The following is a 254355-nucleotide window of genomic DNA, read 5'->3' as shown; positions in this document are numbered from 1 at the left end:
AACTTGGGCCCACAAAAGTCTTAAAATCGCCCTGCTAGAAAAGAGATTTAAACAGATCGCGGCCCCATGTATTTGCTAGTGTACCAGACAATTGAAAGACCTCTGGCTCCCAGTCCCTTCTCATCGTTTGGGAGAGGATTACTACCTTCGGAATTTGGGTTTCACCCTGCCAAAAAGCTTGGCAAGTATGCACCGGTGAGCGAGAAAAATGGCTCCAAGCTCTATCCTGGGTCCACCTCTGTGAGAGGGTCTCAGGCAAGTCTCACCCAGGGCTAGGCTTTAGTTTCTTCAAAGGTCAACTAATACTGGTACTAGCTCTTAGTTAAAGGATTTCCAACTTGGAATTCGCTTGCTCCTCTGTATTCCTCTATTCCTCTTTTCCTTTCTTTTTTTTTTTTTTTTTTTTTTCACCAGGGATTGAACCCAAGGGCACTTAACCACTGGGCCCACATCCCCAGCCCTTTTATTTTTGGAGACAGGGTCTCACTAGGTTGCTTACAGACTCATTATGTTGCTGAGGCTGGGTATGAACCTGCAATCCTCCTGCCTCAGCCTCCCTAGCTGCTGGGATTACAGGCATGTACCATCACGCCCAGCTGTGTTCCTAATTTCTGAACTTCCCTCCTCAGGGTTGATAATTCTGACCAATGCTTCTGAGATCTCTGACCATTTTGGTATATTACTGTCTGGTGACAAGTCTGTCTCACAACACAGGGAGCCCCCACGAGAGGAGAGACCAAGATTCTCAGTCATCACTGTGTACTCAGCACTGCCCCTGCAAGTCCTGCAGGGATTGGACTCTTAAGGAATATTTAAGAATTAGCTCTGGGGCTGGGGTTGTGGCTCAGCGATAGAGCGTTTGCCTAGCACATGCAGGGCCCTAGGTTCAATCCTCAGCACCACATAAAAATGAATAAATAAAGGTATTGTGTCCAACTACAACTAAAATAAATAAATAAATACGAATTAGCCTACTCTAGACCAGTTACTGTGGCCTACCCTCTTCATTCTCATCAGTGCCAAATAACTCACAGCCCACCGTTTCCCTACCTCTGAGTCTCCCTGGGCTAACCCTTTTAGGGCACCTGGTGAATTACAACACACTAAGACCTCATTGAAACCTTCCATGTGCTTATGTATAAACTCTTTGGGGAAACCTGTCATCAAGGACAATGGCTTTCAAACTATTTATTTGAAGACCTATTACACCCATGTGTAGATTTTCAGAATAATGAAACTAGAATATCACCAAATGTATTTACCCTCATGTACGGTACACTCTAATATTTAATATTCTTTTTATTTTTTCAATATTGAGACCTTGCTGAACTTATTTTATGAGCCACTAATGGGTTTGAACCTTTCTATTTGAAGATGGGCAGGTTCTAGTCACATCTTTCCTGTGTTCTTGTCAAAATAACTTTCCTTTTCTGGACTTTGCCTTTCCTTATTGGAAAATAGTATTAATGGCATTTATTTAGCATTTGTTATGGCCAGGTTCTGTGTCTAATACACTCCTACTGATGCTACCCTGTTGCTATCTACACAGTAATCTTGAGGATGAAGTGCAGTGGTTAAAGGGTTAGCTCAAGTTCCCAGGACAATTTAGGGATAGAGATAGAGACTCAGACTGTCAGATACCAGAGCCTGACATCATGCTGGAAAACAGAAAGTACAGGCCCTACTTCTTGGGCCCACAAAAGTCTTACTACTTCTGGGCCCTGTTCTGCTTCAGAAACCACCTAATTATGTTTGAGGGCCTCAGTCTTTCAATTTCAACATCAAGGGTGATGGAAGAGAAAATTCCCTAAAACCCAAATTTGTTCTTTTCCCTCTAATCTAGCCTATGAACTCCTGCCCATAACTATAAACATGGGTTGCACATACATTTTTTGGAGGGGTGAGGAGATTTCAGATGAAATCTTGATTAACAACAAAAAAGATTAAGGATCCTTCCCTGAGGGATAAGGAGGGTATTTTCTCAAAGCCTCCTACTGTCCCAGGAGAGAAGAGATCAGGCCCCAGAGCCTGTTTCAATCCTTGCCACAGAAAACAGTTTCCCAATGGTGACTGGACAAGCTGCATGGATCAGCCACAAAGAACCTCTTAGCCCCAATCAGAAAGACTCGCACTCCATCCCTGTGAGGTCTAGGGGTCAAAGCCTGGCAATGGTGGAGGATGCTATTAGGAGAGAACCTTCCCTTCCCTTCTACGTGGGCAATCAAGAGAGACAACTAGGAGGAATGAGAATCCCCCCTTTCTCACCCTAGTAAAGCGTTTGGGGGTTGCGGGGAGCAAGTCCACAGCGTTGATCAGATTCTTGAGTCTGGAACTTTTCATTTTAATTTAAAATATTTTAAAGAGGTTCCCATGTTATAAAGAATCATTGAAACAATATCTTCAAATCCCCAGCCAGAAGTCACTAAGGTCCCCCAGATGCTACTGTATTGGGAAGATCTTTTTAGAGTAATGTTATGTGTTTGGCAGAAGTACAGATAAGCCTCAGGGATTATGTTGGTTCCAATTTCCTCGTTTATAAAATGTTTCAAACTCTTTCAAAATTGTTAACAGAAGACACCATGCACATTGCTTCTTTTCTTTTTTCTTTCTTTGTATGGGGTATTTAACCCAGGAGGATTTTACCACTGTGCTCCATCCCCCAGCCCTTTTTGAGACAGGATCTCACTAAGTTGTTTAGGGCCTCACTTAGTTGCTGAAGCTGTCATTGAACTTGTGATCCTCTGTCTTAGCCTCCCAAGTCACTGAGATACAGGCATGCATATAATGCCTGGTTTTACACACTCCATCTTGTCATACATCAGAGATTCCCAGTTTAAGCAGCTGTGCTAGGTTGATGCACTTTAGTGCAGACTTTTGGGAGGAAGTTTTCTCAACTATCAGTAAGACTGAACACCTTACCAATGTGCTTCAGAGACACAGATGGCTTCCCATCCATGTGGAATAAGAATCAAAGATTTTACCCTGGCCTCAGGGCCCTATGCAGGCTGCCCCTGCATGTTTTTTAACATCACCTCAAACTACTCTTGCCTGGACCCATGTTGCAGACACACTCACCTCCCCTGGTTCCTGCAGAAAGACAAGCTTGAGCACGGACTGGTCCCTCTGCCTGAACTCTTCATTGTCCCCAGCCCCATCCTGATCCTTACATGATTGGCTCCTTACCTTTCATAACTCAGTCCAAATTTCACCTCTTAACTTTAGCTTGGTACCCCAGATCTGAAACAGCCTTGCTGTTACTATCTTGTTAGCATATTTGAATCCCCTGTACAGATGTAACCCTAAAAGATACTTTGTTCATTTGTAGCTGTCTTTTCACAAACCACTATACAAATATGCCTGTAAGGGTGAAGGCCTTGTCTTGAGCATCACTATCTTCCCAGCCCACAGTGCAATGCCTGGCACAGAGTCAGGACACAGGGATCAAAATATAGTTTTTGACTGAATATGGTTTTAATAAGGTTAAAGCTCTGTAATGGTCTAATTTTTATTATACATCTGAACTGGTAAACTCCTGAAGAATTGAAATGAACAGTAAAGTATCTTCCCAGCCTTTATTGAAGAATTTCCATGTATCAGGCACAGTATTAGGAACTATATCCACATTTTTACTTTTTTCTTTCTTTTTATTTATTTATTTATGTTTGGTATTGGGGATTGAACCCAGAGGTGCTTAACCACTAAGCCACTTCCCCAGCCCTTTTTAATATTTTATTTAGAGACAGGGTCTCCCTGAGTTGCTTAGGGTCTTCCTAAATTGCTAAGGCTGGCCTCAAACTTGAGATCCTCCTGCTTCAGCCTCCCAAGTCACTGGGTTTATAGGCATGCACCACCACATCCAGCTCCACAACATCTTTACATGTTCCTTAGGCAGAAGTCTCTAAGGCTGATTTTGCAGAAATAAACACAGACCCAGAGAGGGGCAATCCCCTGCTAAAGATCACACAGCCAGAATGTTGTGGCTCCCAGATTATCTTCAAAGATATCTCAGATAAAGCCCAACCTTCTACCTGCAGCATCAGACTTCTTTATGTGGGTCCAGATTTGAGATACAGCAAAGTCTCCTTTGTGTTAAGCTAAAGTAGGTAATTTTAAAACAGTGAAACACCTAAAAGTCTACCCTATTATGAAAAATTAAAATATCAACCACTTTTTTTTTAATAATGTCATCAAGAAGGGAAGCCGGATGCTGTGGCACTTGCCTCTAATCCTAGGTTCTTGGGAAACTGAGGCAGGAAAATCTTGAGTTCAAGGCCAGCCTGGATAACTTTGCAAGAGCCTGCTTTATAATGAAATAAACAGGGCTGGGATATAGTTCAATGTACAACACCCCAGGGTTCAATCCCCAGTACTTCAAAAACAAAGAAAATAATTTCTCAGATACTGGAATGATTTATTAACTCTATTCACACTACTGCCACAAGATGGCACCACACAAGCTGGCCATCCCTGCTTGAACCTACTGACTAGGTATCAAGACTGATTTTTAAAAATATATGTATTTATTTTTTTGGTTGTAGTTGGACACATTATCTTTATTTATTTTATGTGGTGCTGAGGATTGAACCGAGGTCCTTGCACATACTCAGCGTGCACTCTACCACTGAGCCACATTCCCAGCCCCTAGGTGTCAAGACTTTCTAGAGCAATTGTGGGGACCCTGGTCCCCTCTCTGTTACTTCAACATTCACTGTACAAAAGGAAGTTCTTATATGACACCTAAATGCAACATCTGATTCTAAACTGTATTCTAAGTTGGAGGGGGGATAACAATAAGGAACACTCTTCAGATGGATGATGAAATTGGAACAATAATTATGAATTTGAGTACCGTTTCTATGTTAAATTTATTTTTTCTTTTTGTTCTGTTTTGTTTGTGATGTTAGGGATGGAGCCCAGAGCCTCTACCATGCTAGCTAGGTGAGTGCTCTACCATCGAGCTACCTCCGCAGCCCAATTTCTTGATTTTGATAGCTGTGCTGTGCTTATGAAAGAGAATGTACTTGGACTGGGGGTGCTCAGTGGTAGAGCACTTGCCTAGAATGTGCATAAGCTCTGGGTTTTTTCCCCTAAACGCCCCCCAAAAGAGAGAATGTCCAAGGTAAAGGGAGCATGATGTTCTCTGACTTAACTCTCAAATCAGGACTTGCATACATATGTAATTGTTTCCTTATGCAGGGGAGAATTGCCAACAGTTAAGACAAGCAGCACAAATTGTAAACAACTAACCAATCAGGGTATAGATTTGCTACTTTTCTTTTTTTCTCTTTATTGGTACTCCAGATTTAACCCAAGGGCTCTTAGCCACTGAGCCATATCCCCAGCCCTTTTTGGTTTTCATTTAGAGACCAGGACTCACTAAGTTGCTTAGGGCCTTGCTACGTTGCTGAGGCTGGCCTTAGACTTGCCCTCCTTCTATCTTGACCTCTTGAGTCCCTGAGATCACAGGTGGGCACCACCACGCCTGGCTTGTTCCTGCCTCTTTTCTAAACATTTACAATTATATTAAAATTAAAAAGCTCTTTTTTTTTTAACAGCCTATAAGAATGTCATTAAAGGGTTCTTTCGATGGTGGTGCCAATGCCAGTGCCGAAAACCATCAATTTCAGAGATAAAGCTAGATAGCTCTGTGTGCCTGGCTCAGCTTTAAGCCCTTCACACTAATGGATTCATTCAATTCTCATAACCTTTCCATGGGGGAGGTGCTATTATTAATCCTCCCATTTTAGTGCAGAAGAAATTGAAACAGAGAGGTTGAATTATTTGTTCAAGATTACACAGTTGTAGAGCTTAGGTTCTTAATAATAATACACTGTCCAGAAGGCCAATCAAGCCAGATGTAGGCTTCAGAAGGCTGAGGCAGGAGGATCACAAGTTCTAGGCTGTGGCAAGATCCTATCTCAGGGAAGGGGGGGGGAAGCTAAGAAAGCTGGGGATGTAGTTCAGTAGTAGGGTGCCCCTGGGTTCAATCCCCAGTAGCCCCCCTGCAAAAAAAAAAAAGCCAAACAAGGGGCTCAGTGGTATGTGGGCTTAGCACATGTGGGCCCTAGGTTCAATCCGCAGCACTAAAAAATAAAAATTAAAAGGTAAAAAAGACCAAATAGTTGCCAGAATATGTGATACTGGGGCTATTGCTAACCACAGTACAAAATATAAAGGGGTAGAGAAGGCAGCTGAGGGGAAAACTTTGCTAAAAAAAATGTAGGTTGATGTGTTCTGAATCTCCTGCCTCAAATGCACATTTTTTTTTTATATTTATTTTTTAGTTCTCAGCAGACACAACATCTTTGTTGGTATGTGGTGCTGAGGATCGAACCCGGACCGCACGCATGCCAGGCGAGCGTGCTACCGCTTGAGCCACATCCCCAGCCCTCAAATGCACATTTAATCCATATCATTTAACCAAAATAAAACAGCAGGAAAAATAAAATAGGGAGATAAGGTGGCTGCTGAGTATGATGTGACTGAGCCCACTAACCATTATTACGGAGGAAAAATCAGAATGTTCCTCAAACAAATCTGGTTATTATCAATGTCCACTTTTAAATACACAAATGGCATAAATTCAAACTTATTTTTAATAAGTACTTTTTAGTTGTAGTTGGATACAATGCCTTTATTTTATTTATTTATTTTTATATGGTGCTGAGGATCGAACCCAGGGCCTCTCACGTGCTAGGCCACCACTGTTGAGCCACAACCCCAGCCCCATAAATTCAAACTTATAAAGCATAGGTACACTTCCCTTTGACCTTTACAATTTTACCCCTGGGCATTTACCCTATGGGTATGTTCACACATGAACAAAATATAGCGTGCATAAGAGGCACTGTCTCTAATAGCAAAGCATCAGGAAACCAACCATCTAAGTGTCCACAGTACAATGACAGTTAAACACACCATAGTGCGTCTACTTGAGGGAATACTATGCAGTTATTTTAAAAGGAAGTTTTTTTTCCCAATAAGCATACTAAAAGGCATTTAATAACATTTAACATTATTAGCCATCAGGGAAATAAATGCATATCAAAACCACAATAATAAGCTACCACTTTGTACCAGGATAACTATAATAAAAAATTCATCCGGTCACAGTGGCACACGTCTGTAATCCCAGCATCTTGGGATGCTGAAACAGGAAGAGCGGAAGTTCAAGGCCAGCCTCAGCAATTTAGTGAGGCCCTTAGCAACTTATTGAGAACCTGTCTCCAAATAAAAAGTGCTGGAGATGTGGCTGAATGGTTAAGCACTCCTGGGTTCAATCCCTGGGAAGGAAGGAAGGAAGAAAGAAAAGGAAGGGAAGGGAGAGGAAGGAAGGAGGGAGGGAGGAAGAGAGGGAGGAAGGAAGGAGCTCACTGGTAAAGCACCTCTGTATTAGATCTCCAGTATCCCCCAAAAAAGTTCACTAGGGATAGAACTTAGCATGTTAGCATGTGCTTAACATGCCTGAGACCTGGGTTGGATCCCCAGCACCACAAAAACAAAACAAAAAAAACTTAAGTAATAATAAATATTGGCAAGAATGTAGAGAAATTGGAACCCTCATATACTCCTGGTAGAAAGGTTAAAATGGTCTAGATTCCCTCAAATGGTTAAAAACAGAATTACCAATGAGCCAACAATTCCAATCCTGGTATCTGGCCAAAAGAATTAAAATAGGAGCTGGGGGGGCTGGGGATGTGGCTCAAGCGGTAGCGTGCTTGCCTGGTATGCGTGCGGCCCGGGTTCGATCCTCAGCACCACATACCAACAAAGATGTTGTGTCCGCCGAGAACTAAAAAATAAATATTAAAAATTTTCTCTCTCTCCTCTCTCACTCTCTCTTTAAAAAAAAAAATAGGAGCTGGGGATGTAATTCAGTGGTAGAGTATTTACCTATCATGAGCAAAACTCTGGGTTCCATCCCCAGAAACCACCCCCCCAACACACACACACTCAAACTGAAAACACATCCAAGATAGAGCTGGGCACAGGGGCACACTGTAATCCCAAAGTTTAGGAAGCCAAAGCAGGAGGATCGCAAGTTCAAAGCCAGCTTTAGCAATTTAGTGAAGCCCTAAGCAACTCAGTCAGACCCTGTCTCTAAATAAAATATAAAAAAAAGGTCTGAGGATGTGGCTCAGTGGCTAAGCACCCTGGGTTCAATCCCTGGTACCAAAACAAAACAAAACAAAACAAAACAAAAAGTCCAAGATAGGATGGATGGCACATGCCTAGAATCCAGGAACTTGGGAGTCTGAAACAGGAGATCACAAGTTCAAAGCCAGCCTTAGCAACTTAGGGAGACCCTGTCTCACAGTAAAAACTAAAAAAGGCTGAGGGTATATCTTAGTGGTAAAGCACCCCTGGAGTAAATCACCAGTACCACAAGAAAAGAAATAAGTACAACTCACACATGAATACTTATAGTAGGGGCATTGTTCATAATACCCCAAAGTGTAACAACCCAAATCAGATAGATGTCCATCAACTGATGAATGGGTAAAAAAATTGTGATATACATTCCATAAAATGGAATATTATTCAGCCATATAAAGGAATACATGCTAAAATTTGAATGAACATTGGAAACATGCTACATGAAAAAAAAACATGCACAAAAGGCCATATATGGTACAATTCATTTATATATGTCTAGAATAGGCAACGCTATAGAGATGAAAAACAGATTAATGATTGCTGTGGGGTGGGGGAGGGGCAAAGATGGAAAACTTGGGGAACGGTTTTAGGGGGTGTAGGATTTTTTGGGGAAGGATAATGAAATGTCCTAAAATTGGTGGTGGCTCCCCAGCTCTAAATAACTAAAAGCCAGTGAATTGTGCACTTTAAATAGGTGAATTGTCTGGCTTGAAGATTATATGTCAATATAGTGTTTAAAGGGAAGCTCTTTACATACTGTTATGATCTCCAAAATATATCGAGAAAAAAAAGTAAAACACAATTATTTATGCAGCTGTGTAGGAAAATACAGCTGTTTGTATAGGTACAGGATATTTCTGGAACACACAGAAAGCTCCAGTAATAGAAATTGCTTCTAGAGAGGGAAACTGGAGAAATGAGGGACCCAGAGTAAGAGAGGGAATTGCTAGTTTTTAATTAAGAGAGATTTAGAAAAGCATAAAGAATAACACAATGTATACCCACATGCCCTCCACCTGCCTGTATTTTTTTATTGTACTGGGTGTGAACCGAGGAGTGCTTTACCACTGAGCCAAATCCTTAGAGCTTTTTTTTTTAAGTTATTTCTTTTTCTTTTTTAATTTATTTTTTAGATCATAAGTTTAAGATCAGGCTCAGCAACTTAGCAAACTCTTGTCTCAAAATAAAAAATAAATAAAATATCTTTATTTTATTTTATTTTTTTATGTGGTGCTGAGGATTGAACCCAGGGCCTTGCACTTGCTAGGTGAGCGCTCTGCTGCTGAGCCACAACCCCAGTCCCTAGACCTTTTTGATTTCTTTAATTTTGAGACAGGGTATCGCTAAATTCTGAGGGTCTCACTAAATTGCTGGTCTCAAACTTGCAATCCTCCTGACTCAATCTCCCAAGTCTCTGGGATTACATGTGTGTGCCACCAGGCCCAGCCCTCACCACCTGCCTTTAAAGGTCATTACTAGTTGGGCGCTGGAGGTAATACTTGTATCCCAGCTATTCAGGAGCCTGAATCAAAGGATCATAAGTTTAAGATCAGGTTCAGCAACTTAGCAAACTCTTGTCTCAAAATAAAAATAAAAAGGGCTGTGGATGTAGCTTGACAGTAGAACACTTAACCCAGCACGAGTGAAGCCCAGTTCAATATCCAGCAACACAGACACACACACAATGTATACTGTGTTGAATCTCCATGTGTCCCTCTCCAATGACATCCCAGCTACCCCTGGAGGGAACTACTGTCCTACATTTGGGGTTTATCTTTCCCATGCATTTTATACATTTACTATACTTTAAGTATCCCTAATCAATACTGCATGTTAAACTATACATATTCTTTTACAATTGTTTTTTTCAAGTAATATTTCGACTCATTCATATTGATATGTGCAATGTTAGTTTGTTTTCTTTGCTGTATAATATTCTATTCAGTATATAATATATCCAACATTGATGCCTAATTTTCCAAGATGGCCATAATGCAATTTCTCATCCCACATGCTCTTATTACTGATGCTCCTCTCACTGAGTGGTAAAGTCTATGATCCCTCCTGTGAATTTGAGTGGGCCAGTCACTGTGGCAAAAGTAGAGCAATGCAACTTTCAACGCCACATTAGAAGAGACAATAGTTTCCTCTGGTTCTTGAGAAGCTCCCTCTTGGAACCTAGCTGCCATGTTGTAAGGAAGCCCAGGCCACATGGAGAAGCCATGCATAGGCATTCTGGTCAATGGCACACACTGAGGTCCCAGCTTAGTAGTAGCACTGGTTATCACCAATCTTTAAGAATCTTTAAGAGGACACCAGCCCCAGCTAACATCTTTCTGCAAACACTTGAGAGACAATAAGTGACAACAGCCTAATTGAACCCAGTAAACTCCCCCACCATAAAAAAATTTTTTAAAAAATGATTGTTGATTTAGGCAACTAAGATTTGAGGTGATTCGTTAGGCACTGGACAACTGGACTCTGTCACAGTCTGTCCTTTCTCCGGTTGATGGATATTTAGGTTGTTTGAAAGTTTATGCTACTACAAATAGTACTTCTATAAATACTTTTATACATGTCTTTGTGTGTATGTAGAAGTTTTTCCAGGGTACATTCCTAAGAGGAAAATTGCTGGGTTGGAGAAGAAAGTATGTCAACCTCAACTTTACCATAGCCCATCAAATTATTTCCAAAGTGGTTGGCACAAAGTTATGTCCAGTCAACAGTGTATATACTCTCGTTATTCCAAATCTTCCCTGACACTTGAGACTTAGATTTTTGCCAGTCTACTGAGCACAGGATGGACTTATTGTGTATCTTTTTTTTTCCCCCCTCAGTACTGGGGATTGAACCCAAGGATGTTCAACCATTGAGTTACATTCCCAGCTTTTTTTTTTTTTTTTAAACAGGGTCTCATTAGGGGGCTGGAGATGTGGCTCAAGCGCGCTCGCCTGGCATGAGTGCGGCCCGGGTTCAATCCTCAGCACCACATACAAAACAAAGATGTGTCCACCGAAAACTAAAAAATAAATATTAAAAAAAATTCTCTCTCTCTCTCTCTCAAAAACAAAACAAAACAAAACAAAACAAAAAAAAACAGGGTCTCATTAAGTTGCTGAGACTGGCCTTGAACTTGCAATCCCCCTGCTCAGACTCCTAAGTTGCTGGGATTACAGGTGTGCACCACGATATCTAGCACTGTATATCCTTTTGAACCTTTCAATTTTGTACTGTTTGCATGAATTAATTCAAGATAAGTACTTCAATGTATGTGAATACATGCTTTTCTGTTTTAAACATGTGGTACATATTTGGGTTCCATATTAAGATTTCATTTTTTAAAAAAAGAAGATATGCTAGTAGCAAAAACTATATTTCACAACTAGACATTGGTGTCTCTCTCTATCTCTCTGGTGCTGGGGACAAAACCCAGGGCCTCATGCATGCTAACCATGTACTTTACTATGGAGCAACACCCCCAGCCCAAATATCTTAGTTTCTAATACTGTTCAGCAATAAAAGCAATTGGGCTCCTTGAAGACACGGCCAACTTTAGGACTAGGGCAGGAAACATACAAGATGAACTGGAGCACCATGCAGTGCCAGAAAGTAAGGATGTGCTGGAAAAACAAAAGCCAAGCATGGTGGCCCACATCTGTAATCCCAGAGGCTCAGGAAGTTGAGGCAGGAGGATTGGAGTTCAGGGACAGATTCAGAAACTTAGGGAGGCCCTGTCTCAAAATAAAAAATAAAGCAGGTAGAAGTAAGTCAAGTCAAAGAGACACAATAGCCAACTGAAAGAGCTCCAATGGCCAAACCCAGAATAATGAAAGAAGAAAAAAAGAGTCATATAGGTTTATAACTTAAAATAAATATCCATGAGTCTGGATAAATAAATATATCCAGGCATGGTGGCATAGGCCCATAATCCCAGAGACTTGGGATGCCAGGGAGGAGGATAACAAGTTGAGGCCAGCCTTGACAATTGGGCGAGACCTTACCTCAAAATCAAACAAAACAGACGCTGGGAATGTAGTTCAGTGGTACAGTGTCCCCACTTAATTTAATTAATTAACAATGCTTGGTTGATTTTTTTGGGGGGGTGGTATTGGGGATTTACCACTGAGTTACATCTCCAGCCCTTTAATTTTTATTTTGAGGTGGGATCTCTTTACGTTGCTAAGGCTGGCCTCAAGCTTACCATCCTCCTGCCTCAGCCTCCAGAGTCACCAGGATTATGGGTATGCACCACCAGCCCAGTTTAAAAATAATTCATTAAAATTTAAATTAAAATAAATTACTGGCTGGGTACAGTGGTGCATACCTGTAATCCCAGCAGCTCCAGAGGCTGAGGCAGAAGGATTACAAACTCAAAACCAGCCTCAGCAAAAGCCAGGTGCTAAGCAACTCAGTGAGCTTCTGTCTCTAAATAAAATACAAAATAGAGCTGAGGATGTGGCTGAGTGGTCAAGTGTCCCAGTACCAAATAATAATAATAAAATAAAATAAATTATTGAATAAGTTAATAAATCAGAAGCGACGGATCATGTAGAATTCCAGATAATTTACGTAGGTACTTTGCCCTCAAAAAGGACAGCGCAGGGCTGGAGTTGTGCCTCAGAGGTAGAGTGCTTGCCTGGCATATGTGAGGCACTGCGTTCAATCCTCAGCACCACATAAAAATAAATAAATAAAATAAGGTATTTTTAGAAAAAAAAGGAGAGTGCAACACCTCCCCCAGCTCCTTAAATGTGGACTGCACTGAGTGATTTCCTTGAAAAAAAGCATAAGATGTAAATGGAAAAAGAAAAGTAACTTTACAAAGTGAGGAACTTGACAAATATAATCACAACTTACATAAACAATGCAAACTTGTGTTGGAGTGTGAAGGCTTGATATGATAATGAAGTGGCACTAGATGGTTAAGGTCTTCTGAAAAGTTCCTGACCTCAGTCTGATCTTGAAAACACATCAGATAAGTTCCAATCAAGGGGCATCCTATAATAAACCTGACCAGCACTTTTCAAAACTATCAAGGTCATCACCCAAACCAAATAAAATCTGACAAACTGCCACTGCTAAGAGAAGCCTAAGGAGACATACAACTCCTTATTTGATGACAATGTCACATTTGACAACATAAATGTAATATGGTATCCTGAATGGGATTCTGGAACATCATCTACTGTCATGTATAACTAATTAGAATATATAAAAGAAAACTAAGGCCATCAGAATAAACTTTGGATTTTAGTTAATACTAATGCATCTATATGGGTACATTAATTATAACAAATATACCATTTCAAGGTACTATGTTAATAACTGGGAAAATTGGGGAGGGGGAATATGGCAACTCTCTGTACTACCATTTCAATTCTTTTAGAACTCTAAAACTATTTTTAAAAAACCCACTAATATCTATTACTAAAAAAAAAAAATGAAAGAAGGGAGGAAAGAAGGGATGAGGAAAAAGATGAAAAAAAAAAAAACGTTTTGCTATCTCAAGTCTGTGAAGCTCTAGTTTGGAGTTCATAAAGCAAGTGAAGTTCAAGGTAGGGAAATACATCCTCTCCAGGACTCTCAGACCTTCCAAGGCAGATCAGTCTGTAGGAGCAGTATTTACCAAACTAAGTCAGCTCAGGATCCCAAAGCAAGGGACAAGGTCACTGCAGCTCAACTTCTGGCTCATCTCAGGCACTGGAGGAAGGGATAGGGAGTGGCCTGTGCCCTGGCTGCCTGCCACAGGTTCTGCAAGTTCCTGTTTTCCTTTAGTATCCACTGATGTGAGCCACCAAAGGAGATGACAGGTCCAGAGGCGACCAAGACCACTGTCCAAACAGAATCATTCTGCTGGGCTGTCTCAGATCTGACCCTGGCCCTGGGCTCACTGCACTTGTCTCCTCACCTGCTCACCTGATGAGAACGGAAAGGCCCTGCATGGTGCTGCCCTTGGGATTCAACAAGTCCACCAACTTAACCAAATGCTTATTTAGTACTTCCTAGTGCAGAGGTGGTGATCAGTGTTGGCTCTTGGCATCCCTTGACCCAATTTCTCAAGCAAGTCTCCAATTAGAAGAGTCCAACTTCTATTCATTTCCTTTTATCTTGATTTTTTTTTTTTTTTTTTTTTTTGCAGTACTAGGGATTGAACCCAGGGGTGCTCTACCACTGAGCTCCATCCCCAGCCCTTTTGATTTTGTATTTTGAGACAGGGTCCCACTAAGTTGCCAGGCTGGCCTTGAACTTGTGATCTTCCTGCCTCAGGCTCCCAAGTAGCTGGGTTATAGGTGTGCACCACTATGACCTGCTTTTCCATTCCTCCTCCTCCTCCTCCTTTTTTTTTTTTTTTTTTTGTAGTTGTGGATAGACAGAATACCTTTGTTTATTTTTTTAATATGGTGCTAAGGCTTGAACCCAGTGCTTCACACATGCTAGGCAAGCACTCTGCAGTTGAGCTACAGTCCCACCTCCCTTTCATTCCTTTTTGAAATGGGGTGGTCATTATAAAAATATGCCAGCTGAAGAATACCAATAATCTTGGGGGAAAGCCTGGGTCAAATTTGCTATTGACCCATATCAGTATTTGCACTTTAAAGATATCGCTGGAGCAGGGCACAGAGGTGCGGGCTTGTAATCCCAGCTACTCCAGAGGCTAAGGTAGAAGGATTGTAAACTCAAGGTCATCCAGGGCAATTTAACATGACCCGATCCAGTCTCAGGTAAATTGGGTTGGCCTTGTAGTTCAGGGATAAAGCACTTTCCTGGCACACACAAGTCCTTTGGTTCAATCCTCTGAATCTTAAAAAAAAAAAAAAAAAAAAAAAAGCCAGACTTGGTGGTGCACATCTATAATCCCAGCAGTTTAAGAGGCTATGGCAGGAAGATTACAAGTTCAAGGCCAGCCTGGGCAACCTAGCAAGACCCTGTCTCAAAGTGAAAAATAAAAAGGTTTGGGGATGGAGCTCAGTGGTACAGTGCCTCTGGGTATAAGCACCAGTACCACAAAAAAAAAAAAAAAGAAAAAGAAAAAAGATATCATTGAAGATCTTCAAATTCCCCTGAGAATTGATCCTACATGTGCTTCATTCATCATAGCACTACTAATGATAGCAAAAAATCGGACAATATGGATTTCCTCCTAAAAGGAACCAATTAAACAAATGAGACTGTCAGTATGTATGTGTGTTTGCTTGTGTGTACGTCTTTTCCTCTGGTTTATGTATGTATCGTATATGTAAATTTGTGTACGTGTGTGTCACATCACTCTGTAATGTTCACACAAAAAAAATTAGTAACCTTGGTGGCCTCTGGGGAAGGGATAGGGTGCTAGGAGACATGGGCAGACTCTTCATTCTTGTTCCTTTTCCATCTTGAACCATGTGAGTATATTATTTATGTTCAAAAATGCTTAATAGAATCAAGAAAAGAATAATCCAGCCCTGTGGGGCACAGCTGTTTGGGTTGATTTGGGGGAATCTCTGAGTCAAGTGAATGGGACATTGTAAGTCTGGAGAGGTTGAGAGGTAGACAAGGCATCAGTTCTGGTCATTCTGAGGACAGTGGCAGGACAGGGCAGGACTCCCAAGCCCTGTGGCGTCTTAGAGCTACAAATGCTTCCTAGGACAAGTTGATGTGGTGTTGAGGACATGTTCACATAGATAACTTTAGTCTAAAACCACTGTCGGAGGACTGGGGTTATGGCTTAGTGGTAGAGCGCTTGCCTTGCATGTGTGAGGCGCTGGATTCAATCCTCAGCATCACATAAAAATAAATAAATAAAATAAACGTATCATGTCCACCCTCAACTAAAAAAAGTATAAATAAATAAATGGAATCACTGTCCTAGGACCCTGCCCCCATCCCCAAAGGGTCATGTTTCAAATACAGAATGGAGGCAAAACAGGGTCAAGGTAAGGATCCTGGAGTCAGCTCCCTGAGGTCAACCCATCCAGGCACATGCCAGCTGGCTGAGGCCTTCAACAATATACTCCCCTCTGTGAGCCTCTATGAAAAGCAACAATGACAGAACTTACCTGTGGTGCAGGTAAGCCTTCTGTGGTAAGTGAGCTAGGTGTGTTTTTCTATCATTGTAGTTCCTATTACACATCAAGAAATGACAAGGACCAGGGGTGTAGCTCAGTGGTAAAGTGCTTGTCTTGCATGTTTGAGTCCACAGGTTCAATCCCCAATACCACAGAAGAAAACAAATTAAGTAAAATAAAGATATGAGGTCTAGTCTGATTATCACTGGCTCTCTTAGATATCCTCCAAACCCCTGCCCCCTCCTGGGTGACTCCTTTACCAGATCCTGTCCTCTCAATAGGAAAAGGTCCACCAATTCTCCTCCAGGGACCTCCCAATCTCTCTGCTCTTACCAGCTGGTATCACCGGGCCTTCGGCTTTGGCTCCAGCCTGCAACCTACCCATTGGGAACCCTAGCAGTGCCTCACTCTTAGCATGGTCAGAACAAAGCTCCCTGATCCCCAGCCTGCTCTCTCTCCTGCCTCCCTGTCTCTGCCAATGGCTATTCCCCAGCAGCTCAGGGGTAAAGTCTGGGTGGGACGATGATTCCCTTCTTCCAATCAGCGTCTGCTGCTGTACTTCCAAAGTACACCCTATGTCCACTGTTTTCTCTGCTCCCCCACTGCCATGGTATCAGGCAGGTCACCTTCATTCCCTGCCTGGAAACCTCAGTGGTCTCCACCTCTGCCCTCCCAACAACGCACTCTCCTCACAGCAGCCAGTGCCACCGACTGTCATACACGGCAACTCAGTTCATCACTCCCCTGCTTCAAACCCTCCAAAACTCAGAGCCCTCAGCCCCATATCCACATTCCTCGCCCTGCGTCCCAAAGCCCCAGAGCATCTGCTTCCTGTCTACCAGCCCCCATCTCATGGTAGACAGCTGCCCCTCACTGGCAGCCCCGTGGTCTTCTTCATGTTCCTTGACCCACCTCAAGGCCTTTGCCCCTGCTTGTCCCTGTGCTAGAATGTTCCTACTGAACTTCACAAAGCCACTTCTTGTATCCCAGTTCAGTCAACATGTCACCTCCTCTGAAAGGCTTTCTCATCCCATATACCTACAGTGGCCCTGGTCTCTTTCTCTTATCCCTCCAATTTTTTGGACAGCACCATCCTGTAGCCACCTTCTCCCTCATTACAGAGGCTGACCATGCAACCAGGACCCTGGCCAGCCCTGCCCACCTGCTAGAACAGGCGGGGGCTGCGCAGAGTGAGGGGGTGAACAACTGAATCAACAAGAACTAATTTCCTCACAAATGGAGCCCACAGTTTGAAGAGCCACCAACAGGCACAGTGGCAGAAACAGGTGGAATTGTGGAGGAAGGGCAGAGTGGCAGAATAGTGGCAGCATGTTGGGGGAGGAATGAATGGTGACTGTGACCATTACTCCCTCTACTCGAGGCCCACACGTGTGCAGGAGCTTGACCTTCAGTGACGGAGCCCAACCCTTGGCCAGTGCCCCTACCCCACACTAGGCTTGCAGTGAACACCCTTAGCTCACCCTGAAGGAGGGGAGAGAAACGGTTTGGAAGTCACAAAAATATATTAAATCAGCTGTTGTCTTCTCTCTCCAAACTGGCCTCCCTTCCCAATGCCCACCACCCACCACAGACTTTTAGAGAAAAAGATGCCCAGGGCAGGAAAATGGAGGTGCCCCAGCAGTAGCCCAGGGCCTGGGAAGTCCCTCCAGCCTGGGCGTGGAGGGCAGCTAACAGTCTCTACAGGCTCGACGCCACCGTCGACGAGGGGGCCGCTGGGAGGCCGGAGGTGCAGGAGGGTCAGGCAGGATGCAGCGGACAGTCGGGCCTTGCCACAGGGACAGAAAACAGAAGAGAAATGAACAGAGTGAAGAGGAAAAAAGAGAGGAGTTACAGCAATGGGGAGGGGCAGAGGAGGGAGAAAGGCTGGGTGCCAGGAGAAGGGAGACCCCCGGGGGACACCCACTTTGAGCGTGGGCAGGGGAACAGGGAGCTAAGGAGCTGGAGTTTGAGGCAGCAAGTGCTGCTAAGAGGGAGGAAGGGGTCACAGGAAAGATGATGGCACTTGGCACTTGGAAGAGGTAGAAAAGTGGATTCTGCCAAGGCCATGGCCAGAGAGCAGAGAACAGAGGGCAGGAGAGAAGGGAAGTCCCATAGCAGGCAAAGCCAGGCCAGTGACCAGCCAGACCAGGAACTATGGGCGATTCCCCAGAGTGCTCAGGCCCAGTGTGAGTGCCTGAGGGAGACAAGCAGTGTCACCAGGAGCTGGCAGGTGGGCGGACAGGCCCTCGAGGAAGGCTCTGAAGGGACCAGGAGCCTGAAGAGGGGCCGGACACAGGCCGGCAATTCTGCCATCTGCACCCCGCCCCGCTCATGGGCTAGAAGGTCCTGCGGCCCAGTCTTTTGAACACGCTCACAGTGCCTGCATGGTCCATCTGGGCACCAAGGCCCTCAGTGGAGCTGCTCCCCCGGGGCCCCACCAGAGTCCTCTTAATGGTGACCTTGACCTCAGCCGAGGACTTACTCTTGGTGCTTGTGACCTGGCTGTCCTGGGCCTCAGGCACAAGGGTAGCCTTGCCCAGTCTCTGGATGATGCTGACTTTGGACAGAGACTCCGGCTTCCTCTCCAGCCCAGGGCGTGAGGAAAGCGTCAGGCGCCGTAGTGTTGGGGCAGCCGTCGTAGTCATTGAGCTTGTGGCCTTGGCTTTGACAGTCAGTGCTGGCTGGGGACTGGCCTTGGCTGGGCCCCGTCCTAGCTTCTTCAGGACCCCAGCATACTGCAGGACAGAGCTGCTGCTGTCGTTGTCGCTGTCCCATGCCAAATCCTCATCCATCTCTGGAGTGGCCCCGAGGCGACTGAAAACTCCCGTGGGCTGTGGACATCAGAGATAGGACAGTGAATCATGTAGTCACTCAACACACTGCCTTCCTGGAACTCAATGCTGGAAGAAACACCCATCAGTCAGATGGTGGTGACAGCATGGGGTGGAGATGACAGGGAGTAGGAAGCCCAGAGAAAGCACCAGACCTTGCCTGGAAGTTCAGGAAGGCTCCCTGGACAAGGACGTAGCTGGGCTGAGATCTGAATAGTAAAAGAAAGGGTCCAATAAGCAGGGAAGGAACAGGGTGTGCCGCATAGAGGGACGACATGGGCGGGGTCTACAGATGAGCATGGGGAAAAGTCACTTGGTCATTTATTCAGCAAATATATCTTGAGCCCCAACTCTGGGGCCTGGCCCTAGACCAAGCAATGCTGGGGATACAGAGCAGTTCCAGACCTGCTCTCAAGGGGCTCACAGTCCAAAGTATGACAGCAATAACTGCAAGTATAGGGCTGGGATTGTGGCTCAGCAGTAGATTGCTAGCCTAGCACGGGTGGGACCCGGGTTTGATCCTCAGCACCACATAAAAATAAAGGCATTGTGTTGTGTCCACCTACACCTAAAAAAATAAATATTAAAAATAAATAAATAAATAACTGCAAGTATGACAGTGAGGTGTTCTCTGAGGAAGAGTATGCCAGGGTTATAAGCACCTCAGTAGAGCAGATTCCCACTCGGAGGTGTGAGCCACCTGGGAAAATAAAAGTCTAAAATAATCAGTAAGAAATAAAGACAGGGGCTGGGATTGTGCTCTCCTAGCCAGTGTGAGGCACTGGGTTCCATCCTCAGCACCACATAAAAATAAATAAAATAAAGATATTGTGTTCAACTACAATTAAAAAAGAAGAAGAAGAAAAAGAAAAAGAAAGAAAGACAAAGCCAGTCAGAAATCAGATTTAAAAGGGAGTGCCTGATGGGTCTTCCAGCCCAGCTAGGAACTGGAACTGAACAACTGAAAAAGGCCCCAATCCTTTATTTAAGGGGAAGGATTCAAAGGCAGGGATCTTGAGGTAAACAGGTTATTGGGTGCTCGGCATGTTATGCCCATCTCCCCACCTCTGGGTGGCTGTGTTTGATCCTGAGGCTTTCTCAAACTGGGAAATTTCACCCAGGAGTTCCCAGAAAAGCAGCTTCCCTGCCTTACTGGCTCAAATAAACCCATAATTTATACAACAGAAGAATGCGGGAGGGGAGGAGCTAGGGGCAGCTCAACCCTGCTTAGAGTTCAGAGGGACTCTAAACTCCATCTCCACAGACAGGCACCCTGCAGGATGGATGAGCACAGCAATGCCTCCACCTGGCTGGACCCCTCAGCCACATGACCCTAAGAGTGATTATCATCCCAGTGGTAAGAGGAGGTGAGAAACAGCCAGAGCAGTGGCACCTGGTGAGCAAGGGAGTGAGGAAGGAGAAAGAGCCATGGACCCACAGTTCAGCAAAGGTGACATCGGCTCATCACACACCCATGCCCTTGCACCATGCAGGGATTATCTGACTCATGCCTCATGACCACCCTTTGAGCTGGTACTGTATAGATGAGAACCTGAGGCTTAAGTGAATGGCCAAGGTGACATGGCCAGCCACAGCGCGATCCAGGGTATGCTCCAAACCATACTCCATGCCTGGGACCCAGGGAATTGCAGCCCACTACAAGACAGTGGGCTTCGTCACAGGGACAGGGAAAAGCCTCAGAGGGGTTTCCAGCAGAGGAGGAAGCCAGCCCATCCTGCGGGCAGCACACCCTGCTGTTGGGGAGACAGGGACTGGAGGGGGTTAACGGCAGCTGTGTGAGACCAGTAAGGAGGCTGTCACCCCATCCAGGCAGGAAGAAGTGGCAGCAGAGGTAGAGAAAGACAGTGACCCAATTCAAGGACTAATTGGAATGGAGGAGGGGGACATCCATAAGAAGGGGTCCTAGAAGAGGAATGACTTTGGGGGAAGATGCTGAGGACAGTATGGGTTGGTGGGAACAGAAAACGACCGGCAGAAATCAGGACACATTAGGACTGGACTGGAGAGAGAGAGAGAGAGAGAGAGAGAGAGAGAGAGAGAGAGAGAGAGAGACAGGTAGACAGACTACAGACAGACACGGGGGCAGAAGACAAAGGGGAAAGCCACCCGAGCAAAGAAGGGAGCAGCCTGGGAAGGTGGGGAGCCCGTGCTGGGGCCCATAAGGGGCGAGATGCAGGAGCATCAGGAACAACATCCAGGAAGACAAGAGCTTTCAAGCCCCATGAGGCTCCACCTTTGCCAACTCACTTTATTCCCCGTCGTCGTATCTGCCTTGGTCTCAGCACCAAGGCGGTCAAACACGGATGTTCTGTGGACACCTGTGAGGGAAGAGAGGCCATGAGACAGCACCTGCCCAGCAGCCCTGCAGGCCTAGGGCCAGGCTGAGCAATGTAGACCCTGAGGCAGGAACGACAAGGCCAGCAGACTCTAGTCAGCTCCACTACAGCCGAGTCAGCTGTACACCCGCACTACTGGCTACTGTTGACCCTCACACCGGCTAGAGTCAGTGTGGGAAAGATCATCGCAAACTGACACCCTGACACCCCAGACTCCTTACTCCTTAGTACAAATTCATGAAATGTGTGTAAGGAAAGAGTCCTTAACTCCTATTTGTTCCTTTCTCTTTGGGGATCATGGGTCCTAGGAGACTCTGATGAATGGTAATGAGTTCTCTCAGCAAATAATAACCTAAATCTCCACCAACGGAATGTTTACCAAATCATGTTCACAAATACTATGGAAATAAATGGCCATTAAAACCGAATGAAGAGTATAACTAATTAGAACAAATTTTAAAAAAACAATAATGATGAGGAACCAGGCACAGTGTACACACCTGTAATCCCAGAGACTCAGGAAGCTGAGACAGGAGAATCACAGGTTCAAGACCAGTCTTGACATCTTAGTGACACCATCTCAACATAAATTTATTTTTAAACACATTTTTAGTTGTAGATGGACAGAAAACCTTTATTTTTATTCATTTTATTTTTATGTGGTGCTGAGGATTAAACCCAGTGCCTCATACGTGCTAGGCAAGTGCTCTACCACTAAGCTAAAACCCCAGCCCCCAACATAAAATTTCTAAAAGGGCTGGAGATGTGGCTCAGTAGTAGAGCACTTAGCAAGCATGCTTGAGGCTCTGGGTTCAATCCCCAGTACCAAAAATAAACAAATAAATAAAAAAGTAAGATGATACTATTTGTGTTTAAAAAGAAAAAAATGTCCATATGTAGCAGATACACACAAGTTCACAGATGTTACCCTAAACAGGTTAACAGCAACCATGGGATACAGAAATGATGGGAAAGTCTTTTTACTGTATGATTCTGCCCCATCTGAAAGTTTTTCTATAAGAACAAACGTAACATTCTTCTATTCTTTTGGTACTGGGAACTGAACCCAAGGGCACTTAACCACTGAGCCACACAGCCACATCCCCAGTCCTTTTTGTAAATTTTGAGACAGGGTCTTGCTAGGTTTCTTAGGGCCTTACTATATTACTAAGATGGCTTTGAACTTGTGATCTTCCTGCCTCACCCTCCCAAGTCACTGGGATCACAGGAGTGTGCCATTGTACCTGGCCTCAAACACAACATCCTAAAACAATGCTACCATAACAAAGTACATCTCCATGCTACCAGCCCCCACTTGCACTGACTCTCAGTCTAACTTCCCTGGCTCACAATGACAATGCTCACTTTGGGGCACCTGCCCTCACTCAGGCAGGGTCATTCACTTCACAGGCAGCCATCACTGACTCCTTGCCCCTGCCCCTCAGGTGCCTGGCTACACTAACTGCAGGACGACAGGACACAGATGATGTGTTCCCCTCCTCTATGGCCACTGTTGCATCTCCTTGGCCCAAGGTCCCCTAAGTTCATTAGTCTACTTCTCAGCCCCCACCTGCAGGCCATGATGGGTGTTGTGCGACGTAGCCAGGAGACCCACAGTCTCCAGGACACATAGGCCAGTACCTTTTGCCGCCTGCTGCTGCTCCAGGATCTTGCGGGTCCGGGGGGTGGTACCCTTGGGCATGTTGATGATGTATTTCCCCTCCATCTCAGCAGTGACGCGGCGACGCTTGGTGGGAACAACCAGGCTTTCCTCCTCCCTGCGGGCCAGAGCTGCTAGGGGAGGGTTAGGGTTAGACTTTAGGCAAAGGGGACATATGTTCTTTATTTCCATATTTGCATGACTGGACCCCTTATTGGCCCCATCACCACCAACTGAGCCCTGAAGAACTCAAAGGTCTGGGTGTCACAAGGTCACAGAAGCCACTCGGGATCTCCAGACATCGGAGGCACCCAGGCTCTCTGTGATTCACCCAAATCCAGCCCAAAAGCCCTCAGATGGGGATCCTTCTGGGTGAAGGGAAGGGTCTACACTTTCACAACTGTGCTCCCCCCCCCTTTTTAATGCTCACTTTATGACAACTAATAAAGCTGTATATGTATCACTTAGGCATTGTGTATAACTAAATTACACTTCAATTAAAAAAAAAAAAGAATTCCTCAATGTGTCAAGAGGTGAAAGAGCCAGTCACCATTATTTCAACACCTTATAAACTAATGGTAGCCTTCTTATTTGTGGCACACATATCAAGGCCCAAAGAGGGCAAGGCTTCCAAAAAAAACCAGGCAAAGGGGAGCCCATGTGGGAAGAGTACGATGGAACTGGCCTGGGAAACACACAGTCCCCCCTGGGCCTCAGCTTCCAAGTGCCTATGACACCACACTGTGGGGCCAGGGCCAACCAAGGCACAGGAGTAGGGCAGATCTTGGTGTCCAAAGGTTCGAGTCCCACTCTCAGCTCTCAAGGTGAGACTGGGAAGAGGAACACAGGGCAATTGTGGAGAAGCCTGAGGAGGCTGCCCATGGAACATGAGGGGCAGAGGTCCACTGTTAGAAGGAGGCCGGAGAGGCATTGAGCCAGAGCATGCAGAGGAGATGCAAGAGATGAGTCCAACCCACGCAGGGCTCTAGGAGACCATGGGACAAGGGTGGGCTTCATTATCAGAAATGGGAAGTCCAGAGGGTTACAGACACAGGGTTACAGGCTCAGACTGACAGCTGGAAGGAGGCAGTAGGTTCTTTACCTTTGACGAAGGCACTAAGTATAGGGTACAGCACTAGTGGGGCTCAGTGAATGGCTGCTAAAAAAGACTGAGCCACTGAGTGACAAGAGCAATGCACCTGCGCCAACATGCCATTGAGCACTTCCCACCATCCTCCCAGTTGGAGATGTGAAGTGAGCCCTACAGAGGTGTGGTGACTTGACCAAGTTCACAGAGGTGATTTAAGTTCAAAGGTTTTGTAGCCCCTGTAGCCTTCAAAGAACCTTGCAATATTTTTTTTAAAGAGAGAGTGAGAGAGGGGAGGGAGAGAGAGAGAGAGAGAGAGAGAGAGAGAGAGAGAGAATTTTTAATATTTATTTTTTAGTTCTCGGCGGACACAACATCTTTGTTGGTATGTGGTGCTGAGGATCGAACCCGGGCCGCACGCATGCCAGTCGAGCGCGCTACCGCTTGAGCCACATCCCCAGCCCAGAACCTTGCAATATTGGGGATATGACCCCCCCCAATACCTCTGTCAACACATATTCACCTCCAGCTCTTCCCACCACCTGCCCAAGTCCCTCACCAGCAGCCTTGGCACTTTTTGCTGCCATCTTGTTGGACACAGTGACAGAGATCTTGGAAGTGCTGGTGTCTGACCGTCTGGCGGGAGTGCTGGGTGGGGAGTCTCGGTTCAAGCTGTTGGCGATCATTCGGGAGGCAGCTGAGGGGAGAAAAGAGGGGGGTCCAGTCAGGTGGGGCCCTGGGAGGAAGGCCTGAATCCAGCAGCCTCAGAGCCAGAGTGGAGAAGGCTGGCACTGGACAGCACAAGGAAGGGGCAGCCCGTGTCACCCTGTGGCCGCACTCTCCTCATAATAGGGATGCTTGGAGGAGGGCTTCACTTTCCCTGTGAAGTTCACCCCTCCCAGGGCCCTGGACCTGACTCGTTTCCACCACACCTTGCCCATCAGGTGTCCAGCCCTGGGCTGAGCTCACTCCTCCCCTCCCCACGCTCCTCAGCTGTGCCAGTCTCCAGGATCTTCCTCACCTGGCAAGCGGGAGCCTCCTGGGCACTCTCTGTTCCTTCTGGCTAGAATGCTGCTCCCCAAGTACTGATAGGCTGGCTTTCTCTTCACTCAGAACTCCTCTCAGGTGGCAACTCTTGGTCAGCACCCATCACCTCTATCACCCTGACCCACACTATGCTTTCTTGTTCTTGTAGCCCTCAACTCTGCTTGACAGTCAGTTATATCTGTTTACTGGTGGACTCCCCCACAAAACCAGGAGTCTGTGAGGAGACATGGTCTGCTAACTGCAGGGTCCCCAGTACCTAAAGTGGTTTCTACCCTTCATACGTCCACAGTGAAGTCTACTGAAGAGATGAACCCATTGCTGAAAACACCAACATGCCCAGAAAGGAACCTCTGTGAACCAATTCTACAGATGAAGGATCGGGACTCAGGGAGCGGAGTAACTCAGCCAGGCTCCTGAGCAATGTGGGTCTGGCTCTAGTTGTGCTGGGGCAAGAAAGAGGTGGCCTCCCTCTGGTGATGGGTGGGCAGTCTCTGGTAGTCTGTCGCCTGTGAAGCAGGAGCGGGGATGCCTGGGGTGCGAGGGTGGGAGCTGCAGCATGCCAACAGGAGGGCCGGCCCCAGAATGAAGAAGGTGGTCTTGCCTAGGGTTTGTTGCTGCTAGCTCTAGGGCATGGGTTTCAAGAGCTCTTGGGGAGCCGCTGCAGGGGAGGGAAGGGAGAAAGTCTTCATGCTGCCATTACTTTCTGATTAGTCCCAGAAGCCTCATCTCAACCCCTACTTTCTGCCAACTGGCTTTCAGATTGTGTGTTGATGTTTTCCAGGTGCTAGGGATGGAACCCAGGGCCTTGTGCTTGCTAGGCAAGCACTTTACCCCGAGCTACATCCCCATTCCCAGACTTCAGTATTTTGTCTCACTACCCTCCCAAAGTCATCTTCTTTTCCTGTAGGGACTTTCTCTCCCATAATGACCCTCAATGAACTGCTATAATTACCTATTGCTTTTTTTTTTTAAATAATAACTATAACATATAGAAAACTAAATTAAACCTACCCAGACCATTTAACAAAAGATGATCCTCACATACCCAGCACCCAAGTCTGGAGGCAGAGCAATATTAGTTCCTCAAAGTCCTAGGACTAGAGCTGGGCATGGTGGTGCACACCTATAATCCCAGCAACTAAGAGGACGAGGCCGGAGAATTGCAAGCTTGAGGTCAGCCTGGGCAACTTAGTGAGACCCTGTCTTAAAATAAAAAAGTAAAAAGGGCTGGGAATGTAGCTCAGTGGTAGAGAAACCCTGGGTTCAATCCCTAGTACCACACATGCACACACAAATGTCCTGGTCCTATCAGACTGCCTCCCTCTCTGGAAAGAAATGCCTGGTTCCAGCCCTGGTCTCTTCTCTGCTAAGGCTCTGGTATATATCCAGGGTCAATTTCCCAGAGACATCTCTCCAGCTCTTCCTTCAGCTGGATGGGGTGGCGTTATGACCAGCAGCTACAAACTCTTGGGCTGTGTAGAATCTGCCCCAGGAGAGCCTCCACTCACAGCATTGTACCTGGCCAGGTGCACCATGATCACCATGATCACCATGACCTTTTATTCTACAATAAAAGGAAAGCAGCTGAGACGGCCATACTTTTTGTATTGACACAGAGGGAAGTATATTGCCGACAGAGGCCAGGGACCTGCTGCTTTATCATCATGACAGCTAAGCACTGTTTGGGTCTTGGCTCCACTGAATTTTTGCTTTATTTTCGTTTTGAGACCGTCTCTCATTATGTTTCCCAGACTGGCCTTGAACTGCTGGGCTACAGCAATCTTCCTGCTGCAGCCTCCCAAGTTGTTGGACTACAGGCATGCTCCAGTCTGCCTGGTTTTCCATTGAAATTGAGTTGAGTCAGGATGTCAGAGAACAATGAACTGTCCTCCCTCCTGCATCAGAGAGACACACGTGACGGATACTAGGAAGTGCATACAAGTGATCTTAGTGGGAATGCTGTTTGGAGAGCTCTTCCACACCCTTTTCTTTCTTTCTTTGCCTGTTACCCCTTCTCTTCTTAATTGCCCACTTTCTTCACTAGTTCTTAAGTATATGCGTTCTCATTTTTTAAACTTTGTTTTGGTAGTACTAGGGACTTGAACCTAGGGCCTTGCACTTGCCAGGCAAGTACTCTGCCACTGAGCTCCACCATCAGCCCTTTTTATTTTTTGTTTTATTTTATTTTATTTTTTAAATATTTTTTTAGTTGTCAATGGACTTTATTTATTTATATGTGGTGCTGAGATTCGAATCCAGTGCCTCACACGTGCTAGGCAAGCGCTCTACCACTGAGCCATAACCCCAGCCCCACTTTTTATTTTTGAGACACAGTCTCACTAGGTTGCCCAGGCAGGCTTTGAACTTAGCATCCTACTGCCTCAACTTTCCAAGTAGCTGGGATTACAGGTGATGCACCACCACACCTGGCTAAACTTAAACTATTAACAATATTCAGAAAGGTATAAAAATATCCTCATTAAAGATTTGAAAGACTGGGCTGGGGATGTGGCTCAAGCGGTAGCGCGCTCGCCTGGCATGCGTGCGGCCCGGGTTTGATCCTCAGCACCACATACAAACAAAGACGTTGTGTCCGCCGAGAACTAAGAAATAAATATTAAAAATTCTCTCTCACTCTCTCTCCTCTCTCACTCTCTCTTTAAAAAAAAAAAAAAACCTAATATAATTTAAAAAAAAAAAGATTTAAAAGACTGGCAAAACTACTCTATGCTATTAGAAATCAAGGCAGTAATGCCCCAGAGAGGGGAAGTGACAGAGAGGACTTCAAGGGGGATTCTAGGAGGCTGGTCATGTTTGTGTTTCTGCATTTGTATGCTGGCAACACGGGTGTCCTACACATAAGTCATTCAGCTGTACCATTATGATCAAACCTTTTTCTGCATATATGTTGTGGGACTATTGTAAAAATAATCACCGATTTGTTCAGCTTCCCTGAATTCATGCCTTTGAGTTGGCGCTGCCTACAGTGATTCTGGCCTTAGCACAAAGTGCTTATGCTGGCCAGTTGGGAAGAGCAAATATTATGCAAGCAGAGACTAAAGATGTGCTTTACACATATCTGGGGTCTGACCCTGCCTCAAAACAATAAAAAGGGCTGGAGGTGTAGCTCAATGGCAGAGGGCACCCTGGACTAGATCCCCAGTCCTGCAAAAAAGAAAAGAGGGCCTGAGATGGCTTTGCTTCTACCTCTTAGATTGCTTTTGGGCACCCTGGAACATGTCCACAGTGAATAAGAACACACTGTAAGAACAGCCACTCACTTCCCAGTTTATTTCTCTCCCTTAAAGAGGGCTGCAGATGGCTGGGCACTGTGGCCCATGCCTATAATCCCAGCAACTTGGGAAGCTGAGGGAGGAGGCCAGTCTGGGCAATTTGGCAAGATCCTGTCTCAAAATAATAAAAAGGGCTGCAGGTGTAGCTCAATGGCAGAGGGCCCCTGGACTAGATCCCCAGTCATGCAAAAAAGAAAAGAGGGTTTGAGATGGCTTTGCTTCCACCTCTGCAAAATTCAAAAGTGATGCGATGGATAACCAGGTGTATCCTCTTTGCTGACAGAGTGTGAAGAGGAAAAGAGGCCTGAATAAATGAGACTCACCACTAGAGGCACCACGGCGAAGTTCTCCTGGGAGCGGGCTGGGGCTGCAGGGCACTGACTCAGTGGCAGCTTTACACATGTTCTGTAAAAAAACAGGCACCTGGGTTAACACAACAGAACCAGGGACAGAGATCCGAGCAACATGGAGAAGGATCAGAACCTGACTGCCAGAGAAGGGATGTTCAAACATTTCATTCGTGACCAGGAAAATGCACCATGCGCACCCAAACTGAGGGACATCCCACAAAGTATCTAACCAGTACTCTTTAAAACATCCAGAAGAGGGCTGAGGATGCAGCTCAGTGGCAGAGTGCTTGCCTTGCACAAGACCCTGTGTTCAATACCCCCCCCCAAAAAAAAAAGTGTCAGGGTTGGGATTCGGGTGTAGCTCAGTGGTCCAGCACTTGCCTGGTATGCACAAGGCCTTTGGTTCCACCCCAGCACTGCAAAATCAAAGCAAAACAAAACAAAACCCTGCTGTCCTGGGGACAGATAAAGTTCTAGAAATAAATGATGATTATGGGGAACGTACGAATTCACAATAATGATAAAAGTTAGAACCTTTACTGAGGCTCTACTTCAGGCAGAGTACACTGTGCTAGCCTAACACAGCCACACTTCAGGATAGGTTTACCTCTCTGCTCTTTATAGGCAGAGAACATAAGACACAGAGAGGTTAGGCCATAAGTTAATGTCACAGAGCAAATGGCTGAATCAGCTTCAGAACCCAAGTCCCCCTGCTGTGCTGCCAGGTCTCCTGCTAGATCTGCAACTGCCCTCCATGCAGAGCACCCACCTGGCGGTGTACCACCTTGGCATGCTTTAGGATGGCAATGATGTCACCCACCACAGTCACGCCCAGCTCATTCATGATTTCCTTGTTGAGATCTAACAGCATGCTCTTTTGGATCCTGCAGGGGAGGGTCAGCAGTGAGGCCCAAAGTGGGCCAGCCGGCTCCCTGCCTCCCCCCACCCAAGATCAGCCCTGTCCCCTCAAGTCACCTCACCTATTATCCACAAACATCACAGCATAATTAACAGCAGGTCCTGGAGGAATGCCAGCTTCCTTAAAGAACTGGATCCACTCAGAGGTGGCTGGGGAGTTGAACAGAGCTTGTTATTCTCGTGATTCTCTTGAGGGAAGAACAGCAGCAGAACCCCAACGGCAATGGCTCCCTGAGATTCAGAGCGCATCACCTGCCAGGCCACCCGCTGAGTGCACACACCAAGGAAGGAAGCTGTCCCCTCACCACCTGACTTAAACACTATTGAGATTCCCCCTCCTTTGATTCCAGGGAGGAATCAAAACCTAGGCTGGAGAGGTTGGGCAACCCACCCCAGGGCACAAAGCTAACCAGGAACAGAGCTCCCAAGCTCTCCACCTTCTCCTCACAGCTCTGCCCTGCCCTCAAGCTGCCACAGCATTGCAGGCACTTGGTCAATGACTAATTTGCAAGACCTGGGATGAGGGGTTCTCTTCCCTTCCCCTCCCCAGGCCCACAAGTTTCAGCAAGATCCTACCCGCCACAGAAGCAGCCCTGCCTCAGAAAGAGGCATGAAAAGAACCAGCATAAGCTTTGGCTTCTGGGTTCAAGTCTCAACTCTGCCATTTCCTGCTTGACTAAGGGACTCTGGGCAAGTCAACAATGCTCAGTGCCTTGTTTTCTTCATCTATTAATTTGGGAAAATACTGTTTACTTGGGACAGTTCAGGTTTTGTTCCAAGCACTGGGAGTACCACAGGGGACAAATTGAAGTCTCTGCTCTTGTGGAACTGACATTTTATTGGTGGCATCACCAACATCCTTGGATCACTGTGCAAACTCAATGAGAAAAATCAGATAAAGGCCTTCAACTGGTGGTTGGCCAAAGGATCTCCTCAACCCATGTCATCTTTTATATTTATTATTTATTTATTATTACCATTACTACTGGTCCTCCTCTCTCCTCTCACCACCACTAAACATGAAGCCGGGCTGGGGGTGTAACTCAGCAGCAGAGAGCACTTAGTATGCTCCGGGCCTGAGTTCTATCACCAGAGCCAAAACAAAACAAAAACACATGGAGCCACTGGCAGACTGCGCCATGAAGCATTGTTATACCTAAACTTCTTTTTCTGATCCTGACTTGTCAGGCCAGGTGGAAGATAAGATCAATGATCCCAAGGGCTGGGGGTGTGGGTCAGTGGTAAGGCAATTAAAGCTCTGGGTTCATTCCCAGCACTGCAAAAACAAAAACACACAACAAGACCAATGGTTCCTTGCAGGGCGGGCTTAGTGGCTATAATCCCAGCAGCTCAGAGAACTGAAGCAGGAGGATCACAAGACCAGATTCTGCAGTCTAGGGAGGCCCTAAACAACTTAGGAAATTCCTGTCTCAATATATAAGGGCTGGGGATGTAGGTTAAACACCCCTGGGTTCAATCCTCTGGTACAAAAAAAAAAAAAAGTGGGGGGGTCCAAGTAGACATTTTCTTTTTCACATTTTAATACCTCTAAAATAAAGATCTACCTCATAATTGATGGTGTGCCAGTTTCACCAGCAACTTCTTTCTCGTGGTGATAATAGTACACCTAACAATCCATGCTATTTTGAATTAGAAAAGATTTGGGCCAAGTACGGCAGGGCACGCCTGTAATCCCAGCAGTTCAGGAGGCTGAGGCAGAAGGACTGCATTTGAGGCCAGCATCAGCAACTCAGTGAGGCCCTAAGCAACCTAGCAAGACCCTGTCACAAAACAAAACATAAAAAGTGCGGGGGATATGACTCAGTAGTTACCCAGTACCCAAACAAAAAAGATCTAGTATAATTTCACTCATTTTCCTTTTAAAACAACTGAAGCTTAGAGTGGAGAAAAAGACACAATTAGGATTAGGTGTTTTATGGGTGGCATGCAGGACTCAGGCACAGACCCCTAGGTCACATCTTGCCAAGGAGGACCCTGCGCAGCCAGTGTCTTTCAGTGGCCTGAGCCCTGTGGGGCTAGAGAGCAGACAAGGCTTCCTGACCTTAAGGCTCCCTCCACCAGCCCACAGGAAAAGGGAGCTGTTTCACTCTTTTGAACAGGCACTACCCACTGGCCAAGACTCAGGGCTCTGGGTGCCATTAGCCCACAGTAGGCAATGTGTCTATGTAGCAAAAAGTACCACATAATGATTCCATTTCTACAAATGTCTAGAGCAGGCAAATTCAGAGACAGAAAGTAGATTAGTGGTTGCCAGGAGCTGGGAGAAAAGAAGTGGTGACTGCTGATGGGCATGAGGTTTCCTTGGAGAGTGATAAAAAGGCTTTGAAATTGACTGTGGCGATGGCTGTACAGCCCTGTGAATAGAGAATGTAAAAACCATTAAATTTGTATACTTTAAATAGGTAAAATGTCTCATTCATGAATTGTATCTTAATTAATCTATTCTTCAGCAGCGAAAAAGCATCACATAGGTTGGAAATAACTCTCTGCCTGAGGAAAATCCTGAAATTTTAACCATAAGATTATTGAAAACCAGTGTCCAAGGAACTGCAAATGTCCCCACCCAGCACACATCATCATCTCACATATTACTAAAAAGGAAAACAAGCAGCCAATTAAACTGTCAAAAGCCGCTGGTTGTTAAGTTGTAGCCCCACTTCAGAAATGTTAACTGAGCAACAATGTATCTAGGAATGGGTGAGCGGGTGTTTGCTATACACACCAGGAGGAGACAGATACAAGAATATACATGGCAGGGCTGGAGTGTACTTCAGTGGTAGAGTGCTCGCCTATATGTGTGTCGCTGGGCTTGATTCTCAGCACCGAAAATAAATAAATAATAAATAAAAGGTCCATCAACAACTAAAAAAAAAGTTAAAAAAAAAAAAAAAGAAAGAAAGAGCTTCAACCCTTGATGGTGGCATTATGAACATACTGTGTCACTTAGTGAAGTACTACACAGCAGCGAAAAAGAAAGGACAACAGCTATGTTTGGCCACAGAGATGACCCTCAAACAAGGAAGTCAGACACCAAAGAACACAGAACGGAAGACTTCATTGCGTAATTTCAAAATCCAAGACTGGGGCTGGGGGTGCAGCTCAGTCAGTGGTAGAGTGCTTGCTAGCATGCACTAGGTTCAATCCCCAGCACTGAAAAAAAAAAATCTGTAGAATAGGAGAGTGATAAAAAGTCTGTAGAATAGGGGAGTGATAAAAAGTCTGTAGAATAGGAGAGTGATAAAAAGTCTGTAGAATAGGAGAGTGATAAAAAGGTTTCTACTGGTGAAACAACTACACAGAGATAGAAAGATAAGGAAATATGTCCAGAAAAGATCAGAGAGTGGTTTACTCCACCTGGAGGAGTGGGTAGGACCAAGGCAGGACCCCGAGGCATCTGAAAATATTTCACTTCTTGACAAGGATGGTTAGAGGGAGTTTGGTTTTTCAATCATTCTATTGCACTATGTGTAAGCCAAAAGGTACACAAGTCAATAGATTTTCTTAAACCAAACACTCCATGTAACCAGCACTCTGACCAAGAAAGAAAATATGCCCAACATCCCAGATCCCCCTACTGCCACTATTACCCCTTCCCAAGGGCAATAACTACCTTCTAAAATCATGGATTGGTTGTGTCAGCTTCTATGCTGTATTTAAATGGGATTATAATTATTTCAGATATTTGCTTTTTAATTGTTTTAAAACCATGGGAGGGCTAGGGTTGTGGCTCAATGGTGGAGTGCTCACCTAGCATGCATGAGGCACTAGGCTCCATCCTCAGCACCACATAAAAATAAAATATTGTGTCCACCCAAAACTAACAATATTAAAAAAAAAAAAAAAACATGGGAGCCAGGTGTGGTGACACATCCCTGTGATCCCAGTGACTCAGGAGTCTGAGAGGAGAATCTCATGTCTAAGGCCAGCCTCAGCAATTTAGAGAGACCCTCAGCAACTTAGCAAGACTCTCTCAAAATTAAAAATTAAAAAAAGACCAGGGAGGGCTGGGGATATAGCTCAGTTGGTAGAGTACTTACCTTGCATGCACAAGGCCCTGGGTTCAATCCCCAGCACAAAAAAAATTAAAAAAAAAATAAAATAAAATAAAATATAAAATAAAGGACCAGAGAAGTACTCCTGGGTTTAATTCCCAGTACCAAAACAAATATCATGTTAATGGGTTTCCTGTACTTCACTATACGTATAGTAAATCTCAAGATTCTCCAAAGCTACCAAGTAATTTCTGTGTCTGGGCAATCCTGAAATCAGAGTGTAAAGAAAATCAGGTGATACAGCTCATGAAAATAACAAGAGTTAACATTTGTTGAGATCATATGACCAAGAAATGACCTGCGGTAATCTCCAGAATGCCAGGATGCAAGGAGTATTATGATCTCCATTTCACAGTTAGAAAACCAAGGCTCTGAGAAGCCCTGTAGGAGATCTGAAAGACATCATACTGCAAGTTCTTTATGGCTAAACTACGCAGTCAGTAGATCCAGATACACAGAAGGGGCAGGCAGCCTTGAACTGGCCCCAGCCCTGCCCCCCACCTTCGTCAGAGTACAGCTGTTCCTGCCAGTTTCCTTCCCTCCCTCCCCCTCCCAGCCATACCTCAGAAAGGGCAGTGAGGAGAGGGGGCCATCCAGAGAAGGACAGACTCACCCATAGTCACTGAGACCATCGTCTCGCTGGGCCAGACACTGCTCCCTGGAGCCTGGAACAGAGAATAAAAGAAGGCCCATGAATCGCCACCCTGTGAGCACAAGTCCCTCTCCCAGTGCCGGCCGGCCTGCCTGCCTGCCTGCCTGCCTGCCAGAGGAGCATTCCTGGGCTAGGGGCTCACAGTCCAGGAATAGCCTAGAGCAACTGGCAGAACGTCAGCTCAGACAGAGCTGCCACCACAACTATCACTTGTGCCTGGGACAAGTCACAGGGACAACAAATGTCCACAGCTCCGATCCCACACACCTCAAAGGTCTGATTAGAACAGGGACAGAAAAAGACACTTCCTGCCCCCAAATCTTCTTCATAAATGCGGTTCACTCACCCATTTACACATTGTTTACTGAGAACGTACTCCGTGTGAAGCACTTAGAATACTGAGATGAACAAAATATGGACCCTAGCATGTGCAGAGACAGGGGAGTGAGACGAGAGTCAACAAGCAAAACAGCTCACAGTGCAGAGTGTTGGAAGCTACCAGTGTTATGGAGAAAACATGTAGGGCCTGGGAGGGGACGGTCGCAATCTTCAATTGGATGATCAAAGAAGACTAAAGTGACACAGAGACCTGAAGGAGGGGAGGGAGGAAGCTGTGTTTTTTGTTTTTGTTGTTGTTGTTGTTTTTCATATTTATTTTTTAGTTATAGATGGATACAATTTCTTTATTTATTTTTATGTGGTGCTGAGGATCGAACCCAGTGCCTCATGCATGCTAGGCGAGCGCCCTACCTCTGAGCCACAACCCCAGCCCAAGCTGTGTAGTTTTACAGAGAAGGTCCAGTGAGTTCAGTGCCCTAAGACAGGGGCTCTGCTGGCAGGTCTGAAGGATGAGGAGCCAGTGTGGCTGCAGTGGAGCGAGCCAGGACAGCAGGAGCCTGGTCAGAGAGGTGGGGGGCCAGAGAGGAAATGGAAAGCCAATTTTCACTTGGATAAGACCAGCAGATGCTGAAAGGTGTTATAGACACATCAGCACCAATGGAAACTTTCCAGGCATGAATGGCAGTGTTGAAAGATAACTAAAGGAAATGACTTTCTCATGTGCTACCTGCCTCCGGGACCACCTGGCCACACTGTCTTGGGCCAAACTTACTTCCTCTCTTCCATCTCCTCTGCCCTCTCAATTGACTCTGCCCTCTTCAACCAGGCCCAGTTCCAACACTGATGCTTCTCCCTCATCTCTCCATTCTGAGGGTAAAACAGAGTGGTCAAGAATAAGGACTCTGGAGCCAGGTATGGTGGCGCGCACACCCGCAACCTCAGCAACTTGGGAAGGGAGGCAGAAGGATCACAAGCCTCAGCAACTTATGGAGACCCTCAAAATAAAAAATAAAAACGGCTGGGGAAGAAGAAGAAGAAAAGGGGGAAAAAAAAGAGTAAAGACTTGAACTAGACTGCAGGGGGTTCAAATCCAGCTGTACCACTTACTAGCTGTGTGGCCTTGACAAGTTACTTCTGCAGTCCAGTCTCAGGATCCCCATCTGTGCACTGGTGTGGCTGGATGTTACTTACTCTAGAGGACTGCTGTGAGGGCAAAGTGGGCTATGTACCAAGGCCTGGGAGGGGGCTGAGACTAGGCTTGGTGTATACTAAGTGGACTGGGAAGGGCTCCTCCTGGCCTCATCCCCTGGTCTCACAGTCAGCCTTCCTCTCCATCAGGTGCTTTACCTGTGTCTCAGTTTTGTTTAATTTTGAGTTGGGGGTCTCACTATGTTGCCCAGGCTGGTCTTGAACACCTGGGCTCAAGTGATCCTCCTGCCTTACCCTCCCTGAGTAGCTGGGACTACAGGCATGTGCCTCTGAACCCAGCTTGCCTCCTAGTTTCTACACAGGATGTCACATGAGCCTGTAATACCTATCTCCCATCATCCTCCTGGCAAGTTCTTCTTCCCTCTGTTGGCTGTCCCCTACTTTGTGATGCTTTCCCTCAGTTCCCACATGTCAGACTCTCTCCTCTTCCCTGGCCTTTTCTGACTTCTGCTGATTCCATGATTGACGAACATGACCAGACATCATTTTGCCCTGCACCTGACACTCATATTCACTTTCCCTTCTAGATTTTACCATGGGACAAAGATAATACAATATGCATCCCTCAAAGAGCAGGGCATGGGGCTGAGGTTGTGGCTCAGTGGTAGAGCATTTGCCTAGCATGTTTGAGGCACTGGGTTTGATTCTCAACACCACATACAAATAAATAAAAAATAAATAAAAATCCACTGACAACTAAAAAATAAAAATAAATTAAAAAAAAAAAAAAGAGCAGGGCATGGAAAGATGTCAGCAACTCACAAACCAGCACTAACAGCATCAGGACCAAAGTTAAGCATCATACTGATTGCCTCGCAATAGCCTCATGAGCAAAGACCATTATTAGCTCTATTTTAATCAATCAAAAAACTGACTCATAAGGAGCAGTCATTTGTCAAATGTCACATCTAGCAACTGACCTTACTGAGATTCAAAAACAAGTTCTCCTTGATTCCGATGCCCATGGAGTAAGTCCTTGTGAGTGCTTCCTACATGCCAGGAATTGAGTATGTAGTCAGTGACTTCTCACAGCCAGCCTAGGAAAAAAGTAAAAATGAGCTAAAAAGTAAAAAAAATTTAACATGAAAGAGGTAGGTTTAAGGTTCACACAACAACACACAGCAGGGCCAGGAACTGAATTCAAACTGTGGTTAATGCCAAACAAGGTATTACTAGCCAAACAAGGTATTACTATGAGTCTGTCCTTGCAAGATCTTAGCTAATGCTTATCTGAATCCTTTAAGTATTGGTATTCTTCCCCATTGCTGTGGAATTCCCTCTTGGACCCAATTACCTTTCTCTACCACCTTAAAAGCCACTTCCAGTGCATTCTTCAGAGTTGAAATTTAACAAAATAGAAATTTTTTACATGGCAGTTCCCAAAACTCAATTAAATAAAAAACCAGATTTCATGTGCTAAGCTCTTAGATTTAGATACATATCCCAATTTTACCTCTTCCCAATCCTGGGCAAGTGGCTAAATCTTTCTGGAACTCATTTTTCTCAACTGTACAATAAGAAAGAGTATCTATTGCTAAAGGTGTTAGAGGGGTTAAATGAGCCAATAAACTCAAAGCTCTTGGAACAATACTCAGCAAGTGGTAAGTGTGCCTTAAATAAAATAAATCTTCAGTAAGCTAGGTTCAGGGTGGGACACATCAGCTGCATGCCAAGACTTTTGACCAGAGGCTGAGGCAGAAGAATTGCAAGTTCAAGGACAGCCTGGGCAACTTTGCGAGACCCTGTCTCAACATAAAAAATTGTAAAAGAGCTGGCACATAGCTCAGTGGTAGAACATTTGCCTACCATGGGGTCCAATCCCTATTACTACCAAAAAACAAAAACAAAAACAATTTGATGGAGTCGATGGGATTTGAAAACATGGACTCATAGAACATAAATTATCCTCTTTTCAATTATATTCCATTCACTGTCTACAATTTAATGGGCTGTTTTGTTTCCATTGTATTTCAGATTTTTTTTCCCTTTCTCGTGGCAAGCAAGTTAGGTTTCCATTAGAACAGAAATGTGAATTCCTTCTCAAATGAATGACAAAGGAACACGCAACAATCATTTTCAAGAAAAATAAAAATCTATACTACAAGACTGGACAAAATTGGCCAAATAATAAGTGGCAGAATGTCGATTTTCCCAGATGCGGTTCTGTTTTTCCTACTGCTGTCTCTGAGATTCCTTCCTCCTTTTTATTGGAATTCCCAGCTACACCAATGACTCCCTGAATCATTATCATTATAGTCCCAATCTACTGAGCTCTTGCTATGCTAAATGCTTAACATACACGTCTCATCACAATCTGCAAAATGACCATATGATATTGAGACTGTCAGCGCAGGAAACTGCGCTTCAGGGAGGTGAAGGCACGGGCCCACTGCCACACAGTGGATCTGGGACTGGAATCCAAGTCAGTAGGATTCCAAGTCCAACAATCTCTTACGCCCAACGCAAACATCACCAATGCTAACAGTGGTATAGAAAGGCAGGGAGCACTAGGTACAAGCTCTGAGCTAGCGGCTGTGGCCTGCAAGAGCTCACTTTGCTCACCTCTGAAGCGGGTGCTACAGTTCTATTCGGACCCCCATTCTACAGAGAAGGAAACCGAGGTAAAGAGAAAGAAATCACTCGGGGTCTCCCAGTGGAGCCCGGTACTCCCTCCTATCCCACCGCATCCGGCCCAGGTCCACCCCCCCAACCCCGCCCTCGCCTCACCTGGCCCACCGGCCCTGCGCCCATTCGAGCAGCCGGCCCACCCTCCCGGCGGCGCCAACTGTCAGACACTCCTCCTTGGTCCCGGATCCCCGCCCCGGAAGCCCGCCCTCAACACCGGAAGCCTGACTGACCGCTCGCGACCGCTCTAGCCCGCCGGGCCGCTACCATCGAGAGTGCGGCGGGTGGTCACGTGAACGTGCCCAGGCTCCCAGGCGCTTTCCTTCACCCGACGCTAGGTAGGAGCTCAGCCAATGAGAAGGGCGCAGGCCTGGCCCCCGCCTGCCCGCCGTCCAGCCGGAGCGAGCCTGCGCTCAGGTGGGGCAGGAAGGCGGGGCTCCAGTCTAGAAGGTGCGTGTGGGGTCCCGAAGTGGAAGGCAAGGAGTGCAGGTACTGTGCGATCCGGGGCACGGCGCCCCGCTGCCTTCCTTGTTATCCTCTTGTCTATAATGCATCCCTCCTCTTATGCCATCCATGTTCACGTCACCCATTTCCTCTCATGCTGTATCCCACTTAAGTCGTCACCACTCCCCTTGTGTTGCCATCACCCTCTTTCTGCAACCACCAATCCCTTTAATTCTCTTTCCTTTCCCTTAAGTCCTCATTGCCCCCTGTAAGTCGTCATTGCCTTACGTGGACTGCATCCCTCTTTTTTGCCGTTTCACCTTCATGAAATCCTCACTTCGAAATCGTCATCAAACCCCACCTTCGCACCCCCCCCCCGTCACTATGTCGACTTTTACCACGCTTTCCTTACGACGTTACCACCCCTTATGTCTTCCTTTCTCCCCTGCCACCACTGCTCCTCTGACAGTCGCCATCTGTGCCTCATGCTCCTAGTTTTCTCCATAAAGAGCCAACCGGCCGTACAGTTGATTCTCTTCCCTCATTTTCTCCACCCTTTCCAGAGGTCGGGTTTCATATTCCCACCATATGGGGTAGGAGAGTCCATCATTTGGGATGTGTCAGTGTCCCCGCTCCACCTCTAAACGCCCAGGTACCGTGGACCAGCTTAATGCTCCTCTCCAATCCCCTTTTCCTCATCTGTAAAATACCCACAGGGACATGCGTGTCAAGGATGAGCGTCAAGAATCTGCAAATCCATTTTTATGGCATGGTCAACCTGACACGGCCTTTGGGATCATATTGTTATTAACCATGTCATCCTCATCCTTCTCATGATGCACCCCTCCCCCTTCCCAGCTGCACTCATTCCTGTGGTGACCTCCCTCATTGCTGTGACAGACCATGCCATGGCAGCCACTCCACCCCACGATCTTCATATTGCCTTCACCTCCACCACGATTACCACATATGAACCTTGCTTCTGTAAATTCTTAATCCCTATCTCTTTATCCTGTTTTATGGAGTGACCCCACCCCAAAAATGACAGCATTCAGCTAGAACTGTGGGAGTAAGTAGGGTTCCGCAAGGGAAACTACAGTTATTTTAGACCCAGGTCTCCTGGGTCTTAGTCCCAGATTCAGCAGTCCCGAGTCCTATTCATTCAGCCCATCTTGGGCAGTGTAGTACAGTGGTTAGTGCTGTGAGCCTTGGGGGCTAGAACACCCTAGTTTGACTAAGCACTTAGTACTTAAAGAGCTGCATGACCTTGGGCATGTGGCATGTGCAATATAGGAATGAAAACACAAGTTAGTCATTCAACACATATTTCTTAAGCATGTGTGTTCAACACAGTGCTGGGCATTGGGAACAAGTCAGTGAACAAAGCAGAAAAGTCCCTAGTCTTAATGGGGTTTGCATTCTAGTATGGGTAAGAGACAAGAAGTGAACACTGTAAGTAGGTAAATAGATTATTTGATGTGTTAGAAGAGGGGTGCAGAATACACGGTCAAGGTTGTAGTATGTATGTATGTGTTTATTTTGTAATGCTGAGGATGGAGCCCAGGGCCTTGCACATACTAGGCAAGTGCTCTACCACTGAGCTATACACCTTGCCTGTGATGTTTGTTTTTGGTGAGTGTGTGTATGTGTTTGGTTTTTTGTTTGTTCGTTGGATTCTTTGTTTTGATAGTACTAGGGATCACACCCAGGGGGCACTCTAGCACTGAACTACATCCCAACCCCTTTATTTATTTAATTAAAACAGGGTCTTACTTAGTTGCTGAGGTTGGCCTCCAATTTGCAGTCCTCCTGCCTCAGCCTCCTGAGTGGCTGGAATTACAGGCATGTACCACCTTGCCTGGCTAACCTGTGGTTTTAAATAGGATGGTCTTATAGCTGGGGGCTGTGATGCATGTCTATAATCCTAGCAGCTCCGGAGGCTGTGGCAGGAGGATTGCAAGTTCAAAGCCAACCTCAGCAACTTTACAAGACCCTAAGCAACTTAACAAGATCCAGTCTCTAAATAAACTATTAAAAGGGCTGGGGATGTAGCTCAGTGTTAAGAGCCCCTGAGTTCAATCCCCAGGACCAAAATAAATAAGTCAGTCTGTGAAGGTTTTCTGAGAAAGTGACATTTTAACAAAAACTTTCAGGAAAGGAAAGAGTGGCATGGCTATCTGGGAGAAGGGCATTCTGCAGAGAGAACAGAAAATGCAAAGGCCCTGAGGTAGGAAAGTACTTAGAGTATTTAAGGAATAGCAGAAGCCCAGTGAGGGGAAGAGGTGTAGGAGATGCAGGAAGATTGTTTGAGGCCTCATTAGTGACAAAGAAGACTGACTTTTATTCTGAGTGAGGGGGGAGCCACAGGAGGATTTGGAGCAGAGGAAGGACACAATCCAAAGTGACATGAAGCTATCACCCTGAGCACCAGCAGCTCCAGAACTTCTACTCAGGATGGATTGGCAAGAAACAGCCTTGTTGGAAAGAGAGTCCTCTCCACTCTGTACTCAGATATCCTTTATATTTGGACAAAGCTTCTGATACCCCCTTCAGATTTTTGGAGAGGGATGGGGTACTGGTGGGGTTTTGAGAGGCAAAAAACACCACTATAGTATTCAGCTGGTATTGGGGAGGGTAGATGGGTGGGCAGCAGGAATTTACAGATTATAAACAAAAGGAAAGGGGGTTGTCACGGGGCTGCTGTCCCTGGATCCCTGAGACAGCCTGTGTTCAAATCCTGGCTCCCCATTTCCTGGCTGTGCCAACCATGGGACACGTCAGCCTTTAGTTCCCTTGTCTGTTAAATGGGATTTTAAAAAGGACTGTCATGAAAATTAAGTATAGAAAGTTCTCTGAGCAGAGCGGGTCCTAACATGGGAGCCTACCCTCTCCCCCACACCCTGCACCTCCACAGGCTCACACCTCCCTCGGGGTACCTGGGTCCCTTGCAGGAGGCCATGACAGGAGATCTGCTGTATTTTATTTGCTCATGAATTGGTTCAACAGTGTATGATTCTGAAACGGAACTGAGTTCTGGATTCAAAATCCCCGCTGAGCAACCCATACTGTGCCACCCGAGCAGGTGGCTTCCCTGAACCCTGACACCCATCTGAAAAACAGGGATGGTGATAACATTCCTCGCCCCAGACTTGGCCTGAGTTATTTTTTGAACTAGAACATTACCCATTTCCAATTGTGATGCCACTGTCCCCTGCTTTATTTTTCTCCAAGGCATGTACCGGATGTTACTCATTTATTTTTACTCGCCCAGGAGAATTTCATTATTAGAAGGATCCCGCCCCTCCCCTTCCTTCCCCTGCCCTCTCCTTTTCTTTCCCCAGTACTAGGGATTGGACCCAGGGGTGCTACATCCCCAGCACTTTTATTTTGAGACAGAGTCTCATTAACTTGCCGTATTCAGCCTCAAATTTATAATCCTCCTGCTTCCTCCCCTTGAGTTGCTGGGATTACAGGTGGACATAGGCCTACCATGCCTGGTTAGAAGGATTTTTTTTTCCTGTTTTGCACTGTATCCCCCACCCACCCCCTTTATTTGGGGGGGGTGCTGGGGATTGAACCCAGGGGCATGCAACCACTGAGCTACATCCCCAGCCCTTTTTATATTTTATTTAGAGACAGGGTCTTGCTAAATTGCTGAAGCTGGCTTTAAACTTACACTCCTCCTGCCTCAGCCTCCCAAGCTGCTGAGATTACAGGCGTACACCACCGTGCCCAGCTTATATGGCTTGTATCCCCACTTTTTAGAGCAGGGCTTGGCCAAATAGGTGAATGAGCTGGTCTCTGAGTATGGTATGTGTTGTTCCTGTGCTCACTGGTGCTGGGGACACAGTGGTCATGGAGAAGGCCTGGCCCTGCCTCTTAGGACTCATTAGCCCAGTGGAATAGACAGACATGTCACCAGGGAGTGACAGCCCAGAGAGGTCAGGGTCAGGATAAAGGAGAGACTGGCAGAGTGTCAGGGATGGGATGGGGAGGGACTGGGGACTGGGGGACCCAGAGGGGAGACCTAATTCAGCCATGGGGGATAAGGAGAGCTTCGTGGAGGAGGCGGTTTGTGGGTGGAGAGGGATGCGCAGCATGGAAAGGAGGAAAAGGTGTGCTCAGCAGGAGAAGCAGCGTTGCAGGATCAGTGATGCACATGTGGTTTTGGTTCCAGGAACTGAAAGATATTCAGCCTGACTGTGGTGAAAAAATGAACCAGAGAATAGCCGGGGAAAGATCATCCCAGGCCCTGGGAGCACAATGAGGAGCCGGGACTTTGTTCCGAGACACTGGGGAGCCACAGAGAGTGTTTGAACTGGGATGGACAAGTCAAATTCAGATGATGGGGCTGGGGTTGTGGCTCAGTGGTAGAGCGCTTGCCTAGCCTGTGTGAGGCACTGGGTTCGATTCGTAGCACTGCACATAAATAAACAAAATAAAGTCCATTGACAACTAAAAAAATATTTTAAAAAATTCAGATGGAGGCAGGATTGGAAGGTCTAGTAAAAGCTGGGAGCAGAGGGAGATGACTGAAATGAGGACCCAGGTGGCAGAGGCCAGATTGGAGCTGGGAGACATCATCAGGAGGCCAAATGGGGTCCTAAACAAGGTCCAGGACTGAAAGAGTCAGGGAGGGCTTCCTGGAAGAAGTGGCACCCAGGCTGAGACCTGAAGAATGAGTGGGATAACTCTTCTTAAAATGAGCACCTGGCCGGGGCTGGGGCTGGGGCTCAGTTGCAGAGCACTTGCCTCACACGTGCAAGGCACTAGGTTTGATCCTCAGCACCACATAAAAATAAATAAATATGTTAAAAAAAAAAAAACAAATGAGGGGTTGGGATTGTGGCTCAGCAGTAGAACACTTGCTTAGCTCTGGCGGGACCTGGGTTCGATCCTCAGCACCACATAAAAAAAAAAAGATGAGTATCTGGGCGGGGCGCAATGGTGCATGCTTATAATCCCAGCAGTCTGAGGCAGGAGGATCTCGAGGGTGGACAGCAAGGATCTACAGATTATAAATATAAATAAACAAAATAAAGCTAGCCTCAGCAACAGCGAGGCGCTAACCAACCCAAGGGAGACCCTGTCTCTAAATAAAACACAAAATAGGGCCAAGGATATGGCTCCGTGGTTGAGTGCCCCTGAGTTCCTTCCCTGGTTCCCACCCCCCACCCCAAATGAGTACCTGGAGAAGGACCCAGTTTAGGAGAGATGGTGAGGTCAGCTGGGGATGTGGTGGGTGTGAGGGGCCCAGGGATACTCAGGACAAGTGTCTAGGAGGCCACGGAGCCTCCAGAGCTGAAGTTTAGGCAAGAGGAGGAACCAAGAAAGGGGCTTAGGATTCACAAAGGGGACCTGGGGCTGTAGTGGAGAGCGAGGTCCACAGGCCCTGCATGATATGGTAGAAAGTTTGCACTTTGGCTCCGAGGGTGACAGAAAGGTTCTGAGCAGGAATAGGAGCAAAAAGGTTTTGAGTGGGAACTCAGATTTTTAGATTTAGTAATATTTAACATTCAGGATGGGTTTTTGGACTTATTTGTTTTTCAGACCAAGCATCTTCTCTCCCTACAGGGGTATTTATCTTAAGGGGTTCTTTGAAATAAAACTTCTACTGTTAAAAAAAAATGGGGGCTGGGGCTCAGCGGTAGCACACTTGCCTGGCACGTGTGAGGCACTGGGTTCAATTCTCAGCACCACATATAAATAAATAAAATAAAGGTCTATCAACAGCTAAAAAAATTTTTTTAATTGTTTGCAAAATTAGTGTACTATTTTCTGTAGAGTTGGCCACAAACTCTTGATTGTTCAGTCCAAAAGGGCCTGCCCCATCAAGTGAAAATACATGCCTTCAAACTTGAGGGCATTTTTTTTTTTGGAAGACCTGTCGATTTCTAGATGATTCGTATATGCCTCAGCAGTCTCCTGCTCATTTTTTTTTTAATTTGGTTTTTCTTAGTTATACTTTTTTTTTTAAAGAGAGAGGAGAGAGAGAGAGAGAGAATTTTAATATTTATTTTTTAGTTCTCGGCGGACATGACATCTTTGTTTTTTGCATTTGGTGCTGAGGATCGAACCCGGTCCGCACGCATGCTAGGCAAGCGTGCTACCGCTTGAGCCACATCCCCAGCCCCTCTTAGTTATACTTGACAGTAGAATCCACTTGATAAAAATCATACAAGCATGGAATATATCTTATTCTAATTAGGACCCCATTCTTCTGTGTGGACACGGTGGTGGGATCCACTTAGGTATTTTTGTATGTCCCCTATTCTTTATTCTCTGCTGGCTTGAATCCACCTTGAATTTCCCCCACTGTCAGCTGACATCCCATTATCTGTACCCACCCAGTCTGCTCTGGGCTTAGAACACAAGCTGGTTATCATTGTGAATAAAACAAATATCATATGGTCTAGAAAAACATCTAGAAAAGTCTTCCCTCAAAGTTTTCCATTCTTCTGTATTTCTTCTACTTTCAACAAATATTTATGGAGAGAGTCCAGTGTACAAGACCCTGGGAAAGAGGAATAAATCAGATACAGACTACAGCTCTTTGAGGGACATATGAGTCTATTAGTGGTGATAACAGTATGTACAAGGTACTAGGGGCCACAAACCTCACCAACCAGCATCTAGCAGGGGATGGACTTGGTGTCTGCTGTTCATGATCTCCTTGACTTTTTTTTTTTTTTAATATTTACTCTTTAGGTGTAGATGGACACAACAAAATGCCTTTATTTTTATGTGGTGCTGAGAATCGAACCTGGGTCCCGCCCGTGCTAGGCCGGCGTTCTACTGCTGAGCCACAATCCCAGCCCCATCCTTGACTTTTTTTTTTTTTTTTTTTACTGGGGACTGAACCCAGGGGCACTTTGAGCCACATCACCAGCCCTTAGTATTCTGAGACAGGGTCTCACCAAATTGCCCAGGCTGCCCTCAAACTTCTGTTCCTCCTGCCTCAGCCTCCTGAGTCGCCGGGATTACAGGCGTGCGCCACCACACCCAGCTTGACCTCATTGATTCTTCCCAACAAATGTGATGTTGGTATTATTTATCTCCCAGTTGATCAGAGAATGAAAGAGGCTCAGTGAAGGGAGCCTCTTCCCCAGAAAAAAACCCTGAGCCAGCAGGGCTGTGGACTGGCCCAGGTAACCATTTGGAGATTCCTGTTTAATAGATGAGACCAGTGCTGGGGCTACAGCTCAGTGGAAGAGTACCTGCCTCACAGGCACAGGCTCTGGGTTCAATCCCCAGCACCACACACACACACACACACACACACACAAATACCTGAGGCCAGCAGAGATCAAAGAAGTAAAATCCATGGCCAAGGTCACTTGGCAAGAAAATGGTAAAGGCTTTGAACCAGGGCTGCTGGTGAAGAAGAGATCAAAACTGCCACTGTCACTCTCACTAGGAGGTGGGATGCTCAGGAAGCACAGGTCTTAAAAGCCCAGAGGGTTCTGCTTCCTCATTTTCTGTGGGTTGCGGTATCACACCCCAAAGCAGGCATGGCCACAAGCCAAGGGGCCTGGGGGAATATTCTGTGAGTTAGAAGGGAACGCGCTTCCTGGCCGTGGTGTGCTCCACATCATCAAGAAAGAAGAGTATAAGGATTTGCCTGGGTTGGTTGCACTGAGGCCCTGTGGGGATTCTGGGGTCCTGGGAACACAGGCACCAAGGTGGGCCAAGCAGACATGCCAGCACCCACTACAGGGTCTAATTCAGTTTTATTGCTCAACCCCATCTTGTTGGGGGGGGGGAGGCAGATTACTTCTCCAGCTGAAGCCACAGCCCTCTGCAGGCTGGGGTACCCCAGCTAGGTGCCTGAGCCTCATTATGACTTAATTTCTGTAGAAATTATGCACATTCCAGCCAGGCATGGTGGCACACACTCCTTTTGGCTGCACTGGGGATTGGGCCTAGGGGTGCTCTACCACTGAGCCCATAAGTTCCCATCCCTTTTTATTTTGACACAGGGCTTCCCTAAGTTGCCTGGGCTGGCCTTGAATTTGCAGTCCTCCTGCCTCAGCCTCCTGAATTGCTGGTGTTACAAGCGTGTGCCACCACACCTGGCTTCAGTGGCTCTTCTTACACTTGCCTTTTGTGTGTGTGTGGCATAGGGGGAGGAACACAAGGCCCACATGCTAGTCAAGCTACACCCGGCAAACCATACTGCTGACTCTATATTTTTTGTGTTAATTGCTTTCTTTTAGTCATCTTAAATTTTATATGTTCAAAACCAAACCCCTGATCCTTTTCCCGAACTTACTCCTCCCTCGGTCTTCCCTGACCATTCTTCCCTGGGGACAGGCCAAAACCCTTGGAGTCATCTTGGGTCCAGAAACCTCATCCACTCCATGTTCAGAAGGTTTCCAGAGTCCACCCGTCCTTCTCCCCTGGCTGTCCCATGCTCCTGTCCACCCTCATCTCCTGCCTGTGCGCTCCCAGCAGCCTCCCTGGACCCCACACAACCAGAGGGAGCCATGAACATCTGTGCTAGTGTCCTAGGCGCTGCTGTAGCCACAGCTTGGCAGCTTGAAACAAAAGAAATGTGTTCTCTCCCAGTTTGGGAGGCCAGAAATCTAAAATCTCAAAGTGCTGGTGGCATGGCCACACTCCTACCAGCAGCTTTAGAGGAGATTCTGTCCCCAGCATTATACTGAGCATCTGATAGCTCCCCATATCCCTGGGCTGTGGCCACCTCATCCCCATTTCAGCCTCCCTGGTCATGTGGCCTTCTGGGTATCTTCTGTTTCATAAGGATATTTGTCACTGTGTTTAGGGCCTACCCAAATAATCCAGGATGATCTCATCTCAAGATCCTAAATGTAATAACACCTGCTTTTTCCAAATAAGGTCACACAAGTTCCAGAGGTAATGCCACTGGACATATCTTTCTTCTTTTCTCTCCTTTTTTTATTGTTTTGGTCCTGGGAGTAGAATCCAGGGGTCCTCACTACTGAGCTACATCCCCAGCCCCTTTTATTTATTTTGAGTCAGGGTCTCACAGAGTTGCTCAGGCTGGCTTCAAACTTGGGATCCTCCTGCCTCAGCCTCTCAGTTGCTGAGATTACAGGTTTGTGCCAGTGTGCCCTGCTCAGACATATCTTTTCTGAAGCCACCATTCAATGTACCACTACACCCAACATCAACCTAATTTGGCTGGGAACTCACTTGTGACCCTGTCCTACTCACCACCGTCCACGTAGCCCTACAGGATGTGGCTCCATCAGATCCCTGACTCATCTCCCTCTCTCCCCAGCCTACTCCACCCCAGCGCACTGTCCTCCTCCCGCCTCCCCTCACGCCTGGCCAACTCCTGCCTCAGCCTTTGTACCCTTTCTCCCCCTGAAGTCCAGGTTGTACTCTCCCTCCTTCCTTGAAGTTTTCCTCTGGTAGCTCCAACTCAGTGAGGACTTCCCTGACCTCCTTGTTAAAACTGCACACCATTCCACCCCCATCCCTCCTCCCCAAATCTCCACAGCAGGTGTTACCTTCCAGCATATTCCATTCATCTTCAGTATCTAGGGGTCAGGTGTTAGCTCCACAAACCCTACCCTCAGGGATACCAAAATTTTCAGATGCTCAAATCCCTTATATAAAATAAAGTACACCAGGGGCTGGGATTGTGGCTCAGCAGTACAGCGCTTGCCTAGCACGGGCGGGACCCGGGTTCGATTCTCAGCACCACATAAAAATAATGGCATTGTGTTGTGTCCATCTACACCTTAAAAAATAATAAAGTTGGGCTGGGGATGTGGCTCAAGCGGTAGCGCACTTGCCTGGCATGTGCGAGGCGCTGGGTTCGATCCTCAACACCACATACAAATAAAATAAAGATGTTGTGTCCACCAAAAACTAAAAAATAAATATTAAAAAATTAAAAAAATAATAATAATAATAAAGTATGCCAGGCATGGTGGTGCATGCCTATAATCCCAGTGCTGAGGCAGGAGAATCAAGAGTTCAAAACCAGTCTTAGCAACTTAGTGAGGCCCTAAGCAACTCAGTGAGACCCTGTCTCTAAATATAATGCAAAAAAGGGGCTGGGGTTTTGGCTCAGCGATAGAACGCTCTCCAGGCACTGAGTCCGATCCTGAGCATCATAAATAAATAAATAAATGTATTGTGTCCAACTACAACTAAAAAATATTGAAAAAAAGTTATTAAAAATAAAATGCAAAAAGGGCTGGGGATGTGACTCAGTGGTTGAGTACCCTTGAGTCCAATTCCTGGTACCAAAAAAAAAAAAGTACTATTTGCATATAACATACCCACATCCTCCTGTGTATTTCAGATCTTCTCTAGACATAGTGTCTAATACAATGTAAATGCGATGTAAGTGATGGTTATAATGTATTGTTAGGGGAATAAAGGCAAGGAAAAAGTCTATACATGATCAGTACAAACATAATTTTTTGTAATATTTCCAGTCCACAGTTGGGTGAATCAGCAGATGCAGAACCCGTGAGTATGGAGGGCTAATTTGCAATCTTACTGGTTATGTCTTCCCTCCTGTCAGTTTTATTCACAGCTGTATCCCCAGGGCCTAAAACAATACTTGGTGCACAGCAGATACTTAATAAATGAGTGAAACTAATGAACTTTATGAAAAAGATGCTGTTGTCACCATGCCCCTTTTGCAGAAAGGGAGACCGAGGCATGGAGGTATTAGCAGTTCTCTGAAGTCAAGAGTCACACAGAGGTACTGAAGCTCAGGCTCAGTTGGGTATCTGGCTCCAGCACCCACCGTTTTAACTGCCTTGCAATCTAATCAGATCTAAACTGCCACTCAGTGGTTGCTAGAAAGATCTTTGGTATATTGCTTTGGTTAAAAATAAAAAGAACTAAAATTAGATACCCATCCTTACAGACCTGTAACCTTTGTACAACTTGAAAGCCAGAGGCCCCTGACAGTGTGAATGGTGTCTGTTCTCTTCCAGTCTTGGGTCTAGCCTGGCCATTCCAGTTCTCCATGCCCCTCTTTTGTATTTTTATTCATCTTGACTATCCTAAGTTCACTTCACCTGCTGTTTCAACCCCACATTCTTAAATAAAACATTTCTCACCAATGCCTTCAAAAATTAAAGTCTGACATTTCCTGCCTCTCCCCCACCTCCCCACAACACTCTGGCCCACTCCTTAAGACTGCTCTGATAACCTCCTGGGTTTCAGATCACCTTGAGCTATTGCCCTTTTTTTCCTGCAGAATCCTTTTTAACCCATCCCTCTCTGGGAGAGAAAGAGATCTGGAATTCTCTTGCCTTCCACTATTGGGATCAGATGCTAATGAGGTGTTCTCCAGATATTCCTTCAGATCTGGGCTGAATCTTGGAGTGACAGGGAGAACCTTTTGAGATTTTCTTCTAGAAGAAAGAAAAAAAGCAATGCATTCCCTTAATTTGGGGGAGGGGGGAGGCACCAGGGATTGAACTCAGGGACACTCAACCACTGAACCACATCCCCAACCCTACTTTGTATTTTATTTAAAGACAGGGTCTCACCGAGTTGCTTAGCACCTCGCTGTTGTTGAGGTTGGCTTTGAACCCGCCATCCTCCTGCCTCAGCCTCTCATGTTGCTGGGATTACTGGCTTGCGCCACCACGCCCAGGTCCCTTAATTTTTTTTTCATGTCTTTTTACATGTATACTTTGTTTTTTTTAAATTTTTTTATTATTAGTTGTTCAAAACATTACAAAGCTCTTGACATATCACATTTGATTCACGCGGATTATGAACTCCCATTTTTACCCCATATACAAATTGCAGATTCACATCGGTTACACATCCATTCCTTAATTTTTTAAGTACTAAAACAAGCAATAGCTGTGTTCACTTTATACTTTCTTTTTGGTAGCAGGAATTGAATCCAGGGGTGCTTAATTATTGAACCACTCCCCAGCCCTTTTATGTGTGTGTGTGTTATGTGTATATATACATATATATATATATATATATATATATATATATACATACATACATACATATACACAAATTTGGGTGAGTATCAGGGATTCAACTGAGGGGCACTTGACCACTGAGCCACATCCCCAGCCCTTTTTCGTATTTTATTTAGAGACAGAGTCTCACTGGGTTGCTTAGTGCCTCGCTATTGCTGAGGCTTGTGATCCTCCTGCCTCAGCCTCCCTAGTTGCTTGGATTATGGGTCTGTGCCTGCACACCTAGCTATACTTATTTCTTAACCTGTTCTGAGATGTTTTCTATACTTCTCTGTAAGTAGCTTACATTTCACAGTTTTCAAAACTAAAACGGACCTAGTGCTCTGGCATAGGCCTGTAATCCCGCTACCCTGAAAGTTGAAGCAGAAGGATGGCAAGTTCTCAAAATTTTCTAAAATCTCAGCAGTAGAACGCTTGCCTACCATGCATGAAACCCTTGGTCCAATGGGCAACACTGCCAAAATCAAAATAAAGTAAATCAAAAGGAGAAAAAAATAGGTTTATATAAAAAGAAGAAGCAATCCAAACCCTCCCAAAATTCCACTTCCTTTCAGGCAACCACTTCTGACACTTGCTTCTCTCAAGAGTTTTCCTTTTCTGCAGGTATCTGTTGCCTTCCTATGTGTTTGGGGGACACGGGTTCAGAGGCGAGAGAAGGGAAAGGAGCAGGAGCAGGGGTCTCCAGTTTATTTCTAGAGGTGTGGCTTTAAATCCTACTTGGGAGATATGGGATTGGATCCAGAAGCCTGGACCTCAAAAATATTTTTGTCTTAATCCCTATAAAAATATCAGTTGGTTTAAACAAAGAAAAATCAAATACCGTAATCCACACAGACTCCGACAGAAAGTCCGCCACCACCTTCCCCTATCTCTCTCTTCCCATCCGTAGCGTGGGCTGAGTCTTCTGCTGGTTTTGTCGCTTCATCTCCAAATCATGCCATTCAACCTTGATTTTCCCCATTTTATTTTATAAGCGTTTTAATTATTAATTTTTATGTATTTATTTTTTGACTAGGTAATGCATGCCCACGGTACAAAAACTCACAAGGTTTGTAGACCAGAAAAGATGCGGGTTCCCATTTCTCTGTGGTCTTCCCGCCCCTCCCGGGGGCTCGGGGTGGAGTGTGGCGAAGCCCATCCCCCAGCCACACACTCCCCCACTCGGGCCAGGTTGGCGGACCGCATCTGGGGGGCGAGCCCCCCTTGTCGCTGCGGTGAGCTGGGGCTGTCCGCTCGCACTGCGCAGACTCCCCGCTGCAGTGGGTGGGGCCGACGGGAGCCCCGCCCCTCCACTCCTTACCTCCCGCCCCTGCTCAGCCTGTTGGGGCAGAAGCTGGGGCCCCGCGGAGGTAGCTGCAGTCGCCTGCCGAGTAAGGCCGAGGTCCTTCGAGGCATGGGTGGTGGGGGGGATGGGCTAGGGGTGGCGGGGAGGTCCCGGTGGTCCTGGGCTGCGAGCCTGAGCTGTCTTGTGTAGTGGGTACCTGAGGGCCAGGGCAGAGGAACCACCTGGAAAATGCCCTGAGTATCCCAGTGCTAATAAAAAAACAGGCATAAAGACTCGGGGCCTCCGCAGACCCCATCCAGGGCTGTCTGTGGGAGACTGTCTAGATTAGAGCTCCGAGGAAGGATAAAGGAGGGTGCTGGTGGGGAGCAGCGTGGTGACAAATGGGGAGAGGGGGCAGGGTGGACGCCAAAGGCCGGCAGGGTAAGTCTGAGTGATGTAAAGAAAGCAGAGGCGTTGGATGTTAAAAGAATTTCGAAATCCCTGCTGACCAGCGACCAGTTTCCTCTTTTTGGGGTGGCAGGCACAGTGCCAAGGGCCCCCGTGATCATGGGCAGAGGGATTCAGTGAATCCCACAAGCCCAAGACTAATCTGCCTTCTCTGATGTCCCTCAAAAGCCCAGAACACCTCACACAGTGCCTGCTTTTGTTCCCCCAGTTCGGAGACCCTGACACACCCACCTTTCCGCCTGGGCTCAGCATATCCCCCAGCTGCAAAGCAAGATGAAGCCTAAATTGATGTACCAGGAGGTAGGTGGATGGGGACTAGTGGGGATGGGCTTGGTGCAATGGAAGGTTGGAGACCGGGGGAGCCACGCTGTCGCCCCCCTCCCATCCCCATCCCCATCTCCCAGCTGAAGGTGCCTGTTGAGGAGCCAGCCAACGAGCTGCCCATGAATGAGATTGAGGCATGGAAGGCTGCTGAGAAGGTAGGAGCCCCCTCCGATACCCTCCATCCGTCTCAGGGATGTGTTGAGCTGCCCGCCATGGGTCGCCTGACTGCCTCCTTTTCCCCACAGAAAGCCCGCTGGGTCCTGCTAGTCCTCATCCTGGCGGTGGTGGGCTTCGGTGCCCTGATGACTCAGCTGTTTCTATGGGAATACGGGGACTTGCATCTCTTTGGACCCAACCAGCGCCCAGCCCCCTGCTATGACCCCTGCGAGTAAGTGGGAGAGGGAAGATGGGTGGAGGGGAAGAACCCTGTTAGGCCAGGGGACCCTTAAACACACACTGAGCAGGGGCTGCACCCGGCCTCACCCGGTGCAGTGAGAGAGTGAAGAGATTGCAGGCACCCAAGTGCATGCCCACCCCCCTTTCCCCCACATGCAGTGCAGTTTCCATGGCAGCCACAGCGTCATCGTCTCTGCAGGTCTGTGAACAAATAGACAAGCACACCATTCCATCCACATCTGTGAATGAAGACATGCACACACGCAGTCTCCCCACCACACCTCTGGACGGATAAATGCACACACACAAATATACATAGCCTCCCATCCACGTCCCTGGGCAGACAGGCACTCATCCCAGCCAGTCCTCTCCAGCCTCATGGCTGATACTGTCCCCATCACCCCCAGAGCAGTGCTGGTGGAGAGCATTCCTGAGGGCCTGGACTTCCCCAATGCCACCATGAGCAACCCCTCCACTAGCCAGGCCTGGCTGGGCCTGCTCGCCGGTGCTCACAGCAGCCTGGACATCGCGTCCTTCTACTGGACCCTCACCAACAATGATACCCACACGCAGGAGCCCTCTGCCCAGCAGGTACCTGGCAGCCTGGGCCCTGGCTGGGAATGGAGGGGGGTGACAATGGGGAGAGTGAATGGGTTTCCCCTGATGCCCTAGGAACAGATGGGCACGTCTCATGTGGCAGATTGGACACAGGTGTTTGGAAGCAGCTGTCTGCACATGGCCCTCTGCACTGAGGGTGTTTGCCACGATCATCTGGAGACCTCTGAATGTCAGGGTGCAGGTTTGGTTACAAGGGATTAGCCTGGCAGATGTCACTTGCCCATAAGCTGTCCTGACCCCCTCACACAAAGAAATAGAAGAGAGAAGTAACAATCTATCCTTGAGCCAGACTGCTGCCTCCTTGCTATGTGACCTTGGATGGGTCACCTCTCCTCTCAGGCTTTAGATTCCTTACTTGTAAAATGAAGCCAACAGCTGGGTGTGCCTGTCATCCCAGCTGCTCTGGAGACTGAGGCAGGAAGATCTTGAGTTCAAAGCCAGCCTCAGCAACTTAATGAGGCCCTAAGCAACTCAGCAAGACTCTGTCTCTAAATAAAATATTTAAAAAGGGCTGGGGATGTGGCTCAGTGGTAAAGCTCCCCTGGGTTCAATTCCTGGTGCCGAAAGAAAGAAAGAAATAATAAAATAAAGTGGGGCCAAAAATATAACACCTATTCTTGCAAATTTTAACACAGTGCCTTGCACAGAATCTGCCCTTGATAAGCATTTGCCAATAAGGCACCCTTGTTACAAGCCAGGAATGATGACACACACCTGGAATTCCAGTGATTTGGCGGCTGAGGCAGGAGAATCATAAGTTTGAGGCCAGCCTGGGTTATTTAGTGAAACCCTGTCTCCAAATAAAAAAATAAAAAGGGCTGGGGTTGTAGCTCAGTGGTAGAGCACCCCTGGATTCAATAGTCAGTAGAACAAAAAACAGAAATTCTTGTTATGATTTGCTGAAAACTTTAAAAATCAAAAAACCTTCATCACTTGAAACAACATAGGTTAACCCCTACTGTTGAAAAACATGAGTACCTGATCCTTCTGTTTTTTTCTCCCTGCTGCCTCTGTTTGTGAGAAGTAGACTCAAAATCTACTAAAATCTCAGGGCTCCTTAAATACCACCTTAAAAAATAAAGTTAAAAGCCATAAGAGTTCCAAGTGTGGTGACACACGCCTGTACTCCCTGGCACTGGGGAGGCTGAGGCAAGAGGATCACACGTTTGAGGCCAGTCTCAGCAACTTAGCAAGATTTGTCTCAAAAAAATAGAAACAGCTGAGGGTGAAGTGGATCAGAGCTTCAACCTGGTGGCAGTGTTCGGGTTCAATCCCCTTCCACCACTCAGTTCTCCCAACTCTCAGTTTCCTCATTTGTACCTGGAGAATTGTAAACAACTCTGCTTCATAGGATTTTGAGAATTCAGTGAGTTCAGGCGTCAAGGGGCCTAGAATCAGAGCTGGTGTACAGAAGGTACCAGAGAATCACCGGTTCTCACTATCACTGGGGTCAGTGTGCCTTAGCCCATATTTTCCTGGACCCTCAGCCCAAGCCTCACCTCAAAGCCTGTGATATGCCTGGAGGCTCCTGCACTGACATTTCCAATGTTCTGGATCTTGGGAAGGTCCCTGGAGGGGCAGAAGGGACAGAGAGGCCTGGGGGCATAAGTCTCAGAGCAGCCAGTGACTCAAAGAGGTCAAAGTTTAACACAGATAAAGAAGTGTTCTAATATTTTAACTTTAAGCCTTTTAGATTTATATTTAAATTATTATTAATCATATCTCAAAGCCAGATCTCAAAACGGTGCCTTTTGAGGTGCCTTGTGGGTTTGACATCCTGGTTGGCCTAGCTTCTCCAAAACTGTCCCCTCCCCACAGGGTGAGGAGGTCCTCCGGCAACTACAGACCCTGGCACCTCGAGGGGTGAAGGTTCGCATCGCCGTGAGCAAGCCCAATGGGCCCCAGCCACAGGCGGACCTGCAAACCCTGCTGCAGAGCGGTGAGCGGGGGACGGCAGGGGTGGCAGGCCTGGAGCTACCCACCTTGGCCCCTAACCACTGCCCTCATCGGTCACAGGTGCCCAGGTCCGCATGGTGGACATGCAGAAGCTGACCCACGGCGTCCTGCACACCAAGTTCTGGGTCGTGGATCAGACCCACTTCTACCTGGGCAGTGCCAACATGGACTGGCGCTCACTGACCCAGGTCCGCCTGCATCCTGCCTACCTTCCCCCCTGGCTCCTCCCCCTCTACAGAATAGCCAGCCTCTAGCTGGACCCCTCCACAACCCAGCATCCTCTCTGCCCGTTCTCTGCGGTGGTTCCTTCCTGCTTCATACCAGGGATCCCTAAATATTCCCCATGCCAAGGGTTGCCCTCCCCCGCTCACGGGTGCCTGGGGTTCCCTCTGATCCTTGATGGCAGCTGCCAAATGTGCACAGAGCATTCAAGGCCCTGTCTACCCATCTGGCCTTCATTACACATTCCCTGTACGCCCGTTCTAAACCCAGCTCCATCCTGGGTGGTGCTGGGAGCATGATGGTGACAGGTGGACTTGACTGGAACTCCCAGTTCCATGTGGAGCCTAACCAACCACCAGGCAGTGAGCCCCAAGGACTCAGGGATGGAATGGGGGAAGCAGTGAGCTGTGGAAGCCCAAAGGAGACATCTGACCAAACCTGGGATGTGAGGAAAGTTTTCCCAAAGGAGGTGATAACTAATCTGATATTTGAAGGATCAACAGGAATTGGCACAAGATAGGGATGAGGAAAACAGCTTATGCAGTGGCATGAGGGTAAGAGAAGACAGGACATTAATTCATTTCAAAGGATAGTTCTCCAAATCCCTAGTCTCACCAATTATGCAGGGAGATGCTGAAGATACTCAGACATCTCTGTTCCTGTCCTCCTGCCTGATGGGGAGACGGGTTTGTCACCAGAAAGAATGATGAAGGAAGCCCAAGAGTGCTAGGAGAGCCCAGGGGAATGCCTGGGCAGCCCAGGGAGGCTTCCTGGAAGAGGAAGCACATCAGTCTAGACTAGACCTAAGAAAGAAGGAGCTGGCTCTGTGCAGGGTAGAAGTTGCAGCCTATGAGAAAGTTCAGGAAACCTAGAACTCTGGAATAACTGAATGATTTGCTCCAAAACTTAAGTTTATGCCTATGAATTTAAGTGGGATGGGATGGGGGAACAGTGGGCAGAGCTCAGCTATTCAGCATAGGGGTGGGAGAAAGACTGAGGGACAGAGGGGAGTAGACCAAGAAGCAGACTGGATGGAGGTGTCCCTGTCTGCTGTGGGCACCTGGCTGCTGTCCCTGGACTCAGCACTGCCCTCCCGCAGGTCAAGGAGCTGGGCATAGTGATGTACAACTGCAGCTGCCTGGCTCGAGACTTGACCAAGATCTTCGAGGCCTACTGGTTCCTGGGCCAGGCGGGCAGCTCCATCCCATCCACCTGGCCCAGACCCTATGATACCCGCTACAATCAAGAGACACCAATGGAGATCTGCCTCAATGGAACCCCTGCTCTGGCCTACCTGGCGGTGAGTCTGGGAAGAGTGGGACCTGTCACATCCTGGTGTGTGTCACCCAGAGTCTCCAGCTAGCACTGCCCGGTGATTTTCAGGGAGGGGTGTCCTGATACTGGCCCTCACCCCTGCTCGCTCTGCTTCCCCAGGGTCCTGGGTCTGTCTCAACTTCCTTGAACCTTGGTTTCATTAAGAAAATGGGTCTCCTAGTATTTCCAACCTCTGGGTGGGGGATATTTGCTGGATTCATGCACACCAAGCCCTCCGTGTTGTTCAGCACAGCCACAGAACTTCTTTCCATTTAAATTAAAAGTAGAGCCAGGTATGGTGTTGCACACCTGTAATCTCAGTGGCTCAGGAGGCTGAGGCAGGAGGATCGCAAGCTCAAAGCCAGCTATAAAATAAAGGAGGGCTGGGGTTGTGGTTCAGTGGTAAAGCACATGCATGAAGCACTGGGTTCGATCCTCAGTACCACATAAAAATAAAATAAAGAGGGCTGGGGTTGTGGCTGAATGGTAGAGCACTCGCCTAGCCTGCATGAGACACTGGGTTCATCCTCAGTACCACATAACAAAAAATAAAATGAAGATATTGTGTCCACCTAAAACTAAAAAAAAAAAAATAAATAAATAATAAAAGAAAGGTCTGGAGATACAGCTCAGTGATTAAGTGTCTCTGGGTTCGATTCCCAGTACCTAAATAAATAGATAAATAAATTTAAATTAAACATAGCGGACAACTCAGATCCTCAGTCACATGAGTCACATTTCAAGTGCTCAGTTGCCACATGTGGTAAGTGGACGACGTAGATGCAGAACATTTCCATCACCTTAGAGGTTCTGCCAGACAGTACTCACTTTTCCTGTAGCGGATACTGAGCACTTTAGATAAGGCGCTGCTGTTTTTAACTGCTGATGTTGCCTCTAGTTGTTGGGGGACCACCTGGATCCCCCTCAGTGCCCCTGAGCGTGTCACCTGGCCAAGCCCTGAGTCACTGTGGAGAGCATGGTTCACGGGGTCCTCTGCTACAGTGGTCTCCGCTGAGTTGAGGTCTCCACCTTGACCACTCCCCTTCCAAAGCTTCACTTTCCTCTTCTGTCCTGAGGATTAAAGGAGCTAGCCAAAGGGTCTAGGGTGACACTGGACATCGAGTTGCCCAGTCAGAGCCAGCTATGAGGCAGGGCAGAGAGTGAAATAGAGCAGAGGTCCTCAAACCATGTGCCCCACAATCACCTGGAGGGCTTGTTAAAACCCAGACTCCTGGGCCCCATGGCAGCACTCTGGTCCAGCATACTGTGTGCAGAGAGGCACAAGAATTTGCATTTTGAACAAGTTTCCAAGGATGCTACTGCTGCTGGATCAGAAAAGCATAATTTCTGGAACCAAGCAGCCTGGGCTGCATGTATCAGCTATGTGACCTTAAGGAAATTGCTTACCCTCTCTGGTCCTGATTCTTCACCCTCGAAACACAGTGAGCATCTCTCCTTCATGGAGGCTTAGAATTCCATGAGATCTACAAGACCAGGCTCATGGTGAGCTGTCCCTATACAGGATCTACTGTGACCATACCCCTGGCAGGAAAATTGTCTTGACTCTCACCTCACCCCCAGAGCGCACCCCCACCCCTGTGTCCAAGTGGCCGCACCCCAGACCTGAAGGCCCTGCTCAACGTGGTGGACAATGCCCGGAGTTTCATCTACATCGCGGTCATGAACTACCTGCCCACCATGGAGTTCTCCCACCCGCGCAGGTAACACTGGACACAGAGACAGGGCTCGGGGCAGGGAGCCCCTGCAAGTGGAGAGGGGTGATGGGACTCCAAGAGCAGGCCAGGAACCTGAGGCAAGAGGACAGACGGGGGAAGTCACAGGGAGACAGAGAGAGGGCTGAGGTGCTTGAGGCAGGAGAAAGGGGTTCCCAGGAGAGGAGGATGGCGGGCGATGGAGAAAAGCATAAGAATATTGGGACTGGGGCAGGGCCTGGCTGGAGGCCTGAGGTAGGAGTGCAGCGGGAGGGGCCAGGGAGGCAGGGGACACAACTCGACTTGGGATGAGGGACCTGGGGGAAGAGGCCAGGGGTCCTGGGGTTGGGGCACAGGGCTGGCTTGTGATCTGGGATGCGGGGGATGACTGGGCTGGAGGAAGGTAATGTGGAGCCAGTAGATAAGATGAAAGGACTGGGGTTGGGGGCGCAGGAACAATGGCCAGGAGCAGGAGATGAGGGATAGATGGAGGAAGGAGCAGGGACCTGAAGTCCACAGTGGGGTTCTCTTGAGATTTGGGGAATCTCAAGCTAATGCAGGGCCCAGGCTTGGTTCCCCAAAGCTGAGGGTGAAGCTGTGGATAAAGCTGCTCTCCTGCACCCCGTCTCTGCCTTGCCCCCAGGTTCTGGCCTGCCATCGACGATGGGCTGCGCCGGGCTGCCTATGAGCGGGGCGTCAAAGTGCGCCTGCTCATCAGCTGCTGGGGACACTCTGAGCCATCCATGCGGTCCTTCCTGCTCTCCCTGGCTGCCCTGCGTGACAACCTTACCCACTCCGACATCCAGGTGGTAAGCACCCACCCACCGCCCCCTCGGCCTGTGTGCAGGGCAATGCTAGGGACGCAGGCCTCGTGGAACTTATGTGACATCTGACAAGCAAGACCCAGAGTGAACCAGGCTGTGAGGGAGAAAGCATGGGTCGTGGCTGGGAGAGGGAAACACAGAGGAAGTCCCTGCCTCCGGCTGAGGGGTCAAGGATTGACCCCTCAAAGATTGTTTGAAAAAGTAGACATCAAGCTAGGTTTGGTGCCACAGGCCTGTGATCCCAGCTACCTGGGAGGCTGAGGCAGGATGATCCCAGTTTAAGGCCAACCTGGGCAATTTAGAAGCGATCCTGTCTCAAAAAAATAAAAAGGATTAGGGATGGAGCTCAGTGGTAGAGCACCTCTGGGTTCAATCCCCAGGACCGAAAAAAAAAAAAAAAAAGAAAGTAAGGGAGGGAAAAGAAGAGAGATCCTCAGGGATGTGATTTCAGGGATGAACAGGAGTCACTCCTGGGGGAATGGGGTTGCAGTTGATAAGAGGTCCTCCCTTCAGCTGGCATTTACTGGGAACCCACTACATGGGGCCCTGCTCTGGCCCCAGGGATCTCCGAGGCCTTAAGACCTGGTTGCACACACCCCTGTCTGATCCCAGGGCTTCTCTGGCTCCTGACCTGCACCTCGGGCTCCATGCCACCCTCTTACCCCTGCCCCATTCTCCACAGAAACTCTTTGTGGTCCCTGCGGATGAAGCCCAGGCTCGAATCCCTTACGCCCGTGTCAACCACAACAAGTACATGGTGACTGAACGTGCCACCTACATTGGTGAGTGTCCCTAGCACCTCCACAGTTACTGAGGAAGGGACTGTCCGGGCACCAGGGCCTGGCCACCACGGGGCCCTTACTCTGCGCCCCACCCTCCCTAGGAACCTCCAACTGGTCTGGCAGCTACTTCACGGAGACAGCGGGCACCTCGCTGCTGGTGACACAGAATGGGCGCGGTGGCCTGCGCAGCCAGCTGGAGGCTGTTTTCCTGAGGGACTGGGACTCCCCTTATAGCCACGACCTGGACACCACAGCGGACAGTGTGGGCAGTGCCTGTCGCCTGCTGTGAGGCCTGATCCAGTGGACAGGCCGCGGCCTGCGAGGCCCCCATGGCCCCAGACGCTCTGGGTCCTGGTCCCTGTTCCCGTGTCCCCGCTTCTGTCTGCCCCATCGTGGCTCCACAGGCTCTGTCCTGCGCTCCCGCCTCTACCTCCACCCCCAGTGGCCTGATACTACGGCCCCGGGACCTAGCAGAGCTGGGGGAGGGATCAGCCCCCAAAGAAGTGGGGGTGCATGCTGGGCCTGGACCCCTGGCCCACCCCCCTTTCCAGGACAAAGAGGGCCCAAGATTATAATAACAAGTAAATAATGGTCTGTATAGCCTGCGCCTGACTGAGTGCTGAACGATGGAGTATAGGGCAGGGGACAGCTGGCATGGGCCTCTGCCGGGCACATCTTATGTGCTGAGCCCTTGGTTTACCACGTGTGTGGGCTGGTATGTGCTAAGCCCTCAGCGTGTGACCAGTGTGGCCTGGCGTGTGCCGAGCCCTTGGCATGTATCACACATAGGCTGGCGTGTGCTGAGCATGCGGTGTGACCATGTGGGCTGGCACGGACCGAGCACCTGGGTAGCCAGCATGGGGAAGCATGTGCTACACACTGAGCATGCTCCCAGGTGATCAGCCTGGTCTGAACCATCCCCTATCCCAAGGGGGACCAGCATGCTGGATGCTGGAGCGTGGGCCAAACCTGAACCTTCGCCTGCCAGGTAAATTCACACCTAGCATGTGCCAAGCACAGGTGAGTGCATGCCCGGCCCAGAGCATAAGGAGGGGCGAGGAACCCCGGGGCCTCTGCGTTTGGTAAGCTCAGACGAGTTGTGCTAAACACAGGGTGTTCTGGGGGGAGGTTCCACGGTGCCCGGTGCTCAGCATATTTAGGGAATGGGTTAGTGTCCAAGCCTCCTCCTCCCAGCATCATAGCCTGCTGTATGAGCCACCTGGGCAGAGCATCGCAGAGCCAGGTCCCGGGTGCCTGCTGAGGACCCCACCCTGGACCGGAGAGGCCTCAGGCAGTGAGGACAGGGGAGGCAGCACTGATGAACGTTTCTTTATTGAACTACATGGAGGCAGCGGGGCCAAGGGCGAGCTCAGGGCCAGTGGGGTGCAACCCTCTTCCTGCCGTCCCTGGCCAAGGGAACCATGAGCCAGACCCTGAGGGCCACCTATGGGTGGTGGTGCAGGCATGCGCTGTGGGAGGGGGTATGGGGAATTTCTGGATAATTATCTTTTCTGTAAGAATAATTTGTGGATTCAGGGGTGGCACTGTGGAGCAGTTCAGGTCAGAGGGATGCCAGCCCAGCCAGTGCAGCCCCCAGCAGCAGGCAGGGGGGGCCTTGCCATCAGTGGTGCCCGCCAACGTGCTGCAGAAAGCTGGTGGCCCGGGGTGGACCATGTGGGTGGAGGTGGCGGGGTGGGAGCCCCTGAGCCCGTGGCCCCCTGACTCCCTCCAGGGTCCAGTCGGGCTCACTCAGCCACTCTCCAGAACAGCTGCTGGGGTCGAAGAGCTCAGGGCCTGACCTCTGTGGGGACAAGAGAAGGGCATCAGCAAGAAGTGTTGGTGTCTGCTGGGCCTCAGTCCCACCTTCCTGAGAGGGACAAGACGCACTAAGGGCCTGTCCAGTCTGGGTCGTGGGTTTTCATAGGAGGTTACTGGGTCGCAGCATGAAGGTGGGACAGTATGGTGGAGCCTTGTCCTGTCCTGAGGGAATTTGTGTGTGCTGAGCCTCACGAGTAAGGGTGGCCTCACGTTGGCTGGTCCTTGTGTCCTGAACATGGGTTAGTGTGTGCCCGGTTGCCCCACATCCTGAGCGTGGGTCAGTGGGTGTCTGCACCAGCGAGAGGTGTGTGGAAGGCCAGGCCCGGTGATCTGCGCCCCTACCCTGGAGCCAGCTCTGGGGAGGCCCTGGCCAGAGCCACTGCCCACTGCCCACCGTTGGCTTACCTCAGCGTCCATGGTCATGTCCTTGATGTTGGGTCCATCTCCCTCCCGCTGTGGGATGGCAGGCAGCTCCTCGGAGGCCCCTTGGCACTCGCCTTCCTCCCAGCCACTCCCCCGGCAGGGCCCATCGTCTTCGGGCGAGGCCTGGCTCAGCCGGATGAGGTTGCTGAAGTTGGAGTCGGACTTGGAGCCCGCGGGCGGCTTGCGGGCCTTGTGGCGTCCTGCTAGGCGGCTGCCATAGAAGGCCAGGATGGGCTCTGGGCCAGAGTCGGGGACCCGGCGGCCCGTGGTGGCCGCCTTGAGTGGGGCCAGCATGTCGGAGACCACATCAGCCCGGGTCTCCCCCCAGAGCCCACAGCTGGCCTCCTGCAGGCTCAGGTCGTCCAGCTGGTCGATGGCTCTCTGCACGGCCGGAGCCTTCTCCTCCCGGAAGAAGGGCCCACTGCCCGCCACGCTGCCCATGCCCACGGCCTCCTCCTCCTCGGCCAGCTGGTAGTAAGGGGGCCCATCTTCTGTGGTGGCCATGACAGGCGGGGGTGGCTTGCCCTCCACCTGCAGTGAGAGGCGGTAGCCGCGCAGGGACAGCTGGTAGTACCGCGTGGTCTCGTGTGCGCTGCGCAGCTGCTGCATGGACACGAAGGGGTGGCGCAGGGCCGCGCTGGGGCTGATGCGCTCGTGGGACTCCCACGTCAGCATGCGCTTGATCAGCTCCACCATGCTCTTGAGGTCCGCGTGCTCGGCCAGTGCCTCCCGGTCCGGGAAGGTCAGCCGGCTGGCAGCCCCGCCACCATTCACCGTCTCAATCTGGTCCAAGGACTTGAGCATGTACTTGCGACGCTCCAGGGGACGCACCTGGTGGAGCATGGGGGACGTGGGGTTGACCTGCATCAGGCCTGGAGCCCCAGACATGCTCCTGCCCTATGTTTGACCCCAGACTCCCAGTTCTGCCCATGATCTGATTTAGGGCTCTCGGGCTGCCAAGTCGGACACACCTGATCCATCCCACCAGATGCCTTCCTGTCTAATCCAGACCTCTCCTGTTGCTGCCGGAAGGACACCTGACGATGTGCTCTTTGGTCCTGCTGAGACCTACCCAGAGCGCTCCATGACCCAAGCTCCAAACCTCACCCCAGACCTCCAGCCCTCTCCAGAGCCATGGGTTCAGCCCCTGCCAGCAGTTGCCCTAAACCTCTAGTCCTCTCTGGAATCAAATGCAGATCCTCTTGCTGCTGCAGCCTCCACACCTGATCCCAACCCTCCAGACCTCTCAGGGGTCAAATCCAGACCCTTCGTACACACTAGTTTGACAACCCCTAGAACCACCTTTGATCTCACCCAGATCCTTCTGGCTATAATAGCTCCCAAGCTGGCCTCAAACTTCTGGTCCCCTCTGCCATCTAACCCAGATTCTCTTGCTACGCAGGTATGATGACGACACCATAGAGATAGCAAATGAACTGCCCACCTGGGGTCTCTCTCACATGCCTCTTTCTGTTGGAACTCTCTCACCAAACCCCACATCTGGGGTTTAACCCAAATCCCTCATGCTACACAAGTTGCTGAGCCCAGAGCCATATTTCCAGTCCCACCTTTGGTCTCACCCAGATCTTTCTTGCCATGACAAGCCCCACAGCTGATGCCCCAATCTTCTAGTCCTCCCTGAGGTCTAACCAAGATTGTTCTCGATATAGCAGTCCCCCTCCACTGATTGCCCTCACCCCATCTCCCCCCCTACCTTGGTCTCAGCCAGGTAGTCAGCTGAGGACTTGAGCTGCCAGGGATTGGTGGCATCAGGGTGGGGGTTACGCTTGAAGAAGTGGTGGGCCTTGCGGGAGGCGTGCAGCAGGTGTGGCTTGGGCAGGCCCTGGGTCTCACAGATGTAGCGCACCTGGTCATACTCGTTGTTGCCGGGGTAGAGGGGCCAGCCCAGGTGCAGTTCAGCCATGACACAGCCCAGCGACCACACATCCACCTTCTCACAGAAGGGCAGCCCCAGCAGAATCTCAGGGGCCCGGTAGAAGCGAGACTGGATGTAGGGCTCTTTCACATAGCGCACCTCACTGAAAATACTGGCTGAGCCAAAGTCAATCACCTGTTGAGAGGAGGAGCAGGTGGCAGGGGAGTGGCAGACAGCCCTCCACGCCTCCCCTGCTGTCTCTCACCTGGAGTCCATTTGCACCCAGCTCTGGACTCTGTCTCAGTGAGACTTCCTTCCCTATGGATGTTCCTGTCTTCCAGCCCTTCTGTCGGGTGCGTGTCTGGCTCTGTGTCTGACTCTCTGCACTAGAACTTGTGCCCAGGGCTAGGGATGTAGCTCGGTGGTGGAGCACCTGCCTAACACATGCAAGGCCCTGGGTTCCATCTCCAGCACCAAGAGGAAAACAGACTTCATGACTGAGGGTTAGGATGCTCCTCTTCCCCTTACCCACACCTTGTTTGGCTCCACTTCTAAACGAACCCAGAATCTGCTTACTCTGCCTTCCATCTGCAGTCCCCACCCTGGTCCCCTCCCGGCCTCCTCCCTGGTCTCCCTGCACCACCTGTCCACCCTCCATCTGCCCACTTGAGTCCGATCTCCTGCCTACACCCACGTCCCTTGATAAAAGCCGAAATCCTCCCCTGACTCCACCAAGCTCCAACATTTGCCCCTGCCACTCCGTGCCCTCACCTGCACCCCACTCGCCCTCCTCCAGCCACATGGGCCTCCTCACTGTTCCTTAAGCCAGAAACGTCTCCTGCTCAGAGCCTTTGAACCACTTCCCATTGCCTGGATGCTCTGCGCCACATGTCCACAAGGCTCCCTCACCTCCTTTAGGTCTTTCCTCAATGTCAATTTCTCCGTGAGGCCTCCTGCCACTCTCTCCCCCTCCTAGCTCTCCGCTTTTTGCTCTTACTGTTAACACCATCTCACGTTATTTTACTCTTTCATCAAGTTCATTGTGTTTTTCTCCCCAACTAAAGAGGCCAGGCCCACGAGGTCAAGGATTTTGTCTGTTTTGTTCTGTGCAGCATCTGCAGAGGCCGAGAACAGTGCCTGGTACTCACTCAGTAGGGGCCCGGCAGAGGGAGTGAATGAACATGGGGCTTTACCTCCCTGCCATTCTTCAATCCTCCCTCTCTCTCTTCCCCCACGGTGCTGGGAAAGGAACCCGAGTGAGTCTATGCCTGCCAGGCCGCTGCTCCACATTAGCCACACCCCTTGGCAATTGCTTCTTGCAAGGTTTGTCTCTTGTCTCTGTGTCCCTCTCTATCTTTGTCTCTATGTCACCCAACAGAAGGACACCACCACCCTGAAGGCCGGGTCTTCTTCTGTCTTCACCGCCAGGCACTGCTGACCCCCCCACACGGGCCCTGGGTACATGACAGGTGCTTGGGGGTCACCCTGGACAGCTGCTCTCTCTGTCTCTGTTGAGGCCCTGACTTCCCTCTGAGGTTCTTTTCATTGAGCTATTCCTGACGGTCCATCCCCAGATGGCAGCGTCATGAAGTGGTTACTAATCTGAATTCAGAGCCCTGACCACTGGGACCTGGTTCCCGGAGAGGATGGTGACTATGTCTACCACGAGAATGGCATCCCCACAAGGACAGGACAGGACCAGAGGGTCTGAGGTTGGAACAGGATGGGGAGACGTCAGGGCCTGGAGGAGGCACAGGGGAAGCCTCAGGTCTGGGATGGAGAGATGGAGGGATGTGGGGCCAGCAGGGAGGGAGACAGCATGAAGAGGGTCAGGAGACCTTGAGTCCAGGAGCTGAGATGAGAAAGACCTCCATGTCACAAGGGTGCCCCCCCCAGCAGCTGCACTCACCTTGACCCTGAAGGGGCAGCGGGTCTGATCCACCAGCATGATGTTCTCGGGTTTGAGGTCAGCGTGGATGATGGCCAGCTCCTTGAGCCGGGCCAGGGCTCTGAGCACCTGCAGGGTGACCGTCCGGATGTGACGGGCCGGGAGGGGTGCGAAGTTGTTCTCCTTCTGGAACTCAAAGAGGTTTTGCTCCAGCAGCTCGAAGACCAGGTAGAACTTGAGGGCATCGTGGAAGAACTCGAGGAAGCGGATGATGTGGGCCTCATCGGGGTCCAGGCCCCGCATGCAGCGGAGCAGCTTCAGCTCGTTCTTGATGATGCGGCTGCGGTAGGCGTCGTTCTTGAGGATCTTGATGGCCACCATCTCACCCGTGCTTCGCCGCCATCCCTTGGCCACTTCCCCAAAGGTGCCCTTGCCCAGCACCTCAATGATGTCGTAACAGTCGGTCTCCGACTGGATGGTGGCCATGGTGCCCCTGCTGACACACGCTGTCCTGCCCCGACCCCGGTACCAAAGGCTCTGCCTCCGAGGTCTCCCACCCCTCCGACGGCCCCGTGGCCCCCCCAGTGGGGGAAAGAGAACCGCACTCGTGCCTTCCCCTACAAGGTTGGTCCCCACCTCCCTGGCACCCCTCGGCCCCTTTGGCCACACGACGAGTCTACCAGGGGCTGCACCCCTCCCCCAAAGCCCTCCCGGCTTGGGATGAGGGGCCCCAGGCCCCCAAAATGGGTTCCAGTGTTGCTGAGTGTCTCTGGTTCTGTTGTTGGAGACCTGAGCCCTCGGCTGGAGTGGGGGTGGGGTGCCAGGCTGGGCCCCCTCCCCCACCCGGTGGCGGAACCCTAGAGAGGCTGGCTGAGGAAGGGTTGACCGAGAAGGACTCGGATCATGGACCTGGAGTCTGCAGGAATCGGGGTGTACCTACAGACAAGGGAGAGAGGCAGACTTTTCCAGTTAAGGGGATGTGTGTATGCGTGTGTGCGCGCGCGCGTGTGTGTATGTGCGTGTGTGTGTGTGTGTGCACGAGTGTTCGTGGCCAGAAAACACATGTGGTTGGGAGCTGTGGCTGGGGCAGAGCCAGGTTGTAGAAGGTCCTGGATACAGACTACAGAGTTTGGATTTTATTCCGAGGGTACTGGGGAGCCACAGAAGGGCTTTGAGCAAGGAAGGGTAGGGTCCGATCTGAGTGTCCAGAACAAAGTGGAGAGGCAAGAGTGGAGGACCCAAACCCAGGAAGGAGTCCAGGGCAGGGCCCGGGGGGAAAGGTTGGGGAAGGATACAGAAGGACGGGCCGTGTGACAGACAGGTTGGGGGGAAAGGATGAATCTGTGCAGGACAAGGCCCAGGGAAGTATCTGAGAAAGGAACATGGAGAAGGAGCAGTTTGGGGGAGAAGATGCTGGGGCCAGATTACAGAGTAAACATTAAGATGTTTAAACCCATAATAGAGTAGGAATTGCAGGGAAGAGAGAATCAAGGCACAAAGACGTGGAGTTTTTTGTTTGTTTTTTGGTACCAGGGATTGAACCCAAGGATGCTTAACCACTGAACCACATCCCCAGCCCTTTTAGTTTTTGTTTGGGGACAGGGTCTAAGTTGCAGAGGCTGGCCTCAAACTTGTGACTCTTCTGCCTCAGCTTCCTGAGTCACTGGGATTACAGGTGTGCACCACTGTGCCTGGTCCAAAGAAGTTTTAAAAATACCTAAAAAGTCCCTTAACTGGGTGCCGGAGACAGGCATTGATTGACCCTGCGGTCAGCCAAGCTCTGAACTACCACCCTCACAGTCTCTGAGTGTCCAAGGAGAGGCTGCAGAGGCCACCGGCTCCCCCAGGTGGATGCAGGAGAGAGTCTGGGAGTTGCTTGCACATAAATAAATAGAAACCACAGGGGAAGGGGACGAAGCCCAGAGAGGGAGTGGGGGGTGGACCAGGACCTTGTAGGAGCCCTGATGGCCCAGGGGCAGGAGGAGAAAGAGGAGTTGAGAAGACAGATAAGAGCCAGGGCCAGAAGATAGAAGTTTCCCTGGGAAGTTGGAAAAAACTGCAGGTGAAGCCACAGAGAAGCCCCTGTGTGTGCTGGGGGGCAGATAAAGTGGGAGGCAAACCCAGCACGTGGGGGGGGGGGGGCTGCAGAGGCGTGCGCCTAAGTGGAGACGGCTCCTGTGGTGTGTGCTGGGGACACAGGAAGTGCAGGGCAGCCGGCCCATGGGAGAAGGTGCTTCAGTGCATGGAGTCTGCATCCCTCATCCTGAGACAAGGAGGAGGAGGTGTGAAGAGAGCAGAAGGACTGAAGTGGCACTTGGTCCTGGCAGGGTAGTGTCCTTTTATATCACAGCAGAAACATGAGGTAGTATGGAGGCCCTAGGGGGGCTTAGATCCTGAGTGGGGATTGGGCAGGGAGATGGGCGGCCCACGATCCCAAGGCTCAGCCCTGAGAGGTGCTGAGGATCCCAGGATCCAGTCCTAAGAGGCAGCCAGGTGTCTGGTGTGGAGGTTCTGAACCCATAGTTCTGGAGACCAGGACAGGCCTTCCTGGGTGGGGCCAGGTGGGTGGGGCAGTCGAACCAGCCTGACGGGAAAGAAGGCAGGGTGTACAGAGGTGTGCAGTGAGCAGGGGGCAGCAGCCGTCCTGTAGGAGTGGGTCCCCCCGGACGACAGATTCCCTGGCAGAGAGGTTGATCCACTGCTGTGCCCTGCTAGGGAGCTCCCCAGTGCCCTCCTCAAAGGCCTCTGGGAATTCTGAAGGGTGAGAGCAGGCGCCCTCCACCAGGGCTACCTGCCTCTTCTAAGACCAGAGGTGGCCTGTTTCTCTCTCATGCCAGAGGATCCCCTCAGGTTGGGGAGGACCCCACCAGGACCTCCTTTCTCTTCCCCTTCCCACCACCCCCACTCCTACCATACACACACACAGGAAACAGGACACATGGCTACCTCTGGATTATTTTATTCACATGGCTTGGAATGATACAGGCACTCCTGCTGATGAGAGGACAGGCCTCCACCCTGCCCTGGTCAGTCGCCCACCTCCTGGCCCTCTGAGGGTTAGTGCTAGTTAACTCACACACAAAACGAGGGGAGGGGATGTCTCCGTCTGCCCAGGGCTTCAGACAGCAGCCGCCTGGGCCCCCTCCATCCTGGTGGGGCCTGGAGCCCCTGTCTCAGAAAACCCCACACTGGGCAGCCGGACCCTGAAGCCACCCTCTTCCTGGTCCCCACTTCCACTCTGGGCCTTAGGGCTTAGAGACACCCTGGGGAAGCGGAACTTGGGTGACTTCTCCCCCACAGGGGACTTGGAGGCTGCATCACCCTCCTGTCCCTTAGAGGCCTTAGAAGGGGCTGCTAGGCCCACACGGGGCAAGCGGACCCTGACCCGGCCCCGGCGACCGGAGGCCCCTTCCCCGCTGCCCTCTTCCTCCTCCTCCTCAGGGCTGGGGGAACCTTCTCCAGGGGCAGACTCGTTTGGGCTGAAGCCCACCCGGGGTAGCCTGAGCTTCGGGCTCTTGACCTTCTCACCCTCCTCGACCCCCTCCTTGGCCCGCACCAGGCCAAATCGGGGCAGCCGCACCTTGAGTTTCTGTGCGGCTTCTCCTTCACCCCCTGCCACCTGGTACTCGGCGTGGCTGCCCACAGAGGGTGGCGAGAGCTCCACGTCTGGCAGCAAGAGGCGGAAGGTGTGCTCGGCCCCTGGAGGCTGGCCCTCAGTCCCCTCTCCCCTGGCTCCTGCCCCCAGCGTGGGCAGCTTCAGCCTCAGCCCCTCCTCGCTTGTGGCCACCTCATCCACCTGGGCCTCCCGGCTCAGCCCCACGTCCAGCTCCAGCTGGGGCACGGTCACGGTGGGCATCTTGAAGATGCCTTCACCCACCAACAGCTCACCACCTGCCACTTGGCTTCCAGGCAGGGACAGGCTCACCTGAGGCACCTGGACTTTGTAGCCTGCTGTGCCCTCTGCTGGAGGGGACATGCTTTTGGCCTGCTGCCCTGGGGTGCCCGCCTCCCCAAAGCCAGTTAGTTCTACCTGGGGCAGTGTGATGCCCAGTGGGGGCATCCTCAGCACCCCCTCATGGCCCTCAGTGGCCACCTGCCCAGTCGTGGACACATGCAGGCCTGATGGCCTCACTCCACTAACGGCCACTGCTCCCTCTGCCCCTGCTTCCTCCTGAGTCCCCAGGGTGACCAACTCCACCTCAGGGATCCTAAGCTGCCCAGCTATGGACTCTGGCTTTTCCCCAGGGCTGATGCGTCCACCCTGGACTTCCACTTCCTTCTCTCTGACCAGCCCAAAAGAGGGCATCTTCAGCTTGGGCATTTTGACCTTCCCATCCCAGCCCCAGCCCTTGCCCTCCAACTCAGCTGTCCCTGGCACTAGTTCTCCTGGCTCAGCGTCCCGGCCTTTGACCCCAAACTTGGGCAGAGCAAACCTGGGCCCCTTGAACTTGACATCGGCCCCTGCCACCTCCACCTTGCCCGAGGGCAGGTGGGCATCCAGGCTGAGCTGTGGAATAGACAGATCAAGGGCAGGCAACAGGCCTCCATCTCCTGCCTCTTTGGCCTCAGCTTCAGTCCCCATCCGAGCCTTGGGGAGTGAGATAGCAAACTTGGACACCTTCAGCTTGGTGGCTCGTCCAGCCCCCTCAGCCTCTGCCTTGGCTACCTTTGGTCCTGAGAGTCCAAACTTGGGCAGGGAGAACTTGGAGGAGGGCTTGGCCTTCATCTCCGTCATCTCCAGCCGCCCTTCCTCAACCTCCACTGTGGGCAGCTGAGGAGTGACAATCTCAACAGAGGGCACTCGGAAGCCCACTTCCCCAACACCAACTGCCACCTGGGGACCCTCTGGCTGCTCCACCTTGCCCACTTTGGCCTCCTGAACCTGTCCCTCCAGGCCGAGGGCCCCCGGTAGGTCTAGTTCCACAGAGGGCAGAGTGAGAGAGGGGACACCCACACGAGCCTCACCACCCACCTCCGGCTGCAGACAGGGAAGTGTCACTAGCTTTCCTGAGACCTCCGCACCTGCCTCACCAGGTTTGCCTTGGGACGGAGGCCCCACCCTCCCCAACTTGGGCATGGTCATCTTGGGCATCTTGAAGCCAAACTCCATCCCCTCTGCCTGCTCCGCCCCAGCAGCTTTTAGCTTCACCTCCGGTGCCTTGGGAGCTGCCAGCTGCACATCTGGTGCCGCTGGCACCTGCATTTCTGGCAGCCGAATCTCTGACACTTTGGGCAGCTGCACCTCTGGGAGCTGCACTTCGGGCACAGCCATCTCGGGGACCTTGGGGAGTTTCACCTCCGACACTTTGGGCAGCTGCACCTCGGGAAGCCGAACCTCGGGCACGGCCATCTCGGGGATCTTGGGGAGCTTCATCTCTGATACTTTGGGCAGCTGCACCTCAGGTAGCCGAACCTCGGACACGGCCATCTCGGGGACCTTGGGGAGTTTCATCTCTGGAACCTTCGGGAGCTGCACTTCTGGGAGGTGCACATCGGGCACGGCCATCTCGGGTATCTTCGGGAGCTTTATCTCTGACACTTTGGGCAGCTGCAGCTCCGGAAGTCGAACCTCGGGCACAGCCATCTCGGGCACCTTCGGGAGTTTTATCTCAGGGAGCTTCATCTCAGGCACCTTCGGGAGTTTCATCTCTGGAACCTTCGGGAGCTGCACTTCTGGCAGGTGCACATCGGGCACAGCCATCTCGGGCACCTTCGGGAGCTTCATCTCAGGGAGTTTCATCTCTGGAACCTTCGGGAGTTGCACTTCTGGGAGGTGCACATCGGGCACAGCCATCTCGGGTACCTTCGGGAGCTTCATCTCAGGGACTTTCATCTCTGGGACTTTGGGCAACTGCACCTCTGGGAGTCGAACCTCGGGCACAGCCATCTCAGGCACTTTTGGAAGCTTCATCTCTGACACTTTGAGGAGCTGAACCTCTGGGAGTCGCACATCTGGGAGGACTGCCTCAGGCACTTTGGGGAGCTTGATCTCAGGGGCCTTAGGGAGCTTCACTTCAGGCCCTTTGGGCACCTTGACCTCAGGCCCCGCGACTCCAATACCAAAGGAGGGCATTTTGATGGTGGGCAGCTTCAACTTGCTCTCAGCAACAGCCTCAGGGGCTGAAGGCCGGGGCTCCAGGAGAGAAAGGCCAAAGGTGGGCATTCGAAGTCTAGGACCCTTCACCCTGGCCTCTGGACTGACCTTGGTTACCTTGGCCTCAGTGACTTCTTTCCCTCGGGTCCCAAAGCGGGGGAAACTGAGGCGGGGCATCTTCAAGGCCACCTCAGGCACCTCTCCCCGGGCCTCTGCCTCTTTGCCTGGCAAGGCCAGGTCCACCTCCACAGTAGGTGCTGCTACTTCCAGGGTGGGCACTGTCACCGCCACAGCCCCTTCCTGGGTCTCCAGGCAAGGAAGTGTGGGGAGAGTGGGTAGTGAGGGCAAGGTGGGCAGCTCCACTTGGGGGACCTGGATCCCTACAGCTGGAGGCTCCACAGCAGGTGCAGCAGGGGCTCCCAGCCCAAGGGTTGGCAGGTGGAGGCCCAAGTCACTGGGAGCCTCTGCTGAGGGGGCCACCTTGGGAGCTGAGACCTGAGGGACACCCTCAGCACCTGGCAGCCAGGGCCCAACCAGCTCCACCTGAGGGGCTGGGAAACGGGCTCCTGCTGCCACCTCTGCCTCTGCCTTGGCCTTCCTGGAGGGAGGAGCAGCAGCAGCCAGCCGGGCTACCTGGGCCTCTTCGGCCACTTCTCTTACACGCAGCCGAGGCAGCTGGAGGCGCCGGCGGGCAGGGGCAGCTGGGACAGGACCTTTGACAGCCTCAGCTTTGAGGCCCCGACGCAGACGGGAGAACTTGGGAAAGGAGAACTCGACGTCAACGGGGGCCAGGTCTGCAGGGGCCCCCAGGGCCCCGGGCACCACCAACATCTTCTTCTTCTTCACAGGGGACAGACTCTGGATGTTCTGGGGAGAGAGGAGAGAGGCAGGAGGCGGTGGGACAGTGGGAGGCCGGAGCAGACAGGAAGAGCCCCACTGGTATTGTATATCAGGATGGAGATATTCTGGGTAGAGTATCTTGTCCCCCAAAACCATCCCCACTTCCTGCCTTTCCCCCAGAAAGCAAAGACATTCATGTAGAATCAATAGGAGTGTGGGAACTGGACCCCAAGATGTCTAAGTCCTCATCCAGGAATTTCCCCAGCACCCTTATGGTGCAGATGGGGATTGAGCCGTGCTCAGACTGGAACCTGGCCTTCCTGGTTCCAAATCCTCCCTAGCTGGCCTGGATCCGAAGATGGGAATGCCTCTTCAAGACGGTTGAGGGCCAAGGTCTGGGGTAGAAGGACTCCCTCCCGGGGGGGAGGAGTTTAGGGACAAAGAACGAGGGTGGGATTAGCATTAGGTTAGTGACAAGACAGAGGGCAAGGATGGCCCACGTTGGCGGGGAGTGGGGCTCACGGCGCAGAGACAGGATCGCTGGGGCTGTCCAGGACCGGGGCCGGGCTAAGCACGCGTACCAGCTTGGCCACCTTGGCCCGCGGCCCCTTGATCTCGTAGCCAGCCACGGTCCCGGGCCGCAGCGCCAGGTCTCCGGTGGGCACAGTGCGCTTCAGGCAGAAGGAGACCTTGTAAGGTTCGGCGCATTGCAGCAGGCGTAGTGCGTCCTCGTACTTGAAGTTCTCAAAGAACACGCGGGCACTCAGGAGCTGGTCCCCTGCAGGCGAGGTGGAGGTGGGCAGGGCATGGGCATCTGCCAGCTCCGCCCAGGTCTGGTTCCGCCCACTTCCTGGGAGCTAGCGCAATGAAGCCCCGCCCCCGGGTTTAGCCCGCCTATCCCGAGCGCAGGCTTGAGAGGCGTTCCAACTCGACTAGAGCCAAGACCCTAGTAACGAAGCCCCGCCCATGGCTTTAGCTCCGCCTCTCCCACTGGGCGCCGAACAAATCCACAACGCTCTGGTCTCGCGGGTCGCCTTTCCACTTCTCTACCCCAAACTCACACCTCAAAAGATGACTTTGTTTTCTTTATGGAGAGAACAAAATCAGAAGGTAACTTCCGCAAGTTCCCACACCATCTATTTACCTCCCTGCTCTGCTGGATCTTTACTCCTGTTCAAGGGACGAACTGTTCTCACTCCCGGCTCGGGTCAGTTCCCCCGCTGTTTGCCCAGCGATTCTCCCCTTTTCCCACATCACCATGTGCCCTTTTTTCTACATTATCCTATCAGCATAACAATATACCATTTCTCCCATAAGAATGAATGTCTGGACCTCACAGTCTGGAGCTCCTGACCCATAGATCTGTTTACCTTGATGACAAAAAATGCGTCGGCATTATTTACAATTCTCCAGTCACAGTTTCCATCCGCTTACTAGCGCCCCGCTTCACCCCACATACATGAACTGCACCTTTCAAGGTCTCAGGCAGTGACCCCTGTGTAGTTCAATGGTCAAATCCCAAACTTCATCTGCTTGGACCAGTTTATTTGACCCAACTTTACTCTTTTTCTCATCTACTTGTTTCAGTTGGTTTGGGGGGTGTCACACCTTCTGGAACCCCTCTGGAGGTTGCTGAGGCTACCCTCGAACTTGCATCGACATTGGGATCATCCTGCCTTATCCTCTCAGGTTGCTGGGATTATGGGCATGCACCGTCTTGCTCAGCAAGTTTCTGAACTCTTAAAGACACTGTTTGAGGTGCTCAGGCCTTGGGCCTCTTCTCTTCTCCATAAACACGCTAAACTCGGCTTTGGGGAATTCTTGGGAAGCTCATCCAGATTTAGGAGTTTAAGGATCATACATCTCCTGATAACTCCCCAGTGTATCTCTCCAGCCAGCACTCCCTCCTTCATTCTGGACTCATAAGGCCTCTCTGTATCTGTAGGGGTTGTTTTCAGGTCCTCCCCTCCTAGACATCAAAAATCTGCAGATGCTCAAGTCTCTTATATAAACAGCATAGTATTTTCATGTAAGCTACATACCTCTTCACACATATATAAAATGAGATCTAGATTACTTATTTATTTTTTGGTAAGGAGGAATGAACCCAGGGATGCTTAACCACTGAGCCACATCCCCAGCCCTATTTTGTATTTTATTTAGAGACAGGGTCTCTCTGAGTTGCTTAAGGCCTTGCTAAGTTACTGAATCAGGCTTTGAACTCACAATCCTCCTGCCTCAGCTTCCCTAGCCACTGGGATTACAGGCATGTAACACTACACTCTGGCTAGATTACTTATAATACCTAACGCAGTGTAAATAGTTGTTACACTGTGTTGTTTAGGGAATAGTGACAAGAAAATGTGTCTAGATGTGTTCAGATACAATTACAGATGCAATTTTTTAAAAAAATATTTTCAATCTTTGGTTAAATCCTCAGATGCAGAACCCGAAAATATGGAGGGTGGACTGTATATCCAACTGCCACTCCACATCACCTGGGTGTCCAACAAACACCTCGCATCTAAGAGGTCCAAAATACACACCTGGTCTTTTCCAAACAAGCACCAGCCCCATTGTTCCCCGTTTGTTAGAATAACAGCTTCATCCTCAGGTCGAAAATTCCTGGAGGCTTCCTGACCCATCTCTGTCCATGATATCCCACATTCAGTCCTGAAGGTTTCTCCTTCAAGGTATATCCAGAGTCCTTCTCTTCACCTCCAACAACACTGTTTTAGTCCTGAGCATCACCATCTCTTACGTGGATAATCCAAGTAACCACCTTGTTCTCCCTGCTCCCAACCCTGCCCCCTACAGTCTACTGTTATTGTAGTCATTCAACATGATCCATTCCTGTTTCTCTTCTGCTCACAACACTCACAGAATACAATTCAAAGTCTCCCCTGCTGCTGGGAAGGCGAGGCAGGAGGATTCAAAGGATTCAAAGTCGGCCTCAGCAACTTAGTGAGGCCCTAAGCAACTCAGTGAGATCCTGTCTCTAAATAAACTTTTAAAAGGGTTGGGGATGTGGCTCAGTGGTTAAATACCCCTGGGTTCAATCCCTGGTACAAAAAAAAAAAAAAAAAAAAAAGACAAAGTCTCTGAGTAAATAGTCAAAGTCTCGCCATGGCTTATTAAAGCCTTCCAAAAACTGCTCCCCCTTGCCTCTCTGACATGGGTCTTACCCTTCACTTACTGCATACACTGTCTTCCATATTCTTCCTCCAACAAACCAGCCATGCTCCCACCTTGGGATGTTTGCATTGGCTGCTCCCTCTGCCTGGAATGCTTTTTCCAGATGGCCACGTAGCTTGTTTCCTTACTTCCTTGCAGATTTCCCACCCTTCCTAGACCACCTTGTGTAAAAATGCAGTTTTCTTCCAGGCATCTATAGCACATACTCCCTTCTAATTTACCAGAGATTTTACTTATTTTAACTCCTTCTCCACTGGATTGTAACTTATAAGTGCAGGGACTGTTGTCTGTTTGTTCACTGCGATAGCCCAAGCACCTAAGTAATGGCTGAAATAGAAGGCCCTTAATAAATAGATGCTGTATGAATAAATGTGAGCTTCACTCACATTTCCTAAAACACGCCTCGCTTACTGAACCCCTCTCCAACCTCTCCAGGTTATTAACTCCTCCCCTTTTCTTCTGCCCCAACAACACAAACATTAACTAGCAATTACATAGTGCTTCCCACGTGCTACTTAGCTGTGTGCTGTTTTCAAATACTGACTTATTTAATCTACATAATAAACCCATGAGCTCAATACTAGTTGTTCCCATTTTAAAGATGAGAAAACGGTGGCACAGAAAGATCACAAGCTAGTAAACGGGGCCTTAGGGATTCAAATCAGACAAGGAGCCCCCAGAGTCAGCTCCGAACAATCACAGTGCCAAAAAAAAGCCCCGCCTTTTAGAGACCACGCCCACAACCTTGAAGTCAGTTTCAGCCCTTGGGCCCAGGACAGATTCCTAACTCCACCCCCGCAGGTCGGCCCCGCCCACGCCCCGGCCCCGCCCACCTTCCTGTAGGCTGAGGCTCCTGGCGGCAGGTGAGTCCTCGCGCAGCTCGCGGACGAAGATTCCTTCTTTACCGCCGCCGGCTACGTTGATGCCGCTGACCCCGGTCTGCGCCTCCGTCTCCACTATAATCTCCACCAACTCCGCTCGCCTCAGCTCCTGCAGACGGCGGCGAGGGGTCGCCATGGGACGCCAGGGCTACACCTCGCCCGGAAGTCGCCATCGCGCTTAAAAGCGGCTCTTAGGCGGGTTCCCCGGGCACCTGCCCCTCGGCACGGCCCAGGCTGGACGTCCGGGCCACTCATCCGGCACCTCTTTTAGCACGCGCGCGGGCGGCTAGCTCTCTGCACTACGGTTAAACAGCTCCGCGGGCGTGAGCGCCACTGCGAGCCCCCACGGCTGCGGTCTTGAGGGGCGGGGCTGGAAGAGGCGGGACTCGGCGGAGGCTGCTAGAGGGGGCGGAGCCAGGTAATAGGACGGATCCGTTCGGGGAACCGGGATCAGAGAGCACCTGGCGAGGTTGGGAGCAAAAGGAGTGTGGAAGAGTACCGGGGATGAGGAGTCTGTTGGCTGCAGTTTATGAGGGGTTTCTTTGGAGCTGGAGCAGTGACCCATATTCTAAGTGTGGGATTGAGCCACGAGGAAGGGCTTTAATAGCAGCAGCAGAAGGGGCGAGGGTGAGGATAGGATTCCTAGGAAAGGGTTGGACCCCTAAGCCAGGCAAGATGAGGCAATGGGGAATGGGACTTGCCCTTGGCCCTGCAGGCTTGAACGTGTGTGACTGTGCTCTTCTGTAGACTCTATAACCTCAAGACCTGCATAACGCCCACCCAGGAGGGAATCTAGCAAAGTGTGGGGTGGGGGTCGGTGCGTGGGTAAATGAATGGTGGACCAACAGTGGTGGCATTCCTGGTATTTACTGTAAATGGTGCACACTGGCTGTGGCCCAGCGGCATGCTGTGTGATTGACGTCGTTCCCAGAAGAGGAAGTGAGAGGCCTGAGTTCTGTCTAGGAATCCAATCTGCCGTGTCTCTCTGGGGGAGCACCTTGCCCTCCCTGAACCCGTTTCTCTGCTGTAAAGTTGGATAACAGAGGTGTACTGGAAGGAGTCTGTGATTATGAGCTGTGAACTAAACCAACAGGGATCAGAGGGGACAGGGCAGGGCATTGAGACCAGCAAGGACTGGAATTGAACTTAGGGCTTGAAGAGGGGAAAGCAGTTCTGAGCCTAATGCCCCACTGTGGTGGCTCCCAGAGGGGAGAGGACTGGGCAGGGCAATGTGAGAAGGAAAAGCCGTGGCAGCGGCTGGAAGATTATGACCATCCCTACCACCCTTTGGCTGTGCAGGCCCTGGTCTAAGCATTCTCTGTTCAGCCTCTCATTTCATTCTCCCTTCAGCCTTGGGAAGTCAACAGAGGAGGACCCTGAGGCCCAGAAAGGTAGAATGTCTTGCCTAATGTCACACAGCAAGTTAAGCCACTGGGCCTTGACCTTGGGTCTGTGGTCCCAGAACCCACAGGCCATCCTGAAGGCAGTGACCCCCTTGCCTGCCATTCCCAGCCTCAGCTTGGCTCCTGTAAAGCACACCTGCCCTGTGCCTGGCACACAGTGGGGCACATTAAGTGCCACCGCCGTCCCCATCTCCATAATAGCCAGGGTAGCTACCTTTAGAGGAGTCTTCCTCAGTGCCAGACTCTGCAGATGGCCCCAGGGTGAGTCCTCAAACCCCACAGATATGGGAACCATTATCTCATTTCACCAATGGGGAATTTGAGGCTCAAAGGGATGAGGTCACCTGCTCAGGGCTGCACAGCTGACATAGTGGGGAGTGGGATTTGATAATTCCAAATTCTTGTCTTTAAACCACTGTACCACACTGCCTCTTCTGATGAAGACTTTCTGCTGGGTTTCCTTAGCTTATTATCAACTCCTTTATGATCCAGTGAATTAGCTGCTTTGCATCGATTTGAGCCAGGCACTACACTGAGCCCTTCCCATCATTATTATTTCCCCCTCAATTATATTTCCATTTCACAGATGGGGAGACTGAGGCCCAGAGAAGCCAGGAAGTGTCTCCTTGATGTCCTAGTCTGTGCTCCCTACACATTCCCTGTAACCCCCCTTGCAGGGCCTGTTGCACTTACCTCGGCACTCCGGCTCCTGGCCTCCATGGCACTGCTGGGAGACACGTGAGCCCTGGGCTCCTGCTTCCTTTCCCCCTTCCGCTGCAGAACCAACTTCAGTTCTGCATGAAGCAGCTGCCTCTGAGCCTGGGGGACAGGGATGGAGGGTTGAGGCCAGGAGGGGATGAGGGATGGAAGCCCAGCTTCCAGGGGAAGGGCAGGGTGGGCATCAGAAGGAGAGAAAAGCCCCGCACCCCAGCTGTCCCCTCACCGCTGCCTGGGCGCAGGTATTCCCTCCTAACAGGAGCCCGGCCCCAGATGCCACACAGCTATCTGTGGGGCTCCCGGCCTTCCGCTGGGGTCTTGCTGCCTGCCAGGGAAAGATCAGGGAATGAGGGTCCAGGTAGGCAGGAAAGGGCAAGGAGGGGCATGTGGCGCCAGCCAGTGCTCACCTGAGGGTCACCTTCAGCTCCTTGGGCCTCCTGGGTCCGGGGCTCTGAGAAGAATAATGGGAGCAGTATTATCAGCTAACACGCACTGTTGCTTCCGGGTGGATGACCCTCCCCACTCTATCAATGTCCTGTCCCAATAATGGAGGTGGGGACAATGAGGTTCAGAAGACCCACACACACACACCCCATGACAACTGGAAAACAAGAGGCAAAGCCCAAGCTGACTCCTGGGCCTGTCCAGCTGCAGAGCCCCAGGGCCAACCACCTGGACCAAACATACAATATAGTGACATCCACTCCCATGTGCTCCCCGAGGTCACAGCCCCTCGCCTTCCTGTGCTTTTTTAAAAAGTGAGGGAAAGCATGCCCGCCTTGCAGGGCTGTTCCATGGATCAATGACTTAGAAGGTATAAAGTGGCCCACACGAGGGAGGAGCTTGTAAGTGTTTGCTGTTATTACCAAGAATGTCCTGGGGTCCTGACCTTGTGTCCTGTCCCCATAGGTATCATTGCACATGGACCCCAGAACAGCTTTGTGAGGTCAGGATTGTATTGAGCCCATTACAGAGGAGATAACGGAGGCTGGGGGCAGGGGAGTCACTTGCCTGGTGGTATATGTGGCCAAGCTGGGACTTGAACTTGTCTGACACCTCCAGCCCCTTATATGGCAATAATAATAACTAATGGTTATGGAGTGGTTATTATTGGCCAGTCCTTGGACTGAGACCGTCACCTTCTCCCTCACCTCTGAAAACCCTGTCCCCTCAGAGAGGCCAAGAGAAGTCACATAACAAAGGAGGAAGCAGCTGGAGGTCACATGCCATCTTCTGCCATGCTCTCCCGGGGGGAATGGTCATAGAGATTGTGTCCCCAACCCCCAACCCAGGTCACACAGCAAAGGAGGAAGCAGAGCTGGGGGTCACATGCAGTCTTCTGCCAGGCTCTCCTGGAGGAACGGCCATAGAGATTGTGTCCCCAACCCCCAACTCCCGGCTTGTCCTCACAGCCCCCACCTGGCATGCCAACCCGCCAACCCCTGCTGTAGAGGGAAAGGTCAGACCTCACGCGGCACATTCCCTCACACAATGGCCCATCTGCTGGGCCAGCCACATTCCACCCCGCCCACCCACCCGCAGCTGCACAATGGCCCTTCATAGCCCACCACCAGCCAGGACAGAAGACATGGGGACCCCCTCAACATACTGAGCAACTATTCCACTAGCAGGTCCCCCACAGTGTTGGAGGGCCCCTCTCTGGATTTCCTAGGGGTCCTGGTCTATGTGTTCATCCCAGCCTCCTCTCTCAGCCCCCACCCCTGGGAGCAGGGACAATCTCTCCCAGGCTGGCTCCCATGTCTGGGGTGTTCCTCTGAGTTGGGCCCTGTGTCAGCACCCAGAGGCCTCAACGTCACCCTGTATAGGGTGGCTGTTACAAGGGTGGAAACCCAGGCTCAGAGGGGGAAAGTGTCCAGAGTTAGACAACCAGGAAGAGGCAGAGCTAGGGCCTGTGCCCTCGACCCTTACTGGGTACCGAAACTTGCACTGGTAGTTCTGAGACCTGGGCCACAAAACAGCTGGGCAGGAACTAGGTGGAGCAAGAGAGGTAGAGGGGACTGTGAATGCCACTTCAAAGTGAACTTGTTGGAGCCAGACCTGGCTAACTTGATCCCAGGGGGCCCCCATTTTGCCCATGAGTAAGAGAGTTAAGAGGCAGGACATCACGACTGAACCCAGGTATGAGAGCTATCCAGGACCAACACAGTATTCTAAACTGGGGAGTGGGGGTGAGTCGGGCCCTTTGCAGGCAGCGGCAGATGGCGGGGACAGTCTCCTGGCCCAGGAGCTCCCTGCTCCAGGCCCTGGCAGTAAGAGTCACACCCAGAACCTGACATAGGAAGCCCAAGCAGGGCAGGAACAAGAGAGTACCCTCCTTCCTCATCCCTACCTGGACAGCTGCCCAGCCCAAGTTATATTTAGCTCAGAAGTGCCCTTCCTGAGGAACGTACCCAGCTCCTGGGGTGGGGGTGGCAGCTTCGGAAGGAAACCCACTCCACCCCAAGCACTCTGTGTTCCCAGTGATGCCCATCCTAGTAGGCAGGGGTAGGAGGTGGGGGAGACTCTCTGGGAGTCCCTGAGTTGTGTCAGAGGCGGATCTGATGGGGTCTCCTGGTGAATCAAGACTGGAGCAGTGACTGAGACCCTGTCCTGGTTCATGCCTGAGTTCCCAGAATTTTCAGCGTTCCTGTTTCTTGAGCACTTACTTTGCGCTTTGGCTCATTCAACCCCCCCAACACCTCCATGAGGCAGGTACATCTAAGATATCCATTTAGACGCTTGGGCCCTTCAGAGTGGCTGGGAATTAGGGGTTGTACCCTAGGCCCCGCCCTTCAGCTGAGCTAGGTCCACTGAGGAATCTATTGAAGGCTTTTGCCCTTCTAGCACTTTCTTCAGTAGCTGCCACCAACCTCACTTGGGAATTCTGCCTGCCTAAGAGTCTCAGCTTTCCCAGCCACGGTGACCTGGTGTCCTCAGCAGTGGGAGCTGGGGGTGACCCGACTCATTCAGGCACCTGGATATTATCTGAGGACACACAGTGGAGCCAAGGGGAAGTGTAAGGCAGTGGCCTCTGGCTGCCTTGGTGAGTCCCAGCTCCAGCACTTGCCAGGTATGAAAACAGGGTCAAGGTCCTTCTCATCTGAGACCTCAGTTTCTTATCTGTAAAATGGAGCCAGTAAAAATGGCTTTGAAGATTTGTGAGACAAGAGCAAGTCCTCAGAACATCCCAATATAAAGTGCTCAATTAACAGAAACATCTCTGATAGCAGAGTGTATGCAGGAGGGCTCCACCTCTCCCAGGGTCTCATACCCAGCCTTTGCTCCCCCAAAACCAAAGGGGAACTTCGAGTGAGAGATAAAATCCAGCCATCTTGGGCACCATCCTCCCACCAATAAGATCACCACCACCATGCCGGGCATGGTGGTGCATGCCTGTAATCCCAGTGGCTTGGGAGGATGAGACAGGAGGATTGCAAGTTCAAAGCCAGCCTCAGCAACTTAGCGAGGCCCCAAGCAACTCTGTGAGACTGTCTCTAAAGTACAAAAAGGGGTTGGGGATGTGGCTCAGTGGTTAAGCACCCGTGGGTTCAATCCCTGGTACAAAAAAAAAAAAAATCACCACAGTCCCCTGGCATCCTCTTCCAAAAACCAGAAAGCCTGCCCTAGCTCTTCACAGGCAGTAACTCATGAACTCTCTGTGAGTTGGCCTCTGTCAGCCCATTTTAGAGACGAGCAAGTAGAGGCACAAAGGCTGCACAGCCAGAAAAAGGATGCAGCTGGGATTCAGGACTGGCTCAAAGTCCTCCTTCCTGGGCCCCGGGCACCCTCCCAGACCTCCCAGGACCCTGGGTCTCATTCTCAGCCTGGTCCCGGGAGGCGACTGGCTGGCTGATCTCTTACCTCTGGGCCTCCAGACACAATCGAGAGCTCCCCAGTCCGTCTGTTCGGTCCCAGCCCTAGGCTGGAGGGGAAAAGGAATCGGGAGGGGTAGGAGGGAAAGACCCCAGCCATTGGCTGCTGAGATATGATGTCACCAGAGGGTGGGCAGTGGGGAAACAAACATCCCCTTCTCCCAGCTACATCCATGTGCCAGGGGGTGGGGACCAGGAGGCACCGCCTGTCCCTTGGCTGAGCCCAGACCTCCACCGGGAGCCCCACTTCTGAGACCTGCGCGTGGCCACCCCAACTTAGAGACTCAGTACCCCACCCCCACTGTTTCCTGGCCCCTGGACCCACCCATGGCCCTGATGTTTCCTGGGGTCCCCGAGACAAACTCCTTCCTGCCCTCTCCCCTCACAATTTTGGTTTCAATCCCAGTTCAGCCGCTCCTGCCTGGCTGTGTGACCTTCCTTAGTGAGCCTTCAGTAAGTCACAGCTCATCTCTGGCCTCAGTCTCTCCATATCTAAGATGGAGCTCGTAACACAGTGAGTGCTACCTATACACATTTTGTTATTTATGGTTACACAAATTAGAGGGCCGGTGGTCTTCTCGGGGGACTTGAGAACCCTTTCCAGTGAGACTGGGCATGGCAGAACCCTACTGCTCCGTATCATGAAGTTGCTATTTGGGGCTTCTCCTAGGTGCTCAATACTGTTTGGGGCGCCCACAGTTCTGCTTCCAAAGCAAGGAGGGTTCATGGGGCCCAATATATAGCTACAGGAGGTTGTGGGGCTGGGTTCGCACCCCCACTCTGCTGGACCCCCAAAGACCCTGCTACACTCTCCTATCCCTCCTTTTCACAGATAAGGAGACAGAGGAGGTCAGTGACTCACCCAAGGTAGCACAGCAGGTAATTGGCAGTGGCCCAGCTTTTAATCCAGACCTGCCCAACTCCCAAACCAAGGCCACCAGGCCTCACCCCAGTTCTCTGGCCCCTGGCCCGGCCCCCAGCCTGCCCTGACTCACCAGACCCCGGGGGGCGGCACAGGGAGCACAGGTACCCCCACATGCCCCTCGCACCCACTGGCCGCTGCCCTGGATGCTCGTGGCTCTTTGAGCCTGGGCCTGGGGCTGGGGCTGGGATGAGGCTGGGGGATTACCCCCAAAGCCCGAGTCAGCAGCTTCTGCCCCATTGTCCTGCCAGGCGCCAGCACCAGGCCCCCAGTCACACCCCAGGCCCTCATGCCAGCATGGGTGGCCCCTCTGTGGACCTGTCCCCCACCCCACACATAGGAGTTGGGGACTGCTCTTGAGGATATGGGGAACAGGAACAGGGTGGCTAGAGCCCAGAATACTGGGGGCCTCCCCTTTCTCTCTGAAATGCCCCCTGCCCACTCTTAGCCACCAGGGGAGGCAGGAATGTGCTGAGCTCTGGGAAATGCCTTCCTGGCCTGGCAGCCACCAAGGGTAGGGGGTGTGGCCGGAACCCGGCCAGCACCCTCCTCCTGAGCTGGGCGGGGTGGAAGGGACCTGTGGTCAGGGCTGCCATTGGGCCTGTGACCCTTATTTTACTGCAGTCTCTTCCTCTCTTTCATTGACCTCCTCAAAGATTCATTTGTTCATTTCCTCATTCAACAAACATTCGCAAGCCCTTGACCAGTGGCAGGTCCTTTGGGGCCACCAACAGACCCACACCTACCCTGGGAGGCCAGACTCAGGAAAGGATTCCTGTAGGACATGATGTTGAAAGTCAAACTGGAGGTTGAGGCTGAGGGAGAGGGCAGAGGAGAGGGTTCCAGGCAGGGGGACCCACAGGTAACAAACCCAGAATGGCCATGATGGGAAGTCCCAGGCGGAGTGGTCAGGGAGGGCTTCCTGGAGGAAGTAGCCTTTGGGCTGAACCCGTAGGATACATAGGAGTTAATGCAGAGCAATGGGTGGTGTGCGAATGAGAGGTAGAGGGAGTGACCTGTGCATTGGCCCTTTGAGAACATGGTTAATTGAGAGTGGGGGGAGGCTGAGTAGAGGTCTCAGGCTCAGCCAGGCAATGAGGAAAGACTGAGACTTTGTACTGAGGGCCCTGGGCAACTATGGAAGGGACAATGTACAACCGAGTTTGTTGTTGTTTTGCAGTATGGGGATTGAACTACCAGGGGCATTTGGGCATGGTGGTGCACGCTTGTACTCCCAGTGGCTCCAGAGGCTGAGGCAGAAGGATCATAAGTTTGAGGCCAGCCTCAGCAACTTAGTGAGGTCCTAGGCAACTCAGCAAGATCCTGTCTCAAAATAAAAAATAAAATGGGCTGTGGCTGTGGCTGTGGCTCTATGGTTAAGTGCCCCTGGGTTTAATCTCTGGTACAAAAAAACAAAAACCAAAGTCTTTAACCTCCAGGGACACTTTACCACGGAACTATATCCCCAGCCCTGTTTTTTATTTTGAAACAAGATCTTGCTAAGTTGCTTCAAACTTGTAATCCTCCTGCTTCAGACTCCCAAATTGCTGAGGTTACAGGCCTGTGCTACCAATGTCTGGCTCAAAGGTGATCTTTTAAGTGCTTGATGGTGGATATAGTCTGAGCTACAGGTCGGGTTAGAAGGAGGTTGAAAATCTGCCTCTCTCCACTCGTGGTCAAACAGAACATAGAGTTTGGGACACACTGTCCTCTGTCTCTCCCAGCAGAGAACCTTGCCGTTCCCAATCTTAGGGAAAGAGCTTCCGTCTTTAGCCATTAAATATGAAGCTGAAGGGCTGGGGTGCAGCTGAGTGACTGAGCACTTGACCACCATATGCAAGGCCCTCGCTTCCATCCCAGGACAGAAAAGAGTAGGAGAAACCCCAGCAGCAGCAGCAGCAGCAGCAGCAGCAGGGCGACCCACGGATATGTCCCAGCACTCAGGAGGTTGAGGCAAGAGGATTACTGGGTCCCAGGAGATTGAGACCAGCCCAGGCCACATGGTGAGACCACATCTTAAAAATAAATAAAATAAAAATTTATGCTAGTTGTATTTTTTTTTTTGTAAATGTCCTTACTCAGATTAAGGAAACCCCCTTTCCTGGTTTGCTGTGGGTTTTTATCATGAACGATGTGGTGTGTCTCTGTCCAGGTCTTGGTTCCTCTCTTTCTCTCTATCCTTATTCTTTGTCTCATACTGTGTCTGTTTCTCTCTCTCTCTCCCTCTCTCCCCCTCTCCCTCTCCCTCTCCCTCTCTCCCTTCCTCCTGCTTTCCCTCACCCAAGAGGGTGTGGCCATGGGAAGTTTGAGTTTAGGGGGTGGCACCAATGTCCTGGTTCCGGTCAAGGCCACCTCAGTAAACACAGGACATCCTGTGGGGCCAGGGAAGGAGGTAGAAGCTCCTCATGGATCACCCTCTCAGAGCCAGCCTGAGCAGAGGAGAGCTGCTGCCCTGCCCCGACACATTGCTGGGCCCCACCCGGTCCAGCTGGGGGGCACTGATGTCTCCCTTGCCCCCACCCCCTGCCCACTTCTGCTCCCCGGCCCTCTCCACTAAGCTTCAGTCCCAGGAGCCCAGCAGCTTCCACGCCTTCGCCTAGGATCCCCCCAAGCCTACTGCATCCACCATGGCCCTTCCTGACCTCTAGCATCAACCCCAGACCCTGGTCAGAGTCCCAGCGGACTATGTCCTGGCCCTCTGGCTAAAGCTCTGAGCCTCTTCCTAGACCCCTCTTCCAGCCAAACCCAGAAACTTAGAGAATCCTGAAAATGTTGTAGGGCCCCTTACCCGTTAGCCCTTGCATATGCTGTTAACCTTTTCCCAAGAACAGCCTCCCTTTAGGGTGGACACTATTATTGTCGCAGTTTACAGATGAGGACTTGGAGGCCCAGAGAAGTTAAGAGGCAGATTGGCAAAGCTGGGTTAAACCCAGGAGGTCTGGCTTTCAAGCACAGCCTCTTCTCTTTCTCTCATTGATTCAATAGCATCTGTGAGCATCATTTCTGTAGCATGTTTTCCGCTGTGCCAGTTTAGCCAGCGACGCGCCCTTTCTCCAGTGCCTCTGGGTAAAGTTGCACAGGTTGTGCACTGCACATTGGTTCCATATTTAAGAGGTGTGTTTCAGGTGCTATGGGTTTACATACTTACTATGACAATTTTCTGGCAGGTGGAGGCCAAGTGCCTTGAGGAAGGGGTGTGTCTTTTGCACAAAAGCACCTCATGGGCCAGATCAGCCCTGATTCCATCCCTTTGGCATCTTGGGTTTATGATGGGCCTGTGCTTGAGGACCTGCTTCTCCTTCCCCAAGTCTGACCCCCTGGATGGCTGCATAGACTCTGGTGTGCCACGCCACCCTCAAGCTCGACCCTAGGAGGCCACACCATTCTGAACTGACTGGCGCTGCCACTGCTTTTCACAGGGCCTTTGTGTATTCTGGCCATGACACCCCCCAGGCCAGCTCCCTTCTGCAAACAATTCCTTGACACCTAGGAGAGTGCGGTCCACTGTCCTTGGCCACCTTTTCCTCACTCCTTCCCTCCTTTTTTACCTTCCCTTATTCAGTAAAGATTTCTGAGTACCTACTCTGTGCCTGGACCATGCCTCTTTCATAGATGGGCTGGCTAGCGGCATCTGTGGGTTTGACAGACTACCCCCAGTTTGGCCCCCAGAGGTTTCAAGAAACAAGCCCCAGCATTCTGTAAACAGAGGGCATGGGGTTGGCTGACACCCCCCATTCCGTACAGGACACAGAACTCCACGCTGGACACCAGGGGGCGCTGCTGAGCCCAGCCTAGGCCCCCAAGATTTCCATCTGGGACAAAAGCCGGAGTCCAGTTGCCCAGGCCTTGGGGTCATCAGGGATTGGAGTCAGGACCCTGAAACACGCTCCATCTAGGCACCAGCTCCCTACGGTCATCTCCACCCGCCGGCCCAGCCCGCCTCCTCCACTTCCAGAAATGGGCACCGCTTCCTCTGCTCCTCCAGGAAGTCGCGCTCTGCCCGCCCCTTCCCGGCCCCGGGGCCGCCGCAGCTCGCCGCCTCCCCCGGCTCATCCCGCCGCCGCTCCCCGAAGCTTCCGGCCCGAGGGGAGGCACCAGGGTCGGCCCACGTTTTGCTGTCCCCGGCTGGCGTTTCGGCGACCCAGCCCAGCGGGGGCTCCCGGGTCGCAGTCCAGCCCTCGGCTCCTCCCTGTCCCCCGCCCGCCGCGTCCACGGCGACACTCCCCCCCCCCCCCCGCAGTGCCCGGCACCCGGAGCGCTGCCCTGCCCCCACGGCCGCCAGGAAGGACGCGGCCCGGGTCCCGTGCCAGGCCTGTGAGTGTGCGGCCCCTCCCAGCAGGGCCAGGAATGCGGCTGGACCGCGGGGGCGGCCGCAGACACCCGGCGCGCTCCGGCCAGCCTATCACACGGGCAGTCAGGCAGGTGGCCCCGGCTTGCCTGGGCCTGGGTTTCTTCTACAAGGAAAGCCAACTAACTGCCTGCCCCTGAGGGCCCTCCCTTTGGTCCAGCCACCAAACTTGGGGACTTTATTTTGGAGGCCTCTAAAGTGCCCTGTCCTTTCCCCAAAGAGAGACGTGGAGTGGATTTTATTTTGAAAAACTGGCGGGCACCTCCCCCTCTTTCACCAGGTTCCTGGAGAACTGTCATTGCTCTCAGAAGCAGCTCTGTCCAGCCTCCAGCTTTGTGTTGTTTTCAATTCTGGGCCACTCTGGGGACCTCCTCCCCCTCTCCCCTCAAGGTACACAAGGAAGGACTAGGTTCATTTTTTAAAAGTGGCCTGGGGCTTCGGTGCACACAGGCAAAATGCAAACCAAGTTGAGTATGTTCTGGGGAGTTTGGCCAGTTGCCAAACTAGTTAGCCTGCTTTTGGGCTCAGTTCAGCAGTAAAGTTCATGATGTGAAACCCACCTCCCCCATGATGACCTCCCAGAGCCTCGGTTTTCTCACCTATAGAATGGGGATCATAATAAGAATCCCCATCTTGTGGGGTTGCTATAGGATTAAGTTAACATGTCAAGTGCTTAGAAGAGACAAAGAAACACACAGACTGGAGACTTCCTAGGGCCTGGTTTTAATTTGAAAAAATGAGTTGCTATCTCCTCCCATATTAGGGAAGGAATAGCCCAGGCTGTGACCCCACAGGATTCAGTCCAGCATGGGGCCTGACCCAATCACACTCCAGCCACCAGGCCCCGTCATTCCATCACTAGGGGTCAGTCCTCTTCCACCAGCCTCAACAAAATTAGACACATGTAATGTGCCCAGGACTGGATTCATTCTCTCCAAAGAGGCCCAAGCCCCCCCTGCCTGTGCTAGGGAGCCAGCTATGTCTTTCCAAGGGGGGTTGGTCCAGCCATCAGGCTCGATTCAGGTGCCAGACAACCATCCCAGTCATGGGGGTCAACGCCCTGGCCCCGGCGGCCGCTCCAATGCCTGTGTGCCCACCAGCACGTCCATGAGGTAGTCCAGCTCAGCCTCATCCAACTCTGGAGCCTCCTCTTTGCCTGGCTCATCCTCAGGGCCAGGTTTGAAACCCTCAGAGGCTGGTGCCCAAAGTTCACTGTCATACATGGAGGTGTCAATGTCCTCAAATAGGCCTTCAAGCCCATCGTCCAACAGACAGCCAGTGGCTGGGCCTAGCAGGTCCAAGGCACCCAAACTGGGTGGGGCTCCTCCAATGGGGCGGCCTGGAGGCCCCTCATCTGCTGGTGGTTGTGGAGCCTGGTTAAGGTCCTCAATGTGGCTGAGGTCCTCCAGGAGGCTGGCCACAGAGGCCGAGAGGGCGGCATCAGAGCTGGCCAGCAGGTTATCATCCATGCTGGGGGCCGGGGGTGGGTTGGGCACAGATGGCAGGGCAACTGTGGGTGCCATGGATGCTTGGATACGCCGCAGGGTGTTCACCACCAGCACCAGGTGCCGTAGGTCTGGTTCACTCTGTCGCAGGCTGTGGTGAAGTTTGATCACAGAGAGGTCAAAGAGGGAGCTGGAGGCCACAGCTGGGGGTGCCTGTGCCACTGCTGGGTGGCCAGGATCGAGCCACCAGGCATCAACTGCCAGGGTTTCCTTTTCCTTCTCCTTCTCCTCCTTCTTCTCTTCCTCCTCCTCCTCCTCCTCCTCCCGCTTGCGCTTCAGACCCTTGCTCAGCATTGTCTGCAGGGAGGGAGAAGCCCTTCAGTTATGGCAAGCAGATATAGAATTTACACCCTGCCCGTGTGATCTTGGGCAAATTATTTAACCTGAGTCTAGACTTTCTAAAAGAACTTTTAAGTTATGGTTAATAATGATGTCTATAAGTTTTAAGGATTAAATGAGATAAACCAAAAGCACTTACAACATTGTCTGATACTGGTAATTACTCACTGATACTCAATAATATTATTTTGTTTGCTTCTTCAGTGGACCATGTGGAATGATCAATATTCAACCTTTTAAGATAATTTTAAAAAGCAGATTTTGACATTTTTTTTTCCTTTTGTGGTGCTGGGGATTAAACCCAGGTCCTTGTGCATATCAACTGAGCTATATCCCTAGCCCCAAAAGCGGGTTTTGTATAGCATATTTACTGAGTGTCTACTGTGTGTCAAATAATACACAAATACAGGAAATGCACAGATAGGGATGGGAAGATACTTAAAAGGTCCTGGAGATGATCAGTATAGGCACCTGTAAGGAGCTGACACAATGAAGGAAAATATTCCAGAGAGAGGGAACAAAAGTAAAGATATACCCACAGGCTGGATAAGCCTGAACTGAAAAAAGACCAGTGTGATTGGTGTCCAGAGTGTGACAAGTAGGAGTCCAAGTGGGGGTGGGGAGCAGGCAGAAGAGGAGTGTGGATTTTGAGTGTGGCAGGGAGTCATTGAGGGGGTTCGAGCAGGGAGGGGAGTGGTGCTGTGAGCTGATTAGGTTTCCAGAAGATGCCCTTTGGGGCTGGGGGACTGTGGGGTGGGCCTGAGACCCATTCAGTGGCTGCTGCACTAGTAGGGACCTGTGATGCTGATGGCTTAAGAAAGTTGATCGATTCGATTCAGGGCTTATTCGGGCTTGCCGCGAAATCCTGCTGGACACCATGGGTCTGTCACTGAGAGACGGTTGAGGACTAACACTCTTCCCGGAGTGGGGGGCGGCTGGAGTTTTAGACCCCTGGCCCAACCTACTATGGGAGCCACGAAGACTACGGGGTCCAGTCCCCGGTACGTTGACTAGCAAGATCCTAAGGGTGAACCACCGCACTACTCAAAACTGGATCTTTGCCGCCTTTCCCCAAGACCTGCAGTCCGGAACCACAGGAATTCAGCCCCCACCCCGACTCCGCCCCCGACTCTCGGCGCCCCCTAGCGGCGCCCAGGCCGGCTTTCCCCCGGGGATCCCGGTCCCTCTGACCCTGACTCTTTACACGGCCCCGAGTCCTGCCTACGGTTTCTGCCTGCCACTCGGGGCCGTGCAGGCCGAGACCCCGGCCGGCGCTTCTTCGATTCTGGCCTCCCCTCGTTTCCGGAAGGCAGTGGAGGCGGCTCCTCCTGAAGCGGCGGCGGCGGGGGCGGGTGAGTCACGCAGCCGGAGCCAGGGAGCCGGCGCCTCCGCCCCCTTCTCGGGCTGCGGCGTGATTCACCCAGCCCGGCTGGGGCAGGCGGCACGTATAAGCCGAGAGTCTCGATCCCGGGCATCTCGATCCGGGCAGCCCCGGTACTCATCTGTCTGACCCGGGAATCGAACACACCAAAAGACCGGTCACCGGTACCCCTTCTTTCCCCAGGCCCCTTCATTTACATACCCAGCTCACTCGCTGCCAATCAGAACAAAGAGGTAGCCACCCGCAGCCAATCAGAAAGCCGCGGCAGCAGCATCGCTCGCTCGCTCTTCTTCAGCAACCGGCGCCTGGGTCGGGAGACGCAGCTCTGACTCTGGAGCACGACTCGGGACTCCTGACTACCCTTAGCTACCGCCCACTCGCGTGGCGGCCCCGCCCTTCACCCCAGGGATAGGCCCTGGACGGTGATGGGCGGAGCCGGCATGGGGCAGATTCAAAAGGAGGGGAGGTTGCCTTCAAGGCGCATGCCCGGGCAGCTGCTTCAGGGAAGCTGGTAAATACCGGTGGCTATTTGCCCTGTGGGACGGTGGCGCATAGGGGCTTTTCGGCCTTTGAAAGTGCAGATTCTTCACATCTATTCATGCACCTGTCAAGCCGAGCAATTGAGGTTCTTAGGTACACAGCCTCAATAGAGGTCTACACTCTAGGCTAGAGTCGCCTAGTTTCACTATTCGCTCCGTGTGTGACCTTGGAAAAATACTTGACCTCTCTGAGCCATACACAGTCTGTTAAAATGGGGATTCTCTTGCCTAACTTTTAAGCATTAGCAAAGTTAGGTGGGCGAGGTGGAGCATGGCTGTAATCCCAGCGACTCTGGAAGCTGAGGCCAGAGTGTCACACATTCAAGGCCAGCCTCAGCAACTTGGTGAGGTCCTAGGTAATTTAATGAGACCTTGTCTCAAAAATAAGAAATAAAAAGGGCTGGGGGTGTAGCGGTAAAGTGCCTCTGGTTCAATCCCTAGGACCTAACAAACAACCCCCCCCCAAAAAAAAAAAAAAAAAGAAAAAGAAAAAGAATTGGAAAAGTTCAAATAAAATTGTATCTGTGAAGAGCACTATACCAGACTCAGCAAAGGCTGGACAATTGAATTCAGCTGTGGTTAAAGAGTACAAAGGTTAAGTGGGAATGGAATATCCCTTGTCACATCTTGGTCTCTGTTCCCTAAGTAGCTATGTGATCTTGGGCAAGTGTTTTAATCGCTTAGAGTCTCAGGGTTTCCTCTTTAGAATAAGGGTAACAAACAACATCTGGGTGTTTTGTTTATTTGTTTGTTTTTGTTTTTTGGTACTGGGGGGTTGAACCCAGGGGTGCTTTATGACTGAGCTACATCCCTAACCCTTTTTATTTTGATACACAGAATCTCTCAGTTGCTGAGGCTGGCCTCCAACTTGGAATTATCTCAGCCTCCCAAGTTGCTGGAATTACAGATGTGTGCCTCTTCACCATCTCATGTTCTCTTGTGATACTGGTAATGAAACCGAGGGCTTCACATATGCTAGGCAAACGCTCTACCACTGAGCTATATCCCCAGCCCCCATTTCTTATTATTTATTTATTTATGTACCAGGGATTGAATCCTGGGGTGCTTAACCACTGATACACATCCCCAGCCCGCTTATATTTTGTTTTGTTTTTAAATTTTTATTTACTTATGGTCTAGGGTGGGGGGTTCCAGGGATTTAACTCGGGGGCCCTTGGCCACTGAGGTACATCCTCAGCCCTATTTTGTATTTTATTTAGAGACAGGGTCTCACTGAGTTGCTTAGCACCTTGCTTTTTGCTAAGTCTAGCTTTGAACTTGTGATCCTCCTGCCTCAGCCTCCCAAATTGCTAGGATTACAGGCTTTCACCACTGCACCTGGCTCCATGTTCTTATTCTTAAGAGATGCCTGGTGCAGTTCAGTGGTAGGGCATTTGCCTTGCATGAGCAAGGCCCTAGGTTCAATTCCCAAAAGGGGGAGGGGAGATAGAATTTCAAGATGTCTGCAATTTATTCTTTATTGTTTTAGCAAAAACAATAACAATCTCCCCAATAAAAACCGAACACACACGTGCGTGTATAGATAAAGGCAATTTAGCAAAATGTTAACAACTATTAATCCAGTTGGGAGTCTATTTGTGTGCTCAGAATATTTTTTCCCTTATCTTTTCTATGTGTTTGAATTTCATAATAAAAACAGAGTAAAGATGCTAATTTGAACCAGGCTCCTGCTAGGCAAATCCCATATTTCTACCCACAATCCATTTTTATGACCTGGCAAAAATGAGTCTCAGAGTCTCCAAGTGGCTTCTTTCAGGCTGTACACTGAAGAAGAGCTTACAGAAAACATTTGATTAACATGTACTTTTTGAGCACCTATTATGGATGGACACTGTTGATGACAGGGGTACAGCACTGGATCAGGGGAAGGGATGTAGAGAGGAAAGAAATAGGAAAGCAAATGTATTCACTGATCACAAACTTTTCTGCATTGAGCCTCTTCTGTGGACCAAACACTGAAGATATGCTAGTGAAATTGTAGATCAAAATTCCTGGTGGGAGGAGATGGACCATAAACTTAAATTACATAGTACTTTAGGAGCTGATAAGTGCTAGGGAAACCCATAGCACGGGGGAGGTGGTAATGAAAGGGAGTGCAACTTTGCGGAGGGGAAAGGGGTTCTCTGAAGGGGCGACATTTGAGCAGAGTCCCGAGGAAATGAGAGAGGTAGCCAAACTCCTGGAGAAGGAAAGAGCCCATGCAAAAGCCCTGAGGTGCTGTTGGCAGCGAGGCCAGGGTAACCGGACTGGGAGATGCCGAGGAGGAGAGCACAATCTAGGGACCTCACTCCCAGTGGGATTCCAAGACCCTGGAAGATGAATGAATGAGAGAAATAATTTCTGACTCCGAAGAAAACAAAATAGGACGGAATGACAGAGGGGCCTGTGGCCAGGGTGGTCCCCGAGGGAGCCTCCCCGAGGAGGTGACACTGGAGATGGAACCAGAATGTAGAGAAGGAGCCAGGGATTCAAAGGCTGTGGGGAGGGAGGAAGAGCGGACCGGGGCCTTGGGAAAGGAAACCAGAAGCGAAGCCACCAGGCCCGGCTGGCCGGCCGGGGAGAAGCCACCGCCAGCTGGGGAGGGAGGAAGGGAGGGAGAAGGGTGGTCAGGGGAGCGTCCCGCCCCCAGCCGGCCGCCCCACCCGGCCTCTGGGGAGGGAGGAGGCGCCAGGCCGGCTCCGGGCCGCGGCCACCTCCCGGGTCCGGGGCGAGCTGGCCAGCCCGGGCGGAGGGGGCAGGTGGGAGGGACCGAGCTCTGTGCCACGCCCCGGGGGCGAGCGACCCAGCCCATCCCCCGGCGCAGGACCGTGCAGGAGGCAGGTTGGGGAACGTGGACTCTGCCCCCAGGGTTCCCTCGGCAGGGCCAGCCTTTCCACTTCTGTGGCCAGTTCCTTGACAGGTGCGACATTAGGGCAGGAGTTGGGCTTCAGTTTGTTCACCTGGAAAGTGGGGGTGCTCCTGGTCCTGGCTTCTGGCTTCGCCCGGGGTACTAAGAACCTCCCGGATTCCCCTTTCTCTGGGTTCTCTTTAGGGAAGTCAAAAAGAGAGTTCTAAGAAAAAGGTGAGTCAGGTTTCATCCCTCCTCTGCTGAACATCCTCCCTTGGCTTCCTTGTCACTCAGGGTGAAGCTGAAACTCCCACCAGACCCTTCCTGATTTGCCCCCTCACCTCCTGCACCTCTTCTGGTATTCTGGCCCCTGGGTCACTCTGCTCCGGCCCCCTGACCCTGCACACTGACCCTCAGACCTCCTACTCATGCTCTGACCTCAGGGCCTTTTGCACTGGCTATTTCCTCTACCTGAGCTGTAATCACCTGGCTCACCCCTTACCTCCTCAGGTCTTTACCTAAATGTCACCTTTTCTGGCCATCTCATCTAAATAGCAACACCCGGTCACTTCCCCATCTTCTTCCACAATATTTATCATCACCTGACAGTCTACATTTTAACTTTTTTTTTTTTTTTTTTTGGTACTGGGGATAAAACCTAGGGCTGCTCAACTCTAAGCCACATCCATGGCTCTTTTTATTTATTTTTTTATTTTGAGACAGGGTCTTACTAAGTTGCTTAGGTCCTTGCTGAGTTGCTGAGGCTGGCTTTGAACTTGGGATCCTCCTGTCTCAGCCTCCCGAGCCCCTGGAATTCCAGTCCTGAGCCACCACGCCCAGCTTTTAGCTTCTTTTTAATGTTTATTTCACTTTCCTGCCATGATCATTCCTGCCAATGGGACTTGTCCATTTTATTCATGTGCCTCCTAGAAGAGTGCCCGGCCCACAGCAGACATGCAACAAATATGAGCCATTATTGAGTCTCTGGGATGCACACCTTGCTTTGTAAAGCAGGTATTACTGTAGGATGGCGTTTGAGGACTAGCAGGGACTAGTGTGGCTAAAGCACAGGAGTAATGTGTGTGAAAGATGAGTTAAGAGAGGTGGGAGGAGGGGTGGCTATTCAAGGCTTGGAGGGGTTTTTTCCCCAATGTCAACAAATAATTTTTGGTTACCCACCTGTGCCTGCTATAGTTCTAGGCCCTGGGTAGTCGGGGAAGATACAGCTGGGCAAAGCCCAGCACCGTCTCTCCTCTCGGTTTCCAATAGAGAGGTGGAGGCTAGAGAGGCTATCATAAATGGGTAATAAATAACTTGGGATTGGGTAGGTAGGTGCTACTGAGAACAGGAGGGCGAGGTGACACACGCCTGTAGTCCCAGCAACTCAGGAGGCTGAGGTGGGAGGATGGCAAGTTTGAGGTTAGCCTCAGCAATTTAGCCAGACCCTGCCTCAAAATAAAAAGGGGCTGGGGACAGGATTCAGTGGAAGAGTACCCCTGGGCTCAAGCCCCAGTACTGAAAAAGGAAAAGAAAAGAAAAAAAGCAAAAGAAAGTCAAACAGGATGTGTGATAGTGTGGTGGTACCCCTGGACATGTCACGCTAGGAAGGATAAGTGACAGTGATATTTGGGTTGGTGAAGCTGTAAGGAAGTGTCCTCTGGGTAGATTACTAGTAAGTGCAAAAGGCCCTGGGGTGGAAAATAAGTTTGGGATCTAAAGAGACCAGCATGATAGAGTTGAGTGGAGAGTGAAAGATGAAAGGGGGAAATTGTCAGGAGAGAGTTAACACAGGCTTTGGTGGAGTTGGGGTTTTATTCTGAGTAGGACAAGAGACAACTGGAGGTTTCAGGAACAGGAAGACATGATTCAATTGGTATCCATCTTGGAATGCAGGCCTTGTGTGCTTTCTTGAGATCCCCCTAATCACTTCCTCCCTCTCTAGATTGACATCTACCTCAGGTAACCTGTCTAATTTTTAACTTAAATACAATGCCCCTCTCAGAGTGAGATATTTGGATGAACCAGAAACCACAGGCAAAATCCTCATCCTTTCTCTGCCCACCAATGATATACTCAGGTATGGTTCCTCCTTGCAACTCTAGAAAAGTCACTTTATTCTTTTTTTTTTGTTTGTTTAGGGGGGGGTTCCTGAGGATTGAACACAAGGGTACTCTACTACTGAGTTACACCCCTAGCCCCCTCCCCCGCTTTTTTTTTTGAGACACGGTCTTCTACATTGCCTTGGCTAGCCTTGAATTTGAAATCCTCCTCCCTCAGCTTCCTGAGTACCTAGGATTATGGGTGTGCACCACAGTGCCTGGGTCAGAAAAGTCCCTAATGCTGAATAAACTCACCTGGGAATGGTCATGTGGGAGTGTAAGACATTGCCTTCCCTCTGGCCTCCCTTCTTTCCACCCCTACTCTGTCCAGGCCGGGTTTGTGTCTCCCAAACAAAGTATCTGTTCCTTAACTCAAGCAGGGCTCTGCTTCCTGGCAGTCTCCTAAAAAGATCTGCTTTCAGCCAGGCTTGGTGGCACACGCCTGTAATCCCAGCAGTTGGGGAGTCCGAGGCAGGAGGATTGCAAGTTCCAAGCCAGCCTCAGCAATGGTGAGGTGCCAAGTAACTCGGTGAGACCCTGTCTCTAAATAAAAAATACAGAGTGGGGCTGGGGATGTGTCTCAGTGGTTGAGTGCCCCTGAATTCAATCCCCAGTACCAAAAAATAAAGCTCTGCTTTCAGGACTGGGAGGGTGTGGATGTCTGTGGGCATGATCTTTCCCTTCTGGGCCTCAACAGCATAGTTCATAACAATGAAAAGTTTGATTTTTTTTTCTTTTTTTTGTAGTTGTAGATGGATAGCATGCTTTTATTTCTATGTGGTGCTGAGGATCGAACCCAGTGCTTCACATGTGCTGGGCAAGCACTCTGTCACTGAGCTATAGCCCCAGTCGGTTCCACAGGGAAGTTTAAATCTATCAAGAAGCATCATAGGGCTGGGGATGTGGCTCAAGCGGTAGCGCGCTCGCCTGGCATGCATGCGGCCCAGGTTTGATCCTCAGCACCACATACAAAGATGTTGTGTCCGCCGAGAACTAAAAAATGTTAAAAAATTCTCTCTCTCTCACTCTTTCTTAAAAAAAAAAAGAAGAAGAAGCATCATAAACACAATGGCTAAGGGCAAAGCTCTTGCTGGGGATGTAACTCAACCCAGGGCCCTTCAGGCACTTCACCTGGCATGCCAGAGGCCCTGGGTTCCATCCCCAGTGTGGCAAAACCATCACCAAACAAGAAAGCTCTAGAGGCCAACTCACTTTAAACCCTGTCTCCTTAGTCCTTGGTCTTCCTCAACTGTGACCTTGAACAACAAGTGACTTAGCCTTTGAACTTCACATTTGTTTTTTTTGTAGTGCCCAGGGCGTCGCCCATGTTAGGCAAGCACTCTACTGCTGAGCCACTCCCTCAGCCCCTGAATCTGTTTTCTAAGGAAAATGTGATAACAGTACTTACTGCTATATGAGGATGTAGGATTAAAGGACTTAGTGGTTAAAACAGTACCCTCAACAAGCACTCAGTAACTGTTAGGTACAAGGATACTCCTGCCTTACCTTTAGCAGGGAAACGTGCAGGTGCCCGGGGAACTTCCCAGGTCCCTCCCATCAGCACCCATTGAAGTTTAGAAACTTAAGGCAACACCACTCCTCTCAAAATACTTTTATTTAAAATAAAAAAAATTACAAACAATAAAAAAAAAAGCCACCACAAACCCTGCCTTTCTTTTTAAATAATGCGGCATGGAGCAGTTTGGTTTCCACCCTATTGCACGTGGTCCGGCCTGGTTCTGAATCAGGAAGCTGCTGGGGCTGGGGTCCTGCCAAGGAAGTGGGGTTCAGCCTGGGGGAAGGAGACCAGCCCCTCCCACTCCCTCAAGAGGCAGAGCCTGGGTTTCTAGAGCAACCTGGCAGCACACCCCTGCCACTGTTGACAGGCCCCACTTTATCTTCCCTGAGGACCCAGTGGTCACAAGGGGAGTGGGAACTGGAGGAAAGGCAGAAGAAATGTGAGAAGTCAGACTCCCAGAAACAGAGTCTCATTAAGGCATTTGGAACAGATAAATTAATTCAGGAAGACCCACCTTCACAGAAGGCGGGGGTAACCAGACACACACACATGCAAGTACGTTTGTGGAACCCTGAAATGGGAGGAAAGGAGACCATAGTCACTATCTGGAGCCCCCATCAAAACACACGAGTTGCATCCAGGGATCCAGCCCACTGAGGCCGCCGTGAAGAAGGGTTCTGTCCCCTTGGTAGTTTTTAGGATCCTAGAATGATTTCCATGATGTGATCTAGTTCATTCCACTCCCAGGACCCTGGGGCACAGAAGAGGTTGTGAGGAGGTTCTGGGGGGGCCAGTGCAGGCTCCTTTTCCACTGCAGATGTGTCAATGTCCAGAAAGAAGTCATCCAGGCCAGAGTCCCCCAGGTACCGGGAGCTCAGAGCTTCTAAGAAGACTGGGTCAGGTTGGGGTAGCACTTCATTCTGGAGGCCTGGGGGAGCCACTGGATTCTGAGGTGCTTCTGTCTCATCCATGGATGTCTCCAACTCCCTGAGGATAGAGCCGATGGTGGTGGACAGGGAGAAATCTTCTTCGCCCAGGAAGAGGGGCTCGGGGGGCAAGGCAGGTGCTGGAGCCAAGTGAATGGCAGCCTGGAGTTGCTGTAGGGTGTTGTGGATGAGGACATGCCTGCGGAGGCTGGGTGCTCGGGGGCCCAGGCTGCGCTGGACTTTGTCTAGGGAGATGCGTAGCAGAGCTTGTTGGCAGCTCCGAAGGCTTGCTGGACTCCAGTCCCACTTTTCATCCTCCTCCTCCCCTTCCAAATCTGAGTGTTTCCTCTTCAGGCCTCCCACCATGATGCTCTATAAAGAAACAAAGGGTAAGTACAGATACATGGTCATTCGGATCCCACTTTTCCAGGTAGGACTGTGGAATTGGGAGTGACTTTTTTATTTTTTTAAATATTTATGTATTTTTTAATGTGATGCTAGGGATTGAACCCAGTGCCTCACATATGCGAGGCAAGTGCTCAACCACTGAGCTACAACCCTAGCCCCTTGGGAGTGACTTTTAAAATGCACATAGCCAGAATCCTACAAATTTAAGAAGGTGATAAATGCATGTGATTAAGAACACAAGATGGGAGCTGAGCGCAGGCAGGAGTCCAAGTTTCAAGCCAATCTGTGCAACTTAGTGAGACCCTGTCTAAAAAAGTAGAAATAGTTTGGAACTTAGGTCAGTGGTAGAGCACCCCTGGGTTCAACCTCAGTACCAAAAAAAAAAAAAAAAAAAAAAAAGAAATAAAACAAGACGTGGACTTTTAAACATAGCTGGGTTTGAATACCCCTTATTTGCTTGTTGTGTGCTGTAACAATGAATTTACATCCATAAGAATCAATCTCTTTGGGGCTGGGGTTGTAGCTCAGTGGTAAAGTACTTGCCTAGCATGTGTGAAGCACTAGGTTTGGTCCTCAGCACCACATAAAATTAAAATAAAGGTATTCTGTTCATCTACAACTAAAAATATATTTAAAAAAAATCAATCTCTTCATCTGCAGAGTAACTCAAGTAACTCAAGATCCCAGCTCAAGTTCTTCAGAATTTTTTTTTTTATTTAACCTTTATTTTATTTGTTTTTATGCAGTGCTGAGGATCGAACCCAGTGCCTCACCTGAGTCAGGCAAGCACTCTACCACTGAGTTACAACCCCAGCCCAGTCCTTCAGAGTTTTAAAACTATTCTCCATAATACTAATTTCTTCAGACACCTCACCCACCCCATAGGTGTGGAGTACAGAGACCTGGATCAGAAGTAGAGAATTCCAGGTCTGAACTCTGCCTTGGACACTGCTCAGTTGTGTGATCTTGGGAAATGATGTGAGGTCACTTCTGTGGGACTTATTTGTAAAACGGAGATTGTGAAAATACTTTCCACCACATAGTCAAGGAGACACCTAATGTGTAATATGTACAAGGCACAACACACAGCAGAAAATACTTAATGAACAAGAATTAATTTATTCGTTCGAATGAATTCATTTGTTCAATAGTCTCCCTCCCTTCATCCACCCTATCCTCACTCCCTGCATCGTACAGGGGATGAACCCAAGGCCCGGTGCACACTAAGCAAAGGCTTTATCACTGATTCCCCAACACCAGCTCAATAGTTGTTTTCTTTGTATTGGGCACCAAACCCAGGAGCACTCTACCACTGAGCCACATCCCCTGTCCTTTTTTCCACTTTGAGACAGGGTCTCTCCGAGTTGCCCAGCTGGCCTCGAAATTGCCTTCCTCCTGCTTCAGCCTTCAAGTCGCTGGGATTACAGGCTTGGTCCATCGCGCCCAGCTCAGTAATTTTATTCGTGCTACCTGGAGAATGTTAGTGCACCTATTTGTCGGTTCTTTTTCTTACAGGGAGGATAGTCTGTCCCTTTTCTCTTCCCTAACTGCCTGGGAGCACTCCAAAAAGCAGGGAAAGGACCTTCCTCATTCCTTACATCGGCGCCTTCAGCTTCCCCCAAAGCGCACCCCACAGGAAAACTTGCTAGAACTCAAGTAACGCCAAGACCCGCCCCTTAGCGATCCACCCAATGAAACTTTGGTGTACCACAGGCTGCGCCCCTCCTTAGGTCTATATTCAGCACCCAGGAACGCCCCAATTGGACCCAGGTGCTTCTGGGAAATGTGGACCAATAGCCGCCACGCACAAACAGATCAAGAATTCGCACTACAATCCCCAGAGGGCCCCGCTCGCCAACGGGACAAAACCACGCCCCTACCGCCCTTAGGGCATGCGCACAGGGGTCCCGGTTGTTGGGGGAAGGGAACCCGGACGTCCAGCTGCCGGGCGCCAGGCGAGCCCCGCCCTCTCTTGCCTCCGGGGCGGCGAGTCTGAGCTCCACGCCCGGAACACCCCTCCCCCACCCAGCTCAACTCTAAAAGTGCTTTTCCCCGGTCCCTAAAACCCCAAAAGGTAAGGGATTCTTCTCCAGACTTCTCTCCGGTCCAGAGACCCAGGCGTTCAAAGACGACAGATGCTCTTATATCCACCTCGTTGAGGAGACTGGGATATCAACTTTGAGACCTCCCTAACCTCTCCTAATTTTCCCCTTTGAAAGGGCCCTAGATCTCAGCTCAAACTCTCCGTCCGTCTTCAAGACCCGAACATTGAACTCTCTCCGTGAGCACTTCTTCTCCGCCACAGCGTCTTGGACTCTTTAAGATCCCTTGACTCTAGTTCTCTGGTTTCACCAAATGTTCATGATACCAGCCTTCAATTTCTCACACCTTAACCAGAATACTACGGAGCCCCGAACTCAGCCCACCGGGGAAATATAAACTGTCTTCGAATCTTTAAGACACCCTGCCCCAAAAGTTCCTTCCCCGGGTTCTCTGGCTTCTCCAATTACTCCATGTCGCAGCTTCAAATTTCCTCCATTTGAAAATCCTGCCTCACCTCCCGCCCTGGATCGCGAACTCAAGTCTCTGGTCCTCAAACTCTTCACACCTTATCAGTCATCTTTAATCTGCACCCTCCACTCCCGCCCAGACCCCACCTCCACTAATCTCTGGAGCACGCCTCTACATCCCCCAACCCAAGGTAAATCCCAAATCAAGTGGCCACTCCTCACCTCGGATGCCAGGTTCGCAATGACAACCTCCTGGAAAGCCTACCGCGTACCGACCCACCAGTGCCGAGTAGAGACCTAGCTCACCTCCCGGGGGCCTCTCCTCCTGGCCTCAAACTACCCAGCTCCGCCCCGGAGCCTAGCCGCGAGCCAAGATTGGCTGGAATCCTGCCCACCGCGGGGCTCCGATTGGCTGGGCGGAGCCACCGTCGGACGCCCGGAGACCCGACCCGCCCAACCCGCCCTACTGCCCTCTCCTCCCAACCCGCCCTACTCCCCTCTCCTCCCCTCTCTCGCGCCGGCGACCACTTAAAGGATTCCGAGCGGTCAGGGGCAGAACTACATCGCTAGGGTCCAGGACGGAGGGTGGTGGAGAGCAGTCAAAGCCGCTCCCTTCAATTTAGCTACGGTCTTTGCACCAAGATCGTCAGTATTGCTGTCTACGGTCCCTTTATACCAGGCCGGGACCCCATTGCCGAGTTAGACCGGTAGGCACCCGCCCCCCTCCCTGCTTTTCAGGCGGGCGGGGCTGAGCAACTGGCAGAGGCCCCGCCCTGGGTGTTCCTAAGGCTGGCACTGTAGCGAAGGTGGGGGGGGGGCGGATGATGTAGCTAAACGCTAGCCAATAGTTCTGCGCGGCCTGTGTTGCCTGGGCGACCACGGCCCCGCCCCTTCGCTGCCTGGGTCCTCCCTCCCTGCCTGACACTGTAAGAAGTTGCAGCCCTTTTTTAATCCCGCACACTTCTCAGCACGGCCTCTGGTGGTCTCCCGTGGAATCCCTCGGGCACAACATTCTTCGTCTCAGGATAGCCCCTCTGCTGCTGGAAGCTTTTCATGGCTTCCCACAGCCTTGAAAATTCCAGATTCCTTAAGCTTTTGCCTCAAAGCCCTTCACGATCTGGCCTGTGATCCTCTCCCCCACGCTAGAGACATCATTTTCAGTTTTTCTAAAACTTTCACTTTCAGTTTTTCTGAAATGGCTCCAGTCTTCCCTCAGCACGAATTAAGGGATTTTGTCCGCTTTCTTCGCTGCTTTATCTTCAGTACCTGCAACATGACAGTTCCATAGCACGCACTCAAAAGTGAGAATGGGGGACTGGGGTTGTGGCTTAGTGGTAGAGTGCTTGCCGCGCATGCGTGAGGCGCTGGGTTCCATCCCCGGCACCACATAAAAATAAAAACAAGTTAAATAAAGGCATTGTATCCACCTACAACTTAAAATTAAAAAAGAGAAAGAGAGGGCTGGGGTTGTGGCTCAGCGGTAGAGCTCTCACCTAGCATGCGTGAGGCCCTGGGTTTGATCCTCAGCGCCACATAAAAATAAATAAATAAAATAAAGGTACTGTGTCCAACTACAACTAAAAATTTTTTTAAAAAATTTAAAAAAAAAGAGAGAGAAAGAGGGCTCTTTAAATTTGTTTCCTCGTCCTGAAGTAGACTACCTCTCTAAGAATCCATCTCCAAGTCAGGCGGTGGTTTATGCCTGTAATCTCAGCAACTTATCAGCAACTCGCAGCCATCTTGGTAATTTAGTGAGACCCTGTCTGAAAGTAAAAAATAATCGGGGCTGGGAATGTAGCACGGTGGTGGAGCACCCCGGGGGGTTCTATCCCCAGTACTGCAAAACACAAAAAAATTCCAAGGTTTCCTCCTCCCAGAAGTCCTCATCCATAGGCTCGATCCGGCCAATTTTGGGTGCCCATGGTTTCCTGTGACACCCCCCACCACCACCTTTTTGCCATCCCAGTCCTGGGCCATCACTGTTTGAGCTGTGGGTTATTTCTGTCACCCACTGTTTGTTCTGTCACAGCAGCCCCCCCTGGAAAGTGAGGCCTGGTGTGTGTGTGGGGGAGGGGCGTGCCAGACTGTCTTGATCCACATTGGGTCCAGGCCTGGTATGCTGGTATCAAGGCAGCAAAGAGCAGCGGTGATGATCTTGTTGGGAGGCCACAGAGCTCATACACAGTGAAAGTTCATTAAATGCTTGGGCAATGTGACAGAGAAATGGGAGGGCAGAAATGGAATCCTGCTGGCTTCCTGAGGTCTGCACCAGCAACCCCCCAGCCCCTCCAGAAGTGTTCACTAAGGGGAAGGGGAGGTGTTTTCTTTAGCCATCCATAGAAGGGAGGAGGTTTCAGACTCCTCAGGTCAGTTCTCCAGCGTTGGAATTTGTCAATCAAGTCATCCTGGTGCTTGTAGTGCAGACCTGGAAGGGATTTCTAGGGCTACAGAGGTGGGGAAATAGGTAGTGAGCGGGGTGGACTAATCCCTGTGGATTAGTCTTCCCTCCCTTCCCCCACAGACTGTCCATCCAGGCTCCTGAGAGGTCCTCCCACCTTCTCTGTCCTCCCCAAGGCCCCTGCTTTGGTTCAGCTCTCCCAGCCTCCAAGGCTGTCCCCCTCCTACAGATCCACCTCCAAACAGTAGCCAAAGAAAGCCTTAAAAAACACACACCTCACTGTCCCCACCCCTTTCCAGCATGAAACCTCAGAATAAAGCTCAAACTTTTTACAATGACTTTGCACAGTTTAGCCCCCATGATCCAGCTTCTTGTATCTGACCTTTTCACCTCAGAGCAGCAGTATCATTAACTGTCGGGGACAAATTTTAACTCTTCAAAGAAGCTATGTGCCTTCTGGCCTCCTGGCCTTTGCTCCTATTATTTCTTCTGCCCTAGAATCTTCTCTTGGATTAGTCTTATCAAACCAGGTCTCAGGTTGAACGTATATCCCTTTTCCACAAAACCTTTCTTGCTCTATAAGCTGGGTCAGGTACCCCCTTAGGGATGCCACTGTTCCATGTACTTTATGCATCAGAGCTCTGACCATTCTGGGTTGTCACTGCCAGTGGCAGGGCTGTCTTTCTCACTGCACTATGAGATACATGGCAGTAGAGAGAGCAGGGGTCCTAGCTACCTCCTCTGTGCACAGGGGCTGGGCACAGAGAAGGGACTTGATCAACTCTTACTGAACAAATGAATGAATGAGTACCTAGAACATTGTACACAGAGACACTGAAATTCTCACAGGCAGAGAGAGTCCCATTGTCAGGTTGTCTGAATAATTTCAAGCTCTTGGCTCAAATTTTATTGTTCCTTTCTTTGTGTCTCATATCCCAGAATGCCGTCCTCCTGGATGGGGACAGGGTCCTACTCGTACTGGTGGGAGGGATAGGTGCTGTGCCCATCATACTCATCAGTAGTGAGGCAGCGCAGCATGAAGTGGCCCAGGTCATGTTTGGAGATGACCCTTGAGGGTCCTCGTCCATCCAGAGTCACTGTGTAGGCCCCAGTTATCGGCTGGTCCCCTGTGAGGTAAAGACAGAAAGGATGGCTGAAGCCAATGTCCTTTCCCACCCCCAGCGCATGATGACTACAAAAGCTTTGCCAGTGCCACCTGTGCCCTGCCCAGGTAGCACAACAGCCCAGAGGGACTTCCCATGTGCAGGCGCTTATCTGTACCGTTTGCTTCATCTGTTCAACAACTCCTTGTTTCTTTCCTATTATGCACCAGTGCAGTGTACCCAGTAGGGGACAAAACTGATGAGAATCTCTGTCCCCAGCAGACAGACATGCATTAGAAAAAGGCAACTAAAGCAAACAACTAAAGAGACAATGTTAGGAGGAAAGAGAAAAATCAGAGGTCAGGCTAGGATCTAGGGTTACAAATGGGCCAGCTGAGCCTTAGAGGAAGTCACCTCTCAGGCGTGCAAAGTGTCACTCTCCAGTGGTAAAGGCTGGATTTGCTATGGATCCCCCCAATTCTGGGTGCTTTCCTATCTCTGGACCTCACTGGGAGGACTGAGTGTCAGGTCTCAAGTATGATTCTGTGTTTTCCAGGCCCTGGAAGAAGAGACACATTCTGTGACAATGAATCGGTATGTTCCATGCTAGAGGTACAACTAGGTCTTTTTTCTTTACGGTGCTGGGGATAGAATCCAGGACCTTGTGCATACCAGGAAACACTCTACCAGGCCCAACTAGATCTTCCTTAGTAGGGACAGTGGACAGGCATAACCTGACTCTGGAGAAGGCATCTAGTGGCTGCACTATGATAATTAAAAATTGTATCTGACAGCAACCACCTAAATGTAGGGATCATATGTGATATCACCTGTGCAGGAGCAGCCTGAGATCATGTGCAATAAGGAACACATACTCACCCATGTGGCATTCCTGCCAAAAATGTCTAATTTGTATCAAAGAAAAATATAGAATATGGGACATTTAAAAAGAGCCAGGTGTGATGATGCATGCCTGTGGTGCCAGCTAGTCAGGAGGGCAAGAGGGGAGGATCTCTTGAGCCCAGGAATTGGAGACCAACATAGTGAGATCCCACCTCAAAAAAAAAAAAATATAGAGAGAGAGAGCTGGGCTCGGTGGCATACAGCAGTAATCCCAGCTACACGGGAGGCTGAGGCAGAAGGATTGCAAGTCTGAGGCCTGAAGTCAGCAATTTAGCAAGATTCTGTCTCAAAAAATAAAAAGGACTGGAAATGTACCTCATTGTTGACCTAGGTACCACAACAAACAAATAAATGTTTAAAAATAAAAATAAAAATAATACTTGGCTTGATTAATATTATGGAAAATGTTGTTGTTGTTGTTGTTTTTAAAGGGCAGGGGATATTGTTTCAGATTAAAGGGGAAATGCAACTGAATCTTGATTTGGGGTAGAAGAGGTAGGTTGAAAAGATATTTTCTGACAACTGGAGAAATTTGAGAATGGGGTGGATAATGAATGATGTAAGAGTTAATGTGTGTGTGGGGGGCTGGGGTTGTGGCTCAGCACACCTAAGGTACTGAGTTCTATTCTCAGCACCACATAAAAATACATAAATAAAATAAAGGCATTGTGTTCATCTAAAACTAAAAATATTTTTAAAAAAGAGTTAATGTCCATTTCCTTAGGTGTGATAACAGTTCTTATACAAATATCCTTCTTCTTGGGAGATGCCTGTTGAGGTATTAGGAGTGAAGTATGACATGGCTGAAAACTTCTCTCAAATAGTTCAGAAATGTACACACACATGCATACACACACACACATACCACACACACACATATTAAGGGGAAAATATTTATGGAGAGAGAGGTTCAGGACATGGCAATATATTAACTAATAAACCTAGACGAAGGGATCTCTAATGCCTTCAACATTTCTAGAGGTTCAAAAGTTTTCACATACACCAGAAAAACAAAATCTACAAACACACATGAAAAACATCCTAAAATATACTACTCTGGGTCAACTACTTTTCAGGCATGATCTCTGAGTAGTCACTTCAAGCAAGGTTAAGAAGTAGAATAATAGAGGCTGGGGTTGTGGCTCAGTGGTAAAGCACTTGTCTGGCAGGTATGAGGCACTTGGTTTTGATCCTCGGCACCGCATAAAAACAAATAAATAAAATAAAGGTATTGTGTCCATCTACAACTAAAAATATTAAATTTTTTAAAAAGTAGAATAATAGAGCCGGGAATTGACAAATGCATCTGTCTCTCTCTCCATTATTTATCTATCCCCGATAGAAATGTATGTTCCCTCATGAGAACAGGGACCACATCACCAGCACTTATCTGCCACCTGGCACACATTCACAAGTGAGAGGCATTTGTTGAATGAATGAGCCTCTCCCTAGGCCTGACTCTGCTGCTCTCAGAATGGGTTCCAGACCTGAGAAGGGAAAAAGAGGTGCAGTTGTGTTTTACCTTTTCCTTCTCATTATGATTTGGGCCTGGAATGTTCCCCAAAGTCTCATATGTTGAAGGCTTGGTCCCTAGAGCAGCAGTGTGCTGAGGTGGGGCCTTCGAGAAGGTGACTGGATCTTGAGGGCTCTAACCCCATCAGGAGGTTAATCCATTGTTAGATTCATAATTTGATGTCATTACTGAGAGATGGTAGAAATTTTGGGAGGGGTCTACTTGGAGGAAGGATGTCACTAGGACAAGATCTGGAGGGGTCTAGTTTATTTCTTTTTCTTTCTTTCTTTCTTTCTTTTTTTTTTTTTTTTTTAGCTCCTAGGGATTAAACCCAGGAGCTGACCTACCTTTCCCACCCCTTTAATTTTTATTTTGAGAAAGGGTCTCACTAAGTTGCTGAGTCTGTACTTGAACTTGTGAACCTCCTGTGTTAGCCTCCAGAGTAGTTAAGCTTACAGGTATGTGCCACCATCCTGGATGGAAGGATATATTTGTATTTGTCCCCAGTCCCATTCTCTCTCTCTCTCTCTCTCTCTCTCTCTCTTTCTCTGTGTGTGTGTGTGTGTGCGCGCGCTTTCTGGCTGTCATGAGTTGAGCAGCTTTCCTCTGCCATCTTTACAGGCATATAAATAAAGGATTCAGCGGACCATGCACTGAAATCTCTGAAACCCTCAGCCAAAATAGACCTTTCCTTCTTTCAATTGCTTTTCTCAGGTATTTGGTCACAGTGATGAAAAGTTGACCAACATGCTCTATAACATGACCACAAGTGTGTTTCCCCACATTAATTCATCTGACAACTACTAAGCACCTACAACATGCCAGGCTTTATATTAGGCATTAGGAACACAGCTGTGATCCAAACAAGATAAAACCCCTACTTTGGGTGGGGGGTGTAGTCAGTGGTAGAGACCTGACCCAACAGGTGCAAGGCCCTGGGTTCCATCCCAGTACCACAAACAAAAACCCCTCTGCTGTCAAAAGCTGACATTCCAGTGAGGGAGACACATACTCAATAAGATAAAGAAAGCATATATCTTCTATGTGTGGTAAGTTTAAGTCCCATCTCCTTGATTTAGGTCAGCCCTCATAACTTGTGTGTCACCCACCCTCTGGCCCTGGGTGCTGCGGATTGAACCTAGGGTCTTGGGCATGCTGAGCAAGTGCAATAACTTGCTTCTAATCAACAACATGCATTGGAAGTAGCACTAAAGGGGCTTTTGATACCAGGCCATAAAGATGATATAGCTTCCATAAGGCCCCGCCAGAGACTCTCACCTTGGGGACCCAGCTACCATGGTGTGAGGAAGCCCTGGCCACATGGGGAGGCCACCTGAAGATATCCAGCTGATGTCTGCATCAACCAGCAGACATATCTATGAGGAAGCCTTCCACTTGACACTAAGCCCAGCCACCATATGACCACAGCACTACTTGAGACTCCCAAGAAAGAGCCACCCATTGAGCCTAGTTACCTCCCAGTACTGGGTTACAGTCACCATAAACAATAGTAGTGGTTTCACATTTCTACATTCAGATGTCTTGTTAAGCAGAGATAACAGCATGTCAGGAGATTAAGAATGGAGATTAAGTAAAGCAGGGAAGACAGGGAAGGGTAGGAAGCATGTTTGCCTTTTTTGTTGTTGTTGTTTTTTGGAGGGGCACCTGGATATGAAATGGAATTTCTCTTTCTTCTTCCTTTTTTTTTTTTTTTTTTTTTTGGCACCGGGGATTGAACCCAGGGTTCTGGGACTGAACTCAAGGGCATTCAACCACTGAATCATATCCCTAGCTTTTTTTTTTTTTTTTTTGTATTTTATTTAGAGACAGAGTCTCACTGAGTTGCTTAGGGCCTTGCTAAATTACTGAGGCTGGCTTTGAACTTGAGATCCTCCTGCCTCAGCCTCCCAAGTCACTGGGATACAGACATGAGCCACCAGACCCAGCTGAACTGGGAATTTCATGATGTGCAATTGCCAAGGAAAGCCTTGTAGATCTCTCCAGAGGGCAGATGGGAACAAGCTGGCAGTGACAGGGCTGCTGGGTCCCAGCTCCACTCACCTATGTGTGGTGGCATCACGGCCACGTATTTCAGGCCTGATTCCTGCAGCACTTTGTGCATCCGGATGTGGTCATCAGTCACGTCCTGCAGTCGTGGGGGCACCTTGGCTGGGTCCCATAGCAGGAAGGCTGATGGGGAGACACAGGGCAGGGTCAGCCTGTGATGTTTTGACTTGGGGCCAGGACAAAATGCTACAGTGGCTCACTGCAGCCTTACAGTGAGTTGCAAAGGTGAGATCTCTTCAGCCACCTCTCTCAAACCCTACCTACGAGCAGACTGCGGATCACAGTGATTCTAAATCTGACCTCTCCCCACCCCTCCTGGTCCTATCCACTGTGACCTCCCGTTCTTCTCTGGTCTCCTTGTCCCTGACTCCCATCCCTCCCAGCCAAGGGAGCCTATGAACGAACACCTGAGTCAGGTCCTGTCCGTGGATCTCACTCAGGGTGAGAGCCAAGTCCTCAACAGGTTCAGCCCAGAGTCCCCAGCTGATCTGGCCCCATCGACTCCCTGACATCACCGCCCAGCATTTCCCTTCCAGTTGGCCTGTGCCAGCCACGCTCCACCCGGCAGCCTTTGCGACGGCTGGTCCCTCTGCCCCAGTGCGATTCCCTCTCCCTGCTTTTCCTTGCACACTTTGGTTAAAGGTTGACTCTCAGAGCAACTTTCCCTGACCAGCCTATTTAAAATTGCAATCCCGCCCTACCGACCACCCCCTTTACTCTGCCGGTTCTTTTCCCCCTGGTGTCCTTCCCAGCTTTCACACCAAAGTCACCCTTGGGCCTAATATACTACCTCCCTCCCTCCCTTGAAAGCTAGTTCCACAGACAGGGACTTTGGCATGTTCACTGTCCCATTCCCAGCCCTTAGAAGGGCTGGAACCCTGTAGGTGCTCAGTACATATTTGAAGGCATTCCATAGCCTAGCCGAGGCTCACATTTATAAAATGCTAACCAAGTCCCAACCCTGCTAAATGCTTGTTTGTTGCTTTGTCCTGGGGATTAAATCCAGGGCCACTCAACCACGGACCCACATCCTCAGGCCCTTTTTATATTTTATTTAGAGACAGGGTCTTACTAAGTTGCTATGGCTGGCTTTGAACTCATGATCCTCCTGCCTCAGTGCCTCAGCCTCCCGAGCTGATGGGATTACAGGTGTAAGCCACCCCCAAGCTAAATGCTTTAGGAGCAGTTTGGTAAGATGATTAAGAGCTCGGTTCGGTCTGAGTTGAAGTTCTCGGTCTCCCGCTGGCCAGCTGCCTATTTCTTCATGTGTAAACTGGGGTGATAGAAGATTGAGTTGGGGCTGGGGACGCTGCTCAGTAGCAGGGCAGGTGCTTAGCATGCACAAAGCCCTGGGTTCCATTCCAAGGACCAAAGAGAAAAAGTGTTGGAGTTAATGCAAATGGTTATGATGAGGTCTGGCACAGAGCAAAACTCAGTCACTGGTCGCTGTGATTGTCCCATTGGTTCATGGACAGCATGAGTCCCTCTTTACAGATGAGGAAACCAAGTCCCAAGGCCACACACACATAAGGGCCTCCCTCTTCATTCAGCATTGAGAACAGCCTCTCCCAAGGAGCAATCACAAGTCCAGTCTTTTACCCTGGGTTTCTTTCTAATCCTCTCAGAAACCTCCTTAGAAAACAACTCTCCCCAAACTGTGATGGATTAACTCCAGCTCCTAAGAGGACAAGGGTCTTTCTAATCATGAAACTTGAACCTGGAGGGAATATTTGACTCTAAGATTTAGGGACTAGAAGAGGCCTAGAGTTGATTTACTTGGCTGTGACAACAGCATTGTGTTCTAGAAGACAAAGTCCCTTTCTTAGGAGTTGCTGAAGGGCTTCCTGGTCATGTAACTCCACACCAAATAGTTTGGGAAAAGAAAAACAAAAATACTTGTGTACATTTATTTGTACACAGATAAGCCAATTATGATAAATTTTAACAATTTTCTTGGCAGTACTAGGGATTGAACCCAGGGCCTCACACATGCTAGGCAAGCATTCTACCATGGAGCCACATCCCTAACCCTTATAACATTTTCTTTTGAGATACGATCTTGCTAAGTTGTCCAGGCTAGCCTTGGGACTTTTGATCTTCCTGCTTCAGCCTCCCAAGTTGCTGGGATTGCAGGTGTGCACTACTGTGCCTGGCAATATCAGCAATTTTTGAATCGACGTGGCAGCAATATAAGTATTCATTCTATTATTTTGTGGTTTTTTTTTTGTTTGAATTTTTTTATATGCCAGGCATGATGGTAATCATGATGGAATCAATAATTCCAGCTACTCAGTAGGTTGAGGTAGGAATATTGCAAGTTTGAGGCCAGCTTGTGCAATTTGGTGAGATCCTGCCTTAAAGTAAAATAAAATAAAGGGCGGAGGATATAGCTCAGTAGAGACTTTGACTAGCATGTGAGAAGCCCTGGGCTTAATCCCCAGTACCAAAAATAGAAATTTATAATAATAATAAATATGGAAGATAGATGTGGTGGCATGGGCTTGTAGTACCAGCTATTTGGGAGGCTGAGGCTGGAAGGTCACTTGAGCCCAGGAGTTCGAGACTGGTCTGGGCAACATCATGTGACCTCATCTCAAGTTGCCTGTGCATGTGGGCACGGGGACACACAAACACAAAGAAAAGGGGGAGGGGGAGAGAGAGAGAGAGAGAGAGAGAGAGAGAAATCAAGAGCAAACCATTATAAAATTACAGGTCTGGGATTATTTCTCCATTTCAAAGCTTGAAGGAAAAAAAGCCATAAATGATTTTGCCTCCTGCCCTCCCGCTGGGCATGGCTGCCAGGGCTTTGGGCTTGCTGCCCCTGCTGCCTGGAGAACCATTACCCCCACCACACAGCCTGCCCTTGTGCCACGTCCTTTCCCAGGAGGCCATCTGTGGGACGAAACACAGGTGAGGGGGGTGGACTGTGGAGACAGGAGCCAAGTGCCTCTCCCTGCTCTGCCAGCCACAGATGTGTGAACTTAGGTGATCCAGCCGGATGGCCTTCCTGTGCCTTGGCTCCTGAGCTATGCCAGGGAGATGATAATAACAATAGCTGGCATCTCCTAAGCACCTACTATGTGCCACTTTGTGTATAAGCACCCAAAGGGGTTTTGCAAAGATTAAGTGGCTTTATCTCTTAAGCATCTAGCATCCAGTAAGTGCTCAATAAATACTGCTAGCATTCATTGCTCTTTTTTTTTTTTTTTTTTTTTTGCGCTGGAGATTGAACCCAGGGTGCTTTAGCATGGAGCTACATCCCCAGCCCTTTGTATTGTTTTGTATTTTGAGACAGGGTCTCCCTAAGTTGCTGAGGCTGGCCTTGTACTTGTGATTCTCTTCCTGTCTCAGCATTAATTGTTCTTGTTATGCACCCTGTAACCTTTTTTTATTACTCAGGACAACTATTATTGTTGTTGTTGTTATTATTATTATTACTATTTTGTGGTGTTGGGGACAGAACCCAGGCTCTACGCATGCTAGGCAAGGACTCAGCCAAATCCCCAACCCCTTAGGACAACTATTCGTTTAAGGTCCATCCCTCCATAACTGGGAGTCCAGGGGCAGAGAGCTGGTGTGCAGCCATCCTCTGCCATTCTGCAAGGCTCCCCCCGACCTTTCCTGGGCCATCTCCCTGGGCTCCCATAGTTCCCTCAGGCTTCTCTTGGTCTGGCCCTGACCCTATGCCTGTTCCTTCTCCCTCCCGCCCTGTTCCTCTGGGATGTCAGTGTGACCATGACAGTTTACCACTTCTCTCCCATCTGGACTGCAACGTCCAGGACTGTGTGGGTCACCACTGTGTCCACAGCATCACTCAGCAAGGTCAAGGCAAAGGCATGGCAACTTAGAAGAGCTTCAATGTCACCTTTCAGAGGGCCGGTCCAGTCCCCGCCCTCTAGTTCAGCCCCCCCTCCGTGACCCCACCACCCACCCGAGGTGCAGGCCACGACCTTGTCCACTCCATGAGCCTTCATGGCCGCCACAATGTTCCGGGCGCCCTCGGACATCACTGTAGTGGGACCTTAGAGGGGACAGAGAGTGGCTGTCACTGGTGGGCGGCGGCGGCGGTGGTGGCAGAGGTGGCAGGGGTGGGGCTGGGGGCGGGAGTGGTGCCGGGGGTCGAGGTACAGGAAGGGGCCGTGGACAGAGGGGGGGCTCAGTACTGAGATCAGTGCCGGTGCCCAGCAGCACGATGACAGCATCCTGCCCGGCTACGGTCTTGTCCACGTCAGCTGCCTGACGAACGTCACCAACTATCACATGGTTTGGCTGGGGCCCCTCCGATGGCAGTCTGGAGGTGTCCCGAACCAGCACAGTCACCTCATAACCTGTGGGCAAAGGGAGCAGAGAGGCAGGTCAGTGGGCTTGTGGGCTGGCACTCGAGCTCCATGCGCTGGGCCCTGGAGGGTGCCATGAGCCCCCAAGTTCATCCCCCAGGTGCCCTGTTCTGGGGCAGTGATCTTCAAACATTTTTGCTGGTTCATCCACAGTTGATGTCCAGCTAGTTGTGGGCGATGCCTTCATGCCCACATACAAACAGTCTTCACCAGAGGCTCCCCGAACCCCACACCCGCTACCCTCCAGCACAGAAGGGGCTGATGTCTGGCAGGGCACTGCTCTATGCTGCCCCCAAAGTGACCAGTGTTGAGACTGGACCCAGACCCTGGCCTCACTTGTGGAGGCCCAGCCTTCCTTTAGTGCTCATTGATGTACATGTCTGAAGACACGAACGGTGTAAACATACTTTTTACACAACCAGACATATGAAAAATTGTGCTCTATGTGTGTAATGTGATCTGTAATGCATTCTGTCATATATAACACATTAGAATTAAACAAAGAATTCAAATCAGTACTGTACGTGATCAAAACAAGACATTCTACAGGACTGTAATTGATCTTATCATTTGGAAAAAATTCCAAACATTATCAAATCCTATTTTAAGGGTCGTAATAAACATATTATTGATCAATGTAAAAAAAAAATTTGAATATCACCTTAGTATGTCCCCTCCCAAAAGAATTTTGGCTAACTCTGTCTCCCTAGACCCCAACACACACACACACACACACACACACACACACACACACACTTTTTAAAGTTCATAATTAACATATTTCTTCCTTTGTTTTAAATAGTGGCAAAGGAACTTAATGTTTGGGTGTATTGTTATGGTTATATTTTAAAAATAAAATGATTAGTCATGATCTCTAAACGTTTGTGACCTCTCCAGTTCATGTTGAAGGTAAGGTTTTGGGGAGGCAATTGGGTTTAGATGAGGCCAGGAGGGCAGGGTCCCCACAATGGGCTTACTGTTCTTTTTTTTTTTTTTTTTTCCTTTGGTACTAGGAATTGAACCCAGTGGCACTTAACCACTGAGCCACACCCCCATCCCTTTTTCATATTTTATTTTGCAACAGAGTCTTGCTAAGTTGCTGAGGCTGGCTTTGAACTCAAAATCCTCTGCCTAGAGAGCCACTGGGATTGTCATGATTGCTCTTGTAAAAGGATAGATTCATAATTTGATGGCATTATTGGGAGGTGGTAGAAACTGGGGGAGATGGGACCTAGCTGAAGGGAGTGGGTCTTGGGGCACACCCTTCAGGACTAGATCTTGTCCCAGGCCCCTTCCTTTGGATTAGACAATTGTTTCTTCTTCTTTTTAATATTTTATTTTTTTTAGTTGTAGTTGGACACAATACCTTTATTTTTTAAATTTTATGTTTATGTGGTGCCGAGGATCGAACCCAGGGCCCCACTCATTCTAGGCGAGTGCTCTTCTGCTGAGCCCCAGCCCCAGCCCCTAGACAATTGTTCCTTTTTTCCCTCCCTCCTTCCTTCCCTCCCCTTCTCTCTTCTCTCTTTGAGACAAGGTCTTACTAAGCTGTCCATGCTAGCTCCAAACTCCTGGGTTCAAGCGATCCACCAGCCCCAGTCTCTTGAGTAGCTGGGATTACAAGCACACACCACCACACCAAAAACACAACCAACAAATGCAAAACCAGATAAACTGCAAATTATCAAAATTAAAACCTTTTATCCCTCAAAAGAAACCATCAAGGGCTGGGACTGGGGCTCAGCTGTAGCGCACTTGCCTGGCATGTGTGAGGCACTGGGTTCGATTCTCAGCACCACATATAAATAAATAAAATAAAGATCTATCAACAAACAAGAAAAAAAATTTTATAAGTAAGAAAGTAAAAATACAACCTACAGAACGGGAGAAAAATTTTGTAAGCCTATCTGATAAGGGACTTGCATTTATATAAAAGGACTTTTATAACACAATGTTAAACATAAATGACCCAACTAAAAATATACACAACATCCTTTGAATAAGATGCCCAAATGGCCAACAAGCCCATGAAAATAGGTTCAATCCCATTAGCCATCATGGAATGCAAATAATCAGAGCCACAATGAGATATCACTTCACAGCACTCGCATGGCGAGAATATAGAGATAAACGCCCACGATCCTGCGAGGAAATGAACCTCAAGCGCTGCCGATGGCCACACAGAAGGGTGCAGCTGCTTTGGCAATCTGCCTGGCAGGTCTCCAAAAGATAAAACCCAGCGGTACCATATGACCCAGAATTCTCAGATGTATGCCCAGGAGTCACGAAAACATGCTTTTCACACAAAAACTTGCACATGTATGTTTATAGTAGCATTATTCCTAACATCTATCAACTGCTTAATGGATGAATGCAGTATCACTGGGCAACATAAATGAATGATATGCTTCAACATAGATGCACCTGGAGAAAAAAAATTTTTTTTTTTTCCCAAGTGAGAGAAGACAGTCACAAAGAACCAACATCATGGGGCTGGGGTCATGGCTCAGTGGTAGAGTTCTTGCCTAGCATGCGTGAGGCACTGGGTTCGATTCTCAGCACTGCATATAAATAAATGAATAAAATAAAGGTTCATCAATATCCAAAATAAAACATTAAAAAAAGAACCAATATTATATGATTACATTAATATTAAATGTCTAGAACAGCAAATTCATAAAAACAGAAGCAGGGAAGTGGTTCCCTAGGGCTGGGAGAAGGATTGGGCTGGAAAATAGGGTTTATTTTGGGGATGACAAAAATGTTCTTTTTTTTTTTTTTTTGGTACTGGGGATTGTAGTAGAGGCTGGGGTTATGACTCACTGGGTTCAAGCCTCAGCACCACATAAAAATAAATAAATAAAAGTTTGTGTACATCTATAGCTAAAAAAATTTTTTAAAAATATATTTTTAGTACTACATGGACATAATAACTTTATTTTCTTTTATTTACTTATTTTTATGTGGTGCTGAGTATGGAACCCAGTGCCTCACATGTGCTAGGCAAGCACTCTGCCACTGAGTCACAATCCCTGTCCCTTTTTATTTTTTATTTTGAGACAGGGTCTTGCTAAGTTGCTTAGGGCCTTGTTAAGTTACTGAGGCTGGCTTTGAAATTTCGATCCTCCTGCCTGAGCCTCCTGAGACACTGGGATTATAGGAGTGCACCATCGTGCCCAGTGTCAAAATGTTCTAAACTGATTATGAGAATACTTGCGCAACTCTGAATATGCTGAGAACCACGGAATGGTATATTTTAAAGGGGTGGATTATATAGTGTGTGAATTATAGCTCTATAGTGCTGTTAAACATATAAAAGTGCCGGGTGCAGTGGCACACGCCTGTAATCCCAACCATTTGGGAGGCTGAGGCAGGAGGATCACAAATTCAAAGCCAGCCTACAATTTAGCAAGGCCTTAAACAACTTTGTGAGGGCTGGGGATACAGCTCAGTTGGTAGAGTGCTTGCCTCACATCTCACATGCACAAGGCCCTGGGTTCAATCCCCAGCACCACCCAAAAAAAAAAAAAAAAAAAAAAAAAAATGCTTAGTAAGATCCTGTCTCAAAACAAAAATAAAGGCTGGGAATGCAGCTCAGTGGTTAAGCACCCCTGGGTTCAATCTCTGGTACCTCAAAACTAAAACAAACAAAAAAATCTACAAAAGCAAAACCAAGACAAAATTAACCAAAAGTTTAGCACAGAACACTGAAATAAGCATCATCTGATTGTTTGCTGTCATGCCTTTTGATCATCCCACAGTTTTACCCCTTGGCCTGGACCAGCCCTGAGTCTTGTTCCTGGCCCTTTCCGGGGTCTTCTTCAGGCTCCTGGGCCCTGGCCTGCTCCCCCCAACCATATTCCACATGGCAGTCACAACTTTCCAGCCATCTCCAAGAGCCTCTGCTCAGGGGCCTCCCACAACCCGACCTGAAGCCCACAACAGAGACTTGTGATGGCCTCAGGGCTCTCAGGATCCGACCTTTCCTCCTCTCCAGGGAACCACTGCATTTCTTTCAGTTCCTCAAACACAACCTGCTGCTCCCCCACCCCCACCCCACCTCCTGGTTTTGCACACATCATCCCTCTGCTGGGACACCCTTCACCCCCTTTCCCCAGGTGCCCCAGCCACTTGTGCTTCCTCTGTCATGGCTCCCCCTCTGCTGACCTGCCGTAAACCAAGGGCCCTGTGAGTCCACTGCCACCGCCCTGACCTTTTACAAACAGGAAAACTCAGGCTTTATCATCTCAGGGACCCAGGTTCAAACTCTGGCCCTACCGCTTTCTGGCTGAGGAACCTGCAGCCCCTTCCTCCATCAGACCCCAACTTCTTGGTCTCTGAAATGAGAGCACCCCACCCAGCAAACCCGTCCTCCATGACCCCCTTTTCACAAAGGAATGACACACAGGAGAGCAGCAGGGGTTTGCCGGGAGCCAATGTGGGCATTGCCTAATTACCACACAAAATAAGGAAATATAGAAACCTTGTAATGTTGCCAAAAGCTCTGAAGCCAATCCAACAACAAGGATATGGTTTTGAGAAGAAAAAAGACGGTTTATGGCTTTGCCAGCAAAGGAGAAACAGAGGGGACTCCTGTCCCAAAGGTTGTGATTCCGCCCATCAGCAGGAACAGGTTTTTTTTTGTTTTTTTTAAAGAGGTAATTCAGAGAAAATGAGATTAGAGAGGAAAGAGATCAGGGAAAAGAAGATCAGGGAGGAGAAGATCAGAGAGAAAAAAGCTGAGGAAAAAAAAAAAGTAAGTTTCAAAGCCATAAGGGATATAGTCAAAGTATCAAGTGAACCCCCGTTACAGTAAGTTGTGCGTATATCTTTTTATTTTTTAAAGTACTTATTGATGGGCACTCTACCACTAAGATAACACCACTATCCCCTTTTTATTTTGAGACAGGGTCTTGCTAAGTTACAGACTCTGGCCTTAAACTTTCGATCCTCCTGCCTCAGCCTCCTGGGTTGCTAGGATTACAGGCACATGTCACCATTGCAGATGGGCGTATCTCTTTTATATTTATATTTTTATTTTTTTTATATTGGGGATTGAACTTAAGGGTGTTCTGAGCCACATCCCCAGCTCTTCTTACTTTTTATTTTGAGACAGGGTTTGACAGGGTCTCACTGAATTATGTAGGGCCTGTCTGAGTTGCAAAGTCTGGCCTTGAACTTGTGATAACTTGTGATCCTCTTGCCTCAGCCTCCCCAGTCACTGGGATTACAGGTATGTACCAACATTCCCAGCTGCACAGATCTTTTTGAGAAACATGTTGTTATAGTCTGAATGTTTGTGTTTTCCTCCAAAATGCACCTGATCACCAAGGTGATGATATTAGAAGGGGGCCTTGGGAGGTTGGTTATGCTCTCATGAATTAGAATCATGCCCATATCAGAGACCTCAGAGAGCTAGCAAGCCCCTTGCACCATGCGAAGACTCAGCTATCAGACGGCTGGCCCTTATCAGGCACCAGCAGGGCCTTGATATTGAATTTCCAGCCTCCAGAACTGTGCAAAATGTACTTCTGTTGTTTATGATCACATAGTTAAGGTATTTGTTAGAGAAACCCAAACAGACCCAGACACGTCCTCCCAATCGCGAGAACTTTGAACACAGGCACAGCATAAGGGTCACTGTGGGTTTTGACATTATTAGTGATGAGTGGCAATACTCATAAAGATCCCCTAAAATGCCAAGGGCTGTGCTACATTCCTTCTATGAATAAATAGATAAATGGGGTATTTAAAAAAAAAAGAATTTTAAGTCCCCAGCACCATACAATTTTTAAAAACTTAATAACTTAATTCACACATATCTTTTCATTCTGTGGTACTGGGGATTGAACCCAGGAGTGCTCTATCACTAAGTCACAACCCAGTGTTTAATTTTATTTTGAGACAGAATCTCACTACAGAATCTCAAAACATGACTTGTGATCCTCCTGTCTCAGCCTCATAACTCACATTTAAATTTAAAGGGCCAGATGTGGCCAGTAGCTACCATATCAAATAGAATGGATTCACACATTTTACCCTTTATAAAGAACAAGACCCAGGCTTGGTGGCACATGCCTGTAATCCCAGCAGCTTGGGAGGCTGAGGCAGGAAGATGGTGAGTTCAAAGCCAGCCTCAGCAACTCAGTGAGGCCCTAAGCAACTCAGTGAGACCCTTTCTCCAAATAAATACAAAATGAGGCTGGAGATGTGATTGAGTGGTGGAGTGTCCCTGAGTTCAATCCTCAGGTACCCCCCACTCTCCACCAAAAACCCAAGAGTGTTCATTAGTTATTTCCAAGCCTTTAAAATATATATATAGAAATCCATTCCCTTATTTACATTTTTCTGTTAATTTTATTTTGAAATAAATGACCTATAAAGAAGTTTCAAGACCCAGATTTCTCATTTTGCTTTTGCCTTATCACTCTCTCTTTAAACATAACATGCATAATTATATACATTTGCATGTACATATATTTATACATGTATATAGACATACATATTTTCCCCCTGATTATGAGAATAAATTCCAGAGGTCAAGCCCCTTTAAAGCTTTTTGATCTCAATCTTTAGTATAAAATGGATTTCACTGCCTAACCCAGTGCACACATATATAATTAAAACAAAACTTTCACAAAGCTAACAATATGTGATACATTTTGATACTGTTGGAACTTAATATATTTCAAAACCTATATGACCTACAGTTTGACAAGCATCAGATTACAATTCTACAAAGTAGCTATTATCATGCCTATTCTGAGGATGGGAAACTGAAACACCATTTTTTAGGTAACTGGGCCAAGGCCACACAGCTAGTAGGTAGATAAGGTAAAATTTTATACATAAGCAAGTCTGACCCAGAGCCTAAAGAATTCAGAGCTAGGCTATAACGGAAACTGAATCAGCCAAAGGATATTTATTGATCACCAACTGCTCAATGGCTACTGTTCAAAGCACTTCCCATATTGTATCTACTTTAATCATTGTAAGTGACCCAAGGCAAGTACAACTAATTTCATCCCCACTTTATAGATATCTAGGCACACAGTTAATCTAGTCACACAGTTCTAGATGACAAAGCATACGGTCACACAGGTGTTTAGTGTCAGAGTTGGCCTCCTGAAAGTAGGCAGGCTGACACTAGTTTGTGCTTGTCAGGAATCTTGACCTTGCTTGAATTACACTGAAAATAAAATCTCAATTCAATTTTAGGTCAGGGTCGCCCCTAGACTCCAACTCTCATTCCCCTAGGTGCACTTCCAGTCGTGACCAGCAGGGTGGGCAAGCGGGCCCTAGTGGTATTGGGGATTAAAGGTGAAGGAAACATGGAAATCCAGATATTCGGGATGACTCAGCACTTCTCAACTTCTCCCTCTTCCTTCCCCAGCCTACCCTAGAAATGCTGATCAGCAAATGGGTTTTCACTGGTCTCCCTTCCCACAAGTCAAGATCCTCACAAGGTGGTGTTGGGGGAGGGGGTGGAGGGGGAAGCCTGCCTAATGAGGAACTGTTTCAGAAAAGTCCCAAAGGAGGGCTGGGCTGGGATTCTGGTGGCCTCCACCCTTTTGGGTCGTGCAGATAGTCAATATCTTCAGAGTTACCAATGTTTGCAGGGGTGGGGCTCTATATCTTGAAGTCCCAGGCCCAGCCGGAAGAGGGTAAACTCTGGACTGGAGAGGCAGAAGACGCGAGGATCCTGCACCCTCTTCTGGAGCAACTCTGAACTTTCAGCCTTTGGTGACTTACCTAGGACTAGTGCTCACAAGTCCTGACTCACTCATGTCTCTGTGACCTCTTCCTGTTAGGTGCTCACAGCAACCTGCCTCCTAAACTTTCCTATTTCCAGCTCTGGTGTCCAAGCCAAAGCCCATGGACATTTTTGGTGCTTACGCCTATGAACTGGGTTCAAATCCCAGCACTGCCACTCACCGGCTGTGGTATTGGGGCAGAATTTCTGGGCCTCAGTTTTCTCATCTGTCAAGGGAGGCAGGGAATACTAGTTCCCCCTCCAAAATGAGGGCTGCCTGGATTTAACTCATGTAGCGAGAAGGCACGGCTAGGCAGCAAGCCTTTGCTAACTCAGTAAACCCTCTCTGGGTGTGCTAATGACAATCACAACCACAACCACAATCACATTTCATAAGAGCTCTGGATTTACTGTCACTGGAGTCCCCTAGGCTCCCATAGCCCATTTCTATGCCTTGGACTCACATAAAACTGAATATCACAGTTTCACCCATTTCTGCCCCGGCACCCCCAAACTTGTTTCGCTCCCTGAAGCTTCACACACTTGGTTGGGACACTGATGACCCCAACCAGCCTGTGCCCGGCTCCAGCCCCACGATGTCTCTTCCTAGTGCTCTCCGGGTGTACCCTGTGACTCCCCCTCCCGCCCCGGCTCATGCCTGCTTGCACCGCCTGCGCCATGGTGGTGAGCCCGGTCCTGCCAGTGGCGCCGAAGATCGCGATCTTCTTGACAGCCATGCTTCGGGGGTCCTGGATGTGCAAGGCCTGAGACTCTGGACGCGCGGGAACCCTATGACTGCTGGGCGGCACTTTCCGCCCTTCCCAGTCGGAGGGACGGGGCGGGGCCAGCTCGGAGGGGCCCGCCTCTGTCCCCCGCACCCGGCTCGAGTCAATTGGGTGGGCGGGTGGAAGCAACAGACCACGCCTTCCGCTGGGAGGAAAGCTAGTCAACTTGCAGTTTTTTTTTTTTTTTTTTTTTTACTGCCTAGCACCACCCTCTCAGACCGCCCTTTATACTTGGAGGAACGCCGCCCGCTTGGAGGGGAGCAAGTGGGCGGGGTCAGGAGAGGGGGCCGCTCGGCGCCCCGCCTCCGCGCTCAAGCCGCCGGGGGGCAGGGGCGGAGCGATGAGCCACGCCCACCAGGCTTTCCTGGCTCACGCCCGTTCTCCCAGGACTCGCCTGCAGTGGTGGTACTTGCACTACTGCTCAGGGTCTCCTACAACAAACAAAGGGAGAAGTGAGGGAGGACACTGTGGGTGTGTGAGTGTGACACTGGGTAATGAGTGCCTATGCACCCGCGTGACCTTAAGTAACCACAAGGGAGAGCATGATTGTGGATGACAGCTTGTGTCATTCTTGTGTTACAATGTGACTGTGAATCCACGTGTGGTCAACATTGATGCTCCCTGTAATCTGTGGTGACACTGTGGATGACAGTGTGTCAGCCTGTGTGATATGGTGTGAGATTTGTGTAAGTTATAATAGAGTGTGAGAATATTAGATTGTGACGGTGTGTGACATCACATGTGTCAAGTAAGGGTGTGTGTCTTACCATTTGAGTACATGGCTGTGGGTGTTACTGTTGCTGGGATGCTATTCGTGACTTGTAACTGTGTGATGTGAGTGTGTAGCAGTGCAGAATGTGTCACCCCATGGGTCTGAATGGTGTGACAAGTTTGCGTGTGTAAAATTGCACCACACTGTGTGATTGTGAAGCCGTGCACAACGTGTGAGTATATAACAATTTGTGATCCCCTGGGGAAGGTGCGACCGTGTGTGACATGCATGGTTGTGTGTACCACCACATTGGTGGTGGTGGAATCGTGCATGTGTGTCATAGTGTGCAACGCTGTGTGTGACTTCGTGTGACAGTTGGAAGGTTTGACCCTGTGTGACTCCATCTGAGGGAGTGACACTGTGTGTGGATGTGGAGAGTGTGTTTGTGACGTTGCAAGTGACCCCGTGTGTGTGGCAGTGTGGGAGTGTGGACTGTATGTGACGCTACCTCTGCCTCTCTGAGTGCAGCGGTGTATAAACGCGAGGCCCGGCGTGTGCCAGTGAGGGGACCCGTGCGGCAGGCGGCCGGGGCGCCGGGGCCCGCGGCGGGAGGGGGTCCCGGGGGCGCGCGGAGCTCGGCGGCGGCGCGAGCGGGGGGAGGCGCGGCGGCGGCGGCGCATGCGGATCTGGCGGAGCGGCCGGCCGGCGGGGCAGAGCAGAGCCGGGCCGGGCCGGGCCGCGGACGCCCATAGGGAAGGCTGTCGGGTGCAGCGAGCAGCGGGGACAGCAGCACCGGCGGCCGCGGGCTCAGGTGAGCGGCTTTGGGGCCCACGGCCCCTCCCCCAGAACCTCCTCACCTGCCTGAGCATCCTCCCCCGCGCCCTGGGCACGGCCTGAGCTCCCGGGGTCTCCCTTGATGGGTGCAGGCAGGAGATCCAAGGCGGAACGAGTCCCTAATCCCCAGCCTAGCCCAGCCTCCGCGCCATGCGTGGGTCTTCCCTGGGGCCTGGTCCTTCCCAGGCCCCCCTCCTCGGGCACGGTGACAGGACCGCGGCGACAGAGAGGCGCGGAAGGGTTAAAGCATCGGATCCCACCCGAAGCCCTGCGCCGGGCCAGCCTTTGCTGAGGCCGGCAGGACAGCCCTTCCCACCTCCCCCTTCTCCTTCTCTCCTTTCTCCATTCAACCACCACGTCAAGGCCAGAGCTGCTCTCCCGGCCTGACCGAAAGCTCACCTAGTGCCAAGTGCCTGCCCATCCCCAAGTACCACTGAGGAAACAGTTGTGACCACCGTTCAACACGGAAGGAAACTGAGGCACAGAGAGGCTAGGTTAAAGTACAGCGAGAATAAAGCAGGATTGAACCTATTTCTGTCCGACTCCAGAACAGGCACTTGGACTTGCTAAAATGTGATCAGACACTGGAGAGAAATAATGGGCTGGGGGTAGGCCATTTTTCTAGTATGTGTGGGGCCCTGGGTTCCATTCCCAGCATCACAGGAAGGGAAAGGAACAGCAAGAAACATGTATTGAGGGTTTGCTGTGTACCAGGTACCATGTTCCCTCTATCATTAACTCATCTTCAAACACTCCTAGGATTTTCACGGATTAACAAACTGAAGTCCAGAGAGGGGAAGTGACTTGGCCAAGGTCACACAGGTGGTGGGTAGCCATGTGCCCCACTTACAGCTTTCCATGGAAGAAGAGAAGAATAACAATGGATTTTGGTGTGCCCACCAAAAGGGATTATCTCTACCACACTGACCACAACCCAGGCCGTGGCTGCCTTCCTGAGATGTAGTGGGTTAGAAGACCAGCACAGAGACACACTCTTGTCATTCCAGCAACTCAGAAATCTGGGGCAGGAGGATTGCTAGTTTGAGACAGTCTGGGCCACTTGTCAAGACTTTGCCTCAAGTTTTTAAAAAGGGCTGGAAATGTAGCCCCGTGGTAAAACACCCCTGGATTCAATCCCCAGTACTGAAACAAACCAAACCCAAACCCAACCAGACCTAGGGGTTAGCAACTGTCCAGGTCTTTTGAGAAGGGTGCCATTGGTCTAATCCCCTCCTTTTTTAGTCTTAGAACCAGGTCAGAGGTCCAGGAGGGTAGAGATGTACCTGATATCACCCACCTCTTTAGATTTCATATTTTCAACCTGGCATGTTTTAAAGCACAACTCTCAATTCAGATAATATGTCAGTGGGCTATGGCCACAATAATGTTGCTTAACAAATCAGCACCGATCTCAGCATCTTAAAGCACAGGCTGAGTTCAGTGGCTACCCAGCTGAGCAGTTCTGCTAGACTCTCTGCTGGTGCACCTTCATGTTGAGGTCGCAGTAGGGGGCTGCTGTAGCTGATCTTGGCTGGCATGTCTGTGGTCTTAGACTTGGTCTAGCCTAAACGTGTCTTTCCATGGTCAAACAGAAGCAGAAGCATATAAGATATCTTGAGTGAGGCTCAGAACTTCCACACATACCAGCACTTCCACCCAATTCTGTTGGCCAAAGCAAGTCACATGGTCAATCCCAGAGTCAAGGGGTGGAGTATGCCCCCAAAACACACATACCTTTTCTGCCTTAACCAAGGACACTGAAAGGTTAAATAGCAAAGGGCGTGGCTTCAAGGGTGAAGAAGTAGGGCTACTAATACAAGCATTCTATCACAGTGCCTATGTTTGAAAACTAGTTACTTACTAGCTGTGTTACTTGGGCAAACAAATTAATCCCTTTGTACATCAGTTTCCTTTTCTGCAAAATGGGCCTAGTAAAACTGCTCACTTGTGAAAATTACATAAAAGAATGCATATAAAGTACCGAGCACAAGGCAAATGCCCAATAAATGTTCATTATAGTTCTTGTTACTGCATTATAGAATTCTATTACTAACGATGTTATTGTTCTAATAATAATACCAGTGACAATTGCTGAGCCTCTACCCTGTGCCAGGCATTAAGTCATCAAGTACTTTATTACAGTCCTGTAAGTGGTCGGGGTAAACATTATCATCATCCACTTGCAAGACAGAGAAACTGAGGGTGAGAGAGGACCTAGGACACATAGCTAGTCACTGTTAGAAGGGAATCCTCTGAATAAAGGCACAAGATGGCTTGTGCCTTTAATCCCTGTGACTTGAGAGGCTGAGGAAGGAGGATGGCAAGTTTGAGGCCAGTCTCAGCAACTTATAGAGAGCCTGTCTCAAAAAAATAAAAAGGGCTAAGGATGTAGTTCAGTGGTAAAGTGCTCCTGGGTTCAGTAACCAGTAACATGCAAAAAAAAAAAAAAAGTGGGCTTCTGAGCTCGGGCCTGTTTCCAGTCCTAACCTGCCTCTCCCCATCCCCAGGCCTCATCTTCCCCAATGGCGCAGGTTCCGGGGGAGGTGGACAACATGGAGGGCCTGCCCGCCCCCAACAACAACAACCTTGCAGCTCGCTGGGAGAGTCCAGACCGGGGCTGGGAGCGGGAACCTCCAGCTGCTTCCACGGCAGCTGCTTCTCTCTTTGAGTGCTCACGGATCAAGGCCTTGGCAGGTACCTGGGGACTAGGGAGAGCTGGGTGGGCCAAGGGGAGTGGAAGCGGGAGGGGGCTGCTGGGTGGCATCTGTGCATAGTGGTGCCTGAGGGCCTTGATGGCTAGGAGAGTGGAAAGGAGTCGTACTTAGCGCCTGCATCTCCAGGCCAGTTGTGGCCAAGGGAACCTTCCACAGTGCAGGCAGCGTTCTGTGTCTGTGGTATCCAATAGAGAAACCACTAGCACATATGGCTTGAGCGCTTGAAATGTGGTCAGTGCCACTTGGGGGACTGTTTTGCATTTTATTTAGTTTTAATTAATTTAGATTTAAATAGCCACTTGTGGCTCATGGCTTCTGCGTGTGGCAGCACAGCCTTAGAACTTTTGAAATGTACAATCCCAGACACATGAGACTTTGAAAGCAATGTCTTGGGATCTCCAAATGCAGAACCGTTGGGATTTTAAGACGTTGAAATGTCACACTTAGGGATTCTTCAGAGTTGAGACCTTTAGAGATGGAGACCCTTGTCGCAGATTTTAGACATTGTAATCATTGGCCACTAGGATCTTAGCTAGGATCTTAGAGCCTTAGAAACTTAAACTCTAGCAGGCACAGTGGTGAGCACCTATAATTCCAGTGACTCAGGAGGCTGAGGCAGGAGGATTACAAGTTTGAGGCCAGTCTCAGTAACTTAGTGGAGACTCTAGGTCTCAAAATAAAAATAAAAGGGCTGGGGTTGTAGCTCAGTGACAAAACTACATTTTCTTGTCATTATAGTTTTTAGACTATATTGTCTAGGGAATAGTGACAAGAAAAGAGGTCTTGTACATGGATTTATTAATGGAATTTTCAAAGTTTTTTTTAAAGAGAGAGTGAGAGAGGGGAGAGAGAGAGAGAGAGAGAATTTTTAATATTTATTTTTTAGTTCTCGGCGGACACAACATCTTTGTTGGTATGTGGTGCTGAGGATCGAACCCGGGCCGCACGCATGCCAGGCGAGCGCGCTACCGCTTGAGCCACATCCCCAGCCCTCAAAGGTTTTGAGTAAAGTCCTCTAGGAAAGTTGGTGACATACATGAGTCAGTGGACTGGGGGCTCTGGTCAACTGGGCCCTGGTCACCAGCTCCAGCCATGAGAAAATATGGATCCAAAGTTATTAATTCTGATATTGATCCAAAATTTCCCAATTAAAAAAATTGTGTGCCACAAATTATGAACCAGATTCAACCCATGGATCGCCAGCATTTTCTGACCTGGAAACCTAGACTGACATAAACATATAGTCATGGAAACTTAGAATTATACTTTTGGACACTTAGAAGTCTAAAAACGTAGGAAAACATCAACTTAGAATTCTAGAATGTATTGTTCTGTGCCTGGTCCATGCTGGGCAGTAGCAGGGACATGGTGGTCATTCAGCCAGCCTTGGTCCTTCCCTTACAGGGTCCTCAGTCCAGTGGGGACTGACTCAGATCCAGCCAATAATTTCCAGGAGTCAGGATCAGGATGGAGGAGGCACAGGCAGAGGGCTATGAAGGGGAGACCCAGGGAAGACAGGAACCAAGAGGAGGTACCTGAAAATCAGCCTAAAAAATCAAGGCAGGCTTCCTGGAGGAGGAGATGCCTAAGGGATGAATAGGGTGAATTCTGGAGTAGAAGAATGTTCTAGGTAGAAGGAACAGCCTCTACAGCAGCTGGGAGGGGGGTGAGAGAGGTGGAATAAACACAGGGAGCGGGCAGTGGGAGCCAGACCTTAAGGGCCTCATGGGCACTGGGGAGCCATGGAGAGATTTTAAGTGGAGGGGGATGGAGTAAGATAAGAACTGAGCATTCTTCACATCTTAGACCCATGCATGCTTCAGAGAGCATCTAACCTCAGGAAATGTGGGGATCCCTCTTTAAGGAAAAAAAATTTTTTTCCCTTGCCCACTTAAATGATTGTAGTACAGTTTTCTTAAGTACTCTGCTGGACTCTCCTGTGCCTGAGTTTTCATATCCTTCTGCAACGAAACCGTCTGGCATGGCCCTCCTCAATCTGCATGAAGCCCCTTCTTGCTGGAACCACTTTGCTGCTCAATGCAAGCAGGCCATGGGCCACTGCTTGTGTTTCTGTCCTTTCTTTCTTTTCACACTGGGGGTGGAGCCCGGGGGTGGAGCCCAGGGCCTAGCCTGTCAAGCAAATGCCCTACCACTGAGCCACACCCCCAGCCCAACTGCATTTCTTTTGCATCTGTTTGCCCACTTCTCTCAGGGGTTTTGTCTATTCAGACTGAGGCAGGACCTGTGGAAGGAGTCCTCCACCACGTTATCTTACATGAAGATGTTTGAAAATAGTATTAGGACCTCAGGTTCAGAGAGTTTCATTCCTAAAGCCACGATTTGTGACTGTCGGTCATCATTGGTCTGTGTGAGGCCCCTCTCCTCTTTATTTATTCTTTTTTAATCTTATGTCTCATCCTGATTCCTTCCCCCCCACACACAGGCAACCATTTGAATAGTTTTAATGTGAATTCTTTCCTTTGCATGTGGATGATTTTGCAAAATGTGTCTTGATAATTAATGTACATGTGTGTATAGGTATTATTTTTGGTACTGAGGATTAAACTCAGGGGCACTTACCCACTGAGCCACATCCCCAGACCTTTTTTGAAATTTTTTTTAATATTTATTTTTTAGTTGTGGTTGGACACAATACCTTTATTTTATTTATTTATTTTTTTATGTGGTGCTGAGGATCGAACCCAGGGCCTCACACGTGCTAGTTGAGCACTCCACCGCTGAGTCACATCCCCAGCCCGGCTTTGTTTGTATTTTTAGAGACAGGGTCTCACTGAGTTGCTTAGGGCGTCCTTTGGTTTCTAAGGCTGGCTTTGAACTCATGATCCTCCTGCCTCAGCCTCCCGAGTTGCTGGGATTACAGGTGTGCACCACTGTGCCTGGTATGTGTGGGTGTGTATAGTTAATTTTTAAAATTATAATAATATAGTGCATACACACAGAATGGCAGAAAAAGTTCAGATTAAGAGTGCTCACTATTTCCACAAATGAGCACTTGCTTTTTAACCAGCATTTTTATTATGTTACTCAGTTTTCTTTCACTGTAACAAAATGCCAGAGATAATCAACTTATCATGAGAAAATATTTATTTTGGATCATGGTTTTAAAGATTTCAGTCCACGGTCCATTGGCCCTGTTACTTCTGTGCCTCCGCTGGGGAGGAAGCACGTCATGGTAAGGAGCCTATTGTGAAGCAAAGAAAGAGGAAGGGGTTAGGGTCCCAATATCCCCTTCAGGAGCAGGACCCAGGGACCAACAGATCTTCCACTAGGCTCCACCTCTCAAAGGTCCCACCACCTTCCAACAGGGCCATGATCTGGGGCCAGTCCTTTACCACATGGGCCTTTGGGAGACCCTTACTCCAACCACAGCACATGTCAAGAATCAGAATATGGCTGGACGCAAGGGAGCACCCCTGTAATCCCAGCAACTTGGGGGGCAGAGGCAGGAGCATTGCAAGTTCAAGGCCAACCTCAGTAACTTAGTGAGACCCTGTCTCAAGATAAAAAAATGAAAAGGGACTGGGGATGTAGTTCAATGGCAAAGTACTCCTGGGTTTAATCACCAATATCAAAATGATGATGATAATCATATTATTAATAATGCTACCACTAACAGTAATAAAGAAATAAAATAAAAATATAAAAAGAACTATGACAGGGCTGGGGATGTGGCTCAAGTGGTAGCGCGCTCGCCTGGCATGCGTGCGGCCCGGGTTCGATCCTCAGCACCACATACAAACAAAGATGTTGTGTCCGCCAATAACTAATAAATAAATAAATATTAAAAAAATATTAAAAAAAAAAAAAGAACTATGACAGTCCCTGGGAAGTTCCATGGGACTACCTTCCTATTAATACAACCCAAGTGTAAACACTCTTGTAACTTTTAACAGCACGGGCTTGTTTTGCTAGTGTTCAAACTTGACATAAGTGAAAACATACATTGGGCACGCTTCAGTATCTCACTTCATTTACTCAACATTATGCTTGAGAGATTCATTCATATCTTCTATAAGCTGTTCCTTTTTCTTGCTGTATGGTTTTCACAGTGTGGATTTACCTGTTGATGTTCCCTTGAGTTGCTTCTAGTTTGAGGTTGCAGTGAAGGCTTTTAGTGGGCAAAAGCTCTCATTTCTGGTGACTACCACCCGGAAGTGAAACTGTTGGGTCATAGAGTAAGTATATATCTAACTTTAGTAGAAACTGATGGTTTATATCATTTTATATTCCCACCAGCACTGTTCGAGAGATTCACTTGCTGTACATCCAACCCCTGGTAGAGCCAGTCTTTTTGATTTTAGGTATCTGGGCCGATGTGCATTCTGTGTGGTTTTCTTTCTTTCTTTGGTATCAGGGATTGAATGCAGGGTTGCTTAACCACTGAGCCACATCCTCAGCCCTGTTATATATTGTATTAGAGGCAGGATCTTGTGGAGTTGCTTAAGGCCTCACTAAGACACTGAGGCTGCGTTTGAGCTTGTGATCCTTCTGCCTCAGCCTCCCGATGGGCTGGGATCACAGGTGTGCCCCACCGCGCCTGGCTTCTATTATAATATTCTTTGCACTTTCCTGATGACTAATACCAACTCATGAGGTGGAGCATATTTGCAGAAGTTTACTGGCCATTCTGATATCCTCCTGTGAGGGGCCCTTTCTCGTCTTTCACCCTTTGCCTTATTAAATTATCTTTTCCTTGTGGTTTTGCAAGGGTATATATATATATATATATATATATATATATATATATATATATAGTGAATATTTTTCTTCCACTTGGTGGCTTATCTTTCACTCTCTTAATGGGACCTTTTGATGAGCAAAATGTCTTGATTTTAATGTAGTTTAATAATTATTTTTACTTATTTATTTATTTAGGGTACCAGGGACTGAACTCAGGGGCACTCACTCACTGAGCCACATCCCCAGCCCATTTTGTATACATATATTTTTAATTTAGAGACAGGGTCTCACTGAGTTGCTTAGTGCCTTGCTTTTGTTGAGGCTGGCTTTAAATTTGCAATCTTCTTGCCTCAGCCTCCCAAGCCACTGGGATTATAGGTGAGCGCCACCACACCCAGCTCAGTTTGGTAATTATTAAACAATTATTTTAGGTTGGGTTTGTAGTTCAATGGTAAAGCCCTTGTCTAGCATGCATAAGGCTCTGGGTTCAGTCCCCAGCACTGCAAAAATAAATAAATAAATAAATAATTAAATAATTAAAATTAAAATTAAAAAAATGAACAAACAAACAAACAAACAAACAAACAAAAAACAGGAAAGAAAGAAATCTTTGCCTAACCCCAGGTCATGGAGAGATATCCTACCATGTTTTTTTTCCTAAAAGTTTTACTGTATTCCTTTTACATTTAGATTACAAGCTGAATGTTTATTATTATGTACATTGTGGGTCCACGTTCATTTTTCTCCCATGTGGAGTTGTCTCAGCTCCATTTATTGAAGGCTGTGCTTTCTCTACTAAATTTGATGTCACTTTGCCATGAATTTGGGGACAGTATATCTATAGGGTTTGTGAATGTAAGTATTGGTAACTGATGCAAATTTTCGCATGCTCTAGATTGTATTCTTTTTGTTATTTTCTCATTCAGCACTGAGCCCTAGGGCTCATCCAATGTGGAGATCCATGAGTAGATCTAATCTGCTGCTTCTAGACACTGCATGAGGCCTGCTTAGTCCATTTTCTGTTGCTATAAGAGGATACCTTAGATTGAGTATTTTATAAAGAATAGATGGTTCTGGAGGCTGGGAAGTTCAAATGGATGCTCAGTGGATGCCTGAAATCTCCCGTAGTACCAAACCATGTATATGTTAAGTTTTTTCCTATATATGAAATGACAAAGTTTAATATGTAAATTAGGCACAGTAACAGATTACCAATAAATGCTAATAGATAGAACAATTATAACAATATGCTATAATGAAAGTAATCTAAAACATGAATTATCTATTTCTGGAATGCTAATTTAATATTTTCAGCTCACTGTTGACCAGGGGTAATTAAAACTGAAGAAAGTGAAATTCTGAATAAATAGGGACTACTGTATACTTAGAATTCCTGGGTCATATGTAACTCTATGTTTAACTTTTTATTTTTATTTTAAAGAAACATTTTAAAAATATTTTTTTAGTTGTAGATGGACACAATACCTTTCTTTTATTTGTTTATTTTTTATGTGGTGCCTGGGATCGAACCCAGTGTCTCACACATGCTAGGCAAGTGCTCTACCACTGAGCCACAACCCCGGCCCCTATGTCTAGCTTTTTAAAGGAACCACCAAACTATTTTTCTAACTCATGGTTCCATTTTATATTCTCATGAGCAATGTACAAGTGTTCCAACCCCATGTCTTTGCTTATGATTATTATCCCCCCTTTTTATTATGACCATCCTAGTGGGTATGAAGTGGTATTTCTTTATATATATATATATAAATTTAATACTTTTTTAATTGTTGACAGACCTATATAGTGTTTATTTTTTTGTGCTGTTGAGACTCAAACCCAGTGCCTCACAGATGCTGGGCAAGTGCACTTCCACTGAGCCCCAGCCCCAGTCCTTATTATGGTTTTGATTTGGCATTTTCCTAAGGGCTAATGATCCCAAGCATATTTTCATGTTCTTATTGGTCATTTGTATATCTTCTTTGTATAAATGTCTATTCAAATCTTTGTCCTTTTTTTTTTTTTCTTTTTGGTACTGAGGATGGAACTCATAGGCACTTAACCACTGAGCCACATCCCAAGCTCTTTTTTTATATTTTATTAAGAAACAGGGTCTCATTGAGTTGCTGAGGCTGGCTTTGAACTCCTAATCCTTCTCCTGCCTCAGCCTCCTGAGCCCCTGGGATTATAGGCGTGCACCATCCGCCTGCCTCTTTTGTCCATTTTTAAATTGAGTTTTTAAAAATCATCTGTACTATCTTTGAAACACCCTATGAACCTGTAGTTATTTCATAATTAAGTTCTTTTCTTAAAGGCCAGGAATGATGACACACACCTGTAATCCCAGCAGCTCGGGAAGCTGAGGGAAGAGGATCACCAGGTCAAGGCCAGCCTCAGCAATTTAGCAAGGCCCTAAACAACTTAGCAAGACCATTTCTCAAAATAAAAAATAAAAAAAGGGCTGGGGCTGGAGGCTGGGATTGTGGCTCAGTGGTAGAGCGTTTGCCTAGAATGTATGAGGCACTGGGTTAGATTCTCAGCATTGCAGATAAATAAATAAAATAAAGATCCATTGACAAATAAAAAAATTATTTTTAGAAAAGATCTGGGGATGTGGGCTAGTGGTAGATTGACTCCAGATTCAACCTCTGGTACCAAAAAAAGAGTTAAAAAGGGCCGGGGTTGTGGCTCAGTGGTAGAGCGCTCACCTAGCACATGTGAGGCGCTGGGTTCGATCCTCAGCACCACATAAAAATGAAATAAAGATATTGTGAAAAAAAAAAGAGTTAAAAAATTGTTGCCTGGCCTTTCTTTCTTCCCTGACTCCTATTAGCTGAAGCACCAAGATCCTCAGAGCACAGGATGGAAGGAACATGGAATGCACGTTGACATCCTTGCTAGTCTCCCTGACAGCTGGGCTGCTCATTTTAGAACTATTCAGAATGAGGGAATAAGCTCATATCTCTTTTATATGACTGTATTGCTAGGCCTATTTGTTATAGCGGCTTAGCATATACAGTTATAGGTAAAATTTCATTACCAAACAATAGTTATAGTTTTTAGTATAAAACTATAATAAAACTAGTTTTTATTAGTACAGAAATAAAGATGTCTACTTTTTTCAATCATTTGAAATCTCTCAATAATTACCTTTTTATAGATGCATTTTGTTATACCCTTGAGTATTGCATTTTACACTAACAGTAGAAAATATACATTGACTGATCTGTTTTTTTTTTCCCTTGGGGGTTACGAGGAATTGAACTCAGGGGCACTCAACCACTGAGCTACATCCCCAGCCCAATTTTTGTATATTATTAGATACAGAGTCTAACTGAGATGCTTAGCGCCTCCCCATTGCTGAGCCTGGCTTTGAACTTACGATCCTCCTGTCTCAGCCTCCCGAGCTGCTGAGATTACAGGCATATGCCACTGCGCCTGGCTGTTTTTTTTTTTTCTTAAAAACAACAACAACAACAACAACAACAAAAACAAAACAAAACAAAAAAACATCAAGTTGTATTGGCTGGGGCTATAGCTCAGTAGCAGAGTGCTTGCCTAGCATGTGTGAGTCACGGGGTTTGATCCTCAGCACCACACAAAAATAAACAAATAAAGGCATTCTGTCCAGGGGCTGGGGATGTGGCTCAAGTGGTAGCGCGCTTGCCTGACATGCGTGCGGCCCGGGTTCGATCCTCAGCACCACATACAAACAGAGATGTTGTGTCTGCCGAAAACTAAAAAATAAATGTTAAAATTCTCTCTCTCTCTCTCTCTCTTTAAAAAAAATTTAAAAAAGGCATTCTGTCCATCTACAACTACAAAAATAAAAAAATAAAAAAACATCAAATTGTGTACTTTATTTTCATATGGTGCTGAGAATTGAACCCAGTGCATCACACGTGCCAGTCAAGCACTCTACCACTCAGCCACAACCTAAGACCTGTTTTTTTTTTTTTTTTTTGACAGAAAAGATATTAAGTTAGGGGCTGGGATTGTGGCTCAGCAATAGAGCGCTAACCTAGCACAGGCGGGACCCAGGTTCGATCCCCAGCACCACATAAAAATAAAGGCATTGTGTTGTGTCCATCTACTCCTAAAAATAAATATTAAAAAAAAGACATTAAGTTAGGTATTTGTAATTTTACTTTCTAATAGCCAATGCTAATGCCAAATCACAGATTCTGGCTAATAGTAAAGCCAAAGTGGAGCCATCTCCAGAGTGGAACCAGAATGAGAACGAATAGATGCAGGTTTGCATCTGCTGGTGGCCAGCTATGTCAACTCAAGGTCATCACCCCTCTCTGGGCCTCTGTCTCCACATTTGTTAAAAGAGGGGTTTAGGCAAGATCTAAATTTCTTCAGTGGGTCCTGGATCCCTACGTGCTTGGGATCTAGGCCTGAGGGGGACAGATCCATGACAGCATTTTTGCTATGCAATTTGATTTCACTCCTGCCCAAAGAAAGTCCCTAGAGACCTACCATGGGCCACCTGGATGACAACTTCATCGAGGACAGTGCTGTGAGGTTCTGTTTTTTGTGATCACAATCTCCTTAGTGTGAAGCAGGGGTCAGGAGAGGAGATGCCCATGAGGCCAGACAGGCCACGTTCATGAGAGAACGAAGGGTCTCCCCAAGGGGGCGGTGGCCTCAGCTCCAGGAAGGCAGCCTCGTTTGGCTATTAGTGGCCGTATCATGGGAAGAGGCCAAAAATCTGGATTGTTTGAAAAGACAAAATCTATCTTTAAATGTTGGCAACTGATCTACATTTTTATACAACACAGTGGAGGAGGGCAAACAAATACGTCTCCGAGGGCCATTCTGACCTAAGAGGACACTGAATGTGTACTGTGTTGATGTGTCAGGCCACCATGGGGGGGTGTCTTTGTCCCTCAGGTACCGCCACCCGCTCTGTGCACCTGCGGTAGGCCCAGGTAGGCTGCCCTGCTGTGAACGGGCTCCCCTCTGCTCAGAGACCCTCAGTCTTCCAGTTGGGTTTGTCCAGCAGGACACTGGGGGGGAGATAGGAGTCAAGGGATTTATTACTCCCTGCTCTCTCCCTGCCTGACCAACTTCTGCCACTGCCTGGTTCCTCTCCCTCCATCCCAAGCTCCTACCAAGATGGCTGCCTCCCTCCCCTCTTCTCAGCCTCCCCCCTGCCCCAGTCCCTGGGGGGGAGTCTCTCTGGCCCTAGTGGGTTCCCTCAGCCCTGCCCACCCCTCTGTAAATAGTCCCTTCATTAAACTCTCCTCAATTCCACCGCTTTGAGGGAAGCCATTTGCTTCCTGCCAGAACTCTAAATGACACAGTTACCTTTGGGTTGTCAAGACTCCAGGACAAATGACAACTGTCCTACTTTCGCCCTTGCACTCATATTGAGTGATTTTTGCCATTTACTTACTCTTCTCTATCGTGATGATCAGCCATCACAAGGAAAATAGATTTCCTTAGAATAAAGCTTTATTTATATATTTATTAAATTTATTCATTTATTTAATAGTTTGAGACTTGTACAAAGCAAAGGAATGATTATTCTTTCATTCATTGCTGGCTAAGGGGGAAAAGAAAGAGACTTACATGTGAAGTCATATGTTTGGCCATTGGTCTGGAGAAAGACTGAAAATGAAGACACCAAATAGGGTACCTCTGTGGGGTTGTCGTAGTCTTCATATCTGCCGGGGAGAAGAGCCTGGCACAGCTACTCCAAACGCTACCTGACGCCCCTAGGTCGAATGAAATTAGAGCATCTCCCCATTAGCCAGCAATCTGGCCACTTGTGTACACATTTCCAAAGGCTTTTTTTTTTTCCTTCTTTTTTCAAAAGGAGCCATGTGAGCATGTTGAGTGAGGGTGATCTGTTGCTGGGAGGAGGTTCAAGGTCCAGGGCAGCCTGGTTGTCCATCCCTGGGACTGGATCAAAGGTTGTGTACACACCAAGGTCCCCGCTATGGTCTGAACATAGCTGATCCTCTCTGAGACTCATGTTGGGACCTGGTCCTCCATGCAGCAGTGTAGAGAGGTAGCAGGGCGTTGACGAGGTGATGCGGTCCTTAAGAGAGATGATTGCCTTGCAGGGTGCATCGGCGCAAGACTGTAATCCCAGCAACTTGGGAGCCTGATACTGAGCATCTCAAAATGTAGCCCTTGTGGATAAAGAGGCACTAATGTATACCTGAGATAATTAAAAACTTATTTTCACCCCCAAATTTGTACCCAAATGTTCATGACAGTATTATTCATAATAGCTAAAAAATGGAAGTAACCTAAATGGCTATTATCGGCTGAATGGATAAAATGTAGATTATCCATACCATGGAATATTATTTGGCCTTGAGAATGAATATAATACTGATCCCAGATACAATATAGATGACCCTTTAAAACACTATGCTAAGCAAAAGAAGCTAGACACATGAAAAGGCCATATAATATATGATTTATTTATTTTTTTATAAGTTTCTTTTTTAGTTTTAGGTGGACACAATATCTTTATTTTATTTCTGTGTGATGCTGAGGGTTGAACCCAGTGCCTCATGCAGGCTAGGTGAGCAGTCTACCACCGAGCCACAATCCCACCCCAATATACAACTTAATTTATAGGAAATTTCCAGAAGAGGCAAATCCATAGGGCAGAAAGTAGATTAGTGGTTGCCAGGGACCAGGGGAAGGAAAGGGGGAGTGAGTGCAAATAAGTCTGGGGTTTCTTTTTAGGGTAATGAAAACGTTCTGATGTTAGTATTGATGGTCACATCACTCTGTGAATATACTAACGACTACTGACGTTACATGTTAAAAGGGAAAATTTTGTAGTATGTGAATTATAGCTCATAGTAAAGGTGTCATTAAAAAAAAAAAAAAAAGCCGAGCATGGTGGACCTAGCCTGTAATCCTAGCAACTCGGGATGCTGATATGGGGATTGCAAGTTCAAGGCCAGCCTTAGCAGTTTAGTGAGGCCCTAAGCAACTTAGCACAACTCTATCTCAAAATCCCTGATACTACTACTACTAATAATAATTTTTTAAAAGATAGTAAGAAGCTGGGCGCATGCCTATAATCCCAGTGGCTTGGGAGGCTGAGGCAGGAGGATCCGGAGTTCAAAGCCAGTCTCATCAATTTAGTGAGGCCCCCTACACAACTCAGAGAGGCTCTGTCTCTGGGGATGGGGCTCAGTGGTTAAGTGTCCCTGGGTTTAATCCCCAGTACAAAAAAAGAAAAAAAGCAAGAAAGATCCTGAGCAATTTCCTTATAAGCAAGTGAGGGAGAAGCTGCACATCCTTCCACTCCCCTTGCTTTGCCCAGGGGTGGCAGGATTTGTAGTCAGCTCTCCCATGACTGTTGCTGAATGATGTAGGAACCATTCCTGTCCTCAGGAGCAGCTTGGTCTAGCTTGTTCCTTCTTAGGCTTCACTTTCCCCCACCTGTCCATTCTGTCCTACTTTTAGTTTCTAATCAATCATCCAAGGTGCCCCCCCTCTCCTCCCATTCCCCTGCTTCTGCCCTGGTCCAGTCTCATCTCTGTCTCCTGGGCCCTTCCCAATCTTCTCCCTGGGTTTCTGGCCGCCCTTCTTCCCCTCTCTGCTCTACTCCCCACGCAGCCACCTGAAACACACCTCTCATCCTTGCCTTCTGTTTTCATTGCTGTGACCAAAAGATGTGACCAGAGGAGGGAACCCAGAGGAGGGAAAGTTTATTTGGGGCTCAAGGTTTCAGAGGTCTCAGCCCATAGAAGGCCACCCCATAGCTCTGGGCCTGAGGAGGGGCAGAACATGGCAGGGGAAGGGCAGGGAGGAGGCAAACAGTCGGAACATGGCCATCAGGAAGTAGGGAGGGCTAGCGCTGCTCACCAGGGTGAAATATAAACCCTAGAGGCGGCCCCAGTGACCTACTTCCCCCAGCCACACCCTGTGGGCCCACAGTCCAGCCGCTATAATCCATAGCAGTGGATTAACTCGCTGATCAGGTGAAGGCTCTCACGGCCCAGTCACTTCAGCTCTGAATTTCTTGTATGGGCTCACACATGAGCTTTTGGGGGACACTCCATTTTGGGAGACAACACCCTCCCCTTCCTTAACCTACACAGTTCTGCAGCTTTCACTGATGTGTTTTTCTGAACAGGAGTAGAAAGGCTACTCAAATATTGAATGAACCAACGAATGACTAGGACCACCTATGGTGGCAAAACAGGTGCAAATGGCAACTCATGAAAACTTTGAAGGACAGGGACCTTCTTGCTACGTGGGCAGCCCAGGGTAGGGGAAGGCGTCCTAGGCTGGAGGAGCTGCCTGTGCCCCTGGGCCTGGACTGGGGTTGGCCAGTGGTGGAGGTGGGAGACGGGGAAGGGAAGCTGTGGCCCCTGGGGAGCGGGGTTCATCAAGGCCTGTTCTCCAGACGAGCGGGAGGCCGTGCAGAAGAAAACCTTCACCAAGTGGGTGAACTCGCACCTCGCCCGCGTGGGCTGCCACATCGGGGACCTCTATGCGGACCTCCGGGATGGCTTTGTGCTGACTCGGCTCCTGGAAGTGCTGTCGGGGGAGCAGCTGGTGAGGCCCTGAAGGGCTGGGGAAGGGGGATGGGTCTGGGGTCTCACCGTGGGGCTTGGACATCGCTGGATTCTAAGGGGCTCGGCCTAGGGCCTGGAAGAACGCGGTGGAAGGGCACTGTGGGTGAGAGCTGCCTTGATTCCGATGGGAGGGGCTGTGGCGCAGGGGTGGAGCTTGGAATGGAGGAGCCTGGGATCCCATCGGACTAGCAGGCAGTGGTTCTGCAGAGGAACCCAATCGCCAGGAGTGGGGCCATGCTGGGGCTCCATCCAAGGGAGAAGGCTAGTGACGAAGGAGGAGATTTATTAGAAGGCACCGCCAGGGTTATTAGATTGCAAGGGGCAGGGCCATCAGGGCACAACTCAGTTGTGAATGTCAGTGGATGAGGGCGCAGCGATCTTAAGCTGGAGGCAGGGTTCGATGGCAGGGTGAGGCCTAGCCCTGGGAGTCTGGGGGTGCAGACCGCATTGCATGGGTTTGGCTTGTTGTATGGGCTGGAGTTGAGTTTCTGGGATTGGATGGGGCTCCATCTCAAAAGGTGGAGTTCTGATGGGGTTGAGATTCACTGAAGAACTAGGGCCCGGAGCTTGCAGTGTCAAGGATTATAGCTGCAGAGCAGCACGCGTCTTTGGTAGGAACGAGGGGAAGAGTCCTGGACTGAGTCGGAGCTGGGTTGGAATGGACGTAGCTCTAGACAGGGGCCTGAAAGGGAGGCAATAAAGGATGTGGTCACGGGATTACTGGAAACTCTTGTGAACTGGTGCAGCCATCCAGTGGAAGGGGCGGGGCTTCATGACGAGGGGTGTGGTTATCAGGTTGGAGGTGAGAGTTAGGGGAAGAGATGAGGTCAGGCACGAAAGGATGCGACCCTTGAAGGGCTCTGGCTATGAGAAGAAATAGAAAGATTGGGGCCTGGATCTTAGAGAAGATGAAAGGGCGTGGCCTGGTCTTGAGCCCCGGGGGCGTGGCTATGTGAGAGGCGGGGCGAGGGTGCGTGGCCCTGGGCCAGGCCCACATTGCCCAACGCCCTGCTGCTCCAGCCGAGGCCCACACGGGGCCGCATGCGGATCCACTCGCTGGAGAACGTGGACAAGGCTCTGCAGTTCCTCAAGGAGCAGCGTGTGCACCTGGAAAACGTGGGCTCTCATGACATCGTGGACGGGAATCACCGACTCACGCTGGGGTTGGTCTGGACCATCATCCTGCGCTTCCAGGTGATCCCCCAGTAACCCCTGCCCAGTCTGCCCCTCCCCCAGGGCTTAGGAGCGCATCCCCCACCCCTTTACCCAATCCTCCCAAAGCATTTCTAATATGTTCCAGGAGGTAGGGATGAAAATAATGAAAAAAATGTCATTACCACCCCTTCAATGTGATCATCATTTCTGTATTGTTCATTCTAGGGACCGTGCTAAGCACTTGACATTTAATTCACACAGCAACCCATAAATTAGGTCCTATTTATTATTCCATTTTACCAATGAGATAACCTATAGGTGAAGTCATATACTCAAAGTCACACGTATTGTGTGGGATTGGAGTCATAGTTCAGAGCCGCACAGTCTTTTGATGTTGTTGTTGCTGTAGATGGACAGAATACCTTTATTTTATTTATTTTTATGTGGTACTAAGGATCGAACCCAGTGCCTCACACGTGCTAGACCCAGATCCACACAATCTTGCTTCAGTTCAGAAAGAAAAAGACAAATTTTTCACTTTTATGGAGCTTACATTGTAATAAGGGGGACATATGATAAATACATAAATAGACAAGACATGCGTAGGAAAAGATAACTCTAGGCAGAGGAGAAATATTTTTTGGGGGGAGTACTGGGGATTGAACTCAGGGGCCCTGGACAACGGAGCCACATCTGCAGTCCTATATTTCGTATTTTACTTAGAGATGGGGTCTTGCTAGGTTGCTTAGTGCTTCACCATTGTTGAGACTGGCTCTGAACCCTGTATCTTCCTGCCTTAGCCTCCCAAGCCGCTGGGATTACAAGCCTGCACCACTGCACCCAGCTGGCAGAGGAGAATTTCAAAAAGCTTTGCAGAAAAGAATAAATTACTACAAATCAGTAACAGAAATATACATATAAAATATCAGGTTGGTGTTGCGATTTTAGACATGGTAGTCAGAAAAGTGCTGGCTGAGAAGCTGATGCTGAATGACAGAAGAGGAAGGGAAAGACAGGCGCAGTGGCGCACGACGGTGCTTCCAGCAACTCAGGAGGCTGAGGCAGGAGGATGGAGAGATTGAGGGCAACTTCAGCAATTTAGACCCTGTCTCAAAATTAAAAAGTAAAAAAGGGCTGGGGAGAAAGTTCAATGGTCAAGTGCCCCTGGGTTCAGTCTCCAGTTCCAGAAAAAAGAAAGCAAGAAAAACAAAACAGGAAACCATGAAGGGAGAAGGCATTCTGGGCAGGGGGCGAAACAGATGCGAAGGCTCTGAGGAGGGAACCGCTTGGCATGTTGGAAGTACCAAAGGAAGAGCAGCGTGGCTAGGGAGGAGAGGCAAGGGGGAGGCAGGGAGGAAACGTGGTCAAGGGGGGGTGATTTGTGGTAGTGATTTGGGTTTTAGTCGTTTGGAGACAGGGAGCCATTGGAGAGTTTTATCAAGGGGAAATGCGTAATCCGATTTAGAAACATCCCCCTGGGTTGGAGGTGGTCATCCAAGTTGGTGGCCAAGAGCCCAGAGAAGAGACTAGATCTAGACCAGGGTGGGGTATAGGGAAGTAAAGGGGGGCAGGAGGGGAGGACACTTGGAAGATGGAGTGGAGAGGCCATAGGGAAGGGAAGGGGAGAGGTGTCCAGGACCCCATGGCCTGCTAGATGCTCTGGCCTGGGGACCAGGGAATGGTAAGGCTGCACTGGGACAGGACAGGAAGGAGGAGCAGGTTTGGGGAAGATACCAAGGCCCGTCTGGGACACGGTAGTTGTGGATCTCAGAATTCCCGGGGGGGGGGGGGGGAGGGATTCCATCGGGCAGTGGTATCCTGGGATGGAACTCAGAGGACAGGCAGGGGCTGGAGGTGGGTATGGATGTCCGTGCAGAATGGGGGAAATGAGACTGGGGGCAGGTCACAGCTGGTGGCTACAGCCCTGCAGCAGGTCTGGAATCCAGGCATCTTGAATCCCACCTGAGGCTCTAGAACCTGCTCTAGATTCTCTGCCACTAGTGCTTTACCCAACAGCGGCGGAGTGGGATGCCGCAGCAAATAGAATAGATAAACGTGGCCTCTGACTGTCCCTGAGCTTTCACCTGACCTCAGTGGGAGGTGGTAAACCTCCTGAGTAAATGAAATGCGGGGGGGGGGGTGGAGGTAACTGAGCCGGCAAGGAAGATGCAGGATCTGGATGTGTGTTGAGATTTAAAACTAAGTGGCCAGCAAAGGCCTCCGTGAGCCGGTGATATTTTAGTAAAGACCTGAGGGGGAGCTGGGCACGGGGGGTGCAAGCTTGGGAGGCTGAGGGAGGAGGATCCCAAGTTCAACGGCAGCCTCAGCAACTCAGTGAGACCCTATCTCTGAATAAAATATGAAAAAGGGTTGGGGATGAGGCTCATTGGTTAAGTGCCCCTGGGTACAATCCCCAGTACCAAAGATTGGGGGTGGGGGTAGGGGAAGACTTGAGGGAGAGGAAGAGCCAGGTGTGAAGCCTATAATCCCAGTCACTCAGGAAAGCTGAGACAAAAGGATTGGTAGTTCAAGGGCAGCTTGGGAAACTTGGTGAAACTCTATATCAAAATAAAATAAAAGAGTGGGGATGTAGCTCGGTGGTAGAGTTCTTGCCTACCATGTGCAAGGTCTTGAGGTCAAATCCCAGCACTGAAAAACCAACAACAAAAAAACAAAACAAAACAAAACAAAAAACCCTTAAGAACTAATAAATAAATAAATATTTAAAAAAAAATAAAAAAATAAAAAAAAACCCTTAAAGTACAAACAAAAGACCTGAGATGGACGTGGGGACACACACCTGTAATTCCAGATGCTTAGGAGGCTGAGGCAGGAGGATCAAGAGTTCAAAGCCAGCCTCAGCCACTTAGCCAGGCTGTAAGCAACCTAGGGAGATCCTGTCTAAAAATAAAAAAATAGGGGCTGGGGCTGGGGTTGTGGCTCAGGGGTAGAGCACTCACCTAGCACAGGTGAGGCCCTGGGTTTCATCCTCAGCACAACATATAAATTAATAAATAAAATAAAGGTATAGTGTCCAACTACAACTAAAAAAAAAATATTTAAAAAAATAAAAAGTGCTGTGGATGTGGCTCCGTGGATAAGCACCCCTGGTGCCTCAAACAAACCAAAAAACCTGAAGGAGGAGTGAGCCGTGCAGGGATTTGTGGATTTTGGGGGAAAGGATGTTCCAGGCAGAGGGAGGAGCAGTGTGCAGACACCGAGGTTGGAGACCTGGTGAGCTGGCGAGGAGGCCAGTGGGCTGTGGGGTGGAGGGACTGTGGAGGACGGGCCCCAGCCCGAGCAGGGAGAGGTCAGGAGGGCCTTCCCTTTCCCCTGAGTGGAAGGTGCTTTGTGGAAGGCTTTGAGGGGAGAAACTGTGGCCCAGGGCCAGGGAGATTAGGATGAAGGCCACCACACTAGCTCAGGTGGGACAGAGTGGCAGCTTGGATCAGGACAGTGGCCCGGATACTCAGTTCGGAAGCTTCCCTGGATATGGAGACCTGAGCCCCCGCCCCCAGTTGTGTCTCTCCTGGCTCACTCCAGAGCTCACACTCCTGAACCCCCACCTCGTCCCCGCCCCCCTTGTCACCTGCCACTCTCCCTGATAGCAACATGGCCGGGGATCAGGCGGTCTCCAGCCCTGCAGGCCCTAGGAGCCATTTCTTTGTGTCCTTCCAGATTCAGGTCATCAAAATTGAGACCGAGGACAACAGAGAGACGCGCTCGGCCAAGGACGCTCTGCTCCTGTGGTGCCAGATGAAGACGGCTGGGTGAGCCCCTCCTCAGGGTCAGGCGGGCCTCTGGGGTTCCTTTCAGACAAGAGCTTGAGGTGGAAGCGATGACCTGAGTGTCAAAACTGACAATGAAACTGGTGAACTGGTAGAAAAGCCTGACCGCTTCTCTGAGCTGGTCAAACAGCCGAAGGTCAGGTTCAAGTGTGGAACTCCCAGGCTCCTTAGAGAGCCGTGCAGGAAACTGGGGGGCTGAGGGCTGGGGACAGGCCCAGGGGTAAAGCGCTTGTCCGGCCTGCATGAGGCCCTGGGTTCAAATCCACAAGCACGCGCGCGCACACACACACACACACACACACATTTACACACCCACAAGTGGGGGGGCTGTCCCTGACCTCTGCCTTCTCTCTCTTTCCCCTTCTCATCCGGCCCCTCTGGAGATTTCACGGTCACCTGCATAGCGCCCCTGCCCTGTGTGCAAGCCCTGGCCACCAGACCCCTGAAAACAGCCACCCCTCCATCTGGGAGGGCACTGCCAGGCTCATGCAGCCTGGGCAGCCATGTTCAGGGTCCTGGGAGATGGTGGGGATGGGCACAGGCTCTAGTGGGCATGTTCCCTTAGGTCCCGGCCTTCTGTCCTACCGGATGGACAGTGGCCTGAAACTCAGGTGCCTTCTGGAGAGGAAGGCCGCCAGGCAGGGTGGGTGGAGCTGCGCTTTGTTCGGCTGTCATCCCATCCCTCTATGATGCCCTTTGTTCCCCCACGAGTCCCCCCTTTGCTCCCTGTTCCCCCTGTTCCCCCCACCCCCCTCTCCCCCTCCCTCCCTCTCTCCCTCTTCCCTCTCCCCCTCCCTCCCTTCTCTCCCTCTTCCCTCTCTCCTTACCTCCCTTTGCCTCCTTTTCTCTGCCCTCCTATCTGCTCCTCTTCCCATCCATCTCGCCTGTCCTTCCTGTCTGTCTGTGTGTCCATCCATCCGTCTTTCCACATCCTCGCTCCCTCTCTCCTGGCTCTTTCCCTCTCTGCCAGTTACCCCGAGGTAAACATCCAGAATTTCACCACCAGCTGGCGGGACGGCTTGGCCTTCAATGCCCTCATTCATCGGCACAGGTACCAGCTGGCCTGGGGCAGAACGGCCCCGCCCTGCACCCTACCCCGTGTCCCCACAACTGCTGTGCACAACTGCACACACAGAGGGCTCATTCCTCCACCTCTCGACATGCATACACACTTACTTCCTTTTATGTACGTGTCTTTCACATTTTCACACAGGTATACACACACACACACACACACACACACACACACACACTCCTGCTAGGCCACATACCCTATCAACATGTGTGCTGTTGCACAGAATGTGCACACAAATGTAGTTGCTGAAGCACACACACAAGCAGCCAGAACCTACTGCTTAGATGTCCCATAGTGGGGAGCTCATGATGTTGTGGTCTGTCCATTCTGGTGTTTATGCAGTGCCTTCCCCATCAGAAAGTCCCTCCTCAAGTGGTACATATACACAATGGAACATTACTCAGCCATAAAAAAAAGAATGAAGTTATGGCATTTGCCAGTAAATGGATGGAACTGGGAAATATCATGTTATGTGAAATAAGCCAATCCCCCAAAACCAAAGGCCAAATGTTTTCTCTGTTATGTGGATGCTAACACACAATAAGGGTGGTGTGGTAAGGAAGAATAGAGGTACTTTGGATTAGCAAAGGAGAATGAAGGGAAGGGAGGGGGATGGGATAGGAAACATAGTAGAATGGATTGGCTGTTACTCTCCTGTGTGCATATATGATTCCACGACCAATGTAACTCTCCATTATGTCAAATACATTCTACTGCCAGTATCACTAATAAGGACAAATATAAAATATTTAAAAAATGAAGCTCCTCCTCGAGGGGAGTGCCAGATCCCCCTTCCTGGTTCTTGCACACTCACATATTCATACCTCAGGGCTCGGCCCAAACTGACTGAGGGTCAGGCACCCAAAAAATTACCCCATGTCACGATCATCTCCATGACAGATTGGGGAAACTGAGGCCATAGGCTGGGAGGAGCTTGCTCGTGTGTAGCAGAAGCCAGTGCTCACCTTCTCCTGCTGGGACCACATGTTCCCTCAAACCCTCGTCTCTCACGTGGACACATACTCATCTGCATGGGGAGGCCCTCACTGCCCCCAAGGAAACTCACAAGCTGTGACCTGGGTCATGCTAACAACATTTACCCAGCGCTGTCTGTATACCAGGCATTGTTCTAGTGCTCTTCACCAAGTCATTGAGCAGTTAAAGACCCTACAAGGTCTTTGCTCTTATTATTATCATTGGGGGGTAGGTACTGGGGATTGAACTCAGGGGCACTCAGCCACTGAGCTACCTCCCAGCTCTGTTTTGTATTTTATTTAAAGACAGGGTCTCACTGAGTTGCTTAGTGCCTCACTATTGCTGAGACTGGTTTTGAACTCATGATCCTCCTGCCTCAGCCTCCCAGTCGATGGGATTACAGGCAAGTGCCACCACACCTGGTTGGCCTCTGCTATTATTATTCATATTTTGCAAATGAGAAAACCAAGACACAGGGAAATGAGGCACATGCCCAGGTGACAGTGAAGATGTGACCAAACTGGGGCTCAAATACCAACAGGCTGGCTCCAGACCTCACCCTTGTAATCACCACACAATAGTGTATATTAACATATGTAGGTAGGCGTGTGTTCGGCACATGTACATGGCCATCACGTGACCCACTCAGGGCTGAAGGCATTTGCATTGTTGGGTAGTTTCACGCACAGGCAGGTGCCATGTGGGCTCAGTCCATTCCAAGAGCACAAGGGCTGACCCACCACACACCTGTGCACATAGGCCAGCTCACTCATGTCCAGTGACGAATGCAAACACACACACACACACACACACACACAGGAAGTGCTGCACAGTTCTGTCCCAGCACGCACAGCTTTGCCCTTTGCTGGTGTCCCCACTCCCACCCCTCACCCACGGTGGATCAGATGAGGATACTCTTCACTTGCTTGCCCACTGGCCCTGGAGGCCCCCTGCTGCCTGCCCGCTCTGTGTCCCTGCCCAGGCCTGACCTTGTGGACTTCGGCAAACTCACCAAATCCAACGCCAACTACAACCTGCAGAGAGCCTTCCGCACAGCTGAGCAGCACCTGGGGCTGGCGCGTCTGCTGGACCCCGAAGGTGAGTCCTGCATGACCCCAGCCCAGGCTGCTGCTTTGGAGGACGCCCAACTCCATGGCTACCCTCATCCCAAGTCCTAAGGCCATTCCAAATCCACCGCCTTCCCCAAGCCTTCCCCTTCCTCACCTCCAGCCTCTCCCCCTTCTCATACCCACACCTCTCCCTCTCTCTGTCCTCAACCCCAGCCCCATCCCATCCCATCCCAACTAACTCCTCTTCTCCCCATCACCAGTTTTCTACCCAACCTCATCCTCAACCATCTCCCCCAGACCCGACCCCCCTTTTTCCCCATCCCAGTTCCAAACCCAACACCATCTCTGATCCAACCCAAGCCTCCGACCCCATTGTCAAAATTGTCCCCATCCTCCAGCACATCTTCAAATTCCAACTCCATTCCTACTCCCCTATCCAGTGCCTATCTAGTCTGATCCACAGCTCGACTTCTTCCCCAATCTCCGTCTCTTCTCATCCCTTCCCTGACTTCAGCCTCACTCCGAATCTGTGGTCACTCCCAACACCAACCCTGGCTCCGAGGTAATGGCCGCACCCTTTTTCTGAGCATCGACTGTGTGCCGAGCACAGGCTGGGGATGTTATCAGAACTGTTCCCTTTCGTCCTCTTGCTGCCTGGCTCGGAGAATTGAACACAGAGAGAAGTCAAGTCACTTTCCCTACGTCACATTGAGAAGTAGTGATCAGGGCTTGATGACCCCAGAATGCACGGTCTCAGTGGGTCCTCTACCCTGCCTCTGAGAGCTGCACTCTGTGCTCAGAGCCTGGCACATTGGGCAGATACAAACACCGAGCAACAGAGATCCCAAGGTCACACACCTAGAAAAAGTCATTATCATGCCCCCCCGCCCCCCTAGATGTGAACATGGAGGCTCCCGATGAGAAGTCTATCATCACCTATGTGGTCTCTTTCTACCACTACTTCTCCAAGATGAAGGCCCTGGCTGTGGAGGGGAAGCGGATTGGGAAGGTATGAGAAGTCAAGGGGTGGGGTAGGTGGGACCCCCAGCTGGGGGAACATGTGGGATGAGGCTGACGGAGACTCCTTTGCCGGGTCAGGTTCTGGACCAGGTGCTGGAGGTGGGGAAGATCATAGAGCGCTATGAGGAGCTGGCGGCTGAGCTGCTGGCTTGGATCCACCGCACCGTGGGCCTCATCAGCAACCAGAAGTTTGCCAACTCGCTGAGTGGGGTGCAGCAGCAGCTGCAGGCTTTCACGGCCTATTGCACCCTGGAGAAACCCGTCAAGTGAGACCCAGCACAGAATGGGGGTGGCGGCTAGAAGGCTCAGGACAAGGCCACTGAGCTCATGCCCCTTCAGGTTTCAGGAAAAGGGGAACTTGGAGGTACTGCTCTTCAGCATCCAGAGCAAACTGCGTGCCTGCAACCGTTGCCTTTTTGTGCCTCGGGAGGGCTGTGGCATCTGGGATATCGACAAGGTGAGGTTGTGGATGTAGGAGAGAATCAAGATTGCTTTGTATAGTTGTATATGTTGTGCACTACTCAAGGGAGGCATAACATTGTAGATAATATGGATGGTCTATTATTCTGACAATTTTCCATGAGGAAGCAACATATTTTTCATAAAGTTGCCATAGATATACTTGAATGGTCTCAGTCAGAGAAGGAGGCCCATTAAACTGGGGGGAGTTGTTGAAATATGACTGCCTGCCTCCTCTTGTCTCCTCTAGGCATGGGGCCAACTGGAGAAGGCAGAGCATGAGCGGGAGGCTGCCCTACGGGCTGAGCTGATCCGGCAGGAAAAGCTGGAACTCCTGGCTCAGAGGTTCGACCACAAGGTGGCCATGAGGGAGAGCTGGCTGAATGAGAACCAGCGCCTGGTCTCTCAGGTACAGGTATAGGGCTTGGCTCCGGGGGAAAGGGAGGGAGGATGGGCTGATGTCTCTGTGACTAGAAAGGGAGACTTGATCTCCTAAGCAACAGGGAAGGGCTGGTTCAGTCTCTTAGGTGACAAATGAGGGCAGGCAGGGAATCCTGAGTGAATGATGGGTAAAGGGAGGGAATCTGATCTCCAAGATAACAGGAGAGTGAGGCTGGTCTCCAGGGTAACTAGAGGGGGCAGAATTTATCTCTTTGGAAATAGGGGAAGTGTTTAACTCAGCTCAGAAGTGAGAAGGGAGGTTGTATCTGTTGCCCAGGGTAACTAAGGAGGGTAGAACTGGTTTCCTAAGTAACAGAATAGCGTAGACCTGGTCCCCAGTCTCCAGAACAATGGAAACATGGGGTCTGTTTCCTGGGTAACAAGTTGGGGTTAGAAATGTAACAGGGAAGGGTGGGATGGGTCTCCGGGGCAAATGGAAAGGTAGGCTGGTGTCTAGAGTAAGAGGGGAGGATAGGACTGATCTCCAAGGTAGAAGGGGAAGTGGCACTGAGTTTGGGGGTAACTGGAGAGGGTTTGGCTGTTTCTCTGGGTGACAGAGAAAGGTGGGACTGGTCTCCAGGGTAACTGGGAAAGGTTGGCTGGTCTCTAGGGTAATGAGGCAGGCAGACCTGGTCCCTCTAGAGCAATGAAGGGGAGAGGTTCCAGGGTCTCTCAGGGTCAAGGTAACAGGTGGCCTGCTGAGGCAGCACAGGTGAGAGTCTGGCCTACACTGCCCCAGGACAACTTTGGGTATGAGTTGCCAGCAGTGGAGGCAGCCATGAAGAAGCACGAAGCGATTGAGGCGGACATTGCAGCCTACGAGGAGCGGGTGCAGGGTGTGGCAGAACTGGCCCAGGCGTTGGCAGCTGAAGGCTACTATGATGCCCGGCGGGTGGCAGCCCAGCGTGACAGCGTCCTGCGTCAGTGGGCCCTGCTGACTGGGCTGGTAGGTGCCCGGCGGACCCGACTGGAGCAGAACCTGGCCCTGCAGAAGGTCTTCCAGGAGATGGTCTACATGGTGGACTGGATGGAGGAGATGCAGGTGAGAGTGAGGGCCGGGCATGGGGATGGGTGCCAGGAGCACAGGAGGGGTGTAGACCCTGAAAGGATTGGCAGAGAGGTCGAGATGGAGGGGGAGAGGGAAAGCCAGGAAAGGAAGAAGAGAGAAGAGATACAGAAATGGAGAAATCCAGGAATGGGGACAGATTAATCCAAAGGGAAATAGTGACCGTTTGGGAGACAGAAAAAGAGGGAAGCAGAGAGAGATAAAGACGAAATGACAAAGATAAAGACACGGGAGTGGAGACGGAGTGGGAGACCGAGCAGAGAGAGACGGAGAGACGGAGAGAGGAAGGCAGAGACAGGACACTGGGACAGAGATGGAGCCCAGAAATGTGGAGATGAAATGAAATGAAATGAAAGCTTTGAGAAAGAGAGTGAGGCAGACAGGGGACAGCAGCCACAGGGAGCACGAGACAGAGATCAGAGTTCCAGACAGCGGGTCAGGCAGCAGAGGGCTGGCGGTGGTGCGGGGACAGGGCCATTCAGAAGTGTGTGTGTGACACTGCCCTCACTTGCAGGCTCAGCTGCTGTCCCGGGAGTGTGGGCAGCACCTGGTGGAGGCGGACGACCTGTTGCAGAAGCACGGCCTGCTGGAGGGGGACATCGCTGCCCAGAGCGAGAGGGTGGAGGCTCTCAATGCTGCAGCCCTGCGTTTCTCCCAGCTGCAGGGTGAGTCTGGGGATGGGGACGGGATGGAGACTCACAGGATGGTGCGAACAGAGGCAGTGATGACTTCTGAAAGGCGGAAACAAGGAGTGAGTGAGCATCTGAATGGAGGTGAGGGCCACACACCATTAGGAAAATCTAGCAAAAGGTCCAAGGAAAGCTTTGGCCCACTGAATTCTATCCCCATTGCTCAGCCAGTCATCATGGTATCAGTCCCCTCAAAGACTTGGCCTGAGAAAGAAGATGCAGGGTATGGATGCTGATGGGCAAAACCAGGACTGGCTCTAGAAGGTTCCCAGTTGGGTCTTTGCATCGACCACGGGGAACCCTGGGACATCTCATTAAGAGAGTGCTACAGGGGCTTGTTGGTAGGCTCTGGGCTTGGGTTAGGTGACTTGAAGGTGACTCAATGCAGTGTGTTTTGCTGTGAACTGGAAGCTGTCAGGACATGGGGGAATCAAGTGGTCCAGATCTTAATCATTTTGTCTGAAACGTGGGAGGAACAGAAGGAGAGTGCACCTGATTGGCGGTTGTTATTCGCCTCAGTGGGGCAAAGGAGATACGTGGTCACTTTTGTGGTTTGCTCTGACTTGGGTTTTGTCTGTGGCCAGGTATGACTGTGGCGTGGGCTTGATTTTGTCCCAATCCCTGCCATCACAGATGGCCTTATCTGATGGTGATCTACGGAGATTCCTGGTACTCATTAGCGGCTGTGGGGGCTGAGGGTTTCTAACCCATCTGGGGCCATGTCACATCCTAAGAACAAACGTTGAGGTTTCCTTCCAAGCCCAGGAGAGGATCTCCCCATTTTGGCTTAGCCCCCACTCACCTGCATCACACCCACAGGGGAGGCTATTGTGACCTTCTTTGTCTGAAGGATGTTTGTCCCAGGAGGCTCCTTCTGACATTCTCCTTTTGGAATTTCAAGTAGCATTGAGAAGGCAGCAGGGTGGAGCACGTGCTGTCCCCGTGCCTGGAGGCAGCCCTGCCTGATTTGTGGTCCAGAGTGTGATCTCTGATTGGCCACTTGTTACCTGGTCATCAGCAAGCTGTTTCTCTTCCTTGAGCCTCAGTTTCCCTTTCTATAAAATGGAATCAGCGAGGATACTGGTCTCTTAGGACGGCTGTGAGGATCAAGTGACTGCGTATCAGAGTAAGGGCTGGATACATGGAAGGGATGTTGCTTTAACTGTTGTTCAGTCAGATGCCGTGACATTTGCAAACATCAGTGAATGTCCATAACTACAGAAATGCTGCATTCCATCTAGGGCACTGTCTCCCACACTGTTTTGACTCTGTAATGCACCTCCCTTATTATCCAGAGTTCACACATGTGCGCATGTGCTTGTGTGCACACAGATGCACACACTGATACAAAAGTTTTATAAAACAATACAGAACTAGCTGAGCATGGTGGCACACACCTGTAATCCCAGCAATTCAGAGACAGAGGCAGAAGGATCACAAATTCAAAGCCAGTCTCAACAACTTAGAGAGACTCTGTCTCAAAATTCAAAAAAATAAAATAAAGAGGATGTAGCTCGGTGATAAAGTACTCCTGGGTTCAATCCCCAGTGCCAATAATATTAATAATAATTATCATTTTTATTATTCAACACTTCTACTTACCTTATGTGTTGAATCCTGATTTTGTTTATTTGTTCTATTCTAATCCACTAAAGAAAGGTTGGTTATGACTCATTATATAAACTTCAGAGTTGTCTAGTTACAAACCAGAGATCCAAGAGGAAGAATTTTTTTCTGAAATATTCCAGAAAAAAAGGAAAGTTGAGGTCATCACTGGGGTTAGTAGATAAGGCAACAGAGACTTAGAGAGAGAACCCAGAAACATGGCTTAAGAGCAAGAAAGTTTCCTTTGGCCCAGCTCCGATGGAAACACAATTTACTCTCTAATATAAAAATCTGAGATGCTCAGAATCCACCCATCATTCAGCCATATGTCACCCTTTGACTAGGCTGCAACTGGGCTCCAACCTGTGATGGACAGTGGTGGGAATGACCCAAGAAAGCTCCCAATCAGTGGGAGGGACCAAGTAGTCAGGCTGGGATGGGGGGAGCAGAGAAGACTGAAGGTTCAGAGGACGTGCTTGCGCCAACCGTGGGGTTTCAAGAAAGTCACCTGAAGGAGGGGAGGCGTGACATGGTCATTGAGGAAATCACGCCAAGGGCAGGTTAGGTAGCCCCCACCGCACCACCTTCCCTTAGGCTGGTGCTCAACTTGGAACCCTCCCCTTCTCCTGGCCCAGGCTACCAACCCTGCGACCCGCAGGTCATCTGCAACCGCGTGAACCACGTGCACGGCTGTCTGGCGGAGCTGCAGGAGCAGGCGTCGCGGCGTCGCGCGGAGCTGGAGGCCTCGCGGAGCCTGTGGGCGCTGCTGCAGGAGCTGGAGGAGGCAGAGAGCTGGGCCCGGGACAAGGAGCGCCTCCTGGAGGCCGCGGGCGGCGGCGGCGGCGGGGCAGGCGCGGCGGGTGGTGCGCACGACCTGTCCAGCACCGCGCGCCTTCTGGCGCAGCACAAGATCTTGCAGGGCGAGCTAGGCGGGCGGCGGGCGCTGCTGCAGCAGGCCCTGCGGCGTGGCGAGGAGCTGGCTGCGGCCGGCGGCTCCGTGGGCCCGGGCGCAGAGACCGTGCAGCTGGCGGGTCTGGCGGAGCGCGCGGCGAGCGCACGGCGCCGCTGGCAGCGGCTGGAGGAGGCGGCGGCGCGGCGCGAGAGGCGGCTGCAGGAGGCGCGGGCCCTGCATCAGTTTGGCGCCGATCTTGACGCACTGCTGGACTGGCTCCGCGACGCTTACCGCCTGGCAGCCGCCGGCGACTTTGGTCACGACGAAGCGTCCAGTCGCCGCCTGGCACGCCAGCACCGCGCTCTCACCGGGGAGGTGGAGGCGCATCGCGGGCCGGTGGGCGGCCTGCGGCGCCAGCTGGCGACACTGGGGGGCGCCAGCGGGGCCGGACCTCTGGTGGTGGCACTACAAGTGCGTGTGGTAGAGGCCGAGCAGTTGTTCGCCGAGGTGACCGAGGTGGCCGCACTGCGGCGCCAGTGGCTGCGGGACGCGCTCGCCGTGTACCGAATGTTCGGGGAGGTGCACGCGTGTGAGCTGTGGATCGGTGAGAAGGAGCAGTGGTTACTCGCCATGCGTGTGCCCGACTCGCTGGACGACGTGGAGGTGGTACAGCACCGGTGAGCACGCGCTTGTGACACTTCCGGGTTCCTGTCCCCGATGGGACCTCCCTGGGGTCCACAGTGAACACATTCTCTCAGGTGGAACCAGAGGTTCCAACCTCAGCTTCACCCTTAACCAGCCTTTTGACAGTTCTGCAACTCACCCAACCTCTCTGAGCCTGTTCGTCCATTTGTAAAATGGTGTTGAGGATAGTCCTATGTCACAGGCTCATGATGAACAGGAAGCACATACACACCTATGAAACACTTAGCCAGTGCCTGGGGGGCAGGGAACACCCACCCACAGCATTTGCTATTGTTACTATGAGGTTATATTCACCTGGCATGAAATTACCCACCTGAAGTCCTCCAGAGACACCCCACCTCAGCCTGCCCCTGGGACTCCCTTTGTCACTGCACAAATGCCATCTCTAGCTAATCAAATAGCTCCAACCTCTGTCACTTTTGCTTCTCTCACTTGCTTTACACTTCATCACAGCGGCGCCCGCCCGTCCCCCCCCCCCACATGTCACACTCTGATTTGTGCTGGCTGACTTAGTCACCAGCATTAAATTCATGGGTGAACGAGGCCTGTTCTCCCTCTGTCTCTCTCAGCCTCCTGTCCATCCTTCCACCCATGCATTCAGCAGGGGTGGACTGAGTGCCTGCTCCCGCCAGGTCTTGTGCTGGGCGTTGCTGGGAACACGGGCTGCCCCTTGCCCATACTGCATCCACAGCCGCCCAGCTGTTTTGAACATGTACGGTTTAAAAAGATCTCCCAAGCTGCCATGGGGAGGGGGTGTAGAGGGGGTGAAAGGAGTGTCTGGGAACCCAGAGAAACAACTGGGTTGGGGACTCAGATGGTAGGGACAGGCCTTGGCCACAGCAGGAGGCCAAGAGGACAAGCCATGGGCTGACAGGCTAGATTATTGTCCAAAACAAAGCCCAGGGGTCAGATCTGGGAGATAGTGGAACTGTTCCCTAGCTCAAGATTGTGGGGAGATGTTGTCACAGGTTGAGTCACAGTGGGTATGAGAGCCCCAGGGAGGTTTTTAAGGTTGGAGACAAGTTCACAAGGAAGGAGGTTGAGGCTGAGGGTGAGCTGTGGAGGTCATGGATTCAGGGGCTTGGGTAGAGACTGGGGAAGGGTGGAATGGCACCAGGAGGTGTAAGGGAAAGCCTGGGGACCCAGTACAGAGTGCTGAGGAATCTAATATTTAAGCAGCCTGTAGAAAAGGAGAAGCCAGCAAGGGAGTCTGAGAGGAGAGGCTGGAGAGCTAGGAGCACAACCAGGAGAAGGCAGTTTTGCACAAGCCAAGAGGTGGGCAGGTCCTCAGGGGCCAGGCCTCTGAGCACCTCCATCTTCCATCTGCAGATTCGAGAGCCTGGACCAGGAGATGAACAGTCTGATGGGCCGTGTCCTGGATGTGAACCACACGGTCCAGGAGCTAGTGGAAGGGGGTCACCCCAGCTCAGATGAGGTGCGCTCCTGCCAGGACCACCTCAACAGCAGGTAGGTGGGGCTGGGACTGGAAGTCCTTCCTGGTATCTCCTATCAGTCACTCAATCATAGAAATCAAAGATGTGTTATTTCAAACACCGGAGATGTTAATGGCTACCTGATAAATCAGCAAAATCTTGACCAAAAAAAAAGCAACACCCAATGCTAATGATGATGTGGTGAAATGAAGATATAATGCATTTCAGTTGACTGCTAACTGAGTTGTTCAGAAAGGATTTATTGCATATCCACTATTCACCAGGAGTTTTCCCAGGCACGTTAGATAAACTTGTTTTATCTCCCAGTATCCCAATTTCCATAGTAAGGCTTCAGAATTTAGAACTCTTTAAGAGTAGTAATGAGGTAATCATTTCTCCGGAAACACAACCGGCAATCCTCTCGGTGTGAATGTGGTTCATAGATGGAGACACAGATCTGAAGAGGGGAAATCAGCCCGGCATGGGGGTGCATGCCTGTGGTCCCAGCTCCTGGGGAAGCTGAGGCAAGAGGACAGCTTCATCCCAGAGGTTCTAGGCCCCTGAACAACAGAGTAAGATGCAGTCTCAAAACAAAGAAGAGGGAGAAGAAAATAAACCCAAAGAAGTGAAATCCTCACCAAAGACTACCAATCAATAAGTAGGAGTCAAACCCAATTCTGCTGAATCCAGAGCTGGGGTTCTTTATCACATGTATTCAGTCTTCCTAGAAACCCTATGGGATAGAAATTAGCCTGTGTAAATATGGCTCAGAGAGATGAAGATACTGGCCCAAGGTCATACAGCAAGTTAGGGCATGAAAGCTGAATTTGAAGTTGAATATGTTTGACTCCAGAGACTGCTTCCCCCCACCCCTGGTGCTGAGAATGGAACCCAAGGCCTTCCACATGCTAGGCAAGTGCTCTACCACTGAGGTAGGCCCCCGTCCCCCAAAGACTGCTCTTAACTGTTGCCTTGTATGATCCCAATATCAAGAAATTTAAAAACCTCTGTAGCTTTGACAGTCCCACAGCATCACGACCTAAAAAGACAACAGCAATACTAAACCACAGGTTTAATGAGATCTATATGCCAAGTGCTAGCCATATGCTCTCATTGAACATGAAATGAAGAGGACATTATTGTCTCCGTTTTTCAGATGAGAAAACTGAGGATCAGCGAGGGAAATTATTTACCCAAGGTCATGTGGCAAATCTGGCCAGAACAGAACTTGAACTCAAGTCCCTCTGATTGAGAGTCCTAATCTCTGCTCTTTTAATGTGACCATTCTAGAGAAGACAGACAGTTAAATAAACTAATTGAGGGTCCTGCTAAGTGACTGGTCTTGGCCTCCAACTTCCCATCCTCCTGCCTCAGCCTCCTGAGTAGTTGGGATTGCAGGCATACACCACCCTACCCAGCTAAAATACACAATACATAAATTTACTTGTGGTTTTCTGGTACTGGGAATGGAACCAGGGCCTGGGGCTTGCTAGGCAAGTGTTCTATTACTTTTCGCTTTAAATTATTTTGTATTTCTTTTTTTTTTAAGAGAGAGGGAGGGAGAGAGAGAGAATTTTAATATTTATTTTTAGTTATCGGCGGACACAACATCTTTGTTGGTATGTGGTGCTGAGGATCGAACCCGGGCTGCACGCATGCCAAGCGAGCGCGCTACCGCTTGAGCCACACCCCCAGCCCCAAATTATTTTGTATTTCACAAAAATATAGTGAAAAGAGTGGCACTGTTTTGTGCTTTTGCAAATCTCTTTAATGTCTGGCTTGAGAGAAAGAAGATCGGCTCTCAGGGCTGCTTCTGCATTCATCCTCTGACATGCGGCCTCTGGAAGACCGCACCAGAACACGGGGAGAAAAGAGAGTGAAGCGCCCTTAGCGTGGTGGTATAATTGTGGTGTAAGTGGAGACCCACCGTAGGACCCCTCTCGCATTACCCATTAAGAACAGCTGCTCTAAGCACATGTGCAGGGTGGGGTTCCATTTTACACTGGCAGAAACTGGGGCTCAGTGTGATGAAGCGACTTTCCAAGGTCGCACAATGGCTGGCCGGCCAGGAACTGGATTCCACCGAGGGTGGCTGGGTCCTCTGCGTCCAAGAGGAGTCCCTACCCTCCTCAAGTCGTCCTCTCTCCCCTGGGCAGGTGGAACCGCATCGTGGAGCTGGTGGAACAGCGCAAAGAGGAGATGAGCGCGGTACTGCTGGTGGAGAACCACGTGCTGGAGGTAGCCGAGGTGCGCGCCCAGGTGCGCGAGAAGCGGCGAGCCGTGGAGAGCGCACCCCGCGCTGGCGGCGCCCTGCAGTGGCGCCTCAGCGGCCTTGAGGCTGCTTTGCAAGCGCTCGAGCCGCGCCAGGCGGCCCTTCTGGAGGAGGCAGCCCTGCTGGCCGCGCGCTTCCCCGCACAGGCGACGCGGCTTCACCAGGGCGCGGAGGAGCTGGGAGCCGAGTGGGGCGCGCTGGCCAGCTCAGCTCAGGCCTGCGGCGAGGCGGTGGCGGCGGCCGGACGTTTACAGCGTTTCCTGCACGACCTGGACGCTTTCCTGGATTGGCTCGTGCGCGCCCAGGAGGCGGCGGGCGGCGGGGAGGGCCCCCTGCCCAGCAGCCTGGAAGAGGCGGACGCGCTGTTGGCGCGCCACGCGGCGCTCAAGGAGGAAGTGGACCAGCGCGAGGAGGACTATGCGCGCATTGTGGCAGCCAGCGAAGCGCTGCTGGCGGCAGACGGCGCCGAGCTCGGCCCAGGCCTGGCGCTCGACGAATGGCTGCCACACCTCGAACTTGGCTGGCACAAACTGCTCGGCTTGTGGGAGGCGCGCAGGGAGGCGCTGGTCCAGGCGCACGTCTACCAGCTCTTCCTGCGCGACCTACGCCAAGCGCTCGCTGTGCTGCGCAACCAGGTGCCCGCTGGCGGTGCTTCGGGTGGGGACCCAAGGCCTCGGGAGATTGTGGGGGCAGGAAATGCTTGGGAGGTGTGATTGCGGGGACCACTGGCCTCAAGGCTTATTCGAGATGGGTGGGAGTTGAGTGGAGCCATTTATCCGAAAGACTAGATTTTGGATCAACCAGTGTGAGTACGTGCGGCAAGTTAACAGAATTTGAGGTTCATGTTGAGTGGGCTGGCTTGGGGCTTATAGGAGGTGAGTTTGTGGGCGATTCCAAATGAGTAGTGCATTGGGGTATTTATTGGCATGGCTCCCTAGATTTGTGGATTATTTGGAAGGAAATAAGAGTATGAGGTTGGTAGATAATGGTTAAATAGGGTTCAAAAATGACCTGGGGTTGATACAAAGGACTTAAATTGTGGAGGTAGGTAGGAAGCTAAGAGGTTAGGAGAGTCAGTAACAGATTGTGGATTATATGGTTATGGGTGCCCAAGTTAGCAAGTTGTCCTCATTATTGGGAATGACAATGGTGGGTTCTCTGGAGAGAGTGACTAGCTTAAGGAACTAAGTGTTGTGGTTATCTGGGGACAGCTGTTCCAGTTTGGGGATCATTCTGGGAGGGGAAACCAGAATAATTCCCAAGCTAGATTGAGGATTTGGGCAATAGAACACCCAATTTTCAGATTGTCCAAAAGGAGATACCCCAATGTTTAGGGGTGATCTTTGGTGTTGGTTATCTTGGCAATGCTGACCCACGCAAGGGGGAGTATGATGAAGGTATTATGAAGGTAGCAGGGGGAATGCTAGACATCACTTGAATGGTGAGGTTATTAAATATGAAGCCCTTTCAGATTCACTCATCAGTCAGAGAACTAACCCCAGAGAGGGGAAGGATTTCCTTGAGGTCACACAGCTCAAAGATTCCCTGATGAACTGGGGATGTGGCTCAGTGATAAGATGCTTGCTAGCAAGCACAAGGCCCTGGGTTCCACCTTGAGCACCACCAAAAACAAACACACACACATAAGTCTCCCAAGTGTCCCCTCTGTGCCAGGCACGATCTTTGCACTGGACACAACTCAGGAAACAAATCATGGGGGGCTGGGGAGATAGCTCAGTTGGTAGAGTGCTTGCCTCACATGCACAAGGCTCTGGGTTCAATCCCCAGTACTACCAAAAATTTTAAAAAGAAGGAAACAAATCACAAAATCCCACCCTCATAGGGCTGACATTCAAGTGTGTGTGTGTGTGTGTGTGTGTGTGGACAGTAAGCAAGCAACGCCTACACATTACATGAGGTGAGAAATAAAGCAGGGTAAAGGAGCCCAGTGGGGTGTTGACAGTTTGGGCCGGGTGATGAGAGACCTGAAGAAAGGAAAGGAGGGACAGACGACCAGACAGAGGGACCAGCGTGAGCAAAGGCCCTGAGGTGGACCATGCCGGGCACGTTCCATACCAGCGCGGGGAAGGAGCAGAGTGGCGAGCCAGGCTGGCAGCCTCTCCGGTTCTGGAATGGAGGGGGCTGACTTGCGTACCCCTCCGCCTTCCCAGGAGGTGGCGCTGTCTGGTGTGGAGCTCCCGGGCACCGTGGAGTCGGTGGAGGAGGCGATAAAAAGGCACCGGGATTTTCTCACCACGATGGAGCTGAACCAGCAGAAGATGCAGGTGGCCGTGCAGGCGGCTGAGGGCCTGCTGAGGCAGGGCAACGCCTATGGGGAGCAGGCCCAGGAGGCTGTGGCCCGGCTGCTGGAGAAGTAGGTCCCCCAGGGGCATGGAAGGTGGGGTCTTGGCACCGGGGAGGGGTGAGGCAGACCAGGATCTATCTGCCTCCTTTCCATTACAGTTTTCTGCTTCTCTGCCCTTCTCTTATTTCTATTTAATTCCATATTGTCTTAGATTTCATTGAAGTGGTTGTTTTGTAACAAGGTAACAGGAAGTGGTAAACCGGAAAGATAGAGGATATACAATGCCAAGTTTCTCTCCAAAACTTGAAATCCCGACTTGAGGTTAAAATGTGAACTCATTAGCTGGGCACCAGGATGCATGCCTGTAATCCCAGCAACTTCACAAGTTTGAGGCCAGCGTCAGCAATTTAGGGAGACTCTGTCTCAAAATAAAACAGGGCTGGAGATGATGCTTAATGTAGAGCACCCCTGAATTCAACCCCAGTACTTCCTCCCTTGGAACCCCTTGACTCTCCAGATCCCATAACTAGAGACCACCTTAGTGTGTGTTCCCGCTTTCCAGATGGTAATTGGATGGTGATGTCCCTTGCCATGCTGGTTGTCAAATATTTTGACTGTGCTCCTGCCTTGGCCCCAGGCGCTCAGTTCTCTAGGAAGCACCCAGAGTGTTTCCATGTGTCTCTTTCACACTTCTCTTGCACCTAATTCTCTGCTTCTGTCACCACTGCCCTTTCTGTCCTTTCACTAATCAAGCAAATTCATTTATTGAGCATCTACTGTTCCCAGATGCTATTCTGGGCCTGAACACACAGTACCACTGCTTCTCCCAAATCCCTGCCCTCCCACAGAGAGCTTCCTAGCATCTCCTTCAGGCCCAGCTCTTTCTCTCTTGTCACTATCAATTTTCCTTGCCCCCCTGGTGGCCCCAGATTTGTCTTCTCTGTGGCGTGATCCAGGCTGTAAGAGGGCCCAGTGCCCCTCCTTCAGTCTTCCTGTCTTCTGATGGCAAAGGAACCTTATCGCTTCACTCCACCACTCATGGACCTGAGACCTGAGCCCTTCTCTGATTTAGGCATTCTTCCCCCCAAATGCCTCTGAGAGGCGTCTAAAGGGGTCTAAAGCTGGAGGTATCTAAGGGACACTGTTATGGGGATCCTGGTTATGGGGTTTCAAACGTGTCCTCTAGGTTCCTCTTTCCAGCCCCAGATCCTTCCTTCCTTTGAGCCACATTGCTTGGGCACCTGCGTATGCCAGGCTCTGCAGAATGAGCAGGAGGGGCCCAGGGGACTGTCAGTCCCTGACTGCTCATTCATTCCTTTTCAGTCATTCATTAATTGCTCCTTCCACCTTTCTGCTTATTCACTTAATCTTCAGTCAGTTAAATGCACTGAGCCCAGCCCTGTGTGGGGCAGCACTGGGCACACAACCCTTGAGATTCAGGGTGAGTCACTGTCTCTTGCACCTCGGCTCTCTGGGGACCTGGCCCAGCCAGTGTGTGAAGTCTCTTTCTTAGCTACAGATTCTGCCCATGAGGTTCAGAGGGGAAGTAGCTTACAGTCAGGATGTGGCCTAGCCACTGTCGCTGTCTCAGCATCATGGAGAGGAGGATTTTCTTTCCCTCATCTCTAGGACTGCTGTGTGACAGTCTGCAGGTGGAGCCCTGGAGGATTGACTGCAGATCAATTTCAGAGGCATTTCCTATTTCCTGGCTCCTGAGCCGAGCCAGGGCAGGAGGCGGTGCTCTCTCAGTCCCTTCCTGCTACTTCTTCCCGTCTGCCTCTGGCTCTCTAGAAGTGTCTCCCACACACCGTCTCTTTGCCCTGTCTGTTTATTTCTGTGTCTGTTTCCTCCCGCTCCATTTCCATTTCCTTTCATTTGCATATCTGTCTTTTCTTCTGCTGCTGCTTTTAGATATTGTATTTTTTTCTTCTCTCCTTCTCTCTGCCTCTGGGTCTCTCCTGCCTGCCTGCCTTCCAGCATCCATTCATTCAACAAAGATACATTGAGCACCTACTATGCGTCAGGCCCTTTTCTAGGCATGGGACATTCAGTGGTGAACAAAACAGACAAAAATCCCTGCCCTCAGGAAGGTGACACCCTACTGCGGGAGAAGGACCAAATACAAAGGGACATCTACAGTGTGTTAGATAGTGTCAGTGTGCCAAGGAGAAAACCAAAGAAAGAAAACCAGAAAGTGGCAGGGAGTAGTCAGGAGGGATCTCCTGAAGAAAGTGGCATTCGATTAGACATTGGGGAAAGGCCATTCCAGGCAGAGACAGCTTGTGCCAGGCCCTGATCTGGGAGCAGCTTGTTAAAGAGGAGGAGGCCACTAGAGTCATGGCAGAGTGGGTGGGTGGGGGGAGAGTGGGAGGAGTGGGCAGGGTGTGTGTGTGTGTGTGTGTGTGTGTGTACCCATGTGTAAGGCCTGCAGGGCCCAGATGGGCTGGGAGGGAGACCTGGGAAGGACTGTCTCATTCCTTTGCTCCCTCTGCCTCTCTTCTCTTTCCCTGGGGGAGACAGAAGGCAACCGGACAGGCAAGCACCCAAGCTGATGGGGGATGACCTTGTACCCTCAGGCCTTTTGGGGCATTTGACCTTGCACTTCAGCAAGAGGCCAGGCTTCCAGAAGCAGGGGTGCTGGGCCCACATCCAGTCTGGCCAGTTCACTTAAGTCAGGGACCTCCCTGTGAGGATGTTACCCCAGCTTCCCTCTTTCCTCTCTGGTGCCCACCAGGTCTGTCTGTCTGTCTAACAGGCTGTATCTTTTCCTGGTGGCGTCTTGCCACATCTCTACCTGTCCCTCTCTGAGTTCTCCTGCCCTGACTCCCTCTGGCCCTCTGCCTCCTTCTCTTTTTCATTGTCTAAAACTCTATTTCTCTGTCTCTGGCACCCCCTCCTCCAATTCTTTTATTGTCCTTCCCCATTCTCTCATTCTCTGGCTCTTTCTCTTTGTCCATGTCTCTCTGGGTCTTTGTCAATGATTCCCTCCTGAGGTCTCTGTTTATTTTTTGTCTTTGGTCCTGTGTCTATGAGTATGTCTATTTATCTCTCACACTAGGTCTTTGTTTCTTTACATATGTCTGTCTCTCTCTCTGGCATCTTACATCCTTAGTGTGTGTGTGTGTGTGTGTGTGTGTGTGTGTGTGTGTGTGTATGTGTGTGTGGTGTGTTGGAAATAGAACCCAGGGTCCTTGTGCTAGGCAAGCACTCTTCCTCAGTCCCTGTCTCTGAGTATCTCTTGCTCTGTCTCAAGACCTGTTATCCCTGGGCCTCTGTCTATCTATCAGTCTATCTCTGTCTCTATCACTTTCTCTGCAGACATCCATCTCTTTCTCTCTCCCTCTCTTTCATCTCTCTCTGGTCCTGTCCCTGGCTCTATCCCACTAATGTTTCTTTGCCTTTTCCCACGTTCCCACCTTGGTCTCTTCTTTCCCTCTCTGCCATGCCCCTACCCAACCTGCTGCCCTTGTGGTCCCGCTGCCAGTGCCTCCCTCTACCTGGGCCTCTCCCCAGCCCTTCTCTCCCCATCCCCAGGAGCCAAGAAAACCAGCTACAGGCTCAGCAGTGGATGCAGAAGCTCCATGACCAGCTTGGGCTGCAGCACTTCCTCCGAGACTGCCACGAGGTAGGACCTCTAGCTGTGCTGGGGACAGTGATGCCCCCTTTCAAAGGGAGAGAAGTGCTTCCAGGGAGAGATGGGGGGCGGGGACGCCCCGTCTAAGTGGGTCGCAGTGCGATGTTCATTCTCTGCCGCCAGGAGGCGCGCGGAGCTGGGGCGCAATGCGCATGCTCCACAGATCCCAGCCCGCCTACGCGGGCTCTGGGGTGGAGAAAGGGAGGGGCCCCAGGCGCCCCTGGCAACGGCGCGCGTCCGCGACAACGGGTCCCGCGGGGACGAGCGCTGATCTCACTTTTCTCTCCAGAGATCTGTGAGAAGTGCTCTGCTCCAGGAGAGGGGCAGAGTGAGGTGAGAGTAGGGGTTGGAGCCTCTGGAGTTCGGGAGTGGACCAGCTGCCAAAGCACTTCTGTGATAGATGGTCCTGAACAATGCCTTAGCCCCTTTAAAGGTCTCCAGGAATCAAGCTCTTTCTCCTTAGGGATGATCTACACACACACACACACACACACACACACACACACACACACGGATGGGCCCAAATCAGAGATGGTCCAAACTCCCTTTCCCAGTGGAGACTGTTCAGGAGCCTCGCTGCTTTCCCCTCCTTCCCATAGACACCGTTCAGGACTCCAGCCACATCAGATGGCCCACTAACCATTTTCTTAACTCCACAAAAAGAGGTGGGCCTGCCCCCCAATTCCTCTATCTATGGGACCCAGGATCATCTCCTCCCCATGATGACCCAGGAGCCAAGTTTCCTCCAACCAAAGATGGTTCAGGAACCAGATCCCTGCCCTCTTCCCACCCCCAACTAAAGACGGTTTGACCCTCTCCATGTTGAACCCCCCCATGGAAGATTATTCTCCCCAGAAATGAAAGAGACTAGTGCCTCCACGCCCCTCCCCCATAGCCGAGGGAGGCCAGGATTGAAGCCCTTAGAGCGGAGTCCAGGAATCCATGTTCCCTCTCCTTCCCACTGGAGACTGCTCTGAAGTATCATAAGAGATGTTCCAGGTCGCCCTCCCATTCCCTACCCCCATATGGTGGCCAGAAACCTGAGCCTCATCCCATTAGAGATGGTTCGGGAGGCCCTTCCAGCTGCTATTCAGAGTCCCCACCCTCACAAGGCTGAGATAGTCCGGGACTCGAGCCCCCCTCCCGCCATTAGTCCAGGAGGCCCCCCTCGCCATGAGATTATTCTGGACCATGGAGCAATGATCTGAGATGGTGCAGAAGTCCCCCCAACCCGAATTTCGGAGAGGGTGATGATTCCTCCTCCACCCCCAACCCGGGCCTCGCAAAGAGGCGGGCAAGGAGGCAGGCAGGGGGCGCGCGCGGGCGGGCGCGCTGCCGCGGCGCGGGGGCGAAGGAGGGGGCGCGCGTCCGCCGGAGGCTCAGCTGTCGCCGCCGCCGCCGCCGCAGCCGCCGCCGCCGCCGTCGCAGTGGAGGGGCGAGTGCTCGCCCGCCCGCCGCAGGGACGCCCCGCCAACGCCTCCGCAGCTTCAGGTCTCGGGGGCGCGAGGGCAGGGGGCTGGAGCGCGCCCCCGCCGAGATGGGCGAGGGAGGGGGGCTCAGGGCGCGTGCCCGCCCGCCGGGGCCGCGGGAGGGAGGGGCGGGGGCGGCGCGGGGGCGGGCCAGGCCGGCGCCGGGACCCCCGCCCTGGGGGAGGGGCAAGGACGCCGGGAGCTGTCCGCGGTGCTGGTGCTGGTGCTGGCAGGACTGAGGGGCCGGACCCCAGGGGAGGGAAAAGGAACAGGGGGGACTTCCAAGGCTACTCCCAGGGTAGTCTGGATTTGCCCTGGGGATCGAGGGGGTTTCAGAGTCTGTAGGGTGCACTTCTTCGAGTAATGAGAGGGGCCTGGTATTTGCCCTGGAGTTGGGGGATTCTCTGTCTTTGGGGACTTGCATTCCTGGTTCCGTCGGGGTTTGTCAGCCTGGGATGTTGGGGGCTAGTCACTTTTGCGGAGCTCTTCTTTGGGCTATGAAAGTCTTGGATTTGCTCCAGGTCTGAGGGGCTCTGATTTGGAGGGCTTTTCCTTGGTTGTTGGGGAATCAGACTTTGCCTTTGGTGATGAGAGGGGGCAATTGCTTTGGGGGGATTTACCTTGAGGACGGGGTACTAGCTCCCTTAGCGGCTTTGCCGTCACTGTGGGCTGTGGTTGCCAATGGACTTTTCCTTGCCTGTTGGGAACCTGTGAATTGAGTTCGGGAATTCAGCATTTAATTTGGAGTATGTGTGTGGTGTGTGTGTGTGTGTGTGTGTGTGTGTGTTTTATATGAGTGTGAAGCTGTCCCGGACCCCTGGGGGAGCCCTGTGCCCAGGATATGAGGTGGGGTTTGGACCGCTTGGGGTTTGTCCTTGGCTATGACTGCATTTGCCTCCCTAGACTGCTGAGCTGGAGTCTGTTGTTTTTTTTTTTTTTTTTCCAAGAGGGAGGAGGAGTATCTTGTGACTGGAGGGGGGAGGAGAAGAGGGAGGAGCCAACTGCCCCAGGTACCAGGTTTGGTCATGAGTGGGGAGGTTCTAGCTTGGGGAACAAGTTTTTCCTTGATAGGAAGGAGGTTCAGAAAGCAGCACTGTGATTGGTCTTGTAGGCAGTGACAGGAACCACTCTCAGTGCTTGCATTTTGGATGATGGGTTTTGTTGGTGGACAGGAGGACTAGAACTAGCTCTAGGTTTGGGTTGGTTGTCTTAGGAGGTTTGATTTGATCCATACTGGGGAGTCCAGGACTATATTTTGGGGTAGACAGGTTCAGGGATCTGGAAGGCATCCTTGTCACTCACATTTGGGGAACTGGCTTAGGTTAGAAGCATGAACTGGTCATGGTTTGAGGAACTGTAGCCTTAAAATCCCAGGGCTAGATTTGGAGTGCCCTGTACACTCATTATGGGTACTGGATCTTAATTTTAGGAGATGATCCCACTCCAGCTTGGAAGGCTGGTTTCTTAGGGATCTAGGTTTGGCAATAGTTGGGAGGTTGTTCTGGGAGTTGATCTAGCCATCATGGAGGGCAGAGGCTGGATTCTTCAGTGGGAACTTCAACGGATACTCTCAGAAAGGGGTTGAGGATCTTGAATTGGTTCTCATTAGGGGTGGCTAAGACTGAGTTGAAGGGTCTAATGTTACTCTGGGTGGGGCTGGGGCTGAATGGGAAGTTAGCTAAACTAGGACTGGAGAACTTACCTTGGGGATTGATGTCCCTCCAGTGATAGGAGGCTGACTGACTCAGGAGTCCTACCTGGGGGCTGGCAGGGTAGAGGAATGCTTCCCCCAGAACAGGAGAGCCACAGGGTTTTGTGTTTGGGGGCCTCCCCTTCATCTTACTCCCAAGAAGAGCTTAAGTCCCCCCCCCCCCCGCAACATAAAGGCTCACTTGCCAAGGTTTTTCTACTTCTTCCTCCTCCCCCCACTCCCTACCCCTAGCACCCCAGGACCTGGACATGGGACTTCCTGAAGGGGAGGGGGGACTGGGCCCCGGTGGCAGGGAGGGGGACCAGCTTAGCCCTCCTACCCCCCTGCCTAGCTGGATGGCTGGATCCATGAGAAGATGCTGATGGCGCGAGATGGTTCTCGAGAAGATGGCCACAAGCTGCACAAGCGATGGCTCCGGCACCAGGCATTCATGGCCGAGCTGGCTCAGAATAAGGAGTGGCTGGAGAAGATCGAGAGGGTGAGGAGGCAAGGGGCTTCTCTGTCCACATGCTGGAGGCCTCCAGGGAGCTCATGAATCACTTCCTACATTCTCTACTGCTGTCCTTCTGGCCTCAGTACCCCTGAACTGGTTCAAGCCCGCCTCCTGTCTGCTGCTAGCTTTTTGACTTGAAGTGATTCATGTAACCTCTTCAAGCCTCAGTTTGCCTATCTATAAAATGGCCAGATCTCTTCTAAATGGTGCTTATAGCATCCTTTTTGTTAACTCTTTTACCCATTCTCATGACCTCCTCCACCAGACTTCCTTCCACACCACTTGGGGTATCTAAGATAGAAGGTTGAAGCATGCCTGGGAAGTGAGCTTTGAGTTCTGTATCCACGCTTCTGTCCCTAACTCCCTGCCTCCCTCTCTCTCCCCATTATCTCCCTGTATCCCCTTACCCCACTCCGCATTTTCCTGTCCCTCCCCATCACCTGCCCTTTTCTCCTCACCTTCTGCTGTCTGCTTACCTGGGGCAGGAGGGCCAGCAACTGATGCAGGAGAAGCCGGAGTTGGCGGCCTCCGTGCGGAAGAAGCTGGGTGAGATCCGGCAGTGCTGGGCAGAGCTGGAGAGTACCACCCAGGCCAAGGCCCGGCAGCTCTTCGAAGCCAGCAAGGCCGACCAGCTGGTGCAGAGCTTCGCGGAGCTGGACAAGAAGCTCCTTCACATGGAAAGCCAGCTCCAAGATGTGGACCCCGGTGGGGACCTGGCTACGGTCAACAGCCAGCTCAAGAAATTGCAGGTATGGACAGGCTGCCCAGCTGGGGGCTCCATGCACCACTGTGGGGTAGGCAAAGGTCAAACCCTGCCTGAGAGACTTCAAACTGAGGGGATTGAATGCAGGAGTCTATTTCAAATGTGTGGACGGGGCTGGAAGAGCAGAAAGGGAGTACGGAGGTGATCCAGCTAATAGGAACTGTGGGAAGCATCCACTCCCCACCTGGGCCTGGGGCACAAGGGAAAGAGGGGCCATTGAGAGCCAAGAAGCAGTGGGAGAATAACCAGCCCAATGAAGGTGTCTCAGGATCCTGGCCCTATTTCAAGAGTGGAGAAACAAAGGTCCAGAGGTGGGGGAGTGGCTTTGCCCAGGGTCATGTAACATAGTCAAGAGCTTCCTCACTTGTCAGCCTATGGGCTGAGTCCCCACTGACCCCTCCCAGCAATCCTAGGAGACTGATACTATTATTAGCCCTATTTTACCAATGGGGAAACAGGCACAGAAGGTGAAATGTTTGGCCCCATGACAGTCACAGCTTGGTAGCTGGTCGATGCCCAGGGCACAATGGTCTGATGTGGAATATGGCTTGAAGTGTGAATATAGGTGTTGCTTCTCCCTCCCGAAGTGTGCTGGCTCCTGTCTTTATATGCCAGGAGCAATGCCTGACTGTGGCCAAGGAGAGACCGAGGACCTGAGAGGGGGCTGTCCTTGTCTAGGGTAGTAGTGGCAGAGCGCTGATTCCAATCCTGGTCTCTCAGTTCTTTGCTGTACCTTCTGGATGTGCCTCTGCACTGTTCAGCTAGAAGCACTTGGCATAGAGTATACCCAAAGAAGAGAAAAGAAAAAAACCTCAAGTGTGTGCTCATAATCCCAGTGACTTGGGAGTCTGAGGCAGGAGGATCACAAGTTTGAGGCCAGCCTGGGCAATTTCACAAAATCTTATCTCAAAATAAAAAAGTAGAAGGGCTGAATTCGCTCAGTGGTGGAATGCCACTGGGCTTAATCTCCCTCCCATAAAAAAGAAAAAAAGAACACAAATAGACTGATAATAAAAGCAGAAGTCACTGATTAGTATTTATTTATTCATTTATGCATCAAATATTTATTAGGCACCCACTGGTGTTGGAATACAGCAGGAGATAAATTGGATGAAAGGTCACTGACTTCACAGGGCTCGTGTCCTGGTGAGGAAGACGGGCAAAGAAGCACAGAGAAAAACAGACCTCAATGTGGTGGCCCTTGAGGTCAGGACTTGATACACTGAGGCTCTCACATCTTTATCTCCTCCTTTAGACACTTAAGAGTTAGCAGATCTTCAAAGAGCCCTTGTGTGTGTGGATTAGCCCTACTGATATTTACCAGGTGAAGAGTGAAAACAGAAATGTTCCAATTATTGATTCACTTTAAGCAATTTAAAATCCATCACATTAACCCCAATGGCCCTCTTTCATAGACGAGAACTTTATTTTCCAAAAATAAAAAAAAAAAATAGTGAGAAGATTGGCATTTCTATGTTGGCAACTCGCAAGTCCGGAATAGAAGAGCCAGCCTCTCCCACCCGCTCCAAGGCCCAGTCCATTTATACTGCCTGGGTCCTCTGGTCTCTGAGAAACTCCACTGTATCCTCGTGAGAGAATGAGAACGCTACAATCCAGTGACACTTTTTCAGTTATCCTCAGGTACCCTTGAGAAAGCCACAGCACAGAAAGGATCCATGACTAGCCCAAGGTCACACAGCTACCAAGTGACCGTTCAATACCATGCTTAGTTCCCGTTCATGTTCTCCCCTGATACTCCCAGACCACAGTGCGAAACTGTAGTGACCCTCTTACTGGTCTCAGAAATCAATCATACGGAGGTGCAGACTCCACTGGCTGGATAGGCAGCGGACACACAGGGGTAACTCAGACACAAGTCTGCTCTGAGGGAATGTTCTAGAATGTTGGCAGAGGTGAGAGTGGCCAGTGGCCTAGGTGGTCAGACAGGAGCATGCAACCAGAAAAAGCTGTCAAAGGCCACAGGACAAGAGCCTGCACGGAGGAGGCAGACAGACTGGGTTTCCAGTCCCAGCTCCGGCATGTGCTCTCTCCTTCCCTGAGCCTCATCTGCCACCTTAAGATGGACTGTATCACTGGCACGGTGGCGTACGCCGTAATCCCAGCAGCTCAGGAGGCTGAAGCAGGAGGATCACGAGTTCAAAGCCAGCCTCAGCAAAATCCAGGTGCTTAGCAACTCAGTGAGACCCTGTCTCTAAATAAAATACAAAAAAGTTCAGTGGTTGAGTGTCCCCTAGTTCAATCCCTGGTCCCAAAAAAGGACTATACCTCTGTGAGGCTCCCCGGGTCAGATGACATCGTGCACAGAAAGGACACAGTACAGAGCCAAGGTGCAAGAGGGGTGGGGAGCCACAGGCAGAGCAGCCAGGAGCCTTGACCTCCCCGTGAGAAGGAAGGGAAGGACTAGGAAGAAGACAGCCACCAAGACAGAAGCTGGGACCCTTAGTCAGGCAGAGCAGCCAGCCCATGATGCCACTTCAGGGAAAAGCCGGGAAATAATATCTCACTTGACTCTCCTCTTTCTTTCCTATCTCTTGCTGCACTCTCCTGAGTTTCATCTTTTTTTTTTTTTTTTTTTGCTACCTGGGATTGAAATCAGGGCATTTAACCACTGAGCCACATCCCCAGCCCTTTCTTTTTGTGTTTTATTTAGAGACAGGGTCTTTCTGAGTTGCTTAGCACCTTGCTTTTGCTGAGGCTGGCTTTGAACTTGAGATCCTCCTGCCTCAGCCTTCCGAGCCTCTGGGATTACAGGTGTGCGCCACCACGCCCGGTTGAAAATTCTTAGTGCTATTTGAACGAGGGATCCTGCATTTACAGTTTGCACTGGACCCTGCAACTGCTGTAGCCAATCTGGAGTCCAACCTACCTGGAGGCCAGAGCCAGGAGCCAGTCCATGCCTTGCAAATAGTGGAATTGTCTCTTCCCCTCCCCCTACCCCAGGGCAGAGAGCAATGTGGAAAGCTAGACTGCAGGTCAAAATGGGCAAAGAAAGACATCTGACAACCATTATCTCTAGGGTTATTGCTTATTTTACCACGATCACTAATTCTCCTCCAGCAGCATATGATAGTGGCTGCAGGCACAGATTCAGGACCCAGGCAGGCCTGTGTTTGACTGGGCTCCAACCCTGTCAGTGTGATGCTGAGCAAGTGACTGCCTCTCTCTCTGAGCCTCAGGCCCTTCCTCTGATTAGTGACAAGGACCCCAGTGCTAACCCACCCTTTGACACTAGAACTGTGGTGGACGGTACCACATCACAGTCAAGGGCATAAATGCTGTCCTGAGGTCAAGCCCTGACTGTGGGACTCACCAACTGCGTGGCCTGGAGACATTACTTATCTTTGTGCCTCAGTTTCTCCTTCAATCAAATGGATACACTCATAAAGGTCATGACCTCCTATGTACCTTGCGAAGATGAAAATGCAGAATATAGAGTTTCAGAATTGCAGCCCCAGCGAGTCTAACTGAGATTCAGTGTGTGCAGAGGTCTTTGAGGTTAATTGCCTTCACCCTGAGGGTATGACATTACCATACGGTATCCAGAAGTTACTCCAGTTCCTCATCTCCCCACCTTTGCTTTGGTTCTATTTATGTGATTCTTGGTTACTGTGTTTGTGCCCAGATCCCAAGTAGGGCATTACCCCTTCTCCACGTCCACGTCCTCTGCCAACTGAGGCTCTCCCCCGCCCCCATTGTGCAGGCGCTCTGGATTCCTCCATCCTGGCCAAGCTTGGTATCATCAGACTTTTTAGATTCTTCTGGGTGTGAGGGTGGGCAGTGACGATTCACTGTGGTCTGTGCATCTGTGTATTTTTCAGGCCTGGTGATCTTGGGCGTCCTTGTCCCTCTTTTTGGCCACTTAGATTTTAGGAAGGGGATTTAAGGTCTCTGGTTTCAGCCAGAGTGTACTCTGGGGGTGGGAGCATGAGTCCCAACCAAACCCAGCACCCCATGAGATGGGGTTCTCCTTGTCCAAACAAGATGGGACAAAGGACTGACTGACAGCAGTCACAGCCATGGGGGCCGGAGGCAGTTCCAGTACAGGACTCCGGGGCTTTTTGCCCAGCAGAGGGAGCCCAAGGCAGAGAGTGACCCAGTGGGCCACTGGCCCCAGATGGAGCCCAGCTGGGCTTTGGGAGCTGCACTGGGGAAGGGAGGGGCCTCCTAAAGCCCTGCTGTCCCCTGGGGCCTTCCTGCAGGCCCAGGCACTGGGTGTTTGCAGGAGGGAGGGTCTTGGCCGTCCAGCTTGGCCTGTGTCCCAGCTCCCCACTCAGTCTGTCCTTCTGCCTCCATCTCAGTGTCTCTTCCTTCCATTCTGCTTTCTCAGGCTCTTCTGTCTCATTTCATTTGAATTCTCTGTATCCACCTCCCTTGATCCTCTTTTATTCTTTTTGGGCTCCCCCCTGTCCCCTCAGCCACTGCAGCAGGGACCCTACCTTCCAGGTCCAGGCCATGTGACCCAGAGTCCTCTCTCAGGGGCCCCTGCCCAACTGTCCTTTACTGGTTGCGAGACCAGATGGTGGAGCCCCAAGTCCTGCTTCCCAGCCCTCAGGGGCCGGCCACCTGGTCTGGCTCAGCCAAAGACTTCTGCTTGGAGGGCTGGGGGCCGGTCTCCTGCCATCTGAGGGGCACCAGCAGGAAAATTCACTGGAGGTTCTGAGGCTGCTGGGCGGAGTCTCTGGAGACCCCTGGCCACGCCCACCTCCACCCTACCTAAGGCTCTTTCTCTGGCCAAGGAAACCCCCTCTGCCCCTTTTCCTTCTCTGTTCCACTTTCTATGTCCAGCTCAGTGTCTTGGGGCAAGAGTCCACTTCCCAAGCTCTGTGATCCAGGGCTTGAACCTTCATTCCCCTACTGTGTGATCCAGGGCACTGACCACACTTCTATGAGCCACACTGCCCAGTTATAGAGAAGCTTGGGTTTTGTGATCTGACGGTCCTTTTGACTCTGGTAGTTTCTACTCTGGGCCAGCCGCTCTCTGAGCCTCAGTTTCTTCAAGTGGAAACTGGGAAGGCAGCAAGATGGGCCCAAGTAGGAATAAGGTTGACCTGGGGGTCAGGGCTTGCTATGTCCTACCTAAGGTGTCCCTCCCACCTGAGGCTGTCCATTTTGAACACCTATTTAATGTGTGTCTTTTTTTTTTCAAACATGGGGAAAAAATTCAGAAGCACAATGGTCATTAAAAATACACAGAAATGATCAGCTTCCTTTGCCACTAAGGATAATGCAAATTAAAATAATTGTAAGCAAGAATCTCATCTTTCAGATTCTGTTGTGTTTTGAAAACTTTGATGTCTTTTCAAAAAATGAATACGAAGTATATATACCATATAACCAAAAAGTGCAAGTTTTAAAGCTCACAATTCAATGGTCTGTGGTAGATTCACAAAGTTGTGCGACCCTCGCCACTAGCAATTCCAGAACATTTCATCATCCCCCAAAGAAACCCATATCCATTAGCAATCACTGCCCATCTTCCTCCCTCCCAATATCATTTGTATCTATATGGATTTGCCCATTCTAGACATTTCACATAAATGGAACCAAACAATATATGATCCTTCATGTCTGACTTCTTTCACTTTACAAAATGTTTTCAAGGGTCATCCATGTTGTAGGATGAATCACTAATTCCTGGTTCCTCTGATTTTATTTCTTATTTTTACTGTTTTTTGTGGTGCCTTCTCTCAGTGTTGTGGTGAGAAGCTCAAATAGAAGGATATTACATAAAAAGTAAGACATCTTCCATATGCAGTTCTACTCCTCAGGGGTTTATTGGCTTTTAAAACTTTCTTCTCTGTCCTTCTAGAAATATTCCATGCACGTGCGTGTACACGTACACACACACACACACACACACACACACACACACACGGTGTGTATCCCATACTAGAACTTGCCTTTCTTTTTTTTAATATTTTGTTTATTTAGTTGGACCCAATCAATATCTTTATTTTATTTTTATGTGGTGCTGAGAATCAAACCCAGGGCCTCGCCTGTGCTAGGCAAGCGCTCTGCCTCTGAGTTACAACCCCAGCCCAAACTTGCCATTCTTACTTCACAAAATATCCTGGACATCCTTTCTTGTTCCAGATTTTATCTTCTTAAAATTTTTATTGGTGCTTAATAATTATACTGAATAGTGGGTTTCATTGTGGCCTATGTACATAACATAATGTAGTCAATTTAATTCCCTGGACCCTGTTCTTTTAAACTGTTGCATAATATTCCACAGGGTGGTTTGACAATCTCCTCTCCTCTCTCCTTCCTCCCTCCCCTCCCCTTTTCTCCCCTCCCCTCCTTTCTCTTCTCCTCCCTTCTCCTTTCCTCCTCTTCTTCCTCTCTCTCCCTCTCCGGCTCCCTCTCTCTCATGTGTGATGCTGGGGATGGAACCCAGGGCCTCACACATGCTAGGCAAGTGCTGTACCTCCATCCTGACAGTCTGTCTAACCAGCTTTCTGTTCAGAGACCTTTGGGCTGTTCCAACCTTCTGCAGCAAGCATTCCTGTCCATACATATTTGATCCCATGTGCAAGTAAGTGTTTCTGTATAAAATGATCCTTAAAGTACAATCTCTAGACCAAAAGGATATGCATTTTATTTTTTTGATCAATATTGCCAAATATTCTCCTGAAAAGACAGTGGCCACACCTGTTGGTTGAGAGCTGTCTTCTCCCCACATGTTCACCATCATTAGATCTCTGCCAATTTGAGAGGTGGGATCCTGGCTTGTGATTTTTTTTTTGAATTTTTAAATATGTCTTAATTAGTTATATATGACATTAGGATGCACTTATGCACTTTGATATATCATGCATAGATGGGGTATAATTTCTCATTTTTCTGATTGTACGTGTTGTAGAATCACATCAATCATACAGTCATATATGTACATAAGGAAATAATGTCTCTTTCTTTCTACTATCCTTCCTATCCCCACATCCCCACCCCTCCCTTCCCCTCCCTTCACTCCCATCTACCTAATCTAAGGTAACTCTATTCTTCCCAACACCCCCCGCCTTTATTGTGAATTAGCATCCACCTATCAGAGAAAGCATTTGGCCTTTGGTTTTGGGGGATTGGCTTATTTTGCTTAACATGATGTTCCCCAGCTCCACCCATTTACCGGCAAATGCCATAATTTCATTCTTCTTTAACGCTGAGTAATATTCTATTGAATATATATGCCACATTTTCTTTATCCCTTCATCTATTGAAGGACACCTAGGTTGGTTCTGTAGTTTAGCTATTGTTATTATTTTTATTAGCATTTTCCTTAATAGTGGAGGTTGAGTGTCTTTTTGTGTATTTAGTGACCATTGTATTATGAATCTTATGTTTGCAGGAAAAAAAGGATACACATTGAATCGGTGTTCAAAATATGTAGCATTAAAAGAAATGTAGCATCTTTTGCAGAAGTAGAAAAGTATCAGTCCCTGGAATTAGCCCATCTCAAGTCAGGAGGCCACTTACTGGAGGGTTTTCTTCTAATGAAAAATTGGAGCTTATAACCATGGAATCTCAGACCATATTTAAGTTTCCTGAGTTCTAATACATTGTACTGTTTCTGTTCATCACTATGATGATTTTTAGGAAGAATAATCCTTTGTGAAGGAGATCCTAAGATGACTGTTCCTTTTCTCACTTCTGCATCTTGTAATTGCACCTTTTAAATTTCCATCTTGTGTGGTTTTGATGTGTTCTAAAGTCTGATTTTTTTTAACCCATTTTTATTTCCTTATGAATTGTGAACTCTATCAGCTGGGACTCTCGGGTGGATTGATCATTTAAATTATATCCTCAGGAATCTCTTCACTTCTGAGCCCCACTTTTGTGTGTTGGGCTCATTCTCTCTCAGGGGGTCCCTAGTACCCCAGGTCTCCATCCTCTCAGCCTAGGAACCCCACGGGAGGAAAGTGGGCCTCGGCTGTAATGTACAATTTTCCCAGCAGAAGTGGGAAGACTTTCCATTGCCTCTTCTGAGGTCACATGCCCAGCTACGTCAGTCTGATGGCCAGAGTGATTCCATGTTCTCATTGGCCGGGCCTGAGTCACATGACTGTCCTTGGACCACAGAGTTCCCTCAGCCCCTAGGGAAGCTGGTAGAGTTTTCTTTGGCCCTGTTTAGGTATTCCTGCCCCAATCCTGGGGGGCCAGGGGGAGTTCATTGTTCCGACTGGCCTCACTTGGGCCACAGTGGGACTCCAGATTCTGATGGCTCCTCAGGACCCGAGAGTAGGATCCCAGGCGCGGGGAAGGAGGGACTTCATGTTGGACAAGCAAAGCCAACAGCCGTACACTACAGAACCTTGGAGTAAAAGTCCTGCCTTGCTTCTTGAGTTTTGGTTTACAGTCATTTCTTGTAATCTGTTACCACTTAATTTTATTATTATTTTGTTTTCTTCTCTAGACTTCATCTGTTTAGAATCACATAATATGTAAATATATTCTTTTTGGCAAAATGTCTTACTAACTTAGAAGTCTTCAGTAAAATACAAAAAAATTAAAAGCTCATGAATAGTTAGATGCAGCGGCACGCCTCAGTAACCCCAGCAACTCAGGAGGCTAATATTCACCTCCAAATCCCATACTCCAAAAGGAACCCTAGTTATTATTTTGTGTACATCTTCCTACATCTATGTATTTACAAATGTGCCTGTGTTTTATTTATTTTAATGTTTAATTTGAATTTTTTTTGAGAATTTCAATATTTATTTTTTAGTTTTTTCGGTGGACACAACATCTTTGTTGGTATGTGGTGCTGAGGATCAAACCCCGGCCGCACGCATGCCAGGCGAGCGCACTACCACTTGAGCCACATCCCCAGCCCTAATTTGAATTTTTTAATAAATAAATTTTCATGCTTCAGACATCAAAAACTGTACAAAAAAAATCCTACATGAATTTTTTTTCTATCCCCGTTATCTTTCACTAGGTTCTTATGCCCCCACGATAGGTACCATCTGTTATTAATTCCTTGTTTACTCCAGGGAATTTTTATGCATGCGCAATTCACTACAAATTTATATTATATGGAGGATCTAAATTGTTCTTTCCTCTTCACAGTAACTCTTCTTATTTATTCCTTACTCATGAAGATTTGTTTAACCATTTAACTCTTCTTTTTTTAATATTTGTTTTTAGTTGTAGACAGACACAATACCTTTATTTTACTTATTTTTTTAATGTGGTACTGAGGTTGGAACCTAGTGCCTCCCACATGCTAGGGGAGTGCTCTACTCCTGAGCCACAGACCCCAGCTTTAACCATTTCACTCTTGATGGGCATTGAGGTTGTTTCCAGTTTTTTCCCCTATTATAAATTTCACGATAGTGAAATCCTTGGACACACATCTTTGTGCATATGTGCCAGTGTTTCTTTAGATAGATTCATAGAAGTGGAAGTGCAAGTGTTGGTCAGTTGTATGCATATATTACATTTTGATAGGACCTGCCAAACTGTCTTCCAAAAAAGCTCTGCCAATTTATACTACCACCCACAGTGGCAGAGCATGCTCTTCTCCCTGCATCTTTGCCGACACTAGATATTATCTGTTTTTTACAGTTTTGCCAGTCTGATGAGTACAAGAGGATATCTTGTTTTAATTTTATTTTTCCTGATGACTGTAGAGACTGGGCATCTTTTCACATGTGTGTTCCCTGTTTGCATCTGATGCTTATTTTTTTAAACATTTAAAAAAATTTTAGTTGTAGATGGACATACATTTATTTTACATATTGATTTTTATGTGGTGCTGAGGATCGAATCCAGTGTCTTCTGTGTGCTAGGCAAGTGCTCTACCACTGAGCCACAACCCCAGCCCTGGTGCCTATTTCTCTTTTGTCCCATCTTTTTTTCTTTGCTGATGTCCCACTTTGAATAAATCATAATAGAGGCCTATTGTGTGCCAGGCACTGTTCTGGGCACTCAGGAATGCAGCAGTGAATGTGACACAACCCCTGTCTTCAGGGAGGTCACATTCTAGAAGCAGGAGAGCATTAAAAACTCATGAGTAGCTAGATACAGCAACCCACCTCAGTAATCCCAGCAACTCAGGAGGCTAAGGCAAGAGGATTACAAATTTGAGGCCAGCCTCAGCAACTTTGTGGGACCCTTAGCAACTTAGTGAGACCCTATCTCAAAATAAAAAAGGGCTGGGGTGTAGCTCAATAGTAAAGTGCTCCTGAGTTAAATCCCCACTCATGTGAATAATAATAATAATAATAATAATAATGCACATGAGTAAAGACAGTCATTGAATGGTGGTGGTAAATATGGAGGCGGAGGAAGCAGAATACAGGGAAATTATCTGATTAAAGAAATCAGTTCCTTGTTCTAATTCCTATCAAATATTTTTTTCAGGTTGTAATTTGCCTTCTAACTTACGTCTATGAAAATTTTGTTGGTTTTTATGTGGTCAGATTTATAACTCTTTCCCTTTATGGGTTTAAGCTTGGAAAAGTTTTCTCCATCCCAAGATTATCAATGCAACTTGCCTGGGTTTTCTTGTGGATTTACTTATTCCATTTATGTCTTTAATCCATCTGGGATTGTTTTCAGTATAAAGAGCAAGGAAGGGATCCAGCTAAATTGGTTAGCCAGTTGGCCTATGACCGTTCGTTAAACAGCCCATCTTTTCCTTGGGGATTTGTAATGGCATCTATAAACTATGTTAATTCTCCTATGTATTTAGGACTGCTTTTGCACTTTTGGTCTATCCCTATGGCACATCGACCATCCAAACCACTCTAGCTTTGTATTTATTTTTTATGTCTGGCAAGATTAGCTCTTGGACAAATTACCTAACTTCCCTGGGCCTGTTTCCTCTTCTGTAAAACGGGGGCACTATCAACCTTAAAGGGTTGTTCTGGCAATTAATGAATGAATGGACCATGTCAGTCCCGGGGTCAGGTAAGCCTTTTTGAGAAGGTAATATTTGAGCTGAAATCTGACTGACCAGGAGGAGTGTGTCTGGCAGAGGGAGTAGATAAGGCCGAGCCCTGGGGCAGGAGGTAGTTTAGGGGGTGGCAGGATCCCCTCCCCACCCGCCCCGGGATGGTGGCGCTTCTGCAGGGGACTGAGTGGAACGGTGGGTGGAGACGAGTGGTTTGGCCGTCATCATCAAAGTACTGGAGAGCCACAGGAGGATCCGGAGGGAAGGTGGACCCCGCTGACCCTGCCCCTGTTCCCGCAGTCGATGGAATCACAGGTGGAGGAGTGGTACCGCGAGGTAGGAGAGTTGCAGGCGCAGACAGCGGCGCTTCCTTTGGAGCCGGCGAGCAAGGAGCTGGTGGGCGAGCGGCAGAACGCGGTGGGCGAGCGGCTGGTGCGCCTGCTGGAGCCGTTGCAGGAGCGCCGCCGCTTGTTGTTGGCCTCCAAGGAGCTGCATCAGGTGGCTCACGACCTAGACGACGAGCTGGTGAGGCTGGGCGCCAGGACCCCGGCGGGAATCAGGGGCGGAGTTTCGAGAATGGTGTGGGACGGAACCGGGACCAGCGGGGGCTGGGTGTGGGGGACGGGGGCGGGTCTGAGAGTGGAGGGCACCGACAGACTCAGTCATTCATTCACTTGGTCATTTACTCTTTCATATTCATGCTCACTTTCAACCACTCATTGAATCATTCATGAAGTCACTCATTTATATACTCACCAGTTGATTATTTCTTCCTCCACTATTTACTTATTACTCATTATTCGCTCATTTTCTCGTATCTATTCATTTCCTCATTCAATCATTCCCTGATGGCTTGTTCATTCATTCACTTTGATTAATTTGTTACTGACTTATCAGTTTGGGCCCAGCCTGTGGACCTGGGGTCCACAGGTAACCAGCGCAGACCCTGCAGCTGGCCATAGAAAGTTCAGAATCCAAAGGGGAAAACAGACTTGTCCCAGACAGTGACAACCCAGGGTGGTTAGGACCATGATAGTGAGTGTAAGGAGCAGTAGAAGCCCAAGAAGGTAATTGACCAAAGTTCTAAGTCAGGGAGAGCTTCCTGGAGGAGGGGATGTCTGAGCTGAGACCTGAAGGAAGAGCACAAGTGAGAAGAAATGGGAAGGGAATTCCAGGAAGCAAGACCTGCATGCGCAAGAGCCAGCGGCAAGCAGGAGGCTGCCCAAGTGCAGAAAGCAAGACAAAGCATATCACTAGAGGAGGTGTCTGAGCTTTTAGGCAAGGAAGGCCACCAGATGCCATGCAGAGGGCTTGAGTGTTAGTGGGACACAGCAGTCTTTGGGTGCATCTTCCCCTTGACTTACTCCTTGTGTCCTCTCCAGGCATGGGTTCAGGAGCGGCTGCCACTGGCCATGCAGACAGAACGAGGCAGTGGTTTACAGGCTGTCCAGCAGCACATCAAAAAGAACCAGGTGAGCTGAGTCAGGTGAGGGAGTAAGTTAGGACACAGTTGGATATCAGAAAACAACTCAAGGTGGCTAAAAACCCCTGAAAGAATTTATTAGCTCTTGTAATTGAAAAGACTGTGGACAGCAGGTCCAGATACATCCAGGTGCCTCGTGTGTGTGTGTGTGTGTGTGTGTGTGTGTGTGTGTGTGTGTGAGAGAGAGAGAGAGAGAGAGAGAGAGTGTGTGTCTCTCTCTCTCTTTTCCCTCCATATTAACTTTGTTCTCAGACCAACTTTTCCTCTCTTTATCTGGTGATGAAAGGCCTCCCGCAGGTTCAGATTACATCCCAGCAGAAAAACCAAAGAGAATCTCTTCCTCTCAAAAATTTCCATTAGTCCCAGGGATAACTCTTATTGGCTCAACTTGGGTCATGTGACACCCCCCTGCCCCCAGCTATTCATGATGGGATTTGGTTGGTTCCTTAGTCTAGCTAGGGCTGAGGGCCTGGAACCTGCTGGTGGAATGAGCCTCAATTAAATTACCTGGCCTGAGAAGGAGACAAGGGGGTTCCCCAAAGGAAAAGGAAGGTCTTATGACTAGAAGTAAGGGGAATGGCTTTGGAGCAAGGAAAAAATCCAACAAACAAAACCTCAAAATACCCATAGGGGAGGTTGTGGCTCAGCAGCACAGTGCTCACCTGGCAGGAGTGAGGCACTGGGTTCGATCCTCAGCACCCCATAAAAATAAAATAAAGGTAATGTGTCCATCTGCAACTAAAAAAATTTTTAAATGTCCTTAGGGGCAAAAGATATAGATAATCAGAGAGCGGGTACTGACCCCTAAGTTGAGCAAATTGGGGGAAGGAGCATTTGAGCCCCCCAAATCTCTGGATATTGTTCACCTCTTGTGACCTCATTTCTATATCCAAATAACAGAACAGTTGGTCTAGAAAAGAGGTTCTCAAACTCTGTAGCAGAGGACTAAAGCCCAAAGTAAGGCAAATAATAGTAATAATATTTGATGAAAGACATTTAATATGTAGCTAAGTACTGCCCACTGGGAATGGTGGCAGGGGATATGTGGATTACTTAATTCCCTCAACAACCCTATGAGACAGGTATTGTCATTTTATTTCCCCCATGTTACCCATAAATAAGTTGGTAGAATTCAACACCGAAGGATATCGGGGAGGTGGGGCCACAAACTCTTTTGAGAAGTTCATGATCATGAGATTGTGTTGCATTAAATGAAGTTCTTTCAGAGATTGGAGTCTTTCTTAGACTTTACTTTTTTATCTTAATGAAAATACCGCACGCCTTTGACAGTGTTGGGAACAAACAGAACTGCATGGTCCTTGTCACAGTTGAGGAAACCCAATCAAGAGCACTTAATGTTTAAAATGGGGGGTGGGCTGGGCTGGGCTGTGTGTGCAACGAGAGTGCTGGATCTATAGGGGCTGCCGAAGGAATCATCGAAGCTCACATTGATTGAGCCACACATGCAGGATCGACAGATATGGACGCCCAACTACTTATAAATTATACTTCAGCCTGGTTTGCAAGCCTCTGTTTCAACCTTTGGATGCTGTCTTGTATCACTAAATTTATTGGTTGAGGGAGCAGTCTGGAGCCAGCCTTCTGTGTTCAAATCCTGGCAGCCTTAACTAGCTACTCATTCTTGGGATCCTAGCGTCTCTCGTTGCTTGCTTTCCCACCCACGACATGGGGGTATGAGTTAGCGAGTAACGGCGAAACGCTGATGTTGTAACTGGCCTGTGTATCTATCTGGTAAGCGATCGGAATATTTGCTAATTGTTCCGCGGGCCCGTGCTGGTCACTGAGGTAGGTGATCATGGCCTTGAGGAATCTCTGAATACTGGTCTCCACTCGGACCTTCCAATCCCAGGGCCTGCGGCGGGAGATCCAGGCGCATGGGCCGCGCCTGGAGGAGGTGTTGGAGCGCGCGGGCGCGCTGGCCTCGCTGCGCAGCCCAGAGGCGGAGGCCGTGCGCCGTGGCCTGGAGCAACTGCAGAGCGCCTGGGCAGGACTGCGCGAGGCGGCTGAGCGGAGGCAGCAGGTGCTGGACGCCGCCTTCCAGGTGGAACAGTACTACTTCGACGTGGCCGAGGTGGAGGCATGGCTGGGCGAGCAGGAGCTGCTCATGATGAGTGAGGACAAGGGCAAGGTGCGCCCAGGCTGGGGGTGCTGGGGGCCTGGGGGCGCAGGAGCCGGGGGCCGGCCTCTGCCGCCTCATCGCGGGCGCCGTGTGCCCCCAGGATGAACAGAGCACCCTGCAGCTGCTCAAGAAGCACCTGCAGCTGGAGCAGGGCGTGGAGAACTACGAAGAGAGCATCGCGCAGCTGTCGCGCCAATGCCGGGCGCTGCTGGAGATGGGGCACCCGGACAGGTGGGCGGGCGGGGGCGGGGCCAGTTGGGGACGGGGCCAGTTTGTAGGGAATGGTCCAGCAGGTTCATGATCCGAAGGTTAGCTCTTGGCAGGGCCAGAACTGGACATTGGGGCTGGAGCCCTCGGATCTTGGCCACTGGGAGGGACCGGAATAAAGAGGCACTGCACAGGCACGGTTTAGAGGGCGGGGCCGGTAGCCTTGGGATTTGAGTGCTGTAATGGGCCTTATTGGGTGTAAAGGGGGAGGCGACTGAGAGAAGTCATAGCCCGGGAAGGCGAAGGTCTTCTTTCTACCCAGTGTCTGGGCAGTGTTTGGGAGGACAGAAAAGCCTGGAACGCTGAGATTGGACATGGGGATGGGACCTGAGACCTCCTGATATGGCTAGTGTCACCTCACCAAGCCTCTGAAAATCTTTTTCTAAGGGTGGGATCTAAGAGGGGCGCTGAGCAGGAGCCCTGTTCCAGTGAATCCCGAGATTAGGACTGGAGGTGGGTGGGTTGGCTGGCCACCCAGATCACTGGATGAGAGAGACAAGGGATCAAAGATAAGAAACTGGGCAAAACAACAACAACAAAAGGGACAAAAGCAGTAAAAGAAATTAGACAGTTCCGGGGGAGTGGAGGCAGAACTTTCTCTGGTGCTGAGATCCAAGTCCAGAGCTAATGAATCTGAGATTTGGCAGAAAACAGCTCTGCTGGAGGGAAGCTGAGAGGAAATACCTTGGGAGGGGGAGATGAGGAGGTCACAGCACTGCCCCAGAAGCCTCAGGAGGCTCCCCCTGCCCCTTCCCCTCCTTCATTAGCGAGCAGATCAGCCGGCGGCAGTCTCAGGTGGACCGCCTGTACGTGGCGCTCAAGGAGCTTGGGGAGGAACGAAGGGTGGGCCTCGAGCAGCAGTACTGGCTGTACCAGCTCAGTCGCCAGGTGGATGAGCTAGAGCACTGGATTGCTGAAAAGGAGGTGGTGGCTGGTTCACCAGAGCTGGGCCAGGACTTCGAGCATGTCTCGGTAAGCATTATTAGGAAAAACAGTGGCCACTGGGTATGCTCCTAATATTCTCTGGACCTCAGTTTCCCCATCTGTAGCATGGGCATAATAATAGCACTTACCTCATGGCTCCACTGTGAGACAAATGAATTAATATGACGTAAAGTACTTAGAACCCTGCACAGCATAGTCAGGGTCTTGCACAGGATTAGTTATTAATACTGTACCATCATTACTATTTTATTATTGTCATTTCTATTATTGCTACAGAGTGTTGGATATTATTTTTTATTATAATGACATTTATTTTTGTAATGACTCATGCCCCTCACATGATAGCAAGTTGGAGGGGACGGGTACATGCAGCACCTTTGCCCACTTGCTGTGTTTCCCCCCTCCATATATCCTGGTGGCAGGTGCTGCAGGAGAAATTCTCAGAGTTCGCCAGTGAGACGGGCACGGCAGGACGTGAGCGGCTGGCAGCTGTGAACCAGATGGTGGATGAGCTGATCGAGTGTGGCCATACGGCAGCAGCCACCATGGCTGAGTGGAAGGATGGGCTGAACGAGGCCTGGGCCGAGCTGCTGGAGCTCATGGGTACTCGGGCCCAGCTGCTGGCCGCCTCTCGGGAGCTGCATAAGTTCTTCAGTGATGCCCGAGAGCTTCAAGGACAAATTGAGGAAAAGCGGAGGCGACTGCCTCGCCTTACTGCCCCACCTGAGCCAAGACCCAGTGCCAGCTCCATGCAAAGGACCTTGCGAGCCTTTGAGCATGATCTGCAGCTCCTCGTGTCCCAGGTGGGGCGATGGTGGCCATTGGGCAAGGTGGGAGGCATGTGGGCAGCCGCGCAGACAAAAGTCAGGCTGTGGAGGAGATCAAAACAAGGCAGTGGGACTAATAGAAAGTAGACCTCAGAATAGGAAGAAATTGGACTGATTGTATGGTGCATGGAAATGGGGTAGTGACAGAAAAAAATGAGGTAGTAGGGCTGGTGGAAAAGATATGATGTTTCCATATATAGTTGGGCAATGGTTCCAAGTGAATGGTAAGATCCCAGTATGGTAAATTTAGATGGAGGATTAAAGCATAATTTTGAGAGGTTTAAGAGAAATTTGGCTGTGGGCAGATAGAAATTAGACAGCAGGTCTCTGCTAAAAATATTTTTTTCTGAAATTATTTTGATATGGAAGAGCTGAATGGAAAAGGCAACAGAGCTAATAGAAATTAGGCGGAGGGTCTGACAGGAATTGGGAGGTGGACCTAAGAAATTGGGTGGAAATGTAGTTGTGGGCCTAATAGAACTCAGGCAGCAGGACTGAAGGCAACTGGTTTGAAGGCCTAAAAGGAGATAGAAATTGGACAATTGTTTTTACAAATCATATAGATGACTGTTAGACATAGGACTCAGAGAGAGAGCAATTAAGTGATGGTTCTGTTAGAAATGGGGGTGGAGTGGGTAAGCAGGACACAGTGGCACACGCCTGTAATCCCAGCTACTGGGAGACAGAGGCAGAAGCATCACAAGTTTGAAGCCAACCTGTGCAACTTACGGAGATCTTGTCTCAAAATAAAAAATGAAAAGGGTTGGGGATATAGCTTAGTGGTAGAGCACTGCTTGGCATGAGGAAGACCCTGGATTTCATCCCCAGCACTGCTGAGGAAGGAAAGAGAGGGAGAGAGAACAGGAGACTGTAAATTGAATAGTGTTTCTAAAGGAATTGGTCTACTCGTCGGCAGTGGGTATGAATGAATAGAATGCAGGTTGGGAAACATACCCAGTGGACATCAGGGCGGCAAGGGGTTTCCTGGGAGAAATCAGATTGCTCTGAAACAAGAGAGAGGTGGGCCTGCCTGAAAAAATAGGTGGGAGACCAAAAGAAATCAGGCAGTGGTAGATTTAAAAGAAGTCAAAACCCAGAAGAAGAATCAGGAAGCAGACATGAGTAGTTGGTAGTGAGTGTACAGGAAGTCAGAGAGCAGCGGCCAGAGGATCAGGCAGCAGGTAGGAGGGAAGCCGGGTCCTGGGATCTCAGAGCGCAGCAGGCTCCGCACTCAGCCTGCAAAGGGGGAAGGAGAGGGTGGAGCCTAGGTCGCTCGCGAGAAGGGGAGGGCGGGGCCTGGGCGGGGCCGAGGGCTGCCGCCAGACGTGGCTCACCCTTCAGGTACGGCAGCTGCAGGAGGGCGCTGCCCAGCTGCGGACCGTGTACGCGGGCGAGCACGCCGAGGCCATCGCCAGCCGCGAGCAAGAGGTGCTGCAGGGCTGGAAAGAACTGCTGGCAGCCTGCGAGGACGCCCGCCTGCATGTCAGCTCCACGGCCGACGCCCTGCGCTTCCACAGCCAGGCCCGCGACCTGCTCTCCTGGATGGACGGCATCGCGGGCCAGATCGGGGCAGCTGACAAGCCCAGGTGCCCCTCATCCCACCTCGGGCTTCCTACGTGCCATTGGCAGCCTCTCTCAGCTGTCCCCCGCCCACCAACAATCCCCTACCCATAGGAAACCACAACAGCCAGTATCTGCATGGCACCCCATATGCCTGTCACTGTTCTAGAAACTTCACGTGCATTTGGACCCCTTTGGGGACTGGCATTGGGGTCTCAGAGCATGGGGCAGCCTCCCGCTCTCTGTCCTTCCCAGGTGCCTAAGACTGCCCTCCATCTCCGGGTGTTACAGTATGGGATGGGCTGGGCCAGGTTGGGTGCAGGGTAGGTGTGGTCTCTGTCAGGGTGGAGGAACACTGTGACAATTCCCATATCTTGGGGTTAACCTAGTAGGCACTGATTTACTGCTCACATAGTGGCACTATGTCAGTGTCCAACAGAAGCCAAACCTGTCCCACCGTGATTGGGAACCAGGATCCTGCCATTTGGCCCTGGGGGTCATTTTCTCAACCCTCTCAAAGGGAAAAAGACAGCAGGAGGGTCTCACATGCTGCTGGTAAGTTAGCCAGTTTATCTCCCAGGGAGGCTGAAGGCGGAGACCAGCAGTGTGCCCAAGAAGAAAAGGACCTGGAGAGGGTGACATGTGGTATTGTTTCTGTGCTGGTAGGCCTTGAGCCTTCATCCATTTACTTAGTGAATATTTATTAGGTGCTGGAGATGGAACCCAGGGCCTCTCCAATGCTAAGCACATGCTCTACCACTGAGCTGTTCCTCTCCAGCCCCTAGCAAATATTAACTGAATACTTGTTGTGGGCCATGTAGTGGACAAGGTCAAGCCCTTGCCCTCCAAGGGCGGAGAGAGGCAACAAATTGGTAAACAAGCAAGTCCCTAATATCATTTCAGAGAGTGAGAAGTGCCACCAGGAAGCATAAAGCAAGGTAAGGGAACCAGGTGACACTGGCAAGATCTCCCTGAGGATAGGATGTTTGAGTGGAGGGAGACTTGACTGAAGTGCTAGGTGAGTCAGGTTAGATTTGGGGGAGAAGGAGACTTCCAAAGACTCTAAGGTGGACCAAGCATGTCTGAGCAGGAGCCAGAGTCTCACGGTGGCTGCAGGGAAGGAAAGGGGGAGGAGTGAGGAGTGGCAGGAAGTGAGGCCAGAGGGCCAGTAGGGCCCTGGAGACCAGGAAAAGCTTTGCCTTTTCCCTGATTGAGTTGGCAGCCATTGGGAGAGTTCAGAGCAGGGAGGAAGGTGAAAAGTACATCAGTGGGGAATAGACTGGAAAAGCAAAGGGAGGAAAAGGTAGACCAGCCTGGCTGGTCCAGGCGAGAGCCATTGGTGGCTTGAGCCAGAGTGGTGTTTATGTCAAGATGAAGAAGAAATCTCGATTTTCAGACTTAAAATGTCTTCATGATGAGAAAATTTAAGTATCCAATATACAGAAGTAGATATAACAACATAGTGAAGCTGCATGGGTATTGAGAACATGTGACTTGAATAATCAACATCCTACCAGTCTCATTTCAGCTACTCTCCCTCCATTTATGCTGTGTTGTTTCAAAACAAATCTCAGGCTTTGTATCATTTCACAGCATATATTTTAAAATTATAAGTGTCTAGTCTTCACTGATGGTCAGGGGGGAGAGAAAAGGAAATGACTAGTCATGGATGAATGATAGATGAATCTACTGAAATGGAGAGGAGAGAGCACATCTGTGGGATGGACAGAATCAGAAAGGTCACTTGACATGTTAAAATTAAAATTCATTACAATGTGGGGCCTTCAGAAATAAGTTTGCACACATTATTATAAAACTATAATTGCTAACTGGTGGAACCTTCAGAAATTTAGAATTTGTGTTGGACATTGGATAGTTTATAATGGTCCTGTCCAATAGTTATATATTTCAAGCCACAAATGTGAGCCACATATATAATTTAAAATTTTCTTGTAACCACATTAACAAAGTAAAAGGAAGCAAATTAAAATGAATTTTAGCAATACTTTTCTTTTTTTGTACCGGGTATTGAACCCTGAGGTGCTTTTACTATTGAGCCACATCCCTAGCCCTTTTTGAGACAGGGTCTTGCTAAATTGCTTTAGTGCCTCCTGGAGTTGCTGAGCCTGACCTTGACCCTGACCTCCTGTCTCAGCCTCCTGAGTCTCTGGGATTACAGGTGCGCACCACCCTGCTGGGCAACAATACTTTTTTTTTTTTTTTGCGCAGTATTGAGGACTGAATTCAGAGTGCTCTACCACTGAACTACATCCCCCGCCCTTTCTATTTTTTTGTTTTGAGACAGGATCTCACTAAATTGCTGGGACTGGCCTCAAACTTGGAGTCCTCCTGCCTCAGCCTCCTGAGTCACTGGGATTATAGACATATGCCACTGTGCCTAGGCAGCTATACATATTGGTTGACCCTATGTGCTCAAGATAGTCAATATCAACATTAATTAATGTTAATTAGACTGGCAGTGGTGGTATGGGCATGAAGTCCCAGGTACTCAGGAGGCTGAAATTGGAGGACAGCTTGGACCCAGGAGTTGGAGACCAGCCTGGACAACATAGCAAGACCCCATCTCAAAAACAAAACAAAATATTAAGATATTTTGTATTCATTTTTACACTAAGTCCTCAAAATCTGGTGTGCACTTTACGTTTCAACACATCAATTCAGAACTACCACATTTCAAGTGGCAACGCGTGTCTAGTGTTTAACACACTGGACAGCACAGAGTTGTAGGGTTAGAATCATCAGCTGGTGGAAATTTCACAAGCATAGCTCTAGCAAGTTAGAAAAATTGGACTTTGAAATCCTAGAAGGTTAGAATCACAAGTATGAAACTTTGACACCTTGGAAAATTGGAATCATTGATTTAGTGAAGACCACTGGACCCTCAGAACTTGGCCATAGAAGGTAGGTATCCTGAGATGCCATGAAGCATCAGCCTCAAGGGAACTGATGGGAACTGCATATATGGGTTGGGCTGAGGGTGACTTCTAGTGGCTCAAATCCCTGTCACTGCCCACTGCAGGGATGTGTCATCGGTGGAGGTGCTCATGAACTACCACCAGGGCCTGAAGACTGAGCTGGAGGCACGGGTGCCTGAGCTGACTGCCTGCCAGGAGCTGGGGCGCTCCCTTCTGCTCAACAAGAGTGCCATGGCTGATGAGGTAGGGAGGGGCACCTGGGGTCCTCTTCTGCCCCCCAGGTTCCTTGAGGTGGAAGCCACCCCTGACACCCCTTCCCACCCACCCACCACACCCAGATCCAGGCACAGCTGGACAAACTGGGAACCAGGAAGGAGGAGGTGTCAGACAAATGGGACCGCCATTGGGAGTGGCTGCAGCAGAGTGAGTGGGGATCCAGACACATGTGGCTCAAGGACACAAAGACATGCTCCAGCATGTTAAGGCCCAGAGGATGACATGACCACATTTTGCACACCACCCAAGAAGCGAACATAAAGGCCTGGGAGGGTGGATGACGGGGTGCCACTGAATCCTTCATGGCGGACTCCTAGGGGAGAAACTGGGACCTTCAAAATAACCCCAGCCCCTGTCACTCCTGCAGAGCCCAGAGTGGTCAGGACTGGGATGGGGAACCTGCAGGGTGTGGTGGGCCAGGGAGGACAATTGCTGCCCCAAAAATGGTCCCTGTGTGCTCCCAGTGCCCTTACCCTGCGTGTCTGCCCCTAGTGCTGGAAGTACATCAGTTTGCCCAGGAGGCAGTGGTGGCTGATGCCTGGCTGACAGCCCAGGAGCCACTCCTGCAGAGCCGGGAGCTGGGCAGCAGCGTGGATGAGGTAGAGCAGCTTATCCGGAGACACGAGGCCTTCCGCAAGGCAGCTGCAGCCTGGGAAGAGAGGTTCAGCTCTCTGCGACGCCTGACCACGGTGAGCACCCAGATCCTGCCCTCCTGCCCCACACCCATCCTGCACGAGAGAGACACACCTGGACTTGGTGCCTAGTCCCTTGTTGAATGAGGGCTAAGAGATCTATACTGTGCTCCCAGTGGGGCTGGGGGACAGACCTGACACTAGACAATGACAGTACAGAGGGTCAGGGATGTGATGCAGAAGTACAGGCAGAGGGCTAAGGGCTAGAATGGGGGAGGCATAGGGCACCATGGGAGCCTAGAAATGTTTGCCCTGGCCTGGGAGAGTCCCATCTGAGACTTAACACAGTTAAGAAATGCAGAGTGCTATGACATATGACTGTAATCTCAGTGATTCTGGAGGCTGAGGTAGGAGGATCAGAAGTTCAAGGCCAGCCTCCACAACTTAGTAAGACCCTGTTTCAAAATTAAACACAATAAGCAGGGCAAGGTGGTGCATGCCTATAATCCCAGGGGCTCAGGAGGCTGAGATTAGGAGGATCCCGAGTTCAAAGGCAGCCTCAGCAAAAGCCAGGGCCTAAGCAACTCAGTGAGACCCTGTCTCTAAATAAAATACAAAATAGGGCTGGGGATATGGCTCAGTGGTTGAGTGCCCCCGAGTTCAATCCCGGGTACCCAATAATAATAATATTATTAAGCCTGGATATGTAGCTCAGTAGTAGAGCATCCTGAGTTCAATTCCCAGGACATGGGTGGCAAGAGATGAGGCAAAGAGACCATTGTAATAAAAAGTTTTGAGTTCCTGGGTGGGAAACATTAAAGAAGGAAGAAGTTTAGAAAAGCACCCAGAGAAAACGTTGATTTAGCTGATTCCTACAAGAGCAAGAGGTGTTTGCAGGAAGAACGGGATCAAGCTCCTGGCAGAAAGTGGGGCAGGGCGTTGGGCATCTTGTTTCTTCAAGGAACTAATAGGTTTAGAGGTGAAGCAGAAAACCCAGAGTGCCTGTCAGACCACTCACTCTCCGCACCTTCCCGCCCCATCCTGTCCCTGGTCCTTCTGTCCCCAGATTGAGAAAATCAAGGCGGAACAAAGCAAGCAACCACCCACTCCCCTGCTGGGGCGCAAGTTCTTTGGGGACCCCACGGAACTGGCGGCCAAGGCGGCACCTCTACTGCGGCCAGGAGGCTATGAAAGGGGCTTGGAGCCCTTGGCCCGCCGGGCCTCGGACACGCTGTCAGCTGAGGTGCGGACCCGGGTGGGGTACGTGCGCCAGGAGCTCAAGCCCGAGCGCCTCCAGCCACGCATTGACCGGCTGCCGGAGGTCCCCGGGAGGGTAGAGCCTGCGGCCCCTCCGGCCGCACTGGAGAACATTGCAGCGGAGACTCCCGGGACCCCTGCGGCTGCGGAGCAGGTCCGGCCCAGACCGGAGCGCCAGGAGTCAGCGGATCGCACGGAGGAGCTGCCCCGGAGGCGGCGGCCGGAGCGCCAAGAATCGGCTGACCAACCCGAGGAGTCTGCGCGGAGGAGGAGACCAGAACGACAGGAATCCACGGAGCATGAGGTGGCACATAGCCTTACACTGGGCCGCTATGAGCAGATGGAGAGGCGGCGCGAGCGGCGCGAGCGGCGGTTGGAGCGGCAGGAGTCCAGCGAACAGGAGACGCCCATAAGAGGAGAGCTGGCCAAAGGGTGAGGCCCCTTATATCCGGGGAGCGAGGGAAGGGGATTAGCAAGAGCACCAACAGCCGCGAAGGCCCAATGGCGAGGCTTCTGGGTCCAGACCTTCTTGGTATCCACTTTGCAGAGGTGTAAATTGAGGCTGAAAGAGGGTAGCAGATATGCCCATTGTTCCACAGGGAAGCTCTTCCTGCAGAATGAAAAGACAGTGTGCCTTCCTCCAGGGGCAGTTTTTCAGCCACTGGGTCCTGCATCAAATCCCCTGGGTGTCCCCTGGCCTGAATTCTGTCCTCTGCACTGATTATGTTTCTCCACTGGGTGGAACCATCACTGCCTTAATTGGAGAGAAGACCCTTTATTACAACTCTCTCAACAGCATTATGAATTGGGGGATATTGTCATTGCCATTAAATGGATAGGACAACTGAGACACAAAGAGGGCCAGTCATTCAACTTGTATAAATCAGGGCTGGAGCCCAGGTCTTTCAGATTCCAATGTTAACAAGACTATAGTATGCAGATTAGTCCAACCTGCTATGTCCCCAGAGGACAGGAAACAATGACTTCTTTACCCTTTAAAAAATGCCTGTTTCATGAACATTTGCAGGTGTCTGGGTGGCATGTGCTGGGGATAACAGTGACCAAACTAGCCCCAGTCCTACCTTCATGACACTCAGTCTAGTGGGAGAAACAGACTTGTTACCAGACAGTGATGACCCAGAATGGGGATGGGGGAAAGTCCAGAAGACTTGGTAATTCAGGAGGCAGATGCAGAAATGTGACTGTGTTCAAAAGCTTGAAGGAACTAGTTTGCTTTTATGCTGCTTAAAACTCAAAAAGTGGGGGGAGTTCAGTTTTCCATTCAGCAGCAGTGCTTGGGACACTCATGGGGTATAAGGTGCACATCTGCAGGGGACAGCTGAGAAGTGAACAAGGTCTTGGCATTTCAGGATAAGGCATGAAGCCTCCTCTGTACAGCCAAGAAGGTCCCTGGGAGAAGGCATCTGAGTTCCACTGGGTCTTTCTGTCCCCTCCTCCCCCAGGAAGGCCACCCTGGCTGACATTGTGGAGCAGCTGCAGGAGAAAGAGGCGGGCCCAGGGCTCCCTGTTGGGGTGGTAAGTTGAACCAGAGGATGGGTGGGGGTATGAGGACCCCCTCTCAGAGCAGGAGTCAGGTTCTCAGAAGTAACCAATGCCTCGCCCTGAGCCCATCCTCCTACCTGGACCCTGCAGAGTCAGCATGGACTCTCAGGACCCCCAGAAATCCTGCCAATTCTGAAAATTTCTCCCTTAAAAAATGGGACCACGGATCCAAGAAACCCTTCCATTCCCCCGCCCCTCCACACATACATAAATAGGGTCTAGTTCCCCGCCCAGCGGGGTCCCAATTTTCATCATAGATGGCCACAGACACACCGAAGGCCCAGATTTCTCCCCACAGGAATTCCTTGCATCCCAACCTCTTAGATGTAGCGTCTTCCTCCCACGAGAGGAAGTCCAAACCGATACCAAGACCCGTTGGGCCTCCAGCCCAGAAGTCCTCCCATACTCGCCTCCAAGACAGATGACCCTGCAGACGGATGGGACCCCAGACCCACGGGTTCCCCCAGACAGAAGCCCCTCCCCATGGACAGAACCCCTCTTCCCCCTCCCTTCACACAGCCTTCGCTGCCTCAGCCTCGCGAGCTTCCCCCTGGCCGCCTGCCCAACGGGCTTGAGCCGCCCGAGCGGACACCTCGGCCGGATCGGCCGCGGGCGCGGGACCGGCCCAAGCCGCGACGGCGGCCGCGGCCAAGAGAGGGTGGTGAGGGCGGGGGAAGCCGGCGCTCGCGCTCCGCTCCGGCCCAGGGCGGCTCCGCCCCCGCGCCTCCGCCACCGCCCACTCACACAGTGCAGCACGAGGGCTTCCTGCTGCGCAAGCGCGAGCTCGACGCTAACCGCAAGTCGTCCAACCGGTGAGCGCGTGGGCGGGGCTTTGGAAAATGGTGGTGGGGGCCATGTGCAGAGTGTCCAATGAGTGAATAGTCGGGCCAGGGAAGGGGCGGGATCAGCTTCAGAACCTCCCACCGGGGGGGGTTAGGTTGGAGCCCAAGGGAGGGCGGGGCTCAACCTCCAGGATTCCAACTTGTGTAAGTGAGGGGCACGGTGTAGGATTAAGGCGTCTTCGGGCTGAGTAGAGGAGCTTAAACGGAAGAGGGACGGTAATATGAAAGCGAACAAATTGGGACCCAACTCTTATAGCGACCAACCCAGGAGCTGAGTACAGCTGAGAAGTAAGCTGGAGTGAGTAATCAAGTGCCAATGTTGTGTGAAATTGAGCCTCAAAATCTCATCCACCCAGAGTGAGATGGTTTTAAGTGGGGAAGGTGTGTCTGAGAAGGGGCGGTGCCGAACTCTTGGCTGAGTGGAGTGTGTTGGGGTAATCTGAAATAGGTTTCCAAATGAGGGCTTAACAGTTTGTGTGTGTGTGTGTGTGTGTGTGTGTGTGTTTACTCTTGGATTCCAGTTTCTGGTTGTCCAACACATTTTTGGCCAACTGGAGGTAGACTCTGGGGACAGGTGGAGCCAGACAGGATAGGACTGGCCAGTGAGTGGAGTGAGGCTTAGACCCAAGACAAGAAGTGGGCAGAACCGGTTCAGACTGTGCTGATGGGGTCTGGAGGGAGTCATTCTTCCTTGTCCCTAGGCCAAAGTGGGAATAATCAGGGGCATCTGGTATATTTTGCTCTAAGATAAATTTCTCCTGGATTGGGGCTTTGGCTAGATAGGGAGCAGGAATTCCTCATTCCAAACAGTAAACCAATAGATTTTCCTTGAAGGAACTCCGTAGGGGTGGAGGAATGGGGTGGGGGTTTGTGTGGGATGAGTGGAACAAAAGCTACATAGGAGATAAGTCTTGCCTTTAGGAAATTCAGTATGGAGAGGAAAAGGAAGAGCAAGCCCAACAGTGGCCAGCCTGGGTGAAGGCTTGGTTCTGGGAATTTTAGATGAACCTCTTAGATCAGGCTTAGATCAGGGACAGCCTTGTGGCCTCATTGGCTAAGGCAAAGGCCCAGAGGTTGGAAGTCTCAGCATATTTAGGCAATGAATATGTTAATGAAGAGTACTGGCTCAGAGTGCTCCAGCTCTGCTTTGAGCCCTGTATTGTTACCCTAGGTCGTGGGTGAGCCTGTACTGCGTCCTCAGCAAGGGGGAGCTGGGCTTCTACAAGGACTCCAAAGGCCCAGCATCAGGGGGAACACATGGTGGGGAGCCACTGCTCAGCCTGCACAAGGCCACCAGCGAGGTGGCTAGTGACTACAAGAAAAAGAAGCATGTCTTCAAGCTCCAGTGAGTCCCTCAGTGGGCAGGAGGGAAGGATTCCAGGCCCAACTTCCCCTCCCAGCAGGACCCTGGCTCCCTTGGAGCACATTTGCGTTGGGGGCTGGGGCTTGGCCTCTTGGGATCTCCTCAAGTCCTATGTTCTCTCCTGTAGGACCCAGGATGGCAGTGAATTTTTGCTCCAGGCTAAAGATGAGGTGAGATCTGGTCCTTTCAACCCCATATGTGACCTCAAAATGACATAACTGCCTGGCTGGCTTCTGGCCCAGAGTAATGGGCTGTAGAAGGGAAGCACACCAACAAAAATTCTCAGGGATATAATGGGAAAGCCCACGGGCAGTGAGAGCACAGAGGGGAGGTTCCTAAGCCAGGAGTAGTGAAGAGGAGTTCAAGGAGGCCCTGATGGCGAAGTCCAAGGTTAACAGCTGGAGGACAGAATTCAAGGAGTGAGGTAAATGGTACCAGAAAGGATCCCAGGAACTGAATCTCCCAGCCTGTTATGAGCCACTTGGAAGAGGTTGAATTTTTGTTATAAGGGCACTGGGGAGCCATGGCAGAGTTTTGAGCCAAGGAAGGTTGAAGTGATGGGTAATAAAGATCCTTTTAATTACCATGTTCAGGGTAGATTGAAGGGGGTAACAGTAGGATTGGGGAGCCTGTCCAGCAGCTGGGCAGGACCCAAGAAAGCACAGAATTGGAACATGTAGGCCTGTGGGGAAAGGAGGGAAGAGGTAGGGGAGATGAGAACAAAAATGGACATTGGAACTGGGCTAAGGAGTGAGGTCAGGGGATCAGGCATGGAGGTGGTTTCAGGAAATGTTGAGAATAATAAATAACACTTCTTATCTCAATTAGTCCTTATAGGAAGCTTTGAAGTAGGCCTTATCCTCTGCCTACCTCCTTTTACTTATCTGTAAAATGGAGATAAAAATAGTTTCTTATCATAGGGTTTCTGTGAGAAATGAGTTGATACATGTAGAGCACTTAGCACATTGCTTGGTAAGTGTCTGTGCTCTGTGTTTGGACAATGTACTTATCCCGGGTTTTGTTGTTTACCTTTGTAGGGGAGTTACATATTGCAAAAGTTTGAGTGAATGAATCCACATAAGTGCTGAGACAGAGCCTGGCACATGCTATTTAACTATTTGCATCCTTATTATTACCCCAATTTAATAGAGAAAGGAACTGAAGTTCAGAGAAGGCAGTCTGATTCAAGATTGATCTACTACTCTATTTTCTCTCTTCCAAATATGGACTCTGTGCCCTATTTTCTTCCTTCAGGAGGAGATGAACGGTTGGCTAGAGGCTGTGGCTGCCTCAGTGACAGAACACGCAGAGATTGCACGCTGGGGCCAGACACTACCCACAACGTCCTCCACAGACGAGGGCAACCCCAAGCGCGAGGGAGGGGAGCGCAGAGCCAGCGGGCGCCGGAAGTGAATCTCCTACCCCCAGGACCTGACAAGTCTCCCCGCCCCTCCTCTCTGCACTGTGGGCACAAAGACACAAGACACTTTCTCTTCCGCAAGGGCAGGGCCAGGGTCCCTAGTTCCAGCACTGCGGACACGCCACGATGGGCCCTGGAAAGGAGGGGATTTCTCCTGCACCCCAAAATGTGGTGGGGGGATTGCTACCCCTATAGCCATATCTCGGCCCCTTCCCGCTCAACATCCCTACCCCAGGTGCTGGGGCTCCATTATTTTTATGCAATAACTGAGCTTGGTGGGGGCGGATAGGGGGCCAGTTGAGCCAAACCCCCTGCCCCTATCTGCAGATCCTGCCCCAAGAAGCTGGGGTGGTGGGGGCGATAATTCCTGGCCTCCTCTCCGCCCTAAGGATGGGCACGGGGGCGCTGGTGAGGTCCCCTGGACCATCCAGGGTGCTAGGGGGTGGGGAGGGGACAGTCCCTCCCTGCCTTTACCTCACTTCCAATGCTGCCTTGATCTCTGTCTGGGAGGGGGGAGTGAAGGGCCCTAGCCCCTCACTCTGTCGCCTCAGAGCCATGCGGTTAATTCTTTAGTTTATTTTTGCAAAACGTCGACCTCCCCCTCCCCCCGCCCCGCATCCGCGAAGGCTTTTAACGGGAGGGGCGTCAAAGCTCAAAATTGTCTTCCTCTCTCCTCCCCCCTCCACTGTAAATGACACTTCACGAGGGGAGGGGTGAGGGGAAGCCCTCCCCCCCCCCGCATGCTTCTGGCTGGAGCACCTCCCTGGGACTTGGGGGAACTGGGTTGTGGGCAGCCCCCCATGGCCGCCTGGAGAAGCCGCTGGGGCCCGGGGGTGTGGGACGGTGTGGCGGGCGCACACTGTATGTACCTATAATAAACCCTTTGGCTTTGACGGTCTATGCTGGTTTGTTTGCATTTCTTGGGCTGCCCCCGTGAGGATGGAAGGATGGGCAGGTGGCAGGGTTGGGGGTGGGATTCAGAGAACATCAAGATGTACCCTGTGGTATGGGTTAATTTTGGATTCTAAACATATGCACATGGACAAGTCACCTAGTACCATACCTAAAATGGGCCGAAGAAGTAACAACTTCCCCGAAGGAACTGCCCTGCCCGCCCTGTCAAAGGCCAGGAAAGGCCGGCTCCTTTAAGGAGGCGAAGAACTTAACTGCGATGAGCAAGCTCTTTGTCCAATCGCCGGTGTCTCGGGGAGTCTCCGGTCCAATGAAGACACGGTGAGGGCGGGGTTTAGGTACACACACGGAAGTGGGCGCAGGCCTTCTGGCTCGCCGGGGGCCATGGCTGCGGTGGCTACTGCCGCCGAGGGGGTCCCGGCTCGCGGGCCTCCTGGGGAAGTGATTCATCTGAATGTGGGAGGCAAGAGGTGAGTGTGGGAAACTCCTTTAGGCCTCACCCTTGGCAGCTGGGAGCGTGGTGGGAGTACCCGCCTCTTCTGGGGGGAATCCCTGGCCATCAAGAGTTGCTCCGCCCTCTGCTGGAGGCGAGGAGCCTGGAAAAACACCTGGGAGACGGGAGGACCAACTGGATTTGGCGCGAGTCCGCACGGTTCCTCGCTCCCTCACCATCGTCATGTCTTGCGTCCACTTACCTTACCCGCTTAGATTCAGTACCTCTCGCCAGACTCTCACCTGGATCCCAGACTCCTTCTTCTCCAGGTGAACGGGAGAGCGAGTTTGGGGCAGGTTGGAAGGGGAAGTTGTGGAGAGCCCTAATTGCCACCGCTCAATCACCTCCCCTCCCGGGCCCCTGACACCTGCTTTGTTTCCCCTTCCCGTAGTCTTCTGAGCGGGCGCATCTCAACTCTGAAAGATGAGACCGGAGCGGTGAGTAGGGCAAGAGCTGAAATGGGGTGGCCTACTGGAGGAGGAACAGGACCCCCACTCAGTTTTGCTCTTTGCCTTGTCCATCCTTTGTCCCCCTTTCCCACAGATCTTCATCGACAGGGACCCCACCGTCTTTGCCCCAATCCTCAACTTTCTGCGCACCAAAGAGCTGGATCCCAGGTCGGTGTGAATAACAGGGAGTTCCCTGTTATTCATGAAATTTGTCTAGGCCTCCTATGAAGTCTTTTCTCTCTTTCAGAATGTTCACTTAAGCTCCATTCTATTAGAATGGAGTCTTGATCAGGTTTAAATTGCTTTTTATTTAGCATTCCCCCCAACACACCCACACATTTTCACCACCCATATCTTTGCTCCTTAGAATCTTGATCCTGTCAAAATTAGCTACCCTTCATCATTCTCTATACAATTTCTGAAAACTTCCTCTTAAAAATTCTCAGCCCTGCTGGGCTGGTGCACACCAGCACACCTGTAATCCCAGTGGCCAGAGAGGCTGAGGCAGGAGGATCACAAGTTCAAAGCCAGCCTCAGCCACTTAGCAAGGGGCTAAGCAATGAGCCCCCATCTCTAAATAAAATACAAAATAGGGATGGGGATGTGACTCAATGGTCAAGTGCCCATGGTACCAAAAAAAAAAAAAAAAAAAAAAAAGAAAGAAAGAAAAAGAAAAAAGAAAAGAGAAAAAAAAATCCAGGCACAGTGGTGCCTGCCTGTAATCTCAGCAGCTGGGGACCCTGAGGCAGGAGCATCAAAATTACAAAACCAGGTTCATAAACTTAGCGAGACCCTGTCTCAAAATAAAAAATAAAAAGGGATGGGGATGTGGCTTAGTGGTTAAGTGCTCCTGAGTTCAATTATCGGTATTAAAGACAAAACAAACAAACAAAATAAAAAATTCTGCCCATTCCCATGCCCCAGACCCTGATCTTTAGTCAATTCTACTACTCAGGGGTGTCCACGGTTCCAGCCTGCTCCATGAAGCCCAGTTCTATGGACTCACTCCACTGGGTAAGTGGGGACCCCCAGTTAGCATCCTCATTGTATGGAAAACCAGCCTTTACTGAAGCTTCCTAAATTCTCCCTGCCCTTGATACTCTCTCCTGCAAGAGGGTTGGATTAGATCTGAGAGCATTAGATTTATCCCTGGCTCTGAGAGGAGTGTTCTGCAGAGAAGGAGGTAAAGAGGGGTCAAAGGGGTCTGCCTTCATACCCCACAAGTCCCAGCTTTGAGTTCTTCCATTGCAGTTCGTCGTCTGCAGCTGAGGGAGGAGTTGGATCGATCTTCTTGTGGAAATGTTCTCTTCAATGGTTATCTGCCTCCTCCAGGTGTGCACTCCCAATGGATGGAGGGAAGAGGGGGTGGCCTAAAGACTACATTTCCCACAAGTCTAGCCCTTGGGTACTGTTCTGTGATCTTTAGACATGATGGGAGTTGTTATTTCTGTATCAGATGCTTGGGCTGATTCTTGGAAAGGAAATAGGAAACAGCAATTTCCTTAAGACAATGGGCCAGTTAGTTATCCTAAACTCCGAAACCTGTGTTAGAGCCTGATGGGTTTTGTAGTCCAGGCTTGAGTTCCTTGTGGGAAACTTTGAAAGAACTAGGGTCTTTGGCATAGAGTGGAGAGCAACATTAAAGGGGCCACTAGAATTTCCAGGAGACCTAAATCAGCCAGTCTACCTGTTGTGAAAATTGTGCTCAGAGGTTGTTGGGAACTTTAATCTACTAGGCTTTGCTGGCAGATTGGCAGAAGGAATAGAGTGGGGAAATTTAAATATATGTGTTTTATTTTCCTGTCCTTAGTCAATATCTACTACTTTCATGAAATTTGCTGAATGTAAGATTTATACTATTATTTTCCTTGGTTTGTCTTCATTTTCAAAAATATCATTTTAAACAGAAGCTTTATAGCACTACTTTTATACCATCAATAACAAGGCAGACAGGAAAATAAAACCCAAACATAGCAGCATCATTAGATTTCGGGTAGATGCTGGTGCCTGCCACAGGTGCAGCTTTCTGTTTATTAGGAGGAAGATTAGCAAATATTGAAGAGGTGTTAGTATCACAACAGCACTAAACTGAGCTTGCTCTGTGATGGACTCAAGGACACTGAAAAATAAGTAACCCACTGTGAGGCTCAGTGGCATTGAATGGCTTGTCCCAGCACCAGGATACTGTGCTCCATATGTAGGGAAACCTGTATGTGTGAGAGTTCAAGTGCTTGTAGCCTGAAAGCCATGATTTCAATTACTGTCTCTCTGCCACTTACCCCCACTCTAGTGTTCCCAGTGAAACGGAGAAACAGGCACAGCCTGGTGGGGCCCCAGCAGTTAGGGGGACGCCCGGCCCCTGTTCGACGGAGCAACACGATGCCCCCCAACCTGGGCAATGCAGGGCTGCTGGGTCGGATGCTGGAGGAGAAAGCCCCTCCCTCCCCCTCTGGTGAGTTTCTATCTTCTGGGAGCTCAGGAAAGCTGGTAGGCTCCAGGGAGGCCCTGTGACCTGCTCTGATCCTTCTCTTTCCCCCCAAGGGCAACCAGAAGAGCCGGGGATGGTGCGCCTCGTGTGTGGACACCACAGCTGGATTGCGGTGGCCTATACCCAGTTCCTTGTCTGCTATAGGTGCTGGGAGGAGGGGGTGGCCAGGAGGCTCTGAGCACTGTGGATGGACAATCAGGGCTGGCGGTGAGGATCAATGACATCCTTCCAATCCTACAGGCTGAAGGAAGCATCTGGCTGGCAGCTGGTGTTTTCCAGCCCCCGCCTGGACTGGCCCATCGAACGCCTGGCACTCACAGCCCGTGTGCCTGGTGGGGCTTTGGGTGAACATGACAAGATGGTGGCCGCAGCCACTGGCAGTGAGATCCTGCTGTGGGCTCTGCAGGCAGAAGGTGGTGGCTCTGAGATAGGTATGACCCCAGACCTTTTCTAGAACCCCCTGCCCTGTGGAATTCGGTGGCCTGTGACAAATTCTCCAACCCATAAGAATGCTCTGTTTGATATGTTTGCTCCATTGAGTAACCTAACCCTTCAGCATTCCATGTCCTCTTGAAATTCCTTGGCCTATTCAGAAAATCCACCACTTTTAATTCTCTTCTCCATTAGAGCCTCTGCCCTGTTAGATCTCTTTGCTGTGTTGGAATGCTGCATGACACTAGACTCTCCTGTTTGAGCCTGTTTGAGTCTGTGTTGCCGAGAACCTCTGACTTTTTAGACCAGTCTTTCCCGCTGAAACAATCCTCATAAGAATCCCCTGTCACCACTAGAGGTTTTTGCTTTGTTGGAAATCTCAGTATTTTAGAAGTCCACACCTCCCTGGAGTCCCACATCCATCACAAATCCCCTGTGACTCCTGCTGGAATCTCCTACCCTGTGAGGATTCCGTGGCCCAGTGGAATTTTCTGGCACCTTGTGTTCCTGCTGCCATTCTCCTCCCCGCTGAAGTCCTCCTTTCCCCCCACAGGGGTCTTCCACTTGGGGGTGCCTGTGGAGGCCTTGTTCTTCGTGGGGAACCAGCTCATTGCCACAAGCCACACAGGGCGCATCGGGGTGTGGAATGCTGTCACCAAGCACTGGCAGGTTAGAGTTCTGACCAGTCCCCTTCCCAAGTGTCCAGACTCTATTGACTCAGGGTGTGGTTCTTTTCTGCCCCACTGTCCCTGGAGAGAGGCAGAAAACCCAGTGGTGGGCCAGAGCCTGCATGTGTCTGGTAAAGGCCTGTGGAGCATCAAGGAGGGGAGACAGAGCTCACATGAAGGCTGGATGGTTTTGGAAAGGAGAGGGGGCGCTGGATGGGGAAGCAGGTGCTGGGAGGTGATGTAGGAGGCAGGAACCCAGAGAGAGAGACATGAGAACATCTGTCACTCTGCAGTCACCCCAGGCCATGTCCAAAATGTTTTAAAACAAAAAAATCTGCAGCCAGGCATGGTGGCACATGCCTGTGATCCTGGTGGCTGGGGAGGCTGAGGCAGGAGGATCCCAAGTTCAAAGCCAACCTCAGCAACTTAGCGAGACCCTGCCTCTAAATAAAATACGAAAAAGGGCTGGGGATGTAGCTCAGTGGTTAAGTGCCCCTGGGTTCAATCCCCACTACTAAAAAAACAAAACAACAACAACAACAACAAAAAACACCCCCCCCCAAAAAAAACAACAAACCTGCAGTATTTTTTTTTTTTTTTTTTTTTTTTTTTTTTGTCCTACAAAACTGAGTGCTTGGGAGGCAGAGGAGACCGAGAAACAAATAGAAACAGAAAGTCAGAAAGCAGGCACAGAGGAAAGCCAGGACTAAATGACTGAGGGGACAGGGGACATAGAGACACAGGGGGGATGGATTATAATCAGGAATAGAGAGTAGAAGAGAGGCCAGGAGACACTCAGGGACAGAGGCATGAAAGGGAGTCACAGGAAGAGCCAGAGGAAGGTGGGCAGAGAGAGGCTGGGAGAAGTGGGCCGTGGGGCCCGGGTAGGTTCTGGGGAGGAGGGAGGGCCGGCCCAGCCCTGCATCCCTGTGCTGCCTGGCCCCAGGTTCAGGAGGTGCAGCCCATCACGAGCTACGATGCAGCCGGCTCCTTCCTCCTCCTGGGATGCAGCAACGGCTCCATCTACTACGTGGGTGAGCAGAGGCAGCCCTGGATGTGGGAGGGCAGGGCCAGACCAGGCACCCACAAACAAACCCACCCTCCGCCCATTCCAGATGTGCAGAAGTTCCCCCTGCGCATGAAGGACAATGACCTCCTTGTCAGCGAGCTCTACCGGGACCCTGCAGAGGATGGGGTCACTGCCCTCAGTGTCTACCTCACGCCCAAAACCAGTAAGCTCTGACCAGCTTCCACCCTGCCATTTCCAGCCAGGCCCAGCCTGCAGCTCTCTCCCAGCTTGTGTGATATGTCATGGGATTTATCAGAAGGAGGGACAGATTTGGTTCTCATTTAGTCATTCAACAAACATTTCCTATAAGCACTATTCCAGGTGCTGAACCGGCCTGCCTCTCTGCCAGAAGCACAGTAGACCACTGGCCATTCATCTTTGTATTTCTTTTCCATCTCTGATCAGGGCATGTTGTGCATGTTCATAAAACCAAGAGGATGCATGTTTTATAGTGGACAAATCCAAGTTTTTATTTAGGACAGTTTTTTTTTTTTTTTGGAACCCAGGGCACTTAACCACTGAGCTACATCCCCAGCCCCCCAGCCCCTTTTTTGTACTATTTATTTATTTATTTTTGAGTACCAGTGATTGAACTCAGGGGCACTCAACCCTTGAGCCCCATACACAGCCCTATCTTGTATGTGAATTTTATTTAGAGTCAGTGTCTTGCTGAGTTGCTCAGGGACTCACTGAGTTGCTGAGGCTGACTTTGAACTCTCGATCCTCCTGCCTCAGCCTCCCGAGCTGCTGGGATTACAGGTGTGCGCCACCATGCCTGGCTTGTTTTGTTTTCTTGATGTTAAATGTAGAAAAAAGGTAGACTTTAGTTTTCAGACAATTTGCATACCACAAAATTCACCTTTTTTTTTGTTTTCGGCAGAGCTAGAGATCAAACCCAGGGATTTGCTAGGCAAGCACTCTACTGAGTTACACCCCCAGCCAAATTCACCATTTTGAAGTGCACAATTCAGTGTGTTTTAGTATATTTAGAAAGTTGTGTGACCATCACCACCATCCGATTCCAGAACTCACCAGTCCTCCCTCCTTATAGCCCTGGACACCACTTATCTACTCTCTGTTCCTATGGATTTGCTCATTCTGGACATTCCATGTAAATGGCACAAATCCTGCAGTACGTGACCTTCTGTATCTGGCATTTCTCACTTAGCATAATGGTTATTTTTTAATGGTTTGTGCTTTCTGATCTTCACCTACCCCAGGTTGCAAATTGAAATTTGCATCTTGGGTAAAAAGGGTCTCACTTAGTTGCCTAGGCTGGCCTTGAACTTGCAATCTTCCTGGCTCAGCCTCCGTCGTAGCTGGGATTACAGGTGTGGGCAACCCCGGCCTGGCCTGCCCAAGGTTTGATGCCTATCTAGGTTACTGTGTGTAACACTAATCCACGGCCAGTGGGTATAAAATGAATGTGAAATATGGAAACCACGTTCCTTAACTTGGTTCATTAAGTTTCTGAGGCTCTCAAAATGGAAAGTCGGCTGCAGCTGGAGTCCTCAGACTCACTGGGCCACATTCTCGTGACTGTCTGTCTGTCTGTTCTGCCCCTTTCTCCGATGCCATCTCTGTTTTTCTGTCTCCATCTCTGTAACCCTCCATGTGATTCCTTCTGAGTCCCCACGCCTCTCTTTCCCCACCTCTCTTCCCTCTTCTACGGGCTCCGTCTCTGTCCCTGGGTCTCTGCTCTGTGCCTTTGGCTCCTGGTGCCTCCGTCGCCCACACCAGCTCACCACTTCGCCCTCTCCTTTCTGGCTTTGGCTCTGTTCTGTGCCGTGTCTTTCTCTCTGCCCTGGTTTCTGTCTCTCCATGACATGGGGCCTCTCTTTGTCCTTGGCTCCTCACCAGGTGACAGTGGAAACTGGATTGAGATCGCCTATGGCACTAGCTCAGGGGGAGTACGGGTCATCGTGCAGCACCCTGAGACGGTGGGTTCAGGGCCCCAGCTCTTCCAGACCTTCACTGTGCACCGCAGCCCCGTCACCAAAATCATGCTGTCAGAGAAGCACCTCATCTCAGGTGGGTCTCCCCGCAGGTGACCTGCGACAGCTCAGGTGGGAATATGAAGCCGGGAAGCTAAGGATTTCCGTGGGAGGGGGATGCTGTGCAGGGGAGAACCCACCTGGGAGGGTGATTGCAGAAGTGATAGAAGACTGTTAAGGAACCGGCCTGAGAGGGAGTGAATTTGTAGAAGGTGAGGAAAGAACTCATCAGTTGAATAAGCATTTATTAAGTACCTACTGTGTGCCAGGCATAGGGGATACAGTGACGAACAAGACAGACCAAGTCTCTGCCCTTGGGAAGTTAACATTGCAGTGGGGATGGACAGGAGATAAATAAGTAAACATGTAGCTGGGTTTAGCTCATTGTTGGAGTTTTTGCCTGGCATGCCTAAGGCCCTGGGTTCTATCCCCAACACTGCTAAATAAGGAAAGAAAACCAGGCATGGTGGCTCAGCTACTCCAGGGGCCTGAGGCAAGACAATCTCAAACTCAAGGCCAGCCTGGGCAAAGTAGTAAGACCCTATCTCAAAAAAAGAAACAAAACTAAATAGTAACAAATAGGCACTGGGTGATGAAAAGGGCCATGAATAAAAATGAGGTGGTAGCCAGGTGCAGGGGCACACACCTGTAATCCGGCTACTGGGGAGCCTGGGGCAGGAGGATCACAAGTTTGAGGCCATCCTAGACAACTTAGCAAAACTCTCTCTCAAAATAAAAAGGGCTGGGGATGTTGCTCAGTGGTGGAGTGCGCCTGGGTTCATTCCCCAGTGTCACCAAAAAGCAAGGTAAAGTGGTATGTGGCTATAAAATGTCAACCTAAATAAAACAGAGTCTTCAAAGAATAATGAGAGGAATAGCAGAGCATTGCAATGGGAACGCGCGGCCTACTGAACTCTGGGCACATTCCAAGAGGTGCAGCAAAGGGGCCCCGGCTCCTCCACCATACTGGGGATTGAACCCAGGGTGCCCGACCATTGACTATATTTCCAACCTTACTAAGTTGCTGAGGCTGGCCTTGAACATGTGATCCTCCTGCCTCGCCTCCGGAGTTCCTGGGATTGGCAGAGTCTTTGTGATGGTTACTGTCAGGCAGTCGGCCATAGGAGCCCTTCCTTCACGGCCTCCCAGCTTTATTTACTCTTGTGTTCGAGTCGACCCAGGGACTCCGTTTTCACTCTGATAACTTCCACATTTCCTTCACAAGAGCACAGGGGTTGTGGAGAGGGATGGGTCAGGCAGGGCCTGTCTGAGGAAGAAGGACCTTTGAGCAAACTTGAAGGGATGAGCAGTGCAAAGCAGCAGGGACAAGCATTCCAGGCAGAGGGAACAGGCATTGCAAAGACTGAGGTGGGAGGATGTTTGATGTGTCTGAGGAGGAGCAGGGAGCCCCTGGGCCTGCGGTGGGGTAAGCAACAAGGGAAATGCGAGATGAGGGCAGAGAGGTGACAGACAGCAGCCAGGCGGGGGGACGGGGAACCCCTGAGCAGAGGAGGGAGGTGGCTGACTTAGGTGTTCCCAGGCTGTTTCTGACTGCATGTGGGAGAAGACTGTGGGGACAGAATTGGAACAGGGAGCCCAGGGAGGGGGCTGCTGTGATGGTCCAGCAGGAGATGAGACAGACAGGACCAGGGTGAAGGCTGTGGACAGGGTGACTAACATGAGATTAGGCTCTGGAACCATTTTTGAGAAAGAGCCAGCAGCATTTTTGGCCATTTGGAATTCTGGGGAGAGAAAATTCTCTGGAAGGGAAGAATGAGGAGAGGGCTGGATCCTGGCAACTCTGCAGGGCTCATCATTCAGGAAGGCTGGGCAGGGTTGACACCACAGCCAGGCCTGACCTTCCATGACCGCTCTCTGCAGTCTGTGCCGACAACAATCACGTGCGGACATGGTCTGTGACGCGATTCCGAGGCATGATCTCCACCCAGCCCGGCTCCACCCCACTTGCATCCTTCAAGATCCTGGCGCTAGAGTCAGCCGATGGGCACGGTGGCTGCAGTGCTGGCAACGACATCGGTGCCTACTGACCCCTGGCCCCCTCCCCACTAATGTGCTGGACCCAGTGGGCTCCCACTGACCCACTTACCTGACCCACCAGCTGACCTGGTCAACCTCCACTCCATTGATAGCTGACCCCTGTTGACCTCTACTGAGTTGCACCTGACCCCTCTGGACCTTCGTTGACTCCTAAATGATACCCGTTTACCTCTGTCATCCCCATTGATTCTCATTGCCAGCCACCTGGCCCAGGACCCCTCGTGGACCTAAACTCTACTGACCATTCGACCTACCCCCCCCCACCAGACCCTGGCCAACCCAGGAGCCTGAGGGTGGGGCCAGGTCTGGGAGGGTGTTCCACAGCGGGAAGGGGCATGAGCCTTAGGGTCTGGAGGCCCAGGGGGCCCTGGCCAGCCCTGCCCCTGCTTCTGCCTGTCCAGGCCCCTACGGTGAGCGGGACGACCAGCAGGTGTTCATCCAGAAGGTGGTGCCCAACGCCAGCCAGCTCTTTGTGCGTCTTTCATCCACTGGACAGCGGTGAGACTGGTCCGCCAAATGGGGAGGTGGTCAGTGGGGAGGACAAGGTGCAGCTGGGTCTTGGAGGCCAGAAAGTGGTCCTAGCCAAGGGACATGGAAGGAGTGAAGGCTGGCAGGGCGAACGGCCCAGTGGACTTGGCGACTGGAGGGATGAAAGGCGCGAAAGGCCTGGGGGAGGCGAAGCTGGAGGACTCTCAGGCCAGTGCAAGGGTGGGACGGGGCGGGCAGAGTCATGGCTGGACGGGGCCCAGGAAGCTGTAGGAGCCCAGAGCTCTGCTCACTCCGGCCTGGAGGGTGGCTTGAAGAGAGGACTCTGAGCAGGAGAGAGGAAAGAAGGGCAGGAGAGAGTGTGCCCGGTGAGGAAGCAGGAGGGCAAGGTCTGAGAAGACCCAGAGGCCAAAGGCCAGGTGCCTGAGGAGGGGTGGGTGGCAGGAGAGGGCAGTTCTTGTCAGTCATGTGGAAGAGCCGTGGCGTCCTCCGGGTGTAGGAGCGTCCCAGGGACCTGAGGGCCAGCAGGAGTCACCTCAGAGGCCAAGACCCAGGTGCCTGGTGCAAGAGGGAGGAGGCAGGTGTGGAGAGATGCCAGGTGGCAGCGGGTAGCAGGTGGGGGAGGTCTCTAGATGAGGCTTGAAGAGGGGAACAGGGACAGGCAGCAGATCTGGGGAGACTCTGAGGCGCAGTGGGCATCATGGTGAGTGGACGGGGCCGGGGTGTCCAAGAGGCCACTGGTGCTCAAGGAAAACATGGATTGGCAGCCACAAGGATTAGGGGTGGTGATTGGAGGGGCAGGAACTGAAGCTATGTGGTGAGGCACCCGGGAAAGGGATGCGGGGACAAGGGACCCAGCTGGGTTCTGACTGTGCAGGGTGACCACTCGCCCCCTTACACCCCTTAGCGTGTGCTCGGTGCGCTCAGTGGACGGCTCACCTACCACCGCCTTCACCGTGCTGGAGTGTGAGGGCTCCCGGCGGCTGGGCTCCCGGCCCCGGCGATACCTGCTCACTGGCCAAGCCAACGGCAGCCTGGCCATGTGGGATCTGACCACCGCCATGGACGGCCTTGGCCAGGCCCCTGGTACTCGCCACCCTACCCCAAACCCAGCTAGCCCTCACCCACCCAGGCCGTCTAGAACCTTCCTGGGCATGCTCCCTGCCCACGCCCTTGCCTTCTGGCCCCCTGCCTTCTCCTTTGACCCCTTTTCCCACCCGCCAACCCCTCCATGCCCTTCCCTCAGCTGCTGACCCTGCCCCTCAGTCTCTGTGCCCTCCCACCTGTCCAGCCCTGGTGCTCGCAGTGTGGCCCTGCCCCTTGCCCCCCAGGCCCTGTCTCCCCCTGAACCCTGCGTCCTTGCCCCTCAGCAGGTGGCCTGACAGAGGAAGAGCTGATGGGTCAGCTGGAGCAGTGCGAGCTGGCCCCCCTGGCTTCCTCTCGTGGCTCTCTGCCCAGCGCCTCGCCCCGAGCCTCCCTCACCAGGTAGCTGCAGTGAGGGAGGGGACAGTGGGGAGGCCTGGGGGGCCACTGCCAGGTGCCGGCCCTCACTCTCCCACCCCTCAGTCTACACTCAGCCTCCAGCAACACCTCCCTGTCTGGCCGCCGTGGGAGCCCAAGCCCCCCGCAGGCAGAGGTGCGGCGCCGTGGGGGCAGCTTTGTGGAACGCTGCCAGGAACTCGTGCGGAGTGCACCAGAGCCCCGCCGGCCACCAACACCAGCCCCTCGGCCCTCCACGGGGCTTGGGCCTCCCCTCACGCCTCCAAAGAAGAATCTCAATGAAACTTCCTTTTGAACACAACTGCCATGGTGCCTTTGGATACCCTGGCCCCAGGGAACTCAGGTGCCTCCTCCTGGCTTTCTGTTGGAGCCCTGGGTTCAGGGCCAGGTCCTCCTCAGAGTGGTCACTGTTACTAGGTCCCAATCTTCCCCCCTTTTCTGGAAGCCAAAGCTGTCCTTTCCAATAAAGTCCTCATTGCCAAATCCTTGTTTGCATTCTTAGTGGGTTTTGGGATCCCCAGGAACAGGATGAAAGAGGGGGAGCCCTGATCAGTTTCCTGAGTGTAAACAGAACAATCTGCCTCTCCCGTTTTAAGCAAAAAAGGGAATGTATTGACTTAAGTATTGGCTTCAGGCATGGCTGGATCCAGGGATTCAGAATGTCTTTCTGTCTCTTGCCTTTACTTTCCTCTGGGATGCATCATCTTCAGTCAGGTCCTCTGTCTCTCTCTGGGGCAAGATGATTCCATGAAGCTCCTTGGCATTTCTCTCTCTCTCTCTCTCTCTCTCTCTCATGAATCAGAATCACAGGATAGATTCTTACTGGTTGAATTGAATCAGATAAGTATTCCCAAGTCAATCACCCTGGCCAGTGTGAGGAAGGGCTTCTGTTGTCCCAGCTTGGGTCACGAACCCTCATGAGCTAGGAGGTGAGATCAGCCCCATGTAAGCAGAGTAGAAAAGCAGTTCCTGAAAAGAGAATTAGGGCAATGTTACTTCAGAAAAGGAAGGATGGCTAAAGGCAGTCAGAAACACTGATGGCAGCTGTCATTGCTGTGTCCTTAACATTTGTACCCCAGATCTCGACACTCCAAACATCTTGTCCAACATCCCTGGATGCCCAGTCCCTTTCCTGTGTGGGAGACAGTTTCAGCTCAACCTAGCCTGATGTTTTGAATTTTCCCTCCAGAATCTTGCCTGTTCCTCTGGTCACATCCAAAGGGAGGTTTTCTGCATCTTAAAGAGGAGAGAAAGTGGGCCAGACTAGGAGCAAGGAATTTTAGAATATGCTAATCCAGAATTTCTGGAATATTAGGGTTTCTGAAACATACTGGAGAGAGGTCTAGAATGCTAGGGAATCTAGAACCTAGGGTTATCCTGGAGTGCTAGTGGATTAGCAATATTAGGGTTCTCGACTGCATATCAGGGAATCTAGACTGGTGATGCTTCTGACAAAAAGACCTGGAAGAAAATCAGTGATTCTAGAATAGGAAAGTATCAAGAAATGCCTGTGACTCTCCACTAGTAGAAATATTTCGCTTGGATTCTAGCATGCTATGAATCTAGCATGCTATGAATTATTATAGGATACAGAAAAAAGTCTGAATTAATAGGGCATCTTGAGAATGGGAGAGGCTGTGGACAGTTAAGCCTTCCACAGCATTAGAGGGTTTGTTTGCATTCCAGGAAATCTCTATGGCATGAGTTTCTAGATTGTCAGAAAATTTAGAACACAAAGGGAGACCTAAAAGGTGAGTGATTCTAAAACCTGAGTGTTCCAGAATGCCTATGCATCTCAAGGTCAACTTTGTTTTTTTTTTTTTTTCCATGGGCCAGGATATTCAAAACACTGGGAGATGTTTGAATGTTAGGAATTTCTTGAGTGTGTGTGTGTGGGGGGGCTTAGAATATCAGGGAATATCAAATGATGTTTGCAGATCTAGAATATTGAGGTCATTTTTCCCATGCCAGGGAACTCTTGTATTTCTGGAATGCTCATGATTCTAGAAGTAATAGAGCTATGGAGTGTGGTCAAATATAGAACACTGAAGAGTTTTTTGGCTTTTTTAAAATCTAATATTAGGGATAAAACAGTGTGTGGATAGGAAGAAGCTTCTGGAATGCCAGGGATGTTGAACTTTGAGGACTTCTAAAGGGTTGAGATCAGATCAGGATCCAGGGACAATAAAGACACAAACCCAGGAGCTAGTGAGTGATTGGGAAACGGGGACTCCAAATTCTGGGGGGAAGGGAAGCTGATTCCATCCCCGGAAGTTGCAGTGGTGAGCCAGAGGCTGTTGCCTAGCAACGAGCATTGAAGATGCCCTGGATCCCAGGCAGAAGGGAGAAATTTCAGCAGCGCCCCCAGCAAATGCTCCAGCCACAGGGTAGGAGGTGGGGAGGGAGGAAAAGGTGAGGGATACTATGTCCCTCAGGGCCACGTGAGCAGGGATCTTGAGGCCAAACAAAGGCAGGGGAGACGGAGCACAGTCAGTGGGCAGAGCGGAGCACTCCATCATCGCACTGGGTCAGTCCACGAATGACCGTGAGTGAGGCTTGACTGCCACCCTTACTGCTCTAGGGGGCTGTGTCTCTGGACGGTGGGTGGGCCCAGATTTCAAGGTGTCAGTGTGGGATGGAGGCATGGATTGCTGTAGGTGGCAGTGACAGGTCTAAGTGTGGTTATGTGAGTCATGTGTGTGCTGCTTCACAGGGGAGGGGGTGGCAAAGGGATCTCCTGTCCGCGTTGGTCCTGCACACCTTCCATTGGAAGCAGCAGAGTAGCGGGTGGGAGCGAAGCTGAATCATTTTCTGTTATCCTGAGATGAGCCCTGCTGTCAGGGTGTGTGGCCTACTACCTGGTTTGAGCACTGGTGTACCGGGCTAACTCTATAGATGTAGAAACCTTAAAAATTAAACTGCTTTGAAGAAATGAGGCCTGGAACTGAGAAGTGGGACAAACAGGGAAAGGGGGGCGGGGCTTGGGATCCTAAGTGTGGGACTGTGTCCCAGTTCTCGGTAAGAAGGGGTGTGGCTTGGAGCTCAAAAAAGGTGACTAGGGGCGGGGTCTGAACGTCTAGGGCTGTGCAATTGGGGAAGGGGCGGGACTTGTAGGAGAAAAGAGCGCGAGTACCTTGAATTTTATAAAGGAAGGAACTGAACTTGAGACGCTGTGCGTTTGGAGGTTGTGAGCAGGACTTAAAGCCTGTTATTCACTAAAGAGGGTGTGAACCGGGCCTACGGCTCCTTATGACTTGGGATTTCTAACAGTGGAGGTCCTTAGGCCTGGAACTCTCGAAGGAAAAAGTCTGCAGTTCTGGGAATGGGAGTATGCTCTTGGGAGACGTTAAGGATTCGGGCAGGAAAGGGGGTCTGGTATCTTCTAGGGGCAGGAATGGAGATGGGTGCAGGAGGGTTCAGAGCTGGGAGTCCCCTGGGAGCAGATTTGTGGGTCAGGGATCGAGTCTGGGTCTACTGAAGAGCAGAGGTTTGGAGGAACAAGTTTTCACAGGTGGTGAGTCTGGAACCACGAAGGATAGGACCTTGGAAAGGCCCAATGTGGATCTGAGCCCTTCATATCAGCCAGATCTGGGGCCTAGTGCAGGATTAGCATTCATTCCCAGAACCTTAAGCGTGGGAGGGGGGGCTCACAAGGGAGCTTCTACCCTTTACAGCAGCTAGAGAGCTCAATTCCGACCAAGTTACCCCAGGGATGACGCCTGCCAGCAGGAGTCTTGCTTAGGGGTCCTTGCTCCGCCCTCTTACCCCTACCAATTGTAAGCACCCCTCATTTTGGGGCCCTTGCTCCACGGAAGGTTCACAGAGTCAGTACCTAACTCTTGACTTCCTCCCACCTCCTGGCGTACTCGAGACCGCAGAGCCCCCGCCGGCACCTGTCAGTCTATTCCCTCCCTTGCCACCTCTGGATTGGCGGCGCGGGGAGCGCTAGCAGTGCAGGGTTCTAATTGGCTGGAAGTTCGCAGCCCCCGGCGCGGATTATGGAGAAAGTGAGTCGGCCTGGGGCGGGGGCGGGGGCGGGGCTGCGAGGAGCCGGACCCGCTGGACAGATCGCCAGCCAGGACCCGGGACTCCGCGCCGGACAAGATGCAGTGCTTTGGCCTCAGAGGCCGCCGCCCCCTGCTGCTGGTGCTGCTGCTACCGCTCCTCTCAGCCACCGCCGCCACCGTGGGCCCCAGCCCCAGCCCCAGCCAGGCCGTCCAGGTCCCGTTGGTTTCGAGTCGCCCGGCCGGGTAAGCCGCACTGCAGACCCTTCTTCCTTGTGCCCCCTGTACTCCAAAGTCTGGTGATCTGGGGGAACCAGAACCTTCAGATTTAGGGGAACACGAACCCACTGCTTCAGTGAGAGGATGCGAAGACCATGATTCTTGGATCTATTTCGGACCCCGATTTTGTAGGAGTGAGGATCCGGAGGGTGCTGAGACTCTTAAGAGGAGGGTCTCCTCCAATGGTGTGGAGATGGATAAGGCTCCAGGGAATCCTGGGGTTTATTGGGGAAAGGTTTTGAATTTTAGAATAAGAGAGATGGGTGGGGCTCTCCAGCTAGAATGGAGTTCCCCAAGGTTTTTTAGGTGCTCAAAAAGGAAGGGTGTTAATTATGAGGTTCCAAAGGACTTTCTGCTGGAATTGAGATGTTCTGGATTTCTAAGGTGGGGGGCACTGTATTAATTTAAAAGGACCTTTGGATTTTTCTAATAGAGTAAGAAGACGTGGACGCTTGGGTGGATGGCGGAGGGACTTGAGGAGAGGGGTGTGAGTGTGTTGGAAGGGGAGTTCTTCAGGTTTTATTAAGGTTGGGGATGCTCTATTTCCCAGAATTAGAGAACTCTAGGTACCAGTGATTTCGCGGCAAGAGATCTGGGTTATCCTGTAGACTGTAGATTTGGGGGATTAGAGTCACCCCTACTGTTTGCGGGTGACGAGATCGAAGGAAAATCGGCCCAACACCCTCACCCCCCGCCCCGGCGGCCTTGCGCTCGGTTACAAAGGCTCTGGGCTCTGCTCCCGCCTAGGTCTCTGCGAATGCGTTTAGTAACCCGAGCCGCACGGGGGGCGGGGCCGGGAAGGGGTTAACCCGGAGAAAACACGGGAGGGATGACGGCGGGATTGGGGGTCTCGGAGGCTTCCCCCACTCTGGCGGCTTCCACCACCGGGTCCCACTCGTGTGAAAGGATCCCACATGGTGGATATCCCTTTCTCAGAATCCTCCACTGATTTCCCAGGGCCTGAACCGGCTCACTTGTCCAACGCCCCCCCTTAGCCTAGGGATAATGGACTTGTCTGGGGGGCCCTTGCGACGCACTTTTGCTGGAGTTGGAGGCTGAGCCTCTGAGACGCGCTGCGCGCGGAGATGTTTCCAGGAACGACCCCTTCTTCCTGGTCAATCAGAAAACAGGCCCAAAGATCAGGAGACGCTGGTTGCAGGACACCCAGCGTGCAAGAACAGGAATGGGATAGAAGTCGGTTCCTGGGATTCTTAGTCCTGAGCTGTGACTTCTTCAGTATCCCGTTCCACCTCAGCACTCTGATGAACCCACAGTCGAAAGGGATGCCGCTGAGGTCTGTGGACGTGGCGCCACCTGCCGACCAGACTCAGAATGACGGCTGAGTCCCAGCTAGGGACGTAAGGGAGGGCGGAGTTCTAGATCCAGACAGCAGAGGCTTGGAAATGCACTTAGAAACGTTCTTTTGTTATTTTTAAAAACATTTAAAAAAATTTTTAAAATATATTTCTCAATAAGGCCTAAGTGCCAAACCTACTTCATAAGACACATAAAAGTAAGTTTTCTCCACTCCTGGAGAATCTAAGCCAATATTCCTCCTAACATTGTATAGATGGGAAACTTAGACATGCAGAGAAGTGCTCCAAGTTAGTCACAATTATTCTGAGATTCCCTCAAGCCTTGTCTTGGTTCCCCCCAGATCTCCTTTGGGGAATTATGGGGTGCTAGGAGTCTGAGTAACTTCCATGCCCCTATTGATAGCGTTGCTGCTTGTCGCTGCTGCCTAGGCCAGACACCCAGGAGGAGCCGCTGCATCCGAGGTGGGTTCTTCTGAATGAGTGGAGTATGTCAGGGGGTGAAAGGAGGTAGCAGCAGAGGGGCAGGGGAGGGAGCTCCCTTTTTCAGCCCTCATCCCAGTTGGAGAGCTGGATGCACTTGATGGAGGGAGAGACTCAACCCCCTCTTTCTCCACTTAGTCCCTGGCTGTCTCCAAAGCCTCCTGCAGGGTCCGAAGCTGCCTGCCTGAAAAGTGCAGAGATCCTCAGCGGTGCCTCTCCCCAATACCTCCCGTGCCAAGTCCCAGCCCCAGCACAAGGAAGAGACAGGTGTCCCTTAACTGGCAGCCACTGACGTGAGTCTGTGATTCCTCCTCTATTAGATCCTCCCTTGGGAAATGCTAGCTTTGCCACCATTTCCTCTCTCCTTCTCTTCTCCTTCTCTCTTGTCTGTCTTTCATAGTTTTTGTCTCAGTTTCTTCTCCAAGAGTCTGAAGAACACTCAAGGCCTGTTCCCCATAAACCGGTTGCGGGGAGAGTATTGGGCAGAGCCGCTACTGGGAGACCTTCTCCTAGTGTGGGATGCCCTTTTCTTGCGGGTGGGGGTCGGCTTAACTGCGGTGACTGTCGCTTCTCCTCCCCTTCCCACCCAGACTGCAGGAGGCCCGAGATCTGCTGAGCCGACGGCGGCCCCGAGGGCCAGGGAGCCGGGCACTGCAGAAAAGGAGGCCCCCACAGCGCGCCCCTGCCGGCCAGACCCAGGGTAAGAACATCCGCCCTTCCTCCGCCTGGGGGATTGGGGGTTCCGGGCCAGATAAAGCCGTCTGGTTCCCACGGTCTAGCCGCCGCCTACCCGTACCCCCCCCACACACACACCCTTCAGCATTGTAGCTGAGACCACCCCACCCCCCAGCACGCGGCCACCTCTACAGACCCCCCGCGTCCGGCTGTGCGAGGTGAGCCCGGGACAGGACTAGATTCAGTCCAGAGGTGCTGACCCGTCGGGGTGGAGATGGGTGGGGTCGGGAAGCCAGGCGTCCGGGCTCCCGAAGAGAAGGGCGCTGGCCCAGAAGGGAGCGAGGCCGAACCAGTCCAGACAACAAAAGCGATTGTGCGTGTTGGCGCCTGCCAGAGCACCTAATGCCCAAGCTTGCGGGGAGTCTGGGGGCGACAGGCTCCCCCGCCCCCGCACCTCTTCCCGGGACCCTCCCCTGCTCCTTCTCTCCTTCTTCTATAACTCCAGACCCCCAGGCTAGAACACCCTCTAGTCTCAACCACCCTCAAAAGTCCTCCTCCTGCTGTGGCCTTCAGCCCAGATGTGTCCCCTCCTCCCTAAAGTCTTCCAGATGTGGGCCCCGAGCCAGATGTGAGGACCCGCGCCCACAGCTTCAATCCATTTCTTCCCTTTATCCATTTTCACTTCGTCTACCAGGTGTGGGGGTCTTGGCCAGATTTGGCTGCATCTTCAAGTGTGTCCCACCCCCATAGCTTCCTCTCCAGGATCCGGACTCCTAATTCCTTCTCGTGCCCAAGTGCAAGGACCCTTCTCCCTCAGATGTGCCACCTGGCTGCCCAGATGCGCCATAATAGCCCTCTCTCTAGAGAAGTCTCTCTGTGTGCCCAGGGTAGAGAATCAGCCTTTAGCTGTCTCCCCAAATGCGGCCCCCACTACTCTTCATGAGTTTCCCCTTTATGGATTCAGCTCCGTCTGGGGGGAAAACCTGCCCGCCCCCACCTGTTCCCTTCCCCGCCACTTCCCTGCGGGCCTCATCCACTTGTTGAAGCACGGGTGGGGAGAGGGGGGGCGCCCCCTCCCCCTTGTGAGTCTAGCGCCCAGCCTTTGCGCCTCTGGCTAAGCGCCCGGCCCCACGCGCCCCCGCGCGGCCGCCGGGGAGGGAGTGGTGGGGAGGGGGGGCCTGAGCGGGGGCGCGGCCGCCCTCCCCCGCGGGCGGGCGGGCGCGGCCGGGCCCCTCGGGCGGGCTGGGGCGGCGTCGCGGCGGAGCGCGGCGCTGCAGCCATGGCGGGCGGCGCGCGGCTGCTCTGGGTGCCGCTATTGGTGCTGCTGGCGCAGCTCGGGCCGCAGCCCGGGCTGGGCCGTCCCCGAGAGCGTCTCCGCGTGCGCTTCACCCCGGCGGTGTGCGGCCTGCGCTGCATCCATGGGCCCACCGGCTCCCACTGTACCCCGACCTGCGCGCCCCGCAACGCCACCAGCGTGGACAGCGGCGCGCCCGGCGGGGCGGCCCCCGGGGGACCGGGCTTCCGCGCCTGTGAGTGCGAGGTGGTGCTCCCCGAGGGAGGGTTTCCTCAAGGGAGAAGGATCCCCAGAGATGGGGAGACAATCCCCCTGGGAGAAGGAGTTCGGACTCTGTCGTGCTGGGGAAGCTCTGGGAACTTACGGAAGGGGGCTCCTAAGTCCTGTTTGGAGGAGTGGGTCCGGAGGGTCCTGCTTTTGCAAGCAATGCGTGTTCTCAGGGACCTGTGGTGTCCCACCTGAGGGGGTAGGGGACGGTTTCCTGCCTTCGAGTCAAAGTGGGGATCTCAGAATTGAGAAGCTTAGGAGCTTTGAAAAAGGAGCTCAAATTCTGAGCCTCTGCGTAATTGTACCTCAGAGATCAAAGGAGAGTTTCAGGGTTGCATGGGGGAGTCTCAGTCTCTGTGTAAGGGTGGGAAGGATTAGGAGAGTCTGCATGGGATGCATGTGAGGGAAGAACTTGGGATGAGAAGAGCTGAAAGGGAAAGGGCCTAGGGAAAATGTGTGTGGGAGGGTGTCTCTCAAGACCTGAGTTGCAGGGAACCCACGTGCGACCGAAATCTAGATAGAAGATCTGTGGAGGGGGCGCCCCCTGGGGGAAGAGGAGATCAAAGAAGTGTGCACCCGGCACCCCTAAACATGGGGAGCCATCAAGAGGTTCAGGTGAGGTAGGGAGGGCGTGCCACCTGTTGTCCCAGTGTGCTGGAGTAGGTAGGCTCTCCAGGATCAGGTCCTCCCTGCCCCCTCCCTACCCCTTAGGCCCTCTGAAGTGGGGAGTGGGGGCCCCTGGCGCCGAGAACTCGCCCAGCCTGGCCCCCAGCCAGCCCAACCTCGGCCGGCCGGCGTGAGCTCATCTCCCGCCTGAGACCCCGCCCGCTGCCACTCCCTCTCTCCTCCCCTTCCTCCCTCCTTCCTTTACTCCTTCCCGGCCCAGCCCCAACGCGCCCGTGCCAGGCGCCTTGCCCAGGCGTGTGCCAAGCCCTTGGAGGCGCAAGGAGGGGCATGTGAAGGGGAACTGACCTCAGCAGGACCTCAGTGTCCTCAACTCTCTGTTCTTCCAGGGTTTGGGACATGGTGTTGGCCTGACCATTCTGGTGGCACCCTGGGGTGTGGGCACTCTCAAAGAACTGGGCTAGAGGCCTGCATTCAGGCTAAGAGAAGACAGAGAAATGCCTTCAAAAGCTAGGAAATACTCCTAGACCTGACTGGGTTGCTACCACCCCATCAGAGACTGCTCCGATTTTAGATTCTTGCTTCCTAGGCCCAGAGCTCCAGGACCCCATTAGAATACCTGAAGTTCTGGTCTGACTCTCCAAACTAGGGGAGCCCAGATTCCAAGCTTCCTCCCCACCCCGTCAGAAGATTCCGGACACCAGTTCCTCCAGTAAAATTCCCTCCCAATCTTTTGAGGCAATCTCCCCAAACTGTGCATCTCATCAGACAACCCTAATATTGTTCCTCCACTACTTCTCCCCACCTCCAGGAGAAACTCTATATCACAAGCCTTATGCAGTGATAACTCCACTCCCCAGCTGAATTCTGTTCCTAACAAAAGGCTCCCATTTTCTTATATTTCCAGCTGAGCCTTCCCCAGTTCCATCACATTCCTGATTTCTATCTAAGTCCTGTACTTTCAGCTGATGTTCTCCCCAGGAACTTTAGATCTCATGTATTCTCAACCCTAGAATTGGTCTGTATCAGGGATTCTCCCAATAGGACTCCAGACATTGTGCTTCCCCCATGCAGCCATTAATAAAAAGATTTGGGCATCTAATCCCTTAGCTGTGAGGAGAGGTGGTTTCCCCAGTATCTTAGGGTCCCAGCCAGTTGAGTCTTATGTTCTGGAATCATCCAGGAATTCCATTTCTTCATCTAAACCCTGTTCTCACCACGCTCAAACGCCATCCCCTAGCAGGCACTGGAGTCCTGTTCTCTAGATGACTCTCCCCAAAAGGACTTGAAAGTCTCCTTTGGATGAGAACCTCAGTTTCCTCTAAGCTAGTCTTTCCCTGATCCATCCCAGAATCCGTGAACCATCTTTGAACTCCAGGGAACTGCCCTCTAGTTGATCTCTTCCCAGAACTCCTGTCCCCTGACCCTTCTAAATTGAAGTGTCTTCCCCTGTGTTTTCCTCTCTAGAGTTGTGGCTCAGAATCCCATACTCGCCTCCCTGGACAGCCTGGCCGCTTGCCCCCTCCCCTGCGCACAGCTGTCTCCAGCTGTTTTCGGCAACCCCGGGGGGAGAAAGGGAGGGGGTGCCCTCGAAAGACACGTCCGGCCTCCTTTGGCTCAACGGTCCCGGGGCTCCCCAAGGGTTCGGAATGCGGAGCCGCCGCCCTGCCCCCGCCGCACCCCTCTCTTTGTTTACCCCGCCGCACAGCTGGCAGTGCCCCGCCCAGAGGTGGCCTGGGGCCCAACGAGGACGCGCAAAGGGGAGAGGAGGCGCATTCCCGCGTGCTGCCCCGCCCGGTGCTACCGGAGGCGGGAAGGCAGAGCTAGAACTTTGGAACCCGAGTCCAAGGGGAAGTGGGCGGAGACAAGGGCGGTGGGAGGGACCAAGACGCCAGCCAGCCTAGAGGTGAAGAGGGAGGGGCGTAAGCGAGCCCGGGCAAATCAGAGTGAGGAAAGGGGGTGGGCGGAGCTAAAGGTGTCAGGTTAGGCGCCTTGATTAGGCGGGGTTTAGAATCAGGCTGGTGGAAGGTGATGTGGGCGGGACTAGAAGGGAGGCCTGACCAATGGGTGTAGCTGGACCCTTGTGCACTGGTTCTGAGAATGGGGGTGGGCATAGAGTGCAAAGGGGACAGAGTTGGAAGCCGGGAATTATGCCAAGGAGTAACTAAAATGAGGTTTGAGTTGATGGAAGAGACCAGAACTGGCTTGGAGGGATTGAAATAGCAGAGGACCCAGCCAGACGACGGGAGGCAGGGCTAAATGCTAAGGAAGAGCTAGCGTGGGCTATGGGAGGCTGAGCCAATCGGCGGGAATGGAGCTGTCTGGGCGGAGCTGTAACGCCGTGTACTCCGCTAGAACGAAAGTGGTTCCGTGGAACTCGAAAACAAATGGAAGGAAAGTGAATGAAGAGCCAGAGGGCGTGGGGATACCACCTACTGGGTGGAGCTATATCATAGATGGACGGGGTTGGGCGGGACCACAAGACCGCTAAGGCAGAGAGATTTAGAATGAGTGATATCTTGAGGGACTGCTTATAATGTTGGGGTCTGAGCTAGCTTGGATGCATTGACCTCAGGGGTATCTGACAGGCATAGTGCTCACTTTGAGTGTCCTCACTTTCTCCCCGTCCCAGTTTTGTGTCCATTGATTTGTCACAACGGCGGCGTATGCGTGAAGCCTGATCGCTGCCTCTGTCCCCCGGACTTCGCTGGCAAATTCTGCCAGTTGCACTCTTCGGGCGCCCGACCCCCGGCCCCAGCCATGCCAGGCCTCACCCGCTCCGTGTACACCATGCCACTGGCCAACCATCGCGACGATGAACACGGTGAGGAGAGTGTGGCCAAAGTCCCCTGGATCCCTCTGTAAACCGTCTCATTCATTGTTCCTCGGACCCAAATCTTGCTGTCTTCTCAAGTACTTTTCACCAGCTCACCCATCCATTTCTAGCCCCAGTCTATAAGAACCCTTGTGGACATTCTTTTGCCCGCTCTGACTCCTTCCAGGCGTGGCGTCTATGGTGAGCGTGCATGTGGAACACCCACAAGAGGCCTCGGTGGTGGTGCACCAGGTGGAGCGTGTGTCTGGGCCGTGGGAAGAGACGGACGCCGAAGCGGTGGCTAGGGCTGAGGCGGTGGCGCGAGCGGAGGCGGCGGCGCCCTACACTGTGTTGGCACAGAGCGCACCACGAGAGGACGGCTACTCCGATGCTTCAGGCTATGGTTACTGTTTTCGGGAGCTGCGCGGAAGCGAAGTGAGAGTAGGCCGGTGGGGAGGGGTCCCAAGCATGCCACCGCACGGGGGCGCGCTCACCCAACACTTCCCCACAGTGTGCGTCACCGCTTCCCGGACTCCGGACTCAAGAGGTCTGCTGTCGAGAGACCGGCTTGGCCTGGGGGGTTCATGACTGTCAGCCTTGCTCAGAGCACCTGGGTAAGCCCCAAGAGGTCTCCGAGGTGCTCGGAACCAAGGAGGGAGGCGAACTTCTCTCTCCGTACTCTGCCCATAGATAAATCCTGTTTACAAATTCTAGTTACCTCTACCCCGTTGTGGGGATCAAGTCTAGATCTATCCATACCTTTCAGTGTCAACCACCTCGTTTTCTAACTCTGGCAACTTCTTTTCTCAACCTGCTTTTATCCCCATACATTCACCTCTGGAGCCTCGGTATTTATTTTCTCAGTGCCAATTTAAGGCACTTCAAACTACACCCAACACCCTTCAGTCCCTCCCACCACTTAGGCTCCGCCCACATACCGCCCAGCCCACCTCTTGCCTTTTTCCATAGGGAACTCCAACCGAGTTGGTGTTCCAGATGGGCCTTGTCCAGCCGGCTTCGAGAGGGTTAATGGTTCCTGCGAAGGTGAGGAGCATGGGAGAGAGGGTCTTGGCTCTAAGGACGGGGCTGAATCAAATCCCCGACTTAGGATGATTTCCCCAACCTTTACAGATGTGGATGAGTGCGCCACAGGTGGGCGCTGCCAGCACGGGGAGTGTGCCAACACGCGCGGCGGGTACACGTGTGTGTGCCCCGATGGCTTTCTGCTCGACTCATCCCGCAGCAGTTGCATCTGTGAGTTGCCAATATGGGGCTGAAGCAGGGTCCCAAACCACCCCCATCCCTGACCTCAAACCACATCTCAGAGCATTCCTGAACGCTTAATTCCCTCAGACCCCCCAGATCCTTCCAACCCGTGTCCCTCCTCTATTCGTCTTAGATCACACTCAGAACCTATCAGATTCTCCTATACCTTCAGATGACTTCCTGTGAGTCTTCAAATTCTCCACCAGTCCCTCAAATCCAAAGCTTTTGGATCCAGATCCCTTCAGATTTCCAAACTGTCTTGAGTTCCTCTTAGACCTCCAAATCCAGCCTTTCCCTTCGACTACTACATCACCTTCAGATCCTGAGATCTTTCTCAGATTCTCTCAAACTCATCCCATAGCCCCCAGAGCCCTCAGCTTTTCTTTTTTTCTTTTTTTTTTTTTTAAAAACACATGTTTTCTTTCTTTTTTTTTTAAAGAGAGAGTGAGAGAGGAGAGAGAGAGAGAGAGAGAGAGAGAGAGAGAGAATTTTTAACATTTATTTTTAGTTCTCGGCGGACACAACATCTTTGTTTGTATGTGGTGCTGAGGATCGAACCCGGGCCGCACGCATGGGAGGCGAACGCGCTAATGCTTGAGCCACATCCCCAGCCCCCCTCAGCTTTTCTTTAGACCCTTTAGACTTACCCCAAATGTCCAACACCCCCACCTCGCCCTCTTTGGACCAATCCCCTACCTCCCAAATCCCTCAGTTCTGAAGCATTCCCTAGCCCCTGAAGAATTTCCTTCCCCTCTCCCAGCCCAACACGTGATCTCAGAGGCTAAGGGGCCTTGCTTCCGTGTGCTCCGAGATGGCGGCTGCTCTCTGCCCATTCTGCGCAACATCACCAAGCAGATCTGCTGCTGTAGCCGTGTGGGTAAGGCCTGGGGTCGAGGCTGCCAGCTCTGCCCACCTTTTGGCTCAGGTGAGTGCCTTAGCCCCACTCACAGAGTGCTCAGTCTAAGCTCTGCCCTCTAATTCTGAGACTCACTACCATTCTAACCCCACTGGGCCCTATCATTGGCCAGGCCCTCAACCTCTGAGGCCTGCTGGACTCCATTAAGGACTTCCCCTTTATCCTTAGCCACACCTGTTCCATCACCCTGAGGCTCACCATCCTGCAACTGGGCTGTTTCCTGAGAGTCATCCTCAGTCCCTGAAATATGCAACCCTCTCCCAGAGCTTTGGCCAAGTCCCAGGCTCCTGAGACACTGCCTTCAGCTTGGGCTCCCCTTTTAGGGCCCCCTAAGACATGACCCTTCCTGGCATTCTAACTTCTGCTAAAACAGCCCCACAAGAGCTGTTTTCTGATGTTCAGTTTGGTCCCTACAGGCCACAAACCAAACTCTGCCCTCAACCCCACTCCCTGCCTATCCCAAATGGGGAAAAGCTCTCATGGTCCCACCGTTAGCCTCTGAGATGTTGAATTCTTTTGCTAGGGCACCTTGCCATTGTAGCATCCAAGCCAAACCCCTGACGCACTCTCAGACTAAACCCCACACCCAGCCAAGGCCCACCTTTAGATTCCCTCTTTTTCATATACCCACCTCTTGGGCCCTCTTCTAACTCTCCCCCTTTCCTGTTCCCAGAGGGTTTTCGAGAGATCTGTCCAGCTGGCCCTGGTTACCACTACTCAGCCTCTGACCTCCGCTACAACACCAGACCCTTGGGCCAGGAGCCACCTAGAGTGTCCCTCAGCCAGCCACGTGCCCCACAAGTCACCCTTCGGCCTCCCATAGGTGAGGTGGCTTCTGAGGGAGGGGGTATCATTTTCAAGGTATTTCCTCAGGGAAAGGAAGAGAGAAGCCAGGACACCCAAATTCAGGTCTTCACTTCCTGATATACCTTCCTTACCAGGCTCTCTGCCCACACATAGACCTGAGCCCCGGCCTGAGCCTCGGCCTGAGCCCCGGCCTATCCCTGAGCTTCCCCTGCCCAGCATTCCTGCCTGGACTGGTCCTGAGATTCCTGAATCAGGTGCGGCAGAAAGATTTGAGGGTGTTGATGGGGATGGGACAGGTGAGATTCTGGGGGAAGAGGCTCCAAGATAAAGATACTAAGAAAAAAAGAGAAATAAGAAATGGGGGGGGGCTGGGGTTGTGACTCAGTGGTAGAGTCTTGCCTAGCACATGTGAAGCACTGGGTTCCATCCTCAGCATCACATAAAAATAAAAATGAATAAAAAAGGAAGAAAAGAAATGGGTCAGAAGAGATAAGAATGCAAAGGGTTGGATGGCAGTTAGATCAGGTGCTGGAGTATGAATTGGGCTCAATTCTGTTAATTGAGCAAATCTTTTAAACCCTGTGTGAGTCAGTTTTTTGTTCTGTAAAATGGGAATCACTGTGAAATTTTCCATGAGAGATTGCTGATGTGTTGGACACATAGTAACTGCCCTGTTACTGTTAGATAAGTCATTATTTTTTGGAAAGTAAACTATTCAAAGATGGATACCTTTGGGTGGGATTGTGAGCAGAGGATTCTGGCAAGGACCTGATGAAAACGTCCTATGTTAAAGGAGAGCAGATTCCCATCCAAGACTGGGCTTGAGGAGGAGACATGCAAGAAGGTGTTTTAGGCAAGAGGACTTGAGGGGATTGTACTGGGATAGAAGGGACAAAAGAGTTCAGAATTGCGGGAACCTGGCCTGACTCCGCCTCCCCACCCCCCGCCCAGGTCCCTCCTCAATCGTGTGTCAGCGCAATCCCCAGGTCTGTGGCCCAGGTCGCTGCATACCACGGCCCAGTGGTTACACTTGCGCGTGTGACTCGGGTTTCCGGCTCAGCCCCCAGGGCACCCGCTGCATCGGTAAGCTGGGCTGAAGGGCGGAGGCTGGACCGGGAGGGCGCCTACCCTGTCACCTCGTGACCAGTCCTCCCTCCGTGCCCTCAGACGTGGATGAATGTCGCCGCATACCCCCGCCTTGTGCTCCCGGGCGCTGCGAGAACACGCCAGGCAGTTTTCGCTGCGTGTGCGGCCCGGGCTTCCGAGCCGGCCCGCGGGCTACGGAGTGCCTGGGTGAGAAATCCGTGCCGCCCAGCTCCAGGCCCCACCCAGCCTGGGTGTGGCTTCTGCTCGAGGTCCAGAACGGCCCCCTCCCTCCTTCGCCTCCCCACACCAGTCTAGTCCTTCTACTGCCCTGTCCTGCCGTGGCCCCAGCCCGCCTTGGATCATCTCTCTCTTGGCGACACAACAGCCCTGCAGCCAAATAGGCTCTTCCTTTCGAGGCCCAGTCGGGGTTCTACTGCCCAGCCCGGCTCCGCCCTCCCGTTGGCTCCGCCCTTTTTATCCTGCGAGTTCCCCCGCCCTCAGGCCCCGCCTCTGTCCTACAACTGCTGCATCCAGTTCCCTGACCACGACCCCTGATTCCACCCTTGTCGCACCAGAGCCTCACCCCCAAACTGCCGCTCCCTTCTCTTGCCCCGCTCCTGCCTTTCCTTTCTTTGCTGGGTCCCCAAAGCTGCTCTTTCTTCCCACCCTTACCTTTCCCAGGCTCCACCCTCCCCCAATTTGCCTCCTCTCACGGTCTCCCTTTCCGACTCTGTCCTGGAGGGGTCCCCAGACCGTGCCCTGCCCTCCCGGCTCAATCACGGTCTTCGTTTTAAGCCCGCTCACCCCCCCAAGCCCCGCCCGCCGCCCTTGCCCGCCCCTCTTTTCCCCAACTACCTACGCCTGGCCACACACCTTCCGCCCTTCCTCGAGTCTCCGCGGACTGTCTGTCTCAGTCCAGCTGCCCGGTTCTGCCCACAGACGTGGATGAGTGCCAGCGCGTGCCGCCGCCGTGTGACCGCGGGCGCTGCGAGAACACGCCAGGCAGCTTCCTCTGCGTGTGCCCCGCTGGGTACCAGGCAGCACCGCACGGAGCCAGCTGCCAGGGTGAGGAACTGAGGGGGTCAGAAGGAAAGGGGGCCCAAGGGGAAGGGTATAGGGGCAGTAATGAAGATTGGGGAACTGAGCAGTGGGGCGAAGGGAGGCTGACTACAGGGAGATTGAGGCTGGGTTCTGAGAACGAGACGTGTGGCTTAGAGTGACCCAGGCATGGAAAAGGCCAAGTGATGAGAAACAGAAAGACTGAATCTGGAAGGTGGAGAAGCACAGTAGGAGGGATGGAGAGGTCAGTAATTGGAAAGGGGAGCAGAATTATGGAGGCTAGCTAGAGAGGAGGCTAGAGAGGCAGAGTTCTAGGAGCCAGCCAGCTAGCTTAATAGGGATTGATGGAGAATGGAGAGGAGCAACGATGGAGGGTGTAAAGTCAGTGATGGAGGCCAGGTACATGGATGGATCATGGGACAGGAAGGGGGAAGGGGACAAAGAAAATCAGTGATGGGGTCCCCTTGCCCCACACAGATGTGGACGAATGCACGCAGAGCCCAGGCCTATGTGGCCGCGGCGTGTGTGAGAACCTGTCCGGTTCTTTCCGCTGTGTTTGCCCGGCTGGCTTCCGGGGTTCGGCGTGTGAAGAGGATGTGGATGAGTGTGCCCAGGAGCCGCCACCCTGTGGGCCAGGCCGCTGTGACAACACGGCTGGCTCCTTTCACTGTGCCTGCCCAGCTGGCTTCCGATCCAGAGGGCCTGGGGCCCCCTGCCAAGGTGAGGTGTTAGGTCCAACCCTGCAGCCCTGCTACTTGCTGTGGGGACTAGATAGTCATTGGGGGGGGGGGGTGTCAGAGAAACCAAGTGATATGCTCTGTGATGGAGGCCAGGGGCAGAAAGGTGGGATACTGAGAAGGCAGGAGGATATGACTCTAGTCTTCTCTTTCTTAAAATGAGAATGTTCCCCATTCCTCTTCCTTTTTGAATGATATGCTTGTGCTTATGGGAACCCTGAAGAGGGGGAAACTGAGGCAGGGAAGGCAACACAGAGGAGCCGGTGCCTTAGCTTCTGTATCAGCTGGAGAGACCATAAATAGGGAAATAAGGAATGGCTTTGTCCTGAGAGGAGGGGGCAGTCTGGCAACGTTCAGCAGGCTAGGTCAAGACAGGAATGTTGGGGTGGGTAGGGATGGCAGGGGATCCAGGCCCCTTCCCTAGCCTGACTGATCTCCCCTGCCCCAGATGTGGATGAGTGTGCCCGTAGCCCCTCGCCGTGTGCCTATGGCCGGTGTGAGAACACAGAGGGCAGCTTCCAGTGTGTCTGCCCCACAGGCTTCCAACCCAACGCTGCTGGCTCTGAGTGCGAGGGTGAGGCCGGGGAGGGAGGGAGGTATGGGGGTGGGCGAGGTTGGCATGGGATTGTTCCTTCAAGACCACTTTCTCCCCTGTTCCTCAGATGTGAATGAATGTGAGAACCACCTGGCATGTCCTGGACAGGAGTGTGTGAACTCACCTGGCTCTTTCCAGTGCAGGGCCTGTCCTTCTGGCCACCATCTGCACCGTGGCAGATGCACTGGTAAGATCAGGCCTTGACTGTGACCTGCAACCTGTATCGTGACCCCCTGACCCAGATGGTGACCCTGACCTGAGCTGTAACCTCCTGATCAGGACCTCAATCACCTTACCTGGACCACAACTCTCACAATCTGATTATGATCTGTCTAGACCACAGACCCCTGAACAGGCTGTGATCCATGACTCTCAACCCTGAATGTGCTCTCCTGACTGAACACTAAACTTGACTGTGACTTTTCATCCTAACCTTTATTGATAACCCACGACAACTTTGATAGCAGTTAATCTCCTGACCCTGACTGTCCCCCGACCATAAATGTGATCTGTGACCCTAACCATAACCCTGCCCCTTGATCCTGTCTCCCTTACTGCCCCTGTCCTATCTCAGAATCTCTTTCCTGGAACCTGGTTAGGTCATTATCCCTGACCCTGACTCCTGATTTGAGGCAGAATCCTGGACTCTCACTGTAGCCTGTGATCCTAATGAATTTTCCAGCCATTCATTGACTCTGATCCATTATTCAGCAGAATCCCATAGATGGTCTTGATTTATGACCCATGTGCCCTTTCAGAGTCCCTTTGCCTAACCCCAGGATACTGGCACAGGGAATTTCCAGACACCCAAACCCACAGGAATCAAATCCCAGTCCCCAGGGCTGCCATGAAGTCCTCATCCTGTTTTCTACTCAAGGCACTTTCCATCACTTCCCCCAGACCCCTCTGCTCCAAGGGGATGTGTTCAGTGTGCCCCTAGACTGGACCCCTTCTGAAACCCCTGCTCCCACAGATGTGGACGAATGCAGTTCAGGCGCCCCCTGCGGTCTCCATGGTCACTGCACTAACACCGAAGGCTCCTTCCGCTGCAGCTGCGCACCAGGGTACCGGGCGCCATCCGGTCTGCCCGGGCCCTGTGCAGGTGGGCAGGGTGGGGACAACAGGAGAGCCTGTCAGTACTGAGATATGCCTACTGGGGATATAGAAGTTGCAGTAAAGGACTGTGGGATCTGGGCGTGAGGAGTGCACTCGTGTAATCTCAGCGATTTGGGTGTCTGAGGCTGGAGAATCCCAAGTTCAAGGTCAGCCTCAGCAATTTAGTGAGACCCTGTCTCAAAATAAAAAATAAAAAGGGATTGGGATGTGGATCAGTGGTAGAGCGCCCCAGGGTTCAATCCCCAGTACCAAACAAACAAACAAAGTGGCTGTGGGAAGATTAGGCTTGGGTTGTGTGGGGTGCCGTTTGGGGGCGGGGCCTAGTTCTGGAGGACCGGGTCAGGTGACCCCGCGGGTCAGGTGACCCCGCAGCCCAGCTGTATCTCGAGCATTCCTTAGATGTAAACGAGTGTCTGGAGGGCGACTTCTGCTTCCCCCACGGAGAGTGCCTCAACACCGATGGTTCCTTTGCCTGTACTTGTGCCCCCGGCTACCGGCCCGGACCCCGCGGAGCGTCTTGTCTCGGTCGGTACTCAGGCTGGTCCTGGACAAGGAGTGGGTGGCCTTCTAACAGGAAAAGGCGGGACAGGGAGAAGAAGGTGGAATCCCAGGGTCTGAACTTTATGTCCGAGTCTCCCTAAATCGGGGGAGCGGGGCCACGGGGAGTCTTAAGGTGGTGACAGGGAGGGGCGGGGCATGGGAAAGGGCGGAGTCTGAAGTTGGGCAGTGATTGGAAAGGACAGTCCTAAAGCCCCAGGTTCGGGGCTTGCAGGGAAGGAGGGTGCTTGAGGCGGGTGGGGGAGGGCGTTAAAGGCTTGGAGCGTGGAGGGGCGGGGAAAGGGCGGTGGAGGGGTGTGGCCTGGGTGTAGGCAGAGGAGGAGGTGGGTCTGGGTTTTCTATGATTGATCCGCAGACGTGGATGAGTGCAGCGAGGAGGACCTTTGCCAGAGCGGCCTCTGTACCAACACCGACGGCTCCTTCGAGTGCGTCTGTCCTCCGGGACACCGGGCTGGCCCAGACCTCGCCTCCTGCCTTGGTGAGAGGCCGCGCCCCGACTTGATCCCTCCCCACCACTCCTTTTTGCCATGCACCTCGGCCTCTTCCTCACCGCTTCTTCACTGCCCCTCTCTGCTCCCTGGCATTCTCCTTCCTGCTGCTTTCTTGACTCCCTTAACTTGCTTGCCTCCTTTGCTTCTCCCGTCTGACCTCCTTGCCTCCCTCTTCAGATATTGATGAATGTCGTGAGCGGGGCCCCGCCCTGTGCGGGTCTCAGCGCTGTGAGAACTCCCCTGGCTCCTACCGCTGTGTCCGGGACTGCGATCCGGGCTATCACGCGGGACCCGAGGGCACCTGTGATGGTGAGACGAATCCCCCATCTCCATCCCCCAAGAGAGGTTCCTGGAATCCGCTCCCATGGGGACCGAGGAAGGACATCTTGCCCTATAAACTTGGAGAAAGGGGGCGCTGGGATTGTGGCTCAGTGGTAGAGGGCTCGCCTAGCATGCATGAGGCACTGTTTTCAATCCTCAGCACCACATAAAAATAAAATAAAGATATTGTGTCCACCAAAAATTTAAAAATAAATATTTTTAAAAAACTTGGAGAAAGGGAAGGGGCCACTAACCAATGCACCCTTTACCCCATCTCTCCATATCTCTGGGGCAGATTTTCTTATAGAGGCAGGGGATGGGGGAGATACTCCTATCCCCAACCAGGGCAAGCCAGAGCCACCTGTGCCCCCTCTGTAGTTTGAGCCTAGTCTATTTTTTTTTAAGAGAGAGAGGACAGAGAGAGAGAGAGAGAGAGAGAGAGAATTTTTAATATTTATTTTTTAGTTCTCGGCGGACACAACATCTTTGTTTGTATGTGGTGCTGAGGATCGAACCCGGGCCGCTCGCATGCCAGGCGAGCACGCTACCACTTGAGCCACATCCCCAGCCCCTAGCCTAGTCTATTTTTTAAGGAAATAACCCACAAAGATATCTCTTGCCAGAACTGTTGGGATCTGCCCCTTCCAGTGGACCTATGGATAAAAACTTCTTCAGGCCACTTTTCCTCCTAACATAAACAGGGACATGCCTTCTTCCCACCCTCTACCACTCCTCCGCTCCTACCTGTCCTTCCAAAGAGGCCCCGCCTTGGCTGTCATCCTTTGCTCATGTGAAATTCCCCCAAATTTCTTCAAGCACTAGGTCTTGCCCCTTTAAGCTCTGGCCCTTCCATTCATCCCTCTTGATTGTTCTTTCCCATTCCACAGACTTCTGCAGCCCTTGGAAACACATAGGCCCACACCTCCCCATCTCTCCTCTGCCTTCAGACCTACCCCTTGAGTACTCTTCTATTTTGGGGGCAGGAGGAGCTGGGCTAATCACATATGTGTGTGTGTGTGTGTGTGTGTGTGTGTGTGTGTGATTCCTCCTCGCTTTCTTGCAGATGTGGATGAATGCCAAGAATATGGCCCTGCAATTTGTGGAGCTCAGCGCTGTGAGAACACCCCTGGATCGTACCGCTGCACACCAGCCTGTGACCCCGGCTATCAGCCCATGCCAGGGGGTGGATGCCAGGGTGGGTACCCACTGGATGTTGGCTGAGATGTGTGGAAGGGGTGGAAGGTTCAGAAATGGCCTAACTGTCTGGTGATTGCAGATGTGGATGAGTGCCGGAACCGGTCCTTCTGTGGTGCCCATGCTGTGTGCCAGAACCTGCCTGGATCCTTCCAGTGCCTCTGTGACCAGGGCTACGAGGGGGCGCGGGATGGGCGTCACTGCGTGGGTACGGGGCTCCAGGGGGTGGGTGAGAGCAAAGGGTAGGGGGAGAGGTGGAGCAGGTCCTGCTCCTGTCTGTGTATCTGGAGAAACATGAACTTAGGGTTGTAGAATTTAGCTCTTGCAACAGAAGATCAGCTCCATATCAGTCAAAACTCTGCTAGTGGCAAGTGACAGAAGCTTTGTTCATTTGAGTTTTATTTTTTTCTGAGAACTTTTAAAAATATATCTTTTTCTAATATGTTATGAGGAAAATTACTAAGCATAACAAATTGAAAGAACTGACAAATGTACACCTGTATGCCTGTGATCTAGATTCTCTTTTTTATCATTTTCTTTATAATTGCTTTCTCACACACCTATCCATGAAGCCATTTTAATTTTTTGGGCAAATTTGAGTAAATTATAAACTTGGCATGGTGGTGCACACCTGTAATTGCAGTGACTTAGGAGGCTGAGTCAGGAAGATCACAAGTTCAAGACCAGTGGGCAACTTGGTGGAACTTCAGTCTCAAAATAAAACAAAAAAGGGCTGGGGATGTAGCTCCATGGTAGAGCACTTGCCTAGCATGTGCCATGCCCTGGGTTCAATCCCTAGTACCACAAAAAAAAAAAAAAAAAAAGGTAAACTGTAGGCATCAATACATTTCCTCCTTGATTCTTCAGTCTTCACATCATGAACTAGAGTTCAATGTATGTTTACACAGATTTTCATTTGAGGTCCAATTTGCATACAGAAATGTGCATGAATCTTAATTACATATTTCGTGGGTTTTAAAAAACAGGCTTTATTTCTTTTAAAAAAGAATTAAAATTGCAAAGTTCTGGGATATATTGGAGCTCTGGTATAACTGGAGCTAAGAATATACCAAGGCTGTCTCTGTCTCTGTGTCCCTCTCTCAGCTCTGCTGTCCTCTGTGGGGTTTATTTTTAGGCAGACTCTCTCTTCATAATGACCAGGGTGGCCCTAGCAAGACTGAGCTAGCATCCTTAGTTGAACTGTGCTAGATCTAAAGGGGAAGGTTCCTTTTCAACATTTCCAGTGAAAGTCCCAAAACTGGGTTTAACTGGCCCAGTGTGGGTCTGAACCAGAGAAATGCAGTAATCTGGTTGATTCTACCTCAGAGTAGAATTAGTCCTATTCAAAATAAATTAGTTGAAATTGGAGAAGCACAGAGTTCCCAAGGGAAAATCAGGATCTGTTACCAAAAGGAAAGTACAGGATGGGATCTGGGCCATTAAAGAAAGTCATTGTATTTATTTGAAAGCTCATACTTTCAAATTTTTTGAACCACAAAAGGTCATAACCATTGATTCTCTTTCCCTTGTTATTTCCTGCTCACAGATGTGAATGAGTGTGAAACACTACAGGGTGTCTGTGGAGCTGCCCTGTGTGAAAATGTTGAAGGTTCCTTCCTCTGTGTCTGTCCTACCAGCCCTGAGGAGTTTGACCCCATGACTGGACGCTGTGTTCCCCCACGGACTTCTGCTGGTGAGACTAACATGACTATTTAACTGGTGGTAGCTGGTTGTACAGAAAAATTGTTGTACAGCTGCCACCAGTTAAATGCTACCATGATGAACTAGATGAACTCTGTCACATTCCTTTACTCAACAATGTTCACAGGGCATACGCTGTGTTCAGGTCCTATTCTGGGCACTGAGGACAACAATGACTGAGAAAGATAATTCTCTGTTCATAAGGGGCTCACCATCCAATGGGGCAGACAGAGATATCATCAGATAGTGATAACCCAGAGGCATCAGGACTGGGAGGAAGGAAGCTAGGCCAGCAGGAATACACTGGCTGTGATGGGGAAAGCCTAGGGACTTTTGGAGGAGGTGCCTGACCTGAGAAAGAGGAGGGAGGGCTTCCTGGAGGAGACAATGTCTGAACTGAGAGCAGGAGGACGAGTGGAAAGGAGCAGGTGTTGAGAGGGGGTATTGGGCAGAGGACACAGCAAGAGGAAGGGCCTACGAAGGCAGGAAAGGACCTGGCATGCTGAAGGAGCAGCAGAAGCTCACATGGCATGAGGTGGAGAGCAAAGGAAGGGGGGGAGGCAGGTGCGGGAACACACTGGCTCACCCAGGAGGTTGGACTTCGCCCCAGGGCATTGTTGCACCTGTTTTAAGCAGGAAAGGTGCATAACAGAGGGGTGACACTGGAGGCTGGGACAGGGATCCAGAGAGAAGAGGACAGGGCTGGACCAAGGCAGGGGCCAGGGAAGGGGAGGGAGAGGAGGTGGGAGAGAAACCCAAGAGGCTGTAGGGACAAGCCGTGGGGCTGCCTGGTGGGGCAACTACCCAGGAGGAAGCCTAGGTCTGGGGTGAAGACTGGGAACCAGTTTGTTAGATGTGAAGATGGTGGGGCACCCAGGCCACAGCGATGGGAGAGACACCCGGGGAATTGTAAGGCAAAAGATGGGAGGCAAAAGATGTAGACACACAGGTGAGAGTGGTAGAAAGAGAACGACAGGTGGTGAGAGGTGTGGAGTCGGATTCTGCCACTGATGGCTGGCACCCTCTGGGCCTCAGTTTCCCCATCTCTGACATCCGGGGCCTGGGGGTGGGGTGCTGGGACTCAACCCATCCTAAGTGAAGCCCCTTGGTGGTTCCCCAGGTACATTTCCAGGTTCACAGCCCCAAGCACCTGCCAGCCCTAACCTGCCACCGGCCAGGCCTCCCCCACCATCCCCACCCCGCAGACCCAGCACACCCAGGCAGGGTCCTGTGGGCAGTGGGCGCCGGGAGTGCTACTTTGACACAGCAGCCCCAGATGCATGTGACAACATTCTGGCACGGAACGTGACATGGCAGGAGTGCTGCTGTACTGTGGGTGAGGGCTGGGGCAGCGGCTGCCGCATCCAGCAGTGCCCAAGCACCGAGACAGGTGGGTGGTAGGCTGGTGGGTGGACACAGGGCGGAAGGTTTGGGTGGGAATAGAGAGGCATGAGAGTAGGAAGGTGGGCACATTTGGACGTGTCATTGGGTACTGATACTGCCAGGGTAAGGAATGAACCACCAGCTACCAGGTGGTTGTGGGTGGGCATGCAGCTGAGAAGTGGGCACTAACAGGCAGAGGCCTGAACACATGGGCAGGAGGTAAAGGTAAGCACAGGCGCCCCAGGGCAGGGGCTGGGATTCTGAGGTCCTGGCTCAGCCTTTTCTCTGTTTGCAGCTGAATACCAGTCATTGTGCCCCCACGGCCGGGGCTACCTGGCACCCAGTGGAGACCTAAGTCTACGGAGAGGTGAGGCCAGACTTCATCCCCCACCCACTATCAGGCCCCAGATCTGTCCCACCCTGTCTGTGTCTCTTCCTGTTTCTCTCTGTCTTTGGCCCTGTTTCTCTGTATCCATCTCCAACCCCATGCCCATCCCCATGCCCATCACCACCCCCTACGGTCTCCAGCTCTCCCTGTCTCTACTTCTGGGTTTCTACTGCCCTCTCTCTGCCTTGGTTTGTCTTTCCTGGTCATACGCCGCTGTCACACACTCCCCTCACCCAGCTGATCCCACACCCGGGCCTTCCCCATCTCTCCTCACCCTTCCTGCAGATGTGGACGAATGCCAGCTCTTCCGAGACCAAGTATGCAAAAGCGGAGTCTGCGTGAACACAGCCCCAGGCTACTCATGTTACTGCAGCAACGGATACTACTACCACGCTCAGAGGCTGGAGTGCGTTGGTATGAGCCCCACTTCTACCATCTTCCTCCCTCTCCCCAACCCCTGGCCAAGCCAGCCCCAACTCGGTATGCGGCCATCACAGCGGGAAGTCCTTCCTGGAGTCTAGACTCCCTCTATCACAGTGTCAGTTTGGGGAGAAAGAGAAATTGGAAGGGGATGGGTAGGTGGAGAAGGCCGCCTCTTAACCACTCCCTCTGTGGCTCCCTAGATAATGACGAATGCGCCGACGAGGAGCCAGCTTGTGAAGGAGGCCGCTGTGTCAACACGGTGGGCTCTTATCACTGCACATGCGAGCCCCCACTTGTGCTGGACGGCTCGCGGCGCCGCTGCGTCTCCAACGAGAGCCAGAGCCTGGGTAATTCCGCCCCGGCCGCCCCCACGGCCGCCCCCACGTGTTCCAGCCCCCCTGGCTCCGCCCCCGCCCGGGGGCCAATCTCCTTTGGCTCCACCCCACGGGCCACGCCTTCGTCAGGTCACGCCCCTCGCGCTCCTGGAGAAGGCCACGCCCCCTCGGCCCTGCAGGCTGTCTTTGTGTGGATCTCAGAGGCGAGCTGGCCTGGTGGTTAAAGTTTTTAGAGGCAGTCTGCCACTTACTGGCAGGTTGCATATCTCCTCTTGGACCTAGTTTCCCGCTTGCGTGTTGGGTGACTAGCTCTTACCTTACAGTGTAGAATTTTATTTTATTTGTAATGACAGAAGGGAGCCTAGCCTTACTGAGTGCTAAATGATTGCTACCTGTTAGTATTTTTCTGTGTGTCTAATTCTCTCTGCGTTTCTATCTTTTGGATTTGTAACTTTTTTTTTAAATATAGTGCTGGGAATTGAACCCAGGGCCTTGTGCATGCGAGGGGAGCACACTACCAACTGAGCTATATCCCCAGCTATCTTTTGGATTTTATATGCATATCTGACACTCTCTCAATCTGTCTTTGTTTCCAGGTCTCTCTTTCTCTTGGTCTCTCTATCTCATTTGGTCTTTTCTTTCTCCCTTTTGGTCTCTGTGCACTTTCCTCCCTCTCTTTGTAGACCTCTGTCAATCTTTCTTGAGTTTCTCTCGGATTGGCTCTCTGTGTCTCCGCATCTTTGTTTTTGCCCTCTGGCCCAAAGTCTCTTCTCTCATTTTCAAGTGAAACCTAAAAATTCAAACAGTTCCTGTGTTGCTACAACATCCCCCTCACCATGAGACTTCAAACAATGCCCAGAGAAGGGAAGCAAAGGCCCCAAGTTCACAAAGCTCTCTAGAGGCTGGAATTGGGTAGCACCTCTCAGATCCCATCTCTCAGGCCTCTTCTTCTGTCCTCTCCTCCTACACATCAGTCTCCTGCCAAAACAAGTCCTTAATGCAGAACCCTGGACCTACCTCAAAGGGCTTCTGAGAGTCACATCACAGCTGAGAAGAATCTGTTGATAGGCAGAAGGTGGCTGGGCTCCAGCAGGGGAGGGGGCTCAGCACTTAGGAGGATGCAAGTGCCTTTCCACCCTGATACATCCTGTCACCACCTGCAGATGACAATCTGGGAGTATGCTGGCAGGAAGTGGGGCCTGACCTTGTTTGTAGTCGCCCACGGCTGGACCGGCAGGCCACCTACACAGAGTGCTGTTGTCTCTATGGAGAAGCCTGGGGCATGGACTGTGCCCTCTGCCCTGCCCAGGACTCAGGTACTGCTACTAGCCTAGGCTGCACTCCAGACCCTGCCCCTTAGGTTTCTAATCCAGCCAGGCCTTTGGACTTCCCAGTCTTGGAACCACAGATCCTTCCAGTTGGCACCTTAACCCCCTTATCACAGTCCATACCCAAATCTTAGTTCCCAAATAAAATCCCAAAGACTTCCAAGTCTCAGTGACACAAACCCTAAGGCCAGATTCAGCAGATCCCAGAGTTCCAGCACCATAGGCTTCTGGGGTCTGATCTCTTGTACCCTCAACTCCTGGTCTCTAAAACCCCAAGGCACAACCTTTGAGATGCCCTCTCCCAAATCCTGGACCCTAGATTTCATACACCAGTTGCACAGACCCCCCAACCCTGGCCCACAGACTGCTAGGTCTTCAGATTTCCAGGTCCCGGTGGCTGAGACCCCTCCCATGCATCCTGGCCTAATCCACAAAACACCTTTATCTCATTGCTCCCGGTCCCTAGTTCTAACTCCCATGGACCCCCTAAACTCTAATTCTTAGCTGTAGTATTCAGTACTTGATCCCAGTACCTCTGAATTACAACCTCAGCCTCCAGACTCTCAATCCTGACACCAGAAACCCCGAATCCTACTCCTCCAATCCAGCACCCTCCTTTCAAGTGCTTCACACCCAGGCCTCAGCCCAAGGTCCTTCCGATCCTCTGGGCTTCTCTTCCCAGGGTCGGGGCTGTGGGTGGAGGGGGTGGGTGCAGATGCACACAGAGCTGATTGTGTGGCTTTGCTTCTGTTCACAGATGACTTTGAGGCCCTGTGCAATGTGCTGCGTCCCCCTGCATATGGCCCCCCTCGGCCAGGTGGCTTTGGGCTGCCCTATGAGTATGGCCCAGACATAGGCCCCCCTTACCAGGGCCTCCCCTACGGGCCTGAGTTGTACCCACCACCTGTGCTACCCTATGACCCCTACCCACCACCCCCTGGACCCTTTGCCCGCCGGGAAGCCCCTTACGGGGCACCACCCTTCGACATGCCGGACTTTGAGGATGATGGTGGCCCCTATGGTGAATCTGAGGCTCCTGCGCCACCCAGCCGGGGCATGGGCTGGCCCTATCGGTCCCGTGACACCCGCGGCTCCTTCCCAGAGCCTGAGGAGTCCTCTGAAGGTCGAGGCTACACAGGTGAGCGCTGTGGGCCAGTGATGAGGAGTGGGGCCTACAGAGGCGAGGGACGAAGGAGGGAGGGAGAAGCTGAAAAAGAAGATAGGCTGAGAGACGGGGCAGAGATGGGAGCGATAAAGAGGACCAGAGAAAGACACCTAGACCAACCCAGGGAAGGGGACTGAAAAGCTAGGAGAGCCAAATGAGGTGGAGCTCATGGCGCCCAGCGCCCCCGAGCTCTGGAGCAGGAGGGACAGTTTAGAATGAGACCCACGGTGGAGCCAGGGGCACCAACACTAGGACATTCGGGTAGAGTGGGTGGGTGGGGGAATGAGGAGACCAAAGCCCCGTTTCCCTGGGGTCTCCACAGACGCCCTGGCTGAGCCCTATGAGGGGCTGGAGGCCGAGGAGTGTGGGATCCTGGATGGCTGTGCCCACGGCCGCTGTGTGCGCGTTCCTGAAGGCTTCACCTGCGACTGCTTCGATGGCTACCGCCTGGACATAACCCGCATGGCCTGTGTCGGTGAGGGGCCGCGGGGAGAGGCAGGGCTCGCCCAGAGAGGGTGGGGACTCTGGTGGAGGTAGGTGGCCAAGAATACCTGAGAAAAACCAGCTCCGAGGGGGTGATTCTTAATTAGGGGTAAGTCAGGGCTGGAGGAAGGCAGGGCTTGACCACAGGGCGGGTGGGGCTGGGCTTAGAAGCAGATGTGATTTCTAAGGACCACCAATGGTACCTTGGACGATTTGCCTGGCCTCTTTGGAAAGCCTCCGTCTTTCCATCTGTAAAATGGGAATATTAATCTATGTCTGTCAAGGCAAGGATAAAGCCAAGTGATGACAATCTGGAACTCTAGGGGAATCTGATAGACCTCAGGCTCAGTCCAGCAACTTGCTTTGTGACCCTTGAGAGGTCACTGTCCCTTGCTTAGCTTTTCTCATCTGGAAAATGGGTATAGTCAAAGAACCCAGTTTACAGAAGAGTTGTGAACATCATCAACACTTTCCTAATAACTGAGACCTATGTGTAAACTGAGGTTCAGAGAAGAGAAGAGTCCCCCGAGGTCTCACAGCCAAGAAATAGCAGGGGGCTGGGTGCCCAGAGACTGGGAGACCTGGCCTGAGCACCTGCCTGGTGTAGGCTTGCTGTGAGACGCTGGGCAAAGGGATTTCCCACACGGGGCCTTGGTTTATACATCCGAGTCAAACAGGATCCCAGGAGCTTCCTCATAGGGGTATTAGGAAGATAAGGTCAATACAGGTGACGTGTTTACAATAATATCTGGTATAAGGTAAGTGTTTACTGTTGTTGATATTATCAGTATTATTTTCCTAGCAAAAATCTAGTGATGTAGCTCCCATACCCATCTTGGAAAGCTCAAATTGAGGCACAGAGCAGTTAAGCCACCTGCCAAGGTTCACACAGCCAGAAGGTAGAACTGGTCGGATTTAAGTACAAACCAGACAGGCTCAACATCCCACATCCATACTTCTGCCCCACTGAGTCCCAGGGACCAGGGAGGCTAGATGCTGGGTCCTCAGCCTTGAGCAGCACTCCTTCAACCCCCTCCCCAGACATCAACGAGTGCGATGAGGCAGAGGCAGCCTCCCCACTCTGTGTCAACGCGCGCTGTGTCAACACCGATGGCTCCTTTCGCTGTATTTGCCGCCCGGGATTTGCACCCACACACCAGCCACACCACTGTGCACCTGCGCGGCCCCGCGCCTGAATCCTACCCACGCCTGCACTTGGGACGGTGCCCGGCACACCTGCAGCCTGTTAGTGTGCATGCGCACCGGGCATCCGCTGGGATTGAGATAACGGACACAGGATTAATAGACTCTAGGAGCGAGGTCTTCACTCTTCCCACCACTCCCAGCCCCTCTTGCCCGTGCCCTGGGCCTGGTCTCTTCCTAGGTTCCCTTCACATTTCCTCTCTGTTTTATAAAATGTTCAATTAAAAACACCTATTTTGTACCTTTGCCTCTGCCTTTCTTTTTCTCAAAATCTGGCTCCAGAGTTTGTTCTTTAGTCACTAAATTACATACACACACTGATGACATGTCTGACTCAATTTCCGTGTCTCTGAATCTACAATTTGATGTATGTGGTGCTGGAGATTGAACGCAGGGCCTCACACATGCCAGCGAGCCTTCTGCCAACTCAGCTACACCCCCTGCCCTCGGTCTTCTCCCCCACCCCTCTCTCTCCAACCGGGCTGACCCAAGGGCACTGAACCACTCAGCCACATCCCCAGCCCTTGTTTATTTGGAGACAGGGTCTTGCTAAGTTGCTGAGGCTGGCTTTGAATTTACAGTCTGCCTGCCTCAACCTCCTGCCATCAGAGCCTCTGTCTCTTTAACTGTCTAGGTCCTGCCTCTCTCCCAGCTATATTTCTCTCTCTGTCTTTTTGCCTCATTTTCTCTGCCCATATCTCTGACTTTACATCTCTCCCTGTCTATCATTCTCTTTCTTTGTTTCTCTCTAATATCCAGAAAGATCTCGCCTCTGGGTTTTTAATGCCTTCTCCTGGCCCTGTTGGTAAACCCCCTGGCGCCTCTTCCATGTCTGGAACCTGAGGCAGGGAGAGAAGGGAGGCTTCACATCCTGCTTTCTCAATTGGATGAGGGCCCAGATTTCCTCTACTCCCCAAGGACATCTTAAGCCATTCTGGGACAAGTGGGGTACAGAGAGGGACAGGAGTCCCAGGAGAGTTGAACCTGACCCTCCAGCTGGGAACTGGCTGTGGACAGATGAGGGAGCAGCAGTCCTGGCCTGTGGCCTGTGCTAGGACACGGGAAGGAGCTGTGTGTGATGGTCAAGTCCCGGCAGTCCTTGTCCCCTGCCTACTTCTTGTCCATGTGGCGACTCCTCCCTCTCTGAAAAAAACAACAGCTTGATCTCCAAAAAGCTCAGGGCAGGGATGGGGAGTGTGGTGTAGGGGAGTGCAGGGGCCCCTGGCACAGGGACAGGCTGAACCTAAGAGTTCACTCACCTGTGATGCCTCTTTCCCCAAGGTTTCAAACTCAGATGCCTGAGGGTCCTCACAAGTGATGTGACCAAGCTGGATGGGAAAAATCAAAGTATAATGAAGGACATTCCGCCTAGGGATGGGGGTGGAGCAGAAAGGGAAATCTCATTTTAAATAATAATGTATTTTTTACAACAATCTGACCTGTGAGGCACCAGTTTTAATGCTAGGGGTCTAATTTCAGTTTGCATAAGTGGAAAGGGGGCTCCTTCTGAACCCCACCCCCTGCCCACCTCCCAAGCTTTGGGGAGAAGTTGAATTCCTGAGAGACCCCACTGACTTCAAAGCGCTACTCTCCAGGATGGTTGGCGATGACTAAATCAATGGTTATATATGTTAAGTGCCTAGAAGTCACCCAGCACAGAGCAAGGGCTCCGTCACTGTTGTAACCCTGGGTGGGCCTCCAGGAAGGGCTGAGTTGTGTCGCTGGTCAGATGGTGAGGGCGGATGGCTAGGTCTTGTTCTTTACCAATTATCCCTCCCAGGGTGGAGGAGGAGGCCAGACTCGATCTCCTCCAACAGAACAGTGAGAAACACCAAGCACAGGGACAGAGGTGGGAGGGGTGTCATGACACAAGAGCTCAAGGCTCCACAAAGTGGGGTACACAAGCCAGTACTAAAAATCATGGAATTCTACATGTCAAATGAGTGAGTTGTGCCGTGTGTGAATTATAACTCAATAAAACTGGGGAAAGAAAAAAAAACCAACACTCTACAAAGGGGGCCAGGAAGTGACTGCAGCTGACAGGGGGGAAGCCAACCCAAACACTAACCCTCACTCATTCATTCAACAAATATTTTCCATAATACTTGCTTTGTGAGTGTTGGGAACATAAACAAACTCTAACCCAACCCTAGGGGGTGGGAGCTAGGGAGGGTTCCTGGAGGGGATGTCTGGGCTGAGACCTAAGCAAGGCTGGGAAATGAGCCAGATGAAGGGGTGGGGGATGGTGTGCCAGTGGTGTGACCAGAGTCAACAGAGACCTGGAGGTAAAAAGGCAAATAAATGCCTCTCTTTGGGTGCCTCAGTCCTGTGTTGGACAATGCTGGTAAGTGACATCTGGGGTGTCTAAGCCATCCCTGGCCACTGCTTTTATGGAGCTCCAGTTGGGGACACAGGCACATGGCCACATATAACCTATGCTGTGAAGGCAGAGGCTCAGGTAGAGAGGTCAGGGCTGTGTGGGGAAGGTCAGAGGCAACGGGGTGCTGGGAGGAGGTAGCTGATCTCCTCTGATCGATTTCTTCATTTGAGGAAAAGCTTCCTAGAGAAAGAAGACAGCTCCAGTCTAGAGTCCTTGATTCCTTTGGGAATCCATGGAAACCTCTGGACATTCACGGAAGAAAATCTCAAATGAATGTTGTAGGTAATTTCCAAATATTCCCATTCCCTCCCTGGGAAACTCCCGTGGCCATCCCATTTCCCCCACAACTTGTTGTATGGATGCCCCAGGAACCGGACCGGTGACCAACGGTGCTAGAAAATCTGTGAGCTCTCATTTCAGCCTCCTGGGGATGGATGCAAAGGTGGGAGCCGACTGCTGAGCCACACATCCCTCACACCCCTCGCTGGGCCTGGAGATTGTGCCAAGGGTCTAGTTTTTCTCCTGTCTACGTCCCCCACATTAATCTCCAGCCCTGGCCCTGAGGCTTTTGGCACTGGCCGGGATCGACGCGTACTCCTCTGGAATGTCCAAAGGGAACTGGTCCAGCCGGTCGGTGCGCCCGCGGGACGAGCTCCACAGCGCCCCCTGATGGTCGCAACACGCTGTGGCATTCCAAGCCGGCAGCGGCCCCTACTGGCCGATGCTCATACAGTCATCAGCGAGCGCTAAGCTGGACGACCCTTTGGTCTACAGAATGGGGTCCTTCTCGTGGTCGTGGTCATCGTCACCAACATCTTTAATAAAGAATACATAAAAACGCTTTCTACATGTCAGGCACTATGCTGCTTTAAAATATCATCTCATTAGAGGCTGGGATTGTGGCTCAGTGGTAGAGCGCTTGCCTAGCATGTGGGAGGCACTGGGTTCGATTCTCAGCACCACATACAAACAAATAAAATAAATGTCCATCAACAACTAAAAGATTAAAAAAAATCATCTCATTTAGCTCTGGGGTTGTGGCTCAGCGGTAGAGCGCTTGCCTGGCATATGCAAGGCCCAGGGTTCAATCCTCAGCATCACATAAAAATAAATAAATAAAATAAAGATATTGTGTCAAACTAAAAGATAAATATTTAAAAAAATCATCTCATTTAGTCCTCACATTAGCCATAGGTGAGGGATGATGGTACTCTTGTCATCCCTGGTTTGCTCATTTGGCGCACAGAAAGGTAAGGAAATTTACCCAGGGTCACACAGCTACTAAGCAGTAAAGCATGAATTGAACTTAGGCAGAGTCATTTATTGAGATATTCAAAAGTAATCATGAACAATGGGTGGGGTGCTGTGTGTCTGTTGTCCCTGCACTGGAGAGGCTGAGGCAGGAGAGTCTCTTGAGTGGGGACTGAGTTTAAGACCAGCCTGGGCAACACAGCAATATCTCATCTTTAAAAAGAAAATCCTCTGGAATAGCTGATCCTCAAGAGAGAAAGAGCCCGAGTCCCTGGATGCCCACATGGTCAGCCTGAATCATTTGCCCTGGAGTATCATGTGAGAGAGAAATTAACCTTTTAATTTGACTCATCATGTTTTGAAATCTTTGTTACAGCAGCCGATTCCCTAAATGAGTATACTAGACTCACCTGGAGGACTCATGAAGCCAGATTTTTGGCTCCAACCCCAGTCGCTCCCAGGTGAGGACTGAGAATTTGTATTTGCAATAAACTCCCAGGTGTTGGGAGATGATGTGAGAGGCTTGTACTTGACACATGTCATCAGCACCTGTGGGTCCAGCCATCCCCCAGAACATTTTAGGAATGTGACATTTTTCTTCACATGAAATCTGTCAGCAAATTTTGTCAGTATTACGTACAAAAAATGAAGTCCTATGAGACTGTAAATTGGTGCAACCGCTCTGGAAAGCAATATGGATTCATCAGAAAACTGGAAATGGACCCACCATTTGACTCAGCTATCCCACTCCTTGGTCTACACCTAGGGGACTTAAAATCAGCATACTACAGTGATGCAGCCGCAGGGCACGGTGGTGCACACCTGTAATCCCAGAGACTAGGAGGCTGAGGCAGGAGGATTGCAAGTTCAACGCCAGCCTCACCAACTTAGTGAGGCCCTAAGCAACTCAGAGAGACCCTGTCTCTAAATAAAATATTTTTAAAATAGAATAAAAAATAAAATATTAAAAAGGGGCTGGGGTGTGGCTCAGAGTGCCCCTGGATTCAATCCCTGGTACCAAAAAAAAAAAAAAAAAGAAGTTGTAAAGAAGTTGGAAGTGTGACTCTGAGGTAGAACACTTGCCGAGATGGCCTTGGGTTTGAGTCCCAGCACCGCCAAAGAGCAAGCAAGCAAAGAAATAAAAAATGATGAGAAATCAAAAGAAAATGATAGGAGTAAATAAAATATATCACTGATCACATACACTAAACCTGGATTCTGGGTCCAAACACTTCTCACCACCTCTACTGCTTCTACCCTTGTTTGCCCCTCCTCCTGGGCTTCTGGCTGCCACCCCCACCCCTCATGCAGCTAGAAGATGTGCACAGAAGAGCATCCAACTTGATGCAGTTCCTCCCCTGCTTGGAAACTTCCCATGGCTCCATCTCACTCAGAGAGAAAGCCAAAGTCCCTATAAGACTCTGCACTATCCCTAGCACTGCCAAGAAAAAAAAAAAAAAAGAAAGAAAAGAAAAAGACTGCACCATCTGCTTCTTGTTCCCTCTCTGACCTCATCTTGCCCCACATCCTTCCTTGCTCACTCCTCTGCAGTCACATGGATCTAAAATACCAGACATGTTCCTACCTCAGGACCTTTGCACTAGCTGTTGTCTCTGTGGCAGATGGCGGAGGGACTCTCTTCCCTTGGCTCACTTCCTCACCACCAACAGGAGAATGGATAAATAAGCTGGGTACAGTCCCACTGAAGAACTGCATGAGGCAATGAGAGTATCTATAAGAACACACAATAACCAGGGTGAATTTTTTCACCTCGTTGAGTTTTGAGAAAAGCCAGACACTACAGAGGACATATTTTCTGATTCTGTTTATATAAAATTCAAAAAAATCCACAATCTATGCTGTCAGAAGTCCAAATGACAGTGACCTTGGAGGGAGGAGAGAGGACTCAAAGGAGCCAGGAAGAGACTTCTGGAAATGTTTCTGGGTCTGGGAACTAGGGACACAGGTACCTTCAGTGGTCAAGTTCCCTCCAGCGGTTACACGGATGGTCTGTGCTTTTGCATGTGAACTGAACAGTTGCAAAACCAGAAGCTGTTCCCTCCAGCTGACAAAGAGAACATCCTCGGCCCCAGGTGCCTCGCTCCTTCACAATGTGCTTTCCTACCAGGAGGACCCCTGGGCCTCCCCTCCACATGCTCAGCAGTCACTCCACATTGCCATCGCTCCACGGAGGTCCAGGAGAGACCTGGGCGGTGGAAGAACTCAGGTGGCAGTCCATGGGGGTGGGGCGACTGGGCTTCCCCATGGAACTGGAGCAGGGGATGTAATGGGTCTTGGACACCCCGTCCTGAGTTAAGTTCTGATAAGGGGTGGAGAACAGGCTGCCCCCAAACGCCCAGGGCCCAGTGTCTGAGGGTCTGACCCTGATCTCTCAAAAAACAAAAATACCCTCACAGTTATTTACATAAAGTTTTGTTATATAGACTATAACCAAAGGCTCCAAGTTCAGACTTTGAATTTTTCAATAAACTTTGGATAAATACTGATGATGATGATGATGATGATGATGATGATGATGATTTTGGTACAGTAATGCTTATTTTAAAATTCTCTTTTACTGGCACAGCTTTGTATCCATGAGGTTCAAGAACAGAAAATGCTCACGGTTTGCCTTTCTCTGCCAGACAGTAATATTGTCCATTTTATTTTCTGATTATCATGGGAAATGATTTTGTCATATAAGGAAGGGAGGCACTTGGCAGCCCTCTGGGTCATCCTTTGGGATAGGGGAGAATGAAGTCAGATTTGGGAAGCCCTCTTGGGTGGTGGAGTGGGAGGGGACCCAAAAGACACAAGGGAGAGAGGGCAGGAGCCCAGGGAGAAGACAGGCAGGGCAGGGACCAGGCGGCAAACAGGGACAGACCTGCCAGGAGGAGGCCGGGAGAGAAGAGGAGACAGACCCGGGGACCCCAGGCCTGGAGCGAGGTGGGATGGTATTGAAGGCAGAAAACGTGGATCTGTCAGGTTGAGGGTGGGGAAGGGGAGAGTCCAAGCTTGCCCTGAACCAAGAGAGGACTCAGCATCAGGGTCTATTACTGAAGAAGGAAATGCACCTGAGACCACCTGCTGCTGTAATGAGAGCTTCCTGGGTGCCTTTCCTGACACCCCTGGGCCCCACAGCACCCACCTGACAGATGCGGAAACTGAGATTCAGTGAAAGTAAGGCCCCCGAGGCTCCTCCTGCCTAATTCTGCGTTCTTCTGCTGGACTCTGGATCTTAACCCTTCAGGCCCCAAACAATCTGATGTGATCATTTTTTCTCCCATTGGAAAAAGAAATACAGGGATAAAAAAAAAAATACACTTGACTACAAAACCTGAGGGAATTTTTGAGGCAATAGAACTGCCAGGAACCCTGATGTGGCTGGTGATTGCATAATTCTGAGTGTGTCAAAACTCTAGAACCCGGCACGTGCATGCGTGCATGCACACACACGCACACTTGAAATTTACTGTTTGTAATAATAATAATAATAATAATAATAATAGAAATCCAGTAAGATGAATGTGCTTTGTCTGGATCCCAATTTAATTAAAACAATTGCAAAAGTTTGTTTCTGAGACAATTGGAGAAATTTGAAGACTGACTGGCTATTAGATGATATTAAGGAATTTCTGTCAGTTTTGTTGGATTTGAGAATGTCTTGTGGTTATGTAAGGAAACAAACCCCTTCTTTTTTTTTTAGGTGCTCATTAAAATATTCTAAAACAGGGGCTGGGGATGTGGCTCAAGCGGTAGCGCACTTGCCTGGCATGCGTGCGGCCCGGGTTCAATCCTCAGCACCACATACAAAGATGTTGTGTCTGCTGAAAACTAAAATAAATAAATACATAAATATTTAAAAAGTGAAAAAAAATATTCTAAAACAAAACAAGGGCTGTGATGTAGCTCAGTGGAAGAATTCTAGCTTAGCATGCATGAGGCCTTGGGTTCAATCCTCAGCTCCACAAAAACAAACGAACGAGGAGAGTTTGGTGTTCATTAAGCACAACTTAGAAACTGCAGGCAACTAAAAAGACAAACACGCGCCCTTCACCCACACCATCTCCATCTCTATTATTGTTAAAATTTTGATGTATTTCCATTCAGCCTTTTCTACACTATGTGAGCTTTTTCTATGTGCACGTGTGTGAGTGTGTATGTGTGCTTTACATAACTGTGAGCCAATTGTTTATAAAATCCTGTTTTTTCCCCTCTTAAAATGTAAGCTGTTCCTGTGTTAAAATCTCTCTGTGTAAACACGAGCTCTAATGTTTGCACTATGTTTACTCAACAGGGCAGCGTTGCCAGACATTGAAGCTGTTCCCAATTTCCTTCCATTATAAATAATGCCCCAATGCACATCCTTGTGGGTCCCAGAGGCGGGATTCATGGGCCAAAGGGTGCGGACGCTTTGGCAGCACAAGACCAAAATCTCGGCAGAGTCTCTGCCTGACCTGAAGCTAAAGTGACCTCATACAGTTAAAGTGAGATTACACTGCTGTTTGTTATTTCCATCTTTGATTCATGACTCAGGTTCATGAAAGGATGTCTTTCCTTTTCTTTTCTTCCTTCCTTCCTTCCTTTCTTTCTGGATGTGCTCAGTTGCAAGAAACAGACACTCATTCACACTAGCTCATGTCAAAAGGGAGTTGTGTTTGTTAGCAAGCAACACTGATACAGTAGAGTCCCTTATCCACTAGGGACAAGTTTTAATTCCTTCCAGAAATGCCTGAAATTGCAGATAGTAACAGACCTTATATACAACACTGCAAAACCAGGATAACTGATTTGATAACAGAGATGGTTACTAAGTGAGTAACGGGCAGGTAGTGTATACAGGGTAGATACATTGGATAGAGGGGGTGTTACTGTCCAGATTCAAGGGAACGTGAGAATTTTGTGAGATTCATTATGCTACTCAGAACATCAGGCAATTTAAAACTTATGAATTGTTTATATCTGGAATTTTTAATATAATATCTTGTCACCCTGGTTGACCATAGGTAACAAAACCAAGAAAAGTGAAACTGCAGATAAGGGGCAACTCCTGAATTCAGCTTGGATAAGCTATCTTGGCTATGTTGATGACTGAAACATTAAAGTATTCCTGTATTGATTGGTGAAACATGCTGCCTCAAACCCTTCACGTGTCTCCCCCCATGACCAAGCTATCCTGGTCCCTGTCCCAGGACTTCCCAGCAACCCCACACACACCACTACCACAGTTCAGCAAGAAAAGGGCAAATGTTTGGCACGTGGTGAATCATTCTAATTGTTCAATGCCTGAAGTACTGGTTGTTAAATATTTTGATGATTTGTCTAGATGCAAATAACAGAAAAGCTGACTCAAAGGGCTTAAACTGTAAAGGGAGTTTGCAACCGGAAAATCCACACTTAGGCTGATTTCCGCCAAAGTTGACACAACAGCTCAGCAATGTCACTAAACACCCCATTTGTTTTCATCTCTCCGCTTCATCTTTTCCAGTAGGAGCTCTCGGGATGACTGCCACTAGCCTTCTGCCACAGGGAACCTCTTTTGTTCTCCCACAGTCAAAGGAGGGTATTTGGGGAGAAGATTTTCCCACCTAAGTAATGAGGCTGGCTCTGATTGGGCAGCTGAGGTCACGTGCCCATGCCAGAGCCAATCACCGTGGTCCGGAGTGGACTTCCCTAGTAAGGGGCATAGTTGACAGAGGGCTGCTGAAGCCACACCTGGGTTCCAGTTCCATTCTTGGCCTGTTCCTAGCTGTCCTTTCTGCCCCGTTTCCTGTCAGTAAAGCAGAGATAATGACATTTGCCTTCTAGAGTGTCTGTAAGGACAACTGCATTCGTCGAGGCGGAGCACGTAGGATGGAGTTCAGACATGGCCAAGTGTCCAAAGGGTAGCTGCTGCGATTGCCCTTATATGGTCATCCTCAGTTCTCCAGGCTACTTTTCTCTGCAAGCTCCTCGTTTTCTGCATCCCACTCTCTTTCTAGATACTTTGTTGGGTAACAGATCCCTCCAAAACACCATAGCCTAAAAGAACCACCACCATCCTGTTCTCTCTCAGCAAGGCTATGATCAGGTATTTGGGCTGGCCGAAGATGGGCAGTTCAGACTTGGAATTTTATGATTGCAATTAGTTAGTGGAGGGAACTAGACAGGGAAGAGGCTGGTTTCCGAGTGGACCACCTCCCTCTCCACCTCCCTTCATGCTGTCTCAGGGTTTCCCCATGTGGCCTCTCCGTGTGGACTGATTCCGGCTCCCTCACATCATGGTGGCCTCTGCAGGACAGTCGGATTCCTTACTTGGAGTTCAGGCTCCCAGTGCAAGTGGTTCATAAGAAGCAGGGTCATCTCTTCCAATCCAACCTTGGGAACCATCATTTATCACCTCTGCCACATGCGGTTGGGTACAGGCAAGTCACAAGCCCATCTGGACCCAAGGGGAGGGCACACAAACACCACCTCTCTGGAGTAAGTGTGGAGGTTCTAGAAGAAATGAGATGGGAGACGTTGTTACAGTCATCTTTGGAAACTGCAATCTGGCTCCTGCTTGCACCAATTAAATCTCAGCCATACAATTCAACTCCATCCACCTGGGGCTGAGCCAAGTCCCAACTGTAAATGGAAAAAGTTTATTGAGCAGTCTGGATTCCTTTGGATCAAAAACATGTTCCCAAGTTTCCTTTTGTTTTTTAGTGATTGCCCTCCCCCTCCCACCTGCCATTCATTCTCATTTCCTTTTTCCTGCTGGGTAAAGACTACAGGGAGGGCTGGGGTTGTGGCTCAGTGGTAGAGTGCTCATCCAGCACGTGCCAGGCCCTGGGAAATAAATGAAATAAAGGTATTGTTTCCAACTACAATATATGTATATATTGTAAAGACAATTTCACCAATTTGTCTAATGTCTCTTTCATTATCATTCATTTAAAAGTACAGTCTGGGGTTGAGCGTACAGCTCAGTGGTAGACTACTTGCCTAGCAGGCATGAGGTCCCAGGAATGAAAAAAAAAAAATCTTAGCTGGTCACCCAGGCCAGGAGTCCCAGCTACTCAGGAAGCTGAGGTAGGAGGATCTCTTGGGGCCAGGAGTTTAAGGCCAGTACAGACAATATAGTGAGATCCCATTAAAAATTAAAAGGCCTGGTGGTTCACGCTTGTAATCCCAGTGGCCCAGAAGGCTGAGGCAGGAGGATTGAGAGTTCAAGGCCAGTCTCAGCAACTTAGTGAGGCACTTAGCAACTCAGCAAGTCCCTGTTTCTAAATAAAATATAAAAAAAGGGGGGGGGGGTGGGGAATCGACTTAGTGGTTAAGTGTCCCTGAGTTCAATCCCAGGTACCAAAAAATAAAGTAAATATGAATATAATCTTGGATACTAGATCATAATACAGAGCTGCCACTCACTTTTTTTTAAGTGTAATGGTGGTACTATGGTTCTTTCTATATGAGAATGTCCTGTTGTTATTATTTTGGCACCAGTCCTGGGAAAAACCCAGTTTAACATCTTAGAATAGAAGCCTGAACTCCAGAGTCTGGTGTGTGATTCCCACCCAAAGGCTGTCGCTGGGGCAATATGTAGAAGTGTATGGGGTCCTGGTGATTGTCACAGTGACTTGCAAAAGAACTGCTATCTAGAGGTGACTGTTCTGAAATATTGGGCTGTAGATTGAACCAAGGACCTCATGCCTGCTAGGCAAGTGCTCTACCTACCACGGAACTACATACAACCTGTACTCAGTTCTAGAAACTTTTGGTCTTTGGAATCTTTTGTTTTGTTTTTGAATACAGAGGTGCTTTACCACAGAGACACATCCCCAGCCCTTTTTATTTTGAGACAATGTCTCACTAAATTGATTAGGGCCTCGCTAAATTTTTGAGGCTGCGCTTGAACTTGCAATTCTCCTGCCTCAGCCTCCAGAGTCACTGGGATTACAGGGGTGCACCATCACGCCTGGCTCTTTTACATTCTGAAACATATCGAGGACTCCAAAGAGCTTTTATTCATATGGGCTAAAACTATTGATATTGAAAATCACTGGTGATTTAAGTTTTTTAATTTTATATTTTTAATTTTTTTGTAGCTGTGGTTACAAATAGCAGGCCTTTATTTTATTTGTTTATTTTTATGCAGTGCTAAGGATCGAACCCAGTGCCTCACACATGATAGGCAAATTCTCTGCCACTGAGCCACAACTCCAGCCCAAGATTGGGTGATTTTAAATACATAATTGACATGACATGTTCCATCAGCCAGTAGAGCAATGACATCATTTCATGTCACGGGGTCTCTGGAAAGCTCCACTGTGCACTTGTGAGAAAATGAGAATGAAATAGGAATTTTAAAAAGTCCTGGTTTTGTCATGAAAAGAGTTTTACCTTTGTGGACAAAGGGTCTTAGTGATCCCCAAGGGAGCCTAGACCAAACTTCAATAGCTGCTGTTAAGGTACTTATAACCCTAGGATAACAGGGCCTGCTCCATGAGTTGGAATGCAGAGGAGAGGGGACCGCACAGCTTCAAAACTCAAAAGCACAGTGAGTGATATACTTTGGCCCAGTTCCCTGTGGCCTGGAGGGGTCTCATGCATAAAGAGGGCTGAGGGTGGGAAAGGAGTGCAGGAATCTCACCCACAGTGCTCACCATGTACTCTGGGAACTAAAATTACTTAGAGACTCTGGAGCTGCTGCTGGGTTATGATCCTCATACATTGCTTTGTAGCTGTGTGACTTTGGTACTCTGAGACTCAGTTTCTTATCTGAAAAGTGGGGAAT

At 50.5% G+C, this 254355-nt stretch overlaps 11 protein-coding genes across 22 annotated transcripts; 5 read left to right on the top strand and 6 right to left on the bottom strand.

Annotated features, from left to right (window-relative positions):
• Positions 1-17706: 17706 nt before the first annotated feature.
• LOC308638228 (uncharacterized protein C19orf47) lies at positions 17707-38872 on the bottom strand. 6 transcript variants are annotated; one of them, XM_081275474.1, is made up of 11 exons: positions 38746-38872; positions 36939-37055; positions 34432-34483; positions 29808-29895; positions 29597-29711; positions 28801-28882; positions 24697-24834; positions 23032-23184; positions 21302-21372; positions 18685-19033; positions 17707-17988 (listed from the first exon to the last, which is right to left on the bottom strand). In XM_081275474.1, exons 2-11 carry the CDS (start codon positions 36981-36983, stop codon positions 17891-17893), a joined length of 1191 nt encoding a protein of 396 aa, XP_081131600.1. In that variant the 5' UTR covers positions 36984-37055; positions 38746-38872; the 3' UTR covers positions 17707-17890. The 6 variants fall into 6 exon arrangements, with proteins under 6 accessions (XP_081131600.1, XP_081131601.1, XP_081131603.1 ...); XM_081275475.1 differs by having other exon boundaries at positions 23032-23181; XM_081275476.1 differs by lacking the exons at positions 17707-17988; positions 38746-38872 and adding an exon at positions 35582-35676 and having other exon boundaries at positions 18026-19033; positions 36939-36997.
• A 92-nt stretch (positions 38873-38964) lies between these two features.
• On the top strand, positions 38965-61542 carry PLD3 (phospholipase D family member 3). Of its 6 annotated transcripts, XM_081275461.1 has the most exons (14): positions 38976-39132; positions 39651-39739; positions 52066-52098; positions 52991-53082; positions 53187-53261; positions 53352-53494; positions 53910-54093; positions 55939-56059; positions 56137-56264; positions 57398-57598; positions 59194-59333; positions 59968-60133; positions 60831-60930; positions 61032-61542. In XM_081275461.1, the coding sequence occupies exons 4-14, from the start codon at positions 53056-53058 to the stop codon at positions 61217-61219; spliced, it is 1473 nt and encodes a 490-aa protein (XP_081131587.1). In that variant the 5' UTR covers positions 38976-39132; positions 39651-39739; positions 52066-52098; positions 52991-53055; the 3' UTR covers positions 61220-61542. The 6 variants fall into 6 exon arrangements, with proteins under 6 accessions (XP_081131590.1, XP_081131585.1, XP_081131587.1 ...); XM_081275462.1 differs by lacking the exon at positions 52066-52098; XM_081275460.1 differs by lacking the exon at positions 39651-39739 and having other exon boundaries at positions 38978-39132.
• Positions 61543-61562: 20 nt separating this feature from the next.
• HIPK4 (homeodomain interacting protein kinase 4) lies at positions 61563-67527 on the bottom strand. Its single transcript, XM_081275458.1, has 4 exons — positions 66957-67527; positions 64886-65242; positions 63154-64002; positions 61563-62731 (listed from the first exon to the last, which is right to left on the bottom strand). Exons 1-4 carry the CDS (start codon positions 67419-67421, stop codon positions 62552-62554), a joined length of 1851 nt encoding a protein of 616 aa, XP_081131584.1. The 5' UTR covers positions 67422-67527; the 3' UTR covers positions 61563-62551.
• A 2357-nt stretch (positions 67528-69884) lies between these two features.
• On the bottom strand, positions 69885-84018 carry PRX (periaxin). 2 transcript variants are annotated; one of them, XM_081274925.1, is made up of 8 exons: positions 83927-83951; positions 83040-83185; positions 80473-80516; positions 80292-80390; positions 80042-80167; positions 77898-78054; positions 74451-74647; positions 69885-73896 (listed from the first exon to the last, which is right to left on the bottom strand). In XM_081274925.1, the coding sequence occupies exons 5-8, from the start codon at positions 80066-80068 to the stop codon at positions 70054-70056; spliced, it is 4224 nt and encodes a 1407-aa protein (XP_081131051.1). In that variant the 5' UTR covers positions 80069-80167; positions 80292-80390; positions 80473-80516; positions 83040-83185; positions 83927-83951; the 3' UTR covers positions 69885-70053. The 2 variants fall into 2 exon arrangements, with proteins under 2 accessions (XP_081131051.1, XP_081131052.1); XM_081274926.1 differs by lacking the exon at positions 83040-83185 and having other exon boundaries at positions 83927-84018.
• A 5893-nt stretch (positions 84019-89911) lies between these two features.
• SERTAD1 (SERTA domain containing 1) lies at positions 89912-92771 on the bottom strand. The gene is made up of 2 exons (XM_081275326.1): positions 92634-92771; positions 89912-91009 (listed from the first exon to the last, which is right to left on the bottom strand). The coding sequence occupies exon 2, from the start codon at positions 91004-91006 to the stop codon at positions 90260-90262; it is 747 nt and encodes a 248-aa protein (XP_081131452.1). The 5' UTR covers positions 91007-91009; positions 92634-92771; the 3' UTR covers positions 89912-90259.
• A 6750-nt stretch (positions 92772-99521) lies between these two features.
• SERTAD3 (SERTA domain containing 3) lies at positions 99522-103648 on the bottom strand. Its single transcript, XM_081273827.1, has 2 exons — positions 103504-103648; positions 99522-100735 (listed from the first exon to the last, which is right to left on the bottom strand). The coding sequence occupies exon 2, from the start codon at positions 100727-100729 to the stop codon at positions 100133-100135; it is 597 nt and encodes a 198-aa protein (XP_081129953.1). The 5' UTR covers positions 100730-100735; positions 103504-103648; the 3' UTR covers positions 99522-100132.
• A 2912-nt stretch (positions 103649-106560) lies between these two features.
• Positions 106561-124270, bottom strand: BLVRB (biliverdin reductase B). Its single transcript, XM_081273826.1, has 5 exons — positions 124014-124270; positions 115429-115593; positions 115197-115286; positions 111260-111388; positions 106561-106806 (listed from the first exon to the last, which is right to left on the bottom strand). The coding sequence occupies exons 1-5, from the start codon at positions 124090-124092 to the stop codon at positions 106649-106651; spliced, it is 621 nt and encodes a 206-aa protein (XP_081129952.1). The 5' UTR covers positions 124093-124270; the 3' UTR covers positions 106561-106648.
• A 1262-nt stretch (positions 124271-125532) lies between these two features.
• Positions 125533-199996, top strand: SPTBN4 (spectrin beta, non-erythrocytic 4). The gene is made up of 36 exons (XM_081275457.1): positions 125533-125663; positions 128194-128380; positions 141491-141642; positions 142683-142856; positions 146496-146587; positions 147576-147656; positions 149638-149753; positions 150622-150734; positions 150824-151011; positions 151085-151202; positions 151455-151613; positions 152385-152687; positions 153226-153376; positions 155641-156574; positions 157932-158069; positions 160192-160942; positions 162479-162681; positions 166147-166237; positions 169758-169904; positions 170405-170668; positions 181898-182122; positions 182980-183069; positions 184951-185229; positions 185321-185451; positions 186255-186459; positions 186855-187235; positions 188601-188845; positions 191860-191998; positions 192094-192178; positions 192524-192720; positions 193730-194352; positions 195384-195456; positions 196003-196295; positions 197497-197670; positions 197816-197858; positions 198943-199996. Exons 2-36 carry the CDS (start codon positions 128209-128211, stop codon positions 199099-199101), a joined length of 7689 nt encoding a protein of 2562 aa, XP_081131583.1. The 5' UTR covers positions 125533-125663; positions 128194-128208; the 3' UTR covers positions 199102-199996.
• A 362-nt stretch (positions 199997-200358) lies between these two features.
• Positions 200359-212134, top strand: SHKBP1 (SH3KBP1 binding protein 1). Its single transcript, XM_081275599.1, has 18 exons — positions 200359-200490; positions 200729-200782; positions 200905-200950; positions 201057-201130; positions 201918-201976; positions 202214-202294; positions 203253-203414; positions 203504-203594; positions 203691-203881; positions 204436-204551; positions 205497-205584; positions 205666-205782; positions 207480-207650; positions 209495-209650; positions 210073-210169; positions 211065-211243; positions 211528-211642; positions 211724-212134. Exons 1-18 carry the CDS (start codon positions 200405-200407, stop codon positions 211950-211952), a joined length of 2112 nt encoding a protein of 703 aa, XP_081131725.1. The 5' UTR covers positions 200359-200404; the 3' UTR covers positions 211953-212134.
• A 3569-nt stretch (positions 212135-215703) lies between these two features.
• On the top strand, positions 215704-219161 carry LOC308637403 (latent-transforming growth factor beta-binding protein 4-like; the record flags this gene model as incomplete). Its single annotated transcript, XM_081273706.1, has 5 exons — positions 215704-215907; positions 217660-217718; positions 217894-218029; positions 218327-218436; positions 219106-219161. Exons 1-5 carry the CDS (start codon positions 215762-215764, stop codon positions 219159-219161), a joined length of 507 nt encoding a protein of 168 aa, XP_081129832.1. The 5' UTR covers positions 215704-215761.
• Positions 219162-219628: 467 nt separating this feature from the next.
• Positions 219629-242212, top strand: LTBP4 (latent transforming growth factor beta binding protein 4). Its single transcript, XM_081274771.1, has 30 exons — positions 219629-219940; positions 223229-223420; positions 223599-223846; positions 223923-224025; positions 224381-224455; positions 224543-224665; positions 225438-225602; positions 226267-226416; positions 226535-226654; positions 227352-227483; positions 227568-227693; positions 228426-228551; positions 229023-229265; positions 229731-229856; positions 229945-230064; positions 230851-230979; positions 231393-231518; positions 231907-232029; positions 232220-232351; positions 233427-233558; positions 233640-233765; positions 235104-235250; positions 236379-236648; positions 236937-237008; positions 237315-237443; positions 237653-237799; positions 238951-239103; positions 239873-240253; positions 240603-240755; positions 241805-242212. The coding sequence occupies exons 1-30, from the start codon at positions 219691-219693 to the stop codon at positions 241957-241959; spliced, it is 4674 nt and encodes a 1557-aa protein (XP_081130897.1). The 5' UTR covers positions 219629-219690; the 3' UTR covers positions 241960-242212.
• Positions 242213-254355: the final 12143 nt, after the last annotated feature.

The sequence above is a fragment of the Spermophilus citellus genome, assembly GCF_964194105.1.
Source record: "Spermophilus citellus genome assembly, chromosome: 18".
NCBI classification, from domain to species: Eukaryota; Metazoa; Chordata; class Mammalia; order Rodentia; family Sciuridae; genus Spermophilus; species Spermophilus citellus.
The sequence above is the reverse complement of the archived record's forward strand: the minus strand, read 5'-3'. Positions and strand labels throughout refer to the sequence as shown.

Excerpts from the sequence above, each read along its gene's own strand:
- LOC308638228 (XM_081275472.1), bottom strand. The coding sequence starts at position 36,983 with ATGGGCATCGGAATCAAGGAGAACTTGTTTTTGAATCTCAGTAAG. Across the intron at positions 34,484-36,938 it reads TGTTTTTGAATCTCAGTAAG|GCTCCAGGGAGCAGTGTCTG; the intron begins GTCAGTTGCTAG and ends TCTCTGTTCCAG. Across the intron at positions 29,712-29,807 it reads GTGATGTTTGTGGATAATAG|GATCCAAAAGAGCATGCTGT; the intron begins GTGAGGTGACTT and ends CCTCCCCTGCAG.
- PLD3 (XM_081275464.1), top strand. The coding sequence starts at position 53,056 with ATGAAGCCTAAATTGATGTACCAGGAG. Across the intron at positions 53,262-53,351 it reads CATGGAAGGCTGCTGAGAAG|AAAGCCCGCTGGGTCCTGCT; the intron begins GTAGGAGCCCCC and ends TTTTCCCCACAG. Across the intron at positions 60,134-60,830 it reads CCCACTCCGACATCCAGGTG|AAACTCTTTGTGGTCCCTGC; the intron begins GTAAGCACCCAC and ends CATTCTCCACAG.
- HIPK4 (XM_081275458.1), bottom strand. The coding sequence starts at position 67,421 with ATGGCCACCATCCAGTCGGAGACCGACTGTTACGACATCATTGAGGTG. Across the intron at positions 65,243-66,956 it reads GCTGCCCCTTCAGGGTCAAG|GTGATTGACTTTGGCTCAGC; the intron begins GTGAGTGCAGCT and ends TCCTCTCAACAG. Across the intron at positions 64,003-64,885 it reads ACTACCTGGCTGAGACCAAG|GTGCGTCCCCTGGAGCGTCG; the intron begins GTAGGGGGGGAG and ends ATGCTCCACCAG.
- PRX (XM_081274926.1), bottom strand. The coding sequence starts at position 80,068 with ATGGAGGCCAGGAGCCGGAGTGCCGAG. Across the intron at positions 74,648-77,897 it reads GAGCCTCAGCCTACAGGAAG|GGGACCAGCTCCTGAGTGCC; the intron begins GTGGGCGGGGCC and ends CCTCGCCTGCAG. Across the intron at positions 73,897-74,450 it reads GGGCCAAGGTGGCCAAGCTG|AACATCCAGAGTCTGTCCCC; the intron begins GTACGCGTGCTT and ends CTCTCTCCCCAG.
- SERTAD1 (XM_081275326.1), bottom strand. The coding sequence starts at position 91,006 with ATGCTGAGCAAGGGTCTGAAGCGCAAGCGGGAGGAGGAGGAGGAGGAG.
- SERTAD3 (XM_081273827.1), bottom strand. The coding sequence starts at position 100,729 with ATGGTGGGAGGCCTGAAGAGGAAACACTCAGATTTGGAAGGGGAGGAG.
- BLVRB (XM_081273826.1), bottom strand. The coding sequence starts at position 124,092 with ATGGCTGTCAAGAAGATCGCGATCTTCGGCGCCACTGGCAGGACCGGG. Across the intron at positions 115,594-124,013 it reads GGCGCAGGCGGTGCAAGCAG|GTTATGAGGTGACTGTGCTG; the intron begins GCATGAGCCGGG and ends CTTTGCCCACAG. Across the intron at positions 106,807-111,259 it reads CGTGATGCCACCACACATAG|GGGACCAGCCGATAACTGGG; the intron begins GTGAGTGGAGCT and ends TTTACCTCACAG.
- SPTBN4 (XM_081275457.1), top strand. The coding sequence starts at position 128,209 with ATGGCGCAGGTTCCGGGGGAGGTGGACAACATGGAGGGCCTGCCCGCC. Across the intron at positions 160,943-162,478 it reads TCGCTGTGCTGCGCAACCAG|GAGGTGGCGCTGTCTGGTGT; the intron begins GTGCCCGCTGGC and ends CCGCCTTCCCAG. Across the intron at positions 195,457-196,002 it reads CAGGGCTCCCTGTTGGGGTG|CCTTCGCTGCCTCAGCCTCG; the intron begins GTAAGTTGAACC and ends CCCTTCACACAG.
- SHKBP1 (XM_081275599.1), top strand. The coding sequence starts at position 200,405 with ATGGCTGCGGTGGCTACTGCCGCCGAGGGGGTCCCGGCTCGCGGGCCT. Across the intron at positions 200,491-200,728 it reads CTGAATGTGGGAGGCAAGAG|ATTCAGTACCTCTCGCCAGA; the intron begins GTGAGTGTGGGA and ends TTACCCGCTTAG. Across the intron at positions 202,295-203,252 it reads TGGTTATCTGCCTCCTCCAG|TGTTCCCAGTGAAACGGAGA; the intron begins GTGTGCACTCCC and ends CCCCCACTCTAG.
- LTBP4 (XM_081274771.1), top strand. The coding sequence starts at position 219,691 with ATGGCGGGCGGCGCGCGGCTGCTCTGGGTGCCGCTATTGGTGCTGCTG. Across the intron at positions 228,552-229,022 it reads GCACGGAGCCAGCTGCCAGG|ATGTGGACGAATGCACGCAG; the intron begins GTGAGGAACTGA and ends TGCCCCACACAG. Across the intron at positions 235,251-236,378 it reads TCCCCCACGGACTTCTGCTG|GTACATTTCCAGGTTCACAG; the intron begins GTGAGACTAACA and ends GTGGTTCCCCAG.